Source organism: Mustela putorius, unplaced genomic scaffold (genome assembly GCF_011764305.1).
Source record: "Mustela putorius furo isolate JIRA1106 unplaced genomic scaffold, ASM1176430v1.1 tig00000083_pilon_pilon_pilon, whole genome shotgun sequence".
NCBI classification, from domain to species: Eukaryota; Metazoa; Chordata; class Mammalia; order Carnivora; family Mustelidae; genus Mustela; species Mustela putorius.
The window spans coordinates 40,518,133-40,769,119 of record NW_025421273.1 but is presented as its reverse complement, the minus strand read 5'-3'; the positions used below and the strand labels follow the sequence as shown (position 1 = coordinate 40,769,119).

At 36.7% G+C, this 250,987-nt stretch overlaps 2 protein-coding genes across 5 annotated transcripts; one reads left to right on the top strand and one right to left on the bottom strand.

The window, feature by feature from the left end:
- Positions 1–19,413: 19,413 nt before the first annotated feature.
- Positions 19,414–34,135, bottom strand: LOC123388840 (translation initiation factor IF-2-like). Its single transcript, XM_045069127.1, has 2 exons — positions 34,002–34,135; positions 19,414–20,005 (listed from the first exon to the last, which is right to left on the bottom strand). Exons 1-2 carry the CDS (start codon positions 34,013–34,015, stop codon positions 19,414–19,416), a joined length of 606 nt encoding a protein of 201 aa, XP_044925062.1. The 5' UTR covers positions 34,016–34,135.
- Positions 34,136–34,145: 10 nt separating this feature from the next.
- On the top strand, positions 34,146–208,134 carry ARAP2 (ArfGAP with RhoGAP domain, ankyrin repeat and PH domain 2). Of its 4 annotated transcripts, XM_013062205.2 has the most exons (32): positions 34,146–35,059; positions 43,749–43,786; positions 45,091–45,167; positions 45,905–45,996; positions 48,116–48,469; positions 63,459–63,528; positions 69,904–70,024; positions 79,092–79,270; positions 90,750–90,865; positions 93,669–93,868; positions 96,676–96,761; positions 97,908–98,090; positions 102,042–102,216; positions 102,676–102,810; positions 111,585–111,729; positions 113,227–113,329; positions 114,007–114,205; positions 114,388–114,451; positions 132,672–132,835; positions 137,979–138,191; positions 141,383–141,488; positions 147,166–147,313; positions 148,825–148,893; positions 151,346–151,420; positions 154,655–154,772; positions 163,044–163,172; positions 176,566–176,705; positions 186,967–187,049; positions 188,139–188,174; positions 190,070–190,133; positions 196,768–196,902; positions 204,861–208,134. In XM_013062205.2, the coding sequence occupies exons 1-32, from the start codon at positions 34,158–34,160 to the stop codon at positions 205,242–205,244; spliced, it is 5,103 nt and encodes a 1,700-aa protein (XP_012917659.1). In that variant the 5' UTR covers positions 34,146–34,157; the 3' UTR covers positions 205,245–208,134. The 4 variants fall into 4 exon arrangements, with proteins under 4 accessions (XP_012917659.1, XP_012917663.1, XP_044932275.1 ...); XM_013062209.2 differs by lacking the exon at positions 148,825–148,893; XM_045076340.1 differs by lacking the exon at positions 163,044–163,172.
- The last annotated feature ends 42,853 nt before the right edge of the window (positions 208,135–250,987 follow it).

The following is a 250,987-nucleotide window of genomic DNA, read 5'->3' as shown; positions in this document are numbered from 1 at the left end:
AAGGAAAGAGAGAAGGAAGGAAGGAAGAAAAAGAAGGGTTGATTCTAGGCAGGCCTTGTAATTTTAAGGAAATTTCAGTATGGCGGTGACAATCTGGGAGGTCTTGAGCCAAAGGCTCTGTTGCCAGAGGGAGTCCTGAGTCTCCCAGGAGCCAGACCTGCCTTAGGATCGCTGCCACACCCAGTCATTGGCTGGAGGCCAGGGGAAGGCGTGGCCAGCACTTGGCAGCCAAAGGGCTGTATTACTTGTACTCTGAGCAGTCAGAGATCCAAGAGACACATGGTCAGACCCACCACAGCAATGTGCATGTAATAGCCTTACTTGACCCTGAATAGAATTATTTATACTACTTTCCATTTTTGTTTATTTAATGTATAAGAATAATCACTTTTGAGTGTTCATCATGTGACAGATGCTGTGAAAACCTTCACATGCATTATATCATTTCATCCTCACAAACACCCTGTTATTATTCCCATTTTACAGAAGATTACTTAATAACTCTCTTGCACAGACAGGCTATGGTGGACTATCATGTCATCTTTAAATGGAGAACCATGTTTCCCAGAATACCCTCATCTATATGGTCCCCCTACCTATCGTTAGCCAAAAGAAGAACTTGCAAGATATTTGAAAGTTGGAAGTGATGCAGCAAACATTATTCTTGGCAAGTTGTTTTGCTGCAATATGGGGTGATTGAGAGACAAAGCTGTGATCAGTGGGTTCCATGAAGGTTCTAGTTCTCCTCTGCTCGCACAACACATCTTTTACAACCTACTGGCCCTAATGATCAACGGGGACCTCATGTATACCTCCAAACACTTGACTGTGGACTGTAGAGTTGGCCTCCACAGAAAAAACAACCTTCCATAAAGCTTCCCATGGGATCCCCTTTTATGGTTCTAATTTAGCAACTGACTGCTCTTGGTTTCTCAGATTGGCTGTTCGCTAACCACTCTGATCTACTAAACTCCGTCTTCTAGACTTTCACTCCTCCAGCTCCTCCCACAATTGTAAAGTCTAATTCCTATCATAAAACCTTTTTCCCAGAACACAGAGTGATTCTCCTCCCCTGCATGAACCCTGACTGATAGAGTAACAGTGCAAACATCTGTTGAATGAATGGGCAATGTAGGCCTAGCCCAGGGATTAAGATGTATGCAGTCTTCAGAGTCCAATACCCTTTGTTTTGGATTCAAGTGAGCATAATTTGTTAGTTTCAAATACCAAATACATAAGAAGAAAATGTGACTATAAATTATTGAAGTTAAAGTCCTTCACTGGTTGTTTAACATATAAGAGTTCATCCAACTACCCCACAATGTGTGAGACAAGAAGCCAAATTTTTGCCCCCTGAAATTAAGTAGGTATGAAAGCCTATAAATGTACCTGGTCGAGACTCCAGATCTGGGTGTCCTAAAAAAGCAGAGGATAACATTTTAGTCAAGAAAATTTTAAGAGCAGGCATTCTCAGTCAAGCCTCTAATACTAAAAATGTTTCATGTGTCTATAATTGCCTATAAAATATATCTTCAAGAAACTCAATGGAGTTAATTTAATTACTTAATAATTATTTAGGGGTGCCTAGGTGGCTCAGTGGGTTAAGGGCTCTGCCTTCGGCTCAGGTCATGATCTCAGGGTCCTGGGATCGAGCCCCGTATTGGGCTCTCTGCTCAGCAAGGAGCCTGCTTCCTCCTCTATCTCTGCCTGCCTCTCTGCCTCCTTGTGATCTCTGTTGCCAAATAAATAAATAAAATATGTAATAAAAATAAATAAATACATATTTATTTTGTCAACATATCAATTGAGTGTTGAAAAATATCTTAAAAAAAACAAAGGCTTTGTCATAATTTTTATCAAGCTGTTTTTTTTTTCTGAGAGTAATTTTATAATATACTTCTTTCTTTTTTGCTTTTCAACTTTAATTTTCAATGATACAGAATCAAAATGCCCCAAATGTGTTTTTCTTTCTGCAAACCTACCTCTTTGCTAGCTGACGTCCTATTACATTCTGCCAATAGGCGTCGCTACAAGGAGTTCAGAGGGAGGGGAAGGCAAAGCGCAGGAAGTGCCTCCCTCCTCTTTCTTTTTTTTTTTTTCCCTCAGCAGCACCTGGTAGTGGCAATCTATTTGACTGTGTGTTCTAGAACAAGGCTCATCAATTGCCTTAAAGAAACCAGCACCAGCCCAGTAGGCCCCCTGAGCAGAGGTCTGAGCCTGAGCTCTATGAGGCCCCTCCTCTAAACTGCTACTCTGGAAACCTCCTCCTTTTGCCTTTTGTTCCCATAGTCCTTGGGGCAGTACATGCTCGCTCTCATTAGCTCTGAGTTTACCCTTGGGCTTCCCGCTTGCAGGCCTCCAACACCTGTGTCACCACTCTTTATCTTCAGCCTTTCTTGATAAAGCATTGAACGTGAATTCTGTTTTCCTGTCTGGAACCTGTCTGATACATTCATTATTACATGACTTCTAGCAAATACGAGGGGTTTAGATTTTCCCTGCCTCCTTCTTCTCCTCCAATATTTAGGACTGTTTTTGAGGTTTTCCTTAGATATCCTCAAGGAACATCCTGTCAGCTACTAATGAGGTACCTGCGTTTTTCCTCAACCTCTCAGTTTTTTTGTGATGTCTATTGCCAGAGCCTGCTGAAAGCTATGAAACTCTGATCCTGCTGATACGCATCAAAGGTGAGGTCCTCCTGGATGGTCTAAATGGTGATCCATTCTACTAATTCTGCAGCTCTACAGACTGCTCACTCCTTGCTCCAAAAATTTCCAGCATAATATAACTTCCACTCTCCAGGACTGCTTTCTTTGATAGCCTTTACTTATGACTTTTCTGTTGGGTTTTCAGTATCTTTCAGACTTGAAGGGCACAGCTTTCACTTACAGTTCTATTTTATTACTAGTGCTACCCTCCGGCAGAGGTCTGAGTCATGGGGCTGAGCTGAAGGGCAATCCGTGTCACTGGCAGAGTGAGCTACTTAGAATTACCCACACTCACAAGAGGGGAGTATGTTCCACCTCCATGTCTTCCCTACTTCAACTAGATTATCGTCAATTTCATTAGTTTCATTTTCATTTCCTCTGAAGATTTCATTTGAACAAGGGAATCTTCTGTTACAAAACGATTTTCAAAACTACTGGCATAGAGCCTTTAGGTGTACCCAAACTTATCCAATTACCAAGATAAAAATACCTAGGTTTCCAACTGAGGCCCCTGCTATAAATGTAAAAAATAAATAAATAAATAAATAAATAAATAATAAATTACGTGGTTTCTGGTTCTTAGGATTTAATATAAAAATTTCTCCCAAGGTTTATAATCTTGGAAAAAGAATAAGTGTGCCCTTTATTTGTTGAAGAATATTGATGTGTGTACATGGTCTCTTAGGAAACACAAAGCCTATGTTCCTTGGAATAGTAGTTACGGGTCCAAAGAACTTAGAAAAGGTGGGGAGTGATATTTAGTACTTTGGAGGTCTCAGTACAAGAAAAACTTACATTGGTTAAAATGATCATACATGAGAACCCCCGGATTTCACTAGTTAAACAAGAGAAAATTAAGAAATGTATTGAGCTTCAGATATCTCTAATAAGATGTTGTACTTTGCATTAATATGCATTAGTTCCAAGGAGTAAATGAAAATTGCATGTGAAAGGGATTTGACAGCTGCAGATTTCTAACAAAAATGACATGTAGATATTTGCAGAGCTCTTCTTAATAAAAGTGAGTACCTGGAAAAAGTTTGATAATACAGAAAAGTAAATGAAAGTACAGAAAATTAAAAGTAGTCAGAACCCTATATTGATGGGAGATATATAAAGGCTGGATTTTAAAAAATTGACTTAATTAGGGGCGGCTGGGTGGCTCGGTCGGTTAAACATCTGACTCTTGATCTCAGCTCAGGCCTTAATCTCAGGGTCATGAGTTGGGGCTCCTCACTGGGTTCCACACTGAGAGTGGAGTCTGCTTAAAAAAAAAAAAAAAAGCTGTATTTCCTTCAAAGTGGTTAAATTCACTATACATTAGTGTCTGTTAGTCAAAATAAGCAAAATGTGGGAAAATTTTAGTCTTTAAACATTGAGCAATTTATTTGTGATAGTTGTAATAATTTCTGTGTGGTTCCAAAGATTTTTTAATATTTTTTACAAAGGAAAATGGTTCTTTTTTTTTTTTTAAAGATTTTATTTATTTATTAGAGAGAGAGTGTGTACAAGTTGGAGGGAAGGGCAGAGGGAGAGGGAGAAGCAGACTCCCCACTGAGCAGGGAGTCTCATGTAGGGCTCTCCATCCCAGGACCTGAGATCATGACATGAGCCAGAAGCACACATTTGATCTGACTGAGCCACCCAGGGCCCCCAGGAGAAATGGTTCTTTGTAGATATTTCTGTGATTTTTTTTTTTTTTGATGTAGTCTATCCTCACAGATTTTAGAATGGATTGCTCTAATGTAGATTTTTCTCTCATACATTATCCAAGGTAATCTCACAGATAGTTATATTTAGTTTTTTAAATTTATGATCCATTTAATCCAGTTGAAAGAAATGAAACTATTAATACTTTAAATGAAAATTCCTTGACCCTTATAGACATATACTATTCACAGATTCATCTGCATAAGCCTAATGTTGAAACTTCATGCTTTAGCACTACTTATATCTTGATAGCACCATAAAGACATAGCAAGTATTTTGATCTCTAGATTGATCCAACAATAATTTCTAACAATTTGGTAATATTTTTGAAGATGTTGGATGTAACTTTCATCATGAGAGCAAGATCCGCCCTCTCCCATCCTTCTGAAGAAAGAATGGTTTGTTGACTCAGACTTCATGTCATTCCAGTCAAGTGGCTCTCCTATTCAATTTCTAGCAGAAAGATTGCTTAACATAATCCATTCTAAAGCTAAAAAACAATTTTTGGTAGGGATCTATAATTCAATACCTTACAGCTAGTGACTCTGTGACAAAAACTGTTAATTTTCCCCAAACAGTCATTCTCTCCTCATTCATTTAGTAAGAGAACCCTGGAATTTTAACTGAGTACATGGATACCCAACATAAGGATTTCATTTCTCAGCCTCCCTTAAATTTTAGGCCATAGCTAAGGATAAAAATAGTGAGCGATTTCTAGATCTGTCCTATAAAACAGTAAACTGTGCATTTTCTTCTCCCCTTCTCACCATCTGGGGTGTGGATGTGATGGCAAGAGTTAGAGCAGCCATCTCTGGCCATGAGATAAATTCCACATGTTGATAAAGAGTTTATGTGAACTCAGAGAGGAATAAGCTTCTGTATTATTTAGGGAACTATTATTCTGACTTTTGTTGCCACATCCCAAGAAGTAGCATAAAATCCCAATACATAGAAGTCCTATAATGGGATATAGAATAGAGTGTGAAATTCTGACTCAACTAAGTATTACCGATATGAATGTGACCAAATTACTTAAAGTCTCTTATCCTCAGGTTCCCTTCCCTTCAGTGAAATGTGGGTTGCTATGAGGATCAACATACTTAATCCATCAAAGTGCTCACTTGTGTAACTGACATAAATTAAGCCTTCAAAAATACTATCATCTTATTGTTAGACCAGTATGTCAACCCATTTAGTTATACTGATTATTTCTGGCAAATAACTGTTTCAAGAGTTTATTTGGAATTTATTTCACAAATTAAACTAGTTAATTAGTTATATGTCACAAGTGTATTTTATTGAGCTCCTTAGGGCTTATAGCAGGATTTGTTATCATTCATTCACAAATTTTCTAAGTTAAATTTTGTTTTATAGTATAAACTTTGTGATCTTCATTTTTGGCTGCGAGTTGAGTTGGATTCTAGAATTGATTTAAAAAAATTTTTTTAAAGATTTTATTTATTTATTTGACAAAGAGAGGGATCACAGGTAGGCAGAGAGGCAGGCAGAGAGAGAGGGGGAAGCAGGCTCCCTGCTGAGCAGAGAGCCTGATGTGGGGCTCCATCCCAGAACCCTGAGATCATAACCTGAGCGGAAGGCAGAGGCTTAACCCACTGAGCCACTCAGGTGCCCCTAGAATTGATTTTTAAGTAGAAACCTCAACTTCATCCTTAGAGACACCTTATTTCATTTCCACGAAAAGGTGGACACACCTTCAATTGAGGCTCATAAACTAGAAGCTCTGTAGTTTTCTTTTTCTTTCTTTTTTTTATTTCTTTAAAGGTTTTATTTATTTATTTGACAGACAGAGATCACAAGCAGGCAGAGAGAGAGGAAGGGAAGCAGGCTCCCTGCCAAGCAGAGAGCCTGATATGGGGCTGGATCCCAGAACCCTGGGATCATGACCTGAGCCGAAGGCAGAAGCTTTAACCCACTGAGCCACCCAGTCGCACCTAGGCTCTGTAATTTTCATTCTGGTTTGTCATCCCTGTTTCCAGGTTGAAGTCTTTGGACCTTGAATAGACATCTAGAAAAGCTGCAGCTTAGAAGCATTTTAAAGATCATTTCCTTTAACTTACACCCACTGAAAAAGTCTCAGTAGCTTTGCTATAAGAAACAATAGTCAATAATCTTTGAGCATTACATATAGGATGTGTGGTTCCCTAATTAAACTCTATCAGCTTTTCTAAAAGTGTGGTTCAGCAAACTAAAGGCATTACACAAACAGATGGTTTCCTCATCCCATAGACCTAGGAAAAGTTAAGTGAAGCAAGACCAAACAGGTTTTTCGCTGGGTTGTTTTTTTTTTTTTTTTTTTTTTTGGTTTTTGGTTTCGGTTTTGTTTTATGGACTCCTGTAGACTTAAATAAGATAATATGTGTCATAAATCTTTAGGAGAGAGTATTGAGGAAAGCATTTTCAAACTTGATCAAGTAGCTCTAGTTTCCATAAAGCATTACGTAGACCTAATGCAAAACCATAGTTTGGAATTGCTAATTTTATGACTGGCTTAAACAGGATCATTTGGAGAACTACATGGGTTCTCTGTGGGCATAACCATACCATTAGGTTAAGTCATTAGTCAAATACTTTTTTGGATCTATCTTTGCTCCTTTAACCCTTTTAGACTATGAAGTCAAATAATGACCATTCCTCAGGTCTGATTCTGGCTTTCTCTTTTTCCTTTGAACCTTGCCACTGCACCTTATGGTTCTGATAGCCAAGAACATTAATTTTTCAAGGTTTTGATATGCTGCTTTGCATATAAAGCAAATCTACCTGCTCTGAACTTAGCATGATGTTAATGTTCTTGTGGAAGGTCTTGTGGAAGACCTGACTGATAATGTTTATTGTTTTTTTTCTCACAAGCTACTGTGAGTAATAGGATTATTTTCAATGTTCAAAGATGCCACAAGGAACTTGTGAACTAGAATTTTAAATGTGTAACTAGACTCCTAGAAATCATAACTAAACTCCAAGTTTCAAGAGCTATTAGAAGAAACGTGAATCAGAACATTGTTGACTGTATTACTGATGCAATTTTCAAGATGTGTGAGGGGGTTGGTGGATGACTTTGAAGACTTGGGTCTTGTTATTGTTTTGTATTGTTTAACTGGAAGATTACAGTCATGTGTAGGCCTGTACCCAGGAAACACCTCACTCAGTGAAAGATTTCTATCAATAACACAGAGATGAAAGCTGCTGTTAAAGTCTGTTATCTGGACAAACCTTTGACTATGGATGCAAGAATCCATTTAAATACTCCAGCTCCAGTCTTTACTTAAATTAATAACAGTCTGGTCCCAAGGGGAGGTGGCTTGACGTAGTAATTGCACTGAGCAAGACCTATGCATCTGACAGTGGTACTAAGCTTGAGCTCCAGCTCTACCATTTATAAGGTATGTGACCTTGGGCAAGTTAGTTAAACTCTTAAACCTCTAAGTAACCTCATCTATAGAATGAGGCTAATAATAAAATCTAATTAATGGAGCTGGTATGAGGATTACGAGAGATGGTTTATGTACTGGGCCTGTGCGTGGGTAGTTAATAAAGATGACCCTAGCATCAATAAATAGGGGTAGTATTTAATAGCTATGACCACCCACATGCACACATGCCAGCACTCCTACATCGGTGAGACCCCAGCCTTGTCGAGGGAGTAACATGTTCTTTTCATAGTTTGTCTCTATCAAGTGTTATACTTGTCCTCTGGCTCTTATCTATTACTCTTAGCCATGTTCGATGTAGTAGGAGCAGCAGTTTGCGGCTCAGCTTTGAAAAAAGGAAGACCGCAGTCCATACATCTGTAGTAAATGTCAGCTATGTATTTTAAAACTTGCTAAAGACTATGGACTGAATGAGGGTTGTGAATTAGGCACTCAAGTCTTTTGAAAGAAACCTAAGCAGCGGTTATGAGGGGGTGGTGGTAGAGTGCGGATAGAGTTGGGGAAACCAGGAGAAGAAAAGCCAGAAAAACGACAGCTACACCCATCACTTCAGAGACAACCTCTCCTCTCAATCTCTTTTTCTGATTGACCTGACCGTTGAGAGGTCTGTTCTGGCAGCTAGCAAATGAGGGAAGAGGTGAGCAACCGAGAAAAATAAGGCTGGTCCTCTAACCATGCACCCACAACACCACCCCAAGGAAGCATTCTGGACCAGAAGCAGGCTGTGGGAAAGTGGGTGGTGACTGAGGACAGTATGTTATATATTGAATGAACTATATTAAAGTTAGTCTGTTATGCTAGATCAGACTGGACATTTTAATCAAATAAATTAGACTCTTTTTTTTTTTTTTTTTTTTTTTTTTTTGAAGATTTTATTTATTTATTTGACAGAGAGAAATCACAAGTAGATGGAGAGGCAGGCAGAGAGAGAAAGAGAGGGAAGCAGGCTCCCCGCTGAGCAGGGAGCCCGATGTGGGACTCGATTTCAGGACTCTGAGATCATGACCTGAGCCGAAGGCAGCGGCTTAACCCACTGAGCCACCCAGGCGCCCAAATTAGACTCTTCTTGGGGCCCCTGGGTGGCTCAGTGGGTTAAGCCTCTGCCTTCTGCTAAGGTCATGATCTCAGGATCCTGGGATCAAACCCTGCATTGAACTCCCAGTTCAGCAGGGAGCCTGCTTCCCTCCTGCCCCTGCCTGCCTCTCTGCCTACTTGTGATCTCTGTCTGTCAAATAAATAAATAAATCAAATATTTTAAAAAATAAATAAATAAGTAAATTAGACTCTTCTTTTCATTGACACAGATCAGAAAATCTAAGGAACCTGTCCTATATTTCATTCACGGGCAAGAGTAGAGTAAATCCAAAAAGCATAGTTTGGAAGGGACAATGAAAGAGAGACTAATGTTCCTTACATTTAATTATTGTCTATTGAATTCAACTAGTTCAATAAAGTGTTTACCCATTTGATGATAATGTTTTATTTTTTACTTGAAAATGCACTCTGCTCTTTAGGAAGATAGCTTAATGAATTAAATTGGTGTCTTTTTAAAAAATTATAACTTCAGTAAAAATTGTCCTTACTTGGGGCATCAAGACAAGTTACTGATTCCAGTGCTGTTTTCTTTTCTTGTATTTTCTGGAGACGAATGAAAAACAAAAACAAAACCTCCTTTTTTAGTGTCCTAGTAACTACAATAAAAAAAGCCAAGCATTCATGGCCGATTGAATGCATGAGTAGTAGTTCCTTTACAAGTGAAAGAAGAAAAGTTCAATCAAGCATGACTGCCACAGTCTCCTTAATATGCTTGTAAAATGTACTGAGCAGACACCATGGATTCTGATTGCTAAAGCAGATTGAAGTTGAAGTAATGTGGGTATGAGAGTTTCCACAGGAAAAAATACAAAACCATTATACAGGATGCTACCGAAGCCATGCGGAGTGAAGGAAATGCAAACTTGAGAGTTAGATCTTTGAAGGTCGGTGCACCTGCTGTTTGGCATAACTGAGATGGTATGTCGTATTTCACACATAGAGAATGATCAAATGCAGATAGATATCTTTTCTTAAAAATGCATTTTAAAGAAACTGAGAACACTACCTTTTTAGACAGAGAAACAGGATATATGGATCTCTCTCTCTCTCTTTTTTTTTTTTTAGATTTTTTTTATTTATTTATTTGACACAGAGAGATCACAAGTAGGCAGAGAGCAGGCAGACACAGAGAGAGAAGCAGGATGGGGCTCAATCCCAGGAACCTGAGACCATGACCTGAGCCGAAGGCAGTGGCTTAATCCACTGAGCCACCCAGGTGCCCCTCCCCCTTTTTTTTCTAAAGTAAGAACCTCAGACACTGATGGCATAGAAGTTGCTAGTAACCAATGTACAAACTATCCGTGATGAATGACCCTTTAAATCCCGTGTCCATTTGTGGCGCTCTTAGATATAGAGACTGTAACTAGTTAGCACCTTCATTGTCAAATCTACCAAAACTTTTACATGAAATGCTGGTGCATTCTTATCCTATGTTCCCTTTCCTCCAATCTATTTTTAATTATCTGGTTTTGGGGAAATGATTGAATTTGTTTATCTAACACAAAAGAGGTAACTTACAGTTAAACAAAAAAAAAAATTAAAAAAACAAAAAACAAAACAAAACAAAAAACAAAAAAAATGAATCTTCGCTAACATTGGCATCCGTAGAAACTGGAAGGATGAATTGACTCAATTGTCCATTTTGTTTCCCAAAGCCCAGAGGCATCAAATTATAAATACCGAAAACTTTTATAAATCCCTCAAAAAGCTGGTGGATTAGTCATAGCTATTACTTTAAGTTACCATCTACAAATGTACATACCCTGAAATTTCTGCAGATTAGACTGTGTACTTCTTTTGGGTAGGTGGAGTAGAAGCGTGATTAAAAGAGTGGTGCCTAGAATCATATGTATGTATGTGCTATCAACTGCTACATTGCAATTAACTTCTCTGCATCTCATTTTATTCAGTTGATATATTGGCATAAAAATAGTACCTTCCCGCAGGGGTTGTTTTGAAGATTATATGAGATGAGGAAATAATTTCATTCTTCTCTGCTTCAATCCCTTCAGTGATTTTCCATTGCCATCCCAATGACTCCTGATAAAATCCCCAAACCTAGACATGGCCCATGAGGCCCTATGTGACATAGGTGCCTGTCCTTCCAGCTGTGTCCTGTCTACTCTACCTACATCCTTGCTCACTATATGCCCGAAAGACCTTATTTCAGTTCCTCCAAAGCTCCTACTTTTGCTGCCTCTGAGGTTTGACAAATGCTCCTCTTTGCCAGGAATCGATTTCAGTCCTCCCCCACACAAGCTCCGCACACACGGCTCACGCCCACCCAGCCTTTACTTCTCAGTTGAAACGTCACTTGTTTCAAGAGGACTCTTCTGATTAACTGGTCAAAAACCATTCCTCTCCCTTTATTTTCTTGCAAATAATCTTGTTCATTCCTTTTTCTTTTTCTTTTTTTTTTTTAAGATTTTACTTATTTGACAGAGAGAGACACAGCGAGAGAGGGAACACAAGCAGGAAGATTGGGAGAGGAGCAGGGAGCTCTCTGTTGAGCCGGGAGCCCTATGTGGGGCTCGATCCCAGGACCCTGGGACCATGACCTGAGCTGAAGGCAGATGTTTAACAACTGAGCCACCCAGGCACCCCAACGTTGTTCATTCGCAATACCAAAAATTTTGGGAGGGGGTACCTGTTTGAAGTGAATGGAAAGGTAGACAGGAATCAGGCAGACAAGGAATCAAATATTACTTGTAGTCAATATGTCAGGTTCTGGAAGCTATGAATATATTTAAACCTCCCATAGGTGTTACAGCTTGGAAGAGCTGCACAGAGTTCCCTGATGGCAGCCCACACTATAAGAGAGAGGGGATGAAGGAGTGGGGTTCATGTGACCAGGACCTTTTTCCAAATATACCCAGTAAATAAGATACTCCACTAGCACAGGGCAGTATGTAAGGATGAGGAATGGGGGCAAAGAGAGGCAGTAGGGTTCAGAACTCCCTCTGCTTGAAGGAAAGATTGGTAGTAGGGGAAGAGCATTTCCTCCATTCTCAATTACAATTTATTAACATAAAGCTCATGCAGTGACCATTTTTGAGGTAAAATATAGATAAATATCAGCAAATTCATATGGTTTAAAAATAATCACTCTAGCATATGTTGTGTACACCTATAAATATGTAAATGCATATATCTGCCTGCATAGATATACTATGTAGTGTATGGAATATACATACACTCTACTATGTGTTCTATATGTAAATGTATAATAGTACATGCATGTGCCATATATACATGCGTATTTGTGTAATAATTTGTGTAATATCTTCCTGTGCTATCACAGTGCGAGCTCAAAAAGATAGTGAGACATGTCTATGTTTATCTCTGCATCTCCGTGACTCATCACATCTTATAATATCCACAAAAATTTAGTTGAATGAATAACAGTTACAAAGTGTTTAACATGTTCTTTAACTTACTTTAAGAATGCAGTAGATACTAGATTAGGCTGCTGCTGCTTCTGTTGATAAAACATTCTTAATATATCAGGTACTGACTTTTGACCTGGGCTATAAGACCTCCATTTTGGAAATTCATAAGCTTGCCTCATAGGCCACTCATATAGCTTGTCTCCCACTGATCATAATTTCAGGCAAGATCCCATAGTTGCAATCTTCACAGCTCCTAAGTTACAACCTCAAGGAGAAACAGGGTGAGTGAGACTCTTCCAGATGAATGGAATGTCTATCCTGTCCAGAAAGGGCAGCTGCGTTTCCAGTCAATTCAGACTTGCTTTGTGGGAATGAGTTCAGTGTTATCAGTCATTCTGATTTTTCAAAAGAAGCTGAAAATCCATATTTTAATATAAAATCTTCTCAATTTGGGAAACTAACAATTGCTAAGCTCTAAGCTTCTGAAAGATACTTGGAGTTCATGCTGCCCATAGTTAGTTAGTTTGTGACCTTTGCTTTTATGGCAGTTGTCTTGTGGTATGAGGTTTTATCAATCCCTTCCTTGTTTTTTGTTTACCTTTTATATGGGTGTTAGTCTGTGCTTTTCAAATTAGGTCTTTAATAGTTTAATTTCATTGCTGTGTAAGGGATCTATTTCTAGCTGTTGTTTTTGTATTTCTAACCTCTCTACCTTTTCCTTCTTTAAATCCCTCCCCCCTTTTGTTTCTTGAAGTCAGAGAGCTGTCAAAGTTAATTATATATTATAAGGGTAGCATTTTTAGCAAAAAGGAAAAAAAAAAAGGAGCTATACAAGCATTTTCAAACTATAGCACAGATAGAATTTTCTGGCATGTTTAGTAAATGGAATTTTGGAAAGATAGGAGAACAATTGACACAAAAAGTGAAAGTAATGATTTTATACTCAGTGAATGTATTTCATCTGTGAATCCACTGGGCAATAATTAGTTTCTCTGGAATTCCTTTTAACAATAATTTTCCCTTAAGGAACTTTTTTTTCATAGAAAAATAAAATTAGATATTTATGTTAGCAGTTGTAGAGACTACTGGAAGTCAACAACGCTAAAATGCAATCATTTTAGGATACACAAATCTTTCTTAAAACCATGAGAAAAAAAAATCACTATGACCTAAATAAGACATAATACAAATCACTTAGAATTTTTATTATATGCATATGTGAAAATGCTCTTCGATAATTATTTAGATGTAGATTTTGATCTAATATCACACTGTTCTCTTTCCTTGACTTTTTGCCGAAACGTAGTGTAATCTTTTTAAAGACATTGGAGATGACGGTTAAGCTCAACATGTGTTGCTCTGTCCATAATGATGACAATATAAACACATGTGGTCAAGTTCACGAACATGCAGACAATTACAAATTATAGCATGACCACTGCCTGGCCAACCGCAGGTCATCTAAAGATGAATCCCCATTTCAGAAGTAGTAAACTGTAAAATACATATCAGCATCAATGAAATGCTCTAGTCTCTACTGCCTAAATAAGTTTCTGAAACATTAGTTTTATAGGAAAACTTATTTTTAATTTTATAGTTTATTTTTAAGGGTTTATTTGTTCATTTGAGAGAGAGAGAGACAGAGTGTGGGGGGATGGAGGGCTGAGAGAGTGAGAGATAGAATCTTAAGAAAACTCCGTAGGAGGCCTGCATGGGCTCAGTCTACCTGAGCCAAAACCAAGCGTCAGCTGCTTAACCTACTGAGCCACCCAGGCACCCCTATTTTTATTTTTTTTATATATTTGAAATTTTCCAGTCTAAAATATAAGTTGTATACAGGGTAGCAAGAGAGACAAAATTCTCATATAAGATTACATTCACAATTTTTATGAGTAAAGTTTTCTTTGCACAATTGAGGTCTTTAGTTAGAGTTGGGTATCTGTCTTCTCTCCTGTGAGATGCAAACCCCTAACGATCATGTACTCTTTCAGACCACAGGAGAACAATGAAGGCTTTGAGGGGATAAGAATTCAGAGGTTTGTGGGGACCGCTGATTTTAAGGCTGACCCCCCAATTTGCTTCTGTCATTCATCTTTCTTTTTCTCTGCTGCCACCAGCTTTATTCAATCCTTTTGCCAATTCATATAGTTTATAGGAAAATGTATATTCACTTTTTAAACATTTAATGATTTCTGAAAATCTTTTATTTTATTTAATTAATTTTGTTTTTTTAAGACTTTATTTATTTATTTGAGAGAGACAGGGAGAAGGAGAGCAGCAGAGAGGAGCAGAGGGAGAGGGACAAGTAGACTCTGCCCTGAGTGCAGACTCCATGCAGGGCTCCATCCAAGGACAGTGATATCATGACCCGAGCTGAAATCAAAAGCAGACACTTAACCAACGTAGCCACCCAAGTGCCCCCAAACTTATATTTTGAAAAAAGTTATTTCCACAATCTCATCAATGTTTGGCCAAATTTAATTGACCGAGTATTTGATGTTTCTCCTTTGCGTACTTTACCTTAGACGTCCATTAGGCAGTTCCCTTATGGTGAGAAAGTTAATAAAACTTTCAAAGCAACTCTTAAAGCTTATATAAAATATCAAGTATTTAACGTAATGAATATAAGTATTTCCTCTTAATAAAACAAACATTTATTCAAGGCCCTATGGTGGCACTTCAGGGAATTCAAATAGCAATAAAACATTCTAAGTACCCTGAAGGCCAGGCAGACGGACAAGAGTACTCCAGTAGAAGTAATGAAACTTCAGGGAACACAAATAGTAATAAGAAAAGCTCCTCAGTGCCTGTAATACAAAATCCCCTAACATCAGTATGCCAGTAGTGGTAAAAACAAGGGTCAATGGGAAAATCCAAGAGAGAGTATTGTGTATTTCGGAACATAAGGCACATCATTTTTGCCCCCAAATCAGGCATCAGAAAAGATATCCTTCGGCCAAAACTTTAAAAATCTTCTTTGAGGGGCATCTGTCTTCAGCTCAGTTCATGATCCCAGGGTCCTATTCCGCAGATTCCCTGCTCAGCAGGGCAAGTCGACCTCTCCTTCTCCATCTGCCTCTCTCCTTCTCCACCTGCCTCTCTACCTGTTCATGCTCTCACTCTCTCTCTCAAATAAGTAAATAAAATCTTAAAAAAAAAATAAAAGTCTTCTCTGAGGAAGAATTCTTGGGGAAATTACAGACTTTGAATTCACATTATCTGGGTTCAAATCCTTTTCTCCTTACTGTACTTAGATGAAATAAACTCATTGTCTCTGTTTTTTTCACTGGCTAAGAAAGGATAAAATGATAGTATGTACCTTCCAGACTTGCTACAAGGATTGAATGTTAAAAAGGTATAACAATGCCTGGTACCTAGATTCTATGTATTACAGGATTTTGACCCTGCCACCATTATTATCCTAATCCAAACTGTAAACTACCCGAACTACTGAAGTTGGGTGTGGGGTGTGTAGCCTGAAACATCTTCAGTCAGTCATAGTTTAGGATAACATACAAAGGTCATCTGAGGGAATTGGTTTAAAAATCAAATGGGTGAAGATATTTAAAATAGATTAAGTAATTATGTATGGAGATGTGACTTCACAATTGTTAAGTGTCCTATGTTAGTGCAAGCATCCTTTTAAAAAGCATTCAAAAAACAAAAAAAACCTGGTTTTTACAAATGGACATATTTAAGATGAATGAATGAGAAAAAAAAAAACTTCTTTATATAATGTAGGTGGAAACCTGTGGTTTGCAGTAACATCCCTAGTGACAGAAACATAAAAGGATTCAGAAAGTTAGATTTAAAAAAAAAAAATTAGGGGCACCTGGGTGGCTCAGTGGGTTAAAGCCTCTGCCTTAGGCTCGGGTTGTGGTCTCAGAGTCCTGGGATTGAGCCCTGCATTGGGCTTTCTGCTCAGCAGGGAGCCTGCTTCCCCCTCTCTCTGCCTGCCTCTCTGCCTACGTGTCATTTCTTTCTCTCTGTCAAATAAATAAATAAAATCTTTTAAAAAAAATTTAGACACAAGTGAAAATAATATGCTTTAAAAAAATGAAAATAAAACGTTGATGATTTAAAATGTGGCTCTGGTGATGCCGTTATTGATGTCAAAGTTGTATGCTAAAATGTGAATAAAATTATTTTATAAAATATGAATGGAACAAACTGTTTATATGTTAATCTATAAATTTATTTTTATATTTGCTTATCTAAAGTGAATTAAATACCGTAAATAGACATATGCCTATTTTATCTATATTCCTAAAGTTTTATATTTGGAAAAAATAATATTGGGCTTTCCCTTACAGAAAAATAGAATACTTTAAACTCTGTTGTGTGTATGATTCTGGGTAGCATAGATTTGGAAAGGCTTAAGAGGGAGGTGGGATTTGAACCCAGTTTTGAAGAATAATTGAAGTAAAAAGAATGGAACAAAATTTACTATGGGACTACTATTTTCTAGGTGTCTTAGACAAGCAATTAAATTAAATTCTCTTAGGTATTATTATTCCCATTTTACAGATGGGGAAATTGAAGCTCAAAAAATTTAACGAGTCTTTTCAAAATACCACAACCGACATGGACAGGCTTCATTTCCAGAATGGCCTTTTCAATTCCAGCACTGTGATTTCCCTAAAAGGCAATCCAGTGCAGAGGGTGGATGCCGGAGAAGACTGGTTTGGACTTCTCTTTTCTTTATTTCCTAACTGATGTAAATTACTCAACCTCTCTTTCTTAAGCTTCTTACCACAGGGATAACAACACTGTCTCTTTAAGGAGCTGTTGAGATAATTCAGTGAGCTTTTACAAGTTCTGGGAATAGCAAGTGACACCTCAATACTCTATGGGAGTTAGCCTCCAAGATGTAAGGAAAAGGGGGAGGAGGGAAAGGAGGGAGAGGAGGAAAAATTTCCACTCTGTCAAATTACCTCTTCCAAAAGCAGAGTGTATTCTGGGTAGGAGGAATAGGAGGAGCAAAGACCCAAAATCCGGCAAGGGACACAGCTTAGCCTTCTGTCTGACTAAAAACTGAGGAAATAAGGGTGGGACTAGGTCATTTTGGAATAAATCCAACCTAGATGGAAATTACTGGGAATATACACTCCAATGGCCTTGGCAGTAAACAGATATCATACCTCAGTTTTTATGAAGTTAATTTTCTCACATACTTTGCTTCCTGAATGCCTCTCTGTAAGGGCTGCTAAGTAATTTATAGTGTATGAATACAGCCTAGACATATTCAATTTATACACTATTGATCACTTAGCCTAAATCTGGATTAAGCCTATTTTTATAGAATTGGAAGAAGTTCTGACTTATAGAGTTGTTTTATACATACAACATGTATTTTAGATGTTTGGCTGGAATCTGATATGATGAATGAACAATTAAGAGAAGAGAACTTTTGACAGATTTCCTCAGATACCTTTTATTTTTCTTCATACATTAAGGTTCTTAAAACCAGAATGTATTTTAAAAACAATGTATACATTCAGCGTGGGACCACTGTTTTTCCTTTACTTCCCAGAGTTATTCTTAAATCATTGGTGTGCCTTACAGCTCTTAACTTTATTTCCCTTCAGAGAAGATTGTAAATCCAGAGGTTGTATTGTATTTGCTACTACTGTATCCTCAAATCATCAGGCAATAAGTGTTCAATAAATTTTTTAAACAATAAATGACTGAATAGTAATCAAGGAACTAAGATACTGTTGCAAAGACATGCAAGGTCCCAATTAGTTTATAAAATCTACCCGGAGAAGTAACCTGAGGCCAAAGCAATGCTTGGTCTTCTGAGACACACCATTACTAATGTTTCTGTTCATTTATAACCTACCTTGCTCAGAAAAGGATTGATGATGGCTTACAAAAATAAAAATAAATGACGATTATGTGAGAGCTCTTGAAGAGAAAGAAAAAAAAAAAGAACAAAACCCAGATTAAGATCCTCAGATGAAGCCGGGAAAGCCACATAAATACAATTATATGGGAATCCAAAGAAAAGGATGCTTGAAGTTCAGATAATGTCAAGAAAATTTTCTGGAAACGGGGTTTGCTATGCCGTATTCATTTCGAAGACATGGAGATTTGGTGTCTCTGGAGCTTTTTAGAGCTGCTTCAGAGTCTTCCAGGCAGGAGGGGGCTTTTTGGTGGGAAGTATTTTGAAGAAGATGACGCCTACCACCAACCTGGGCTCCTGGGAAGGCTTCTACATGTTGGACCTCACCAATTATCTAATTTTTATAATAAGCTCACCACTTTCCCTAATTGCTTCACTTTCTTCAACAGGTACAGTGGAAAGATAAGGATAGTTCATCATTCAAGGGAGAGAATTTCAGGTACAGTCTGTGAAGAGATGTTTATTAAAGAAAAAAATAAAGGATTTGGCCTTTGAACTCACTGGCAAAAAAGTGGTATTAAGTTTTGGGAGATATCCAAGTGGGTGTTTTGTCCCCCCCCCCCCCCCCATATCCCCTTTCTTTTCTGCCTCCGTGTTATCACTTCCAGGAGCACAATGTCAATGTCCAACTCCAGTGGGCGATGTCTTTCCAGGATCTAACCATCTCAACTACCAGAAGGACGGGGGCATCCCTCCCCTCCAGGTGAGAAAGACAAAAAGGGGGGCGGGTTAGAAAATCAGGGAGTAGGCTGTGTTTCTCAGGGTTAAGAGTTCTGATCTAAATAGACAATCACTGCCGTCCCTTCAAGTTGTGTCGGCTTGGCCAAGTTGCCCTGTCTCTCCGACACTTCAGTCGGAAAACAGAGCTATTAATCCCTTCCTTACGCACACCCTGTGCAGGAGAATCCTACTGGGCTCCGACTAATCTGCTCTGAGCTTGGCAGGCAGATTCCCGGGCCCACTGAATGCACCTTTACCAAGTAGCTGCCTGGGAAAACCAGCGCCCTAGATGAGTCTTGAGTTTGGGAAATGCTGAGGTAACGAGGAAAGTACTTAGAGGGATACTAGCAATCAGCGCTGGTGAGGTTCCGCCCATTTGACCAGCACCCCCTTTCTCAGAGCGCAGGGGGAAACCCAGGGCGGGCGGGGGCCGGGAAGGGTCACCCGCATCTCCCTCCTGCGAGGGTAATGCCCTCGCCGATCTTCGCCTCCGGACGCGCCCCCGCAGGCATCCCAGCCCCGCCGGCCCGGGAGCCTCGCGGCCGAGGTGCGCCAGGTGGCGAGGGTGCCAGGCGCGGCCAAGTGGCGGCGGACTGAGTCAGCCGCCCTGCTATGCTGCGGAACCAGGGCGGCCTGCTCCGCCGCCCCCGCCGCTGAGCCCCGGCTGCCCCCGCGCGGGACGCCGGCCGCCGCCCCCGCGGGCGGAGAGGAAGCGGCCGAGGCGCGGCGCGAGAGCACCTGGGCAGGCGCCGGCGGCGGGCGCGGCGCTTCCGGAGCTGCGCGCGGGCTCGCGTTCCCCGCGCTCCTCGCCTCCAGGTGCGGCGGCCGCGGCGCGCCCGCCCGTGTGACAGCGCCGCCCGCGCGGCCGCCGCCCGGCCCCAGACGCGGTGCGGGCAGCCGGCGGGGACCGGGGAGGAGGAGGCCCGGCGCCTGGGACCGACGGTGAGGACCGAGTGAACCGGGCGGAGAGAGACGCCGGCGCCGGGGCTTCCCCGCCCGCCTCGCCTTTCCCAGCTCGGCTGCCCGCGCGCCAAGGCGAGTACCGGGGGCCGCGGGTGGGCTGGGCGGCGAGGCCGGGGCGGGGCCGGGCGGGGGCGGAGGGGACAACCGGGAGCCCGGCCGGGGCTTTTCGGCACTTTCCGGGTAAATTTCCAGAGCGCAAAGTGTTTGGCTCTGGTTTCTGCCCCTTGGATTTCCCTCCCGCGTGTGGGCGTCTAAAAGGAAACCAGAAGCGGGTAAGTGATATAAGAACTCCTTACTAATGTGATTTGACCCGGGAGGGTGAGAATCCGCACAGACAACCAGGCACCTCCTCCAGCACCCCGCACCCCCAAATAAAAAGAAGCTGCCCCTTAGCGAGTTTCAGGCACCACGTTATTTACTCGGTGGAAGTAATGAGTTTGCTCGGGTCTCTGTGCTCCCCCGCACCCTGCTTGTTACACACTTTAAGAGGACAGGCTTGTTAATTAACTTTAATCACAGTCATTTGGCCTCCACCTGCCCGAACCCAACACCGTACCCGGGGACCTGTCGGCAGTGAGTTTACTAGATTGATCTTTCTCATGTTGTTTTGGAGACAAGTTTCTCGGGGGGAATGGGTGCCCATCTCATTGAGTGAAGTAAGTTCGCCCAGGCTTGTTTTCTTAAGACACTTTCCTCATCTCCTTTCGGCGATCTGGAGTTATTTTGATTTGGGGGAAGGCTAAGTGAAATATTGTGAACTATGTCCTTTGATAATGAGAGGAAAAAATAGACTCAGGACATTTTAGGTTTTTGCAAGTTTGTGTAGTGATAGGAACTTTTTTTTTTTTTTGAAAGGTTGTCCTTGAAGTAGACTGCTCCGTGGATTATATCCTTCTGGTTAAAAAAAAAAAAATGTATTTTAAAAGAAACTATTTTTAAAAGTACGTTTAATCGGATGTCACTGTGATTACCAATAATAGTATTGTACTTACAAGCTCAGTATTGATTTCCCCCGCACTTAAGCACTCTACACCCGCATGAGTTTATGGAACTTTGCCCATAAGTAATTGGAAGATGAAGTTTTGGCAGTTTTAAAAAGGAAGCTAACTTTTTTAAGGTGGGGAAATCCTCTAAACTTTTAGTTATGATTTTTATAGACTTACAAGAGAAATACTGAGGGAAAATTCTCATGACACGACACTTGAACCGTGTTTAAAAAAGAAAGAAGAGTGAAATGGGTCATGGAACTAAGTTGGAGCCTAGAGTGGAAATGTCTCCCTGGCTCCTTTTTAAACATATAGTTAACAGATAGACATTTAACAGATAGACATTTAAAGTGGGTCCTAACCCCACCAGTGTTTTATATAGATTTGGTTTGTTAGTACTCAGAGGTTTATTTAAATTAAAATGTATCTAGGGGAAAGTCAATTGACTTGTTAAAACTTACTTATGTGGGTGTGTGTTTGTATTTTTTTCTGTCCTCTCTAAACCTGTTAGATTTTATATGGATTGCCCATGAAAGGAAAGTTGATTGTGTGTGTGTGTGTATTTTTTTTTCTCATGGTATATATAAAGATAAACTCTTAATCATCTAATATCACAACAAGCTTCCAGCAGTGACTCACAGATTAATGCTTTCCTATTCAAATACTCTTAGTTACTGTGGTTAAGTGTAGGACACAGATTACAGTAAATTGTGATTTTATTTTTAAAGATTAAAAAAAATTATTTGAGAGAGAGAGCATGCAGGAGGGGTGGCAGGGGTGGGGAGGAGGGGGATGGGCAGGGAGAGAGAGACAAGCAGACTCCCTGCTAAGCAGTCTGATAAGGGGCTCTATCCCAGGCCCCTGGGATCAAGGCCTGAGCAGAAGGCAGACACTCAACAGACTGAGCCATCTTTGTTCTGCTGAATTGCAATTTCCTTGGAAACTTTTAAATTAATATTATGGAACTATGAAGTTTTAAAAGCCCCAGGACTCCGAGTTCTAGACTTCGTGATATCCAAGAAGTATTTTGTTTTGTTTTGTTTTGAATTTCTCCCCCACCTTCTTCAAACTTTGAGAAAGTTTGGTGAAAGATGTTTTGAAATTGCCAAGTATTATGATGGTCTTCGCTTTCATAGCTTTCTTTTAACAAGAGTTTTTTTTTTTTTCCTCATTTATTTATAGACTCATTTATTGGATCCAGTCTTGGCACTTACTAAACTGAGGGATTTTTGGAATTATTTGTAAAATATTAATTATGTAGAGAACTTTTCATTAATATTGGAAATATTTCTTAGCTTTGACCAAATGAGAATTGGTGAGAATTAGTAGCTATGAGATGTCTTTTTAAGCTTTACTGTGAAGACCTGGACCCGGGTAGTTTGTCATTTTAGTTTATCTTTTTTTTTTTTTTTTTTTTTAATAGTATTGGCCAGGTTAAACATATAATGATAGTTAAACCATTTTGCTTGCTTTTTTCCTTATTTGAAGGAATAATCAATGTTATTCTCTTTATAAGATCTTTTCTAGTTTAAGTATAACGTACTTGTTTACCCATGCTATGGAGGGATAAAAAGGAATCCTGATCTGGGTTGTGTCTTCATTTGATCAGCTTCAAGAGTAAAAACTACTAGCGTAGAGGTGGGAAGAATTATTTTCCTCTCTGACACCATTTGTGTACAAAGGTGGATGGGTAGCTGAGGGCATACTGAGGAAAGGACTAAGAAGGTGGTGAACATGCCCTCATGTTTCTCACAAAAATGGGAGGCACTAAGGGACTCTCTATAGGTTATATTACATAGCTTTAGCAAAAGGAAAGAATGGGTAATCAACGTGAAGCTGGAGAGATGAGGAAAAGAGCAGAAGAGAGGTGTGGTCTGCATGCCCATTATCAGGTGACTTAGGCTCATGGAGGTGGTGATGGTTAACAGTCATTGTCAAGTCTCTTTCACACTACCCTGATGAAGTCTGGAGTCTTTACACTGTTACTCAAGGCCCTTCAGAGCCAACTCCAGCTTCCTTTTCTGGCCTCACCTTTCATTACTTACTGAGCCTTAAGTTTTCTCCAGCTGTTCCCATCTCCTTGCTGTCATTACTGGAAGACATCTCCCTCTGTGCCCCCTTTATGGAGTTTCTTCTGCTTCAAAGAGGCTGCCTGCATCTCCAGTTCTTCTTACTCATCCCGAGATTCTCTTGCCTAACCCCTTCCTGGATCGTTCCATCCTCAAAGCTCTGAATGGCGCATATTTCACTGACTTTCATGGATTTAATTTGGGGTTTTTAGAGTTCCCCGACACTCATGAAAAATGATGGTTCTACTTCTTTATGTCATTAACAATAAAGCGATATTTAAAATGTAAGCCATATGAAAGACAAAGTCACAAAATTAGATTTTTCTTAGTATTATTTAAATGCTTTTTGGGGATATTATCAGAGTGTTCCAATTTCAGCATTCCTTCTTTACTGGGACTTAACTGAGGGGTAAAGAAATGGCTGTTTGCCTGTGTGCTACTTTCCTTTGCTTATAGATCTTTCTATACTCCTTTAGATTTTTGAACTCTTTGAGAGAAGATATCTCATCTTCACTTTCTTTGTGGCACTTGACACTGTTCTCAGATGAGGTAATAGGTAACCTTGAACTGCAAATATTTCTATTATTACTCTTGGAGAGAGTAGTTAGTGTTCCTCAAATATTTATTGAATGAATAAATGTAAGTAAATGAGTCAGTAAGTTGGGAGACATTTGCTGAGATACCCTCTTTTCTTAAGAAAAAGAGACTTTGACAATAATGGAACCAATAGGAGTGAGCTCCCAAATTCAGCTGGAAAAGAGGTCATGGTGCTATTTATAAATGCAAAGAGAGGAAATGTTCACAGTAGGCTATTTTGAAACATCTGGTTGTTAGTCTAAAAATGCGACTCAAATTCAGAGAAATCGTGGGGTATATGTTTATACTAAAATTTTAGAATTAAAATATAATGTATGATAAAATGCACATAGCATTAAGTGTAAGTCGTAAAATTTCCCTGTTGAACTGCAGCATCATGCTAGTTTTGACCTGAGTAAATGAAAGGTATGTTCAGTGTAGCATGAAATGGAATAGAATCCTGAAGAATGTGTGTTGGTGTTCTTATCAAGAGATCTAAGTGGTCTGGTTCTCCTTCTTGCAGCTGGCACCTGGCAGAAGCAGCGGCCCCACCAGGGGCCCACAGGTGGGAGTTCTCCACTATGATGCAGGCTTTGGCTTGATGCCTTTTTACTGTCCCCACTTTTGTTCTTGTAGAAGCTTGGCAAGATGCAACCTTTCTGGTTGCTCAAGAATTATGGCTCTCCTTCAAAGATCTGTGAATTAGAACTGAAAACAAGTTTCAAACGTTAGTCAGTTAACTTAAAAATCTAGATGGACAGCTCGAAAGAGAAAGATTTACTGACGCTAAGGAGATTATCCAGCACTTAACTATGAGATTATTACCTGAAACACCTAAAGCTAGGTACTACTTAACCTACTAGTAACTTCTCGTAATAAGTCAGTGAATTATCACTCCTAGCCTTTACCAGTTGTAGAAATGGATATTAAGTTCTAGATTTTTGAAAGAGTTGTATTTTTGATTTCACAGTAAATAATCAAAATATAATTTAAAACAGTCCTTGCTCCGTGATCCAGGCTACAGAATGCTTTTGCCCAGGCTTTGGCTATTTTCAGCTCAAACCTTTCCATCCAGCAGACACTAATTAAATGCTGATTGCTTGCCAGGGACTGTTATCTTTATGCATATTTACTTATTTCACTCTCAGAACAGGCACTATTGTCATTACTGCTTACAAATAGATGACAGTGGTGAGGCACAGAAAAATGAAGGAACTTTTGCAAGGTCATTCAGCTAGCACATGGGGAGCTAGGATCACTGGTAATCCCTGTGCTCTGTGTCCCAAGTCTAGTTTTCAGGTGAAATCCTCATTCTCACTAATCTAACCGCATCTCTATATTGCTAAATTAACAAAACTGTATTTACTGCTGTTAGGTGCACTGTAGGTTTATTAGAAGAATAATTTACAGTGCTAATTTAAAGGCATGTAATTTTACCAGGTAGGCAGAAGAAAACCAGTCAAACCACGTGTAGTATACAGTATATGACCAAGTGCAAGATTGTTACAAGTGAGTGAATAATAATAGCCAACACTGATTGCACATTTACAGTTTATGTCCTGTACTGTTCCATATACCTTATATATTTTACTTGTTGAATCCTAACGAATCGTTTTAATATGAGGTATGTTATCCTCATTTTACCGATGAGGAAACTGAACTTCAGGGCAGTTAAATAACTTAGAAGGATACAAGTTAACAAATGGGGAAGGCTGGTTTGGAATTCCAGTGGCCTGACTCCAGAGCACAGTGCTCCTGCCTGGGCAGAAGCAGGGATGGAGTTGGTAGGGAAAAGTCATGGATGTGGTGGTCCCTGGTTGTAAGATTTGAATTAGCCTCTAAAGGAGAGGAAAAAAAAAGTCCTATGTATGTACAGGAAGTTCAGTTTGAATAAAAGCTGAGAAGTTGGTCCAGACCTTCTAGTCTCTCTCCCTAGCTCCTTGTTGTGCTGCACAAACGAAAGAAAACAAATCATGTAACATAAAATTTGCCATCTTCGCTATTTCTGAGGGTACAGTGGGGTAGTAAGTAATTTACATTGTTGCGAACTAGATCTCCAGAACATTTTCATCTTGTAGAACTGAAATTGCACACCCATAAAACCGCTCCCCCCACCGCCAGCCCATTCCACTTTCTATGAATTGTTCTACTTTAGATACCTCATGAAGTGGAATCCTTCCACATTGGTTTTTTTGTGACTGCCTCCTTTCACTTAGCATCTTGTCCCCAAGGTTTATCCATGTGGTAGAATATTGCTGAACTTCCTGTTTAAGACTGCGTAGTATTCAATTGTCTGTGTACACTGCATTTTGTTTATCTGTCAGTCAGCATTCAAATTGTTTGCACTTCTTCTTCTGCTTCACATTTAAAGTTAAACTTTTATGACCCTATTGTTCCAGTACTTTCTATTCAAGCCACACTGTCTTTGTTTTTACCATCACTGTTGACTGTTCTCATAGACAGTGACTACTTACTTTGGTTATATTTGATTATTTGATTTTGACTTCATACTGTGGTGGTATATAGTGTCACAGTAGCTGTCTTTCTGCAGTGATCGATGCAAAATACATGTTCATCAGCTACATTTTAAGTTACTGTTGCTGTATACAGTAATTTCAAAGATTTTTCCCATAATTTATGTCATTTTGTCTCAAAATCTCACCCTAAGTAAAGGCAAATGAATGCAGGTTTCCATATGTAACCACTTGCATGGACACACACACACACACACACACACACACACAAACTGAAAAGATATATAACACTTGAGCTTATAAGACATGGTATATTGAAACAGGGTTTTCCCAGTGACTGTAAGTGCTTATGCATAGCTAGAGAGTCAAAAGAGAGGAAAAACATGAAGTGCTTGGTACCACTCTATTGTTAAATCAGTTATGTGACTATTAGGGGGCATCATGGTTAGCAGCACAGATCACGGAAACTGACCCTTAGAATTCTGGAATCTATCCACTGTTTATCTGCTGTGTAGCTTTGGGCATGGGACTTTCCTCCCAAGGCAGCTTTGAGGATTAAATGAGATCTTACAGAGATGTTTGCGAACATCTGTAAATATTGGTTATTAGTAGCATGTAAGCCTGGGGGAAAATGAAAGAGGATGGCGGTGTTTTTATGGGTGGGGAGGAGTAGTGGTCAAGGTGGGGAGCATGGCAGGGAAGGTTAGGGCCTGCGGATGACCACAGTTAAGACAGATGGCCAGGTTGGGGAAACTGGGCTTCCTGTAAGGGATTTGGTGGAGGTAGTGTTGCCACAAGGTAACTATGTGAATGGGCGGTAGGAGAGAGGTGCTAAACAGCCGATTTTTTAGTATTTTGGCAGCTAAGCACTCAGCTAGAAAACTAAGGATTTTAGGCTTTCGACCCTTTGCAATCTGTCTTATAGTATGGGATGGAGTAATGTGACAACAAGCATATTTTCTCTAAACCACTTCCTCTTCTACATGGTTGTGGGGGAATAGTCAAATATCATCTTATGAATACTGGGAGTTAACATCTTGGTATTAAACATGAGTTTACTTGATATGCACATGCCATCATATGTATTTCTTGTGACTGTATTGTGTACTGAGGCAAGGTGGAATTCTGTTACAACCTGTAGCCTGAACTAACTAGTTCAGTATGTTATCCATATGGTTTCTTAAAGGATTAGCTATTTCTCCACAGTAAGTTTATTCTCAATTCGAAGTCAGGGACATTTCCCTTATCTATAGTACCAGTCATCCTCGGGGGGTAACTGATTATTTGTAGAGATTTAGAGGACTAAAAATTGTATGTGAGGTTTCTACCTTGGTGATCATTGCAGGGTGTCCTAAATCAGTTTTCCTATCTACTGGTTTAGTCATTATGACCAGCGAAAGCATTTTTTTCCCTCACATTTCTGGGTTCTCCTTGGGAGATAGTTCCACTCCATTGGGAACCATTATTCTGGAATACAGTAAACTCTCATTGTTCTTCAAATCAGTAAGACTTGTATTGATAACCTTGGGAGTTTCATTATTCATGTGGCAGCCTAATTCCGTTTTTATTTGGTAGATATTTTGTAAGGTTCCTTTTGGGTTTTGTGATCCTGTGATGGTTAAACCTACTTGAACACATTTGTAGTTTCTAAATATTCTAAAGTATGTTTCTGATTTTAAAAAGGTGTGTTTTAAAAGATGGGTTAAGGGTGCCTGGGTGGCTCAGTTGGTTAAGTGACTGCCTTCAGCTCAGGTCATGATCCTGGAGTCCTGGGATTGAGTCCCACATCGGGCTCCCTGCTCGGCAGGGCATCTGCTTCTCCTGCTGACCTCTCTCCTCTCAATCCCTCTCTCTCTCCCTCTCAAATAAATAAAATCTTTAAAAAAAAAAAAAAAGATGGGTTAAAGTTATGAACAAATTTAATTGTATGGTGCTACTTTTTTCCCCCTCTCATAAGGTATGAGAGTTAAGCAAATGGGATTCCAGAAATTGTTAGCACTGTGTACTTCAGTGACTTCATGGTTTTCAAGAAGTGATCCCTGGTTTTCAGTTGTTTGTTTCCTAGCTCAACTAGGGGATGTGACCAAGATCCACTCCACTGGTAGTGGGTGGAGGCATGGGTGGTGGGGAGTGGCTCACTGAGGTGGTTTACCCTACTTGAGGCACAGGATCAGAATAGCTGTCCCAACTCATGAATTTTTAAAAGCCCCACTGGTGGATTGGAATGCTTCCACTGACCTCCTGCTAACCTCCAACTCCTAATTTGAAGATCTCTTTAAGTGGTTAGATGGATTGGAGAAATCTGTATGTGAATCCTGTCTCTGCTTCTGACAAGTTTGGTGACCTAGACACAAGCTTTAACACTTTGTGTGTTTTATACTTTGTTTTAAATCATCTGAAAGCTGGGAAAGTCATTCAGCAAACATTTATTGAGTACTTACTCAATAGTAGTACCTACTATATGCCCTACATATAGTAGGTACTACATATACTATATGCCCGACAGTGTTCAAACATGAAGGCTAGAGCAGTGAACAGTACACAAGATCTCTGCCCTCTTGGAACAGTCCATGGATACTAGGTTGTAACAAAGCCATAAGATAGAGTAGGAGTAAGGAATAGTGAGGCAAAAGGCCACTGGCATGCATGGTGGGAGTAGGGAAGGCCTCTCTGAAGTGGCCACATTTAAGCAGAGACCTGCTAAAGTGAGCCATGGGTGTTTGTTGAAAAAGCAGATTTGAAAGAGATGTGAGGGTGAGAAGTGAGCTCATGAGGTGGGAATAAAACTGAGGCCACCTTGATGGCAATTGAGTGATGGCCGTGGTCAGCCAGGGAATATGAAGTTGGAAAGTCCTATGGAGTGATTGTGGTTTGACTTTTCTTATAAAATGAATCCTCCCACCTGCTCTGGTGAGACTGTACTATTATATGTATGGGGGGTGGGCACAGGACAGAATCAGGGATTTGAGTCAGGAAACTATTGTAGTGGTCTGAGATGGACCAGATGATGGCCTGGATGAGGCTGTGAGCAGACGTGGTGAGAAGTAGTTGGTTCAGGATGGAGTATCCAGGTTGAACTCAATAAAATAATAAGATCTTGTGTTATTAAGTGATATTCAAGCCCGGCATGGAGCAGGGAGTCCTAAATATTATTCCCTTTTACTTTCTCTTGAAAATTGGTCAGGACAGGATGGACAAACATGGAATCACATCTGTAATGCCCACTTTTTGTACATTCCCTGAACATGTACTACATACACATTGTGCACTATGTTTATAAACAAATGATTTGACTGGCATTTATGGGGCAGCTTTTATGGGTTGGGCATCATCTTGGCAGAGTTATTAGTTTATTATGGGGTAGTAAATAATAGGAGACAGCTTTTCTGTGTGCAGTTCTAAATGCTTCACAACAGACATATGAAATATGTATTATTTTTTTTTTTACAGGTTTTTATTTATTTGACAGATAGCACAAGTAGGCAGAGCAGTAGGCAGAGGGAGAGGGAGAAGCAAGCTCTCCACAGAGGAGGAAGCCTGACGTGGGGCTTGATCTAGGACCCTGGGATCATGACCCAAGCCAAAGGAAGCCACTCACCAACTGAGCCACCCAGGTGCCTCTGAAATAGGTATTATTATTATTACTTCTGTTTTCCTGATGAGGGGAAGCTGAGGCCCAGAAAGGTTAACTATTTGTTTAGGCTCACAAAACTAGTAAGTAGAGGAAGTAGGATTTGACTCCAGGTGTCCAGCTCCAAAATCTCGGTTTTGTACTTCAGTATCCTACTTCTGTAGGTTACTATGGAATGAATCGAATATGATTCAATGCTTTTAAGAAGTAAATGCTGTAGGAGTACAGAGAAGAGAACTTTTTGTTCAGTAGAGACCTTGTAAAGGAAGTGGCATTTGAGTTAGACTTCAAAGAATGGGGAAGATTTCAGCTGTGGGGAGATAGTGATGATAGGGATGGAAATAAATAATTATAATGATGGAAATGTATGTCTACTCAGGACTTAACATGGAGTAAGCACTGTTTTAACAATCTTCTTCAGTACAATGGTACCCGTAAGTGTTTCCATTTTATGGATCTGGAAACAGGCACACAAACATATACCTGTGTTGGGGCATCTGGGTGGCTCAGGTGTTAAGCGTCTGCCTTTGGTTAAGGTCATGATCTCGGGGTCCTGGGATGGAGTCCCACATTGGGCTTCTGCTCAGCAAGAGGCTTACTTCTCCCTCTCCTACTCTCTCTGTTTGTGTTCTCTCTCTTGCCTTCTCTCTATGTCAAATAAACAAATAAAATCTTTAAAATACAGAAAACAAACCCCCATATGCTTGTGTTTATACTGCTAGGATGTAGAAGAGGTGGGGTTTGCCTCTGACACCAGACTGATGGGCAGCGGGTTAGGAGGGGCATTCCATCCTAGAGGGGAGAGTGATGCGCTTAGGCTCAGGTGGGATGGTGTCAAGTATATTTGGTGAATGTGAGGAATTTAAACTTGTAAAAATTTCCTGCACATCACTGGTCATCTCTGGGGTGTGGTACAAGTACATATTTCTGGGCCTGTTATCAGCCACTATTACTGTACAGAAGATCCGCAGACCAGTATCATGGAGAACTACTGACCTAGATCATAGCATGTATGCCAGTGTGCCCAGGTGGAGGCCAGAATACAGAGGGCATTGATACCATTTTAAGGAGTGTACACATGGTAGCCTTTGATGGAATGGGCACATCTGTCTCTTTGCATATGACGTGCATATGGGGTAGAAGCCTCTGCAGAAAGAACTGGATCTGTGAACACCCTTGAGTGGTCAGACAGTTAAAAAGTCTGGTGACTGGAGGATGGAGCTGACAAAGTGCAGAGAGGATGGTAGGGCCTGTGGGGAGGGAGCCTCTTCCAAATCTTGAAAAGGAATCAAGTTCATGTTCAGCATATGGAATGACAGCAGAGGGGTGGTTCTGGGTATTTGGTGTGTCTGTCCTTGATTCAGCTACCCAGGAAGTGTATGTATATACTCCAAGGGAAGGAAAGGGTATTGCGTATAAAACCTACATGCACGCACACCACAGAACTAACAAAATGGGGCTCTCAACCACTTCTATGCCTACCATCCTCCCCTATCTCTTAAATGTATCCCAAGCAAGTGCTCTTCAGAGTTCTAGGATTCCAGTAGTACGTGTATCTGAAGAAAGGAGTGATCCATTGTATTTTAAGAGGTTGAAAGGAAGCCTTCACAGAGGTGGTTAATACCTGCCTGCCTATTCAAAATTTTAAATTGGGCACAGGATTTTCCAAAATGTTCAGATTTGCAGGCAGATGGAACATATGCCAGAGGAACGGGGCGATTAAGCAGTTTGTTGTTTCAGGAATGATAATTAACAATAATGAGCTACAGTGAGCGATGATGCTGGTAGAATGTTTGGCACAGTTGAAATTGAGACTGGAGCTAGTCCACAGAACACCTACCTTGCAGTAAATAGTGGGAGGTACGGTATCTGCACATAATTGCTGTTTACGTCAATAGTAGCTGCCATTATTGTTGTTATTAGACTGACACAGGACTGTGATAGGACATGGTAACAAGCTTAGACTTTATCCTTTCCAGGATGAAGAGGGACATGCTAAATTTGGATTTTCAGTAGCTCACTGATAGCTCATCGTCTCCATAGACCATGCTGAGGGATTTGTTTAGAGACTGTAATAATCCAGGCAAGAGATCTAATGAGCATCTGAACCATAGTGGGGTAGTGTGGATAGAGGAGTGTATTAGTCAGTTTGGGCTGCTAAACAAAAATGCCACACACTGTTGGACTTTAGCAAAACAAAACAAAACAAAACAAAACAAAATTCTTTTTCTAACACTTCAGGAAATGGGGAAGTCCAAGATCAGGCTGTTAGCCAGTTTGGCAACAAGTTATTTCCCTTTGTGATGTAAAAATAAATAAATAAATAAATAAATAAGATAATATATGTATAAAATAATTGTATAGAACAAGAGTGATATATCTGAGTATTAGTTTTATATATAGTGTTGAGGTTTAAGCTTTCTTCTTCTTTTTTTTTTTTTTTTTGGTCTTGACATTTCTTTATTTTGACTGTGACAGAGGGACCCTTTATTGTCAAAGTCATATCCTGCCCTACATCTCATTTGTATTTTCTTTGCTTCTGCAGTGCTGCCTGAGTACAGTACGTGCTTTCCCTTTTTTCTCATACCTGTGTGTCATTGTTTGCTGATTTTTAAAGAGTCGAGGCAATGGCTTTTGGGTGACTGGCGGATAAAACTTGTGGTGTCGAAGTTGTGCCTTTTGTTTATTTATTTGATAGACAGACAGACAGAGATCACAAGCAGGCAGAGAGAGAGGGGGAAGCAGGCTCCCCGCTGAGCAGAGAGCCTGATGTGGGACTCGATCCCAGGACCCTGAGATCATGACCTGAGCTGAAGGCAGAGACTTAAACCACTGAGCCACCCAGGCACCTCAGAGTTGTGCCTTTTGGAGAGCTATTTTGATTTGTGATTTCCAGAGACATTGTATCAACACTTTTTCAGATCAGTTTACCTAGGTGAGGGGTGTCCCCTTTGGTTATTTCAGCATGTGTTATGCATGTTCTATACTTTTTTCTTTTTATTGAATGAAGCATAATATCCAGAAATGTGCACACATCCTACATTTTCAGAAACTGAACACAGCTGTATGAACAGCACCTAGATGAATTGACCTTTTAAAAAATTTAATGATGTTTTTTGGGAGAAAAATGAACCTATGTGAATCTGCTATTCATAAAAGAAAATGTAACCTTTAAACCTTTTCCTTTCCCTTTCATATTAGTTTATTTCCTGTTATCTAATGTGTTTAAGAATTACCTGGTCTTATCTTATATATCAATATTGTACATAACATGCTATTGCATTTTTTTTTTTTAAGATGTTATTTGAGAGAAAGAGCACAGGAGCATGGTGAGGGGGAGTGGCAGAGGAGAGGGAGAAGCAGACTCCCTGCCCCACCCCCTGCCTTGAGCAGGGAGCCGGATGTGGGGCTTGAACCCAGAACCCTGAGATCAGGATGTGAACCGAAGACAAGATGCCTAACCAACTGAGCTGCACAGGCGCCCCAAATGCTACTGCATTTTTTAAATGGAAACTCTTGACCTGAAAAATAAGTTTAATTGTGCTTTTTAAGATAGTCTTTGAAGAGAGTGTATAAAAGAAGAAAGTTGTTTATAGCTAGTTACAGTTAAGAGAAATTATCTAAAATTTGGAAATCAAAAGAATGTACAGCATGTTCTTTCAGTGCCTTCTGTGGGGGTGTTGTTTAACAGGCCCACCCGAAGGGTGTTTAATTCTCATCTTGTGCTCTACTTTTTATTTACTGTTTAGTTAGAGCCCTGAACAGGGACGCTTTCTGTTAGCTTACAGATTTTTGTCTGGTAAAGAGATAACCCCAAAGGTGTGGTTTTATTTCCTTGCAGGACATTAACAAGTTTTTTAAACCTAACCCACCTATCTTAGTCTAACACTTAAAAAATAAGTCTTTTCTGATTGGCTGTCTAAACCTGTTCCCATAAATGCTCCTGGAACTAGCCTTACCATATTACTTGTTCCCTCATTAATTAATGGGTTGAATAAATTATTTGGCACATGGTCATTGTATATTTGTGGGAAAGTCATTTTTTACCTTTTTTGAAACTCATCATTGGATACTACCATGGCATTTCTCTTCTGTACTTTCACATTGTACCTAGGAATTGACTTCTGAGGACATGCACAGTAATGCCAAAGATTCTACATTCTGAGGGAACTGAAGTAATTATCCTCATTTCTGTTGCGTTTTTTCCGAGAAAGTTTATAAGGTATAAAACTGGGTTTTAATAACTAAAACGCCCTATTATTATTATATATATTAATGTATATTAATATTCTCTTTTTCTCTCTCTCTCTTTTTATTTATTTTTTTTGTAGGCTTAAGCACATAAAACATTCACTGTGAAGAAAATAACATTTTGAGACATTTTTCTGTCACAAGTGGTAGAGGAAAAACCAGAAGTGCACTCTCCTATGTGTGTACCTCATTTTACTGCTTTTGATATGTCAGCTTAGTAATGAAGCCACCATTATGTCCTCAGTCAGTGAAGTAAATGTTGATATCAGAGATTTCCTAATGAGCATTAATTTGGAGCAGTACCTCCCACGCTTCCGTGAGTTTGGTTTGAATACTGTGAAAGACTGTGCAGCAGTGAATGATGGTTTGCTACACAAAATTGGAATATCACCTACCGGACACCGGAAGAGGATACTGAAGCAGTTACAGATAATCTTGTCAAAAATGCAAGATATCCCAATATATGCAAATATCCACAAAACAAAGAAGGACGATGAGACTTCAGAGGATCGCCACAGTCCATCTTCTGGTCAAAATACCTCCACAGAACTTTCCGATACAGGTGACATGCAGGTGTCTGGCCTGACGCGCTGGGAGACTGTCACCAAAAATCTTGATCGAAATGACATTGCAAATAGCCAGTCTCTTAAATCAGACGATGATCTGTCTCATCTTAAACAGAACTTTCCTGTTCCAGAAGAAGAACCACACCAGAATTTGAGTTCTTTCCAACATACTCTACTTGGTAATGAGAATATTAAAGCGGAATCTTTGATTACAGAGAAAACTACGGATTTCGCAGTTGAAGAACAACAAACAAAAAGATTTGAAGTGATCTCGGAAAACGCGAGCAAGCTTCCTGATGTAGATCCTGAATGCCTTTCTTCCCTCGGCTGTTCAATATCGGAGGCACATTCTGGAAATGAAACTAATGGTTTAACAGAAAGATCACCACCATCCCCATTCTTTCAATTTAAGGGAGAAATGGTTGTTAATGATTTGTATGTTCCGTCATCTCCAATCCTAGCACCTATGAGAAGCCGTAGCAAGTTGGTTTCAAGACCATCTCGGTCTTTTCTGCTAAGACATCGGCCTGTGCCAGAGATTCCAGGGTCAACAAAAGGAATTTCAGGGAGGTAAGAATTTTTATGGTGAACTGTATGTATTCAATTTGGGGGAATTTAGTTACCTTTAATACAGATTTTTAGTGTTTGAAAATTTGACTCATATTAATTTACCTACTCAACTAACATTTTTTTTCCTTCTTTTTAAACTAGAACATGCCATTTCTTTTACATATTGTTTCTCAGAGTCTTTTTTCAACTTATAACTGCCTGGGACTCTTTAGTTTTCTCCCTGTAATTGGGGGAAATTCCCTTCAATTTTACCTGGCTGTTCCTTCCCATACTTTCCCCTCACACCTGGTATTATATTCTTCCACGAGTGCAGTTCTCATATTGAAATTGCTGATTCTGTCTCCTTACTGGATTCTTTGTTCTTTGGCGGGGACAGCCTTTCTAATGTGTATATTTCTACTGCCTGCCACAATGCGTTGGCATGAATTAATAATTCAAGACACATCTGAGGAGCTCCTGCTCGGGTGCTGGTCACTGCACTAGGTGCAAAGGAGAGAGGGAAGAATAAAGGCGCTTGAGGTGTAGTGTAGGAAACAGACATAAAAAACATGGTCACAGTGCAGTGTGAAAACCAGTTCACTCACACCAGAATTCTAAGGAGGGGCCCCCCAGCATGTTGGGTTCGTAGCCTTTGAGGTAACTGTCGGGCTTAAGAGCTGACTTAACAGCAGGGAGAGCTTTTATCCCTTTCTCAAAGTTACACCTAAAATAGTTGTGGTTTTCTCCAGGGTTGTGGTGGGATGTTTTTTTCACTAAAAGCTAACACTCGTCTCTCTGCTGGGAGTCCTGAGGTTGTTCAACTGTTAACTGCTGTGGTACTAAATGCGATTACGGATTTCCTGCGCGGGCATTTCTTCAAGATCCTCCGTCCCTGCGTGCATCCACTCTGTCCCTACTGTTGGTCCTTTTGCCCTTGGGCATCTGTGGTGATTATTGTGCAAGATCTCGGTTGTGTTTGCAGGGGGAAGTGTGGTGGCTTAGTATTTGCCTAAGAAAATGTGGCCATTTATAGGACTGTTCTTCTAAGAACTTTTCAGTAGAGGGGCATCTGAGTGGCTCAGTGGGTTAAGCCTCTGCCTTTGGCTCAGGTCATGATCTCAGGGTCCTGGGATTGAGCCCCGCATCGGGCTGTCTGCTCGGCGGGGAGCCTGCTTCCTGCCTCTCTGCCTACTTGTGATCTCTGTCCATCAAATAAATAAATAAAATCTTAAAAAAAAAAGAAAAAAAAAACTTCTCATTAAAACATAAAACTCTTTGAGGGCGGAGAACCTAGCTTGTTCGTCTTCGTCTTGACATCGTTAGTGCCAATAGCGATGTCTAGTCTTTCCTTGGAAATCAGTAGTGGTGGTGTCATTTATTAAACACTGTAGGTTTTAGTTTGGTTTAAAATTTCCCATGGATTATCTGAATCTCACAGTGGCCCTATGATACACGTCGTATTAATCACCCACTTTTTAATGAGGTGACTGAGGCTCAGTTCATTTTCTAGGATCACATGACTGGTAAACTGGGATTTCATTCCAATACATCAGACTCCAGAGCCCACACTCACTTTCTTAACCACTTACTTAGTAAATATTCTTAAAAATGTAGATTGCATGTAGGAGATTTGAAGTATTAGTTACACAAGTGGAAGATGACTAATTTTTGTACGACACTTCAGTTTTAAAATGTTTTGCTAATTTTAAACAAAAGAAGGCAACTGAAAAGGGTTTGCTATGAGTACACACATTGGAAGTGTTTCTTTGCCAGAACAGAATCCTTTTGGGTGTTGGTAGGATAACTTCAGATAAGAAACATTTGGCTTAAGTTTTAAACAAGTTGTGCTATTTTTCATACATTTTTGAGAATCTTTTGGTGTTTATTCAGTTGTAAGTGTAAGCTGTGCATCATATGAAAGGCTTGTTATTCACATTATTTGTGTGAGTCTTTGAAGATGAAACTTGAAATAATGTTAAAATTATTTGTAAATAACTTAGTGCCAGTTGCTTCGGAGCCCTGCCAAATTACCCCTTGTAACCTTTCTGCTCTGATTGTGGCAATAAATGGACCTGTGTATCTATGGTCCTCATATCATAACATGAGAAAGTAAACTAAATTATTTTCACACTGCACTGTGTTTTTCCTTGTGGTGCTGGCCTGAATTGCAAATAATAATTTTGCAAGATTTTAAAAATGTCATAATATGACTTTTAAACTGTGGATTCTATAACCTGAGATTGTTTGTAATCAAATAACATATAAATTATATTTTAGTACATTTCTCGAGGTACCAAATAAAAATATTTTTTGTGGACAATACTTGTAACCTAATTCCTTTACTAGGTAAACATTTTGTGTATCTGATAAAAGGTATAGATGTTGGATGTGTTACCCTGGTGTGAGGCTCGCCCTTTCTCTCTCTCTCTCCCTGAACACCAGTTCCTCCCCCTGCCTTTTCCCTCCTTTATCTGACACAATCGACTCCTGGCCACATGGATTATCTTTGTCCTTTCCTTGAGTTTTCCCTGAATTCCTGCCTGCTCCTAGTCTTGGAAAGGCTGGACTGTGTGGGGATATGGACGATGAACCTCGAAAGCTTTTTTTAATCTTAAGGAGCCAGCTCTTCTCTTCTCAGCTTCCCCTGGAGGTCTCCCATAGAGGCCTCCGAGCAGAAAGAGTTCTAGCATCTTGCCCTTTCCCGGGGAGCCTCTGAATGCTTTGAGGGAAGCGGAAAAAAGCAGAGATGCGGGGAGGAGGATGGTACGCAGGGCTGCACTGTGGTCAGAGCACATCCGTTACAATTTCAGACTGAGGCACTGTATTGACTAAGGGCCCTTGACAAGTGTGAAATATAAACCCCGTCTCTAGGCTTCTTTGAAATTTGTATTGATAACAGCAACCGTAGATATTTTTCTTTAGTTATACATAGACATGAGATGAACATTAAAAGTGTCCCATTACATGGTAAAGTACCCACTACATGGGTAATACTTTAATGTTGAAATATACATGAGCAGAAAGTATACAAAAAGGTAATAAGCAATTGTTGGGTTCTTTGAAGTGGAAAAATACGGGAATTCAACCTGTCTTTCTCATGTTCAAGAAAATTGCACATTTCACGTTATCGTGGAAAAATGCTTAGCAGTCCAAAATTTATTTTCTTTTAAAAATACCTTCTTATGAATTCTGTGAAAAAAATAGGCTGATTATTTCAGTATTTGCAAAGTTCTGACTTCATCTAAATAACAAATCAAAATTTACTTCATGGTTTGATTTATTCTTAGAGGATGATGATGTGTTTGCTCCATACTTTTTATAAGTAAAAAGACATTAGGTATATGCTTTTTAAATTTTTCACACACTGCTTTGTTTGCAAAAATATATAAAATTTTTAAGTTTTTGCTGAAACTCCAGTTAACAGATGGTGTAATATTAGTTTCAGTGTAGAATATAGTGATTCAGCACTTCCATACAACAGTGGTGCTCATCACAGTAACTGGCCTGCTCCTCAGTCCCCATCACCTGTTTAACCCATCTCTCCACTCATCTCCCTGTGGGTCACTAGCAGTTCGTTCTCTGTAGTTAAGAGTCGGTTTCTTGGTTGCCTCTCCTTCTCCTTTTATTCCCCTTCGATCCTTAGTTTTGTTTCTTAAATTCCACATGAGTGAAATCATATGGTATTTCTCTAACTTGTTTAGCTTATACTCTCTAGTTCTGTCCATATCCTTGCAAATGGCAAGATCTCATTCTTTTTTATGGTTGAGTAATATTCCATTGTACACATATGCACACCCCATCTTCTTTATCCATTTGTCAGTCACAGGACACTTGAGCTCTTTCTATAATTTGGCTTTTGTGGATAATGCTGCTATAAATATCAGGGTGCATGTGTTCCTTTGAATCAGTGTTTTTCTATCCTTTGGGTAGATGCTTAGTAGTACAGTTGCTGGGTTGTAGGGTAGTTCTTTTTTTTTTTTTTAAGATTTTATTTATTTATTTGACAGAGATCACAAGTAGGCAGAGAGACAGGCAGAAGACAGAGAGAGGGGGAAGCAGGCTCTCTGCTGAGGCTCGATTCCAGGATCCCGGGATCATGACCTGAGCCAAAGGCAGAGACTTTAACCCACTGAACCACCCAGGCGCCCCTGGGTAGTTCTATTTTTAACTTTATAAGGAACCTCTGTACTGTTTTCCAGAGTGGCTGTACCCATTTGCATCACCACCAACACTGCAAGAGGTTCCTCTTTCTCCACATCCTTGCCAACACTTATTTGTTCTTATGTTGCTGATTTTAGCCATTTTGACAGATGATGTTAGGTGATACCTCTTTGTAGTTTTGTTTTATATTTCCCTGATGAGTGATGTCAAATATCTTTTCATGTGTCTATTGGCCATCTGGATGTCGTCTTTCCACTATAACGTGAAATGTGCAGTTTCCTTGAAGATGAGAAAGACAGAAAAATGTCTATTCATGACCTCTGCCCATGAAAAACTATATTTTGAGCTACAACTTTTGCTAGTTGATTAAAATAAAAATTTGAGAATAATGATGTAGATTTTTGTGTTGCAATCCTTCTGTAATTATCATTATTCTTACCCTAAGGATGTTTTTGGAACTTCTTGGATTGAGACTTAATTGTCTGTACATTGTAAATTTCACATGCTTGGTCTGTGTTGTCGTTAATACACTTTCATGTTTTCTGAAATCAGATTTGTGTGTTTTATTTAGATATTATGTAACCTCAAGGCAGTTTTAAACTGATGCTTAATGATTGTGGTTTTCTTTTGAATTGAGTTCTGTAATGACCTGTAGTTAGTCTGTTGTAAGTCTGTTATGAATTGCAAGAATTGGATTTTTAAAAAAAAACATTTTATGAAATGATAGTCCATTTATGGTATGTAATTATTTTTTGGTATGGCTGCCTTCTCTAAGTAACAAGTATAGATCCTAAAGGGAGACATTAATATTAATTAACCTTTATAACGTGGCTTTTCCTTGGTAATTTTAGGGATTAAAACATATATAAAAAAATAACATCTGTAGGCATGCTGAAGATCCACTTTAATAATCAGAGGTTTTCTTTTGTTTGTTTGTTTGGTTTTTTTTTTTTGCCGCTTGGTGTTTTACTTAATATTATTTTTGAGATGTGTCCACAATGATGCACATATTTTATGCAATGACTGTTACATATTATTTTATTAAAAATAACACTCTACAGTTTATTCCCTTACTAGGTTGTTGACATGTTTTTTCTATCACAAGTGAAAAATGTGATTACTTTTAAGGACTTTAAGAAACAAATGTACACATAAAGTTTCCTGGGAGGAACGTCCATTTTTTTTCTCTAATAAAATAATGATTTGTTCATTCTTACTGAGTGTTTATATTGTGAAGGGTACTCTTTAAATGTTTTAAAAACATTTTCTCATGAGTACTCATAATATTCCTAGGAAGCAGGCCTGTTTTATTCCCCTTTAATAAATGAGGAAACCAGGCTCAGGACTCTTAGATAACTTAACCAAAGTCACGAAAGTGTAATTAACAAGAGAAGACGGTAGCTACTGCATTTCTGTATGGATTTTTAATTTTTATAAATCAACCATGCTTTATATTTCAAATTTAAAAGCAGTCTACAGTTTTTAGGGCAAATGGTGGGATATCAACAGGGCAGAAAGAGACAGAAATGAGGAAAGAGTGTGAGCTTTGCTTCTTGTTAGCTGTGGGAGGTGGGCTGGGAGAGCCTCCTTACTTTATTGGTGAGATTAAGCACCAGGTCCTATGTCAGAGGGCTGTTATGAGGATGAAAGATGAGATGCAGATATATAAATTCCTAACATAATGCTTTAGGCACAATAAGTATTAGAATATAAAATAGCTTGTGATAATTTATTCATAGATAAATGAGAATATACAGATAACTGATTTTCAAAACAGCTTTTTTTCTGTATTGAGCTAATCTTTCATCAACAGTAGATCAAATGAAGTTGGTTGATTTGGTAATTGTTTGCAGGTGGATATTTAGTATAAGAATTAAAATCACAAACATTCTTTATATTTCATATGGCTAGTAGTAAAGCCAGCAAAATATACTTTAAAACACCCCTAGTAGATAAAATTATTCTAATTCCTTTTTAGATGTGTTTTCTGTATATGTAAAATATGTTATCTTTTCATTAATTTTATTAAATATTACATGTAAATATAATTTTCTTTTTTGGTTTTTGTATTTAAGACACATTTGTATACTCAAAGGTTACAAAGGTTTTCTTGTGTGTATTTCCAGGCATTTTAGAGCTTTAGCAGTGACTTGTAGTTCTAAAAACTATTTCAAGTTAATTTTTGTATATTGTATGAAGTAATGGTTGGTATTCACATCTTTTTTTCCATTTTCCCATTTTTCCATTGAGATAACCATTTGTTCCTGCAACACTTGTTGAAAAGACAACAAGCCTTGATTTCTTGTTCAAAAACTGATAGACCATAGATGTGTGGGAGATATGTGGTATTTTTATTCTGTTCCATTAATTTATGTTCTTATTCTTTTACCAATAACACATTGGTTTGATTGCTATAGGTTTAGATTAAATATTGAAACTGTATACATCTCCCAGTTCTTTTAAATATTTATTTGGAGCATTCCAGGTTATTTATGTTGACTGTATGTATCAATATTGGGAGAATTGATATCTTAATAGTATTGAGTCTTCCAATCCATTAACATGGTATATCTATTCATTTTGGTCTTCAGTTTTTCAATGTTTTATGGTTTTCAGTGTGTAGATCAAAGCAGATCACGTTTTGACCTATTTACCCCTTAGTATTTCGTGTTATAGATGTTACTATAAAAATTGTATTTCAAACTATTTTTCCAGTTGCTCAATGCCAGTATTTAGAAATACTATTGAATTTGTTAATATTTTCCCCTTCCTGTGGGACCTTGCTAGACTTGTTAATTTGGGAATCTTTTTGGTAGGTCCCTTAAGATTTTCTACTTAATAGATACCTTCTGCTTGTAAGAGATTTTCCTTTCCAAAGTGCATGCCTTTTCTTTCTTTCACTTACATTGCACTGGTGGGGACCTCTGAAATAATGTGAATGTAAGTAGTGAGAGCAGACCTCTCTGTCTTTCTCTCAATCTTAAGAAAAACCATTCAGCCTTTAACATGAATTATGGTTTAGATTTTCCATAAATGCCATTTACTAGGTTGAGGGGTTTTCTTTTATTCCGAGTGTACTGAGAGTCTTTATTGTAAATGGTTGTTAAATCATGTCATGGGTTTCCTGGATCTATTGTTATGACAATGTGATTTTTCTCTTTAATTTTCTTCATTTGGTGAATTACATTGATTTTTCCCATGTTAAATCAGCTTTGCTTTCCTGGGCCAAATCTCATCTGGTTATAATATATTATTTGTATAGGTTGGTTGATTTGATTTGCTAATAATTTGTTAATAAGTTTTGCATCTGAATTCATGAGGCATATTTCTCTAACAGTTATCTGCAGTTTTGTCTTTGACTGGCTTTGAGGTACTGACCTTATGGAATGAATTGGGAAAATAGTCTCTCCTTCCCTGTTTTTTGAAAAAGTTCATATAGAATTGCTATTATTTCTTCTGAAATGTTTGGTGGAATTCACCAGTGAAATGTCTCAGCCTAGAGTTTTTTGTGGGTAGGAGACTAGTTACTAGATTCAGTTTCTCTAATAGATACGGGATATTAAGATTTTTGTATTCTTTATTATATTTGATAAATTATGTTGCAGAGAATTTTTCCATTTCATCTGAGTTGTTGAATTTATTGGCATAAAGTTTTTTTCCTAATAATCTATAGGTATTCTTTTAATGTTTGCAGCATTTGTAGTGATGTCCAGTTTTGTTCCTGATATTGGTAATTTCTGTCTTGCTTTTATGTTCCTTTCCTGAGGTTTATCAGTTTTATTGCTGTTTTTGAAAAACCAGCTTTAGTTACAATGATTTTAAAATTTTGTCTATATTTTATTTCATTGATTTCTATTCTTTTTTTTTTTTTTTCTTTTTATATCCTTGCTTGTAGTTTCTTGGGCAGATAGATGTTTAAGAGACATTAAGGACATTCTCTTGATCCTTGCATTTATATGGAAAAATAGAACTCTTGCATATAGTAGTGGGTATTTATTGCAGTTGTTTCCAGAGTGTTTTCTTTCTCTGTCATTATTATTATGTTGGGTTCTAATTAATTTACCTGAAATCTTTTTCTCCCAGGGTAGCAAATTTTTTGAGAAAAGTCTTACGTATTTTCATACTATACTCATATACTCAAAAAGCCAACAATTTTGACTCAATGTTGTAAAGCTAATGACCAAAAAACCCTACATAAATACTGAAATCTAGTTAGAAAATTAGTTTCTTCCAAGTGTATGGCTAGCAGTTTTGAAATTCCTATGTGCATCCTAGCATTGGGCAACCATATTCATTTACTTTTGGGAATTATAAATGTGGGAGGTAAATGCTTATAAAATCCAGTGAAGTCTCATTAAGGCTACTTAGAAAAACATTTATGGAATTTAGCCATTCTGTTTAATTAAAATCAAATTTGTTTTTCAATAGTAGTATTTTTTTTCTATCCAGAAGAATGTATGTCTCTATAATTAATCTTTTACTCAGGATAGTAATTTACCTATTTTTGCTTATCTGTTTTAATTTATCTATTTTCCCCCTTTGCTTTAAGCTATTTTCGTGAGAGAAGAAATGTTGCTACCTCAACTGGTAAGTCTGTGACACAGGAAAGTGAATCTCCACATTTAAAGTCTTTGTAAATTAGCACTCATTTTACAGTCCCAACTGTGTCAAAATTGTGATTAAAAAAAAAAAAAATAAGCAGCTCCCTTGTGGAGTAGGGAATAATGGGAATAATTGTCTGTTAGGGTTCATAATACATTGGATGCTTTTAAAGGTGAGTGAATAAAAGACAGTAATTTGTACTCAGATTCCTGAAAACCTGTACATACTAATGTAAAAAGATTTTTTTGCACCAGGCTTCATTTATCATCAGCCACACTCTAAGGCACTTAACTAAATTAAGTGGTTTCTTTCCATAGATTTATGGAAAGTAATTTTTCCATGGTAACTGGAAAGGGCTGAATTACTTTGGTAAATTGATTATTGACAGGGCTTTTCTTTCTTTTTGAAAATTCTGCTTGTAGAAGTTCAGGAACATTCTTCATAATAATAAGATGGCAAACACTTGGTTACTGACCCTTTAAAAAAATTTGCCATAGGGCGCCTGGGTGGCTCAGTGGGTTAAGCCGCTGCCTTCGGCTCAGGTCATGATCTCAGGGTCCTGGGATCGAGTCCCACATCGGGCTCTCTGCTCAGCAGGGGCCTGCTTCCCTCTCTCTCTCTCTGCCTGCCTCTCCATCTACTTGTGATTTCTCTCTGTCAAATAAATAAATAAAATCTTTAAAAAAAAAAAAATTTGCCATAACAAAATGCAAGTGTTGAGAATTCTTTCCTGCAGATCTGTGTAATTCAAGGACAGTGGAAATTCCCTTGAAATAACTTATTTACAGATGTGTTAGTGACTGTGATGTTAGATCATATTAAGTGGATTCTGGTATTTTGAGTGATATAATAACTGTTATATTAGTGAACTTTTAATAATTAAGTTGTTGAAAATTATACATCTAATACTTATTTTCTGCCATTAGTACTATTCTCTTATTTAGGAATTAACATTATAAATGGCATTTTGACTATTTGCATCATATGTGGGAAATGTGCTTAGTTATATTAATGTGGATCTTAGAGGTTAGCAAGGACATATATGACACATCACACTTTAGGAAACAATGATGTGTCTTTGTGGTGAAGTGAGAGGTATACGCAGTGAATTCTATATCAAGAACACCATAGGAGGAATTGATTGGAGGGTGAAAATCATAAGCATAATTTTGGACTCTCAGAATAAAGCTTAAGTTGTGATATTGTTATAAAATAATTAAACACTTGCTTTAAAAAAAAATCGCATTATTCACATCTTTTCATTCTCATCCTATCATTCCCCCCAAAAGATTCAAATGAGGAAAATTCATCTTCCATTTTTCCTTATGGAGAGACCTTTCTCATCCAGAGACTAGAAAATTTCAAGGTTAGTCCCATACATTTACATTTTTTTTCCATATTTAAGTCTTTGCTTTTCTGTCTATATTTGCCTCTTCATTTATTCCTTTAAGGTGTTTGAAAAATGAATTATATTGAAGAAAGACAGTAAAATTCTGTCAAAAAATTCTGTTCAGTAAAATCCTGGTAAATGTGTATCTTTAAATATATTTTGCAAAAACATGTTCCGTTTCAGGAAGACAGGAGGGTAGGTTTTCAGAATTTTCTAACTTTCAGGTTTTTCCAAAAGATAAGTTACTTTAAAGACAAATCCCCAGAGAAAGCAAAAGCAAACAAACAAAAATCCACTCAATTTTGCATTGCCTTATACCCAAATGTCTACTTCTATTTATACATCTTATTCAGTTTATCACTTAACCTTTCCTTTTGTGCTCTTGTTGTATTTTATTTCTTGGTCCCAATAAAAGAAGTTGGAAGACAAAAAGTGGCAAAGTAAAAGTGAATAAATTTTGTTCTTGGGTGGCATCTTCTGTTTTTCTTGGTTGAAATGATGAATTAAAAAATAATATTGAAAAAGACATCAAAAGACTTCTTTTAATTAGTCTCCCTAATTAAGTTGTTTTTACTGAAAATTGATCTAAGCAGTTAGACATTTTTATAAAAAAAAAACTAAACTCAGATATTGTGAATATTTGTAGACTTGCTATCTAATAAAAGTATATATAAAAATCCTAAAAATATATATATATATATGTATTTTAATAGAAGAGGTCTATAAAGAATGAATTTTGGACCCATGAAGAAACACTCAAAGGGGAAACAACTACTGAAAGAAACTCTTTTGTCATCAAATCAAGGTATGAGGTCATGATTGATACTGATTAATCCTTTTGAATAAAATGTTATGAGTGTTGACTTCTTGCTCATACTGTATTTCTAAGAAAATGGTTTACATTGGTATGTTCAAATCTTTCTAGATGTTTTAGTAATGGCACTTATTTTAATAATTGAATTTAGAATCTCTAAACCGGGTATATAGTGACATTTGGCAGCAGTTTATATTTGTTTTCCTAATTTAAACCCCTCTTTCTGTCCCAAAGTGGCATATACGTTGTGGTGCTCTCCAACTGCACATTAAAGATGACAAGTTCTGTTACTATGAAGGAGAAAGGGGTGGTGCAAAACCCATAAAAATGTGGTGCAGCATTTTTATAAATGTAATATATCCTTCTTATTGGATGTATAGCATTGACAAATGGCTTGACAATAATCCAGTTATTTGGATCACGCATGAAATTAAACAGTGAGGCACCAACTTAAATCTTAGTGTTCTCAGCTTTATTAAGACTTCGTGTACTACCTCATTACCTAATGTTCATTTTATTTTTGATTTTTATTCTTCCCTTTCCAAGGCTGACATCCTTGTGGGTTTTTTGTTTTTAAGAAGAGAAGGGGTGGTGGAGAGAGAAGGAGTAGTGGGGAGAGAGACTCTTAAGCAGGCTCTACCCCCAGTGCAGAGCCTGATATGGGGGGTTCAGTGTCATGACCCTGAGATCATGACCTGAGCTGAAATCAGGAGTTGATGCTTAACCAGCTGAGCCACCCAGGGGTCCCAGTTGTAGGTTTTCTTAAGTCAAAACTAAATAATTGAAGACCTTCAGTTAGCATTTGATATGAATGTATTATAATGCAAAATGTGCAAAGGGCCAGATGAAATCATTCTTTTAAGGAAGCAGTAGTTTTTAGAACACTATATCCAGAATGGTGTAATTTGAGCCCTATGCATATCTATTCCATCGATTAGCAAAAATGTCTTTGTAATGAATTTTTTTTAAAAAGATTTTATTTATTTATTTGACAGAGATCACAAGTAGGCAGAGAGGCAGGCAGAGAGAGAGAGGAGGAAATAGGCTCCCTGCTGAGCAGAGAGCCCGATATGGGGCTCGATCCCAGGACCCTGGGATCTTGACCGGAGCCAAAGGCAGAGGCTTTAACCTACTGAGCCACCCGTGCGCCCTTGTAATGAGTTTTATTCCACATAAATGACTGAGTGAATCTATTTTGTTATTCCTTAAGTCTTTAGCAATATGCTTAGTTATTAGGAATGTCTTCTGGTGAATATTATAGGTTATACAGCTTTTACCTTCTGATTGTCTACTCGTTCTCATTTTCTGGTTAAAAGTGTGGTGCAGTTTTTCCTCATTAGTGTTGCAAAATAATACAGAAGCTTTCACCAGCTGAATGTACTCACTATTTTCTGACATTATGATGGAACATAGGATTCTTGGAATTGAATGGCAGAGAGCCAACAAAGGGCAACCAGTTTGGAAGTAAGATCTGCAAATAGATGAGGTGGTGGTTCAGGACATTGCCTGGGGACTAGACCTTGGGCCGGCTCGGTAACACTGTTGGTGAAGATAAGAAATTGTGATGCAGGGAGTGTGGTCAGTCTCCACCCTTACTACCAGTCTGCACCCAGCCCCCTAGAACAAACAGATCAGATTACTGACCCTTAAGAAAAACGGTACTACTTCTAGCAGTGTTCAAATATGTCAGTGTAATAAGAGGTTTCTATTTAATTTTTCCAAAAGAATTTAAGAAAATTATCAGGTGGATTAATTGAACGCCTAAGACTTTTCTGACCTTAAATTTCTGTAATTTCAGGGTGCCTGTGTGGCTTATTCAGTTAAGCATCAGTCTCTTGGTTTTGGCTCAGGTGGTGATCTCAGTGTCCTGGGATTAAGCCCCACCTGGAGCCCCTCGCTCAGTGGAGTCTGATTCTCCCTTTCTTCCTTCCCCACCCCCTGCTCACATGTGTGCATGCGTGCACTTGGCCACGTGTGTGCTCTCTCTTTTTCTCTTAAAATAAGTCTTAAAAAAAATTCTGTGATTTGTTGTTTATAAATTTGCAAAGTAACCAGTGGCTTAAATGACATATGGCACTTCAAATTATTAAGACCATTTGTTTCCCTTTAGCATATATGATAACAGGAAGGAGAATATAAGTGAAGACAAAGTGGAAGATATTTGGATACCTCGAGAGGACAAAAATAACCTTCCAGTAGACTCTGCTTCAGAATCAGAATATTCAACAGTAGAAGAATGCTTTCAGAGTTTAAGAAGAAAAAACTCAAAGGCATCTAAATCTAGGACTCAGAAAGCATTGACTATGGACCCCGTCAATAGGCACAGTTATCCATTAAGCTCAACAAGTGGAAATGCTGAGTCCTCGATCGTTTCCTCAAATGCAATATCTCCCTATGCCTGTTTTTATGGATCCTCTGCAAGGAAGGTTAAATCAGGATGGCTAGACAAACTGTCTCCTCAAGGGTATGTTGTTATTAATTTTAACCCCCTAAGTAGCATAAGTTCAAGTTTATCCATTTCTAGACTTGCTGGGTTGCTGCTACTCCTCACCCCTACCCTTCCCCCATGCATACAGACACAGTTTTTAGGGCCTTTCAGTGTACTTTTGCAAATGCTGTTCTTCAGACCTGAGGAGGAATGAGTGTGATACTTGTATGGAATGCTGGGATAAGGTTCCGAATAGCACATTGAAACTGAAGTTTGCAGTTTCACATCTACATCCTTAATGTTAGTTTCTAACTTTACAGTGACATGCACTGCGTCCCAATTTGTAGCAAAGAAAAACAACAGAGATTGAGTTGGTATTACGAGGCCCACGCTGTTTGGCTTTTGCTTATATTATAACAGTGTTCTGTTTGGGAATACAAGTCTTAATTGTAGTTAGGGAAAGTACATCATTGTTAGACTTCAGGCTTCTCGGTTATTGATATATTGTTTTGATTTTTGTATGTTGCACAGAAGGTCAGAGTCCTTGAATATTATACTTTTAAAACAGATTTATCATTTCAGATGTTTACAAAGAAACTTCTGTCCCTTAAGGTCTTACAGTACTGAAAATACTTGGGGGAGGGATTATGTTTAATTAGAATTGTTTTCTGGCATCCTGATTTTTGCATGTCCTTTTGAAATATTTACTTGAAATATTCCTCATGAATTATTAAGTTATTTTGGGATTAAATATCTTTTTGTTTCAGTAGTTAATGTAGTGAGACCCTGCGATGTGCTGGTTTTCTTTATTTCCCCCAAAAGGTACATCATTTCTAGAAAGACTTTATTGGACCTAAAATAAATTTTATTAGCAGGAAATCACCAGAAGAAACATTAGTTGACTAGTGGGGAACAGATTTTACATTTCTGAAGAAAGTGGAAAAAAAAATCCCAGCTTTTTAAGTATATTTTATGGTTATAAATTATATGGTAAAAACTTTATACTGTTGCTTTCTTTTAGCAAATTAGGTGCTGAATAAACTGAAACAGAATACTTCTTAGTACAAGTTATCTTACCTCCTTTCTGGTTACATTAGGGCTACAATGTAGTCAACTAGGCCTACTTTTCATCAGTCATCAGTATTACTGATGGTACACACAGTATTACTAAGGTACACACAGGTGACATGAAACAGCGAGTTTGAATATTCTCGAATCTTTCATTTCTGTATAGTTTAAGTGTTTAGGGATATCCTAGTACTCTCTCTGTTTATACCAGAAGATTTAGCAGACTCTGGGTATAGAGCCCCCAGCAGCTGTGGTTTCCTGCATGATCTCTGATGGTACCTCACTCTCTGCAGGGTTGATCTGTTTATGCTCCAGGCACACTGAAAAAGCTTCAACATCATTTGCTACCTCTGGGACATTTATAACATTTTTCCTCTCTGTTTATCAGAACTCAGACTTGCTATCCTTCCTATTCTGAATCTGCCTAAGGTTAGATGCTGTAAGTTGTCTAGATTTATGTTTTAACATTTTAGGGGAAATGATTGAGTTTTCTGCCTTAACAGTTTTTCTCCTGGATACCAGCATGAGCAAATATCACAAAATTAAAGGAACTTGTTATATCACCAAGAGGTTAAACTCTTCTACATGATTTTATTGCTATGGCTTGAAAAGAAGTATGTGTTACTGGCCAAGAAGCATGTATTATTTATTATAAGTAGAATTGGAATTTTTCTTTTTCCTAATTAGACTCTGTAGTCTATTGTTAAGGGTGTTAAGATGCTCATTAATTAGACAAAGTGATGCTTGCCCCCTCCTTAAGCAGAGGTTACTGGGCTTTATTGAACTCATGGTCATATGTCTGTTTGATGTGGGGGACACTCTGTAGATGGCATTCTGAGCTCCAGAGAGAAGGTATTAGCAAACTTTTTCTGTAAAGGATCAGATAAAATACATTTTAATCTGGGTACAGCCTCTGTAGGATATCTGTGGGAAATCAGCAACTGAGCAGTTGTGGCTTGAAAGTAGCCACAGAGAATATATAAACCAATGAATGAGGCTGTGTTTCAATAAGACTTTATTTATAAACACATGATGTGCCAGATTTGGCCTATGGGCCATAGAGGCATAAAACAGATTAGAGAATTAACTAGAACCTTATACCAGCTTCTTTTTTCTCTCCTGGGCCCCACGTAGAAAATTATAACTGGATAGATCACAAAATAGGGAAACTGCTTTCTATTATTCTAATAAAGATAGAAGTTCTGAGAAGCAGGAGCCCTTTTTGGGGACCTGTGCCCTTGTCATTCTTTGTCCTGCAATGCTCTTCCCCACAGAGCAACGTGGCTTCTACCCTTCCTCCCTCAAGTTCTTGCTGTTATGTCTCCTTTGCATGAGGTCCTGAACACTAAAGTTAAAATTATCACTACCTCTTTCCTTCTATGACCCTATCATTCCCTTAATTATTTTTCTCTGTGGGGCTCACATGCTGGATGGTTTACGTACACTCCATGGGGATAGGTCGTCTGTGTTGGTTTTTGTTTATTGTGATATCCTCAGCAGCTAGAATATAGACTGGCACATGGCAGAAGCTGTTAGTATTTGTTGTTGAATGAAATCAATGAGAAAACAAGCGTTAGATCTGTTTTTTCTTTAAAATTTTTTAAAAATAGTTTTTTATGCATAGGGATTTTATAATAACTGAACTGCAAATAGTATGTTGGTTGAAGTTCTGGAGGTGCATGGACAGCACTGGTATACAGTAACAGTGCAGTGGGCTCTCAGCATTCTTTTTAGGATTCTCTTTCCCTCCTAAAGACACATGTTTTTTCAAAACACAGTTGGAGAACAAAGAGCCATACTCACTTATCCTTCTCCAAATAGTGTTTAAAACTGTCCTCAATCGGGCGGGACATTAAACAAAATAATCAAATTTATAATCTGGGTTTATTTCACATGACTGTCTATTTGCTTTTGCAGTGCAAATGCCTCTCCTGAACCAGTGCATAGTATGTGAAAACATGTCTAATATTGAGTAAGAGTAATTGTAACATCATGCAATTAAAGAAACATGAGGACATTTATAGTTGGGCTTAAAGTTATGAACATTCACTTAGCTATTTGTGTGATCTAATTATAACATAGCCTGATACTATCAAATTCAAAAATTGTATGGAGGAAACCCAATAAAATGTAGACCTTGGGTCTGTTACTAGCGTTTCAAACAGGTCAAACAGATGGAAAACTTAATAAATGGTACCTGTTTAACAGAAAAACAAAACAGAACAAAAAAGCAAAACAGAACTCACTGGGTTTTGAGGATAAAAAAGCAAGTCTTTTTCCGTCCCTTTTCCTGACTGTAACTGATAAGTTGAAAGTCCTCACCCACTGTGAGTGGATGCAAATATGAAAGACTGGATAGAATTTATTCCAGCATTTCCTGAGTATGTAACTCAGAGGAAGCATTGTGCAGGTTGCTCCCTTCTAGGAGGTGCACATGGTGAAATACCCAAACATATCTGCAACACAGGAACCTTTTTGACATTTTTAACTTTCTGTTTTCTAAAGTTAATGTGTGTGTTCAGTATAATGCACCATGAATTTTGTAAACATTGCAGTGTATCTCAAGGAATTCATATTTTACTTGAGAATAGGTTTTGTGACCTTATTTCTTATTCAGTGAAATTCCTCTTTAACAAATTATTAACTTTTTCCCCAAGGAGAGGCATTGTGTGGTAATCTGAGCCTAGAACAGCAGAAGCTGAGCATGTGAGGCTAACTCAGCAATTTGGATATAGAATGTGCTTAAGAATTTGTGGAGTAATACAAATATATGCCAAGATATGTGTGTTCCTTGTCTTTTTTGTGTCTTCCATTTCGGGCAGAAAAAAGGAAGCCAAAAAAAAAAAACAAAAACAAAAAAAACCCCAAAACCAACCAAAATACTGAGTCTAGTAATTGGTGCAGAAAAGTCCTCAAGAGTATAGAATTGTGAAGTTACAAAGGGGCTGAGAAAACATTTCTTCAAAGATCTTCTAGACAGGGAAGTTAGCAATTCAGTTGGCGTTTGGAAATGGATAAGATTTTAACTAGCATTTTTAGAAGAAATACTTTTCTCGCTAGAGGGAGTGAAAGGGAACTGACATAGGTGATTCCTAGAGATACTGAAGTCTGTGAGATGGATAGTAGGGGTTGGTTGGGTTATTTTCTTGGAGATACAAGATTGAGTTCTAGAACGAAGAGGGAGAAACTGCCAGTGGATTGTATGTTCAGGCTGAACAGAGAACTAAGGAAAATGAAGCCAGTGGTCAAATACCAAAAAAGATCAAATCCCAGATAGAAGTTAGGAGTCCGATCACCCAGAAGCCAGTAGTCCATGAGCTGGTGGGAGATCAGAGCTTAGACTGTTGGTGCCCCTGTCAGTGACTGATTTTCTGGCTCATGCCCAAGGCTTCTTTCTTGAAGCAGTTCCTCACCCTGGTACACAAGTGTGTGAGCTCCTCCAGTCCTGGGAATGTTGACCTCTGGTTGGCCTTTATGTGAAATGCAAATGTAGTGGAAAGTTGACGAGTCTCTATCTGACCAGGATGTTATGTACCAATCACCACGTTGAACTTCAAGGTGAAGCTTAAATCTTTGATAAAAAGTATCTTGCTGTGCCAAGCAAATAAAAAACTTAAATATTTTATTTGTAGTTTGAGGAAATAGTTTCTGAGTTTTAGTGTTTATCAAATAACATGACTAATTTCTTTCACTCTGTTTAGTGGCCAAGAAATGAATGTGAACGTGTTGGAATCAAACTCAAATTAGAGTCGTAAGCCATCTGTTGGTCATTGGCTGTGTATCCTAGAACCTTCATTTACATGAAAGTATAGGGTCAAGATTTCCTTAGTGGGATCCATTGGAAAATTAGATAACATTGGGCCTGATACTTAATTGGGGCTTAGTAAACTGCAGTTACCTTTCTTTTCAGAAGAGCATCACTTTATTTCAGGTGACCTTTGGTAATGCGAAGTTCTAGTCAGTTCTTACCTTGGAAAATATAAAGTAAAGGAAGCATGAATTCACATTAAACTTTTTAAATTAAGGTTTTGGTGATTGAAAAAGCATATGGTTTAAAGTGTCAGAAAGTTGTACATGGTTTGTTAAAACAAAACAAAGCACAACACATAGCGGCTTTCCTTCCCTTCCACTTCATCACAAAAGACAGCTGGTTTCAATTCTTTTAGTAGTTTCTTTGGTTTTTACTTCGTATATCTTAATAATATTTAAAATTTTTTTTTTTCCTTTTTTCTTAGGTAGGCTCCATGCCAGGTGTGGGGCTTGAACTCATAACCCAGAGATTGAGTCACATGCTCTATAGACTGGGCCAACCAGGCACCCCAACTTAATAATATTTTCATGCTATTATTTTCCCTCACTTTCCAGTTTTAGGAGTTATCTACTGGAGTACTACCAAGGAATATAATGTTTATCCATTTTTATCATGGCCCCCACTCCTCTTTCTGGCATAAAGACATCTCCTATGTATCATCCTTTTCATATAGTTATAGTATAGTTTATATATAAGTATAGTATAGTTTCATATAGTTATAGAAGCTAGATTCTATCTGTATTTAATTTTATAGCCTCATGACTGGCCATGCTGCTCGTATGTGAGCTCTGTGACATAGGATTAATTTTTCTTTCATCTGTGCTCTTCAGTTTTCCATGAGATTTATAATTTTTGAATTTTTAAAATTTGTTTTTTTATGTACTTCTCACTCGTGGATCCCAAAATTCTTGCTAAACTAAGGACTCTAACACCGTGAAGTAACCAAAATACTTAACAATTTCATCATCAGCCAGCCTCCTAAGGAAACTTTAGTTTGGTCTGGTGGTTCTCCAGATCTGCTGCACCATGAACCAGTGAGCTTTCTGTGGTCCCTTTCATTATTGGCGTGGGGAATCTCTGTGCTGAGTGTTTTTGCCTTTCCTCAATCTTGTGACATTGCCTGCCTGCCAACACACCCACCCATGCTTCCTGGAGCGTCCTCAGAAATGGTTAATCGGAGGGACAGTGTTTTGAGGCTTTGTGTATTTGATAGTGTTACTTTCTTCCGAAGCATGCTTATTGAGAATTTATCATGGTTCCAAAATCTTGATGAGAAAGAATACACCCTTCAGATCATCAGTCCCCAGTCTTCTAGGTCTCTGGTATTATTGAACTGGTATTGAGAAATCGATTCTCAAGCCTTTATATGTGGCCTGGTTGGTTTAGTTCTGGGGGATTGTCTTGCTTTATTTCTTTGTTAACTATTCTGTTTTTTATTTCTAAACTTCTTGGTAGTTTGGTGTTGGACCTCCCACATGGAAAGGTTGATAAAAATGTAGCTTTTCTATTTTCCATTTCTGGGAAGTTTCTTCAGTCGTACTTTCTAACCCACTTTTGTTTTTTGTTATCCTACAATTAATATAAAAAACACCTTCTTTTGACTGTTCTTTTTAGAGCTTATTGTTATTGTCCCATGAACACAATATTTTCTGTTATGTTTCTGAAGAACTTAATATATTTTTGAAGCTTTCTTTTCCTGTAGAATCTGTTTCTTTTAGCTTTATTTCTTTTGGGGTGGTGGAAAAGAAATAAAACTTTTTTTGGGGAGTCATTTCCCATTTTTTACCTTAGAGGTGTTTTCCTCAAATATTTTATTAATCTTGGGCTGTTTATTTTTAAAGTGAAATCTTACAAAGCTGATTGGAACGGGTTCTGATGAGTCCCGTTATTTATTTCTTATAAGATGTTCTTGCTGGACTTTTCTTAGTATGTTTCCTTGTTGAGTCCTCATGCTACTATCTTTTAAGTGAATCTCTTTCTTTGAGGGTAAAACAGCTTTTTGGGAGCTTAGTAGGGAAAGTGGACTTTGAGTATAAATATGTATGACACATACTTTTGATTTTTCTGTTTTGAATACTGCCCCTTACCTCAGTTATATCTGAGTGTCCCAGCCCAGAGACTCTCCCCTGTTTGATTTTCTGCCATGAATGAAACTCCCCTCTGCTATTGAGCAAGAAGCGGGGCATGTATCCAGCAGCCTGAAGAGAAGGAGGATTCTGGGATGGAGCAGTGAGGGGCACAGGTTTATCTCTTAAACTGCCTTTCAACAAATCTTATTTTTGGCATCCCCTCTCCTTAGTCATTTCCAGAGTTACTTGATCGCTTGCATCTCCTGAGACTGTGAGATTTTGTGGGTAAATTGGTTTTCCTCTCATTTTGATCTGTTGCAGGCTTAGCAGCCAGCTCTCAGAAACTTCCTAAGTCGGGCTCCCATCCTCCCTCCTGCTTTCTTGGTTTCTAAATATTGTTCTTATTGTCTACTTCTCTGGTTATTGTTGGTTTGTAGGTACTTACTTATTTTTGTTTTTTTAATCCTTTACGCTTTGGGAGTAGAGGTAAATGCCAGCTTTTAACTGATCATCCTAATTGGGAGTTGGTTTCCTGTGTGTGTGTGTGCGTGTGTTTACAGAATATGACTGCATAAAATAAAGAGGTGGGAATCATCTAACGAGCTTTTCATACACCTTGCCATGTAAGCTGTTGGTGGATATTATAAAATTGAGAATGACATTTTAAAAAGAATGTTTTTATTATTGACTTCTGAAAGTATTTTTTAACTTGGAATTTTGCATTTAAATAACATTTGTTTTTTCTCATTGAAAGAGGTATAGCAGAGGTAGAAGCTGGGATTTCAGAGAATTTTGGTTTGTTTTTGTTTTTTTGGCCCCAATTCATTTTGATTCACCTATTCTTGGAAATTGTCATTTTGATATGCTTAAAACTAAGCAAATGCATTTTAGAATAGAGAGGTGCTGGCATTTTACACTTGGTGCTAGCCAAAAGGCCGAGGAGCGTTGGTACTGGCATGTTATACAAATATTATAATAATTTCTTGCATGTACTTATAAGACACTTCATAACTAATACTGCATCATTTAAAAGCCTCATACTTAAAAGAGTAGGTAAAATAATTACTTAGCTACATAAAAAATGAGTAATTAGATAAAAATCTATATTTTTGGAAATCGTGGTAGTTCTAAAATAGGCTAGAGTAGCCAAAAAGATACAACATGCATATAATTCTTCAGGATTATGTAAACAAGGCAGAGGAATCTGGAATACCATGTTGTTACCCTTTTCATTAGATACCATTTAGAATAATTGAGAAGTATGTTTGTGATAATTTAAGTTGCCAGATTAATAAAAGCCATAAACGTGACTTAGTGCCTTTGAGGTTTATTTCAGTTGTATCATATTTAATGATGGTTTGGTAGCCTTTGCCACCCTATGTTAATATCATTGCTTACTAAACTAGTTTGATTTGGGGACTTTTTTTTGAACTAAAATATTAAATCTTTTTAAAACAAACAAAAATATCACCCCAAATCCTGTTGACATTTAAGAATGAAATTAAAACAAGAGTACTTTTGTGTGCATACTTCATAAATAAAGAATTGTTTAATTCTATTTGTTTGTATATACATTGTTGTTAAAAAAATAATTTTTAAGAATTTTTAAGAATTTTTAAGAATTTTTTGAGACAACAAAAACTGATATCAAGTGGTAAGGCTGTTTTTATGATAGCAGTTGAAACTTTACATCAGCTGCCCTACCAAAGCTCAGGGGAAGAGTTTATAGAAATTCGTTCCATAATGTGGCACAAGCTTTATGAATTATTCTAAAAAAGCTTCTTAAAGAAATGTTTCCCTTCAGAACCCTAAAAACAAAATATGATATCGCTGCGCCTGAGTGGCTCAGTGGGTTAAGCCTCTGCCTTCGGCTCAGGTCATGATCTCAGGGTTCTGGCATCGAGCCCTGCATGGGGCTCTCTGCTCAGCAGGGAGCTGCTTCTCCCTCAGCCTGTCTCTCTGCCTATTTATGATCTCTCTGTCTCTCTGTGTCAAATAAATAAATAAAATCTTTAAAACAAAACACACAAAAAAACCAAAAAACAAAATAGGATAAGATCTAGGCTAATGTATTTCATGTCTCCTCCACCTTTTTTCTGAAGGAATTCTGACGCACTTTGCAAAATTGAACTCACCTATAGAATGAGTAGAGGTCAAATGTTATCACTGCCTAAAGGGATGTCCAGGATGCCTTGCTACAGAATGTTCTAGTCTGTTTTGCATCGTGATTAAGAGCACAGACTTGGGGGCTGGATTACCTGGATCTGACTCCCAGATAGGCTTATTCACTAGTCGTGTGACAAATTATGTAACCTGCCAGTGTCTCTGTGCCTTCATCTATAAAATGGGAATAAAAATATTACCTCATATGTCTGCTTGGAGGATTAAATGAATTAATATTTGTGTATGCTTGCAACAGTGTCTAGAATAAAGCATGACATACTGTTTGCTGTTTTTATTAACAGTTCTTTTATTTGTAATAAATCATTATTATTTCAGATCTAATTTCAGTGCTATGATAGTAGAAACACAACCGAGGATGGCACTGTATTTCATACTATGTCTTTATTTTATTAGCATTTACTAAGCAAATTAAGCTATTAAGTGAAATTTAAGGGAAAAGCACAACTTACCTCAGAGTGAATGTTTAAAATACTTTTGGAACCACTAATTGTGAATAGTAGATTAATTTTGTATAATTCCAGTGGAATTAGTTGCCTGATATCTAATAGCCTTTTATAAATATGTGAAATAGATGACCCTTGCACAGAAATGATAGTTCTTAAAGGTTTAGTATTCATCAATATCTATTTTAAAATCATACATTGACATTTAGAAACACCTTCTCAGGGTCTCCCTTTTATTATTTCATTTAAATTTTAATTGATTGGTAGTCTTTACCAACATTAAATCTGAGTTTCCCTTTGCTGGAAAGGAGAATAATGTGAGCAGGGATATAAATGTAAGTTCTTATCTCTAATGACCAGTTGTTAGAATTCAGTATTGAACTTACATGCGGAAAAACAGTTAATTGAATATTGACGTATTTAATGAGCAAAATAGATTAAACAATATTTATATAAATTGAGTTTTGGAAACATTTTGTATTGATTAATTTGCATTTCAAATAGGAACGTGTAAAATGCATATATTTTTTAAAAAGTGTATTTTAAAAGTGCTTAAACATAAAATATATTTTTTAAATTCTTTAGGTATTACTGATGAATTTTCCAAGCTTTTGGTAGGCTCTAATTTTTCTGTAATAACAAGGCATTTTACAAAGCTTTTGTCATATTAAAAAAATCTTTGGTATTTGAAAAACAAAAAATGAAGGGTAAAATGTTTCTCTCTATATAAATAATGCAAATTTGAGTAAGCATTTTTCAGTGAAAAATATGTTCCTTTGCTCATTAAATATTTATTAAGCACATTTTATTGCTAGGAACTGTGGCAGATGCTGGTTTTATATTGATAAACAAAACAGAGCCGGTTTCTCCTCTCAGGTATCTCAATTTCTAGCATGGGAGATGGGTGAAGCCAAACATACATAAATACAAAATCTGTTAGGCGTCATTAAGCAAAGAAGTGGAGCAAGAGACCAAGGGGATCTGTAGGATCTGTATGGTGGTAAGGACGGCTACTTGGGAATGCTTTCAAGCTGCGGTTTCAAGGATAAGGAGCTGGCCCTGTCCAGAGTAGACAGGGAACATTCCAAGCAGAGAAAATCACAGCTGAGAAGGCCTGGGGGCAAGAAGGAGTCTAGAGATAGGAAGTAGTACAGCTGGAGGATGGTGTCCACAGAGGGAGTCCCCCCAGATGTGATGGCTGGCTGGCTGGATGAATGACAGCAGAAGGAGGGGTTCATCGTAGGATTGCACAGTGGCTCTCTCCAACTGCAAAATGGTGTTTCCTCAGCTGCTGCACTCTGTGCCCTCTCCTTCCCTTTCACTCCTGGCTGAGATTTGTTCTCCATAGATTATTAGAGAGATTTAATAATCCTTAAGAATATTGAGCTAAAATGGCTGAACACATCTAATAGTTATCTGGTAGTTGTGAAAATTAAGTGGTTGGGAGATTATCTCTGAAACTGAGTGTCACGGAGACTGAGGTGGGACTTTGCTCAGAGAGCCTCAGACCCCAAACCCTCCATCTAGTTGGTGATGGAATTCTGAGAGAGCTTTCTGAGTCCAGGATGGCTGCAATTAATGATTTAAGTAAAACATTAAAGTAGGTTTTATACAACTTTTCTCTCACTCCATGCTTTGGCAGGTTTGGAAACTTCAAATTTAATTTTGAGTTTTCAGAAGTTTTCCTGTCTTCTACCAATCTTTTTTGTTTTCTTTTAAGATACTGATTATCTGAGTGCTAGTCATTGAGGTTTATTTGTCATCTGGCTAAAGGGACTGCACGCATGTCATTAATTCAACAGATTTTTTTTTTTAGAGCTGTACATGTCTCTGTTAGTTGGAGATTGTGTAGTGAAGGATGAAATACTCTCGGAGTTTGTCTTTATAAAGCATAGGGTATGGGAGACAGACATTGAGCAAGTAAACAAATACAAATACACACGCACACACACACACACACAGATTATGTTAGGTATTAGGAGGAAGAGGTGTGTTTTGACAGAAAATAACTTTGTCAGTGCTTTGGATTGGCTCCTAAGGGAAGGAATGTTTGTGTAGGTAGTGTAGGTAGAACTCTGAAAGAGAACAACTTATTAGCAAAGGGAATAGAGGGGTAATGGTAATCATCTCCCTACAGATGTTGTTTTTATTCTGAAATGGAAGATTATATCAACTGTTGAGCTCTAGCTTACCACCATTCGCAAAGTAAGGTAGGTAGGGCCCAAATAAAATCTTGATTTACAGAGTTATTGTTGAAATTGTGTAGGAAGATGTGTATTTACCTGCCCTCAGGTATGACAGAGATCAACAGGAAATGAGTGTGGAGTGATTAATTTGTTCAATGTATAATTACTGTGTGTTTAATACTTCTTTACCTTTTAATGTTTTTAACGCAAGGAATTTAAAGAATCCTTGAGTTTTGAAGGCTTGATGTCTAACTATTGCATGTTCCAGATAAGAAAACGCAGACCACAAGAAGTTAAAAAGAAGCAGAAAGATGATAGAAAGAAAACTGAGGAGTTAGGCTTATGATTTCAAGGTCTTTATTGTTACTTCATAATTAATTCAAATCATATATGTGATGTCTGTCCTGATGAACTTTGAAACTTTTATCTGTTTGCTCAGGGTTGCTCTAATTTTATGTGAAGCTGAATAGATCAGTGTGGGAGGCTTGCTGCATTTCACTTGAGGGGTACATGTTTGGTGCTCAGAAAACAGCTGGGAAGACAAAGTCTCCACACTTCCAGATGTTCTTTCTTCCATCTTTAGATTTTAGGAAAATTGCAGAATGTTAAACTAATCCCTTATCCTAAACATGTTAGCAAACTGGAAAAGGTAGACATAGTTTTTATTTACATATTTGCTTAGAAACAAAATTGTTTAAACAGAAATTTAGTTTTCATATATCATTTATGTTTAGAAGCTAAATATATATTGTATGGGAGACAGACATTGAGCACTAAGACACAATATATATTGTGTCAGGTATGGGAGACAGACATTGAGTCACGTAGAGAATAGGATTGTCTGACTGCAGGGAAGAGTTCTGAGACAAAGCAAAAATAAGCTCAAGTGGGAACTGGTTTTTCACTTTTCCCTTATATAGTCAGAAAAAGTTTCTCTTTTAAACCTAAATAGGAAATATGTGATTACATTATTTTGCTTTGTTTCTCATTATTTTTCCATGATCATCTTAAATTGCATTTGATTTTCATCTGATTCTTTTTGAAAATGTTAATATTTCAGTGCATTTTGGGTGATTATAAAGGATTCTCCATATAGGACTTTTTTCAGCTCATTTGATCAAAATTAAGTAATTTATGTCTTTAAATCCAATTAACAAAGCTTTGTTATTTTGGCAAAATATTATTCATGCTCCAAAGCAAAAGTTAAGGTACAATAAGATAAATGCTATAAGCTTAGTGAAAGATGAAAGCTTATATTATTTTTTAATGTTTTTTTAAAAAATTATTTATTTTTACATAAACTCTAATCTCAGTCTGGGACTTGAACTTGTGGCCCTGAAATCAAAAGTTGCCTGCTCTACCAATTGAGCTAGTCAGCTACTCCTATATTATCTTTAGTAAGGGATTATTTTTGCTGGGGGAAATGGATACAGTGCTAGTGTTTCTCAACACACTTTGTTTTGCACTAACCCTTATAAACATGGATATTAATACTGTTAATAATATCATTGTTTTATTTATTTTTTTATTTGAATATAGTTGACATACATTGTTACATTAGTTCTAGAATATAGCTACCATGTGTCACCTAACAACACTATTAAAGTATCATTGGCTATGTTCCCTGGGCTGTGTCTTTGTTTCCATAACCTGTTCATTCCATAACTGGAAATTTATCTCTCTCATTCCCCTTTACCGGTTTTACCCATCCTCCCAAACTTTTCCCCTCTGACAACCATTAATCCTGTTTATTTATAGATTTGATTTGGCTTTTGTTTTATTAATTTGTTTTGTTTTTTAGATTCCACATGTGTGAATTCATAAGATATTTGTCTTTCTCATCCTGACTCACTTAGCATGTATTTTTTAGGTCCAACTGTGTTGTCACAAATGGCAAGATCACATCCTCTTTTTATGGCTGCACGATACTGTTGTATGTGTATGTGTATATGTACACACAAACACCACATTTTTATCCATTCATCTTATGGATGAACTTTTGGGTTGCTTCCATAACTTGGCTATCTTAAATAAGCTGCAGTAAACATTAGGTGCATTTATCTTTTCAAAGTCCTGTTTTTGTGTGTGTGTATGGTTTTTTTAATTGTTTGTTTGTTCATTTGTTTTAGTAAATAGTAGTGGACTTGTTAGATCATAGGGTATTTCTATTTTTAGTTTTTTGAGGAGCCTCCATACTGTTTTGCCCAGAGTCTGTATCAATTTACATTTCCACCTATGAGGAACTGGTATGTGAGGGTTCCTTTTTCTCCATCTCCTTCTTAACACTTTATTTTTTATCATTTTTGTTCTAGCCATTCTGACAGATGTAATATAATATCTCTTTACAGTTTTGACTTGCATTTCCCCGGGTGATTAGTGATGTGTGTGTTGTTTGGAAAAATGTCTATTAAACCTAAATAGGTTTAGGTCCTCTACTGTTTTTTAATTGAATGGCTTGGTTCTTTTCTTTTTTTATTTCTTTTTTCTTTTTTTTTTTTTTTTTGGTGTTGAGTTGTGTAAGTTGTTTATATATTTTAAATAATAAGCCCTTATCAGATACATCATTTGCAGATATCTTCTCCCATTCAGTTGGTTGCCTTTTTGTTTTGTTGATGGTTTCTCTTACTGTGCAAAAGCTTTTTATTTTGATGTAGTCTTAATACTTTATTTTTTGCTATTGTTTCCCTTGCCCTAGGAGATATATCTAGAAAACTGCTTCTACAGCTGATGTTAGAGAAATTACTGCCTGTATTCTCTTCTAGAATTTTTATAGTTTCAGATCTCTTATTTAGGTATTTAATCCATTTTGAGTTTCTTTCTGTGGATGGTGTTAGAAAGTAGTCCAGTTTCATTCTTTTGCACATAGCTGTCCAATTTTTTCCAACACTATTTGTTGAAGAGACTGTCTTCTTCCCATTGGATATTCTTGCTTTTTTTTGTGGTAGATGGATTGACCACATTAATGTGGGTTTATTTCTGGGTTCTCTGTTTTATTCCATTGATCTGTATGTCTTATTTTTGTGCCAGCACCAACAGTATCATTGTTTTAAATACCTATGTTAACTGATTAGAAAGTATCATTTTTTCCCTACATGCCATTGCCAAAATGTACATTGTCATAGCCCATTTTTTAAAACTGTTTAACAACGAATAGGAATGTACTCAACCCAGTTACATTATAAATGTATTTAAAATTGAAGTTCGTGATTTTTTTTTCAAGTTCATGATTCTTGAATGTAAAATAACAGTTTCATATTTTTTCAGGAAACGCATGTTTCAGAAGAGATGGGTGAAATTTGATGGCCTTAGCATCTCTTATTATAATAACGAGAAGGTAAGTACACTTGATAGTTCTCAAAGATTTTCTTACATATCCAAGGTATACTTCAGTAAACTAAGCAAACAATTTGTTTTTTAAGAACAGGAGTTGTATTACCAACATGAAAAGAGTTTGCACACAGTACAAACACTGTGTGCAGTAAAAAAGCTCTTTTTAGTTCGCAAACACTCTGTTCATAGTTCAACTTCTCTTCATACATAAAGTTTGGATTTAAAAAAATTATACATCCAAAATTTATTCATGGAGTGTCTTCTATAAACTACAGGAATTGTTATGAGTGATGTAAGGATGAATAAGGAATTATCTTTCTCTTAGAGAACACTAAGAAGTATTTATGAAAGGATACTACAGTTAGGCCCACAAGATGATGTTACTTTATACTGTGGAAGGGTATGGAAGAACCAAAGAAGGTTTTTTGCATGATATTTCATTTGCCATGGTTCTTGAAAAAAGAAGAAAGTTTGCACATAGGGTAGAGAGAATAGGACGTGGTAATGTAGAGAACCATGAGATGTCCAGATGGAAAGTCAGTTTTCTGACTGGAAAATGGGATATATGAAGGAAACTTGAGGAGAAGAAGCTGAGAAGTTCTTTGGAGTTAGCTCTCATGGAACATCTTGACGAGAAAGTGGTCACAAGTTTGTCTTCAGGCAAGTGAGTCTTAACAAAATGATACTATTTTGATCATGTCTTCATTAGGTATGAGACTTTCTTTATTCTTAGGAGATGTAGGCTGGGATATTTGAAGTGTCCTATCTGCAAACGTTTTTCAGATGTTACTTACCTATATATTTATACTTATAAATATATTTGCATACACACATAGGTAAAATAAAAACTGAAGATGTTAACACCGGTCAGATCTGGGTGGAAGACAGATGGACGTCCCTTGTCACCATCTTTCAACTTCTCTGTTGTTGACAATTTCCTTAGTGAAAATTTGGAACTAATAAATATATCATATTTTTAGTTCATTAAAATCAGGTATTCTTACAGTCTTAGCTATATACATTCTCTTACCAGACTCACTTAACATTTAAGCACATTTTCTTATTTATAGCTTATAATCTAACATTATCTTCTCATTATTTGGAGAATACCACTTCCTATTGTGATATTTGTGGCTTGAATAGAAAGTCCCTTTCATATATTGGTTCTTCAGTACTACCGGGCAGAAGAGTGTATGCTTTTAGATAGAAAGTAACATTCATTTATGTTCGACAATACTAAGAACAATAGAAAGTTTAGAGAAGTATTAATTATTTGGTTTCAACTTGCAGTGATCTAGATAAAACATCAAATAAGTTTAAACACCTCCTTGGGATTTGCAGGATGGTGGAATGAATATTTTTTTAAAAGCTGGCTTTCTGCCTTGGCTACTGATTTTAGTTTGCTTGTGCATTTGAATGTTGAGACAGTTTCTATGCCAGCGGTGGGTACAATGTGGTCTCTGTATCTGCTGGAATCTGACCCCTAGTTTTTTTTTTTTTAGTAGCCGTGCCCTTCTCTGTTTTGATTGAAATAAGGGGGAATACTATTCAAGAGGGAGACTTCCGTGCCGTGAGGCTCTGTTGGTGGTGGCCTTATACCCCTTTGGGAGAGAGAATTTCTGGTATCTGTGTCCAACTGGACCCATTCTGTTTGTCCTGTAAAAGGTCTTCTCAACTGTGGTGAGATTAGTGCCTGCCGCATTTGTAGGTACTGATGCATTAAAAATCATGCAGCCTTGGTTTGAAATTGTGATTAAAAAGTTCATGTTAAAATGAACGGCTACAAATTCTTTAGCTTAACAATTTTTTAAGAAATTTGAATTATTGTTTTCTGTGACATTCTGTCCCTTTACTATCCAGATGGTTGTTTTCATCTTGGCAAAAAATAAAAACATTGGGATGAGTGTTTCCTAAAAAGAGAGTTTCTGTTGTGACCCACCTTGCTCAAGGGTAGATTGAAGGGCTGGGAAGAGGGCATTTCAGGGCCAGTGTGTGGAAGGCAGGGGTGTGGCCATAGCCACTGCCTCAGGTGAGAGCACAGTGTCAGTGGTCCTGTGCGCTGAGTCATCACGCCTTTTGGTGTTTAAAGGTGCATGTGAGGAGAACGAGGCTGGGCAGAGCTCTGTACTTCCCTAGTTTTCTCTCACTTTCCTCAGCACTGCTCTATCCTGTCTCTGCAAGAACTTTTTCATTGTCTTACTGAAAATGGCGCCATCCCGCTGGCCTCGATACCTTGTCACCTGCCAAGAAATCTCACTCACCCTCTTTCTCACTCAGCTGTGGGCAGAATTGCCCTGTGGTCATTTCATTGTCTGAAAGTGGTAGTAGATAAATGATGAACGTGGCCTAGATATCTGTGTGTTTCAGAGTCTAGGGATGCTTTAAAATTTCTGTCCTAAAGGAAAATTTTATACTCTGAAAAAACAATCACTCTGAGTCTTTTGTCCTTTTTTTTTCCTCTATCTTGTCTTTATCATGTGTTGTTTGAAGAGAAATACCAAGTCAACTCTACAGTGTTAAAAATTATGAGATTTCTTGGGATCTCGTAATAGGTTATGAATGAGCTATTTGAGAATCTGTAACTTCCAGAGGTTAATATGACATGATAGCTTGTTAAGTACATTTTGATCACTCCTGGGGAATTTTATTTATTTTTCTGTTACTTTTCTGGAGTATTTACCTGCTAAATAGGATCTTATTATAGGCACGTGGGTGGTTACAGTTTTGTAAGGAATTGTTTTTTAATCTCTTCAAGCAGATCTGGAAGAGGGAAAAATCTCCTTTTTAAAATTCCAGTTTCCTACAGTGCTGCTTGATTTTTCTGTACTGAAAAATATATTCATGGTAACATTTTTATTCCACAAATGGTTAATTATTTTACTAGAGATCTATTTTTATAAGCTCTTTTAATTCTTAAGCAAACTGAGATTTGAGAATGGATCATCTAAGAGATGTAGCATAAATGTGGACATTCTAGATTTTTCAGTCTGATATCAGCCACTTAGACTTACAGCTAGAGAGGCTCTTGTACTGTCCCCAAAGGTATTATGCTCTTTCCTATATCTGAGCTTTCCTGACACGAGGAAGACATTTTCCCCTGTTTCTTATTCCTGGAGCTCTTAGTGGTCTAGTAGTGCCTCACATTGCCACCATACCCCATTTAGTGGCTTTCCTTTAAGCCAGTCAGTCTTGTATTTCTTTGCATGACCTTTTGCAGTGGTATCTGGGTACACACTGTGGGGAGTGTGAACATGTCTTTTTCTTGTATTTTCATCTCCTTGTTTTTCTTTTCCATCTGAACCTTCAGAGCCATTGCCATCCATCAAAATTCTGTGCAAACTTGAAGATCCATTTTTTTTTTATCCCCTCTACAAATCTTTTATTTTTTCTAGCTATGACATTTGAACAATCATATGCAAGAAAGGTTAGAAGGAAGAGATGCTGAAAGTAGAGAGGCAAATCAGGGGAGTGTGCAGTAAATCTGGCATTAGTTATCTGGGTGTAGGCTGTGTATGCCAGTGGAAGTATTAAAAAAATGAATTTAGAAAAAATATCAGAAATGAGCTGTCAGAGTTTGATTTCATTGTGATTGATTGGACATAGAATTCATCCACTGAGAAAATACTTCTGCAGTTCCGTTTATGTGAAAGGTCTGAGGAAAATAGATGTATGACCTACTGTCTATTTCGGGAGAATGTCTTAATCAAATGACCACACAGTAAATATAAAAAAAAAAATCACTGTTTAAGTTATAGTTAATAATTGCTATAAAGGAAAAATACAGATTGTTATTAAGTTAGGGTTATCTGCCTAGTGAGGATGGGGGGCCTATGAGAAGAGGCCGGTCAAAAACCTTTCTTCTGAAGCATATACTTACACTGAAATGTGAGGGATGGAGAGGCAGGAACCATGTGAAGCTGGATGAGGACAACATTCCTTGAAGAACAGAGGAAGCAAAGGCACTAGATTGGGAAGAAATACGTGTGTTAATGGAATCTCAAAGAAGGCTCATGTGAGTGGAGAGAATCAGAGTGTGCCAGGAAGGAAGTGGACGATGTTACTGTAGGGAGGGTTCTAAGTTATATGGGTACAAACGAGCCACACAAATGAAAGACCATGTAAGACTGACTTAGAAGAGTAATATTTTAATGAACAGATACGAGGGGGCATGTTTTCAGGAGATAATTTAAAGTTTGAGGGGCTTATGGGATAGTTTCATGTATCATCGATGACTTGAAATATAATGATGGAGTTGACCAAAATGGATAAGGAAGGAAGGAAGGACAGATTTTAGCATTTTCCTCATAAACTTGGCTGTTGAAATAGTAGGAGTGGATTTTCATAGAGAAGATAAAAGAAAACAAAAAGTGGAAAACGAGAAGTTACCTTGAAGTTACTTACTTCTTGACATCCTTCTTTTACTATGAGGTTGCCCACTCATCTTCAATTACAGTTCAAATATTGTATTCCATCTTGGTTGTCTGAGAAGATGTGGGAAGGCCTCTGTGGCATTGGTAGTTAAAATGGTGTTGAAGAATGTGTAGGATTTTGATGCATACATATAGTCAGGGATAAAAGATTGAAACAGAGGCCTTAGAAGAGAAGAAACTGTCAAAGAGCTAAGAGGGAATGCCATGACAGCAGAGTATATCTTCTCAGTGGGCCTAGGATAACCTCCTAGTAGAACACCATGCTGCTGACAGTGACTACCCCGTACTTATCTGATATGCATGGCAGGAGTTTACCAGTAGGAAGAATATGACCTTGGCACTTGTTCTCTGTGTGGGATGGTTTAATACATTTTTTTTTCTTTTTTTTTTTTTTTACCTAGCCAGTTGCTTCAGATACTTGGGATCTGCTAAAATATGAAGGTTCCATGAGTCATTCTTTGGAAGGAAATGGTAGAAAAAACCCCACAAAGATGTGTCCAGACTTTTCTGATATTTAAGACCTTCCATATATGCCCTTGATATATGTTTCCAGCTTTACCTCTTTGACTCTGCCCCCATGGCTGCTCTTATTTCTCTACTTATTATGCCTCTATTATTAAAATTTTCCAGCCAGGATGGCCTCCCAACCCGCTATCTGTGTGGTTGCGCTTAAGCTTCTTTAGGTCAGGCTCTGATGTCTTCATGTCTGTGAAAATAGCTGACCTCTTTTAAACAGAATTTGGGAGTTTCCATCTTTGTACTCATACGTTCCGTGGCTCAGACTCTGTTTTAAACTTTTCTCCCACTACATTGGCTGGTTTTTCATTTTGAGGCTCTTTGAATATATAAATACTATTTGAATTTTCTTTCCAACACAAGGTCCAGTAAATATTTCACCCTTAGTAAATAGCGGGCATTGTCAGGTGGTTCTTATGCCAAAGTGTTTTGGTGGATCCAGAAATAGAAAGACTGAAAAAGCTACCAAGAGTCTTCAGAATGACCTTCCTGAGCAAAAGGGTAAAATGCAGATGCCAGTTGCAAACTGCCAGAATTGTATTAGGCATTTGCCGGTTGCAAACTGCCAAATCCTTTTTTTAAAAAAAATTCTTTTGTCTTTTTCATTAATTTTTCATTGGGGAATTAAAGGTAAACTGAGGCAGTTGTGATATTAAGATAATTATTAGAATCACTGGGTAATATGTTTAATTGCTCTAATGCAACAGTCTTGTTTTGAGATGTGTTTTGTTCACACATGTAGTAGCAGTTGTTTTGAAGTAGTTTAGTTACAGTACCCATGATGGCCAGCAGATGCCTGCAAACACCATCAAATCATTTTGACCAGCTTGTTTTTTAAAAAACGTACTGTTGGTTTTGGGAACTATATATTGCTGATCTAGTACAACTGTTTGTATTTGATTCTTTGCCTTTTAATTTTAATTCCAAAAAAGAGGAGAAAATTGAAAAGACATTTCACATGGAAGGACCTTTCTGGGGTGTCAGGTCATGTCTGAGGAGATATACTATTTGTATGTTATTTAAAAAATTTAGATTAAAATTATTAAGGAGAATGGGTTATTTGTTCTTTAGGTGTTGAGTTTGCTAAGTTCTTTATAGATTCTGGACACTAGTCCTTTATCTGATATGTCGTTTGCAAATATCTTGGGAGGGGGTTTGGGAGAAGGGGGTGGTATTATGGACATTGGGGAGGGTATGTGTTTTGGTGAGTGCTGTGAAGTGTGTAAACCTGGCGATTCACAGACCTGTACCCCTGGGGATAAAAATATATGTTTATAAAAAATAAAAAATTATATTTAAAAAAAATTATTAAGGAGAAGCACAATGTGCTTGTAAATATTTATAGTGTTTGTACCATTCTTTTTCTTGATAAGGTCACACGAATTTCATTTTAATTTGTCTTGTTCATGTATCTTTTTCTCTAACCAATACAGGAAAAGTATTCAAAAGGAATCATTCCTCTTTCCGCTATATCTACAGTACGGGTTCAAGGAGACAACAAATTTGAAGTTGTTACAACACAAAGAACTTTTGTTTTCAGAGTAGAAAAAGAAGGTAAGGTTATTTCTTTATCCCTGAAAAAACACTCATAGACATTAATTTCTGACCAATCAGAAGATTCATAAGCTAGTGAAGCTACACACGTCAAGAAACCTTGGAATACGTGACTTTTATGTAATTTTACACTTGATATTCTCCTGAATGCCATAACGAGCCGACAGGTCATTTGTTGACTCATTATTCCTGCATGCAGCAAATACTTAGACTCTACTACGTGCCAAGAATTCTTCCAAATTCTGGATATTTAGCAGTGAAAAAGTAAGACAAAAGTCTCTGCTCCTGTGGAGTCCACCTTTTTTAGCTGTTGTTTGACAAGGCAGAGTAGTTATTTAATATCTAAACACAGTTTTTCTCACGATGAAAGTGTTGGTTTTAGGGAAGTTTATGCATGCCAGGTTCAACTGAACACATAGGACCAGTAATCATTCTAGAACAAATTTCAGAGGATCATTTGTACTTTCTCAATTCTTTTTACCTTCATCCTCTGCTATAGGACACTTGATGGTGAAATTTAGATGGCATGTGATTTATGGGTAGGGACTAAACCTCTAGATCTTTTCTGACTTTTGGAGAGGGTAGGGAGGGAGAGCAGGAGAGCTAAGAGTTCTCTGTTGTATACTTTGATTGACTATCAACATGTTATTACTCTATCTCTCACTACTTTTAAGTGATACAGATAAGTCCATCGTCATTAATTAAAGAATTATAATTTTAATTTATTTAAAGCTTCTATTTTAGTATAGATTATAACTCAATTTTGAAAATACTTCTTGGTCCTTAATTATTTGAATAATGGTGACCTGGAGAACTTACTAAATTCTTGATATATGCAGTGATCATCTGGACTTCATTATTAACAATAGCCTTTTTTTTTTTTAAAGATTTTGTTTATTTATTTATTTGACAGAGAAAGAGAAAGAGAGACAGTGAGAGAGAGAACACCAAGCAGGGGGAGTGGGAGAGGGAGAAGCAGGCTTCCCACTGAGCAGGGAGCCCAACGTGGGGCTTGATCCCAGGACCCTGAGATCATGACCTGAGCTGAAGGCAGACGCTTAACAACTGAGCCATCTGGGCACCCCTCATTATTCAAAATAGTCTTATGAGGGATTAGGTGTTACAGTTATCTCATTTTATAAAAATAAAAAATAATGTTCCATTTTACACAGAACCCATTTTACCCTTTTATAAACTACAACAGCATTAGATATGATGGGGCAATATTTGTCTTTTTTATGCTGCTAGATTCCTAGGCCATATACCAGTGTGTGACACACAGAAAACATTCAATAAATCCTGTATGTTCCTAGAAAGCTTTCATTATTCCTTGGCATAATGAGTAAATGCGTGAGTCCAGCTGCTGTTCACACTGGGGCAGCATTTTTCAAACTGTGAATGACTACCCATTGATGAAATCAATGTAGTGGTTTCTGAAGATACTAAAATAAACCCCCCCCCAAAACAGAAAAAAAACCAAACATGAAATAGAATAAGAAATATCAGTGTGCATCGCTTCTAATTAAGTATTGTGAAACTTAACCCGTGTGCATATTGCACGTATGTAGCAGTAAAAGTGTTTCTTACTTGAGCTGCTATTTAATCACTGAGACCTATAGCCTAGTCCGGGTTGGCCTGACCATGGCCTATCGCCTAAATCTGGCTGCTGCTTGTTTTTGTAAACAAGGTCTTGTTCTCTCACTGTCTCCGTCATTCATTTGCATATTGTCTATGGCTCCTTTTATGCCTCAGTGGCAGCGCAGGGAAGCTGCAGGCTACCTAGCTGGGAAGGCCCAAGATACTCCTCTCTTGACTGGGAATTGTGACAGTCTTTCCTTACACTTTGGTTTCCTCTTCCCAGAAGGTGACTGCCTGTCTCTTTGAGGTGCTAATCCCTTTCCCCTTGGCTTCTCAAAATGAATTTCACGTATGCCACATAGCTTGCATTTTGGTAGACATACTAAATAAAGCTTCCCACCTGTGTGAAAATCTGTTTAGCCATAATTATGTACTGTATATAAAAGTTAAATAGACACGTTTGAGTAGAATATATCAACCCACATGTTTAAAAATTACATGCTCTGATACATAGTTCATAGATAGTTCATAGTTCATGTATCACGTAATTGTGATATAAACAGCATAAGAATTTCATTAAAACTTTGGTATAAGTTAGTTTTTTTTTCTTTTTCTTTTTTTAAAAGATTTTATTTATTTATTTTACAGAGATCACAAGTAGTCAGAGAGGCAGGCAGAGAGAGAGAGAGGGGGAAGCAAGCTCCCTGCTGGGCAAAGAGCCCGATGCGGGGCTCCATCCCAGGACTCTGAGATCATGACCTGAGCGGAAGGCAGAGGCTTAACCACTGGGCCACCCAGGTGCCCCTAAATTAGTTTTTTTTTAAAGGTTTTTTTCTTTTAAGATTTTATTTATTTATTTGAGAGAGAGACAGAGACAGAGAGAGAGCATGAGAGGGGAGGTCAGAGGGAGAAGCAGACTGGGGGGACTCGATCCCAGGACTCCAGGATCATGACCTGTGCCGAAGGCAGTCGCTCAACCAACTGAGCCACCCAGGTGCCCCAAGTATAAGTTAGTTTTTATTTTATTTATTTATTTATTAAGATTTTATTTATTTGACAGAGATCACAAGTAGGCAGAGAGGCAGGCAGAGAGAGAGAGAGAGAGGAAGCAGGCTCCCTGCCGAGCAGAGAGCCCATTGTGGGACTCGATCCCAGAACCCTGAGATCATGACCTGAGCTGAAGGCAGAGGCTTTAACCCACTGAGCCACCCAGGTGCCCCTAAGTTAGTTTTTAAATAGGTTTTAGGTCTTTAAGTCTTAAAACATGAAGATACTAAAAAAAAAAAAAAAAAAAAGGCACTGCTTTCTTAAAAACGGAGACCATCCACATGGGATTACTGAGTGTGGTGGTTTCATTGAAAATGATTTTTAGGGCACCTGGCTGGCTCATTCGGGTAAGCACCTGTCTTCACCTCAGGTCGAGTCCTGCATTCAGCTCCCTGTTCCACCCGGAGTCTGCTTCTTCCTCTGCCTCCCTCTCTCTTTCTCTCTCTTGAATGAATAAGTAAAATCTCAAAAAGAAAAAAGTCATTTTAATGTTGTAACTAATGTTTTCAGAGATGGGTAAATGTAGAGGGGTGTGTGTGTGTAAATAGTATACATGTGTCTATGTATTTAGTATGGAACCTTCAACGAGATCGTAAGTATGTTTGATTGTTTTTTCCTCCTTCCATGTATACAGATGGTTGACTATTTTTGACTTTGGGGGAAGTGAGAAATCAACCATAGTGGCTTATGAAATATTTGACTTAATTTTTAAGCTAAATGAAGCTTTTCTTCTGTCTAATCAAGAAGCAAGACAGAAGTTTAGAACACAAAGGGAAATGGTTTGACATCCTAGCAGAAATGAATTCTCCATTTTTGGTGAGAAGGTTTCTGAATGGCCTGTCCTCTGAAGCTAGCAGCACTGTTTCCAACTCCTACATTGCCCACCGGCACTGCTAAGACAGGATTATACTTTGACATTTTTTTCCCACAAATTTTCAAAGCCTTCAATTCCCCCCATGCTTCCCAGTGAAGTATTGTTATGCTCTTAGTTGAAAGTGAATTATGTTGAAATAATTACATTTTAAAAATACTTTCTCAAATGAAAAATTTGGTGGGATTCCTTTTTCCTAAAGCAGAACCAGTGGAGATGGTCAGAGGGTCCTAACAACTAATGATCTCTCCAGTCTCTTCCCCTGGCAGAGGCGGTCCACACATGCAGATGCCTGACTTCAAAAAGCAGGTGATGTTTTGAGTTGGCAGTTTTTGTTGTTGTTTTTTAAGATTTTATTTATTTGACAGAGCAAAAATAGGCAGAGTGGCAGGGAGAAGGAGAAGCAGACTCCCCACCGAACAGGAAGCCTGATGTGGGGCTCAGTCCCAGGACCCTGGATAATGACCTGAGCTGAAGGCTGATGGTCAACTAACTGAGCCACCCAGGCGCCCCTCATTCGGCAGTTCTTATAGTGAGAAAAGGGCTTAAGAATCCTGAGTGGTCATTTGTTGTTCCTGGACCATTTTCTGTGCTGGGTTTCAACTGTGGTCTTGTGTTCCTGTCCATCTCAGGCGGTAGGCAAGCAGGTGTTTTTTCCTCTCAACTCTGCTTCCGGACAGCATTTTACAGCCCTCTAGTGGCAGCTGTGGGACTGCAAAGCTTTGTTTCTTTTAAAGAACACTTGGATAAGAAACATAAATTTCCCTTACTTATTTTGGGGAAGCACACTTGCCTGTCTTGAAATATTTAATGTTGCTGTTTTTGTTTGGTTTTGAGAGAGAAAAAGAGAACTCAGTTGGGAGGGCCAGAGGGGGGCGGGAGAGAGAGACTCTCAAGTGGACTCTGTGCTGAGCATGGAGCCTGACACAGGGCTCCATCTCATGACCCCGAGACCTGAATCAAAATCAAGAGTTAGACGCTTAACTGACTGAGCTACCCAGGTGCCCTGAAATATTCAGTGTTTCTAGAAGCAAGCTGTGAAACATTTACTAGATGGAGGGAGAGTCAGGGGAATTAAAACTTCTCCATTGTTTGTGTTGGTCGACATAGTGGGTCACAAACGGTGGAGTCGTTTTTGAACCTTTTCCTCTCATATCAGCACATCCAGTCCATCAGCACATCTGATCTTTTCTGACTTTGGAAATAAGTCTAGATTCTGATTGATTCTCAACACTTCTGTCATTATCACTCTGATGCAAGCCACCACCTTTATTGGGTTATTGTAATAACCTCCTTTGATCGACTTACAGTCTTGTTTTCTATACAGCTGTCAGCAATCATGCATCAAAGAAGTCTGATCACGTCAATCCACTTCAGATGCTGTGTTGTCTGTCCATCTGCCCGAGAGTAAAGTACTTAAATCCAAGAGCCCCTATGTGATCTGGCTCTGGTCTCTTTGATCTTGTCTCCTCCTGTGCTCTCCCTCCCTCACTACATTTGAGCTGTTCTCCTCCATGGGAACCCCAGGGCACTGACACTTGCTTCCTTTATCTGAGAATGGTCTTCCTGCAGCCATTCTCCTGACTTGCTTTGTCACTTGCATTTCCTTTAAGCTTTTGATTAACCACTCCCTTCTTTCTGAGGCTTTTTCTAGTACCGGGTATAAAGGAGCACTTCTTGTGTCCCTCCTCCCTTGCTTTATTTTGTCCCAGTGCACTTGCCACGGTGTAGTAGCTTATATAGCTATGTTTCGTTGTCTTCCTCCTTTCACAAGGGGGCAGCCTCCAGGACAGTAAGGCTGTGGTCTCTCTTGTTCATGCTTCCGTTCCTGGTATTCAGAAAGGTCTTGGAACTCAGTGGGCACTCGGTAAATATTTGTACCAATGAATGCCTAATGATTTCGGGAGCAGTCACGGTGTACAGATACTTCCTTCTCTGAAATTGATCATGGGTTATGTTGAGGAATCTTTAGTTCAATTATATTAGCATATCAAAAGTAAAGGCCCACATAAACTTTGTTAGATTCTATTACTAATCTTTTACACAACAGAGGCCTTATGTAGTAATGCCTAAATCCTTTATGTTACTAAAGAATATGCCTACCGCTAAATCCAGTGGTCAGAGAATATTGTCTTTCTGATTGTTTTTTGTTTTTCGGGTTTTTTGGTGGTTGTTGTTGGTTTTTTTTTTTTATACTTTATTGATACTTAACAGTAGTTGGCATTCATTCCTGGAAACTTCAAGGGCTAGTTTGAGGGAATTGCTATTATCTTTTATTTATATTCTAGCATAATTATAAGAAAGTGACAATTTTGTTTTCTTTACCACCCCCCCCCCCTTTTTTTCTTTTTTCCAACCCCAGAATGCTTTACTTTGAACAAAGCCTTACCTAGGTCAGGGCATATTCTCTAAGGAGTAGTCTTAGCACATTGCTAAGATCAAGATAGTAAATATTTGTTATTGGAAAGAATAAAAGCACCTTGGTGTGAAGAGCAGGCAGAGGCTAGCATAGTATCTAGCTTTGTCCAAGATACATAGCCCAAGGGAAAATCAGTATTTGATTTGGAATATTGTGGCTTATCAACGTGTATTCCCCTTGTCTAAAGACACACATTGCATAGCCACATGCCAATGATGCTTGTAATCTGTTTTATTGTTTGAATGATCTCTGTCACTGTTTATCTGCACTTGCATGGGTAATTAAGAATAAACCGAATGTAACTATTAATTCTCATACTTATTCATGATTGCTTACTTCCTATTAGTAAATGAGGCCCTCAGGAGTTAGATAACACTTTTAGGCTCTAGAACCATTTGTTGAGATGCAGCCATCATATGTTTAAGTCCAGCAGATGTAGTTGTGCCAATTTCAGATTATTTTCCTGAGAAACTGAAATACAGACCAAGAATAATGTAGAAGCCACAAACACTGGGGCCTCATTTATGGTTATGACCTACACAGTGAAACAAATCAGAGAAAGACAAATACCACATGGTTTCACTCACTGGAATTTAAGAAACAAAACAAAATGAAAAAAGAAGGAAAAGAGGCTCTTAGCTACAGAGAACTAACTGGTGGTTGCCAGAAGGGATGTGTGGGGAGGGGATGAGTGAAATAGGTTTAGGGGATTAGAAGTACACTTCTCTTGATGAACACTGAGTAAGGTATGGGAGTTTTGAAACATATTGTACATCTGAAACTAATGTGTTGAATATAGTTCAATAAAAAACTGAAAGAAAATTTTAAAAAAGTTGGGTTTCTTTTCAGTAAAAATATGACCTACATTTCAAACACAGTGATTTATGTAGATTAATAGAAACAGACAAAAAACATTCTATGCTGTTTACTTGGCAGGAGTATCTTGTGTGAAACTAATGACCACAAGTAATAACCAATGGAAGGAAGGTTTGTTGTTGTTCCTGAAAATATAAATTATTCTAATACAGTCTGGATCTGTTCATATAGATATAAAATGTAGAGCAGATGCTGCATACTGACATTGACTTAGTCACGTGAACATTTTCATGTGTTTCAGTTTCTAACGATGCTGGGGAAGTTGGGTAAATATTTCCTCCTGATCCATGGGAACTATTACCTGGAGATTGTGTAATATGCACAGTAATTCATTGTTGAATGAATTTTAATAAATACTTCAGCCTTGGTCATTAAAGACAAAACTATTTTTAGTAGTTTGGAAGGTGAAAAAGTAAAGAGAATTTAAAAACTACATCTCATTATAAGGTAACCTAGGATTCATGTTTGAATGGAAGCAAGTCTAATCTGGAGGCTGAGACTAAGATCTGAAGATCTTGAGTCCATATAGTGGAGTACTTTCCACATCTTAGATCTGAGATACTACTCAGGTTTCTAAGCCTGGGCTCTGCTTATTCTTCCCTTCTTCCTTCTTGATAATTTTTCCTACCTGGAATTCAGTCTGTTTTGTTTTGCTCCTTTTGCCTTAATAATCACTTTCTCATTTGTTTTTTGCTAGCCCATTTTCCTACCTCATAGATAACAGTTGTACCTCAGCATTTGTCCATTTCTTCTCCTTTCCCATTAATCATTTATCTGCCTCTATGGATCTTCTTTTGTGTAGGTTACCTTCATTCTCATGATGCTATCTGTCCACTTACATGCTCATGCTAGGGCCCTGAAGACCCGAGGTGATTCTGCTCATAAAATGGAATTTTCTATCCTCTTTGGTTAAGCCATGGTACTAAGCTACCTTTTATTCTGATAATTTAAATTATTTTGTGAATACCTGTCAAACATATTTAAAGCTTCAGCTGTTTTTTCCATCCCTTGATGTCTTGACTTTTTAGATTCTTTTGTTTACATTTTCATTGTGCTTCAGGCCTCTCTTGCCCTATTCCTGATTTCCAAGCTTCCAGTTTGGTCTACATATTATCCTACTAATCATGTTATTTCCTTGCTAAGAATTTTGCCTTGATTTTGTTTGTTTGTTTCCCCTCTGTAATAAAGTTTGGAGGCAAAATTCATTACAGGTACTGCAGAAGCTCTATCCATATTTCCTGTTTCCTCTTGAGTTCAAAATTATCAATAGGCTTGTCTATATGTCTCTGAGCAGATGTTGGTTCTTTCTGCCTCTGTTCTTGTGTTCTTCTCTGCTTAAAGTCATAAAGTTCTGCTCTTCCCTCACCAAACTCCAGTTATGCTCCTTGTTTCAAGTCCTAGCACAAATACTTTTTTTTAATAGTACTGAGAACAGTTGTTTGACTTAAAATATTTGATTATCCTAATTTTAATGCTAACTTGCTGTATGACCTTCAGCAAATGACTTACCTTCATTGAATTGACTCATATTTTATTTGATATCATTTGTATGACATTTATAGTACTCTGTGTTCTGTTATATGTTCATATCTAACTTGACTTACAACTTTGATTGCTCTTTGGGGACTAGATCAGATTTCTGTGTCTGTAATGCAGCGTGTTTCAATGCAGCGTTGAAGGTCACTTAGCTTTTGTGGAGGGAGAAAACCAAATTCTAATTTACCAAATTGAGATCCTTCTGTTTCTGTGGTGAGAATGGAATGGATGGTTGAATAGCAAGTCAGCGTGTACTCTGAAGTAGAGTAGGCTCTAAGTAACAGAAATAAGAGTAAGATTTTCTGGGCATTTGAGCAACTTAATTACTAGGTAAAATCTGTTAACTGGTCTCAGCATTACTTCTATTAAAAGAGAAAATCCAATCTCATGAATAATCTATAAGAGTGCTTTTTAAATATTAACATGGATTCAGATCACCTGGGGATCTTTTTAAACTGAAGATTCTGATTCATCAGGTATGGAGTGGGGCCTGAGATTTTGCATTCTAATAAGCTCCCAGGTGAGGCCAGTATGGTTACAGAACACCTGGGTAGTGTTATTTCTTTTCTCTTACAGAATTGGGCCATCAGCTCTGACTGCAGTAGCATTTAGATTGTGGTTGTGGGAAAGAATCTGTAAATCATGTGTTACAGTGAGAATAGATCCTTTGCCCATGTTTCTGTGTCTGTATAATTTATGTGAATATGGATGTATGTACTTTCTCCTGTCTTCATTTTCAGAGGAGAGAAATGACTGGATCAGCATCCTATTAAATGCACTGAAATCACAATCCCCTGCCTTGCAGTCTCAAGCAGCCGCTACACCTGAGAAATGTGGCTATCTTGAACTGAGAGGGTATAAAGCCAAAATTTTTACTGTCTTAAGTGGAAGCAGCGTGTGGCTTTGCAAAAATGAACAGGTGAGCTGTGTTACAGTAATTGCAAATTATGGTGCCTTGATTACATTCACAACTGTGCTTTTTAGACTTATTAGTGTTTTTACTTATAGCCTCTTGCTTTTGCCTTGAATACTGCACTAAATATAACAAAGAGTTGTTTTGTTGAATTTTCTCAGTTCCTCCTGTGACAGGAAAGTAATCTACATCAAATTTGAGGCTAGACATCACCTTTTTAAGGGATTGAGAAAATAAAATCTTGAAAATAATTTTTGAAGGATATTCCTTAGCTGAAGTAATATTGTAATTCTATGAGATAACAATTAGAAACCAATTAACCATTACAGCTGTTGATGAAATGGCCCAGTTCTGCAGCTGTTGTGTTTCTTTTATAATAGAAAATTTTAAGAGCAGGCACAGGTAACAGGTTTTTGTGAGTTTCTAGCATTTTTTTAAAAGTAGATATGTTAGTTTCAGAGGAAATAATTTACTATAGGCAGGTGGTTCATATATGCACATACAAAACACACCACATATAAATAAAGTAGACTTGAATTGTTGACTTATTGAATTTGGTTAATATAGAAAGACTTTATAGAGAAGTTCTGTGTTTTGAAGAGACTAATATTAAAGTTCTAACAAATTCTATTAACTTTATTTGATTCAGTAGACTTCCTTTCTCTAACATATCTGATTCTTATTTTTATCTTACTATTTTATTTTTTTAAGGATTCTGTTTATTTGAGAGAGAGAGAGCCCACATGTGTGCACTCAGACAAGCAGGAGGTTGGGCAGAGGGAGAGGGAGAAACAGACTCCCCACTGAGCAGGGAGCTGGCTGTGGGGCTCGATCCCAGGACACTGAGATCATGACCTAAGCTGACTGAGCCATCCAGGTGCCCCTCACATTCCTGGTTTTTAATATGTATAAGAAAATATCCCATTTGGGGAAGGAGTTCTTAATCTTTTAGCCTGGAATACATTAGATTTTTAGTAATTTGTGGAATTGCACAGTGTGCTTTGGACAGCTGATCTAAGATGAACTCACTGGTGACATAGTATAATGAGTGATGACAGGCTGGGATAATAATGCCTACTGTGTTCATAACAAAAAATACAGATGTCAACTCAAACGTCAGTTTCAAAAATATTAACTAGAGATCTTTATCTAAGACATCTTCTGAACTTGAGTGTGATCTTTTTCATTAGGTTTTCTGGATAAGATTTCTTAGCCAGTTAACTGTGGAAGGAGTCATTGAGCACTGTCGGCACATGAATAAGTTGGATAGTTAGCGTATCCCTCAAGAAGAAGAGGGATGTACAGCTCATAATGTGTATGAACTGAATGTGAACATTTTCAGTCTGTGAAGTGAGATGATTAAGACTTTTTTCATTGGAATGGAGCTTAAAAATGCATAATTTGCATTTGTCAGTATGGAAGTTGTTCTGCCAGATTAATTGAGGTATTCATTTTTTACTTGCACAGATTTGATGGACTTCAAATTATTAGTTTCATCATTTCCATTAGCTGGATTGTCTGAGTTTACGTTATTCTCCCAAAGTAGATGTTTTTTAAAGTTTTATTAACATTCTCTGATTAGAAAGAAATTGTATGAAATTATTGCTCTAATATTAGCAATTGCACATAAAAAGCACAAGAATGACTAGCAGCTGGTGAGTATTGTGCTAATTAATTTATAAACATTTCCTTTTAATCTTGCCCATAAATGTGGGAGGAAGATGTTCTCCTCCATGTTTCGTAGATGAGGAAAATGAAGGTTGTGTAAGGATTGTAGATTGTAATGCATAACAAAACCAGAACTTTATGACTCTAAGTGGTAGCGTCTTAGCAACTATACCCAAGTGTCTTTCAAGGGTATGTTGAAAATTTCTGGCCTGTGACCTCTTAGAAATAGTCTAAGCTGCTTTTCTTGAATAACTGAGTTGCTTAGGAGGTTCGGAGTGTAAGTGTGTTTGAGTAATACACTTTCTACCAGGTGAGGCATTCTACAAGGGGTGTGCTTGTTGAGGACTTAAGTCCTATCTTCCAGGAGGAAAAGTCTGACAAGTCCTTTGTTTATGATGGATGGTGAGCCTAGTACTTTATTTGGCTTGTGCAGGAGTTGTAGAGAAGTACAAAAAGGACAATTAATGAAGTCTGGAGATTAGAAACACTTCCACATACATGAGCAATGAATACATTCTTCTGAAAAATGAAAACATTAGTGCTGGACCCCTCCTCATCTTTTGAGACATAAGTCTGTTTTCAGTGCATGTATATTTCTGGTCCTTTTCTATGCTTTAACATGCCTTTATATCAACCCTTAAAACGTACATACCATTGCTTGTGCATGTGTTATTTTAAAAAAACTTGCATTATTTTATATGGAGCTGGGTCTTAAGGGACATGATCTTGAGTCAAGTCTTAAAGAACTAGCTGGCCGAAGACTGGATGGATAAATTAGGGAAGGCCTTCTATGTTTAGGCCCTAATTTACCATTCCAGTTTTATCTGTGCTTACATGCTATGTATGCCTTTTTCTCCAGAGGAAGGTTGCCCATTGGTTTTTTCACATGGTTGAGCAGATTGTGTGAAGAACTTGGGTGACATGCTAAATGGGGAGTCTTTTTCCTGAATGCAAGGGGCTTTAAGGTTACATTTAGGAAAAACACTAAAAGATATACATTCAGTGCAACTTCTGAAAGTTTTGTATATACAGTACATTAAGTAATCATGTTTTTTTTTTAAATTTCTTAAGTATATTTATTTTTTTATATGTTTTTTTAATTATTATTAATTTTTTATTTTTATAAACATATATTTTTATCCCCAGGGGTACAGGTCTGTGAATCACCAGGTTTACACACTTCACAGCACTCACCAAAGCACATACCCTCCCCAATGTTCATAATCCCACCCCCTTCTCCCAAACCCCCTCCCCCCAGCAACCCTCAGTTTGTTTTGTGAGATTAAGAGTCACTTATGGTTTGTCTCCCTCCCAATCCCATCTTGTTTCATTGATTCTTCTAGTAATCATGTTTTTTTTAAAATATGGAAAAATCTGCTTATCATAAAAATGTAAGTTGTGTTACACCTGAAGTTAATGTAACATCAATTATACTGATATATCAAAAATAAAAAAAAAATTAAAAGAAGTGTTAGCTTTGAACTTCCATATCTAAATTTGCATTGGAGCTAATTGAGTTTCATTCATCAAAACTAAATTGTTTTCAGTTTAAAAAATTTTTAAATAATGAATTTATTGCCCACATAATTTGTAGTATAAATAGAATAAAAATAAGGAAAATCAACCCACACTACCCTAACATGTGAATTATTTTCATTTTTCTAGACTCTTTTGATAGTTGTATAAATTTACTTTGGAGGTCCCTCCAGAGAGAGTAAACAGATGATGGATAGAGGTGGAAAGGTAGCATATATTGAAGAGTTATTTAAAAGGAAGCTGCAGTGTTCCTTTAGAGCAGAGATGTTTGGACAGAGTTAACAGTTCTGGGTCTTCATTTTTTCTCTGCTACTAATTGACTCAGGTAATTAAGTTAATGTCTTTAGATTTGAATTTTTTCTCAATGTAAAGAAGAGAGATAGCTTATTATTCCTAAGGCCATTATGTAAGTTGCATGTGAAAATTCCATATATCTGGGCTCATTCAGACTGTGGATTTAGAATTTCTGGAGATAGAATGTTGGAATCCACATTTATATAAGCCATTCACATGTATCAAAAACTACATACAAACACTGCTCTCAGTTTTTTTTTTTCTTTAAAAAAATGATAAGTATCTAGGTAAAGAGAGCAAGATATTTTTGGGGTTGGATAATGTGTAAAAATAGCCTTCAGCAACGTTGAATGTTTCATCATCCCACAACTTGGGTCTATTATATGTCTTTTTGTGATTAACTTTCATTTGGAAGTGATCTTTTTCCTCATTGAACATTTGAAATATGCCAACATTTAATTAGAAAGTTAAGATAATTATGATTAGTGATAATACATTTTGAGATTTTGAACTATTACTAATTGTGCATAGTTTTGAACTATAGCTACTTTTTTTTTTTGGCTAAGATCTCAATTTTTATGATATTATGGTATCATGCTAGCAAGGGGGATGGCAATCTGCCTCTCCTCTTGGACATTTCACGGACAGGTCTGAACACTATGGAATTAACTTTTCATTTTCCCAATTTCTTGGTTCAAAGATTCATTTTTTTCTTTCATCTCTGTCTTTCCGTTTCATTCATTAATACATTGTGGGGACTGAAATTTGTAGTAGCTCTCCACTGAGTGGGAGAAATGCCTTAGGGGATGTCATGTCCCCCCCCCCCGCCCCCCGCCCTTGCCCAGTAGGTTATAAAAATTGAAAAGAACAATGAAGAGATATGTAAAAAAAGGAGTTTGGCAAAGTAGAAACAGACACAAATTACCTAATTACTCAGTTGCGAAACACTGTGGCGCTGTTACTACATAAATTACGTGCCATCTCTTTATTTAACACCATCTTATAAACACAGTGTTTAATTTTTATAAATATTGCTCTCATGTTTTACATGCCTGTGGGTATTATAATTATGATAGTTTTTCTCCAGTGTTATTTCAACTTTGTATAAAATGAGTTGTGTTTCATTTTGTGTGGCTTATACTATACAAATTCCTGTGTTTTTGTATTCATCCATTTTACAAAATGGATTTTTACTGGACACCTTCTCATTTCTGGGCATGGCTCTAGGCTCTAGGGGTATAGCAGTGACCAAAAGATGCCTGTTGTCTCAGCTTCCACTGTGGGTAGCACACATTGTGATAAATAAATGAGACTTCTGGTAGCTTTCTGTACGTAGCCTTTTCTTCCTTTTTGATTTTTTTCTTTTTTTTTTTTTTTGGCATGGACTTTCATGACCTTTTCGTAAAGAATTGTTTACATTTCAAATGCTGTTAGCTATGTGAACTAGGTACCAGCCTGATTTTAACCTTAAACGTGTTAGAATTTTTATATTCAAATTAATGGTGTGATGGTTTATTCACTGTCAGGTGTTCAAAAGTGTCAAGCCTGTAGTTGACACTCAGTAAACATTTTGCAGAACGAGCTTGTTGAAGGAGCGGTCATTCACAGCTGTTGTCTTGTCTATAGAGCTCACCATTTTTTTAAAGTTTATTTTTAAGTAATTCTCTTTTCCGTGAATTGTCCCTTGATTTTATTTTTCCATTTATTGATTTGGATGTTACTGTCTTTTCTGACGATTTCTTAAGCTCTTCATATAATAAAGATAATTAATCATCAGTTCATTTTCTATAACTGCTTTTCTGAGCTATCGTTTACTTTTTCATTCTTCAGTTAATTTTTACTGTGTAGAAATTTTATTATCATTAAACTGCTTTTTATTTCAAAGCTTATAGATTTTTGATATTCTGGCAAATAATTATTTTATGAACTTATTTGTCTTGACATGATATGGATGTAGTATATACGCCAGTATTTAAAATTTTAAGTGAGATAAAATCTGAATGTACACTGAAGTATGTGAAGTGTTATACATGTGGTGTTGCTATTTGAATGAAATTTCTGCAAATGGATGTGAGGCACATTTAAGATAATTGGCTTTGGTTTCCATTTGTTAGGTTGTTCTGACAGCCAGTCTCCCTCTTTTTTTTTTTTTTTTTTTTGTGATGAGTTTTTTTCAGGATCATGTTAGTATTAGTGAATTCATTACAACCAGATGTCTTGCTTGGTGGGTCTGTGCATCCATTTAATGATAATTGTGGCACTGAGGATTTAACTATATAAATTCACTTGATTAAACATTTTCAAATCAGGGTATAACAAGAGACTCATTCCCCCTCGTTCCCCCTACATAATGTTCCCGGTGTCTGGCACGGGGATGAAACTCTAATAGAATTTAAATAGACCTCATAGGGCTGTGGGTTGAGTAGCACAGAAAGAAGCAGCAGGATGTAGGTGGTGGCCTCAGATTCTCTGGGTTCTGTATCTGGCCAAACTCTGCATCTGGTGTTTCCCCGGAAATGTGGTGCCAGTGTCATACAATGCCACATCTGTTTTCAACAAATGTGTAAGCACCAAGTTCTTAAATTTCTGGCATGGAAACCTGGCATCCAGTGTTTCCAAAAATAGGGTTGAGTTTCAGCAAATTTGGGGTTAACAAACCCTTCTTTAATTTTTCCGGTTAGGAATCAAACTTTTATTTTGCTCTTTTACTGTGTAGTTTCAACCAGATTCTGTTGCTACAAATAACCCATTTCAGCATCTTGGTAAATATTTACATTCATTCTAAACCGAGTGTATACTGTAGGATCATTGGTGCAAATACTTTCATTCCTTACAAATAAAATGGAGATACCTTTATTGAAGACAAATTCTGGGCTTAGAACTCACAAATAAAATAATTGTCTGTTTGTATTTGACCCTTAATTTATGTGGCACTCCATTTTTAAGTATCTTTTTTTTTTTTTTTTAAAGATTTTATTTATTTATCAGAGAGAGAGGGCGAGAGAGCAAGCACAGGCAGACAGAATGGCAGGCAGAGGCAGAGGGAGAAGCAGGCTCCCTGAGGAGCAAGGAGCCCGATGTGGGACTCGATCCCAGGACGCTGGGATCATGACCTGAGCCGAAGGCAGCTGCTTAACCAACTGAGCCACCCAGGCGTCCCGTGGCACTCCATTTTTATAACAGTGCTGTGTAAGGTAGATATGACTGTGTTTTTTATAAATGAGGAAGTTGAGGTCTAGATAAAATAAATAACTTCGTAGTAGTCATACAGCCAGTAAATGGCTTAGCCAGGATTCTCCCCCGGGTCTGACTCCCAGTGCTGACATGGTCATGACCGCCTTTGCAGGTGGTCCAGATCTGTTCGCCAAGCAACACTGTTGTTATAATGGTACTGGTGGTGGGATTCATGCTTTGTGAGATCCCACATTTTGTGACTGCAAATTAAATGTAAGGTATTGTTTAGTCCAGAATCTGCTTTTAGCTTTTTGCTCTCTATAGTAATATTCCAGTCACTGAATTTTCATGCTCCTGTTTTTTGTTTGTTTGTTTGTTTTGTTTTGTTTTGTTTTCTGTCCACCTTCTAGCATTTTAAGTGTTGAAAGCGTAGCCTGGTCTGACTTGTGCCTATTTTTCAAAATGAGACTATTGCTGACAATCAGATTATAGTTAAAGAGCAATTTATCTTTTTAACATTTGCCTTCCACCCCATTTTTAAAAATGTATATGTACTTGCTAGTTATCTTAAATATGTGTTTTCTTATAATTAACTTTTTCACAGTTAATATGTTCCCTTGGTTTCAAATTTAAGAGATAGAAGCTAACAAGAACCGTAACAGTAGCTAACTAGATCTGCGTAGCACTGACTGCGTGCCTGGCGTTCTTCTAAGCATATTTAATGTGTTGATTTAATTCGTTCCATGCTGAAGAAGTATAGGTACTACTATTCTCTCCATTGTGCAAATGAGAGAACTGAAACCAGAGAGGTATACCCGATCAAGCTGGTCTGGGTTTTGTCAATGATCTGGTCAAGTGTCACTTCCTTTGGATGTTCTCATAAGAACACAACTCTCTCTCACAGGGATTGGCTGTTTTCAGTATTTACAGCTATGTACTTAGTACATTTCCCCTTAGTCTATAAGCTTTCCAAAGGTGGGGACCCTATCTTACGCTCTGGTGCAGACCCAGGATTTAGCACGACTCCTCACCCACTCAGAGTACTTCATAAACACTGTTTTGCCAGGATGGGTTTTCCCCCTTTAAAAATGGCTTTATCTGCTCTGCCTTGTTCTCAGAATAATTTACAAGATCAAATGAGAGTTCATAGCTTTCTGTAACCTTCAGAGCATGACACAAATAGATATTAAACTAATTATGGAACGTACCGTAGATGGTTAATGAAGACTGATGTTTTTAAAGCCTCTAGATGTTAACACAGGGGTGAACACCCAGGACAAGTAGGATCTTGAAAATCCAATGTATCACTGTGTTCTGGCCAAAGTATTTTTAACCAGTAGTCTTAATGATTTCAAAAGATTTTTGTATAATCATTGCATGGCTTTTCTTTTTCTTTCACTCTACAGAAGGCAGGGGGAACTGTTGATATCCTGATATTTTAATATTGTAGACTCATCCTGTCTAGATTCTACAGCTGGTTCTGCTGTCTAATTCAGTTTATCTCAACATTGGCTGCATACGAGAATCACAGGATTGTAGTTTTGCTTAACAGATGCTTAAGCTCTGCTTTCCAATTCAGGGGATAAGAATCTCAGGGTTGGAGGGAGCATTGAGGAATTAGATATATTCTTAACATAGTCTAAATACAGTCTGAAAAAGTGGTTTAATGTCACCACAAATATTTTTAATAGGAAACACTGTTGTTTCATATTTAATAGCTCTCAAGAGCACTGACATTTATTTTGTTACTCTGCTATACATTTTACAGTCCATTTGTGCCGGTGAATTCAGTGGATACTCTAATTACTCAAAACCATATGGCCGTGGCCAGCAGCTGATAAATGGTTACAATTTTCTTTCAGGCTAAAAAAAATCATCTTTGCCTTGCTTGGAAGAAATTTGGGGTCAAAAATAAAAAAAGTGAGGGTGGGCTCTAGACCCCACCCTCACTTTTTTAATTTTTAACAGAAACTGCAGCTTTATATGCAGACATTTCACAACTTGCTTGTAGAAAAGAGGGGCCACCAATTCAGGTCGGAGCCTGAATGAGGCGCATTAGTTTCCATAAAACATTGTCCCTCCTGCCATCTGCTGGTCTGATGGTTTAAGTATGTATCCCTGCCCTTCCTAACACACAATACAGGCAAGCCAGGCGCTCATCAGAGAGTATAAATTGGCCTAGAATGTAACCGTTCATATCCAGCTCTTGTCAGGTCTTCATTATGGGAAACTGTTGGAAGGACATGCAGTCTATTCTAGAGTTACTTCTGTATCAAGTTGGGCCATCAGAAAGCTGTTTTTAAAATATCTTACCTTGCCTGATAAAAGGTAGCTACACTTGCGGGGAGCATAGTACAATTTATAGAATTGCAAAATCACGATGTTTGCATACTTGAAACTAATGTAACATTGTGGATGTACTTCAACTAAAAAACAAACGAAAAACACACAAAAAAACTTACCTTGCTACCCCTACTTTATTTCTTCATTAAGAGAGTTTGAGTTTCCAGTCACTTGGGTTGGAAGTTTCTCCATCAGTTGTTATCTGGCAAGAAGACTGGTATTGAGAATTCAGAATTTTTTTTTTAAATTGCAGTAAATATAACACTGGAACCTATTAGATTCTTCTTGTCCATATAGATCACATTAAGTACCGATTTTTAGATGAGCTGGCCATACAAAGTGAAGTATATGGTGTTTTTCAATTATTTTGCAACACAGCATCTCTGTGTATCTTCTCTTTTATATTATTGAATCTCGGTTTCTGGCTTGTTTTTCCTAACAGAGCAAGCTATTTGTACTTTCATCAGAAAAAAAAATGAAATTGATGATATGTTTTATAAATGCGTCACATATTCTAACTTAACGTCGTCATACGTTAAAAAAATGAAGAGAGGCTTTTCTGCAATTTATGAAAGAAAACTGGATACTTTTATAAGTGGGGGAATTTGTTATAATGTTATTTTATTTCACTTATTTTATTAGGAATCCTTTAGTCTGAAATGACAAAAACTCAAAGGATTACTTAAATAGATAGTCATTTCTTTGTTTTAGAAAATCTCTTTGAGTAGGTAGCAGAGAACTGATGCCACCAGGGAGCAAGGGGCTTCCTATCTTTTTCCTCACTCTGGCATCCTCAGGTACAAGTATTTGTCTTCAGGCTTTTCATCTTTAGGATTCTAACAGCTTCTGTGTGTCTAGATGTTATTTCCTAAGAAGATGGAATGGCAAGGGGTAAAAGTCTTCCAAGATTTGCCCCCCACTGCCCCAGGAATTTTTTTATATTCTGTTGACCAAAACTAAGACATATGAGCCCTCCTAGCATGCAAGGGAGATGGAAATATAGTGCTTTTACTTTTAGCTTGTGGAGAGAAAGCTGGTGAACTTTCATGGTCTCTGCCAGAAATATTCTTATTAAAAAATGGACCAGCATTTTTTTTTTTCAAGATTTTGTTTATTTATTTGGCACAGAGAGATCACAAGTAGGAAGAGAGGCAGGCAGAGAGAGAGGAGGAAGCAGGCTCCCCGCCGAGCAGAGAGCCCAATGCGCGGCGCTGGATCCCAGGACCCTGAGATCATGACCTGAGCTGAACACAGAGGCTTTAACCCACTGAGCCATCCAGGCACCCCTGGACCAGTATTTTTTGTAGTTTTTCTTTAGTATGGCTACTTTTTCTAGTCAAATTGAATTTAGGAATTCAAAGCACATTTAGTTTACATGGATAAATCTTTTGAAGTAGGGAATAATTATAATTTTAAAGTGTTGAGATTATTTGATAAATCAAATTCCCAAACTATTATGATTAGATAATAATATTTCAAACGTCAGCATTTTTAAAAGGTAGACCTTATAGCCTTTTGAACAATTTCTAGTTTTGGTGGGGCAGACTGAACAGATGACAGTTTTCAAACCAAAATAGCATTTAAAGCAGTCTAAGATTTTAATTGAAGGAAGAGGAAAGTAATAAAATTTTGGGAATGAGATAAAACCATAAAATAAGTAATGCTTTTGTTAGAGAGTAAATGAGAAAAATAATATGACACAGCAGAGGCAGCATCACAGAGTAAAACAAAGAACAGTCAGCGTGAGTTTTGGTCACTTTGTGCCACATACAACTCACTGCGCTTACCATGCAACTTTCCTCTGTTTGGGACTCAGTTTCCCCTGCTTTTTTATTAGTATAATTCTACCAGCCTCACAGTGTCATTGACTCCCCTGCTTAGAAATTGGTAGGCACATGCTAAGGGCTAGTTAACTGTTAGTTTCCTTTACTGAAGAGATAAAGATGAAAAAGCCCCTAACTTTGAAAAGTTAAGCATGTACACTTCACAATTTGTGTCCTAGTCAACCTGACTTTTCATGTGACAGAGTCCGTACTTCATCAGTAGCCAGCTTGTCCAGCTTGGAATGCTTGCATGAATTGAGAGTGCCTCCTAAAATAAGAAAACAACACTATCAATCCATTTTTTTAAAAGATTTTATTTATTTATTTGAAAGAGAGGCAGTGAGAGAGCATGAGCAAGGAGAAGGTCAGAGAGAGAAGCAGACTCCCCATGGAGCTGGGAGCCCGATGCGGGACTCGATCCCGGGACTCTGGGATCATGACCTGAGCCGAAAGCAGTCGTCCAACCAACCGAGCCACCCAGGCGTCCCTATCAATCATTTTTAATGACTTATTCAGTTCTGCATGTATATGTGTAGAAAAATTTAGTAGGATATAATGGTACTTTGGATTTTAGAGTATATAATGTGTACCTTCAAAATCTGTATTTTTGTTTCTTTATAATGTTATTATTTTTTTCTCCCAACTAGGATTTTAAAAGTGGACTTGGTATTACCATAATTCCTATGAATGTAGCAAATGTAAAGCAAGTGGACCGAACTGTAAAACAGTCTTTTGAAATAATCACTCCCTATAGGAGTTTTAGGTAAGCTATATTTAAACGTTTATGTTTGTGTTATTCCATGAAAGCTTGGGTGATCTACTTTCACATTGCTAGTGGTGATTTTATTTCCTATAGATCACATAATAAAATCACGTTTGTTGTTTTCTATATTGTCTAATTTATTAGCTGGTATATAAAAACACCTTATAAAAGTGACTTGAATTGTCACACAACCTGCAAAGATGCTAATTTCATAAGATTTGGGATGTTTCTTTTCTTAATACTTTTTTCTCTTAGTAGACTTCATAAACATATTAATCTTTTATCAACAAATATGTGAAAAATTACTTCAAATTTTAGGAATAAAGAATATTGTCTTTAAACTATATTTTTATTTACCTTTTTTAGACTAATTGAATGTAACCCTCCTTTAAAATCCTGATTATAATTGCTCCATATTGATTTCTTAAAAGAAACTCCTGCTTAAAATAATGCCAATGAGTCTCATAGCACTTTTTTAAAAAAATATTTTTATTTATTTGATAGAGATCACAAGTATGCAGAGAGGCAGGCAGAGAAAGAGAAGGGGAAGCAGGCTCCCTGCCAAACAGAAACCCTGATGCAGGGCTTGATCCCAGGACCCTGGGATCATGACCTGAGCTGAAGGCAGAGCCTTTAACTCACCGAGCCACCCAGGTGCCCCTCATAACACTTTTTGATCTTCTATTTTAACACTTCATTATATATCTTGCATTACAGCAATCTAGTAATTTTTTCAAATAACAATGAAAAAGAAAACTTAAAGTTTGTAGTATGTTTTAATAACCTGTAATAAGCCCCGTAGCTTTGGTAAACAAAAGAGGCATAAGTCAGTATCTGTGAGTTTACCCACATTAATTCATTTGTTAAAATTAATCAACATATCACAGGGTAGTACCCAGGTCAAAAGCACTTGTCAGAGGCCTTTGAAGGACTAACAATTACTTAGCAATTTTGAAAACACTCCCAAGTCTGGTATTCATTTCATCTGTCAGAAGTGTCTGCTGTTCAAATCTTGAGGAAAAAATAATCACCTAGAGAATAACAACCGTCATTTTCACATATGCAGATTCAAGCCTCAACTGAAAATGTAGACATTGGCTGAGCTGTTTTTACTCGAAATATTTCTGACACAAAATATGGGGTGAACTTTTTCCTCACATCCACCAACTCACCATGTCTCCAGATCCCAGGCAATGGTCCTACAATTCAGTCCTGTTCCGACAGCGGCTACTTAACACGGACAATGGACCCCACAAGTTTCAGGGCTCAGTCCCACAAAGCTGCTTTCAGTTCAGACTCTAGTCACAAGCCTTGGGTCCTCAGCTTACCCACACTTTGTTCTTGGCTGCAAATTGGGATTCCCCCAACCCCAGCTCCCCAGGTTCACTAATTTGTGAGAATGGCTCACAGAACTCAGGACGACAGTTAAATTAATTATTGCCAGTTATTATACAGAGTGCCTCTCAGGAACATCCAAATGGGAAAGCCCCACAAAGCAAGGTACAGAGCTTCCATGCCTTCTCTGGGTATATCATACTCAGCCCTTCAATGTGTTCATCAACCCAGAAGCTTTCTGAACCCTGTGGTTCAAGGGTTATTACCAGGGTTTCATTCCGTAGGCATGATTGATTAAATCGTTGGATGTTGGTGATTAACTCAATTGCTAGCACCTCTCCCATCCCTAGAAGGTCAGGGGGGTGGGGCTGAAAGTTCCAGTCCTCTAATCACACCTTGGTCTTTCTGATCCATCCTGAAGCTCTTGAGGCCTCCAGCCTCAGATTATCTCACAAGCATACAAAAGATACTTGTCACTTAGGGCACTCCAAGGTTTTAGAATCTGTGTTCCAGTAACCCAGGTGCAAGGACCGTTGTATTAGCTGTGACCAATCTCTCTGTAAAAGTGGAAACCACTAAGAAGTTTACGGATATTATACTGATGATGGCAACATAAAGTGCTTCAGAAAATATCCATGTAGGCCACTCAGTTTCCTTATGGATTGTTTGGAATATGTTAGTCATCTGTTATTTTCATTCTATTTCAAAACATTTTCATCTTCAGAACAGAAAATTTTAATGTGAAACATTTTGCGGGTCATTGGCCGAGTTTGGAGCACTGTAGCACATTTCCTGACACATCGCAGATACTCACTCAACATTTCTTGGAGTGAACCCATGGCTAATGTTTTATCCCTTTACTCAGGTATCCAGTAAACACTAAGAATTGGGGAAAATCAGAACATGGCTAAAAATGAGTTAGAATAGTAATCACTTGAAACTTTTTTGATTTCTCAGTTTCTTCAAGCCATCTGGACATTCTTGTAATTAAAAAAGAAAATCTATTTTTAAGACTGAAAAAAATCAAAATTTCTGGTGGGTGTTTTTGATAATTTAGTTTCAGACTATCATGGCATACTTTCTTGGCAAGATAATCCCAGTAGTTCCGAAAGTCTGAAACTCAGCCAGTCTCTCATTGATTATTATATAACCACTGCTTAGGAAACATGGCCTCTCATTTAAGCTCTTGACCTAACAAGCCAATTTTTATATCCTGGTCAGAAAAAAATGTACATATTAATTTTGGTTCAAGATATGTAAACAAACTCATAAGCAATGTGGGATGTTAAAGGAAAAAATAGATTTTTAAATTAGATGATTTTTAACAGAAAAGACTATCCAGCTGCCTGGAAGGCACATTTTTCAGCTGCTGCTTAATTTGTGAGCAAAATGAATATGCAGACTGAACATACTGCTTAATTGGCCTTTACAAGGGAGATCGATAATGCAGAAACATTCATTGTCCCAGCTTTACAGCCGAGTCTGAAAAAGAGAAACAGGAGTGGATTGAAGCTGTGCAGCAATCGATAGCAGAAACTCTCTCTGATTACGAAGTGGCTGAGAAGATTTGGTTCAATGAGTCCAACAGGAGCTGTGCCGATTGTAAAGCCCCGGACCCTGATTGGGCATCCATCAATCTCTGTGTTGTCATCTGTAAGAAGTGTGCAGGTAATTAGTGATAAGTTATGCTCATCACTGTGGTAGCAGATTGGCACCGAATACTCTTAATTGTCCTATGTAATGTTTCCCAGCCAACAGTTGTGAAAAATACAGAGAAGGCTTATTATATTTCTATTAAATTTAGAAATATCTTAAAGTTCTAAACTTCTCTTATGCATGACTTAGATGTAAAGAAATTGATTTTTAAGCACGTCATCATTTTGTGTGCCTCTTGGTCCATGTGTGGATTTTAAAAAGACAGTGTTGAAATTTTTAGATTTTAAGGTGAGTGTTTCAGAGAGTGTTTATTTAGAAACATTTCCAAAGAGCACTGAGGTTCCTGACAGTAACCAGTCCTATGACTGGTTATCTTGTTGTGACTTTACAGCTTACAGACCATCTGACAGTTCAGTGTATTTGGGGGTTCATCGTTGTTCCAGTGAATGGAAGGCGTGGACTCCACCTGAGGTGTGTGGTCATATAGGTCTTGGAGAAGGTTCGCCACTGCTAAACTTTACTTCAGCATCCTAGCTTTACCAGGCATGAATGCTGGTCCTCGGAATTAAATATGTGTGAGAGGTTGATATGTTCTCCACAGTTGTATAAATACTCATTGCAGTAGAATATGACAATGGCAAGACCAGGGTAGAGCACAGGTTTCATTGGTAGAATATGGATGAGGAACACTACCTCAGAGCAAATACTAGGACAATTGCTCCAATCCATAATGCTTCTCAAGGGTCCTGTGCTTCCACAGTTCTTATCACACTAGATTTTCTCAGGAGCTTATTAACATCACTGTCAACAAGAAGCACCCGCTAATCCCCCTCTACTTTGTATTTCTTCTGAACCTTTTTTTCCCCACCAGTCTCACTGGAAGAGAGCCTTTGTGATGTCTGATGCTATTCTTTCTACTTATGTCTCTGCTTCTTTCTTCTCTTCTTAGGATCCTCGCCTCATCACTTGTTCCTTCTCTGTAATTATTCAACCATGGTTTCTTTTGTTTCAGCACACAAACACACACACACACTTGTGTCCATCTGTCATGTTGACACTAGCTTCCTGAGAACTTGCCGTTCTCCTGTATGTATCATTCTCTGTCTCTTTTCCCTTCACAGACAGGGTACTTTTAAGAGTAGAATTCTGCACAGATTTCCTTCATTCCTTTAACTTCCTTGTTTTTCTTCATCCTGTGATCAGTTTTTTCTTCTCTGTAGTCCAGTAAAAATATTTTCACTATGTATACCAGTGTAGTTTACCTCTCAGTTTCCATGTGGTCTGTTCCTATCTTTATTGTCTTCTCTACAGTATCCGGCACTTCAGTATTTGACCCGTGTATCTCTCTGTGACCTCCCATCCTCCCTTAACTTCCAAGATTCCATTTTCTCGTTGTGTGTTCGTAACACTCTGGTCATCCTTTCTCAGGTTACTTTTCCTTTGCCTGGTGTGTTCCTTTGGGTTACATCCTCTGTTCTCTTTCACTCTGATGTTCCTTGTTGATGTTATTTGTCATTTTAAGTTCGGCATGCTCTTGTAAGTGGACAGTTCTCACCATGGTGGACACCACACTTGTGGGTCTACCTATTGGACTCTTTTCTTGGCTTTGCCCAAGATACCTCAAAAATAACATGTGAATAATGGAGCTCTCATTGTTGCCCAGCTCATTGCATAAAACTGAAAATTCTCATTTATTCTAAATCTAGGTCAGAAGCAATACTGTCTACTGCTACATTCAAGTCTAAAACCTGAGAGACCCTCTTGGCCCCTCCCCCTCCTTTAAAGCCCACCAAGTCCCAATAGTTTTTATCACCTTGGGTTTTCTAAATCTGCCCTCTTTATCATTACTCCTCATGCTTGTCTCAACTCAGAGTCTATCTTTTTTTTTTTTTTTTATTTTGCCTCTGTGACTCCATGGGTTCTTTCTAGTACTTCTCCCTATTTTCTGAGTTCAACCCCTTTCAGCTGAATAAAGAGCACCAAATGCTCTTTATTGTCCTACATCATGTCCAACATACAGTGTTGCCTTTAGTTGGTCTTTATAAATGCAAACCTATGCATATTTCTGCCATTGGGCTTTTAAGACTGTGCTCGGAGTAGTTACCATTTTAAAGAAAGGAGGAAAGGACCCTCTTACCTATTGTAGAAAGAGGAATGAGCTTTCATGCTAATAGGCAATGAGTCCTTAAGATAGAGGAATATCTTGAATGCCTTATTCCCTCCTCAGTTTAGAAAGCATCGGACACATTTCTGGGTGCCCAATAATGACTGAGTGATGATTATGCAGCATAATTGAATTGATGCTAATAGAATGTTGGGCTCTTATTGTCTTTCAGGTATAAAAGTAGAATAAAAATCCACTTCATATTTTTAGATACATGTTTATTAGAGTTGTTGCTGGGTTTTTTTTTTTTTTTTTGAGTAAAATGATATCTGTGTTCACATATATGGAATGTAAACAAACATATTATAAAAGATTTTCCATAATCTCTAATAGTTAATTAATTACCAAGTGATGAATATACACACATACATATTGATACACATATATAATTAGTTTTAAAACTGTAGTTTTATACCACTACAGAGTAGTGATGAAAATGATTACTGTTATCTTCATTGTGGTTGGGATTTCTATATAATTATCACACCATTATTCTTACTAGTATTGGCATTAAGGAACGTAGATATTGGTGTGTTTTAAGTTGAAAAGATATATGCATACATACATAAGTGAATGCACACGCAGACATTTTTTTAAAGATAATATACATTTACATACAAATTGAAATAGAAATGCAATTGTGTCTTGACTTCAGGACAGCATAGATCTTTAGGACCAAAAGATTCCAAGGTTAGAAGCCTAAAAATGGATGCCAGCATTTGGAGCAATGAACTCATTGAGGTAAGTTGGGTGATAAACTGTGGATTTGGTAGTTAGCAGTGGGGTGACATGAATTATTTTAGGAGCTCTTGATAAAGTTCTCACCACACTGTAAAAATGGCTTATAGCCTGTTTGGTAGTAGTATCTTCCTACTTCAACTTTTAGAATGCTTCTTAAATGAGATAGTTACTTGAAAAATATAAAGTACAAGGAGTTTAATAGTAATAGCTACTTTTAAAGGCTTGACAGCATTTATTTTATTTTATTATTATTTTTTAAAATATTTTATTTATTTGACAGATAGAGATCACAAGTAGGCAGAGAGGCAGGCAGAGAGAGAGAGGGAAGCAGTCTCCAGGCTGAGCAGAGAGCCCGATGCGGGGCTCGATCCCAGAACCTTGAGATCATGACCTGAGCCGAAGGCAGAGGCTTAACCCACTGAGCCACGCAAGCGTGCCAGCATTTTTATTTTAAAGGCAGAATTTCTTTCTTTTTAACCTAGCATGGATTAAATGTTAGAAAAGTGAATGAAAACTTGGAAAATTTTCTACTGTTTCTCTTGGCCACGCTCTGTCATTAACTACGCTCATGTCTGACTTTTTGTCTCCTATATCCATTTTCTTCTTGGATTTCAGTAACCCTCCCAACCACATTACCCCACCTACTAGGCCATTTTAAATAAATTTGTCTCTATGTAGTTTCACAAAATAATAATGCTTTTGCTGCAATTTGGGTCGCTTGCGGTTTCTTTTCTAGCTTATCTTGTACCATTACTAAAAGCAATGAGGCTGTATTTAAAATAGAAATAATATCTGCTTTCACACTCCATCTTCCTGAAAGTTGTGGATTTTTCATGTGTTTTTGCATATTTTATACTAAGTTATATATATTTATATATTTGGTTGCAGGGAGAGTATGAATGTGAGGGCAGGGGAGGGGCAGAGGGAGACGGAGAATCTTAAGCAGGCTCTGCGTAGTGTGGAGCCCTGTGTGGTGCTTGATCTCATGACCCTGAGATCATGACCTGAGCCGAAATCTAGAGTTGGACGCTTAACTGACTGAGTCACCTGGGCCCCCAGGGTGTATTTTAATTTGTGAGTCAGGTTTCTGTAAATTCAAATACATTTTATGAAATCATATTGTTTTATGACTTTCTGACAATTTAGCTCTTTATTGTCATTGGAAACAAAAGAGCAAATGACTTTTGGGCTGGTAATCTTCAAAAAGATGAAGAATTACACATGGACTCACCTGTAGAAAAGAGAAAAACCTTTATCACTCAGAAATACAAAGAAGGAAGATTCAGAAAGACCCTACTGGCATCTCTCACCAAGGAAGAATTAAACAAGGTATCAAAAAATATGTAACAATAGACATGGCTCTTGATGTCTTTTGAAACATGGGTCAAGGATTTTGAAAATAATTCTAAAAAGTCTATTACTGTCTGACAAAAGTATTTAATGTTATTTTATTTTCATTTGTGAGATTGTGCTATTGATTTTACCACTGTTTTAGTTAAGAGTTCATTATTGATAGTGAATAAATTCTTTGTCCATAACATGAGTTTCCAGCTAATTAGGCCTACTCCAATATTCTGAGAACTGTGGCACCTTTCCTTATTTTAGGGACAGGACTCTAAGCATAACTTCAACTTGTACATTGTTGACATTGAGTCACCAAAATAAACGTCATTTGCTCAATATATTTTTATAAGCAATGCTTTGCTTAGTGCTGTTCACCCCAAGTGTCATTTGCCTTTGACTGAGTGATTCCAGACCTGCTGGTTTATGCTACCCACTTGTTCTTCAGTCTTTTGGCAAAAGATATGTTCAGCATCCTGCCTGATTTCTTTTTGAAATTGCTGCTTCAGTTTCTTATGTGTTAGGAAGCTCGTCCATGTAGAGCTACTTAATACATGGACTTTTATACGACTATTGTTTTTGTGCTTAGAGAATATGTTCTTTTATGGTTCTCAGGTTTTTAGTATGCTTTTAGTGGTGATACTTACGGATAAAAATCCTCAAGTTATTGGGATTATGCTGAACATTTTGGATAATAGCAAAGGCCTTTTTCATCCTTCTGTAGAAATTATAAGATCATACAATTGATTTACATTGCTACTGGATTAATTCCCCTAAACTATGTTTTTAGTCTTTGTACATTTTTGATGATAGTAAAGTGAGGCCACCAATTCATTTTAAAGCAATGGCACAGAAAATACGAAGAATTCAGAGTAGGCAACTAAGGTAGAGGAGAGTGGGAGAGGTGGGATGGGGGAGGGGTTAGAAACTAGATATTGATACAGGTTATTACTAAGACATTTTGTTTTGGGTAGTGGTTTCATTGGTGCTAATTACATAATTAAAACTGACCAGTTATACCAGACATACATGGAATAATAACAACAAGTTATCATAAACTAAGGATTTTGATTAATTCTATGCAGGAGAGGTCCATTATATATAAATATGCAAATAGTAGGTTGTGGATTTTGGGAAATAATTGGTAAAATTAGAGAATTTGAGAACTAGAAATTAGGGCATGGCTTCCTCTAATGGTTTCTTTCTTTTTGATAGTGATGGGTATCTTATTAGCAGATATACTAATGTCCCCAAAGTGCTTGCTGTCTGCCACACCACACAGTTTCTATTAGATGAGTTTTACATTAATTACTAACAATTGAAGTTTTCTAAGAATATTATAGAGAAGTCTACCTATTGGGATTTATTTATACAGTGGGCTTCTTAAAAATGGTACTCTTAATATCAGCAAATAATTTTTGCAAAAATACATATTTTATTGAATAGGCATATTTTTAATTGAGATATAATTTACCTACAACAGCCTGTTGATTTGGTACATTTATATGTTGTGATGTGATTACGACTGTGGCTAGAGCTGACACGTGTATCACATCACATCATTATTTCTTTTTTGTAGTGGGAATATTTAAGGTCTAGTCTCTGAGCAATTTTTAAGTTAATAATACTGTATTATTGATTATAGCCACTATGCTGTTCATTAGATCTCCAGAACTTATCTTCTGGTTGCAAGTTTGTACCCTTAAACAAATCTCCCCACCCCCCAGACACCCTGTGGTAACCACATTCTAATCAGTGTTCCTATGAATTTGGCTTTTTTAGGTTCTAAATAATAGAATATACAGTATTTGTCTTTCTCTGGATAAATTCATTGAGCATTATGCCTTCAGGTTCCATCCATATCCCAAATGGCAAGATTTCCTTCTGCCTCATGTTTGAATAGTATTTGTGTGTGTGTGTGTGTGTGTGTGTAGCATATCGTCTTTATTCACTCATCTATTGATGGATACTTAGGTTGTTTCCACATATTGGCTTTTGTGAATAATCTTCTAATAGACATGAGATTGCAGATCTAATACCATTCTAATAGGTGTGAGATAATATGCCATTGTGGTTTCAATTTGCATTTCTCTGATGATTAATACTGTTGAACATCTTTTCATGTAACTGTTAACCATTTCAATATTTTCTTGGAAAAACATCTATTCAGTTTCCCTGCCCATTTTTAAGTTGGATTGTTTTGGGGCTTGTGAGTTCTTTATTTTGGATATTAGTTTCTTATCTAATGTATGGTTTAAGATTTTGACTCCCATTCTACAGGTTTGCCTTTTCATTTTGTTGATTTTTCTTCAGATGTGAAGCAGTTTTGTAGTTTTGATAGAGTCTAGCTTAAATTGATTTTTTTTCTTTTTTGCTTATGCTTTTGGTGGTGTTTCCAAAAAGTCACTGTCAAGACCAATTTCAGGGAACTATTTCTTTTTTTTTTTCTTCTACAAATTTTAAAGTATCAGGTCTTATGTTTAAGTCTTTAATCTTTTTTGAGTATATTTTTGTGAGTGGTATAAGATAAGGCTCTAGCTTCATTTTTTTCATATGTGGTTATCCAGTTTCCTAGCACTATTTGTTGAAGAGATGACCCTTTTTCCATTCAGTGTTCGTGGTGGATAGATATATATTGCACACTTAAAGACCTGAGTTCTTTTTCAGGTTCTGGGGATACAATTGTAGTAAAACATAAATGTGCTTCTTTTATTCATGAGAGTTGTAGTCAAGTAAGGGAGACTGACCGTGAGCAGCCGGGGTCCATAAATATACCGTAACAAAGACGTTGTGCTGTGAAGGCAACCAGTGTTGGGGAGATGAAAGAGTAAGAGGAAATACACATGATTAAATGCAGTGGATGGGATTTTAGCTGCTATCTTTTCCAACACCCTCATGTTGCAGACCAGTAGACTAAGATCCAGGAAGGTGATGGGATCACCAGGCAAATCAGTACAAAGTTGGGTAGGTTGTTTGTGATGCAAAGGAAATCCTGTAGGTCAGCTAGACCATGGTAGGAAAGGTGAGTACATTTTTTAACAGTTGACCGCCCAGGGCTGGAACTGTGAGTGCGTCAACAGGACTTCTTGGCTGAACACTCTTCTCTGCTTATTGAGATAGTTAATGAGCATTGTAGAGGGTGAATTAACCAGTGATCTGTCCAGGCACACCTGTCAAGAAGAAGGTAAAATGGTGAGTCCGGGGCAAAAAAAATCCGTTAGAATCAGGGTGCGCAAATCTCAGGGTATGGAAGCAAAGGGGAGGCCAGTGAAGTGAGGATGAGAAGGATAAGGAGAGATGCGCAGACGGCTTATCACGTCAGAGGAACAACAAAAGCAGCAACAACACAACTAGGTTCCAGCAGTTGCTAGCGTTTGTACAATGATGTATAACATAAGTCAGTGTTGTTTCATTACCGCTGTTTGCCATTCCTCCTCCCCACCTGTACCCCACACAAAAGGAAAGATACTGGATTGGCTTTGCACTCACCTTTCTGATTCTGAGAGCACAACAGTACTTTAAAAAATTATATAGATCCTAATTAGGCTGAAACATTACATACATACAACATTTATATGACAAAACATTTAACAGATACTTCATTATGACATTTTAGATATTTTGTATTTTCTGAGCACCTAGCCATTATCATACTACAGAAGCATAAAAAATGTCTTCCTAAGGAACTGTGATGGATCGGAGGCTGAACATCACAGTGGAAGAATGAATTAAAACTCGGAGGTCTTAGATTGTAATTTAAATTCATACAAAGCAGGGCTTTTGAACCTGTTGCTTAATTTAGGGCATACTTATTAGCTTTCTTGGTTAAAAAAGAAATACAAACTTCATTTTATAAATGGCTTGGCAGACTTCCACGCATTTTAATAGCTAGAATTGTATTTCCTGCTCTTAAAATGTGCATTGTCTTTTAACGACTAGGCTCTGTGTGCTGCTGTCGTGAAACCAGATGTTCTGGAAACAATGGCTTTGCTGTTCAGTGGGGCAGATGTCATGTGTGCAACTGGAGATCCCGTGCATAGCACCCCCTACCTGCTGGCCAAGAAGGCTGGACAGAGTCTGCAGATGGAATTTCTCTACCATAACAAATTCTCCGGTCAGTCCGTGTCCCTACGTTAGCCTGGTCTCTTCTGATAAATATTCCTGAAAGGACTAAAGCACAGATCTGCTTATTTCTCAAATAAGATAAACCAACAGAATGCAGACAAGTGTGATTATTAAAAAGATAGAAGATGCTGAAGACTGTGTTTTCTTTCATTTCAAGGAAAATTTTAGGAAATCTTTTATATTTCTTTAGTCTTATAAATTAAAGATTAAAATAGTTAATCCCACCCAATCACTTTCATCAGAATTTTATTCTGATTTTCATATGTGACTAATAAATAGAACAGTTGCTTATTTATAAATTCAACGCAATGTGAATAAATATCTGTATATTCTGTGGTGAATTTGAAGTAACTTTTCTTCTAGCCGAAAACTCTCCAACATATTCATAAACAAAAGGAAAGTATTTACATTTTAGATTTCAAGTGTATTATTTCTGTAATTTTTCCAGATTTCCCTCAACATGACATTCACTCTGAAGGTGGATTAGGTCAGGAGTCCTCCCAGTCCACGTTCCTCTGTGACTTTTTGTACCAGGCGCCTTCTGCTGCTTCGAAGCTCTCTTCCGAGAAAAAACTGCTCGAAGGTATCCTTTCAGCTTCTTTTCGACTTTGTTATTTGATAAAACTTTATTTCATTATCAAAACAATTATGTTTAAATTTTGATTTTTTTCCCTTAAGATGTTAGATTTGATCTTGCAATAGAGAAATTTTTTTTTTTTTTTTTTGAGGATTTATAAATGCTTCAAGGCACAGATATGCTGTTTCTTGCACTGCAGCAGGGGTGTACCGCTGGGTCGAATGCTATGTGAATTCTCAACAGAATTCACGGATGTCTCTTTATGGCCAACCAACTCTGTTTCAGTATTTAAGGGTTATTCCAAAGAAATGTGCAGCTCAGCCCCTTCCCTTAGGGAAAAACATCCTCACTGGGGAGACAATAGAGATAAATGTCAACACATAGGCAGAAGGGACAAGTTTTCAGTATATATTCTATTAGCATTGTGAGGGATATGAAGTAGTTCGTTCTGATTTTTAGTGTGCATGTGTGTGAGTAGAATATAGCGTAAGCGTGGTTTGAAAAAAATGATGAGAATTAATTTAACAACCTATTCTCGGTTTGGGGAGTTATCTGAGCAGTCACGGTAGGCATTTCTCCATCTCTGCATCCAGCTCCTAGTGTCAAAGGTATACTAAGCATTAGGAATTAAAAAATGAGTAAGACACAGGTCTCATGGTCAATATATGTGAACTAATTTGGGAAATACAGGCAGAAAAATATGAGATCTGTCTTACTGGAACAAAGACAATTTTAAGAGAGATTAAGTTGTATAGGCCAATTGGTGGTGGGTGCTTAGAGGCTTAGGAGCCTAGTATTAATTCCCTAGGTGGTATAATCCAGATGTACTACTCTATCAAAGGAAAATAGGATGAAAAACTGACTTTGGAGTGTTAATCCTGATCTTTGTGCATTTAAAGTGATTATTTCAGTATAAATGCTTTATGTCCAAAGAAGTGTTATCCCTAAGTAGAATTATATTGGGATTAGGCCTACTTTATTAGATTTTCCAGAAAACAGTAGCTATCCTTTAGTGAGCAGGTACTATGTGTAAAGCATTGCTTTAGGTACTTTACGTACATTAGTTGTAATCCTCATAATTAAAAATGGAGGAGCTCAGCAGGAAGAAGAATTTTCTGTCTGATTTGTGTTATAGCTGTTATTGTAACACTTTGGCCTTGGTCGGAGTGTGTGGCTGGATTTGAATTTAGATGTTTTTGGTTCTTTCAGCAATTGGTTATTAAATATCTTCCTGCACTCAAACTAATAAAAATGACAATTTTTATAGAGATTTTTTTGAAAACTTCTGTTGCTCTTCAGTATTTAACCCTTAGGTAGTCAGAAGTTGGTCAGAAATGGGGAGGGGAGTACCTGAATAATCTGTGAATTGGCTATAGTAATTATTAGAATAATTGAATACTAAGCAGTTAATGCACTTAAATAAGTTTATAAGTTTTCTAAAATATTTTTTTCTGAAGAGTAGTAGATCTTAGACCTACCCTTCAAATCACTTATAAAAAGATGAAATAGGGAATTTAAAATATGACATTTTCGTTCTAAAACTAAAGTGTATCAAATACTTTGCAGCTAAAAATAAGCTTTCATTTATTTTTTGGCAAAAAAAAACCAACTTTGTGCTTGTAATATTTATAGACTTAACACTTTGTTTTAATATTTCCTTGAAATAGGTTGCTTTTCTTAATCACTTGAGGAATAAATTTAGGTTTTAAATGTGTAACTAAGTCATTCTTTACTTTTATCTTTTATAAATTAACTATGGATTTTTTGTTGTTGTTATTTTAAAATTTTATTTCCAAAATTAGAAACTGGTGCATTCTTTGTAATTTAATTGGGGATGTTTTCTCATTTGGGAACATCCTGTTTTAAGTAATATGAAATTAAGCTTTTGCACTTTAGCTGTGTAGCACAACAGACGATTTCATTGGAAAATAATTTCCTGGTAATGTCTTCATTTCTTCCATCCAGTTTGTCAGCAAGTTCTATCATTTCAAACGCAAAATAGACCTTGAATCAGTTGGCTATTCTCCATCTGCACTAAAAGAATCTTAGCCCAGCCACCATCATGTCCTGCCTGGCCTGCAAACTGCCTCCCCACAACTTGTCTCCCAGTAACTGCCCTAGCTTCGTTCCAAACCATTCTCCAAAAGCAGATTTAGTGATCTTTAAAAATATAAATCAGATGTTGTATTTTCATTGTTTGAGTATCTTCAGCAGTTTCCCACGACAGATTATATCCCTGTTCCTTGGTGTGACCTAAGAGACCCTCCTGTCCCTTTCCCTCTTCATCTCACATTAATCCTTCCTGCACTAACAGGCCTGGCCCCAATGTTTTCCTCTCCATTTCTGCAACATGCTCTTCGGGACTTGGACACTTGCTGTTCATTTTGCCAGGAGGGCACTTCCCCCAGTCTGGCTTTTTCCTCATTTCTCAGGCATCAGTTTAGTACTACTGAAGTGTGCGGTCACTGGCAGCTCTTTCCTTTCATGGGTTTCTTCTTATTTCTGTCACAGTATTTACTGCATGAAGGTGATCCCTCCCTTTATTGGTCTGTCTCTCTCTCTCTCTCTCTCTCTCTGGTGAAAGCTCAATGAGACATTAACATTTGCTGGCTTATTTAAGATTATCAAATCTTTGGTGCCTAAAACACAATAGGAGTCATGTGTAAATATTTGTTGAATAAGTGACCATTTCTCTTATCAAGTTATTACTGGTGTAAAAGTGCAAGAAACTTGTTAATATTTTGTTTTTGACTTGTGCCTAGAAAGATAGAGTTGTGGGTCAACAGACAGGTGAAAAGATGCTTAACATCACTAATCATTAGGGAAGCGCAAATCAAAACCTTCTTATACCTGTCAGTATAAGAAGGATCTAAAAGACAAGAAATAGATGTTGGAAAGACGAAAAGAGCCGTCATGTGCTGTTGGTAAGAATGTGCATTGGTGTAGCTGCTGGGGACACAGTATGGAGATTCCTCAGGAAATTAAAAATAGCAATACCATATGATCTGGTAATTCAACACTCTGTATTTACCCAAAGAAAGTAAACACACTAATTCAAAATAGTGTATGCAGCATTTTTTATGGTAGCTGAGTTATGGAAACAGTCCAAATGTCTGTCCATAGAAGGGTAGATGAAGAAGACATGGTGTAGATATACAATGGAATATTACTCAGCCATAGAAAAGAATGCTATCTTGCCAATTGGGACAGTATCATGGACCTAGAGGGCATTACGCTAAGTGCAGTAAGCCAAATTCTGTATCAATTCACTTATATATGGAATCTAAAAACTAAAACAAATGGACAAATAAACAAAACCAGAAACAAAATCATAAATAGAACAAACCAGGGGTTGTTAAAGGAGAGGGGGTTTGGGGAGAATGGAAAATAGGTGAAGGGGGTTAAGAGGCATAGGCTTCCAGTTGTGAAATAATTAAGTCATGGGGATGAAAGCTGCAACATAGGGAAGATAGTGAGATTGCAATAATGTTGTGTAGTGTTAAGTAGTGGCCAGTGACAGCTATGCTTGTCATGGTGAGTGCTGCAAAGTATATAGAATTATCGAATCACTGTTGTATACCTGAAAGGCATGTTGTACAACTACAAACAATATAACATTGTATGTCAGCTAGACTCCAATTAAAAAACCACATAGTTGCTGACACAGACATTTTGTCCAGAAAGTGTCTGCGTAAAAATGAAAAAAGTTGAACTACCAAGAAACAAAGTTCTGTTTTGTTTTTTGTTATTGTTGTTTTCGTTGTTGTTGTTTCTCTCTCAAGAGGCTGTAGGGGTGTTACTCCTATGGAGCACCACCAGCCTTATGGAAACAAATGAATTATTTGGAAAGATGGAGAGATGAAAGTGTGGTGTCGCCTTTGCCCCTGACTGGCAAGCACCTGGACCGCACCACGCCGTCAAAGCTTGTCAGGATAGCCAGAGAGCAAAATGATTAAACAGGAAGAAAAAAGTCAGCAGAAAATGCATGCAGGTCTTCAGAGAGTTACATGAGTCTTCAGATTGTCAGTTCAGGTTTTCAGGATTTGAAGTTCTTCTAGCCTCAGGTTATGAAGACTGATCTGTATTTTTCTTTTTCTTTTTTTTCTTCTCAATTTAGTGTTCATGAAAAGAAAGATTGATAGCTCGTATTAAACCTAAGTATAGAGCTGAATAATAGCATCCTGGTTTTGTTTTCTGTTTTCTCTCCTCAACCGTATTTTTTTCCCCTTGGTGTCTTACTGTGATTTGTTGACACAGTGTTTGATTTTTAAAAAGAAAGTGGTTGATGTGGTTTGCTAGAAACTCTGTATTGTTTGTTTATATTTAATTTCATAAATTAGCATTGAGGAATTTTGAAGATCTTTTGTTCTATCATTGCCTAGCTTGTATAGCCTAAACATGTTCAAGGCTAAACCACATTTATTTTATTTTTTTAAAGATATTATTTATTATTTATTTGATAGAGAGATCACAAGTAGGCAGAGAGGCAGGCAGAGAGAGAAGGGGGGAAGCAGGCTCCCCATGGAGCAGAGAGCCTGTTGCGGGGCTCGATCCCAGGACGCTGGGATCATGACCTGAGCCTAAGGCAGAGGCTTTAACCCACTGAGCAACCCAGGCGCCCCTAAACCACATTTATTTTAAATGAAAAGAATTCCCAGTGAAAAGAATTCATTTTCAGTGAATGCTGAATACCATCAGTTTAGGAAATCCTTCATCAGGAAACAACTTCATGGTTTCAAAAAATAATAGTTTGCCTTCCCTGTCTTGGATTTACAGTGTACATGTGTATTGGAAGCTATGACCTCCACTCTCTCTAATATGTTTTAAAAATGGACATACAAGCTCCAAATGTGTAACAGACACAGAGAGGCAGTATTGTTCAGTGGTCAAGGGGCTTGGTTCTCAGAGCTTGGCTGCCTGGGTTCTACTCTCCACTCTGATGCTAGTAACTGTGTGATACTAGAGAAATTGGGTAACCATTCTGTGCCTGTGGACAGGCTACAAGGGAGGGGTGTAAGATAGAACTGACCTAGTAGGGTTTTTCTGAGGATTCAGTGAGTTAACGTATATACGATGTGGAGATGAGTGGATGGCATGTAAATATGATGACCGAAGGGCTGAGCAGCAGGAGAAGGCACAGCAGAGGGTTTGTCTATATATGCAGCTGTTTCTGATTTCCCCCAGGTGGCAGCTGACCCCCAGGTCCCAACAGAAGTATCCATGTCCCTTCATCGTGGTATTTCAGTAGCTCACCTCTGGAGTCCTTTCTTGTGTTTGAGCAAATTCCAGTAATGTTTTTCTTCTCTGATCTAAATACCAAGATTGAATAGAAAGAATGAACGACCCCTCCAGCCATTCCAACCACCAGACACACCGGCTCTTGTCAAACAAACAGCTTGTGTCCTGAGAGTTACCCTTTCTGTGATCCCGGTTTTATTTCTGGTATTGGTTAACAGTAAGACTTCCTCTGTAGGAGAGCGTGTGTTCTCAAAGTCAGACTTAGGAGAGCCTACGTGAATTGGGCTAAGCAGACCGACGCAATCCGGCAGAAGCTCTTCTTTGCTTCCTAAATGAATGAGTGCCAGATTTCCTGTCACAGCTTTGTTATTATAAATCCTCAAAGGTAATATATGCGACTGCTTTGTCTGACCTCTTGTCCATTTCCAGTTACCAAAAAAAAAAAAAAAAAAAAAAAAAACAAGGGTTATAGTGATGATGATGCCATCGTACTAAATCCCCTCAAGCTTCTGTTTCTAACCGAAAATGAGTTTCTACTCACCTTTTTAAAGGATCTATCATTTGTTTTCCATTAGAATTTACATAAAAATTAGATTCCAGCCTTTCCATTTATTTTATGCATCGTGCATTTGGCACTTTTTGTTTAAAACCTTCCAATGACTCCCACGTGTCTGCCAAGAAAGGCACGAATTCCTGAACACCTGTCACCTGAGACTCCCGGGGCCTGGCCTCTGCGGTGGGTCTGTGGTCTTCTTCCCTATCTGCTAACTTCATGTGTAATCTGGTTCTCTGGCCAAATCGATTTTTGGCAGTTTCCCCTTTCCTTGACTTTTCTCACAGTGTTTTTTTCCCCAGGATTATGGAGTAATTATAGCTCAAAATGTATTTTTCGCTACTTTAATGTCTTTTCAGTTATAAATAACTATTTTCAAAAGCTATGCTTCTCTGTGATACAGTTTATCATTCTAGTCTGAGGATGGCTTCCTTCCATGAATGCTTCTAACCCCAAAAGGCCCCCCTGCCACCACCAGGGTTATTACTGCAGACCTATCTCCTCTTGGACTGGACTGCACACTGCTTGAGGACAGGGGGTGGGATTCCTAGCTGTGCCAGTAATTATTTAGTTACTCAATAAATGTGTATTTTTTTGCTTTATTCTTTATGAGGATTATCCTCTTCATCTGAGTACATTATTTTGAAGTTGTTTTATAATTCCAGTTAGTTAATACTTTGCCTTTTCCTTGTCTTATATATAAAAATCTATAATGAATGTTCATTTAAAAATTACGGCATTTCATGATTTCCATAGAACTGTGCAGAGTACGTACTATGACTCAGGATTTGGCGGTCCTGATGTTCAGTATAACACCTTCCATTAGGCATTGGTTGGGTCTCTGTGAGCTTTCTTTCCCAGTACCCACAAGGAGTTCTGTGTGCTGTTTTCCTCTGCCATTTCTGATTCAACTTTTCATTTGGCAGTTACTCAGAATACGATGAACCTAAGCTCTCAGGATTTTGTCTTTTTAAGTGTTTCTCCTCTTGATGGTTTTTGAGGCTAAACACCTCATCTTGTTTTCTTTCCAGAATTCAATAGGAGTAAAACAAGCCTGAACAGACCTGTTTCCGAAACAATGCTTTCTTCCCAGCCCTGCAGTCTTCCATTAAATTACACTCTACAGACAGGCTTTGTATCTTTTTTAGAAATGACCCAAACTTTTATCTTCAAAATTAAAAGGGAAATTAGAAGGCCTTTAGGAAGTAGTTTCTGACTTCTTTTAGGTCTCCATTCGGTTGTAGCAGTTAGTAACTTTTCCTCACTCTGTATCCATTTCCATTGTCAATAACAATCATCTTTAGCTTAAATTCCATTTATTACAATGTTATTTCTATTTGTACGCTCCATTGTTGATACTCATGGCTACATTGACTCAGATGTTCTGTTAACCTGTATGTATTACTGTACTTCCAAAGGACATTCTCAGAATTGATGCATTAGCAGAATTTGGCTTATTATGTTCCTTTAAAGTAATGCTCTGTGGTTACCATTGTTGTGATCAGGCCTTATTTTTCTTTGACCCTTTCAGTTATTCTTGTTCATCAACCCCAAACAAATCATTTCCAGTTTTGTTTTATCAACCCTCTTCCACCTTTTGTTGGATCTCAGTTGTGATTTCAGAAGCATTCTTGCTACCCTCCAAAACCGTTTGTTTCTTTTTACCCATTAAAAAATAGCTTGGCCAGTCTTTTCTATTTTCTCTACTTTTGCCTTTGAGATTGCTGAGAATTGCCAATTAGGGAACCATGCCTTTTGAGTTGGCCAAAAATTCATGTTTGTTTTTTTTTTTAACTAATCTGGAAGCAACACACTAATTGGTGATCTTTATAAGCATTTTTCCCCTAATTTTTATTTTACCAAAGCAGTACATGCACAAGCATAATACACCTTTAATGGAAAACATATTTGTTCCTTTTCTTAAAAATTTTTAGACATTATTCTTTGTCTTGATAAATTCTTTTTATCTTTTTCCTGACAGTAATTTTACTTCTATAATCTTATATCTCCATCATCTTATATTGTCTTTTTCTCCCTCATGTTTTACTTTTGGGAGACTTTCTTTTCTAAGCTTTCTCTCTCTCTCTCTCTCTTTTTTAAAATTTTTAAAATTCATGATTCCATTTTAAGTTACCAAAATATATTTTTTGTGTTCTCAGATTTCCTTTTTAGAACATGTTTTCTTGTTTTATGTCTACAGTATCTTCCCTTGACAGTCAGATATTATAGTTTAAAAAATTGATCTTTTGGTTTTGGTCTCTTTTATGTTGGAAACTTTCTTTTAAATGTTTGGGATCTGTTGTCAGAAGATTCTATCTCTTGCTGAGAGTGTTGGGATTTGGAGCTTGGTTATCACTGCCTTCCTTTTGTATGTAAATGCGGGCAGGTAACTAGGAGTCTGTAGAATGTCCTGTAACCACTTTGTTTCTAGAATGGCACCTTACCCCTGTCTCCACACAATACCTAGACAGTCACAGATAATCCATAAGCTAATACATGTGGCTGTGTTTTAATAAAACTTTATTTATAAAAACAGGTGATGATACAGATTTGGCCTGCAGGCCACAGTGTAAGTCCCCTTACAATTTGAATTTAAATTCCCTAACCAGGGCTTTAAGGCCCCTTTTTTCTTTTGCATACCTACCCAACATCGACCACAGTCTGTCTTTTTACACTACATGTATTCCTTTGAATAGTGCAGACATCAGTCCTTACTGTTTCAGAGTTGTTTCACAGCAATCTCCTTATGGATCTGTCTGCTTTTCTGGTCATCCGTATCATCGTTATTTTTGTCTTGTACATTCCTTGTTACTAGAGTGTGCATTTTTTAAGAGCAGAGAAAGGACTGTATATCCCACACAGCAATAGCATACCCTTTACACAAAATAGCAAATTAATAAATTTGAATCTTGTTGTTATTTAAACTGTGTATTATTTAAAAATTAGAATTATGATGTAACTCAGTTTGTGACTTGTTTTAAATTTCTAGAGACAAATAAAAAGTGGTGTGTTTTGGAAGGAGGCTTCTTGAGTTACTATGAAAATGATAAGTCTACTGCACCTAATGGCACCATTAACATCAATGAAGTTATCTGCCTGGCTGTACATAAAGAAGACTTCTATTTAAATACTGGGTAGGTCTACTGTTAAACAGTTAGGAGGTGAACAATAGTTTCTGATATTTTTCATACCAGATAATAAGAGTTTTGTTGTTAATTCTTCATTTACTTACTGTAGAAGGGTTTAATAGTTTCTTGAAGCCTGATCATTTTGCAGCTTCTGGAAGTTCCTTAGGGAATTTGCTAAAAAGTAGGAAAATTAAAATATTATACTGGGTACTATGAAAGGCTAATGTATTTACATCTAATCTTAAATTTATAACATTCCATTCTAGAACATGTAGTCCTAAAGTTTTTATAATTTACTGATTTGAATGAAGTATAAACTTAATGTGGCTTACTGTGAAATATTAAAATAAAATGCATTCTAATATTCGGTTGCTCAATTAGTAAATAAAATATAAGTTAAAATAATATTCATTTATGTCAGCATGTAATCATTCATGCTGCTTAAAATAAAACATTCTTGATAGAATGTTCCTGATACAAGTAGGCATGCAAGAGAAACAATCCACAATGAAATAAGGTTGTGAAGTAACTATTGCAGCCATGCTCTGAGTCTCCTTAAATAGCACTTTAAAGAGTTTGGACTCACTGATGTAGGCAGTGAGCGGTTTTTGAGATTTTATTTGGATTTGTATTTGAGGAAGAAAGCTGGCTGAAGTGGTGAGAGAGAGCTGGGAGGAAGAGCGGCCATAATTACTGAGAGTTTACCTAGAGGAGGAGATCACTAAAAAAAAAGTGAGTTGAGAGAATGTTATGCTTGAACTAATGAGATTAAGTCTCTTGATGGATGAAGAGCTGCTGTCAAGAAGAAATTAAACCCCAAGTTTTTGAGCTTGTTGATGAAATAGATGGTGATGCTTCTGAATTAAAGGAAACATGAGGCAAATACAAGCAGTGTGGGGTAAAAAAGAGGAAGAAAAATGATTTGGATATGGAGTATTTTGAGATTTTTTTTTAGGTAACAACAACAACGTACTTAACATATTCCGGGAAATAGTTGGAGATCTGGATGAGGGTCCCAGGGGAGAATTTAGGACCTGGGACGTTCCTCTAATTTTATCTAAAATAAGGAAATAAAATTTTGGGATAAGATGACATAATGGGAGGAATATCTGTGAAGTAAGACAGGAAGAGGGCTGATTAGAGAATGGTTTGGACAGTGTTTGCTTTAAACAGGGTGTCAAGATGGCCTGGTCTGGGAGGCAAGAGGAGACCAAAGGGATGGTCGCATGAGTCAGCTAATGAGTGTCCGGGCATGAACACAGTCCCGCATTAGAGTGATTCAGTAATCAGAAGGATATTCCTTTTGTCTGATACAGTGTATTCCATTTAGTCAAATGAATTAAAATATTAATTGCTGGAAAAATATGATAAATTTCAAAGCATTATCGGGTTTTCAAAGGGAATTTAATAAAAAAAAAAAAACAACAACTTGACTTTTGTGTTATTTGTTTCCCTAAGAGCCAAACATAAACAGTGGTATCTTTTTATTCATGTGTGCTGCAGGCCCATCTTTACCTTTGAAATCTACTTACCTTCAGAACGTGCATTTTTATTTGGAGCTGAAACATCTCAAGCTCAAAGAAAATGGACAGAGGCAATAGCCAAGGTAATGAAATATTACGTATTTACCCTAAGTCCAGAGAATGCTCTTAACTTGGGTTCTGTGGTGTAGCTTCAGAGAGCCATAGAAATTTTACACAAGGTTCTGGGAAAAATGTCCATACTAAATTAAGCTTTCAAAGCTTATAGTCAAAAGAGATTATGAGTTTCCTTCTTATAGCCTTAAGCAGAGAAAAAAAAAAATAATAATGTAGGACCCTGGAGGAATCATTCTTTGAATTCAGGCCCTGTTACGATGATTAAGATCTTTTCACTATGGTGAAGTCATTTCTATGTATGTCTCTTCACAGGTAGATACGTTATTTGTTGTATACACAAAGGGGAAAGGAGCAGATCCAGTAAAAGATATAAATGGAGACAAACATTGAAGGTTGACATTTTGAAAAATGCCACAAATCAGCATAGAAGATGTCTTCCCATTTCAATTCTATGTATATCAAAAAAAGTGGTTTGAGATGCTGTCATTTGAAAATACATTATAGCTGTGCAGTTTTAAGATTGATAGCAAGTTTAAATAATTGTTTTGAAATTTGAGTTACTTCTAAATTTTTTGGGTAGAAAAACTGGTTTACATGTTTTTTTGCTTTCCCTCAAGTCCGTAGGTAGGGAAGGGGATTTCCTATTTGCACTGTATTTATTACTTTTCTGTATTTGTTTTAACAGCATTTTGTTCCCTTTGTTGCTGAAAACTTAACAGAAGCCGACTATGATTTGATTGGTCAACTCTACTACAAAGACTGCCATGCCCTGGATCAGTGGAGAAAAGGCTGGTTTTCTATGGAAAAGTCTAGTTTGCGCTTTTGTCTTCAAATGCAAGAAGTTCAGGAAGATAGAATGTACTTAAGAAGACTGCAGGAGCTGAGTAAGATTTTTGTTCCTCTTTCATCTTCAATTTCTTTATTGCATATGATAACAGTAGCTTTTACATAAAATTATGACACTTGACTTCCCAACATGACTAAGTACTATTAATAATTGTGTCTTAATGGGTATTTAGTGTCATGTTTTAAATCGGGGATTCATGCTTTTCTCCTCTCTCTCCAGCAATCAGCACAGTGGTTCAAAATGGGGAAAAAATTGATGTCTTGCTCTTGGTAGAAAAAGGAAGGTAAGTGCATTTTTGCTTTTTACTTTTTATTGCAATAACTCTAGGGAGTAGGGTGTTTTGGTTATTGTGCTTGAGAGAGAACCCCTATTTTATAGCCTGTTGGAAGTTTGTACACATACATACACACACGCACGCACGCACGCACACTCTTCAGTAGAAAGAATACACCAATAAAGCTTGCAGATTTTTATGTTTGTTATGAAAAAGTCAGTGTGATCAATTATACTTTTCTGTAGACTTTGAAATATTTTTTCACATTTAAGTATTTGGAAGCAGTTTGGCAGTTGTAAATATGTTTTTGGTGTTGGTATGCATGTGAGTCCTGCAAACATAAAACTTGATTTCTTTAATTTATTCACTTTTTCAACAAATATTAAGCACCTACTCTGTATCAGATACTATTATAGGTACTGGGGATTCAGTGCTGAATAAAATGGACATGGTTTATGCCCTCAGGAAGTATATGCACTCTTGGTAGAAATAGAATATAAGCAGACAAAAAAAAATTATGACATAGTATCATGTCCATCAATTTTAAATGTTAGAAGAAAAACAAGGTGAAGAGAGAGAGCATGATGGAGCAATATTCTTTTGTAGATAGGGTGGTAAGAGAGGATACCTTTGATTAGAGATGTGCACAAGGTCAAGAAGCAAACCATGGAGCGGTCTGAATAGAGTGTTCCAGGTATAGAGTCAGAGATGTTCCAAAGACCCTGACAGTGGGCTGTACTTAGCACGTTCACGGTCGGCAAACAAGCTGCTGTTGGATGGGAGATTCGAAAAAGTTTGAGAGTGGAAAGAAATTATTTCAGAGATCTCTCAGGGCCTACTCCTTTATGATCTTGACCTATGACCTTGACCTGGACAAATCATAATATGTTAGGATTTGAATTTTATTTTAAGTGTGATGGAAGGCTGCTCATTTTGGGAGCCAGGAAGTGGAATGATCTGACTTTGGTGTTTAAAATGCTTCTGTGATTCCAGATGAATAAGCTCTTGGGTTACAAGAGTGACTGTGAGTGTCCAGTTAGGATGCTGCTACAGAGGCCAGGCAAAAGATGGCCATGTAAGAAAATAGTGTTGAGTGGTTAGAGCCATTGTGAAGGCAGAGGAGGCCAGAGGGTTTATTGTTGGGTCAGATGAGTGTAAGAGTTATGGTTACCCCAGGATTTTGGCCTGAGCAAGTACATGAATGATAATGCTGTTTTTTCCAGATAACAAATATAAGAGAGTAGAATTAGGATATTAGTAAGTTTAGGGTAGTAGGTTGAGAATTTGATATGGGAAATGGTAACCTTGAGATGTCTATCTGACAGCGAAGCGGGCTTAGTTAGTGGCCATGTGGATATACAAGTCTAGAATTAAGTGGAGAGGTTGCAACTGGAAATAGAGGTTTGAGAATCATCAGCGCATTGATATCATTTATCCAATGATCTGGGTGGATTCATGTAGACAAAGAGTATGGACCGAAAATAGACTCGAAGATGAGCGCTAGGGACTCTAGCAATTAGAGATTAGGCAGAGGGGGATGATCCAGAAGAAGAGCCGAGGAATCAGCTGCTGAGTCGTGTCACAACATTCAGATAGAGTCTCTTGAACAAACTTTTTAAAATTTTTTTATCATTTGCTTTATCATTTAAAATTCCTTAATTACAGTGATGTAGTATGTTTAGCTCTACGAGAGTACAAAATAATTTGCAAAACCATCTATAATATAAAAATAAAGCTGAATTAGCTTTCCCTTTGGTAATTTGCTTTGCTGGTGCCATGGATAATGACTTTCAGCAGTTGTCTGAACCTGTCTTCTCTTCAGTTTCGTGGGATGACATCAACAGCTTTAGACAGCAAGCATATTGCTGTTTAGATATTTATGTCAGAGGGTGTTTTTAAATTTACAGGCATAATTAGTATTCAGTGTTTTTACTCATTTATTTCTGGGATTATAATGGTTCATGATACTTGAGATTCTCATTTTTGGTACCAGGTGATGGTTTCACCGTACTTTCAGAGTACTGTTCATTATGTGTTCACAAGTAACAATGAGGTAGTATTATGTTTAGATAGTATTATATAATTAAAGTACTAGCAGGATATAGTTTTTACAGTCATCTATTCATATTTGTGGAATGCCTGTTGCCTCCTACAATGATGGCGGGAAAAAAGTTGGCAGCAATACAGAATTGGAGTCTGAACTCCCAGAGCTTACGTTTTTAAACAAATAAACCAGCAGCAACTTGTTAGTTGAATTTATTGCATTTATCGTTTATATTATCAGGTTACTATAGCCAAAGTGTTTTTTGTTTTGTTCTGTTTTTATCATTTTCAGGCTAAGAAGGATTTGACCAATGATACTGAGGTTTTATTTTTTTTTATTTTTATTTATTTATTTTTTTTTTAAAAGATTTTATTTATTTATTTGACAGAGAGAGATCACAAGCAGGCAGAGAGGCAGGCAGAGAGAGAGGAGGAAGCAGGCTCCCTGCTGAGCAGAGAGCCCGATGCGGGGCTCGATCCCAGGACCCCGGGATCACGACCTGAGCCGAAGGCAGAGGCTTTAACCCACTGAGCCACCCAGGCGCCCCGATACTGAGGTTTTAATTAAAATGTTACAAGCATGGATTAAAATGTAGCAAACAGGAATTAGGATTATTGTAATCAGTTTGATAAATTTTTATTTAATGCTTATTGCATGCAGTGTATTCTCTCATGAATGCAAAATAGGGAAGCCAGAAGACCAAATGTTTTGTTATTTTGTAACATCTTGACCCTTCCACTGGACTGCAGGAATCAGTAGGTGAACTCAGTTACACTCTAAGTTCATGGAATAGTTAAAAACTAATGGAATTACAAAATAATGGTCAGAGCTACTTAATCGTGTTTTTGACAATTCCAAAATTTTTATCTGCATGTGTTATTAACAAGTTATGTTGCAAGCCTTTTTACTAAAGTGAGGAACAAGGAATGTGTCAGAAGTACAGGGACAAATATATAACCAAGTTATTTTCCTTAAATCTCTTTGAACAGCTGCCATACAAAATGTACCATTTGAAAACAACTATATTTATCACATGCTTATATCCTGCTTTCCCTATTTTCTTCAAGTCAATGATATTCTAACAATAAAAAGAATATAATGATGAGCATGTGTATCGAACCCACTGTATCAGGCACTGTTCCAAGCACTTTAACAGACTTCCAGTGCCTATGTGGGGTTGAGGAGGGTAATTTCTTATCCTTTAAGGTAAAGCTGCCAGTTATTCCAGCAAAAATGGTTTTATTGGGAAACAGAGAATTGTAGTTAGAGACAAGCACACTTCAATGAAAGAAGCATAGGCAAGTCTGGAGAACAAAAGAAAAGGAGTAATCTTTGGGAACTTGTGGGGTGAGGGGGGTGGGGGTAAAGAGGTGGGTTTATAAATAAAACGTCTTGCAAAGTAAAACTGGCAATTTATACTGGCCTTTGATTGGTTGAGTTGTGATGATTTCTCATTGGCTGGACAGTTGCTGATGAAGAGAAACCTTTCTTCTTCCTGCCTGAGTGGTAAAGAAGTGTTCTAAGCAGTATGGCTTGCAAGATTCCCTTCCTCTTGGTTCTGCAAATAACTAGTGGTTATGCATGAGAGCTCCCCCTTCTGGTCTTCTGACTGGGTTCTAAACTAGATTTTCTTTTATTATTAATTTTCAAAAATCCATTTTGAAATCACGGTGAGGTCAGTTTGTAACTTAACAACCTAAAGATTCTTTTCCTTTTAAAACAAGAATTAAGGGGCACCTGAGTGGCTCAGTCAGTTAAGCATCTGCCCTCAGCTCAGGTCGTGACTCCTGGGTCCTGGGATTCAGTCCTGTGTCGGGCTTTCTGCTCAGTGGGGAGCCTGCTTCTCTCTCTCCCTCTGCCTGCTGCTTCCCCTGCTTGTGCCCTCTCTGTCCCTCTTTCTCACTCTCTGTCAAATAAAATCTTAAAAGAAAATAAAACAAGAATTAAGTTTAATTTACTCACACCAAATCATTCTCAAGAATTAAGTCAACAAATGTACCAGGATCCTGGGTAAATAATACTAAGTTACCAGAATTTAAAATTTCAGCATTTTATGAGAAACTTTTATTAGAAAAAATCATTTTGTTAGAAAATATTTTGTTAGAAATATACATATCTCCATATAATTCTTATCTAATAAAAAGAGAGCAGAAAGAAGGGAGGTCAGAAGTGTGATAGTTAAGAATGAACTTGGGAAAGGGAAGCAAGGGCAAAAATGAACTATTGGGACATCACCAAGATCAAAAGCTTTTGCACAGCAAAGGAAACAGTTAACAAAACCAAAAGACAACTGACAGAATGGGAGAAGATATTTGCAAACGACATTTCAGATAAAGGGCTAGTATCTAAAATCTATAAAGAACTTACCAAACTCAACACCCCAAAGAACAAATAATCCAATCAAGAAATGGGCAGAGAACATGAATAGACATTTCTGCAAAGAAGATATCCAGATGGCCAATAGACACGTGAAAAAATGCTCCACATCACTCAGCATCAGGGAAATACAAATCAAAGCCATAGTGAGATACCACCTCACACCAGTCAGAATGGATAAAATTAACAAGTCAGGAAATGACATGCTGGCAAGGATGCAGAGAAAGGGGAACCCTCCTACATTGTTGGTGGGAATGCAAGCTGGTGCAGCCACTCTGGAAAACAGCATGGAGGTTCCTCAAAAAGTTGGAAATAGAGCTACCATATGACCCAACAATTGCACTACTGGGTATTTACCCTTAAGATACAAATGTAGTGATCTGAAGGGGCACGTGCACCCGAATGTTTATAGCAGCAATGTCCACAATAGCCAAACTATGGAAAGAACCTAGATGTCCATCAACAGATGAATGGATAAAGAAGTGGTGTATGTATGTGTGTTAGTGTGTGTGTGTGTGTGTGTGTTTATATAATGGAATACTATGCAGCCATCAAAAGAAATGAAACCTTGCCATTTGCAGCGATGTGGTTGGAACTAGAGGGTATTATGCTTAGCGAAATAAGTCAGTCAGAGAGAGACAACTATCATATGAACTCCCTGATATGAGGAAGTGGAGATGCAAAAGGTGCAGGGGTTGGTGGGTAAGAAAAGAATAAATGAAACAAGATGGGATCGGGAGGGGGACCATAAAAGACTCTTTTAATTTTTTTTTTAAATTTTATTTATTTGTTAGAAAGAAAGAGAGAGACAGAGCGCAAGCACAGGCAGACAGAGTGGCAGGCTAGAGGCAGAGGGAGAAGCAGGCTCCCTGCCGAGCAAGGAGCCTGATGTGGGACTCGATCCCAGGAGGCTGGGATCATGACCTGAGCCGAAGGCAGCTGCTTAACCAACTGAGCCACCCAGGCGTCCCCCATAAGAGACTCTTAACGTCACAAAGCAAACTGAGGAGTCAGGGGGAGGAGGTAGGGAAAGGATAATGGGGTTATGGACATTGGGGAGGGTATGTGCTATAGTGAGTGCTGTGAAGTGTGTAAACCTGGAGATTCACAGACCTGTACCCCTGGGGCTAATAATACATTATATGTTTATAAAAAATTTAAAAATTAAAAAAAAAAAAAGAATGAGCCTGGGAGATTGTAAGTGTGCTAGATCATAAACACAATGAAGAGAGTGCAGATGTACCAGCAATGGCATCTTGTGTGGGGCAAAGTAGGCTCTCATATTTATATATCTGTGTATTTATATACACATATACACACATATACTTATATGCACATATACATACATACACATGTATATATATGCATGTGTGTGTATTTATATATGTACATGTTATGTGAATAAATTACCTTCATATAGAGAATAATGGGAAAAGAGCAGGTTTAAAAGGGAGCTTGGGAAATAATGAGTTTGATTTTAGATGTGTTGAACATGAGTTGCTTATAAACATCTAAGAACAAAGTGCTAGGAGGAAATTATATTTATGGATCTAGTGTTCCTGTAAAGGTTAATGGGGTGGAGTTACGGATTCTGGAGTCACCATTATATAGAAGGAAGAACAGGAAGTCACTTAGGAAGAGTCTATAGAGTGAGAAGGGAGGAATTTGTGTGTTGGAGCCTGGATGAATGAATACACATCATTTCAGAGGCTGAGTAATTGTTAGGGTGAAGTAGCTGCCTTGGGTTTATTAGCTAGTTTATCCAGAAAGTGAGATAAGAAACCAAGAGAGAAGGGCGTCCCAAAACCCAGGGTGAGAGAGTGTTACAAGAAGGCAGGAACGGTCAGAGCTGTTAGTTGCTGGGTGACAAGGGCACATACTTCATTGGATAATTGATGCGGAGTCCATCTAGTGACTTTGAAGTGAGCAGAAGTGATAAAGCAGACACTGGGTTAGATTAAAAGCCTGGGGATTGAATAACTTGAAACAGCTCCTGAGGAGCTTGGCGAGGATGTCTGCGGATTAATAGGATTCTCGAGGTAGAAGGGATTTGTCCCAGGAAGGGCATGTGTGTGCACTTTGTTTTAGATGGTTTGAGCTTGTGCAAGTTTAAATTCTCATGGAAGGAGGCACAAAAAGGGAGATAGTGAAGGTATAAGAGAGAAGACAAGAAGAAAGCAAGGCATCTTGATTGTAACAGGCAGAAGAGAGGAATTGATGGACAGTTTTGGATGTTGGAAACTTTCTGGATCTCGTGGGTGGAATCTTACCTATCTGATGGTTTGTGAACTAGGACAACTCCCAAGGTTTTTTGGCCTGAGTAACTTTACGAATGGTTGTATCGTTTACCGAGATAGGAAATGTGTGCTCCTCTCCTGGTACTTAAACAAGGCCAGTTAATTATAGATGTCTTTGCTTAAGAGCTGTTTTAATACCATGTCAAAAGAAGAAAATTTCATTGAATTTCCCTCCTTTTCATCTCTTTTTTGATCTCTTAGTCTCTTGGGAAATTATGACTGTAAGCTAAAGTAGATTGTTAGACTTGTCAATGACAGATAAAATTGTGGCTTTAGGAAATAAAACAACTTCCAATTATTCATGTTGATGGCATACAGGGATACTGTGAATAACTGAAAGAGAGGGAAACCAACCAGCTCTGAGTTTAACCTTTATTTTTTTTTTTTTCTTCTTTTGCTAGTAATATCTTGAACTGGAATTGCAAATCATAAATAAATTTAATAAATTAATTTTACATCCTTTCCGTGTCCTTGTCTACATTTGATTAAGGTGCTAAAATATATGAGTATTTCTTAAAGCCAAGGAGGAGGAAGAACTCCCTGAACTGGAAAAGTTCATAAATTGATAATCATCCACTGAACATAGTCACTATTTTTTTAAAATTATTTTTATTTACTTATTTATTTTTAAAGATTTTATTTATTTCACAGACAGAGATCACAAGTAGGCAGAGAGGAAGGGAAGCAGGCTCCCTGCTGAGCAGAGAGCTGGATGTGGGGGCTCAATCCCAGGACCCTGAGATCATGACCTGAGCTGAAGGTAGAGGCTTTAACCCACTGAGCCACCCCGGTGCCCCATAGTCACTATTTAGATACATATTTTAATCTTCCTGGTGATTTTCTCTAGGTTCATAGCATGACTGTCTTTAAACAGTAAAATATTGCAATAATATTTTGCACACGCCGAGCATTTTTCCTCTAAAAAGCTCTAAACAGAAGGTGTTCCAGATGGTGTCGCTTTAATGTGTATTCTTTGTATACTTTAAAAATTATTATTTTAGAAAATAAAGCTTTCTTGATTACACTTATGGGTTTCTGGCATGCTATTTGGTGCTATTATTGGGACTTAGATTTTGCTTTTCTTTATGCATTAGTTAGGACTTCTTTGTGTGAAAAAAAAATACTGTTTTTGAATATCTACTGTTAGTGAATGTTCTGGACCATGAGGTCAGAAGGCATTTTCCTGGGTAGTAGCTTGTATATTCATTCACTCTACCTGGAATGTTGAAAGCATCCTTTTCTTAAAATTTGAAAACTATTTCTGCACTTTAGCCTGCACACTCTGTGTATCTTTTTCTGATGAATAAGCTGCTCTGTTCACAGCCTTCACTTTCTGTAGCTATATGCCCATTTGTCAGAGACACCTGTTACTAAGCTTTTATTGAAAGGTTGTTGGATACAATGAATACAGTATGGATAACTCAGATATGTTATCAGAAACAGAGAAGAGTGGCATTTTTATTTGTTTGTTTTTAGTGGGAGTTTGTTTTCTGGGACTCATTGGTTGACCTATAGTAAAGCATAAAGTACTTCATGGCTCCCAAGCCTGGGTGTATTCAGTTTTAATTGCAAATTCCAGACAAAAAGAAGCTAACACTGGAGAGTAAACGCTTCCATCAGTATATTCCACAGTTATCGGACAGACTACTTTTCTCAGTTTGGGAGATTAAGTCCTGAGTTAAAGATTCTTATTTCATATCAATTTATTTCATATGATGGGTTTTTTTCCCCCCTCTTGAATTGTATTTTGTAGCAGCTGAGATGTTAGCAATACTCTGGAGGGTGAATTATCTTAAAGTGGTTTCTAAATTGTGCATGTAATTGCAAATTAAATAGTAGCCGATCGCCCACAATATCAGCTTGACTGCTTTTGTAACTTTCTGATGATTTAATTCATAGAGATCGTTTAGTCTGAATGTTGCCAAGACAAACAAGAGATTCTTCTCTCTCACCATGTCTTACTGGTTTTGCAAAAAGAAAGGAACTATTCAAACTTATAAAGTCATTTTTTTTTTGTTAAAAAGAATTATAATATTGGGAATGCATGACTATTTAACACAAAAGTAGATTTTAAAGTATATATTATTTCCTTCCAAAGTTTCTCTTACTCAGTTTAAAGCACCATCCATATACTAGAATGTAAGCTTATGAACAAGTAAATGTGATATTATCTGAAAACATACGAAAGAATGAGAAGATCACTTCTTAATAAATGGGAGCAGGATTACATGTATGTGTGTGTGTCTGTGTGTGTATGTATTTTTTTAAAGATAAGACTATTTAACTGGATCTGGAATTCTAGATAGGATTTCAGTAGAAAAAAATGAGGGGGCTAAGAGACTGAAGTATCCCAGGAGGTGGAAACAATAGGTTCAGAGGAATAGGATGGTCAGGGAACAATGCCAGTGCCAGTTGGCCTTGACCTTTAGTTCCTGAGGAGGCAGCATGATCCAGTGACCCTGGAAAGATAGATTGACACCTTGATAGACGTATCCTTTCACATGTGGCTCAGTACTGATCTGGATATCAGTATTATCAGTTAAATGTAATTAATAATTTGCCTTGTTCTGGAAAGGGTTGCAGGCTCTTTACAAGGGTCCAGAAGATGTCTTTTTTTAAGAGGTATTTTAAAACTTAAAAAAAAAAATGCTTCTGTTTAAATTGTGAATTTGGATTTATTCTGCAGCCAGTGGAACACTATTAAAGCTTTTAAGCAGACTTGAAACAGGGCTGTTTCTTCATTCCTGTAGGTGATTGCCTAATAGTGTGCAAAGATGAGATTGTAAAATGGAGCCTTTGCCTTCCTGGGGAGTTAGGTGCTTTGCCACTTTTTACTGAACTTTTGGCTTCAGAGGAAACAAGATATTTAGAACAGTATTTCTTCATTATTTTTGTGACACAGTCTCTGTATCTGCAGATTTTCTTCACAATTGTTTGTTTGCTTCTGGCTAAGCTTCCATTCAGATAAGCAAACTCTTATCTGAAGGTGTGGGGAAAAATATTGTATCTTTGTAAATTAAAATAAAAGGGATCTATGGGTACAATGACTAAAGAAAATGTGCCAGACCCCGATTTCTGACAATGAAGAAATAACTGGCATGGTACATGACCTTCCATTTCAAACAACTAGAAAGCTAGACAAAATGTATGAACCTGTTTTCAGAGTCTGGGACAGTAGGCATTCCAGGATTGTTGATTATGGAGAGAAGGGAAACAAGAGAAGTGAGATTTGAGATCACCTTGTCTCTCTACCTGTAGGCACTTTTCAGTCCCTGGCCCAGAGATAGGGGAGATTGAAGCAGAATGTGGTGGCTTTGCTACCTTGCAAAGGTAGAAATGGGAGTTTAGGGAATCTGTAGTAGCTAAAATTTTCCAGAGAGAGTGTTAGAACAGAGGTAAGTATGTAGAAGAGAGTTTTGGAAATCTTCATAGATGTATCCTTTCACATGTGGCTCAGTACTGATCTGGATGTTTGTTGGATGAGATTCCCAGAGGTCAGGCAGAAACACCTTCCATGGTATTATGAGCTGAAGAGTTCCCAGAGCTCAGAGGGCACTGGAGGGCATTCACACCCCATCCAGCGAGGTGAGACCTCATTACACATACAGCGTATTGGTAGAGACCCCAAAATGGTAGCACCATAGATTTAAGGCAAAACTAGCCGTAGGATAAAGTTAGATTTATTTTTACCTCATTACTAAGCTTAAAAACAGACCTCCAAAGGACCCCAGTGCTCCACAAGTAATTTAGTTGCCAGGGGTCGAACAGGCAAATGATGCCAAAATAAACACCAGTACTCTCTAAGGGAAAACAGCAGTCCTGACACTCTGCATTCATAATGTCTAGCATATAATTGAAATTACTAGTGTTGTGGAAAAGCTACAAGTCAGTTCACAGGAACAGTACCAGAAGAGAAGGATAATCGAATTAGCAAAGATTCTAAACAGTAATTATTAAATTTTATAAATTTATCCAAAGATGTAGAAAAAAACATGAACAATGAGGAAAAATGGGTAATTAAAAAAAGAACCAAATGGAATTTCTAAATCTGAGGAATACATTCTCTGTAAAGAAAACTTCACTATCAGCTTAATGTAGATTCTACATAAAAAAGAGATCAGTGACCTTGAAAGATCAATGACCTTGAAAGATGCTAATAGCTACCAAAACACAAGCATGGAGAGGAAAAAGACTAAATAAAATCAGCAGAGTTTCAGTGACCAGTGGGGCAATATCAAGCAGTCTCATGTAAGTGTTAGAATCCCAAAATGAGGGAGGAGAGAGAAGTCAAAAAATCTTTGAAGAATTATAGGTAAATTTATATGAAATTGATAAAAACTGTTAACCCACATATGTACCAAGATCAGCAAACCTCAGGCATATGATAATCAAATTTCTGAAAACCATTGTGAGGGAAAAATAAATAAATAAATAAGCACCAAGAGAAAAAAGACATTAAATATAGGTGACAAAGAAGAGAGTGTCGTGCAAACCAGAAAATAGAATACTGAAATCCTCTCAAGTGCTGGAGAAAAACAAACAAAACAACTAACAGAAAAACAAAAACAAAAAAACCCTCAAATAAGGAAACCAGTAGCTGTTAACCTAAAATACTAAATTGAGCAAAAATATATCTTTCGGAAATGAAAGCAAAATTGTTATGGCCAAATAAATGCTGACTTACACTATAAGACAATGTTTTCATTTTTGTGTGAATGCATAAGATAGTCCCTTTTTCAGTCATATAAGTGGGGCGTGCTGTTAGATTTTTGGTTGTGTTTAAAACGCTCTTTATGTAATTGTATTTTTTTTTATACAGTCAAATTTATTGATCTTATTTGTGAAGACATTCTGGTTTTGGGCAGTAGACTGGGCTCGAATATGATAGTCTATCTAGACTCTGTGGTTATTATATTGCAATTTTGAGAAAATTGTTTTGTAAGTCCTTATCGAACTGTCTTGATTCATTATAAGGATATAAGAATGTTTCGTTATATGACATTGAAGTCCCCTTTAAAATTTATTTTTGAGAAGTGCATAATTAGAATAATTTATTTCTCTGTAGTTAGAGTTCTTCAAAGTAACTTTTCAAATTTTCCAGATATAAATGAAATATTTCTTTGAAATTCTTATCTAGAAATGTAAAATCATTGTTTGATAATACTTGGAATCAAAAAGTCGGCCAACATTTGTGTTGAAAATATCTTTTGATACTTTATTCCAGGCACAGAGATAAGATAAGCATCACAGAGAAAGTTGTTGAGCTGAGGCTATTAAATGTCACACATCTACTTCACTAGATGCCGTATTTTAGGATTCAGTGTTTGACAAATTGACTCAGGAGTTAACTTGTCATTACTTGTTCTATCCCTCACTAGTTCACAAGGAGACAGCTAAACTTGTCATCATGGGATTTCTTCTGAATAGAAAGAAAACTTAAAATTCGAAATGTGCACAGTTCACGGCAGAATTATACTGATATTGCAGGAAGGTTGTTGCATTTTGGATTTCTTTAACTGCTTACTGAAATACCCACTGTACCTGTTTGTTTATAAGCAAGTGATACCAAATACTTTGTATATATTTAGAGTTTAAGTGTCAAGTTAAAAAATTATGTAAGAATCAACAAAAATTAAAACTTTCCCTTTACCTAAGCTCTTGAATTTAGCAAGTCCTAATTTTGATTGTCTACATAATGTGGGGGCTTGATATTTCTCAGAGAAGTTACCTGAGTTACATAGTTTCAGTTAGACAAATTATACCAAGCAATAGAGGCTCTTGATGATATGACATAAACAGAAAGGCTAAAGCATGTCAGCACTATTACAACAAGTGTCAGATTTCTTCAAAAAGAAAATTACAGAAACAGGAGGTCTGTTCTGATGCAGTGGAGAATAAGAACAGTATATCCATGTGTCAGAAAGCAAAAGACGAAAATTACAGATACGCATGTCTAGGCATCCTAGGAAGTTCAGAAATGTTAGCGTTGTGTCTAGTAAGGTGCTTCTAGCTTTATCTTCTTAGAGAAACATTTATAGAAAAGAAGCTGAAGGAAAGAAAGGTGGACTTTTATTTCTTTTTAAGTTAGGGCTAGTGAATTACCAGGAATGTAAGATGAGACCCCTCCACCACAAAAAACAAAATAATACAAAAAATACAACAACCTAGTGTTCATGCAGCTCATTTCTTTCTCTTCAGGGTGAATCCAAAGTAGCCCACTCAGAGTTTGAAATCAAGATCAAAGAGTTCTACTTTGTTGTAAATACACAGCAGTGATTACTTTTACTTTGTAAAGTAAAAGTGATTACTTTTAACTTGTGTTTCAAACCAAATTTTTTCTACCTACTGATAGGGTTTTAAAACTATTATGAACCACGAAATGCCACACACAGTGCTCATGACTAGACATATGAAAACGCTTTCTTCCTTACCTCTCTATGCAAGTTTGGGTTCTAGCAGCCAAACATTTATGCATAGAACAGATGGTATAAGGGAGGGCAAATCAGCTACTCATAATTAAGGCGGGGCACACATACTAAGCATCTGGACATTAGGGATAGGACATTAAGGATGGAGTGCCAGGGAGGGTTATCTGGAGTATACTTGGGGGGGAGTTGGAGTAGCCAACCAAAGATCAGGAGATACTTACTGCAATAAAATGTGATTTTTTTTTTTAAACTGTTGTCTTTAATGTAGGAGACTGGCAGAGTTGGAGGGGAAAATATGGGCCAGATCATAAAGGCCTTTTAATATTGAAAACTCCAGAGCTGGAGAAGGCAAATGATTAGGAAATGATGCCATTGGCTTTGCACTTATTTATTTATAAATTCATTTTTAATTTTTTTTAATTCAAGTGTAGTTGACATGTAATGTTAGTTTGGGCGTACACGTAGTGATTCAACATTCATATAGATAGTGAAGTGATCACCATAATAAATCTGTCTACCATCTGTCACCTTAAAAGATTATTACATATTTTACATTTCCTGGGCAGTACATTGTATCCTTATGTCACATCTCTTTTAACTGGATGTTTGTACCTCTTGTTTTCTACTTAGTTTGTACCCTTCCCCAGTTTTCCCTTTCCCTTCTCTCTCCTCCTTTCTGGCAACCACCATGTCTAACCACTGTATCTAAGGTTCAATATCTATTTTTGTTTCTTAGATTCCACATATAAGTGAAATCATTTATTTGTCTTTCTCTGACATATGTCACTTAGTATAATACCGTCTCTGTCCATCCATGTTGTCAAAAATGGCAAGATTTTAGGCTTTTATGAGTAATGTTTCAAACATCTACATATACACATAGATGTATATACATATACTGTCAGTGTCTTCCTTTATGTCTCCCCCCCCATGTGTGTGTGTGTATGTGTGTGTCTTTATGAAAATCCATCCCCCCCACTTTGTCTTTCGATTGGAATATTTAGTTCATTTACATTTGACGTAGTTATTGATAGATATGTACCTATTGCCATTTTGTTGATTGTTTTCTGTTGTTGTAGTTTTTCTGTTCCTTTCTTCTTCTTCTCCCTTCCGTTATGATTTCGTGACATTTGGTCCCTAGTGTTAAGTTTGTATTCCTTTTTCTTCTTCTTTTTTTTTTTTTTTTTTTTTGGTGCAGATTTTATAGATATTTGGTTTTTGGTTTCTATGAGGTTCATATATAATATCCTTAATCTACAGTCATTTGCTTTAAGTTAATGGTTATGTTCAAAGCACTACATTTTAACTGCCTACCTCCCACCACATTTTATGTTTTTGATATCACATTTTACCCATTATTATCATGTGTGTCCTTTAACTATGTAGTCCTAGATGATTTTACTACTTTTGTCTTGTAATCTATATTCTAGTTTTGTAAGTTGCTAGGCCCACTCCCTTTACTATATATATTTACCATTACCAATGAGATATTTTTTTCTTTCATAGTTTTTTTTTTAAATTTTTTATTTTTTATAAACATATATTTTTATTCCCAGGGGTACACGTCTGTGAATCACCAGGTTTACACACTTCACAGCACTCACCAAAGCACATACCCTCCCCAATGTTCATAATCCCACCCCCTTCTCCAAACCCCCTCCCCCCAGCAACCCTCAGTTTGTTTTGTGAGATTAAGAGTCACTTATGGTTTGTAATTTCAGTTGTGGCCTTCTCTTTTTTTTTAAAGATTTTTATTTATTTATCGGAGAGAGCAAGCACAGGCAGTCAGAGAGGCAGGCAGAGGCAGAGGGAGAAGCAGGCTCCCTGCCGAGCAAGGAGCCCGATGTGGGACTCGATCCCTGGACGCTGGGATCATGACCTGAGCCGAAGGCCGCCGCTTAACCAACTGAGCCACCCAGGCGTCCCATGGCCTTCTCTTTTTATTTAAAGACGTCCTCTTAACATTTCTTGTAAGTCTGGTTTGATGAACACCTTCAGTTTTTCCTTATCTGAGATACTTCTTATTGCTCCTTTAATTCGGAGTGATAATATTGCTGGGTATAGAGTATTCTTGGTTGTAATTTTTTTTTCCTTTCAGCACTTTGAATATGTCGTGTTACTCTGTTTGGTAAAATTTCTGTTATAAAATCAGCTGATAGTCTTAAGGGGGTTCCCTTGTAGGTAAGGGGTTGTTTTCTCTTGATGCTTTTAAGATTCTCGATTTAACTCCTGACAGTAGTTATAATACGTCTTGGTGTGAGTCTGTTTGGGTTCATGTTAGATTGGACTCTTCTGTTTCTGAACTTGGAAGTCTGTTTCCTTTATCAGGTTAGGGAAGTATTCAGACATTATTTCTTCAAATAGGTTTTCTGTCCCCCCTCCCTTTTTTTTTTTTCTTTATTCTCCTCTGGGACTCTTATAATGCAAATATTTGAATACTTGATGTTGTCCTATTGGTCTCTTCAACTATGCTCACTTTTTAAATTACCTTTTCTTTTTGCTGTTCTGTTTGGGTGATTTTCGTTCCCAAGTCTTCCATTCCTCTGCACTCACCCATTCTTCTGCATCCTTTAATCTGCTGTTGATTCCTAACTTCCTTTCAGTTATTATATTCTTCAGCCCTGATTCTTTTTTTTATATTTTCTATCTCTTCATTGAAGTTCCAACTGTGTTCATTTTTCCTTAGATTTTAGTAAACATCATTATGATCCTTACTTCGAGTCCATCTGGTCTAGCTTGTCATTCAAAACCATCGTTTCTTTGTTTATTTTCTGTTTAGATTATTGATTAAGTGGGGTATTAAAGTCCCCTATTATTGTGTCACTATCAATTAGTTCCTCTATGTTTGTTATTAATCATTTATATATTTGGGCGCTCCCATGTTGTGGGCATAAATATTTACAATTGTTGGATCTCCTTGTTGGATTATCCTCTCTATTATTATGATACCGTGCCCTGCTTTATCTCTTCTTACCGTCTTTTCTGTTAAAGTCTAGTTTGTCAGATAAAAGTATTGCCACTCCAGCTTCCTTTTGACATCCATTTGTGTGATAAATGTTTCTACATCCCTTCACTTCTTTTTTTTTTTTAAGGTTTGTTTTTATTTATTTGACAGAGCGCAAGCAGAGGGAGCAGCAGACAGAGGGAGAGGGAGAAGCAGGCTCCCCACGGAGCAAGGAGCCTGATGTGGGACTTGATCCCAGGACTCTGGGATCATGACCCAAACTGAAAGCAGACGCTTACCTGAGTGAGCCACCCAGACACCCCATCCCCTCACTTTCAACCTTAGGTGTTCTTAAGTCTAAAATGAGTCTCTTGTGGACAGCATAATGATGGGTCTTGTTTTTCTATCCATTCTGACACCCTATGTCTTTGGATTAGAGCATTTAGTCCATTTACATTTAAAGTAATTATTGATGGATATTTATTTATTATCATTTTATTATGTGTTTTGTTGTTTTTGGAGATTTTCTCAGATTCTTTGTTTTTTTGTCACTTTTGGGTCTTTCCACTCAAAGAATCCCCTTTAGTATTTCTTGCAAAGCTGGTTTAGTGGTATGACCATTACTTGGAATTTTTATCTGGCAGCTTGCTTGTCTCTGTTTTGTTGTTTTTCTGAGATTTTGTTTTGTTCTTTCATTAGGAATATATTCCTCTGTCTCATTATTTTGTTTAACTCTATTTCTTTCTATCAGTTTCATTTCTCAATCTTGAGATTAGTTTTGCATATTAGATCACTCCTGAGGAGTGGAGATTAGAGAGCCACATGGAGAAGTGGGAAAGGAGGTTTATTAGGAGGAGCAGTGTGAAGACCTGAAATCAAACAGTGCTGGAATGGAGAGGAAACAGAGTAAATATATTTAGGAACAAGAATCAGCAGAATTCGGATGGCAGTGATAGGGATGGGCGGGGACAGGAACCAATTTAAAATCAGTTAATCCTGGGGCACCTGAGTGGCTCAGGGTTATGAGATTGAGCCCTGTGTGGGACATGCTGGTTGTGGAGCCTGCGTAACATTCTCTCTTCCAAACCCCCAACTTAGGTGTGTGCATGCACACCCTCTGTCTCTTAAAAAAAAAAAAAAAAAGAGAGAGAGAGAGAGATAAATAAATGAACCCTAAATTTCTGGTGGGATAAGCGGATAATTTTAGTACCTATTTGGTATGAGAAAGAGAAAGTTTTGAGATAGTTGTGGCACAGTAAGATGAGGGTGTCCAAAAATTAATATTAATTAGTATAATGGTATTTACTACTTAGTTATTAATGTTACATTCATTGAGTGTTGAGGGAGGTACTATTATTACCTTCATTTTGCCACTGATGAAACTGTGGCCCAAAGAAGGTTGGTAACTTGTCCCAGGTCACAAAGGAATTAAGTGCAGAGTGAAAATTTGAATTTGGGAGGTAATTTTCCAGTCTCTTGACTGCTTTATGCTCTTGCTTTTCAGTCACATGGAGACCTGATCTGTGAGATACATATATAACCTGGATATAGGGATTTGTGGTTATCACTCCCAGGAGAGGGACAAAGCCACTGACCTGAATGAATGACCTGTCTCTGCAGAGTCCTTGGAGTTCATGCGAGTGCTCTGAGGTTCAAAAAGAGGAAGTGAGCTTGTGTGGAAATCGAATGACCAGAAAGACAGGAGGAAAAACCAGAACAAATTGTATTTTTTTTTTCCTTAAGAATGTATTTTTTTTCTTAAGAAATGAAATCATTGACAGTTCTAAAAATGTTGAAAAAGGTAGCCGCAAAATCTAGTTACCTATGATGCTGGCCACAGTAGTTTCAGTTCACATATTCAGAAACAAAATAAAAGGGGTCAGGAAATGTAAGGGGGGTGAGACCATGAATTCAGAGAACTTCCTGTCTTCCTGGAGAGATGTGACTACACAGGCAAAAGGGACCTCGAATGGGAGCTAATGGTGGACGGAGGGTTTTTCTCCTCATGGATGAGACAAGATCACATTTATATGTATTAAGGATCATCTGTCGAGAAGTAAGAATAAAAAAAAAACCTTAAAAAAAACAAAAACAAAAACAACACCCAAATTATAATTTGAAATGCTTTTAAACTTTACAGAACATTATACATCCATGGGCATAGCAAGTTGGATTTCACAGTCTGGCATACCGCAATTGAGAAAGCAGCAGGTACAGATGGCAATGCTCTACAGGATCAGCAGCTCAGCAAAAATGACGTCCCCATTATTGTGAACAGCTGTATAGCATTTGTTACACAGTATGGTGAGTATCACAGAGTTTTTATTCAACCCACAGAACTCATAGTATCATTCTTAGAGTTTTTAAGTGGTATCTCCATTGGACTGCACTAGGGCTCTTGATATTTGTAAGTACATCCATGAAAAATAAAAACATAGTCACTATTCAGCCAAATGCCATTCTTTCTCCCAATAAAATTCAAATTACATAACATACTTTTACTATTTTCTTTTTCTCATGTGCATAAAAATATGGTATTTTAATACCATAAAAATACCATTTTATAAAAATATGGTATTTTAAATACCATTTTAAAACAATCTGTAAGATGTATATTAGAAATAGACTGAAGACTATATTTTTTCAGAGATTTTAAGCTTTCAGTAAAGTGAAGGGGAAGACAAAGTGTTGCCTCATAATTATGTTTTTTGGAAGTGGTAAACTGTGGGACAATATTGTGAAAAAATGGATTCTTTTGGTGCCATATATTCAAGTGTGTGGGTACATTTATTTCATTCAGCATGCTCTTGTTCACGTGTTTACATTAAGAATTATGGTTATTATAATAGTTTTGACTTAATTTTAACAGGCATTTTCATGAATAGCTTCCAAGTAAAAGGTAACTGGTTGACCATGTATGGTCTAGGTTCATTTTAATTTAATACGCTATGATAGTATTTTAGATGTACCTGAAAAGTAAAGTATGATTTGATTTTTTATGTTTATTTTCAAATTACTTTGAATTCCTCAAATTCTTTGTTTCATATTTTCTTAATACTCTAAAAGGTAGAAGTTTAACTGTATTTTTATTTTCTATTTTATTTATTTTTTTAAGATTTTATTTATTTATTTGACAGAGAGAGATCACAAGCAGGCAGAGAGGCAGACAGAGAGAGAGAGGAAGGGAAGCAGGCTCCTCGCTGAGCAGAGAGCCCGATGCGGGACTTGATCCCAGGACCCTGAGATCATGACCTCAGCCCGAAGACAGAGGCTTTAACCCACTGAGCCACCCAGGCGCCCCTAACTATATTTTTAATGTAAAAATGTTTTCTACCTGTTAATCTATAGATAAGTGTCATTGATTTAGATTACAAACGTGGAAAAGTAAAATGATTGATCTTATATTTTGGAAGGCAATTAACTTTTATTTTTGTTCTCTCAATATTAGAAGTGTCCTTGGGTGTTTTTAATTTGAAAAGAAGGTATAATGAGTGAGAAGAGCTGCTGTAAAATATTGTGGTATTAGTTTGTTACTTATTTATTGTCCACTGAATGCCAGCCATTGATCTTGGTGCTGGAAATACAGCAGTGAGAGTAAAAAGTTAAAGACAAAGCCATGAATCATGGGTTTCAGTATGAGAACTGACAATAAACTAATAAGAGCAAAATGTCAAAAATAACAGGCTATGAAGAAAACCAATTTTTAGAAATTATAATGTGTGTATATTAACCTATTTTCTTCTGGGAAGAATTCCATTTTAAGTATTTTGCTTATTTCACATGTAATTCAAGTACAACTATTATTGATACTCAGATTCACTGTGTTTGAATTATATATATTTGAATTATATATCTAGCATAAATATGTATGTAATCACATTATTTGGCTATTACTCTATGAAGCTCCTTCCTATGATAGTATGTCTGTATTCTCCTTATCAGTGGTAATCATCTGTTCATTTGAAAATGGGAGAGGAAGAAGGTTATTGTCTTTATTTATTAGTCATTACTTATTAGTGCACTTGAATTTCGTAGGTATAAATGAATTACACACATATTGTGTTTTAGCAAGAGCATAACCTCATTGGGAATTTTCACATCATGTTAGTTTCATAATGGCAGAGGGTCTTTCTTAAGCTGAGAAATGATTAAAATAACTCCACTAGCTCCAGTGAATCCAATTTATTGTTTCTCTAGGGAAATCAGAAGTTTGTGGTGTTTCTTTGAATTTAAAATCATTAAGCATTAGATTGTTTCCAACCAAATTTCATACATTAAAACTATTTTGTAATACTGGCATAAGGTACATTAACTTGCATATTAAAGTAATAAAGCCAACGAAAGACTTTTTATGTTTTGTTTTGTTTTTAATGAGCAGAACATGGGGAAATCACAATGTTACCAGCATGTATAGAAGATACTATATGCACTTAACAAAATGCCCTGTGATTAATAGAATGCAGGTGGTTGATTCAGAGCTTTTACAAAACTGCAATTATTTTGAACTTCCTGACCTATATATTAAAATCTGAAGGCCAGTCGCGCCTGGATGGGTCAGTCTGTTAAATGCTCTGCGGTCACCTCAGGTCATGATCCCAGTATCCTGGAATCAAGCCCTGCATCAGGAGCCGCCTTCTTTTCCCTGCTTGTGCTCTCTGGCTCTCAAATTAATAAAATATTTTAAATAAATAAATAAAATCTGAAGACCAATTTTTTATGCTCACAGTGTCAAGGTTTGATCTTGACCAACTTTACAGTCAAATTTATAGAGTTTAATTTTTTTTAATGAGTTATAGTAGTTTTTTCAGGGAAATTTATGTAAACAAAGTTGTTTAAATTCACATGCAGTTAACTTATTTGAGTACTCACTATTAGAAATTTACTCAACTAGAAGCACAAGATCTCAAAAACTTAGTCAAATTTTTTTTTTGTTTTTGTAGAAGTTGCGTATTCTTGCATTAAATAATCATTTATTGAATGCTTACTAAGTTCTAGTCACAGTGTAGTTAACTGTATGCAGAGAATAAGACATGCCCCTTGCCTTCTAGGTATTTAAAGACCTTTGAATCAAAGGCAAACAACTAGGCAGTTAGCATCTCAAGTGTACAAAATTCTATGGTAGAGAGAGTCAGCGGTTGGTACGAGGTGAATTTCACCTGGAGTAGGGGTAGTGATTGCTTTATGGGTGAGATGTGGTGCCTACCGTGATTAAGAGAAAGTAGGAGCTATTCAGAAGATGGGAATAGGACTTATAGGAGGAGGAACAGTGTATGCCCATGTATAGAGTCATAAGGGAAGTTGTCTTTTGAGGAAACTTTGTGTAATTAAATGTCGCCAGAGCTTAATGTTGGAAGAACGGGAGAAAGGAGACAGGAGGGTTAAGCTTATTTGTGTAGAGCCTTAAATATTGTAGTATGCACTCAAACTTGCCATCTAGGCAGTGGGAAGGTGGTACGCAGATTTTTTTTTTTTTTTTTTTTTTTTTGTACACAGATTTTTAAGTATGTTGGTTACACCAGCAGACCTGTATCTCAGATCAAGCTGTTATCACTGTGGAGGTGGACTGGAGGGTTGCCTAAAAATAGGGGTGGGTGTTGTGAAAATGTAGTGAGGAATTGAGTGCAAAAAATAACAAACAGTACAGGAGATGAAGGAAAGGGGACAATTTTGAGAACAAGGTTATGATGAAAAATGTTTTGTTTCGCTTTAATATTGTAAGCGAGAAAGAAAAGTTCTGACTTACAAAGGACTAGGGAGAAGGCACTTCCATGTATTGAGATACAGGAACAAGATAAAGAACATACTGGGATTGGTAGGTGACTGAGCAAATGGGACAGGAGACTTAATTCCTCAGATTTTTTTGATTTGTCCATGACAGTTTTGTGCCTGTGTGTATGTGTGTGTTTGACATCTTAGAAATGAAAACCCAGGTGAAAATGTATATGTAGTAGTTGAAGTGATAAAGTTGGGTTCACCCTGAGAATTTTGTGGGGGAGTCAGGAAGACAGGCGACTTGATGAATTTCTGGAATCTTTAGTAAATGCTTGATGGTAATATATCTAGAAGACTGGAAGAGTCATCATAGAGGAAAGGGGGGGAAGATATGTGATCATAATGTCACAAAAACCATGAAATTAAAAGAATTTTAGCATGGATTCATTTGAATGTCAAATACTGCAGGAGATTCTCATTGGATAAAAACAAGAAAACATATAGAAAATAGGATGTCAATGGTATTCTTTTTTTTTTTTTATTTTATTTATTTATTTGACACAGAGAGAGAGAGAGAGAGATCACAAGTAGGCAGAGAGGCAGGCAGAGAGAGAGAGGAGGAAGCAAGCCCCCTGCTGAGCAGAGAGCCCGATGCGGGCCTCTATCCCAGGACCCTGAGACCATGACCTGAGCTGAAGGCAGAGGCTTAACCCACTGAGCCACCCAGGCGCCCTCTCATTCGTATTCTTGATGAAGGTGGTTCCCAGTTGCGTGGGGATTGGGCACAGAAGCAAGATTGTGGCTCAAAGATGAACAGAAGTGAGGGTGAAATGATAGGAAGAATAAATACAGGAAATTCAGCATGGTTTTGGAAGGAGGAGAAACCAGAGATCTGAGAGGGGGGCAAAGTTACCATTTAATTAAAATAATTAATTTATTTATTTTTGCATTATCATTACCATCACTCTTCTTTACTCCTCTTCTTCTTACTAACCTCTCCTCTCCCCTTTAGTTTACATGGGGCACTTAATGAACCAATAACTTTGTAAAGGAGATGACCCTCAGGGCGCCTGGGTTGGCTCCATTGGTTAAGCATCTGATTCTTGATTTCAGCTCAGGTCATGATCTCAGGGTCCTGAGATCAAGTCCCACACTGAGCTCTGTGCTAAGTCTGGAGCCTGTTGGAGATTCTCGCTCCTCCTCTCTCTCTCTCTCTCCCCCGCCTCAAAAAAACAAAAAACAAAACTAAACAAAACAAAGGATATGACCCATGACCCAACTCTTCATCTAGAAGAAGAAAAAAATGTGAAATAGGCAGAAATTAATATACAAATATGAGTGCAGAGGGTTAAGAAAAAATTATACCAGAGAGTCTGTTTACTGGTGAAGCTGGAGACAAGCTTGAATTCCGGGAGACAAAGTGAAGCTAGCACACCTTTGGTTTAAAAAAAAAAAATATATATATATATTGCAGATGCTATGAAAAACTGAGGGAAGGGCTAACTAGGGGCATTCTAACAGCTGAGGATGAAGCTGAAATAGTTCATCAGGTTTGCATTTTAAATACCTAAATAAGTGGGCAGGAGAGGCTCTTTCCCTCATGTGTGTTTCTATCAACTCTTGGATAATGATTTTGTCTTGCGCAATATCCCAACACAAATTTGTTCTGTTTCTAAGGTTTAAGAGTGGATTTTGATTTTCAACTTTTTTCATATAATTTTTTTTTTAAACAAAGGTTTAGGATGCAAATATATCTATCAAAAGAATGGTGATCCTTTGCACATAAGTGAACTTCTGGAGAGTTTCAAAAAAGATGCAAGAAGCTTTAAATTGAGAGCGGGAAAACATCAGCTTGAAGATGTGACTGGCGTGTTGAAGAATTTTCTCTCTGACATAGATGATGCACTTCTTACTAAGGAGCTCTATCCGTATTGGATCTCTGCTTTAGGTAATACATATAAAACAGAACATAATAAATGCTTGTCTTCTAACTTGATAATTATATCTTTTAAATCTTTGATCTGAGAATTGAAAGGAACAATGTACATAATGGCTTAGAACAGAAATTGGGCAAATATCAATTATTTGTAACTACCTCAAAAGAAATTTCTAGTAATAATTGATAAGTAGTATATTAAAGTAATTCATAGTTTTCAGATTTCTTAGTGTTTGTGTTAACTTTGAAGTTTTATGGTCAGGTCCATGAATGCTATTAATTTCTCATTAAGATTAAAATTAAAGGTGTAATATAAGTTGGATTTTATCCCATTCCCTCATTGGCTCTTTGCCTGTATCATTTACTCTACCTCTGTAGGGGTTCATAACAGTATTTTTTTTTTAACTCTTTCCTTCTTTATTTTTCATTAATTAATTTAAAAAAAGAGACAATTTTGCTACACTGTAAGAGAACTTATTTAAGAAATGACCCTAGAAAAGTAGTTTATTTAATCACTTACTGGGTTAAATTGATTCAGTAAAACCTACATCTATATCCATTAATTCAAAATAACTCCTTTTACAGAAACATTACAAAAATGAAGACTTTTAAATGTAAGCATTACTTTTAATCCCATTTTTCTAATAGAACTATTTTCATTTTTATGTATTTTATAGTGTTTGTCCTACACCTATAATTTATGTAATCCTTATTATAGTAATAAACCACTAGCTTTTCTCCTATATCTACAGTATTTTCCATGATTTTCATTTTTAATTTTTAAAAAAAATTTGTCATTGAATTTTTATGATAATTTACTAATATATTTCTCACTTATACATTTATTCTGTTTAGGATTTTTGCAAAACAGGCCTTTGAATTTGACTATATGACACTTTTCTATCGAGAAATAGGCTTTTTCAGTGAACGTATTTGTTTAAAGTAAATATAAACGTGATACTTAAGGGGTTAATGTGGAAATGATGTCATAAAACATCGACAGTTTGGAAAATTATCCCAAGAATAATCTGTATTAGTGTCAGCAAGAAGGGAGTAGGATTGTTATTAAAGCTTTTCACAGTTGCCCAATTCAGAAGCCTTTTGTTTGCCTCCTGATGCTGCTCAAACCAATAGGTTCAACTAATCAAAAAGAGAGTTGACTGCATAATTATATGGGATATAAAATACAGAATAAGATAATATATCTCTTTAAGTCCAGTTATCTTGCCACTCTCATTTTTGTTTCAGAAACATTTCTTTGTGATTTATAACTATGAAATTATTTATAGCATCTCAATAAAGGCTTATAATTTATCTTTGTTGCAAAATCAGTTATCAAAAATTTGAGGCTTTTGTTCAATTATCAGGTTCTATGACAAAGATGTCTTTAATGTTGTCAGTCTATCAGGAGGAGGTAGTCGGTAGATAGTAGCATATGTCAAAGAGGAATGTGTTTATCTTTTACTTGAATGTGAATTCTTTGAGAATTTTCTTGGAGAAGGTTTCGGATACGAGGTCAGATAGCCTTAAAGTTATTTGCTTTTAGATTCAGCATAGCCCTGACTTGTCAGAAGTGCCTTGTGTTGGATCTGACAAGAATAAACTGGAACTTTTGGGGTGACCTCATAGGAGAGCTCTCTAGGGTCCTGTGTGCTGAGGCAAAGAATGCCTTACAGTGTCATACCACCTATTTATATGATATATGATCTGTTCTTCTAAGAACACCATTAAATTGTCTGATGTCTGTGGCTAGCTGAACATTTCTTTGTATTTTCTCTATGACCTGAAATCTATCTTAAGTTTTACTTTCAAATTGCTTAAGCTTTACTTTGAAAATATCATCTGTTTTATCCTTATTAGACTTGTGAATATGTGCTTTAATAGCATGACTTCTTATAAGTGTAATAGAATTAATTACATTTTATTAAGTAAATACCATTACAGTTAGAAACTGGATGAGAAGAGTGTCAGTGTTTGGATTGTACTAGACTGATAGATATTCTTCATTCACTTCCAGTGTAGTCCTTTGAATATAATTTGGGTGTTTTCCACTCTTGTTTTTAGAGGGTCATCTACTAGCACATTTAAGTCAACATGATCATGTTTACTTTCATAGACCTTCCATGCAGACTGTATCAGTACAAAAGAACTATCAGTTACAGTTTTGAATAAGAGTGTACTTCAAAAATGTGCCACAGAGTTTCTTACTTCCCCTGGGATCCTAGTGCCCTTTAAAAGTGACTGTGTACTTTTAAAGAATCATTAATGTGCTGCTGGCTTTCTGTGAAAAGAATAGGTAGGGCTAAGCAGAAAATGAAAAAATCTTGTTTCCAAAGGTAGTTGGAAATTGCAAGGGAATATCTAAGTGCAATCTCCTTAAGGTACAAAGTCAGTACAAGTTATTTCTTTGAAGAATGGCCTTTCATTTCCCCTGTGAGCTAGCAGGTCAGATCAGACCACCACTACACATCTTTAGAGTCTAGAACTTCGGGGGTTTCTGGGCCTAGTTTCTCCAAATATTTGACTTAGGAGGTTAGGAGAGGGAAGCATAATTCCTTTTCACCCCCCTCTCCATAACAGAGGGTCCATCCTCCTGTAAGTCTGTGTCATAGCTGTCAGGGCTGCACATGGTTTCTTCCATTGCCCTCTTCCCTTTTCCAAGGAGTTGGAGGTACCAGCGTTGGTAAGAGGCCCTCTACATGAATCTGCAGGGTAATGCAGTTCATAGCTTTGGGGTGGTTCATAGTTTTGGTATGATTTTTGTGATTTCACACACACACACAGAAAATCACAAATGTCATTTTCAAATGACAGATAGTGAAATCTTTCCATAGCCAAAGAAAGTACTTTTGGTTTATCTTTCAATTTTTACTCCAATATGAGTCCTTAATTGAATATATTCCTATTAGTTGAAGTTCAGTAGTTCATCAAGTGGGGGATAAAATGCAAACCTGGGTTTTGAAAGTGCTTCATTTTTAATTAGAAAGTATTAGAACTATAGCTTATTACCACATAATGTTGATGTAAGTGCTTTGCCAGAATTAGAGAAGTTTGAATGTTTATTCTATTGACACTCGATTAGATCACTTAGTGAAATAATAATGAATACTATTTTAAAATAGTGTTAAAAGGCAGATGTGTAGTATAGACTATTAATTTAGGCTTAAGATTGTTTTGTGTTTTGTTTTGTTTTGAACATCTAGATACTCAAGATGACAAGGAAAGAATTAAAAAGTATGGAGCATTTATACGTTCTCTTCCAGGGGTCAACCGAGCAACGTTGGCAGCTGTAATCGAACACCTTTACAGGTGAGTGGTTTCATGAGCTTTCGTAGACATTTCAAACATGGCATTCAGTAAGGCATTGTATCTTAAATTTAAAGCAGCATAGCAAACTTTGTGTATGGGGCTGTGAATTTCCCATCATATCTTAAAAATGGTTTCAATCTATTAAAAAACGACTAGAACTGATAAATGTATTCAGTAAGGTCATAGGATACAAAATGAATATATAGAAATCTGTTGCATTTTTAGAGGCTAATAATGAAGTAGCAGAGAAAGAGAAATTAAGACAATAATTCCATTTATAATTGCACCAAAAATAATAAAATACTTTAGGAATTAGCTTAGCCAATGAAGTGAAAGGAAAGATTTGTACTCCAAAAACTGTAAAACACTGATGAAAGGAACTGAAGACGACAGAAGTAAATGGAAAGATATACTCTGTTCAAAGAGTGGAAGAATTAAATTGTAAAATGTCCATACTACCTAAACCAATCTGTAGATTTAATGCAATTCCTTTCAAAATCCCAACAGAATTTTTTATAGAATTAAAATCAAGTAATCGTAAAATTTGCATGGAACCACAGAAGTTTCCAAATAGTCAAAGCAATCTTGAGAAATAGCAGCAAAGGGAAGTACCACAATCCTAGATTTTAAGATATCCTACAGAGCTCTAGTGACTGAAACAGTGTGCTACTGGCACACAGACAGACACATAAAGCAATGGAACAGAATAGAGAGTCCAGAAATAAACTCATGCTTACATGGTCAATCTATGACAAAGGAGGCAAGGATATACAATGGGGAAAAGACAGTCTCTTTAACAAGTGGTGCTAGGAGAACCAGACAACTTACATGTAAAAGAAACTGGACCACTTTCTAACACCATACACAAAAAACAAACTGAAATGGATTAAATACCTAAATGTGAGACCTTAAACAATAAAAATCCTGGAAGAGGACATAGACTGTTATTTCTTCGACATTGACTTTAGAAAGATCTTTCTCGATGTCTCCTTGGGCAAGGGAAACAAAAGTAAAAATAAACTATTGGGACTACACCAAAATAAAATGATTTTTCACAATAAAGGAAACTATCAACAAAACAAGGCAGCCTGCTGAATGGGGGAAGATATTTACAATGACATATCCAATAAAGGGTTAATGTTCAAACTATATAAAGAACTTCTGTAAGTCAATAACAGAGAAACATATAGTCTCATTAAAAATTGGCGGAGGACCTGAGTAGACATTTCTCCGAGGAAGACAGATGGCTAAAGGACACATGAAAAGATGCTCACACCATTTATCATTAGGGAAATGCAAATCAAAACTACCATGAGATATCACCTTATGCCAGTCAGAATGGCTAGTAACAAAAAGATAGAAAAATAATAAGTGTTGGCAAGGATGTGGAGAAAAGGGACCCGTCTGGTACTGCTGACAGAAATACGCAACAGTGTAGCCACTGTGGAAACATGATGTTCCTCAAAACACTAAAAATAGAATTACCATCTAATCTAGTAATTCCACTACCAGTTTTTACTCAAAGACAGTAAAAGCACTAATTCAAAAAGATATATGCACCCCCATGTTTATTGCAGTGTTATTTATAATAGCCAAGTCATAGAAGCAATGTTAAGTGTCCATCAATAGATGAACAGATGAAGAAGTGGTAGCAAGTATACACAATGAAATATTACTCACCCATAAAAAAAATGAGGTTTTTGTTATTTGCAACAACATGGATGGACCTGGAGGATATTATACTGAGTGAAGTCAGTCAGACTGAGAAAGACAAATACCGTATGGTTTCACTTGCCAGAGGAATTTAAGAAAGAAATGAACAAAGAAAAAAGAAGACCAAAAAAATGCCAGATTCTTAAATATGGAGAACAGCTGGTGGTTACCAGAGTAGGTGGGCAGGAGGATGAGTGAAGAAAATGGTTTTAAAATGAAATTCCCAGTGAACTATCGCTTTAGTGTTTCTTTCTGTAACTAAGGCCTGTTTCAGATAAATAGCATATGGAAGATTTTTTAAATGAATTAGAAATAATCAGGTGCAGCATCCCTCAGATGAGTCCAATGCATAAGCACAAACTTTTTGACACTCATATAATAGGGAAACTGGAGAAGAGAAGGAAGTACAGAGACCAGAATTCTCTACGAGGCGTCTGTCGGTGAGCACAGTATTTTCTCATGATGGTCTCTACAGAAACTTTTAATTCTTCATTAGGAATTTGTATCTAACTGGTAATTCCAGCATTTTAGTGTCAGACTGTTGATTAAAGGAGAACAGTTTAGAAATCAAATATTTTCTATGTCAAGGTATGTAGTTTCCTCCATTTGGGAGGAGAGGAAGAATATAATAGTTCCTTGAAAAGTGGGATCTCTGAAGGATGGGGAATGTTTGGAAAAACAAACAAACAAACAAACAAAAAAAAAAAAACTTTTCCATTGAAATGAAAGGCTGATTTGTTTTGCTGTCTGCAAGAATTACTACAGAACTTTAACAAGTGTGAATATGGTTTAAGGAATATCATTGTCGCCACAATCCTTCCTGCACAGATGTAGGACTCTCTTGAATGAATTTTGGTGCAGTTGGATTCTACTAAAACTATCTCATTTGTGGTCTACATTGAGAAATTCTTCACAGTTTCTTTTTTTGTTACGTTTGTTTTCCCACTACCACTTCTCATGCATGTAAACTTCATTACTGTAAAACAGATTTTCTTATGACACCATATCAGTGTAGTATATCTGTTATATAGTCCTATCCCTAAGGAGACATTGGAGCAAGTTTTTCTTCAAATACTTTAATGTATGACCGGGTTGCTACAGTTCATTAAGTTGACATTTTAAACATTGATTTATACTTAATTTTTCTTAAAATCTGTTGATTGAGAGAGAGTGGGCACACACTCTTGGGATGGGTAGGGGGGAAGAGAGGGGTGAGGAGAATCTAAAGCAGACTCCCTGCTTAGTGTAGAAGCCTGATGTGGGGCTTGATCCCACAACCCTGAGATCATGACCTGAGCCAAAATCAAGAGTCAGATACTTAACCAACTGAGCCACCCAGGTGGTTAAGAATCTTAAAATTCTTAGTTCTGATTTGAATTTGAGATAATGAGTTCCTGTCCTCGCCCTGCCTCCTTTTCTTCAACTGACATATGTTTCAACTGGCTATATTTTAGTGCCTACTATGTACAAAACAGTACCTAATAAGATTCCATGTGAACGGAAATATTTGATAATAATACATAAAGACAAAAAATCTTAAAAGTCCGCTGTTCCAAACTGAGCGTCTGGATGTCCAAGTGAACGCCCAGGGGTGCTGCAGGGCATTTTGTATTTTTTAGGGAAAAAACAGCAACATTGGGACAGCTTTTAAAATACAGAATTGTAGTATGGGCAGAAGGATTGAGTGACTTGTCGTGTTGACATCCAGGGGATGCTTCGCATCTCAAGGGGTATGTGAGCCGGGTGTGAAAAGAAGGAAAGTACAGGAAATGAGTGGAGGGTGTTTTCTGGCAAACAGGTGTGCCGGGGACCAGCCAGTTTGTTATTGGCCGGCAGGTAGTTGTGAAAGGCTCAGGTGGTCATGTAAAAACATATAGATTTTATTCCTGTAGGTAATAAAGAGTGATCAAATCCGCTTAAGGACAATAATCCGTGAATGGGATTGACTGGGAAGAGATTGGAGTAGATGGTGAGAAACGAATCAGGAAACCGTTCCCTTGTTAATGAGAATGCCTGAGTGAGAAGAGACTCAGTGAGCAGACTGGGAACACTTGGGAATGGCAGCATGTGGGGCAGAGAAATCAAGGAAGGGGAGGAAAATATTCTAGCGGACTTTATGCCAGAAGCGAAGGCAGCTGCAGAAATGGAAGAGGAGAGAGGTAAAGACTAGCAAAGAGGTATTCTATGGCAGAAGGAAGTCTCACAGAAGGCAGGAACGTTTGATAGAGTTGTCAGAAGTTTGAGAGGTCGATTTGGATAAGGTCAGGTTGATTTAACATTTAATTCCATCCCTGCCTGGGATAACAGATCGCTTCCTCCATGACTAACATTTACTTAATTCCATTCACCAGATATTTATTACACGCTCCAGGGTGATTAAAGCAAGAGTCCCTGATGGGGCGATGCTTCGATTCTAGTAGCACAGGCAGACTTGCAGATAAATTTTCCAGATGTTTATAATTTAGTGTGATAAAAGTACAGAAGTGGTTTTGAGAGGGATGTTCACAGTTATTATAACCCCCCCATTAACTTGCCATTCCTTTTGCATCTTATAAATCACATATGATGATTATACTTGCTCTGTCTCTGCTGTGCAATTTGGTATTTTATTCTGAGTTTCTTATATCATCATATTTATATTCCTGTCACCTTTTACTCTTTTTTGTAACTACAAGAATCTGCTTTTTATAGACAGGGGTACCTAACTTAGTCTTGTTTTATTCCTTTGATACAACTGGTCTCCCTTTTTTAGTATATATTTTAAAATTTACAGATGTAATTAGACAACCAAGCAGAGTCCTATTATATATAGTCAGTGACACATATCAACAGATACCTCCATGTGTGTATCACTTATAGTTATCATCTTTGCATTTTTATCAATGTAAATTTCCTCTAAACACATGTAGTATTATTTAAATCACTTTCCACTCAACGTTTGTGAATATACTTTACCCTTGAACAATGCAAGATTTAGGGGCACTGCTCCTAGATGCTATTGAAAATCCACATATAACTTCTGACTCCCCACCTCTGAACTTAACTACTAATAGCCCACTGTTGACCAGAAGCCTTACCAGTAACATGCATAGTCAGTTAACATGTACTATATGTGACAGACGTGTTACATACTATATTCTTACAGTCAAGGTTATTGAAGTCATGGAACATATTTATACTACTGTACTGTATTTATGGAAAAGAATCCACATGGAAGTGGACCCACATAGTTCCAATTGTGCTGTTCAAAGATCACGGAACTTTCAGGGCTCTCTGTACATCCCACATGTTATAGCCTCTTCATGGGGAGAGTTGACTCCTCTGTTTGTGTCTGTTCATTGCAAAAAGCCGTTCTTTATAATATCCAAGAAAAGTATAATTGTATGTTTAAATTAAGTGTTTGCTTTTGGGAGATAATATCCAATTTTGAATAACCATACAAACACATGCTGCCAAGTCTTTTCTCACCTGATTTGCCCTTCCTGGAAAACTCAGCTAGCCTTGAAGAACCTTGAATCTGGAACTCTCTCCTAAATGCCTCTCAATTCACCTTTCCTGCCTTGTTTCCTGCTTACCGACTGCCCCCTATTCCTTTTTTCACTTATGCTTCAGTCCCTCTGGTCATTTTCTGCTACTGTGCAAGCACATCTTTATGCCTTAGCCGCAGGTTGCACCATTATCTGGAATTATTAGAATATGGTGGGTCCCTCCTCCAGTCAACAAACAAGTACTGCTTTGTAACTTGTAATCGTATCTTCTTTTAGCTTTTTTCTTATGTTCTTAACTAGACTGTAAACTACTTAGAAAAAAGAACCACATTTTTCTTTAAATCACCACCATACCTGTTATATCAGAGACCTTCAGTATGTGTGTGCTAAATAATGATAAATGGGTATTGTGACTAAAGTTCTATGAAATTTTCAAAAATAATTGTGTGGTAATGAGCTGTGCTTTTCTCTAACAGGGTTCAGAAATGTTCAGAAATCAATCACATGAATGCGCATAATTTGGCCTTGGTCTTTTCATCCTGTTTGTTTCAAACTAAGGGACAAACTAGTGAAGAAGTGAATGTAATTGAGGACTTAATTAATAATTATGTTGAGATATTTGAGGTAAATATTTTATATCCTGACCTTGTTAAAATAGTTTTGATATTACTGTTGGCAAATTTAAAAATACCTTTTAGGATGTTTATAATCTAGTCTTAATGAATATCTAAAAATAAAGGATAATTATATGATTTTTAATACATTAGATACATTAAAACTAGACTTTTAAGCTATAGCCATTCATTTAAATTTGGCTGCTTTAAAAGCCCTCTGGTATCTTTTGGACAGAATATTTCAATATAGGATGTTTCTGTTTTGCTTTTTTTTTTTTTTTTTTTTTTTTTTCAGTATGTGCATGCAGTAAGTGTGTCTACTCAGAGGTGTGAAATTATGATTTTCACAAATTTGGCAGAAAATACCAGGCTGATAAATTCTGTAATTGAATGCATTTTTGTGTTTTCTTTTAATTGTGTCTGAGTTAGAAATTAAAAAAAAAAAAAGAAATAATTATCATGTGGTTTTTACTAAGTTACCTGTTCTAATTATTTGACTTTCAATTTGCTATTTATGAAGTCAGTATATTCATGTTTCATCAGAAAACTGTCAGAATAAGGATGATTTCTTAGTTGAAAGAAGTAAAAATAGAGGAAGTAAGCCCAGGGTTTGAATGTAATGTATCTGAGTTAGAGGTCCAGTTTCCATCACCTAATTACCACTGGCATCTTAATTATCACTGGCATGGCTGTCATTTAAACTTTGGGGCACTCTTAAATAGTGCCGTATAAGACTTCTTGTTTTCCAGGGTTATGGATATGTTAGTTGAAATCAAGTGGGTTAATGTACTAGGTTATTATATGTAGACTTCTTACATTCTTAATGTAAGTGATCACAAGTTTCTTTAGCCAAGGGAAGGAAACTCTTTTAATAAAATAAAAACACACAGTTTGTATCTTAATTTATGTAGGAAAGGACACCAAAGTTGTTGGGTTCTCTTTGCTCTTTGATCTCTTTTAAATTTTCTTTCTGTATGTGTATGTGTCCACTGTTTTTGATCAACAGCAGCTTCTTCGCAATAATTCTGATGCTGAAAAATGAAAGAATTCGGGAAAAAATGTGTGGCTTTATGTGCTCTCTTTATTTTCTATTTTTGTACTGTTACATAAATAACAAATCAAATGGTTATCTTCATAGTTTCGCTAATTCCAACTTGAAGTGTTGGAAATTTCATATGCACTTAATGAGCATTTCAGTTTGAGACATGAGTCTTGTCTCTCAACCTACATAAACTCTAGCAAATCATTCATCAGCCCCTTGCTTATTAAGTTGCTTAGTGATATAGCTTCCATTGCTGGAATCCACAGCTTGAAGTGATGTCATCATAAAATGCTGAACTTTATGAGGCTCTGTTATGTTGGCTTTATTTCTGCCCTAGCTGTGTGGGCCCGTGCTGATTAAGATGGCCATTCTCATTTATTTTTAAATTGTTGCTCTTTAAATTCCTGAAGAGTTATGTGAGGATGAGTACCATAACTCCTTGTATTTTATTAGAATATCCCAAATTATATTTTAAACAGGTTAAAGAAGACCAAGTCAAACAAATGGACATAGAAAATAGCTTTATTACCAAGTGGAAAGACACTCAAGTGAGTAGTATTAGTTAGATCTCCAAAGAATTAAAAAAAAAATAAAATAAAACCACAAAAAACCAAAACTTCTGTTGTAAGTAAAGATGTTTGTTGTATTTATTTTTAAGTTCCTATATGAAGCTAAGTAAAAGTAATGGGGGAAAAAAAACCTAGATAAAATAGTTGCATAATTCTGCAGCATGTTGCTTATATGCAAAATGCCAAAGTATGTTAAAATAGATTTTTCAAAATACAGAGGGAAAAATCGGTATTAATCTTATTAATGCCCTTTGTAAAATCAATTTTACTTACAAATGCGCTATTAAAAATGCCAGTGGATTTCAAAGGAAGCCTTTAAAGCCAAAAAGATACTAGAGTAAATGGAAAACAGCTCTATAATGATTGTTTCCATTATGATTTTGAAAATATAAATTATTTTTTCTACGCTTTTGCTCTGCATGCTCTCAGATGATTGTATTAGTGGAATGTTTCTAATGTCATCTTTGTCACATATGCTGATCTATGTCTTAAATTGACTACTTTCTAAATCTTCTTTTGCTTGCTTCGGTTGCATTGTATTGGATTCGTGTGTTCAGGTTGCACAGCAGTTTTCCAACATACCTTGCCTTGTTTGATGAACCTTCGTTAGACTTTCTTAAAATTCATATTTAATCTTCCTCTAATCACTTTGAATTATATTGGATTCAGGATACCAGTGTAAATAAATAATATCCATAGGTCAAATATATTCTGTTTATAGATATACTCAGAATGAGGCAAATGCTTCCTTATTAGTCGACTCTAAATTTACCTTATTCTTGAAATATTAGAGAAGTCATGGAGCTACCATTCCATAGCAAGGAGGGAAGGAAAAGCTTCATTTCTAGTACCCAAGGTCCCTGAGTACTAGTACTGTGATAGAGTACTTACCTGAGAAAGCATCTCCTCCATTTTGACCCTAAGTATTAATGCAGCTTTTAGAGGAGTTAACCATAACACTAAAAAACCTGGTTCCTTATCAGTTCTCTTGAATTACTGCTTTTTAGGGAGTTTCAGTCATGAAATAAAGGGTTGTGTGAGTCCAAGGGATAATCTTTGGCAGCATAACCTATGTTGTTATTAGATAAAGTATGAGTGTCCTTCTGTATTTTTCTTTTATATTCATATTACAATAATGAATCTTGGCTGCTTTTTAATTGAGTCCATAAGTAGAAGAAATGAATTGTCTACAAAACAGAGTAATTGGACCAGAAAAGTGGAAAACTTTGGAGAAACCTGTTTTTCTCTAATCCATTGAAAACTCTGCTATGGTGTTTTTTTCTGACAGTCTCCAGGTCTTATCCCTGTTTGAATTTCTTAGTTATTCTTGTTTTGGCTTCTCTCTATGAGTCCTTTGTGTTTGTGTTTTTAATTTTTAAAATGTGTCCTTCCTGGAGAGTTGTTTATGCAAACACAGTGAAAAGTAGAAATGTCACTGTATCTTTTCTTCTCTTGAATTTTTGTGTAGCATTGAAAGTGAGGAAGAAAAATTGGAAATAAGCTTTTCTAAGTCTCTACTGCCAGTATAATTAAGAACTTCCTCAAAGTATATTTTTAATGTTTTCCTCACTAATTTTTTCATCAGGTTTTATTTTTAGGCAAATTTATTTTCAGGATGATTGTTTCTCCAATTCGATCATTTTTTTAAAATTGGGAGATACTATTTCTAAGTGGTTACATAACTTAAGGCAGTTTCTGAATAAAGCTACTCAAAATATTTTTCATAGATTCATGTGGTTTTTCGTTACCCTTTTCCACATTATACTGTCGATGTATATAGCGTTATCTTATGGTTTTTATTTTCTGGATTTTCTCTTCTTCACTTAATATGTCTGCTGGGATAGAATAGTGACCCAAATATTGGAACACTAAATGGTTGACTAACAATAATTAAAATAAAAACTTCTCTTTTCATCTACTTTATACTGTCACTTCACTTTTTTTTTCTTTGCTAAATATATTTTTTCTATTTTTAGTTTTAATATAGCTCTAACCTAATTTATCCTCAAATGCCAATATTTGGACGATCTCTTTGAAAATTTAGCAACACCTTTTTTCCCTTTTTATTATTGGTATTGTGCCCACACTGTAGTTTAGAGCAAGTCACATGTGGATCATTTTCACTTCTCATTTTGTTTATCCTATTAACACACATGGCAATGGCTCTTACAACTTCTGTTGTTGACATCAGCAAATTCCTTCTCATTGTAGCCAGATTCATTATTTTACTAAGAATATAAGAGTGTTTAGGACATTACACTCTTAAGAGATGAAAAAAAAAAGGCCATTTGTGTAGATTCCTTCTCAGCTGCATCTGGAAAATGGGTATTATCATGCTATCAATAGGCTCATTCCACTATTATGAAATATTTGGCTTTGTGTCTTAAGTGTCATACTTATATTTGCTGTTTTCACATTTGCCCCTTTCTAGGTCTCCCAGGCTGGAGATTTGTTAATTGAAGTGTATGTAGAAAGGAAGGAACCTGACTGCAGTATTATAATTCGGGTGAGTCCTAAAGATGTATGTAAAGAGTGCTTTTTGGAGTATTGATATGCATTAATTTGTATATCTTGAATTTTCCATTATTTCTCATATTTTACCTGTCCAGTTAAAAAATGACTGATTGATAGGATTGACATTTTATTACAGTATCCTCCGGAAAATCCATGTTTTAGTCATTTAGAAAGAGAACATCTTAGGTGCTTTATGTTATGGTTAAGATTTTCTGTAGGTTCTAGGAAAAAACCAGACCTCAAATACTTGTTCCTTCCCTTTGTAGTATCTTAGCATTAGGCAAGTTAACTTACTCTAAGTTGCAATCATCTCACCTATCAAATGATGAAAATTAAAAAGTATTTACATCATATCATTAATATGAGTCCTCAACAGGATACTGCTTATAAAGCACTTATATAGTGTTTTATATATAAACACTATATATAATATATAGTAGGGGTGCCTGGGTGGCCCAGTGGATTAAGCCTCTGCCTTTGGCTCAGGTCATGATCCCAAGGTCCTGGGATTGAGCCTCGCATCTGGCTCTCTGCTCAGCAAGGAGCCTGCTTCCCTCTCTCTCTGCCTGCCTCTCTGCCTCCTTGTGATCTCTCTCTCTGTCAAATAAATAAATAAAATCTTTAAAAAAAAACACTTAGCAAATTGCTTGGCACATAAGTGTTTAATAAATAATCGATACTACTAGTCCTGTATTATTTTTATTATTTATTAATGGTCTTCCACTCTTATATTCTAGACTAACTTCTATCTTCCAATTGATTTGAATATTGGAGAACTTGTCTTTTTTGAGAATATGAATCTTTTTTTTCTTTTTTTTCTGAATTAAAAGTGTCCTCCTTGTTCTCCCCTTCTGTATTTCCTCAGCCTTCGGGAGGGTAACAGTGATAATTCAGATTTCTACTCAGTTAAGACTACATTCTCTGTGTGAGGTAGACATTCTGCCATCTAAAGTCCAGTGTTTAAATAGAGTCTTATATCTTTCTGGACTTTAGTTTTGTTAAATACATTGTAATATTCATTTATATTTTTTAATGATTCCATATTGTGTCTCTGTGGCAGTGGTTAACTCACTTGCAACATGGAGTGAACTACTACAGTTATAAGTCCCTATGAGCAGGAGCCTTGCCACTCATTGGCCACATCAAATTTCTTATGCTTAATGTGGTATGCTGGTAATAGGGGACATAAGGAAGTAGTACAGATAATCAGCACAAGTTCATTGCTAATGCTAGAAGAGGTATTCAAAGCACATGACTTAGCTCCACCTACACACTCTTCAGTAGCTCATTTTAATTTTATCTTACTGACAAGACCATAATACAAATTACTAAAACCGAGCAAAATTCTTATTTAAGTATATGCATATAAAGGACTGTCAGTTTCACTTTTTAACAACTCCAAATTCTCTTAATTTTTTTATTTTTATTTTTTTAATGATTTTATTTATTTATTTATTTGACAGAGAGAGTGAGAAAGGGAATACAAGAAGGGGGAGTTGGAGAACGAGAAGCAGGCTTCCTGCTGAGCAGGGAGCCCGATGTGGGGCTTGAACCCAGGACCCTGGGATCATGACCTGAGACACAGGGAGATGCTTAACAACTAAGCCACCCAGGCTCCCCTCCAAATTTTCTTTAAAAACATGACAAAAACCATGTAAAAATAATCATTAACATTTTTTTTCATGCTTCAGACTTTAGAAAACTCTTCAGTTATATTTATTTCAGCTGATCATTACCTCTGCCCCCAGAGGCCGGGGAAGCAAGTAATGTCTCAAGCTCACATGAATACAAACTGGGAATTAAATAAGTGTTAAAGCCAGAACACATACTTTGACCATTATATTCCTAACCTGGTGATCATCATATTGATTTGTATAGTCCTTGGAGTAATAATTTCCAAAGCGTGCTTTGGGTAGTTCTTGTAGTTCTGGGGGTTCCCTGTCCTTGGGAGTCTTCTGGGATAAGGAACGGAATTCCGGTTTTCCATTCCTTGGTCAACCTCCTTCACAGTTTAGTGTCTTAGTAATTTATTATTTTAAGAAAGGGTTATGCTTCTTTAAAAAATGTTACAGCCATTCAGGTGAGCAGCATTATTGAAATGACTCATCCAAAGTTTCTACTACTACAAGTTTTCCAATTTTCCCAGATAGTGAGGTTTTTATTCTTTGAAGATTATATTTCATTTGGCTTTTAAAAATGGAAACCAGTAGACTTTATGGTATCATTCATACATTCTCAATGTTACACATTCCACAAAGTCCAGAAGAGAGACTGTAGATGCTACCTGTAAGAAAGTGTGTTTTATGTTACTTATATAAATGCGAATGCTTTTGCTTATGATTGGTACTGGACAGGAGAAATGGTAATGAGCACATTCCTTTTTGAAGAAATTTTTAAATAGGGCCATACTTTCACTGAAGATGTGCAAACTAGGTTGCAGTTGCAATATCCCAATGTTTAAAACATCTTCTGTTTGTTTAGCATTAGAACTAAATTCATATTGAAGAAAGTCACTTGCTTTTGTCTAGTATACCTTTAAGAATGGTTTAAAAAAAAAAAAAAAGAAAGAAAGAAAGAAAGAAAGAAAGAAACCCAGTCAGAATTTCCTAAAGTCCCTGAAGAAGATGGTGTGGTTATGCCATGGCCTGAGGCTTTGGGACTCTAGTGGAACTGGCCCCAGGGCTGGCACTGCAGATTCTGCCCTCTGCCCTGAAATCCTGGCTCCAGCTTGCTCCTGTGTCTCACCATCTGTCATAGGCACAGCAGGGCACACCACAGCCCACTAAAACCCTAGAGCTTTTTGGCATGGTAGACAGCAGTCGATTGTGTATAATTCAGGGCCCAGACCGAATAAACCAAACTGCTGTGAACTCTTGATTACTGAACTGATGAATAAAAGTTTTTAGTCCTGGAATACCATTAGATTCATTGTCTGGTGAATCCTTCCTTGAGTGATCTAATGGCTCACTAAGTAAGAAAAAAAAAATTCTTCCTGATTATGTCTTTACTCTAATATCTTTTTGCACTCAGATTAAAATGTATTCTAGTTTATGGAGAAGAACTGAACAGGCTGTTTTTCTATGTGCTTAGAGAAGCTAGGTAAGCATACTAAGTGAGATACTTAGAGCATCATAAGTTGGTAGATGGGGTGAGTACTGTTGGTGCTGTCATTAGGTGACTTCTGTGTGTGACATACATTCTTGAAGGAATTTTGCCTCTTTTATAGATCTCTCCTGTGATGGAAGCAGAGGAATTAACTAATGATATATTAGCAATAAAAAATATAATTCCTATGAAAGGTGATATCTGGGCCACATTTGAAGTCATTGAAAATGAAGAGCTAGGTAAGTGATTTTCATGCTAAGATTCTTAAATTCCTTATAGTGTGAAGAAGTGCTATTTTTGTGACAAGTCATTACAGACATGTTTTTTAAAGATTAACATCTCATTTTGAATTCCCTTCTACCTCCGTGCATGTGTTAATATGTTATTGCCACTTGAGAGTGTCCTCCTATGATTTTACTCATCTTGATAATTATTTTCTTGACTATAAAAATACAGTGCAAAACATTAGGCATCTGTGTTGCTGCTTTAAGAAATAGGTCTTTGTTTATAAGGACAAGCAGTTTGATTTGTAACCATATTTGAAATGGCCACCCACCTCATTCCTGTTTATTAGTCTTTTAACAAAAACAGAGAATATTGATTTAAAAGATTAATATTTTAAAAAACAATTTGTTTTAAGCTGAGGGGAAGATTTATTTATTTATTTATTTGTTTGTTTGTTTATTTAATTTTTTTGGCTTTTTCCCTGTCCTCTCTCTGTCTTCAGTGGTGTGGATCAGATATTTTGTCATCTTTTATCTCAGAGATGGAAGGATGGAGAGAGCTTTTGCAACACCTTGACTACCCCAGTAGTCAAGTGCTGAATAAGCTTTACATTCTAATGACACTGTTTGGTTGTAAAGACCTCTAGGAGGAAAAAAAAAAAAAGAAAGATGCAGAATGTCTTTGTACCTTGACCATCTGTCTAGCTGATACCTACCAAGGTCTTGGGACCCTTTCAAGTATAGTTGTCAAACTGCCAAAAGTAAAATCTTGCCACCTGCAAGCTCAAGATAAAAATTAAAATTCAACGTCAAAATACCCCATCGTGTATCATTAGGAGTTTTGCAGTCAATGTCAGAATGAAGTGGGATGTCAGATGCTGTGTCTTTCATTAGTTCATCTTGATGTGTTCATATCTTTTTACAGTGTGTGATTCTTTAAAAATCTAATTTGTATTAAAAAGTAAATTTTTAAATAGTCCTTGTCAAGAGTCCATGACTCCCATGCTTTGGTGTTGCTTCACATTGTGTCTCCTCATACTCAGTCACTCCCTTTACAGGAGATGGTATAGTGGATGATCACTGTGAATGCCCCACACCCTAACCCAGCTTCCAAGCCCACTTGATTTGGTTCATGCTTTGCTTGCCCTTTCTGTAGAGTTTATTGTTAATTATGATTCCCTTTCCTTTTGAAGGTCTTCACTCTGTTTTTGATACTGCATGGATTCTCCAACCTGGCTTTCTAATGGTTTTATCTCATTTGTATCCCTTTAGTGGTAGGTTTCTACTGACCCAATCTCCTTTGCCATCTTTTCTTATTTAACATGTTCTTTTATAGATAATCCCTTCTTTCTTTGCACTTGCCTAACCTTCATGAGCTGGTGTTTCCCCAATGTGTCTTTATTCTCCCCCATCTGGGCCAACAGTTGACCTCCTTTAAAACCCATACTAAGGGTTCCTTTGCACTTTGTCTTATCTTACAGTGCCCATCACATGGATTTATATTTATCTCTTGGGAGCTCCTTGGAAGGAAGGGGGATCTTTCTTTTTTCTGTCTCTGGTGTGTTGCATAGTGCCTTGAACATATTTGCCAGATGATTAAAATCTACTGAACAAGTGAAGCACAGTCTTTGCTTTACTGTAGGTATATGGATGGTGCAGGCTTTTGCTTTTTTGTTGTTTCATTTTAGGGAAAGGGGGTAGGTCACTAGCTTCATCATATTTGTGAATAAAAGATAACTATTACTGCCTAAAGTATCTTTCTAAAATTACAAATAAAATCATATTGTTCCATCGTTTGAAACCCTTTCCTTATTTCCTTATTGCCTATCCTTCATTATTCAAATAACCTCAAATAACCTTTCCTCCATGATGATGTTTAGATGAACATAGTTCTTCTCACTGAGCTTTTTTCTGATTACTAGTTTATTATCTATAATACTGCACATTATCTAACTTACAGAATAGTAAGGTGTATATATCTGGTTCTTCTAGATCCTATTTTTTTTTAGGACATTTACCATGTTTATTAGACCCTTACATCTGTCACTACCTCTAGTATAATGCATTGATGTGGAATATACCCCACAAATATCTTGTTAACTGAGGTGGAACAAAAATAGGTGCATTCTGAACTTGAGCGACTTGGACTGTTGCTCTTTGGATTAGACGTATCAAAATGCCGAAGGTACCTGGAGTGATTTCTGCTTAGGTTAGGAATCACTAGGAGATCTCACGGCCCAGTTTAGCTCTTAGACAGCTGATTGTTTACTATATGCTTCTGTTGCTGTTGTTTTTATGAGGAGATCCACAGCAGAATCATCAATCATGGATTTGGGAGTAGCCCTCCTCTCCCCACTACTCTTACTCTCTCAAGGATTGAATCAAAGCAGATCCCTGTGTCACATCATTGGAGCTCTGTGCCTTTGGGCATTGGCATTCCTGACTGAGAGGCGTGAGAAGAATGAATGAGGATAGATAGGAATTCTATATAGCTAGAAGAGAGATTTCAGTAAACATCGTTGCTGGATTTCTCTTGGAAAATGAAGGGTTGCTTACTCTGAAAAAAAGTTTCAACTTGCATATGACAGTTAGTACATCACAAATATAACATTGGATTGGTTGTTTCTTTCTGTTTTTTGGTTCAATTAAAAAAAAGTTTTGATGAGAATGTAAAAAAAACTTAGGAGACCTCAAGTTGTTTGGATTCACAAATGTCTAAATATGTTATCAAAGGAACACCAAGAAAAAAGACATTTGATGGAGTTAAGAATTCAGATTTGGCATGGTTTTAATATTTGTCCACTCATTAAGTAGAATTCACTGGAAGAGAAAGCGAAGATCATTTTTACTGCTTCTGAGGGAGCGATGCTGGGAGAGCAGCAGAGGCGCCTGTGATTGTGCAGGCTTACTGAAGCAGATGGGAACCTGTGTGCTCTGCCTGACCTTCTGAAATGTTAAAAGCTTTATTTCTAGTAACTTGCAGGGAAGAGAAAGTGAAATATAAAAAGAAGATAAAAGTGAAGGCGTTGGTAGTCACAAGATTGTAGCTGATAGGAGGAATGTCAGCAGGTAATTGCTGCTTTTTCAAATGTAAATATAAATTCCCCCAAGTAACAAAGTAACCAAAAATAAATAGATAGCTAGATAAGTAAATAGGTAAGGAAGTGAATCAGAAGTGCTGAATTTTATTTTAGGTGTCAGTAAATTTTAAAGCAATAGTTTTCTACCCTAACTTATCCAGTGCCCCTTTTTTATAATAATTATTTTGTAATGTTCCTTTTACTCTTCTGAGATAATTTATTATACTTACTTATTTTTTTAAGATTTTATTTATTTTTTTGACAGGGGAAACACATGGAGCGAGGCAATAGATGCAGGGGGAGTGGGAGAGGGAGACGCAGGCTACCTGCTGAGGAGGGAGCCCAATGGGGGTCCCCATCCTAAGATGTTGGGATCATGACCTGAGCTGAAGGCAGAGGCTTAAGCTTAATGACTGAGCCACCCAGGTGCCCCTATTATACTTACTTTTACACAAATTAATATATTTCCCTAATTATATAAAAATGACAGGAAAATATGTATTGTATAATTGCTCAGACACTCCTAGATGGCTGAGGATAATGAACATAGATTCTTAAACCTATAAATGGAATTAGGGATGCGACAACTACAATGCAGACCAAAGCATGTCCATTTGTGACTCTTGTATCATCGGCATCATTACTGTCATTGGTGAAATACTATCTTAGTCCATTTGGGCTGTTCTAACCATTCTGTAGACTGGGAGCTTATAAACAGTAGAAATTATTTTTCACAGTTCTGGAGACTGGGAAATTTCACAAGATCAAGGTGCCAGCAGATTCAGTGTCTAGTGAGAGCCTGCTTCTAGCTTCATAGAAGGCTGTCTTTTCCCTGTGTTCTTGCATGGTGGAAGGGAGCTCTTTGGGGTCTCATTTATTTTAAAAGGGCACTAACCCCATTCATGAGGGCTCTATGCCCATGAACTCCAAAATGCCCTACCTTCCAATACTGTCACATCAGAGATTAGGTTCTGACAAAGAGTCATCTTGTTTTGCTTTTATGGTAGTCAGATTGATGGAAAAATGTCATATTAGGGGCGCCTGGGTGGCTCAGTGGGTTAATGCCTCTGCCTTTGGCTCAGGTCGTGGTCCCAGGGTCCTGGGGTCGAGCCCTGCGTCAGGCTCTCTGCTCGGCCAGGAGCCTGCTTCCTCCTCTCTCTGCATTCCTCTCTGCTTACTTGTAATCTCTCTCTGTCAGATAAATAAATGAAATCTTAAAAAAAAAAAAAGTCATATTAAAACCATATAAATATTTTCAGAATTTATATGTAAAGTTGCTGGATTCTAGGCTCAATTTATGGATTGGTTTTCCCTCTAAATGAATATCTGATGAGACATTTGAAATTTGTACTGTATAAAGAAAAGTCATTCTTTGTCTCATTCTTTGAAAGATGCAAGCATACTTAACCCCTGCTGCCAATCACTAAGACAAGCTGAAACCCACTCTAGGAGAAGGTATTGCCTTCATCTAGAGCTAACCTTCTCAGGTATGCTCTTATTATAATGCTTCATCTTAAAACTGAAGCTGTCCTCTGCAGATGTAGTCCCATATCTTCAGTGCCTTCACCTGCTGAAAAAGTAAATAAACAAATAAATAACCACCCCAGGGGCCTAGTTTAAGTAGGCTTCTGGACTGAGAAGTTCAAGTTTGTGAAGCAGTTCTGTTCTCAGAAGCTGCATCACTACAAAGTGTTTTCTTATTTCGTCCTCGTAGTTACTGTGATGCAGAAGATCTGTTCATTTTTGATCAGGATTCTTTCCAGCCCATCTCCTGATAATACGGAAAGTGCTTTCACCCTCGGAGTGTGGACAGGACAGAGTAAAACTTGCATAGCTCTTAGGTTTTAACTACTGAGGGAATCAGAAATCCTGTGTCATTTCTGCCAGAAATTTAAGGACAGCACCTGTTATTTGGAGTGGAAAATGGATAGTTCTTTATTTAACAAGGGAGGCCAGGTTATTCCCTGAACCCGATTTTCAGATACTGATAATGTGATTTACCTCACTAAATAACCTTTTGTTCTCAAGTAACCTTTTCTTCTCTATAACCTTTTCTTCTCAAGTAACTACACTGAATTTTCAGCAATATTTAAGCTATAGATAGTATGCAACTGAGTTATTTATTTCTAGTAATGCCCTAATGCCAGATGATGTGCATCCCATATAATCTATCATGACAGATGGTTGCAAATCAACTATAAATACAATTTATTTATTTGTAGGAATTTATATTCCAGCAATGTTTAATGTCTCTCTTGTTCCCACCTTCTCTCTCTTCAGGTGGATTTTAATGCCATTTTATAAAGGTAGCATTTGAGAGACTAATAAATACTTATCTTTTCATCTCATGCTTCAGCTCTTGCTTTTATGTAGGAATTTGGATCTTCAGGATTTTCATGCTCCTGAAGTATTTCATACTGTGATACTGATGAGAAAAACATACTTGACAAATTTTTGGCAAATTTGTATTTACTTCTGTATCTATAGTGTCAGTTATACTGTGATTTCAGTATAACTAAGACCACTTTAGAGCTGTAGTATCTACTTGTTGTAGTGACCCTCTTTAATACAAATGTTCTAATACTCAGAAGTTTCATTACCAATTTAATCTTGTAAGAAAGAAAAAGGAGCTTTTATTTCACTCCAAATACTGTTTTCCAGTTAGGAATAGAATTCTCATTTCTAAGCCAGCTGTGGGTTCATCAGTTTCTCTGAGTGCAGGATGTTGAAACTTTCTTGGTCTTATTTCCTAGCCATCTTGTCACCAAGGATAGGCAAGATACTTTGTTCGGTCCTCAAAAAAAAATCTTAGCAAGTTAACGCTTTTTTCCCCAGATTACATGTGAGAAGATCATTATGTGGGACTTTACAGTTTCCCAAAATAAAACTGAAGTGTGGCTTTTAAAAATATTGGGCTTAGAAGTAAGGTAGATTTGAGGTTCAAATCTTTGTTCTTCCCTTGAACCAGCTAGGGTTTGACTTTAGGCAAGTTGACTCTGATCTTTGGGTTTCTTTACATGTAAAATATGAAAATAAAATACCTAATAAAGCGTGCTGAGTAGATTAAAAGTGATTATATATAATATCTGATTCATAGTTATTCCAGAAATGGCAAGTGTTAATTGTATCAGTGGTGTCCCAGAAATTGCAAGAAGTAGAACCAAGGATTAGGTGAATGCCAAGTGTAAAGAGAGTGCTCATTCTATTACTAGTTGTTTTTTTTTTTTTTTAATACAGTTAATCTAATTATAGCCTCCATTAATAGAAGACAATCATTTATGGAGTAATCAAAAATCAAATTTATAACTTGGGCAGTTTGTGGGAAATTATTATTTTTGTCAAACCTTTCAGAAAATTATTGGAATTAGCCGTGCCTGGGTGGTTCAGGTGGTTAAACATTTGTCTTCAGTTCAGATTATGATGGGGTCCTGGGATCTAACCCCAGTCTGGCTTCTTACATCTCTCTTTTCCTCTGCTCCTACCCCCAGCTTGTGCTCGCTTGCTCTCTCTTACTCAGATAAAATCTTTAAAAAAAAAAATTACTTGAAGAAAAATGGAATTGATAAAGCACAGAAGATTTTGTCTGATTTTACAAAGAATTTTGTTTGCTGATTCATTTACAAATATTTTCTATTAATTATAGGCCACCAGAGAAATTCACGAGATACTTAAGTATTTATTGAATGTCTGTTATGTACTTATCAGTCTGCTGTGTACAAAGGATATATTTGTAAATAAAAGGCAGATTCGCCTTTAAGATGTATGGCTTAGTTGCTCATTTTTATTGTTTTGTGTGTGTGTGGTTTTGGTAATTGCTATCATCATACTTAGTAGGCTTGCTCCAATAAGCATAGAATTCAGGCTGCATTTTCTCATACTGAGCAGTAAGCACAAATCTATTTCTTTAAACTGGAAACAGAAAAATTTGTTTTTCTGTGGACCTAAGATTATTGATAAGTTCTGGAATGCTGTGGTCATAGCAGGGGAGATCAGGATTAAGGAGGATGTGATATATTTGGTCATTTTACTTTTGATTTTATCACCAATTAAAATATCATGGTTCCTATATGAGTATTATGCTTTTGACATGCACTTTCTTGTTTGTCATTAGCATTCTTACTTCAGCTGAAAATGAACAGCCAGAATGCTGTGCTCTTTGTATTTAGGAAGGGATGAAAGAGTTGGATTGACTTACACATGGCTATGATTCTGAGAAGGCCGCATCAGCATCTTTGTGTTAAAGCTGATGTTCTTGCTATTTCAGTCATGCCATTCTCAGGGTACTGTGAAAAGGTTTGGATTTCCTTTTTTTTCCAAGCATATGTTTCTGCTGTAACATTTTATTAAATGATTGCCCTATTTTGATCTGGAAAAAACCTTCTATGAAGCTTTGATTGTAATTGTAAAAACCAGGTGTTTTTCACTCTATGCTGAAAGTTTGTGATATATTTAAAAATAGGATTGCTTAGAACAAAACATACAGACAAGTATTTATCAAGGAGAAATCTGTAAGATGTCATTAACTTTTTGATTTTAGACTATCGTATCAATAGTTACTATATGATATTGCCACATAATATTTCTGATTGATATTTTCACTAGTGGGTATAAATGACTTAGTATTTTATGATTCTTTTCATCTATTCTCTGTTGAAGGCATATTTTATAAATTCATATGAATTGACTGTGATAGTTTCAGCTCTAAATTGTTCATTGGTATTGATCAGAAATTATAGCATGCTAATCATGTTGGGATAAACAAAGGTTATTACTACTACTGAACAAAATTAACTTTGCTAGTCCTTTTACAATTAATTACTTGCATATGCAAATAGCTTTCCATAAGCAAACCAGAATGTTACCCGAATTAAAAAGAAGATGGAATAAAAAACTGGTTTCTTTTACAAAAGGGTAGCATTATTTCTGAGATTTTATCTAAAGGATAGTACCTCTGAATTTTTTTTTTTTCAAAAGCTGAGTAACAGATGTCCCTGTACAGATTCATTTATACAATAAATTAAATTTCATCATATGCTTAATGGTGTTCTATGTGTTAAGGTCTCTTATCTGTAGTCCTAGCATTGTTATTGTATAACATAAGATGTGGTTATATTTTTTGTTGCGTACAGATCTATTTTAAAGGATTTTTGAAAATTTATAAAAACTGATTTTTTTTTCCAATTTGATCTGGTTTTATTTTTTGCAGAACGTCCCCTTCACTACACAGAAAATGTGTTAGAACAGGTACTTCGGTGGAGTTCATTATCTGAACCTGGCTCTGCTTATCTCGTGGTGAAGAGATTCTTAACCATTGATACAATTAAACACTATAATGGTAGGTGTTGTGATTTCACATTGCAACTACAATTGCAACTTCAAGTGGCTAAAAGATACTGATCATGGCATAAGTATTATGTAATAATGTAAAAAAAAAAATTGGGAAACTAAATACAGAATCCACTTGATGCAGTATTGGAGGATTGGAAAGAGAATATATAGACAGGAGTCCCAAGTGCCAGATTCAGACTTTCCTGGAAAGTAGCAGTCTGCTAATAGCTAGCTAATTTGACAGTCCCAAGTTAAGGTTTTTATAATGAATGTTTTCTATTTTTAAAAGGACTTTTGCAGTACTTAATGTGTTTTTCTAAGTTTTAAATAGATGGTGATTCTTCTTCCTGAATTGTGTTTCCATTTGAAAGTTCTCTAGGCATTCAAGAAGTGCAAGTTATACAAGCCCTGAGACTGAGTGGTTGTTGTTAATTTCCACTTATTCTGGGGTGATTTGTGGGGAAAAAAAAAAAAGAAAGTACAAAATGTTACGCTTCCAATAAGTATACTTGCCATCCAGTTAGGAGAAGACATGTACACATGTAAGGTTATATAAGTTAGCTAGGACAAGGGAAACATGCCAGCCAGTCTCTGAACCCTTGTGAACTATCAGAGAACTTTTTTTTCAAACTGATTCTTCTGTTGTCATTAACTGACAAATTAGAGAAAAGATCTTCTGCTGGCGCTCTACATAAACCAACTCCGAAAGCAAAGAATTTAAGTTTTATAAGATAAAATTTACTACAGCTTTTGCAATTGATATTAATAATGACTGTTACTATCTATTTATCACATATCATTAACTGAGCTCTGTACCTAACAAAGCTCATTTCAAGTTTTTTAAAATTTCCAAATGGGGAAAGAGAAGTACACAGAAATGAAGTAATTTGCCCTAGATCATACAGTTACTAAATATTGGATTTGAGAACAGATTGGTCTGTCTTCTAATTTTATATATATGTACAGCTCTTAAATGCTATAAACCTGCTTAGAAGGATTTCAGGCTCTCCAGCTAATAGCCATAGATCAGTAAGCTCTTAACTGGACCACAGCTAATCTGATACATTCCTGATTTCATGGTAATGTCCGAGCACTAGGATAGCAAGCTCCGTTGTGACTCTTAGTAGGATGCTAGTCCTCTGGGAGCACTCCACCCACTGACCTCATCTAATCCCAGTTCCCTTCCTAAAGACCCCACCAGGAGGTAGGGTTTCAGCATATGAATTCTGGGGAACACACACATTCAGTCTGTCACCTGTCCTTTATATCTCAGATGTCTGTCCTGTATCTCGTATACGTACCTGAGAGCATTCTGACAGAAGGCTAGCAGCGTAACAACTTCTGTGTCATTCTCGTCTTTACATCTAAACAGGTATTTTCTTCTTGCTGGAGAAATTTAGCCTTTTAGAAACCATTATCTTATTTTAAATTCTTTTATTATAACTGTATATGTTTTTGACCACATACCCACATCTCTTTGGGATTGCAACAGAAATTTTCTCTACTCCTACAGATGTGACATGATGTAGAGCAGTAGCTCTCAGGTGGGTTCTCTTTTTGTTCCCCTGGGGACATTTGGCAATGTCTGTAGACATTTCTGAATCACAACTAAATGTTTCTGGTGTTTAGTGAGTAGGGACCAGAGATGCTGTTAACCATCCTATAAAACATAAGACAGATTTTCACAAAGAATTATTTGGCTCCAAATGTCAGGGGTGCCAATGTTGAGAATTTCCCAGTCAGATAATCTGTGAAATCTGTTCTAGCTCCTAAATTCTCTTATTTCATGTTGACACTGAGATGAAGAAATAGTATCGAGCTTATGAACCAGGACCTGTCCACATTATGAAATATATATAATAGGTTCTCCTGGTTTCTTTTCTTTTAGTAAATCATCTTTTCAGGTACATTTTAATTTTTCTGGTGAGAATTTTTCTTTTCCTTTTCCAAGTATTCTTCTGAAATGTGTCTAATTTACCATGTTACAAAGTACTTGAAACCCATACCTAGACATAGTACCTTAGCTCTTGTTTGAATGGTAGTGGATTGGCCAGATGAATGAAAACAGACAAGAATAAGATCTTAAAAAGGCTGTGATATAAAAGAAAGTTTCGTGCAGGTAGGGGCGGGGGATAACCAATGCAAGAATACTATTAAGTGCCCTTGGTCTTTAATGAAAAAAAACAAGAGCATACACATTGAGCTGGTTGAGAGCAGTCACATCTGAGTAGAATCCTTAAGGTTGCTTAAGGACCCAGAGAAATGGTAGAGTGGGGAGCTGTGCTGGTTCTGTCTGTAACTGGGTCAGAAGATCAGGTGTCATCATGATGCCCACATATTCCTCCGTGTCCTCTTCATGGGGTTGGGAGTGTGTCCTTCTGGTGTGAAAGTATCAGGCTTTTGTAAGGTGTTGACAAAATATCTGTATAAAAACTGAAGATACCAAGCAGTGGAAAGCAGGTTCAAATGATAGGATCAGGGATTTGAAGGAAATATTCTCTAAGGTAAAATGTCAGCAAACTTTCGTGTTGCTCTCCTATCTCCTTCGTTCCTCTGGGGTGGGAGCCATAAAACACATGCTTGTGCGCTGCCCTGTCCCTTCCTCTGGTTTCCAAATGAGTATCCAAATTGTAATTATAGTTTCTCTACTGTAGTTCTTTCTACCAGGAAATTATTTATCTTTGCATGGAAAAAAAAAAAAAGGTGTTAGAGTAACACCAAAAGCAAATAGATTATTGGACCATTTCATGTTACTAGTTAATGTCTTTTTGGTCAAAGATAGAAGTGCCGATGCAGTAAATATTTTTAGAACTTTATTTTTTATCTTCTAGGCAATAAAATTTTTATAAATGTTTTTTAATTAGAGCTTGATTTATATTCAGATTGTCAAAGCAAAATAATCTTTCATTATGGTTTGCTCTGCATCTGTGTGAATTTAAGATTATCATTTTAAAGCAACTCCGGCCGGTTGTTTATTTTTTTAAATCAATTTCTTAGGTCATGATTTGTTTTCCCTGTAATTGTATCTTGCAGTAACCTGGAGTTTATAAATACTTCTTTTGGTGTATATTTGGTGATAGATTTTAGGTTGGTTAGATATTCCGTCTACTTTGTCTCTGTCTTGGCAAATGTCTCCTAAATCAATCACAGTGACCACCTACTCCAGAGTCATTGCTCCGTTCATTACATCCACTGCTCCTTAAAATTGGGATCTAAAAGGAAAGGAATGAAAGTAAATCAGATGTGATTTTTCTGTCCGTTTGTTAGCAGAAAAACTGAAATCAGCTCAGAAATACATTGCTCTTCATGACAGAAAAGAAATAATGTGAAGAGTTTTTCTTTCTTAACATTTTCTTACTTTAACCTGGGGAGCAAGTGGAAATTAGCAGAATTTGAAACAAGGGTAGTTGGTTGCAACCACACTTTTTTCTAGTAACAAATAGCTAATGTTTTAACATTTTGTTAAGATAAAAAGTAGTACTATCTGTGTTTTTCCATACTTAATGTCTAGTTGCCACAGATGTTACTATCTGCCTACCTGACCCTATCTCTATTCCTGTGTGTATGTGTATGTGTCTGTATATATACATGACTTGCACTTCATTAATTGAATTTTTCTGATTTATATGGCATATAGTTTTTTTATATTACATTTTCAACACCTCCTTGCTAAGTCAAAAATTTTATCAAATAAGTTTAAAGGCTTAGGGTAGTGTAGGGGTTTTCATTCCCTTAATTTTCTCATTTTATCTGAACAATTTAAAATGTTGGCATCACAAATAGGAGTGGATTTTAAAATCATCCAACACTTAATTTCTGCTCATTCATTTAAGGTAATGAAGTAGCATACTTTACTTTTATAAAAGTATATGAGAGTAAATAAATTTTCTGTTGCCTCTACTTAGAAATCAATTTTGTGTTCTTCAAAAGCAGCATTTTATTTCTTAGAAACATTTTATGCCATTGCCATTATTGTAATGAGGAGTTAACTGACTTGAAAAGGAAGATAATAGTCCTCAAATTTCCTTTCTACCCCATGGATTATGATTGAGACTTTACGATAGGGAGAATAAAACTTCATTTAATTTGCCATTTAGACTTTGTCATAACTAATCTCACTAGACTGTCTTTTGTTATCATTATCTCTTGTATTGAGTTAAGCTTCAGCATCTCTATCATAGGTAAACCATAAATGAATACTTTCTGTAAGGCTCCAGAATAAATAATTTTATTGCTTTGCTGAGACTTGCTAAAGTCTTATTTTAAGCATTAAAGATCTTTAAAATTACCCAGATAGAATGTGAGACATAGAATCAAGTTTTAATGATCTCAATGGGGAAGAAATACTTTTAAGATATAAGATGTAACTCAAATGCAGATCCCTATGGGTTTCTAAATTTAGATTGCTGCATATGACAGATGCTTTGGAATTAAATTTGCATTAGAATAGAATAGTTCAAAATGCAACTGCTTCTGGCAAATACAGATCTGGAAAGCTACACCATTCACTATGAACTGACTTAGGAAAATAAAAGAAAATTCCAGCGAAAATAGTACAAGTCCATAAATCATAGTCTAGCTGAAATGATTCGCTTTCCATTCCCCATCAAATCTTTTTAAGTCCAAATGTGTATAAACGTTGAAGGTAAGCCTTGTCCACGTCAAATGGAAGTATCCTCTTGGAAATTGATGAGTCTTTGATATTCACTATGAAGCATTAATGTTCTGACTTCTTTTAATATTGTAATTCTGTAGTGAGAAAACCAACTGGTAAGTTTCTATTAGGAATCTACCAGGCATCTACTGTGGAAAATTTGAAGGATTGTTAAGCATTATCTTTCCGTACAATGGACAGAAAATCTAAATATGTATGAAGTCTGTTTAAATTCTATTTAAATTCTAAGGCTAGGGCGCCTGTGTGGCTCAGTGGGTTAAACTGCTGCCTTTGGCTCAGGTCATGCTCAGGGTCCTGGGATCGAGTCCCGCATCGGGCTCTCTGCTCAGCAATGAGCCTACTCCCCACTCCGTCTGCATCTCTGTCTACTTGTGATCTCTGTCTGTCAAATAAACAAATAAATCTTTAATAAATAAATAAATAAATAAATAAATCGATTAATTAATTAATTCTAAGGCTACAAACACAGCATGCGGTACATGACTGCTAAGGGCCAAGAAGGGTATGGAGAGCTTTCAGGCACAGACAAGTGGTTCATTTAGTTGACTACTGATATCTCTTCCAACACCGATGTCTCCCATTTAACAAAATATCATTTCTTGTTTAGTTTTTCATATATGAGTTATCCTCTATAACAGGACAATGTCTTATTCTTTCACTCACTCAAAGTACACATTGAGTAAACTTTTTAAACTATAAATGAACAAAACACTTTGTTATGACCAAGTACTGACTGAATTGCCCAGCAGGGCCATCTCAGCTTTTATCTGGATGGTTAGCGAAAGCTTTCCAGAGGAAATTAGCATCATGGTATTATTGAGAAAGCAGGATATAGTCCTCTGTTTCCTGGGTTTGAATGCTTTGTGAGAGATTAGGATAGGGAGTATAGAAGGGGTTGCTGGTGGTATGACATAGGGGTGCGGTCACTGAATTCTGTTGTGGATGTCTTAAATTTTAGTTGTCAGGTGCCCAAGGGTATATTGTCTAGAAGGGATCTAAATACCCATCACTACAGACCACATTATTTGGAACATGGTTTTAGTCTTTGGAGACTATAACATCGTGCAGTTGTAGTGTGAAAGTAAAATCATTAGAGTACTGAGCCTGGAATTACCAGCATTAAGGCACGGGTGTATCAAAAGAGGCCCTTTGTGTGAAGGAACCTTCAGAAATGTTGCCAGAAAAGGACAGAGCAATGCCATGGAATCATCAAAGGAGTAAGTTTTAGGAAAAATTGTGTTTAACAAGGTAAAACAGTACACAAAGCCAGGAAAGATACTGGAAAATGTCCTGTTACTGTGGTAATGATGGAGATGGTGGTGGTGATCATGATAATAATGGCCATTACTTGGAAGTATCTCATTATGGAAAATAAAATTCTATGGTACATGTTAAGAGACTTGAATTGTAATTATAGGGCATTTGCTTCCTAACCTTGTCACAAAACTTTGTGAGCCACAGTGTTCTCATTTACAAAATGAAATCGTATTACCTGTACTTCCTACTTTAGAAAGTTGTATGGGGGATGTCTAGCAAGCTCAGTCAATAGAGCATGCAACTCTTGATCTCAAGGTTATAAGTTCAAGCCTGACACTGGGTGTAGAAATTACTTAAAAAAAAAAAAAAAAAAAAAAAAAAAAAAACAAAAACCTCAGAAAATTTACATGAGAATCAAATGCAATTAGATATTTGAACACTTTGGAAAGCCTAAAGTGTTACCTATGTGTTTATTAAGAACATGCTAAAAACAACATCGTGATTTAATATAAAAGAATACATCATTTACTATGCTAATTTTTTTAAAGTTTATTATAATTCAGTGTAACAGTAAATGCAGAATAGAAAAGTAGTTTCTACTTTCTGTAACTTGCACTGTCAGTTATACGACATGGAATTTCTGGCACTTTTCTAGTCAGTCCTTCAATAATAATTATGCTTATAATTTTATTATTTACGGAGACTCTAATTGTAGAAGAATGTCACCGGGTACTAGTTCTATTAAGCATTGCTTCTTCAGTACAAGTAGCATAAAGGAAAATAGACTGGGAATGAGTCAGGGGACATATTTGGCTTTTTCTAAGACATAGATTACTTTCCAGCAGCTAATACCAGTTTGGTTTCTACTCAGTTGCAGAACTAGATTTTACTGAAATGCATTTTGACCGAATGTCATGCAGCGAGAACAATGTATCTGAAATTCTGCTTTCTCTACATCATAAAAAATGCACATGTTCTTTGTCACACGGTTATTTGTCTTTCCAGCCTGGCTTATTTTCCTTAGCATAATATCCTCTAGGTCCTTCAGACAAAACAAAACAACGAACGAATAAATAAACAGTAGAATCAGACCTATAAATACAGAGAACTGGTGGTTGCCAGAGGGAAGGGGGTGGAATGGGGGAATTGAGCAAAATGGTAAAGTGAGTGGGAAGTACAGGCTTCCAGTTAGAGAATGAATAATCACGGGATTAAAAGGCACAGCATGCGGTGGGGGCACCTAGGTGGTGCAGTCAGTTAGGTATCCGACTTTGGTTTCTGCTCAGGTCATGACATCAAGCCCTGAGTCAGGCTCTGTGCTCAGCATGGGGTCTGCTCAGAATTCTCTCTCCCTCTCCCTCATGCTCATGCTCTCTCTCTCTCTCTCTCTCAAATAAATGGTTTTGTTTTGTTTTGTTTTGTTTGTTTGTTTGTTTTTAAGGCATAGCATAGGGAATAGTCAGTATTATCATAATAGTGTTGTAATGGGACAGATAGTAACTATACTTTGGGGGACATAGCATAAACTTGTCAAATCACTGAATCATATACCTGAAACTAATGTAACATTGTGTGTCAACTGTACTCAAAAAAGAAAAAAAGAAATATACAACCTCTATATAATCGATGTCAAAGAAAAATGTGCCTAATTTTTAATTTGTAGGAGATTTTTAGCTATTAGGTAACAAATATTGCCAGTATCACGTGGTCGTGGCACGTTTTCAAGAGGATGTCTCTCCCGGAAACTGCCCATTTGCCTCCGTTACAGTTCACGGGCAGAGATGGAATAAGGAATTTTTTCAGGTAATGTGTAGCCTTGAAGAAATAATCTTTGCCAGCAAAAGAAGGGGAACACATAGAGACCATGAAATATAGAAAAAAATGGAACTTTTAAAAGTCCTGTTGTCTTGTTCAGAACATGTATAAGAAATATGACATAACAGTACATTTTAGTTACTACGCATTTACTCTGTGCCAGATGGTGGGTTGAATACTTTGCATTCACCATCTCGTTTATTCTTCCTAGTTAGTCTACTAGTACTTAACTAGGCCTTTACAGATGGAGAAATTAGGATATGTAGACATTACATCACTCCCTCAAGGCGACCTGCTTGTAGGTGGTGGAACAGGCATTTGAATCAAGATGTCTCCAAATCCAGGCCATATATTCTGTCATAACCCACCTAGTATCCTGAAATCAGGTATAAGTCAGATTTCAGTTTTTCAAACTCTTAAAAATTCAGTCTCTAAATCCTCAGGACTTTGAAAGTATAGTTCTTTTTTTTTTTTTTTTTAAAGATTTTATTTATTTATTTGACAGAGAGAATTCACAAGTAGATGGAGAGGCAGGCAGAGAGAGAGAGAAGGAAGCAGGCTCCCTGCTGAGCAGAGAGCCCGATGCGGGACTCGATCCCAGGACCGTGAGATCATGACCTGAACCGAAGGCAGCGGCTTTAAACCCACTGAGCCACCCAGGTGCCCTGAAAGTATAGTTCTTTCTGGTTTTGCTTTCTGTAGTCTTCATAGTACAGAGGAAAATGATGTGTGTCATCTGTTAAATTCTACTTCCCCTGTCCCCAGCACTGTTCTAAGTACTTTATATACTAAATCCATGGGGTATTGTAGGTGTCCCCATTTTGCCGTTGAAAAAACTAAGATTCAGAGATTATTGCCTGAGATTGGGTGTAGGATGTGGTTGTCATTAAAATTCAGTTGTAAAGTGTGCTCTCAGTCACTGTGCTATGTCAGCTCTCCCATAGGTTGGGGAGGAAAATCCAAGGTACACACTGTTTTAAAAAGCAAATATGAAATTATCATGTACTTTAAAGCAAAGTATTAAGCAAATATAGTTTATGCATTCAGGAACTAAGTTCTATCTTAAAGTTAAGAGACATAAATAACAAGTATGGACTAGAATAGTTAGAAGAAAAATCTCTAAGTTGGGAGTAGTGGGATAGAATTTATATAGAAGCAAGAGAATGGAATTTCACTTAAATTTATTAAGGTGATAAACTTAAGTCATGCATGGAGATGAGGATTAGTTTTCCAAACAGTATATTATGATCGACTGAATTTTAAATATATTTTAATTTAATATTTTATAGAGATGAGTAGGAGAAGTTCAGTTTAGCCTTTTAAATGTCAGGGAAAAGGTAGAAGAAAGTTAGTCTTTGAAGGGAGTTGGGGGGAGGGGATTAACCTGTTGGAACAGCATTTGCGTAACACCAATTTGGAGTCATTTGCTGGACCCATTAGAAAAGAGGATGGTGTTACAGAATCCTGGAATCTCCAGGTAGTCAGTAGGAAAGGCAGGGGTTAGAAGATAACATTGGGAATGAAATAGAATTGAGCCCCAAAGAGAAATTCTCAAAGAACAATGGCTGACTTGCCCACTGCCTGCCATGGAGGATAAAAAAAGAACATATATTTTAGTACTACCATATCTGGATTTATGTTTCTCCCTCCTGTCTCTCTCTCTCTGCCTCTCCTTACCAGGAAATTTCTACCTCCTCTACACATCAGTTCTTTTATTGGGATTAGGGACCACTAGATAGGAATTGTTCTTTTTGTATAAAAACTTGAGGATTTCAGGTGATTTGGAAAAATTTCTTTCTGTTGTTTTTATTGCCCCAGTAATATGATAATCTATTCTGTTTAAATAAATTTGGCCATTCTGTTTTGTTTCATGCCTGTGACTTTTAAGGGCTTTTCTAATTAATAATAACATTAGAGCACAAGTGAGAATACTATTTTTTTTTCTTGACTCCACTGTTAACTCTAAAGACATTTTAAGTCCAATTGTGCCTTCCTTGTCCTATCAATCAACAAGACAGGAAGAGGGATTTGTGATTTTCTAGAGAAAACAGTATGTTGGAAATTTATTGGAATAGAAGACAAAAAGGTAGTAAAGGAAATTCTACCCATTAGATTATATCCCAGAAACTTCCTCTGAAGGAATTAAGTTCTTGGGGAGTGCATTAAATCTTCAAATTTGTGACATTTGGAGAAAAATAAGATGATTTTCCCAAGTTACTTAAAGGCTTCTTTTAGTACACTAATCATGTGCTATGCAGGTTTCTTTTTCAATTAAAAGCAAAATTACAGAGTATGTCCTGTGTTTTCTTTCCTTTTCTTCTTTTTTTACATTCTTAGTACATAGAAGTATTCCATGCTTATTAACTTACACCATGCTGAGGACTGAGGTCATGGATGATATAACATGTGAAATCATTCTTTTTGATTGGGTCAGAGGGATTTAATGTATATTGAATGACCATAGGAAAGGGTGTAGCCAGGAGGACTGCTTACATGGCATTCAAAATACTAGTTCTCTGAAGTTTGGATCCTTAAAAAAAAAATCTAGGACGATCACTGTGCTGGGAAGGACTATGAAGAGAGCAAGACTTCATGGAGTTGAGAAGCCCAAAGCATAGCAGGGAGACGGGAGTTCTGAGATTCTCAAGAACGATGAAGCAGGAATTTGAACTCCAGCTAAGAAGAGATGTGCAGGGCCAAAAGCTTATATTCTAAGTTAGAGTCGAATTCAAACCTGGACAGGGTCTGGATAGTAGGCGCAGCAAACACAGTAGCATGAACTTTTACTGAACCAGATTCCTGTAGGGCAGAGAACCTTAGTAAGCTTCCTGCCTGGGGTGAAGGGGAGGGATTGAAAATATAAGAATGAAGTACCCCACAGTTGAGGGAGCAAGCAGTACTGGAAAAGTTTGAAAAAGTGAATTATTAGAAGCCATTTAATTCATAACTTTGATTTTGTTACACGCTGAGTCATACACGATGTCCCCCAAAGTATGTAGCTTCATTTTGTCTTTTAAGTAGTGGGTAATTTTTCTACATGTTTTAACATTTTGAGATCAAATAGAAATTTAGTTGTGAGAGCTGTTGAAACATCTTTAACATCCTTGATAGTTACAGAACTTCATATTTCAAAGTTCTTTTCATTCTTCCCTCCTCCTTCACAAATACTTCTCTCAAAGCCTTCCTCCTGAGTCTCTTAATAATGTATGCTGCAAGTTAGTTAATAGACTCAATTATGTAATAATTAAAATAAATATTACCAAGTATGATCCCAAATGCAGCTAAAATACTTGTTTTCCTAAGCCTATTTTCTCTTTGACTTACAAATGGTTTACTTAGGCGTTGGACATATGAATATTGGTAAAATTTGAAAAGTTTATTAATTTGGACAAAAATCTAAATGAAAAAGTATCATTAAAAGGTGTGAATGGAATTTGTCTTAAGCATTATGTAATATCTGCATCTCACAACTTGATTTTAATTTAAACTTTAAAAAATGATTTACCTGTTTCTAAACCAGCTGTGTTATAATCGCCTTTGTCCACTTCCCTGTTCCACAGCAGCTGACTCACTAATCCTACTGAATGTTTTTTGAATTATTCACTTCTGTCAGCAAATGTAGCTTTGCTTGTCAGACGTATTTAACTCATTGTCTCCAAGATTGTCTATTACTAGAACTGAGTATATACCAGACCCTCAGTACTTTATGAAGAAATGAATGTTTTGATGTAATATGAATTTCACTGAATAGTTTTATGTTTATTTTTTCTTGACCTTCCAGTTGTATTAAAATAATCTTCTCTCTTTTCATTGGAAAAGTTATTTTTAATTTAAATAGAAGTTATTTAGCTGTAAAATATGATTTGAAATATTTTTCTGTGGGATTGAATATTGAATAATAATTGTTTGAGAAGACAGATTTTAGCAGTGTTTTTCAGAAATTAAAGTTGTATACTACCAATAAAGAAGCAATTTTAGTATGACAGTGTGATTAAAAGAGTGTTATCTATGGCTAGTACATGTATTGTGAAGACTATTGGGGTTTGCTAATTACATTTGTTTGCACATCTGTGCTTAGCATCAGAGATATGATTATTCCTGGGAATTTTTGCTTCCAGGTATCCATGCCATGCTCATATTTGAGTATAATTATGAGGAACTTTTTCTATTTTTTTGAACTTTCATTTCCTTATGCTGATTATAATTCTGAACCTCTTTGTATTATTTGTCATATAAGTACAGGTTTTCCTCAAACAAAGGAAATGTTAAAGACTAAGAGTTCTTTCTAAAACCACTCAAGTTATTTTATAAATTTCAGAAATAGTGCATGAGTATTTTGTATTCACATTGTTTTAAATTTCAGAAACCGTGCATGAGTATTTAAGAATTAATACTGACTTGCAGAAAAATGTTAAAGGTCCTGGTCTGATATAGTGTCCCACCCTACATCTTTCTGTGGTCCTTATCTACTATGAGGCCCACAGTCATCTGCAGGAGAGGTGTTATGACTCTTATTTTCCAGGATCCAGCAGATACTGATGTTTCCAATATTCAGCAAATATTGACATCTTAATAACCGTGTCATAGCTGTTTGACTTAGAGTTCCTTTTTTTCCCTCCCATTGTTCTTCAGTTCCCAAGTAGGCAGTTGAATATTGTCTAGATTTTAAGGAGAAAGCTTTAGACTGGAGCTGTATTGATAAGTTTATACAAGTACACATTTGGTGTTCTTTTTCTCTTTTTAAGATTTTATTTATTTATTTGTGATAGAGCGAGAGAGAAAGAGAGAGAACACAAAGAGGGAGAGCAGCAGGCAGAGGCAGACGCGGGCTCTCGGCTGAGCAGGAGCCTGATGTGGGACTAGATCGTAGGACTCCGGGATCATGGCCTGAGCTGAAGGCAGACGCTTAACCGACTGACCACCCGGGTGTCCCCAAATTTGGTGTTCTTACCAGAAAGTATTTTTATAGAATTGGTTGAGTGTTTCTAAATGTGGGGCGTGGCAGTATTGCACAGGAAATGTAGTTGTTGATAAATGCTCTACCTTAGCAGTTTTGCCCTTTTTATCCTTACCTGGTTCAGATGTATAGGATTTTATTTAATGCCCCAAGAATTCCTGGGTTCCTGAATCAGAATTCTGGGAGAGGCTTCCATTTTTACCTCTGTATTTGCATTGTTCTTTCGAGAGCAGTTCAAGAGAAATATAATAAAGCCAATTACGTAATTTTAAATTATCTAGTAGCCCCATTAAAAGATCTAAAATGGATAAAATTAATTTTAGTAATATAAACTCATTATTTAAAATATAATTTGATCCTGTAATCAACCTTACAAACTTATGATTTTTTACCTTTTTTTGGTATAACATCTTTGAAATATGGCATATATTTCATACTAATAACACACCTCAATTGAGATTAAGCACACTTCAAGGGCTCATTAGCCAGTAGCCAATTGGACAGTATAGGCAGAGCTTATAAGTAGATACGAATATCCTGACACATGGTGCTCCCAGAAATTAACCATCAGCTTCTTACTGATAAGAAACAAGTTCTGATTTTATATTATCAAAATAAAAAATAGAAATGTTTTATATTATATTCCAAATAAATGAAAATGTGCTTAACTTACAAAAGCAATGTTGTACCTTACAGAGAGGAGGGCCCTGGAAAGTATCAAAGAAGGAATGTTGAAAATTAAAGAAGAACCATCTAAAATACTGTCTGGAAATAAGTTTCAAGACCGGTATTTTGTTTTACGAGATGGGTATCTCTTTCTCTACAAGGATTCAAAGGTAGTTGTATATTTAGTACTTGAACATGTATGCATGTTTGTGTAGGTATTAACATTCTCATTTCATACCCCTGTCCATCCTCTCTTGGCAGTCAAGCCCTGTAGTAAACAGAACACACCGTCAGCTAATTTCTTACAGCCTCTGAAGGTTACATTAATGCACTAAGTAATACAGTGAAGAACTTCATGTGGCCTTTCTGAGCACTTCTCATTTTTTAGTGCAGAGAAGTCCTTAAAGGTCTAATATGTGTTACATAAACTAGCATTTAATTCAGCATCTTCATCAATAAAATTAAAAGCTATCAGAAAAGATGAAATCTTACCATTTGTGTGGATGGAACTGGGGGTATTACGTTGAGTGAAATATAAGTCAATCAGAGAAAGACAATTATCATATGGTTTCACTTATACATGGAATATAAGAAACAGCACAGAAGATCATAGGGGAAGGGAGGAAAACTGGGAAGAAGTCAGGAAGACTTCAGGAAGACTATAGTTAAAAGAGGCTCTTAACTATAGGAAACAAACTGAGAAGTCAGGAAGATTATAGTTAAGAAGTCAGGAAGGCTATAGTTAAGAGAGGCTCTTAACTATATAGGAAACAAACTGAGGGTTGCAGAAGGGGAGGTGGGTAGGGGGATGGGGTGACTGGATAATTGGCTTTAAGGAAGGCACATGACATGATGAGCACTAGATGTTACATGCAACTGATGAATTACTGAATTCTGTATCTGAAACTAATGATGTACTCTATATTGGATGATTGAATTTAAATTAATAAAAAAGAGAATGTTATGCCCTGAGGCAAAAATGGCTTGACCTTAGCTAATGGAAATTAATTAAATGTGGAATAAAAAGGCAAAAATCAAATAATAAAATAAAATTTATTAATGTATTTCCTATATGGTTGAATGAATTGACTCATATAATATCGTATTTATCAACAGAATCTTACTGATATATCCCTGTAAGTTTGAATTTTCAAAAGCTTTTGTTAAGGAGTTGTGGAATGGAGAGGAGATAGAGAAAGAGGAAATAGATAAATTTATGGAATTGTAAGAATATTGATCAGTAGTGAAAATGTCTAATCCACCAGATTGGTTGTGTGAATAATAACTTAAGCTCTCAACCTCAATTTCTTGAATCTGTAATATGATGATGGTAGTATGAATCCTGAATGCCACATTGTTTTATTGCTTAGTTAAGAATATACATTCTTTTAAGTCATGAAACATTACATATAATAACATAATGCATGTAATATGAAACAATATATAGTCATAGCTTATATATTGGTAATAGCAGCATGCTCATCAAGACTTCGTGAAGAATATCAATGGGCAAGTCCCAAACAGAGAAAAATATATTCACAGTATATATATCTGAGAAAGGACTCATATCTAGAATATGAAGAACAAATCAACAATAAAAAAACAACACAATGAAAATTGGGTTGCAGTCCTGAACTGACACTACATGAAAGAAGATGAAGGAATAACCAATAAAGCATTGAACTAAAGACAGTCGACCTAATAGTCCCCAGGGGCATGCAGATTGAAACCACACAATATTATTTTATACCCACTGGTATGACTAAGGATCTTGATTAACTAAAATCATCCTAAATTGCTAGTGTAAGTATAAGATCACACAATCACTGTGTAGAACTGTTTGGTAGTTTTAAAAAATAAAGTTATTCATACGTCTACCGCATGATCCAGGAATTGGTTCCTAGTATTCTGTCCACAAAGCACTTGTTCCAGAATGTTCATAAGCAGCTTTACTCATAAAAGCTAAAATCTGGAAACATTCCAAATGATTCATCATCAATAAAAGAATGATATATTCATATACTAGAATATGACTGGGCAGTAAAAATGAATACTAATGAATATGGATGAACATGGATGAATCTTTGAGTCCTTGTTGAGCAAAAGCAGCTTGATGCAAAGTAGCATCATATGAGTTTGTCCATAAGAAATCTAGGAACAGGCAAAATCATTTATGATGAAAGAAGTCAGTACGTGTCTGCCTGGGGTGTGGAGAAAGGTTGCTGCAGAAGCAGGATAGTGGAGTCAGTAGGAATCTTTCTAGGATGAGAGAAATAAATGTTCTCTCTCCAGTTCTGGGTGGTGATTACAAGGGTGTAAGCAGTAACCTCTCTACTTCCTTGAATCTCAAATAACACCTACATAGTAATTTAAACGTAGAATGACAGCAGGATTTAAAGACACACAGGATCTGTGTGGTGCTTTGCTGTGATCTCTTGTGGAGATGTACAAACACAGACGAGACTAGTTATGTCTGTGAATACGTTACGAAGAATGGATTCATAGGCAACTTTCCAAAGCTCTGTGCTCTCATTTTGTTATGGCTTCTGTTGAGCTTCTCACATGCTTTGACCGCCTTCCCTGTATGTTCCTCCGGCAGAGAGACCTCCATGTGGGCATAAATAAATCTGAGTAGCATTCTTCCTTTGATTAGGACAGTGGACTGTCCAGGCAGGGGGGCTAACAAAACAGCACTGACTCCTGCAGCCCTCATCTATGCAAGGAGCTATAGTAAGTACTGTACTCAGACTCTCACCTTATTATTCCATCTGAAGGACCTAGCAGGGAGTCTGTGTGCATATCAAATGGCTATTATTTATTATCACCCTGCAGTTTTTCTAGTAGACGAAGAGTGGAGTTTGCAGAAGTGAGGCACAGAAGAATTTGGGCCTATGTGAACTGAACACATCAGATTTTAAGGTTCATGAACTTTAGATTTGTGTTCATGAAAGTAAATTCAGGACGTCACAGCTGATTACTCCAGCCATCTAGAACTGAATCTGATTGAATTTTCTTTGGTTTTCTTCAGTGGGTCACGCACTTTGATATTTGTTGGACAGATTTCCTTAATCCTTGCCCTTTTATATACATAATATGTTGGTTAAAGGGTCACTTTTGTAGTTGGTTATCTGCTTAGGGTATTTAAAAATGAACCTGAACTTTTTGGTCTCAATGTGGAACCAAGACTTATATTGTGTAGCAACAGAAGGTTGTTAGAAACAAAAAACTAGTAGTCGGTAGTTAGTAATAGCAGTGCTGCCGTTATGGCAGCAACCAGCATTCAGGCAGTTGCTCTATAAAAAGTAGAGTTCTATACATTTCACTGGTATTATCTCATTTTATCTTTATCATAACCCTGTGAAATTAGTACTATAATTATTCCCACTTTACAGATGAAGAAAGGAGCTTATCAAGATATTCTATAACTTGCCCAAGATCCCACAGCCAGTAAGCAACAGAGTGTTCATTCCCAGGTATTAGACTCCAAAGGCTCCATGCAGTAATTTATTAAATAAATAGTAATTTTGCATTATTTTAAGTTAGGGAATAAGTTTTTTTGTTTTGTTTTGTTTTGTTTTTTGTTTTGTTTTGTTTTTATTTAGGAAGTACCAAAGTACCAAAGATTCCCAAAGATGACAATCTATACAATTCATATTTTTATAGTGTTTTCCCCCAAGCTGATATAAATTTAAAAATCTGCCCCAGGAAGCTTATTCATGGACAAGTGATTTTTTTTTTTTTTTCAGATGGATTGATTTTGTGACAGGGAGAATCTCATACCCTTTTACAGAATATGTTTTAGGAATTTATATGTTTTTGAAAGGTTGAGTCTACTCAGTCTAAGATAATTCATACAGTGACAGTAACAAGTTTGTCTTAAAGAGTGTTTTTTTTTTGTTTTGTTTTTTGACATTTAAAATACTTCCTTTTCCCAGCTTTATTGAGGTGTAATTGACAAAAAAAATGTATATATTTACATTGTACAAGGTGATGTTTTGATACATTCATTACACATTGAGAAATTATCACTGCAGTCAAACTAATTAACATATCCATTACCTCACAGAGTTATCTGTTGGCGCTCTCTGTGTGTGTTGGGGGTGGTGGTAACATTTAGAATATACTCTCTTAGCGAATTTCAGGTATGCGGTACAATATTAACTATAGTCATCATGCTGTACCTTAGCTCTCTAGGACATTCATTCAGCATAACTGAAATTTTATATGCTTTGACCAGCATCTCTCCATTTCCCCTGACCCCAACCCCTGACAACAACCATTCTGCTTTCTGCTATGATTTCAACTTTTTTAGATTCCATATGTAAGTGAGATACACTATTTGTCAGACAGTGCTTTTTAGGGACACTGCACCCATTTTGTTTTTATAACAGTGAGCTCATGTTATGGCCTTATAATTATTGTGCTTAAAAGTTGTATTTGTACATCTGTCAGAATAAATTAATGCAACTGATACTTTAATTTGCATATTCAGGCAAGTAGAGGAGATTCGACTTACGGTTTTCCTTCAACTACCATTATTTTCAACACATGATTTTATACAGCTGTTTTGTTTTTCATGTTGCTGCTCTGTCCCTTTTAATATTGATGGTAGAGTCATTGACAATGTTAACATTTCCAATTATTTTACAGTAACTAAGCAATAGTGAAAATCTCCTAACTTATTTGAATAAACATTTGGCTCTGGTTTTGACAGTTGCCATTAATAAATGTGTGACTGTATATACTTAGAAAATGATTTACTGAGAATGAAGTGGAAATTACAAATTGAAAAGTATATTTAAAAAGACTAGGTGTTAATTAGAGATAATTTATGAATGCTCATTAACAACAAATTAGGGTAATACACAGGGGAAGATATATTTTGTGTTGAGCTTTCCCTGCATAGAAAATGTTAATTAAAATGTTTTCAGACTTGATTTACATAAAAGGTGAGACATTTCAAAGAATATCACCATTATACTGTTAATGGTGTGAAAAAAAACAAGTGGCTAAGGGAGGGGTCGTTAAAAGTTGCATGCACTAATAAGCAGACTCCTTTTAGGAGCAAGAATAGTTTTTTAAGCACACTAATTTAATTGGCTTAGTTAAAAACTTTATTTTGAATTATAGTGCCTGAAGTAACACATTAGAGACTTCCTAACAGTCTAGTATATTGAACTTTCTGAAGAAATTCTCCAGAAAATACACATACCAAAAGAGAGAATTGTAATAAACCAACAGTAAAGTTATCTTGCCAAATGAGAATTCCTTTTATAGAACTTTCCATTAGTGTCCTTACAGTTCTACTTTATGCATATTCAGTTTAAAGACAGAAACTGAAAAAAGCTTTCTTTCCACCACTGCTGCTTTCTTCTCAAATTCTGTCATTAGTGTTCATTTTGGACAGAATATATGGTGTAAAGTAATGAGCCTGCATGTCAGGACTGGCTTGAGAATCTGTTGTAGGACTTCAGACCTTCTATTGCCAAAAGTATATCAAAATGTAGGCAGTCTTGGAATTATGATATCCTGTTGTAAATGCAGACTACCTGCTTCAGCACTGTTTGTCTCATCCTGAACTGTGCAAATCCCATTGTTCTGGCTCTCACCTCACCTTACCTGGCCACCTCTCTCAGCCAGGAGGATGGCTATTCACCTCAGCTGTGGTCTGATGTCCTCTCCAACAGGTGTGGCCGGGAGGCACCACTGCTGTGGATACAGCCCAACTTCTCCTTGCTTTGACTCTTTCCGACATGGAATACTCACTGCCTTACAAAGCTCCCTCACTGTTCTATATTAGACTTCAGTGCTTCTCCTTAACATGAAGTAGGGTAGCATGCTACAAAATCAGCACCCAAAACCAGTCCTCAGTCAGAATAAAAAGAAAAAGCACATAAACTACCGGAAAATGACCTTAGCCAGAAGTACAGACGTTATGAGGGAAACTATAGAACTTCACTGATAGAAATAAAATGTATGTAAAGTCTATTAATATTTATCAATAGGTTTCATATAATGCCTTTCAAAATCCCAAAGGGATTATTTTTAGAATCTGGCAGAAATGATTTGATAATCACCTCAAAGCGTAAACAGATAAGATACTTGCAAACATCTTGGTGTATAAAAGACAAAATAAGTGTGTCCCATATTCCATCCAACAATTATGGTGTACAGTAAAGCTGAAATAGCTGAAATAATATGGTCCTGGCATAAGAATGAACAGAGATAGCAATGGTACCATCAAATCAGGTAAAATACCTACTTGTATATTAAGATTTGTTTTTGACAAATAAATGCCAAACAAATGCCACCATAAATATATGTCTAAAGAAAGGTTTGTTTAAAGCTGTCATCAAGACAGTATGGTACTGGCACAAAAACAGACACATAGATCAATGGAACAGAATAGAGAACCCAGAAATAGACCCTCAACTCTGTGATCAGCTAATCCGCAACAAAGCAGGAAAGAATGTCCAATGGAATAAAGACAGTCTCTTCAACACATGGTGTTGGGAAAATTGGACAGCCACATGCAGAAAAATGAAACTCGGACCATTTCCTTACACCACACACAAAAATAGACTCAAAATGGATGAAGGACCTCAATGTGAGAAAGGAATCCATCAAAATCCTTGAGAAGAGCACAGGCAGCAACGTCTTCCTAGGAACATCACCAAAGGCAAGGGAAGCAAGGGCAAAAATGAACTATTGGGATTTCATCAAGATCAAAAGCTTTTGCACAGCAGAGGAAACAGTTAACAAAACCAAAAGACAATTGATGGAATGGGAGAAGGTATTTGCAAACAACATATAGATAAAAGGCTAGTATCCAAAATCTGTAAAGAGCTTATCAAACTCAACACCCAAAGAACAAATAATCCAATCAAGAAATGGGCAGAGGACATGAACAGACATTTCTGCAAAGAAGACATCCAGATGGCCAACAGACACATGAAAAAGTGCTCCACATCACTTGGCATCAGGGAAATACAAATCAAAACCACAGTGAGATACCACCTCACACCAGTCAGAATGGCTAAAATTAACAAGTCAGGAAATGACAGATGCTGCTGAGGATGCGGAGAAAGGGGAGCCCTCCTACACTGTTGGTGGGAATGCAAGCTGGTGCAACCACTCTGGAAAGCAGCATGGTGGTTCCTCAAAAATTTGAAAATAGAGCTACCCTATGACCCAGCAATTGCACTACTGGGTATTTACCCTTAAGATACAAAATGTAGTGATCCAAAGGGGCATGTGCACCCGAATGTTTATAGCAGCAGTGTCCACAATAGCCAAACTATGGAAAAAACCTAGATGTCCATCAACAGATGAATGAATAAAGAAGAAGTGGTATGTATACACAATGGAATACTATGCAGCCATCAAAAGAAATGAAACCTTGCCATTTGCCACAATGTGAATGGAACTAGAGGGTATTGTGCTTAGCGAAATAAGTCAATCAGAGAAAGACAACTATCAAAAGATCTCCCTGATATGAGGGAGTGGAGATGCAGTGGGGGGTCGTTTGGGGGGTAGGAAAAGAATAAATGAAACAAGATGGGATTGGAAGGGAGACAAACCATAAGAGACTCTTAATGTCACAAAACAAACTGAGGGGGGTCGGGAGGAGAGGGGTAGGGAGAGGGTGGTAGGGTTATGGACAATGGGGAGGGTATGTGCTATGGTGAGTGCTGTGAAGTGTGTAAACCTGGTGATTCACAGACCTGTACCCCTGGGACTAATAATACATTATATGTTAATAAAAAATTAATTAAACATTTTTTAAATGTTTGTTTAATAAATAGGGCTGGGGTAATTCTTAAAAATTTTCAGTTTAAACTCTCATCTATTCCAGATTGACAAAAGAAGTAAAACTTTAAAAATAGTAGCCCTTCAAATTACATGGCCATCAATTCAGTATTTGTCAGCCATGTGAGAACCCTTTAAATTGAGATAGTTAAGAAAGTTCAAAAGGAAAGATGAGTATGACTTCCTAAAACTAATAAAAGGAAACAGCAGAATTAAGGCAAACAGCAGTTTGTATAGAATATTTCATTTAAAGAGACAGGGAAATTTCTTATTTCATATATAAGGAACTAATTCAAACAGAAAGATAATTGTGAACCAAATCAAAATTGAAAATTGCTAATGAATATATGAATGTATGTTTAATTGTAAGTAAATGTACACCATCAATCTGGCCAAAACCTTATTTTTTTAAGATGCTATGTATTTATTTATTTGAGAGAGAACAAGAGTGTGAGTGGGGGGTAGGGGAGCAGAGGAAGAGGGACAAGCAGACACCATGTTGAACGTGGAGCCCAATGTAGGGCTTGATCCCACGACCCCAAGATCACAATCTGAGCCAAAAATCAAGAATCAGTGTTCAACTGACTGAGCCACCGGCACCCCTAGAATCTTAAACATGTTCCTAGCCTTTAGCCCAGTGATTCCATTTCTAAAAATCTAGCCATAAGAGAAAATAATATCCAAAATAAATATTCTAAATTATCTACCGTGATGATAATAGCACACATTGTTATACTGACTAGGAGTAAATTAGCCAGACACATTCCAGGTCTCATCAATGCCCTAGAGCACTGGTCACCCAAGCTTTACTCCTGATCATCTTCTTGCTTGTTTTTGCCTTTATATTTCCTCTATATTTTCTTAACCTGTATTCTCTATGAAAGGCAGTTTTTAATTTTAAATATATTTTCCATCTTTTACTTTTCAAATTCAACTACCTTCATGAAAAAAAAGACTTCACAGTAACAGTTTAACTTTTATAGAAGTTAGTACTAACTTCAGCTAATTGTACTTAGTACTAAATTTCAGCCAATATTTGCTAAGTGGGCTTTTGCATACTGTCCTAGGATCCGAACAATTTGTCTGTATTACTGGGTCTTTGAAGCAATATGTTCTAAGTTCCTAATAATAATAATAATTTGGGGGCGCCTGGGTGGCTCAGTGGGTTAAAGCCTCTGCCTTCGGCTCAGGTCATGATCCCAGGATCCTGGGATTGAGCTCCGCATCGGGCTCTCTGCTCAGCAGGGAGCCTGCTTCCTCCTCTCTCTCTGCCTGTCTCTCTGCCTCCTTGTGATCTCTGTCTGTCAAATAAATAAATAAAATCTTTAAAAATAATAATAATAATTTGTTGCACACTAATGCTGATTACTAGACTAAATGTTTAATAGACATTTTTCTCATTTAGTCTATAGAATAATCCTTCATAGTACTTCTTTACTTATTTTATCTTTTTTAAAAATTCTATTTATTAAAAAAATAAACAAAAATTCTATTTATTTATTTGAGAAAGAATTTGAAGAGGGGGAGGGGCAGAGTGATAAGCAGACTCCCGGCTGAGCAAGAAGCCAGATGTGGACATGGGGCTCGATCCCAGGATCCTAAGATCATGACCTGAGCCGAAGTCAGACACTTAACCAACTGAAATGCCCAGAAATCCCTTACTTAATAATAACCCTATGAGATACTTGATATTCTTATTATTCCTTTTTACTAACAAGAAGAGCAGAGCAAAGTGAGCTCACAAACAAAGTAGCAAGCCAGATTTGCACCCAAGTTTCTGTGATCCCAAACCCCTTGCTCTTAGTTTTTAATGCTATATGCCTAACACTTTAAAACAGAAGATTTCCTTCAGAATTATTAGGGTATGGGGAAAGCATGTGTTAATAATCATTTCCAAGGTTGTTACCTTTATGTGTAATGTGTGTCTGTGTGTGTGTGTGTTTGGTATAAGTTTTGAAATTAGAGGATAATGATTCAAGTTTTACCTGGTGGTCTATGTTCCAAGATTTTTAAAAAATATTAGTTACAGATAAATATGTCAGGATGTGTATGTAGAATAGATCATTGATCCAGAATAATGTAAATTTTTAATAGTCTACTTACATTAATTATTTGTTTAAAATGTTATTAATATAGATACTTGAGATAGTTCAATATATACCCAAAGAAGTTCCTAGTATGGAATCTACAAAATACAGAAAATCATAATGCATTTGTCAACAAAACCTAACATGAAGGTAGTTGTCTTAGTTACATGAATACTGGGTGCTGTCCCAGACAGCACTGATGGGATTACATAATATTGACATTATTCTATTTTTCAAATATGAGAAAAAAATGAAAAATAATCAGTTCTGATTTATATCTGGTTCCAGGTATCTTAAATAAAAAATTATTATGTCTGTGTATACATGTACAGACATACATAAACATGCATGTATATTCAAAATTTTCTATTTAAATTTATAACATTGTAATCAGAATAATCTTCATGTACTAAAAACTTAGTATAATATCCATAAAACATTGGAGAAACTGATTCTGAATCCAGTCATTAATACTCAAAATATAAAGATATTTTTAAAGTCTGTTTAATTACAGATTATTTTGTTTTCCTTACAGAGTAGTAAATATGACAAAATGTTTTCTCTTGGTTCACTGAAGTTTTATCTTGGAGTGAAAAAGAAAATGAAGCCTCCAACAAGGTAAAGTTTGAAAGGGAAGGGTTTTTGAAAAGTGAAAGTTTTAGTAATATGTATCTATGCAAGGATTTGGAGGTCAGAGACATTAATCAGGCTTTTTATAAGTTAAGCTACAGACAAAATCTTTGAGCTGCCACAGACATGGCAGGAGACCTGCTGCAGATTGCGGGAACTCCTGTGGGCAGATAAAAAAGCATAATATTCCCACTAAAGTCAAATTCCTTGGTGATGGCATCTCTGTTGTGTAAAACAAGAAATCCCCAGAAGGCCCTGTCTATTCAAAAACACCTGGGTTTTTCTCCACTATTCCATTCCTTGATCAGTTTCACAGCCTGGGGGCATAAGGAATGTTCCAGCCAATTCTACATACAGGAAAATAGCCTCTTGATGCCTGGCTGTGTAATTTGCCTTTTTTTTTTTTTTTCTTTGCCAAATTTGATAGTAAACCCACTAGTACCAGGCAGTGAAGAGAAAAGTAGACTCTCTAATACATTGTCCTCCTCTTCAACATTTGAATCATGCCAGCATGCGGTTTATGCCATACTTTCTAATCACAGATTGATGTGATTAGCTAATTAATGTTTTCACAAATACTTACAAAAACATTTTCATGAACTGTTAGATACTTACTTTGGGTGTTCTATTCCTGAAAATTTTTCTCATTTTTGCCTATGTGCTTTATTTTAAACCCAGTACATACACCTGTCTTGCTGTTGCCACATTATTTAATTGCCCACAATATCAGTAGGAGAAGGTTTATATCTTGTTTTGGCTGTTTTCCTAGATATCTATCCTTCCTCAGCCAAGAGTATCTTCTGAGAGATTTCCTTCACTTTCCCATGATGTCATAGATCCTTTCCCTCCCTCTTCCTTGAGCATATTTAAATTTGTAGCCAAAACCTTCATTTATCATTCACCTCTAGATCAGTCATATCCATTGAATCCAGGATGTGTGAGTTTTTCTGTTCTGTTATACATTGCCACCATTGAGTCCCTGCTCCTTAATATCTAATAATCTGTTTTTGGTTTTGTATGATTTCTCTTTTTTAATATGTGTGTGTTTGGTTTTTTTTCCCCCCCAATGTAATATAGTTGGGGATTGACAGCGTATTCCGAAAAACATCATTGGTAAGTTAACATCTGGCAGTTTTGGGATTTGATACATCTATAACTTTACTAAACAAATAATGTTATTGGCAGATAGGACTACAGACAGGAAATGTTTCACCAAAGTGAAGTTAAAAAAATTTTTTAAATACTTTGAGAAGAAGAAAATAGATTTGCTTCAAGATTTAGGTCCATTTAAATCCCAGGTGTCCTACTTGCTAGTGCCCTCCTAAGAGAAACTATGTCTGATTTCTCCCTAGTTATTATGTGAGTGTGGGATAAGCAGGCTGAATTCAGTTTTATATAAAGGATAAGAACTAGCCAAAACTTTGTATAAAAAAAAATAATCTTGGCCTCAAACCTTTTCTTTGCAAATATGTGTTTTACATTGATGTCACAGGACCTAGCTGGTCTCCTTAGAGATTGTACTATATGTCTCTACCTCCCACCGCAGCTTCATCTAACCAACCACTAAACCATATGGGATCTGCCTCTTAATTGTCTCTCTGATCAGGCCATGCCTTCATCTGTGTGGGTTATTCCAGTTATCCTAGATGCTCTTTATGCATATAATTTTACTTTTGTTTTCTAGAATATTCTCTATCGAACCACCAAAGGGGCTTCCTAAATGCATTGTGTTTCTTTCCTGCATTAACTGTCTTCAGAAGGATAAAGTGCAGGATTGTTGGCACAGCACACAAGACCCTTTAATATGAGGCTCCATCAGCCTTGTCTCCCATGGCTTCCTTCTTCTTCTTTTTTTTTTTTTGGCTTAAGGATAAAACAGCAATCTATCTTTAATTCACAGTACATTCCTTGTCCCTTCATCTTTCCATGTTAACGTCTGTAGTCCCTTTAGTGAGCCTTCTTCCACACTGTTTGCTGCTCCCATCCTCTTCCTGCTGATGTGGCAGACTCAACTGTCATTCTTCTTTCAAACTATAGCTCACATGCCCCACTAGTCTTATCAGTTAACTCTCACCTCTAATCCTTACTTATTTCTTCTCGGTATCTGTAGTATTTTGCATACATGAGTGCTTAATGATAGAGAAGACCGGTTTTGGGGACATGGTAATGGAAAGGGACAATACCTTTGTGAGAATCTAATGAAGGAAGCAAGAATTTTTTTTTTTTTTACAAATTTCGTTTTAACATTTTTATAATAGTTTTTCATACAGGAATAAAAATACATAATTACGTTGAAATGTCCATGTCTAACATCACTTACAGAATTTTCCTTTTGTAAGAATCCTTTATGGCATCCCCAAGTGTGCTCTTTCTTGTGTTCAACTTGACTTTCTCTTTTTCTCACTGTGTTCTAATTTATTTGTTTACATGCTTAGCTCCTCTGATAGACTAGGTGAACCTTGAGGGCAAGATCTCTGTTTTACACAGGTTTTTAATAAAAGGTTACTGAATCAGTGTTATTGAACATGCTGTAGTAGTTTTTCATTTAGTTCATTTTTCACAACTCTTATGGGTATTAATGTTTATAATCCTAATGATGGAGACTGTCTGAGCCTTTTTTAAAAGTCTGCTCTTAAGAAAATGTGCACATATTTTTCTTCTTAGGCTCAGAGTTTCTGGGGAAAAAGATGTTTAACATCATGTACCTGAAAAAGGAAATGACGGTGGCCTTTCTGCCTTTCCACAAATATTGCTGGTCATTTTTCAGCAGTTTCCAAAGCCTGTAGCTGTATTTTGTTTAAACTAGCATATTTTACTATTATTTTGTTATTGTACATTTAACAGAAGCCTAAAGCGACTTATACTGAAATACTTCCATTTTGATTGCATTAAGTCATGAATCAGGAGAAATCCAAAGAGGTCTCCGATCACTTAATAACCAAACAAATACACAGGAGAACAGTCTGCTGTCTTTCTGACTTATGTATTCGATAAACCTTGTTTTACAGGCACATTTGTTGTGATAGTCTACAAACTCAGATGGAGTGGATGGCCAATGTCTTCATTGCCCAGGTATGATCTCTGTTTCAGCTCTCCAACAAAGTATAACCACAGCTCATAGGAAATATTAGTGTGAGGTACAAGCATTTTTTTTGTTTTGTTTTTAAAGATCTTATTTATTTATTTACTTATTTATTTTTATTTTTATTTTTATTTTTTAATTTTTTATTTTTTATAAACATATATTTTTAATGAGTTTTATGTGTATGCTTTAGTTTTCTCATTTATATACTTTTTAAATATATGAGAATCCAGATGTACCCCTTACTCTTTGAAAGAGAGCTTGCTTTCTTTGTTGAGGCTTCCTTTCTGGTACTCCAGCTACTCCTTACCTCAGGAGAGGTGCACAGCTTCAAGATGGTAGTGTGTTTGAAAAGAGGAGCTTGTTTTACCAGAGTCCCGCATTTGTCTTCATTTAGAAAAGTGTGCTGTTTTCCTCCTTGTCCTCCCTATGGCCATCTACTCCCCCGCTCCCCACCCTAGCCTTTCCAGAAATAAAGACAGGAGCCCACATTCCTTTAATACTTCAAGAATACTGCATGCTGGATTCTTCAGAAGAGTTAACTCCTGCATTTTTTGCAACAAACCATGCATGGTGTTGCTTGTCGTTGAGGGAATAAAGGTATAAAGATTCTCTCACTTGCTGGGCACCTTACATTTAGTTAGTGGTTTAAACCCAGGGATGCCAGAAGCTAATACCTATACTCAATTTCCCATTTAGTCACCTCCCTACAGGAGGACTATAGGGGAGGGTTAAATAGTCTCATTAATAGGTTTGGTTGCACCTCGCACCTTGTCTGGCTGAATTCCCAGCAATACTTCCCACAAGAGCATTGAAATTCACTGGTAACGATTAAGTTGCCACTTTTTATTACTGAGGACGTACTTCCCTGTTTCTCTTATAAGTGGGAAGTTAATTCACCCCCAGATCTGGCCCTTATTTGTTTTGAAAATCATTTTCTCTCTTAATTTATTAACCTTTCCAGTGGTTAATAAACCCTGCTCTTCTCAGTCTGATGTTACTGTTACTACCTGAAAACACAAAGACAGAAAAAGACTTAACTTTTTTAGACACTTTTCCTCTAATTTGTGACTTTTCAGAAATTCTGTTATTTAACTCTTCAAAAAGAAAGCAAACTAGATTTAAAGTGTTTTAGTAAAATTGGAACCATAGAGTCAAAACTATTATAGTGTTTGTGGTACAACTACATTGATTTTTTGTTTGTTTTTATCATTGAAGTCACTAGACTTGTTTAAAAATCAAGGTATAAATAGCCAGAAAGCAGAGGTTGCTCTCATTGCCAACTTCTTTCTCCTTGCCTCACTTACCCTTCATTGTCCTGGCCCTAGAGATTCAGCCCAGTTACTTTTCCTCTGCTCATTCCACTTCTTTGGACTAAGATAAACACAAAGGCCTTCTTGGATTTAAGGATTTAATGGCTCACCTCCATAGGGAGACAGATAGGAAACGAGCAAGTACTGATTTATACATGTTAACAAACACACACACACACACACACACACACACACACACACACACACAGAGTCCTCCTTACAAGGAGTTCTTTGGGGTGTGCAGAGTACTTTTCTAGTATCAGTATCTAGTATCTGCATCCCTGATTCAGAAGCCCTCTTGATTTTCATTTATGTGTCACATTCTCAGAGGAATTCTCCATGATCTTCAGACCAGTCAGACCTTCAGGCTGTCGGAACCCTGAACATTCTGTACACCAGGTGTATTTCTAATTAGAAAGCATTGTGTGATTAGATTTTTCATATCTGCCTCTCTTACTAAAGCGTAAACTCAGTGAGAAGAAGGGTTCTGTCAGTCTTATAAAACCTGTATGGACATCTGCACCAGAGAACCCAATACCACGTACAAAAGTACATGGAGCCCCACATCAGACTCCCTGCTCTGCCGGATCCTGTTTCTCCCTCTTCCTCTGCTTCTCCCCCTGCTTGTATGCGCTCGCTCTCTCTCTCTCTCTCTCTCTCTCTTTCTCAATAGTTATAAGAAAGGGGAGAGAACATAAACAATTTGACAGAATTTCAAATAGATATTAATTTGATAAAAAGGAGAAGGAATGAGTGTGACTGAGGTAAAGAAGGGCACTAACTAGGAAAGATTCTCAGGAAAATGCCTTTCTGAATAGCTGACAAGTGTGTTGAGACCTGTCTGAAATTAGGGAGCAAATCATGCAGGTATGCAGGAGTGGGAAGAGCATTCCAGTTACAGGGGCCAGCAAGTACAAGGTCCTGAGATGTGGTCACAACCTTTGTTCCATGAACATCCTGAAGGGCTATGTTATGGGAAGATGTAAAAGATGAGGAAGGCACTCAACAGATCATATCATCCCAGTTTAGGAGTGTGGGGAACAAGAGAAGGATTTGATCTGACTTATATTAACTGAAGAAATAATAATTTCGTTTGTTGTGGGCACACTGTTGGGAGTCCAAGATGGCAGCAGGAAGAACAGCTGTGTGAAGATGGCAGTTCTGGCTAGGGTGGTAGCAGTAGACATAGTGAGACATTAAGATTCAAGAGTGGTTGAAGGTGGATCCAACAGAATTTACAGATTGATTGGCTACAATACTTTGAGAGGAGTACTAATCAAGGAAGAGTTCTAGGGTTTATTTTTTGTTTTTGTTTGTTTAGCCTTGGGCAACTGGCAAATAGAAGTGATCAGATCATAGATGCAGAAGAAAACAGAGTTCTGTTTCAGCCTATGAAATTGGAGATGCCTGTTAGACACACAAATAAATATTTATTTGAATAGAAGATTGGATGTATAGATCAAAAACTCAGGCAAAGGATACCTGGCTGGCTCAGTTAGAAGGACATGTGACTCTTGATCTCAGGGTTGTGAGTTCAAGCCCCACGTTGGGTGCAGAGATTATTTTAAAAAAACAAATGGTCAGGTGAAATTTGGGGAATGCAGTATAAATTTGGGGTAAGTCAGTATTCAGTTTGCATTGAAAGCTCTGGATTTGGGGTAGATAGGCGAATCTAAAATGAAAGGGGAGTATGGTGTAGGGAGAGAAAGAAAGAAAGAAAGAAATGGATGGAAGAATAAGCCCTGGGACATTCCAAACTCCAAAGGTCAAGCAGAAGAGAAAAAAAAGAAAACAAAAGAAATGCGAAGGGTTGAGAGGAAGAAAAAAACAGATGATTGGTATAGAAAATCCAGCCAAGGAATTTGCTATGTAGATAAATGAGGCTGTGTGGTTAGAGAAAAAGAGGAGGTCAGGGTAGGTTTGGGGGTTTCAGTTTATATGTCCTTAGGATGGGAAGGTATAGACTTTCAACATACACTAATGAAGAAAATTCAGTAATTGGAAGAAAAAATTGAAGAGGAAAGTGATTTTTTTCCTTCTAAGTTTTTATTTAAATTCAAGTTAGTTAACATATCGTGTATCATTAGTTTCAGGAGTAGAATGTAGCGATTCATCTCTTACATACCCCACATACAGTGCGCTCATCACAAGTGCCCTCCTTAATGCCCCCACCCTCCATCAACCCTCAGTTTGTTCTCTGTAGTTAAAAGTCTCTTATGGTTTGCCTCCCTCTCTGTTTTTATCTTATTTTATTTTGAGGAAGGTGATTATCAGACCAGCAGAGGCCCTGAGCAGACACGAAGCAATGTGAACAAGTGCACATTTGTTCATCATTGCTGAAAAAAATGGTTGTACACCAGAGTGTCAGACCTTGACTGTGTATTATAGTCCACTGAGCATTTATGACTGAAGAAAAGTTATTTGTAATCAGAGTAATTGTTGTGAAGAGAAGGGAGTCTCACTTATATGGCTAAAAGATGCAGGGAGCATAGTATACTTCATGGCAGGAAAGTGAAATTCTTCAGTGATCACTAGTAATGTTTAAAATTAAATCAGTGAGCTCACCTTCAGTGAGTTAGGGCGGGATATTGAAAGTATAGGGGCAGAGGAAAGGTGAGAAATAATCTTCAGAGAGTGAGAAAGACGATTGTCCTGTAGTAGAACTTCAACTTAAAGCTGAGCTCTTGCCTGACTTTAAGGTTAAATTTAAAGGGAGATAAATCTATAGAGTAACCATCTTTTTTTCTTTCTTCATCAATTGGTAGGCACCCATAGAGTTAGTAGAATTGGGTGTAACTTGGGTGGGGGCTCTGCCAGGCACGTATGATCAAAGGAGAAGGAGCGCAAGAATTGAAGATTCAGATAAGCAGGTGAGCATACTTAATGATTATGAAACTATGACAGGCTGTCGAGGAAGTGGAGGGAAGGTGTGGAAAGTAGAATGATGGTAGAGAATAGATTGGAGGTCTCAAGGAGTCCAAAGAAGTGAATGAAACTAAATTGTTAGCTAGAAAGGTAAGAGGTCAAGCTCAGAAGGAGTAAGAGGCAAACTCAAGTCCTTACAGCATTTTTCAAATTGCAAAGGTATAAAAATGACCTTGGATCATGTCTAATGACATAAGTCCAAGGATGAATGGATAAAGAGAGGGCACACACAACTAAATATTATTCATCCTTAAATAAGAAAGAACGCTTGTCATCTGTGATGACACGGGTGAACATGGACGGCATTATGCTGAGTGAAATAAGCCACACAAGCAAAGATTGCAGTATTATATGTGGGATCTAAAAATAAAAGTCAAACTCCTAGAAACAGTGGAAAAGGTGTTGCTGGGTGGGTAGGGGAAACAGGGAAGGGTTGGCAAAAGGGTAAAAACTTTCAGCTGTAAGACGAACAAGGTTTGAGTTGCTCATGTAGAACATGGTCACTGTTGAAATAGTTGATAATGCTATAACTGTATCATTGAAATTTGTTAAGAGTAGCACTTAAATGTTCTCACCAAAATAGATGATAGATGTCTTAATTGACGGGATGGAGGAGAATCCTTTCACAGTGTGTACATAGATCAAATCATCACATTGTGTATTGTCAGTTATGCCTCAAAGCTGGGTGGGTGGGAAGAAATAGAAAGTGGGTGAGAGAACTGAAGATTTTGGGGTGTGATCACTGGTTATAATAATGAAAGTATGATCTTCAGCTCTATGATCCATCAGCAGAAGGACCCTTAAGGTCACTTATAAATAACTATAAAGTGTCAGAATGTATTACTAGATAAAATGTTCTGCATGTTGGGAAAAATACCTCTGGGATCAATCTGGTAAGAACTAATTAGCCAGTATATACAACGTAGTATATCCTTTCAGAAAAAGAAATACGTATTTGAGACTGTTTGCTTTTAGATTTCTCTGAATATCATTTGGCACATGTAGTATACCTCAGTGAGTACAAGTATAAGCATAATCCATAGGGGTAATGAGTTCTTTCCTGCCACTTTTTTTTTTAAGCTTTACATGTTGGGAACATCCCAATTATATAACATCAAAATTATTTTTACCATGTTTGCGGCTGTGACATAAACATAGCATGACGAAGCTTATAACTTTCTCTCTGAAATATTTGCTAATCTACCACTACAGATTTGCTGAACCAAAATAAATGCTACACTAAAATTCAAGGGCAGATCTAATGCATATGCACTCAGTCTAATAATAAAGATTACACTGTAGGATTATTGAAGATTAAATGAGATTATGTACACTGGTAAGCACCAAGTCTGGCAGTATGTCCCTCAATATAATCTTGCCATTAATTATGGATACACAGTCAATATTAGTTGAAATGAATTCTTTGCTATAAAACACATTAAAATACTAATTACACTGTAAGACAGGAATGTGTTGAATCATAAGAAAAGGCATTTAGCTGTATACTTTGCCAAAAGATTTTCATTTCATCAGAATATCTGTAAAGCTTATCATTTTAAAATTGGTATTCTGTATTTCTTTCATAGATTGTTGTCTGAAAGTCAGTTTGCTTTTGCCAACTTCTGAAAAGTTAATCTACCCTGAGGAGTAGAAAAATTCTTTTAAGGTTTTTCTTTTATATGCATATCTGAAGGATTTATCACTCAGGGGCTTATGTTTTTATCAGTGGATATTTCTCCCCATTGCATAATTAATTTTTCTCCAGTCATATCTATAGTTGTTCAGTTAGCCAGAATATGTAGTCAATAAGTTGAGAACAAATGTGCCATATTCTCTGCTGTACAGTGATTTTCAGTATAAATGTCTGTGTGCAAGGTAATTTCTTTGGAATTCAGTTAGATGAAAAAATAACATTTTTCAGAAGGTCATAAAATGAGGCTAATTTTTCTGATAGCTTTGCCTCAGGTTGAATTGAGGTCTGTGGGGTTAAATTATTTTTACACTAAAGTTATCTTTGGTGGAGGGAGAAAATGGATGCATAGTTACTTTGATTACAGGGCTGAGAAATACAGACAAGTGTATTTTTTTCCCAGAAAGAGATTTGCCAGTTTCCTCAATTATTTTCCTCCTTTTGATTTGATAAGTAGTACAGAAGCCATGTACTTGAAACTTAGAAATTGAACTGAGACCTCAAAGCTCTGTTCACTTAAGAGTTCTACATCCTCAAGCGGTGTTCCTGTCAGAGTCAACAGCATAATTTCAAATGGCATTCTCGTGGAAAGCAGATCATTTGATTTGGATATATGGAAAAGGAGCCAAGTGATTCTAACATGATATACCACGTAATAAAATCACACACCAACAGCAAGAAATTGTATTTCCACAGCATGAAAATGATATACGGCCACCAGCTGGAAAGGAACGAAAACGGTCTATAACCAAAAATCCCAAAATTGGAGGTTTGCCTCTAATTCCCATCCAGCATGAGAGAAGTGCAACCCAAGCCCGGAGAAATATTGAGGTAGGTTAGGATTTTATTTGTTTTATATTAATTATAACATATTTTTTCTTATGTCTTAATGTGATTAAGTACATTTGTCTTTGGCTTCAAAAGCACAACAATAATCTTTGGAAAGCATAGTAAAAATCACATCCTGCTAAGAAAACATTATGAGTAACCCTATGCTCCTTCTTTAAGTTTTATATTTTAACTTTTCTTAAAGAGTTTTAATAATGTCATTGAGCATCCAATTAAATATGCTTAATACCACTTATTTTCTTATCCCTCACCTAACGAAGCAATTTTAAACGTGTATACAGAAGTCTACCTGGTAAATCACATCCTCAAATTAGTCTTACAAGTTCACTTTTAATATCCTTAAAGTGAGCCCAGGGCCAATTATGTCTGGAGCCATGGTAACTAGACTTTCTAGTAACACAATCAAATTCCAGTGGTTTGGGAACTGATGGGGTGTCGTAGTTAATTTAAAGGACTGCACGATGATCTCTGAGCATCAATAAAAAAGACCTCGCATCTTTCATGAAAGCGGCTCTTTGTTTTTTCTTCTCGCCTTCCGGGGTGGGGAGAACATAGCATCAATCTTGACTTGAAGTTCAGTCTCTTTAGGAAAGGAGAAAATCTGTTTGCATTCAAAAGTCATTAGATACTTTGGATTAATGCATGTTTCAGTGCCTTAATTGAGCCCCTCAAAGAAAAAAGAAAAGCACATAAAAGGTGTTATTTCCTTGTGGTTTGGGATTGAGCTGTTTGGATCTCTTTCTTTGCAAACAGAAATAAAATGCCTTTAGTCTCTAAAAAGAAGTTAATTTAATGATCAGATTTAAAAAATATTTTTCCAGGGTGCCTGGGTGGCTCAGTGGGTTAAGACTCTGCCTTCGGCTCAGATCATGATCTCAGGGTCCTGGGAATGAGCCCCACATCAGACTCTCTGGTTGGTGGGGAGCCTGCTTCTCCCCCTCTCTCTAGGCCTGCCTCTCTGCCTACTTGTGATTTCTCTCTCTCTCAAATAAATAAAAAATCTTTAAAAAATTTTTAAAAAATAAAAAATATTTTTCCACGTGGATCTTTCCTTGAACATTTACCCCTATTTATTCTTCTTCACTAAAAGATAGAAGTTGTGAAAATAATGGTTATTTGCCTTGTCGCCTGTTCAGTCCTTCTACACATAGAAGTTTTCTTGGTTTAAAAAAAAAAAAGTATTCTGCACAGTTATGGGTTCCTCAGCTAATCTAGAATCTTAAAATCTAAGAGTCACATTTCCCAAGAACCCAAATTAGGAAAGATAGTTTGAAGAAATGCAACAAACATAGGGAGCAGACATGCCTTACTTGGACCCCAGCTCCTCCTGATGTTGCTTTAGGATCAGTTATGGAGCAAAGCAAAAGATAAATTATTAGGACTTAATTTAAATACATTAACCAATATCCACTATAGAATTAGGATGATAACTAAATATATAGTATAATAGTTTCTTACCTAATCTCAAATTCAGAATTTCAGAGACAATTTTTTTTCTGTTTTAGCTTACTTAAGATCAGAAAACTGATGAACTCCAAACTACAAAGAACTTATTATAGGCTCTTAAAATAATTCCATGAAATTGTAATTGCAAGTATTCAAAACTAAATTAACCTTTTTGTAAATTTTGTAAATGTGGTGATCCAACAAATTTGGCAAAGAAAAGTTTTACATGTTCCAATGTTGGAAAAACATGGGTAATTTAAAAAGCATAAAATAGAAATTTAACCATTAAAATGTTTTCTATAGAATTAGAGTCATGTAAATATTTAAGAAAATATATTTATAAAATGGATAATCACTTTTGATCCTTTGAATTAAAAAGGAAAAATGGTTTAAAATACTGATAAATGGGGAACATCTAGGTGATGCATTCAGTTAAGCATCCAACTCTAGGTTTCAGCTGAAGTCATGATCTCAGGGTTGTGAGATCAAGCTGCACATTAGGATCCATGCTTGGGTTTCTCTCCCCCCTAAATAAATAAATAAATAAATCTTTCAAAATATATATTGCTAAGTAGGATATAGTCATAATAAAAATGTAGTCATATCAATGGTGATATATTCAAGAATTGTTTTCAAACAAGATGTTTGCAGATTGGTAAATTTGGTGCTTTGGCCACTTGGTAATTTACCATTTCAAGTCTTGTGCTTGCTTCGGCAGCACATATACCATTTCAAGTCTTGATTTCATGAGGTTCTATTAAAATTCATGTGAGGATACCTCATTCAGGTAGGAAGTCTTCCTGGAAAAAGCAACTTCTAAACTTGAGTAATGAGCTAGCTGAATAAACCAGGGAAAGTAAGTTGTCAAAAAAAAATCACACACAAAGAGGCAAACATAGTGCTTAAGAATGCACACACTAAGTCCCACCTGCAATTGGAGTAACTCCAAACTTCATCGCACTCAGCCTTTTTATCTGTAAGCATGGAGGGGTAAAGAAAGACTCTACCTTCTAGGGGTATTGTGATGAGTCAGTGATACCATACTTTAGGATTTATTAGAATAATGCCTAGTGTACAGTTAACATTTGAGTAAAAATAACTAGGAACTTGGAAGACAATATGGGATAATTTGCTCTTTTCCAAAATTGTCATTTTTGTCATCTATAAACCAAAAACAATGAAAAAAGAAGAATGATGCAGTTCCAGCAGAAAGTGGTGACCTAGAATCATACCCATTGCATGCTTCTCTCCTCTGCCCCCATCCTAGAGCATGTAAAGAGGCACATTGGATCCAGACAGGCCAACATGGCATCCATTCCAAATTCCCACTTATTGGGCATATTGGCATTTCTTTGCATTTCTATGTCTGTGTCTTAAAATATAATATACTTTATAGTTAAATAATCATAATGTTTATTTACTGTGAATAATGCATTTAAACCAGTATCATGAGGATTACTGATAGGATTATATTTTATAGCATGGAGATTATCAACTAAGACAGTGAGTTTAATAGTGAAAATTATTTAAGAGGATTTCTGCTGCAATCCACATCATAGTCAGTGCACGTTTTGGTATTCTGAGGCTACCAAAACCAGTGGCCTACATTTGGATATAATGGAAAATAGATGTTGGCACAGACGAAAGCCACATGAGTCATTTGCTCTGTGAACACATTCCTGCATCATGTTCTGCCTGTGACATAGGAACTACTCTCTGTAGGGAGAGGGACTGCTCACCTTGGCCTTCCCATTCAAATAACTACTTTTCTGTAAACAGTCTCTGACAAACAGTCATTATCTGGACCATGTTATCTCTCACTCCTCTAATTTTATAACTTACTTATCCTTTTTAAATTATTAATGTCTTATCCTTTAAGAACAGTGTAACACATAAACTATGTCTTTCTTTCCCCACAGCATGAAAGGTGCTCTAGCACACCATAATGTTCATTCAAAGCCTCACTGCCCCATCTTCTCAACTTTTTAAAAAAAACATTTTATTTATTTATTTGTTTGTTTGTTTGTTTGTTTTTATTTATTTGAGAAAGAGTCTTGAGACGGGAGGGGGTAAGAGGGAGAGAACCATCAGGCAGACTCCCCTCTGAGCCCAGAACTCAACATAGGATTTGATCTCATGACCCTGAAATCAAGAGTCAGATGCTTAACTGACTGAGCCACCCATGCACCCTTCCCCACCCAATCCTCTTGACTCTAGGTCATTGTCAGCACCTCTCTCCATCTTTGTAAAAGATTACATCCCTTAGGCTAATATTAAGGTTTACTGAAAATTTCAGCATTCGCCACATGAATACTTGACCCCTAAATTCTACATGTAAAAAAATCCCCAGGTCTACCTGTTGATGGTTGAAAGATAATGAGAACTGTTACTATGATTTGTAAAATCACTATAGACCCTAAAGACTCCACTAAAAAACTATTAGTAGTGATAAATGAATTCAGTAAAGTTGCAGGATACAAAATTAATACACAGAAATCTGTTCTGCTTTTATACACCAATAACAAAGCAGAAAGAAATAAAATAACCTGGGAAAAAATATTAAGGAAGTGAAAGACCTCTACTCTGAAAACTATAAAACACTGTTGAAAGAAATTGAAGATGCCACAAATGAAAAGACATTCCATCTCATGGATTAAAGGAATATTATTAAAATGCTGAGTTTCTGAACACTAATGGAATAGCAAAAAGAGAACAATCCCATTTACAGTTGCACTAAATATAATACCTAGGAAAATCACCTTACCAAAAAGATGAAAGACCTGTACTCCAAAAACAGTAACACACTGATGAAACAAAGACGACACAAATGGAAAGATTTTTCCATGCTCATGGAAAGGAAGAACCAATATTGTTAAAATGTCCACACTACCCAAAGCAATCTACAGATTTAATGCAATCCCTATAAAGATACCAATAACATTTTTTAAAAAATATTTATTTATTTATTTGACAGAGATCACAAGTAGGCAGAGAGGCAGGCAGAGAGAGGAGAAAACAGGCTCCCCGCGAAGCAGAGAGCCCTATGTGGGGCTTGATCCTAGGACCCTGGGATCATGACCTGAGCTAAAGGCAGAGGCTTTAACCCACTGAGCCACCCAGGAGCTCCATCCAATAACATTTTTTACAGAACTAGAATAATACTAAAATTTATGTGGAACTAGAAAAAGAAGCTAAATAGCGAAAGCAATCTTAAGAAAGAAGATCAAAGCTGAAGATATCATAATGCTAGATTTCAGGATATACTACAAATGTATAATATCAAAAACAGTTTGGTACTGGACAAAAATAGACATAGATCAATGGAACAGAATAGAAAACCCAGAAACTGACAAAGCAGAAAAGACTACCCAACAGCAAAAAGACACTCTCTTCGATAAATGGTTTTGGGAAAACTGGACAGCTACATGCAAAAGAATAAAACGGGACCACTTTCTTACACTATACACAAAAATAAATTCAAAGTGAATTACAGACTTTAAGTGTGAGACCTGAGCTATAAAGCTCCTAGAATAAAACAGAGGCAGTAATCTCTTTGACACTGGTTTAGCAACATATTTATGGTACATCTCGAGCAGGGGAAACAGAAACAAAAATAAATTATTAGGACTATACCAAATAAAAAGCTTTTTACACAGCAAAGGAAACCAACAAAAGGCAACCTGCCAAATGGGAGAACATATTTGCAAATGATATCCCCAATAAGGGGCTAATATCCAAAATATATAAATAACTTTCACAACTCAACACCAAAATAGCAGATAATCCGATTAAAATGGACAGAGGACCTGAGTAAACAGTTTTCTGAAGACCTCCAGATGGCCAACAGAAACATGAAAAGATACTCAATATCACTCATCATCAGGGAAATGCCAGTCAAGAACAAAATGAAAACAAAACAAAACAAAAACAGAAACGCAATGAGATGGCACTTCACACCAGTCAGAAAAGCTGGTTTCCAAACAGACAGGAAATAGCAGATGTCACTCTGTGGAGAAAAAACCCCTCATTCACCTTCCCTGTTGGTGGGAATGCAAGATAGTGCAGCCACTATGGAAAGCAGTATGGAGTCTCCCCCAAAAATTAAAAATAGAAATACCATACAATTCAGTAATTCCACTACTGTGTATTTACCCAAAGAAAATGAAGACATTAATTCAAAAAGATAGATGCACCCCTATGTTTATTGCAGCATTATTTTTACAATAGCAAGTTATGGAAGCATCCCAAGTATCCATTGATAGTCAAATGGATGAAGAAGTGGTGCATATGTATTGAATGGAATAATACTCAGCCATAAAAAGAATGAAATCTTGCCACTTGCAACAGCATGGATGGACCTAAAAGATATTGTGCTAAATGGAACAAGTCAGAGAAAGACAAATACGATGTGATTTTATATACATGTAGAGTCTAAAAAACAAAACACAGAAACAGATCCATAAATACAGAGAACAAATGGACGGTTGACAGAAGGGAGGTGGGTTGGTAATGGGCAGAATGGGTGAAGGGAAGTGGGAGGTGTACAGGTTTCCAGATATGGAATGAATAGTTCATGGGAATAAAAGGCATAGCATAGGGAATATAGTCAAATGATATAGTAGCAGTTTAGGATGACAGATGATAGCTATGTTTGTGATTAGAGCAAACACAGACTTGCCAAATCACTATGTTGTATGCGTGAAACTAATGGAATGCTGTGTATCAACTATACTTCAATTAAAAAAAAAAGTCTATATTGCTCATTAAATTTCTCCAGGTAAGAGATGTCAAGTGAAACTTAACCTGTTTAATATTTATAAACTCTCAGTCACAGCCCTATGCTGGTTAGCCATCATTCTCAATAATCTTTCATTTTTTGCAGGAGAGGGCTTATTTTGTTGTAGTGAAGTATATGTAACATGAAGCTGTTTATTTTAACCATATTTAAGTATATAAACTTCAATGGCAATGGTTACATTCACATTATGCAAGCATTACCAATTTCTCAACATTTTAACATATTTAAACGAAACTTTGGAATTAAGCTAGATACTAAGTATTTTATCAGTTTTTACTTGACAGTTACAATCATAATTTTATCTGAAAATTGCAAGTTACAAAAATGCATAAAATACATTTGTGAAAATATTTGTATTCAGCCTGAATTTGTATGTTTCAATTCCACATCTGGATTTGATGGAATTTAGGAAAATAACAGTGTTACATGTTTGAAAAATTTTAGACCTTTCTTTATTCACTATTTAATAAGTTAATGATCACTTTCTAAGTGCAGGCACTGTACTAGGCTCACATTTCAGTGACCATATCAGACAAACACCCTGCTTGCCTGGAGTCTTTCTAGCAGGGCATTCAAATAATCACATTAGATAACTGCCATAGAGTAAAGTAGAGAACTGTGGGGTGATATCTTGTAAACATTACTACATGGAAGATCTTTACTGTTTATGCTACTCACAATTTCATACTTAATTTTATATTACCATTTTCATTACATTTTCTTTCAATATCCGTAACTTAAGTGCTCCTTCAGATTTTTGCTTTCTAGGCTTTGCAGTTCTTACTGGGGAAATTTCTGGAGATGTTTCTTCAGTTCTTGCTTCTTGTGAAAAGAAAAAATAACTTTTCTCTTTCCACTCCATCTACACCCTGATCCAGTTTATTGGGTATCCTTCCCTTGTGGCTCCATCTGCTATATGCTTCTGATTCTCTGTTGTTTGTCCTCACATCTTATACTTGATTAAATTTTCATCCCTATGATAATCTGATGGAAGTTCTGTATGCCCGAAATTTCCCAGTCACAAGACGTTCTGAACACTAGTTAGGAAAATGCACCTTTATAGCCCGCAGAACCAATGTGAACTCTAATCCTTGGATTCAGAAGCGGATTTAATACATATCTATGTATTTTTCCACATTTTCAGGAATGTATCTGTGGGATTCTAATAGGGATTGTGTGGGAGGAAGAGAAAAACATAGAAAGAAGTTAAACAGATCTGCCATAGAACTTCTCAGCATTTTCAATATGCTACTATGTACTGTTAGTTTCAAAGAAGAGGCTGTAATGCAAATATAGAGCATGTCCCCAAATCCTGTGTCCACAGACAGGATACCATAGGAATTACAGATAACACAAGCATATGACACATTCAGGCAGAAATGACCTGGAGGAGGCAGGTTTGAAATGAGAAACAATCTGAATAAGTAATCTGAGAGACTTCTTTGAAGCTGTATGTTAAATGCATGTTAAAATGCATTTCCATGGTCTACCTTTCAATTGATTTTTGTAGCTCTAAGATGCCTGTATTGCTTTCTTGGTTAGAAAACTCCAACGTGCCAGTTCTGTCAAAGTTAAGACCTCAGTCATGACAATGAGCACGAACATGAGAGGCATCCACGTTTACATGGCATGAATCTTTTAAACTTACCTTGTACCAAGTCTTGCTTTCCTATGAGATGTTGTATTTTCTTTTCAGAGTGCCAGAGCAGAACTGGAAAGGCTGAGGGTCAGTGAAAAGCGGGATCAAGAGTTGGGGGATAGCAGCTTGAAGGAGAGAGCCTCCATGGTGGCCCACTGCCTGGAGCACAAGGATGAGAAACTTCGAACTCGAACCAGAAAACATCGGAGTTTCAACTGTCTGGAGGACACAGAGGCTGAAGTCTTTCCTGGGCAACAAAAAAGCCATAAAGGCCTCAAGACATTGAGGAAGACTGAGGACAGGAATGGCAAAGCTGCTTTGGACTCTGATAGTAAGTTACCGTCAAGGGTAATTGAAGAACTTAGCGTGGTGCTGCAGCGGACCAGAACCCTTCCAAGAGACTTAGAGGACGAGCAGATCTTGCAGAAAGAGATAAAATAGTTTTGCACATTATTTTTTTTAAATATTGTATACTATGTGTGTGCAAACCAGAAACTGAACAGTAAAATTCATGGTTTGTGAGATTTGTCTAGCTATACATAAGCATTTAAATAGCATTTTAAAATATCTATGTACATATGTGGTAAGAATAAGATGATGCTTTTTTAGGTCTGAACAAAGCTTGTACAGTTCAACTGTAGACACCCTGGGTTACTTTGAGCCAGCGAAGCTTTTTACAGTAGTCTGTTGAATGGTGTAATTTATGAGCAGAAATCTCAAACTGTACTGTATTGTATAAAATGCTTTGTTTAAATGAAGCCTACGAAACTGTATGTAACACATTTTGCACTTTGAGAAACCCTGTATATTAAGTTACCGTATATGTGTATGTTTAGGTTTACATAGGGTCCACCTTATGGAAAAGAAAGGGAAGTTGAAAAGGGGAAGGATATATTTTAGTAGCTGCCTATCAAACATTGAAGTTTTAAAAAACCGCAAGGAGTGAACCAAAAACCAAGGAGGTCACTTAAGTTCTGATCCGTTGTGAACCAGAATGAATCTCATTAATGGGAAACTGTGTAAGAAAAAAGCCTAGTGACTGTTTCCCAAGATAGTGTTCAGCCAACAACCATGAATAATGGCAGAGGCCACGCTTGCTTACGGTGTTGGTGAACGACCACAGAGTACACTCACGACGCTTCAGTTCTGCAGTAGGGGCTGCGGACAAGAAATGGATGCTGCATCGAAGAGTCATTGGATGCATGGTACCTGGTGTGGACGCCATTTGCACTGTTGCTGTATACATTTTGTTTTAATTCCTTGCTATGGTTTTCATACAAATTCACTCTCACAGGGATTTGTTATTTGATTTTTTTCATCGTTGTTGTTTTACTGGGTATTTCCTTTCTTATTTTAAGTAAGGTGGTAATAGGTTTCTCTGCAGTGTCAGAATTAACTGGAAGTTTACAGCTTGTGGCCATTTTAGGGTGAGGGATAACTTATCCCACTCTTGGTGGCTACCAGTTCACATTTGAACAAGTCTCTTTATTTAAGGGAAAAAAAAAAATCTCCTGGTACCTAATAAATAATAAGAAAACCCTCTGTTTTTGCTTCCACGTCAAGGTCAGCAACTGAGTTAGCGATTTTCCTCCAACAGTTGATACTGTCTAATTATAGTTCACATTAGGAACAGCGCTATTCATCAGTTTATTAAGAATTTTATTAGGCCTGATGAGTTTTGATTAAAATTATATAGGAAGCTCTCTTTCAACCACTTATTTCCCCCCTGTTTTTCAGGTGACTTCTTCAGAATCTGTTATACAAAGGCCCATACTTTGGTCAGTCCAATCATAGTATAGTAATATACTCTTAAATGCTCTGAATTTCTTCATTGTGAAATACTGATCACTTATATTTGGCAGTGAAACAATAGTTTACCGTGGGTGTATATTTATTCCTTAAAAAAAATTCCAGTCGATTTGGATTTAAAGAAACTGCAGGTCGGTTTATGAAATAGGTATTAGCACTGCTGGGGAGCCTTCACTTAAAGCAAGAAATGGTATTTAGGAAAAAAAAATCTAAAATTATTATTCCTCATAAAAGATAATATTTATGAGATAAGCAGGCATATGACAGTGTTTGACACTGGGAAAGTATCCGGAGTCTTTTTACCTGCCTTATCTGAATATTTTTAAAACTGGAGCTTAAAATCTAATAGCCCTGTTTCCCTTCCCTTCCTGTATAATTGTCTCCATTTTTCAAGAGTAAGATAAGGGCTAATGATGACATCTCATATTTTGAATAAAAATTAAAATTGTTTTACAAGTCCATGTGAATGTGATTGTTTTCAGAAGTTAAAGATTATTTTGAGATAAATCCACTCTTCTTTCCTCTTTCCTTTTTTGAATATATACTTGAATATATACTTTCCTTTTTCCTTATTTGAATATATATTTCAAACAAGCTATATGATTTTTTCCCAAATATGTCAGTATGAATATCATTCTACTTTAAATGATGAATATCCACAGATAGGACACAACTATATTGATGGTACTCTTTCATTTCTATAGCCCTAAAGTTAATTACTAGACACAGCTGTTAAATATTTGACTTCTAAACAAATCATTACCTGATGATTTATGAAAATGGCACTGAAACTCAAAAATAAGCAAAAGTAATTGGAGCGAAATTCGACTTGTGTTTCTAACTATAATAGCTGTCAATTTGCACTGTTCGCACTGTTCAGATGACAGTTTATAGTTCTAAAATACACATCAACTGTTTATTGCAAAAGGAAATATTTTTGAAAATGCATCAAATTTGTTTGAAGAGACTAGTATTCACATATTTTCATGTCTTCTCGAACTTGAAAATCACAGTGGGGAAAAGATGATTAAAACTTTTACCATCTTTTCAAAATTTGTACCAAGACTTTGATAATTATCATATGCTCAAAAAAATAGAATTACATTTATAATGTGAACGATTTTCTGTCATGTGTACAATCATGTTGATTTCTAATCATCTGGAAAACAAATGAGTATTAGGTAACAAATTAATCTGTTTTATATCTGTTATTTTATTATTTTGAACAATTTTTATGGCAAATATTCTAAGTTATATTGTACATTCCTATCTTCTCTGCCATAGCTACATATGTTGAATGTAAACTTAATTCATATAGCTCTATAGATTTAAGACCTTTTATGAATTATGGGATTCATGTTCAGAATCTAAGTGTCCTCATTTGAGAAGTGGGAGTAATACCTGTCTTGTAGGCATTTTGTGATAACTAATTTTATATATATATTTATATATGTGTTTGTGTATATGTACATATACACACACGTATCTCATAGAATTTTAATAAATGTTACCTATTAATGTATTAGTTTTTCTAGACCTCCTTTGATTCAATCCCTGAGACTTCTTATTTATTTTCAAATTGTCTCCATCAGTTTTCTTTTTCCCCCCATGGTTTTTAAAAATATACACTGATAAAACAGATTATCACAGTTGTGGGCTGAATTGTGTTTTAAAGCTCTTTGTTGAAGACCTAATCCCCAGTACTGCAGAATGTGGAATATTTGGAGATGGGGCCATGAAAGAGGTGATTAAGCTAAAAGAAAGTTGGTGCGGGACCTAATCAAATCTGACTGGTATCCTTAAAAAAAAAAAAAAGAGGAAATTTAGAAACTTGAAGAAACACCAGGGATGTATATGCACAAAGAAAAGGCCATGTATGTGAGGACCAAGAAGGTGGCCCTCTGCAAGTCAAGGAGATAGGCCTCAGACAAAACCATCTAATATCTTGATCTTAGACCTCTAACCTCCAGCACTGTAAGGAAAAGCCCTATTGTTCAAGCTACCCCATCTGTGGTATTTTGTTAATAAAAGCCCTAGCACACTTCTATGTTAAATCTTAATATAGGTGTCCGAGTACTCCCTGATATTTATACATATTGGTTCTGACACTTTTGTTACCCCACCTCTCAGAATCTAACATCAATGCAATCTAACATCGATGGAATCTAACATCAATGCAATGAATACAGTGTGATTTTACAGCTATCATAATGACTAATGGAGAAGATGAGGCCATGTTGAGATGTAACTACTTAGAAGTCAACTAGCCAGATAACTTGAGTGCTGAAATAATATAAACAATTGAAAATTTGCCCAGCAAAATTATAATTTGGGTCTGCTCATAAAGATTCAAGTTCTATGACCTCAAGAACACTATTCCAGCAGAGTGAAGATGCTGACCCCTCACACACCTGATAGAGAATACTGTGAATCCTTCCAATGAACAACCCAGAGAGATCTTGAGTTCAGTAACAGTATTCACTAGACTAGAGATAAAGTCCTTTCAAACCATAATCCTACATGCCTAAGATTGGATCAACACTAACCTTCATCTAATAAAAGTGACATCTGTATCTCATTGGAGGGGATCTCATCTCCCCTTCCCCTCCAGTAAATTATCTCACATGCTACTTTTTTTTATCCCCTCCCATTTTCTCTCTGAAACCTCTGCATTCAGCCCTGTTTCCTGATATTTTTAACTGCTCCTGGCAAGGTCAGAACAACCTTACTGCTAATTTAAATGGTCACTTCTCAGGTGTTGTACCTGACCACCTGTCACCACTTGTAGCATTTCACACAGTTGATCACCCCACCTTTGTGGAATACATTCTAACGTTAGTCTCCAGGATATTTCTATCATGTGATTTTCTCTTTCATTAGTCTGTCTTGGATTCCTTACTGGATACTCATCTCTATATAACTGAACTAGAGGAACTCACTTAATCTCATAGCTTCAAATAGAGTACATATTCTGACTAAATAGTTTCAGTCTGGACCTACCCATTGAGCTCCAGACTGTAATTTACATTCCCACCTGAGTGCCCAGCTGTCGTTTCAAATCCACCATATCTAATGTTCTTTATCTATTCCTCATCCTTTCCATTCCACCCTCCTCTGCCCTTTCTAGGACTCGGGTACGAAAGGTCAAGCACATTACTCAGGTAATGATCAACAGAGTTGGCATTTGAGTGCAAGCAGAAGTCCTAGCTCAGAAGCCTTTCTAAACTCCACGTTAGCTTGGTCTGAATGGTCTTTCCTGAATGATTACCAAAGATGCACTATGCGGAACAAATCACAAATTAATCTTTTTAAATATAAGAAAAAGCCAAATTAATCTTTTTAAATAAAAAATAGTCTCTCCTAACAACGTTTGAATAACTTTCTATTTCTGTTAAATTGAAAGTATAAATATAAGGCCTGGAATAATTGGTTTCAATGTACCAACTGCTACTTCTGTCATCTCACCAATTTTCACCTCCCTCACTTTGATACAAGCATACTTGCTCCTCAAAATTACCATGCATGAAAATGCTTTAGCTTTGCATGAACTATTCCCTATAAGTAACATGCTGTCCAGACATACATATATTTCACTGGTCACCATCAAATGGCTCCTTAATAGACCTCTGAACAATCCATATAAAATGGCATCATTACTTTCTATCCCCTTTATCTTCTTACATCACAGACCTTATCACTGTCTAAAAATTTACATATTTATTAGTATACATTTTCATGGCCTAATTATTTTTTTTAAGATTTTATTTATTTATTTGAGAGAGATAGAGAGATCACAAGTAGGCAGAGAGGCAGGCAGAGAGAGGGGGAAGCAGGCTCACTGCTGAGCAGAGAGCCCAATGCAGGGCTCGATCCCAGGACCCTGAGATCATGACCTGAGCCGAAGGCAGAGGCTTAACCCACTGAGCCACCCAGGTGCCCCGGTCTAATTATTTCTAATAGGATCTGTCAGTGAAGAATCTTAAGGTTACCACTATATTCCCAGCACTTAGAACAGTGTCGATACCATAGCCTATAGTCACTACTGAAATATATACTAAATAAATGAAGTCATGGTATAAGGAATGCTTGAAGAAAAAAAAAAATGGTCCTACCAAGAGCTAGGAATAATAGATCTTAAAAAATCTGTACCGACTATTGCTGAAATGAATAGGAATAAATGTGGCAACACTCTGAGGAAGTAGGAACTTTCAAGATATTGTACAGCTGCTCTTTTTCTGGGGGTATTCACAGAATCTATACACAGGAAGTAAGTTGAAAATAATCTGGTCTTTGATCAAATTGAGAGATGCTTTTTGCAGAGAGATAAATCAGAGTTTTTGGACATTTGTGTAGCCAAGGAGGCAAAATTAGAGACTCAAGGGACAAAAATCCGAGGAAAAAGGGAAGAATGAAACTGACTACAGCTGGCTTTCCTTTTGAGACAATGTGCTGAATAAGGAAACATAGGGCAGTATGCTACTAAGTTCATTGGAAAGGCTTCAAGAGCAGAGTTTGTAGGCTTACAGTACTAAGAAGACAAAGATTCAAGTTTATTTACTCTCATGGAGAGGTTTCCTTGTGAACATAAAAAGCTCCAGTTGGAAACCTTGGAGATCCATATGGTCAGAGCATATATGAATTGGAATCTGAACGGAACATGGTCAAAACTGCCTCACAACCTCAATTCATCTCAGTTCCTGATTGGGTCCAAGATCACGAGCTTTCTCTGCTAAAACAGGAAAAATAATATTATGTAGAACTTCACTGTCTAGCATTGGAAAAAAAAAAAAAGGCATTCGCCTTCTGGTGTCAAAACCACATAAAGACACTAGTTAAAAAAAAAAACAAAAAACTACAGACCAATATTCCCATAAAAATCCTTAGCAAAACATTAGCAAGCTGAACCCACAAATACATAAAAAAATCATTCACCATGATCAGGTGGGATTTATTTCCAGGATACCACAGTGGTTCTATATTTAAATTAGTCAACGTGCTACATCAACAAGACAAAAGATAAAATCTATACAATCATTTCAATAGATGTAAACAAAAAAAATACAACATCCATTCATGTTAAAAACCCTCAATAAAGTAGCTCTATGGGGAATATTTCTCAGCATAATAAAGGCCATATATGAAAGACCCAACCTAACATCACTCTCAATGGTGGAAAACTGAAAGCTTTTCCCCTAAGATCAGGAACAAGACAAGGATGTCCAGTATCACCATTTTTATTCAACATGGTAATGGAAATCTGAGCCACAGCTATCAGAAAAGAAAAAGGAATAAAAGGCATCCAAACTGGTAAGGAAGAAATAAAACTATCACTATTTGCAGGAGTCATGATACTATATATAAAAACCCTAAAGACTCCACCCAAAAACTATTACAACTGATAAATAAATTCAGTAAGCCTGACTCCACCCAAAAATTATTACAACTGATAAATGAATTCAGTAAGGCTGCAGGATACAAAATCAATGTACAGAAATTCATAGCACTTTTATACACTAATAATGAACCAAGAGAAATTAAGAAAGCAGTCCATTTACAGTCACACCAAAAATACCTAGCAAAAAAGTTAACCAAAGACCTGTACTCAGAAAACTATATAATATTTTTTAAAAAGATTTTATGTATTTGAGAAGAGAGCCAGCACAAGTGGTGGTGGGGGATGCCAAGGAAGAAACAGACTCTACCAAGCAGGGATCCTGGTGTAGGGCTCAATCATAGGACCCTGGGATCCTCCTGACCGAAGGCAGACACTTAACCAACTGAGCCACCCAGGTGCCCCTGAAAACTATAAAATATTGATGAAAGAAATTAAAGACAATGCAAAAAATGGAAAGCTATTCCATGCTCATAGATTGAAAGAATACATTTTGTTAAAATGTCCATACTACCCAAAGTCATCTACACATTTAATGTGATCCCTGCCAAAATACCACCAGCATTTTTCTCAGAACTAGAACAAACAATCCTAATTTGTGTGGAACCACAAAAGATTTTGAACAGACAAAACAATCTTGAAAAAGAAAACAAAAACAAAACAAAACAAAAAAAAACTAGAGGCTTCACAATTTCAGAGTTCAAGTTATACTATAAACCTGTAGGGTTCAAAACAATATGGTACTGGCACAAAAACACAGATCAATCAAACAGGATAGAAAGCACAGAAACGAACCCACAATTATATGGTCAATCTTCAACAAAAGAGGCAAGAATATGCAATGAGAAAAAAACAAATGGTATTGGGAAAAATGGACCTCCACATGCAAAAGAATGAGACCTTTTTTTTTTTTTTTTTACACCATACATAATAATAAACTCAGAATAGATTAAATATCTAAATATCACACCTGAAACCATAAAAATCTAAGAAGAGAGCACCTGCAGTAAATTTTCTAACATTGGCCATAACAACGTATTTCTAGATACATCTCTTCCAGCAAGGGAAATAAAGGCAAAAATAAGTTACTGGGACTGCACCAAGATAAAATTTTCTACACAGCCAAGGAAAATAATCAACAAAACTAAAATCTACTGAATGGGAGAAGATATTCACAAATGTTACCAATAAAGTGTTAGTATTCGAAATGTATAAAGAACTTAGGCAACCTACCACATAAAAACCCCACAAATAATCCATTGAAAAATGGTCAGAAGACATGAACAGACATTTCTCCAAAGAAGACATACAGGCCAAGAGACACATGAAAAAATGCTCAACATTAGTTATGATAAGGAAGTGTAAATCAAAATCACAATGAGATATCCCCTCAAGCCTGTCAAAATGGCTAAAATAAAAAACTCAAGAAACAAGTGTTGGCAAGGATGTGGAGAAAAAGAAATCCTTGTACACTATTGGTAGGAATGCAAACTGGTACAGACAGTATGGAAAACAGTATGGAGTTTCCTCAAAAACCTGAAACTAGAACTACCCTACAATTCACATTTCACACTACTAGGTATTTACTCCCCAAAATACAAATACTAAAAAGATTAGATGCGCCCCTGTGTTTATTGCATTATTTACAATAGCCGAATTAGAGAGGCAGCTCCCGTGTCCATAGATAGATGAATGGCTAAAGAAGGTGTGGTGTGTGTACAGTGGAACAGGATTCATCCATAGAAAAGAATGAAATCTTGCCATTTGCCATGACATGGATGGAGCTAGAAAGTATTATGTTAAACAAAGACAGAGAAAGACAAATGAGTTCATTCATGTGGAATTTAAAACATAAAACAAATGGGGGGTTAGGAGGAGAAATAAACCAAGAAACAGACTTTTAACTATGGAGAACAAACTGATGGTTACAAGAGGGGAGGAGGGTGGAGGAATGGGTGAAATACAGGTGATGGGGGCTAAAGAGCACACTTATCATGGGGCACCTGGGTGGCTTGGTTAAGCATCTGCCTGACGTCCTGGGATCAAGTCCCACCTCAGGCCCCTGCTCAGTGGGAAGCCTGCTTTTCCCTCTCCCTCTGACTGCTCTCTCTGTCAAACAAATTAATAAAATCTTTAAAACTAAAAAAAATGAGGAGCACCAAGTAATGTATAGAAATGTTGAATCACTATATTATACACTTGAAACTATTATAACCTGTATATTAACTATGCTAGAATTAATATTCAAAAGCTTAATAAAAGTAAAAGCAAAAGATTGTGATACAGAATAACTACATAAGAATTTTAGATATAGTTTATATTCAGATACAGTTTATATTAAAATTACATTTGAAATAACCTTTAATTTCAAGGCAATACGTTGATGGAATAGTTTATTTAAAAAAAAAAAAAAGTTTTGGGAAGATGGCAAAGTAGGAAGATCCTGAGCTCATCTCATCCTGTGGCCACACCAAAATAAGAGCTACGTCGATGTGATTAACTGAAAATAACCTGAAGACTGGCAGAGCTAAACTTCAATCACAGTGAGAGAGCACATGAAAAATGTTAGGAGGGGTGGAGAGGTGAATGAGAAACAAACTCCTCCCACGACTAGCCACAAACAGAAAAGAACATAACAAGCACGGGGAAAAGAGAAGACGGACCCTGCTCCCGGTCTCCCTGGTATCAGGGACCCTTGTTGCAAAGATGAATCCCCATAATGTCTGGCTTTGAAAGAGAAGCAGGGCCCTGCTCCCAGGAGCTTTCCCTGGTAACAGGGCTTACCCTTGGAAGCAAAGATGAATCCCCATAAACTGTTCCTGCCCTTGAAAACCAGCATACTAAATAACTTGGCTCAAGAGACTGCAAAGAAGCAGCAGTTTGAAAAGCCCAGGGTATTATGTGAAGGCAATATACTGACTAATCTCAGAACCTGTGCTGGAGGGACAGGGATCTGCAGGAGATTTCTCCAGGAACAAAAGCACTGAGAGCTGGTATTTTCTCTTCCCCTCCCCCAGCCTAGATAGATAGAATGCTTGTGAAAGCCAGCATAACACACTTTATCAGCCTTGCTAGCAGGACCAGGTGCCCTACCCCCATGTTCCCCTGCCAACCTACACCATCTAACCTACCTTTCCTGATAGGCAACCCTCCAAAACAACTCCCTGAACAGCCATACCCAGCAGGACCAGCACCACTCCAGAAAGATTCCTGCCCTGGGTATGGGGGATAGATAAACCCATATACCAGCAAATCCACAGTTCCTACAGCTTAGCTTCTTAGCTGGCTGTGCAAGGAGCAAGCCCTGCTATTCAGGGTGCCTGCAGCTGTGGCAGAGGGACTAACTGTAGACAGCCAGGCTGACTGCTGCCCAGTCCGCCAATAAACCACCACCAGCGCAAACAGTCCTCTCAATACTACAGATAGAAAACATGGCCCAGTGCATCCTTCGCAGGCAAAGAGGGTTTTTGCAGCTGGCTGGGAAATCATGGCTCAGCCACAACAGGAGGGTACATGCAGCTCACAGAGGGACACCCCTGGAGTGCCTGGTTGTGGTGACCGGGAGATTGTTCTATGAGGCACCGCAGGACCGCTTCACAAGACCACTACTTTCAAGACCAGAAGACACAGCTGACCTAATTAACAGAAACAAACACAGAGAGTTAGACAAAATGAGACAGATGAATATGTCCCAAAGAACAAGGCAAAATCACTGTAAAAGAGCTAAATTAAATGGAGATAAGCACTATGCCTGGTAAAGAATTTAAAGTCATGGCAATAAGGATATTCACGGGACTTGAGAAAAGAGTGGAGGAACACAATGAGAACTTCAAAAAAGAAATGGAAAATATAAAAAGGAACCAGTCAGATATGAAGACTACAATAACTAAAATAAGAAAATAGAGTAAATCTGTGCACCTGGGTGGATCCGTGGTTTAAGCAGCTGTCTTCAGTTCAGGTCATGATTCCAGGATCCTGGGATCGATCCCCACATTGGGCTCCCTTTTGGGCAAGGAGCCTGCGTCTCCCTCTCCCTCTGCCTCTGCCTCTGCCTGCAGCTCCTCTCACTTGTGCATGCTCTCTCTCTCTCTCTCTCTTTCAAATAAGTAAATAAAATTAAAAATTAAAAAAGAAAAAGAAAATAGTGTGAGGCAACAGCAGATTAGAGGGTACAGAAGAATAGATCAGTGATCTCGAAGACAGGGTAATGTAAAGCAACAAAGCTGAACAGGAAAAAAAAAAAAAGAAAGGAAAAAAGAAAAGAAATGAAAACAGGTTAAAGGAACTCTGTGACACCAATGAGCATAATAACATTAGCATTATAAGGATCCCAGAAGGAGAAGGGGGGGGCATAATACATATTTGAAGAGATAATGGCTGAAAGTTGCATTAATTAGGGTAAGGAAACAGACATCTGGGTCTAGGAAACACAGATAGCCCCTAACAAAATTATCCCTGAAGAGACCCACGAATTAAAACGGCAAAAAACAGTGACAAAGAGAAAATTTAAAAGCAATAAGAGAAAAGAAAAATTACATAGAGGGGAAACCCCATAAGGCTGTCAGCTGGTATTTTCAGCAGCAATGTTGTAGACTTGAAGGGAGTAGCAGGATATATGCAGGATGCTAAAAGGAAAAACAAAACAAAATGAAACACCCTACAAACAAGAATACTTTACCCAGCAATGTTATTACCTAGAACAGGAGAGATAAAAAATTCCCCAAAGAAAACTGAAGGAGCTCATCACCACTAAAGCAGCAGTACAAGAAATACTAAAGGGAATTCTTCAAGCAGATAAAAATGTCACAAGTAGAAGAAAATTATGAAAGGAAAAAATTTCAAAGGTAAACATAATAAAAATAATTGAGGAATCATTTACAAAGCTAGTATGGAAGTTAAAACAAAGAAGTGGCAAAATATCTACAAAAATTAGCCAAGGGATACACAAAATGAAAGATGTAATATATGATATAATGTACATCAGACATAGAACAGGAGGGAGTAAAAATCTAGAACTTTGTGAATGTGTTTAAACTTAACCAACCGTCAACTTAGTATAGACTGTTATACACATAAGATGCTGTATATGAACCTAATAGTAACCACAAATCAAACATGGATGGAACTAGAGCGTATCATGTTTAGCGAAATAAGTCAAGCGGAGAAAGACAACTATCATATGATCTCCCTGATATGAGGAAGTGGTGATGCAACATGGGGGCTTAAGTGGGTAGGAGAAGAATCAATGAAACAAGATGGGATTGGGAGGGAGACAAACCATAAGTGACTCTTAATCTCACAAAACAAACTGAGGGTTTCTGGGGGGAGGGGGTTTGGGAGGAGGGGAGTGGGATTATGGACATTGGGGAGGGTATGTGCTTTGGTGAGTGCTGTGAAGTGTGTAAACCTGGTGATTCACAGACCTGTACCCCTGGGGATAAAAATATATGTTTATAAGAAATAAAAAATTTAAAAAAAAAACCCTATAATAGATACACAATAAGTAAAGGGCAATCTAAGCAAAACACTAAAGAAAACCATCAAACCACAAATAAATCAAGAGAAGAAGGAACAGAGAAGAACTATAAAAACAACCAGAAAACAACAAAATGACAATAATTATATACCTATCAATAATTTTGTTAGGGGTGCCTGCATGGCTCATTCAGTTGAGTGTTCAGCCCTTGAGTTCAGCTCAGGTCATGATCCAGGGGTCCTGGGATTGAGCCCCGTGTGGGCCTCTGTGTTCAGTAGGGAATCTGCTGGAGGATTTTCTTTCCCTCTGCCCCTCCCTCTGCTTGTTTTCTCTCAGAAACATTTGAACTATTTCTAATATTCAACTGACAAAACCAACACCAGGAGTTGTTGTCTATGTTTAAAGATATAATCTGCCTATCAGTCCTTTCATTTGAATAATAAATTTCTGGCAATACGCATTTTAAATTATTACTGCAAAACAAATTTGGGACATTCATAATCAATAATCATTGTAAAAGGTACTAAATGTAACCTACCAGCCCTAAAGGGATTTCCTATTAGGTCACAGGACAAGGTACTTAAATATTTCTTGGATGATTACATAGACATGAGCAGACATCTGCCTTACAGTCAGTGAAAATGTTTTCCAGATTTTGAGAATTTTTTATCTGACAGTTTGTGGTAATGATGTGGTATTTTTTTGTTTAGTGTTATCTTGTTTACTCAGTTGCTCATTTTGTCCTTTTTATTTGCTTTCCCCCGCCCTTTGTTTTTTTTTTTTTAAGATTTTATTTATTTATTTGACAGAAATCACAAGTAGTCGGAGAGGCAGGCAGAGAGAGAGAGAGGGAAGCAGGTTCCCTGCTGAGCAGAGAGCCCGATGCGGAACTCAATACCAGGACCCTGAGATCATGACCTGAGCCGAAGGCAGCGGCTTAACCCACTGAGCCAACCAGGCGCCCCTCCCCCTCCCTTTGTTAATGGCACTTAAATAGAAAATTGAGAAAGGTTCTTTCATTTGTTCTATAAAAACATCATTTATACTGGATGTCCAGATCTGGTCTCCCTCAATTCTGATTAAAATTCATTTTCCAGCTTGGTCTTGAACATGCATATCCTTAGAAGTTGCCATTGCCCTTCTGAAATAGACTAAAATTGAATTGCTTTTAGCGTGGAATACTAAAATTTATGTATTCTGTTTATCAGAAATTCTGTAGCTTTTTTAACTTACCAATTAAAGTGGGAAAAATTCTGACTCTGAAATAAAGTTGCTGATTTTTACAGTTTTTAGAATGGAGCAATAACTGATAAGCAATGCCAATGGTTTCTATATTCATAAAAAGTTTCTAGAGCTATTTTTTTCTGGTCCAGACAAAATTCGTGGGTATAAAAATGTTAGTGTTGGGGCATCTGGGTGGATCAGTGGGTTAAAGTCTCGGCCTTCGGCTCAGATCATGATCCCAGGGTCCTGGGATCAAGCTCCACACTGGGCTCCCTGCTTGGCAGGGAGCATGCTTTCCCCTCTCTCTCTCTGCCTGCCCCTCTACCTGCTTGTGATCTCTGTCTGTCAAATAAATAAATAAAATCTTTAAAAAAAAATATTAGTGTTAAGCCTGTTGCACATGGGTAATCCAATTGGTGCTCTGATGTTTTCGGGGGTTAAAACCCTGGTATAAATTATAATCTGTACAGTTCAACAGTTATAAGTGATCCATTTAGTTAGGTTATTGTGATATATTGAGCATTTATCACATACAAGGCATTAGCAAAGTGTACCTAACTTGCAGGATTTTAAAATTCTTTTTTAAAGATTGATTATTTATTTATTTATTTATTTATTTATTTATTTATTTATTTGACTGACAGAGATCACAAGTAGGCAGAGAGGCAGGCAGAGAGAGTGGTGGGAGGCTGGATCCCCACTGAGCAGAGAGCCTGATGCAGGGCTCGATCCCAGGACCCTGGGATCATGACCTGAGCTGAAGGCAGAGGTTTTAACCCACTGAGCCACCCAGGTACCCCACTTGCAGGATTTTTTTTAAAGCAAGATAATAGTTTAAAAATATGTAGCATTCTGCTAGTCATATTTCTAAACCTTTAGTAAACATTAGTTCCCTCCCCAATCTTCCTGTCATTTTAACCATTCAACAAATATTTATTGTGTATGTACTGTATGGTTGGTTTTGAGCTAGCCAGGAATTTCAAAACAGGATAGAAGTTTGTGAGATAACTAGGTGAAGAACAAGAAATGTGAGCATAGTTCATCTTTAATGAAGATAACTTAACCATCTTAATGAAGATAACTAAACTGAGCTTTGATGGAATGTGTCTAATGCTCCAATCTTCAAGTTAAGCATGGCCTCTCTTTAAATAAATATTTAACAATTCCAGTTTTTACTTAACTTTTTGAAAGATGCATAAGTACTTAACAAATACAATTTGAAATAATTTTCTTTCATCAAGAGGAAGTATTGTCAAAATCTTTGGAAAACAAAAGTCCAACAGTTGAGTAGATGATAATTTTTTTTTTTTTTTTTTTTACTTAGTTGATCACTTTTAGAAATGTGCAGCACTGTAGTGGAAAATCACAGGAGTGGTTAAAGGGGTCCTAAGCACCCCTTTTCAACATATGTGTTGGGCAAGTGGTTCCCTCATACCACTGAGCAATGCTCCAATACCCACTGGGTGTCTCACAATTCAACCCAATTCCAACATTATCTACCTAAAGACAGTATCAGCTTCCACAGGTCAAAATTTCAATACCAGAAGACTGTTCTCCATCTTTCAGACCAGGATGTCTGTCACATGTGCTTATGACCTATTGGCTATAAATTGGAGCTTCCAACAACTCCCTTTCTTGAGTTCAATTAATTTACTAGTGTGGCTCAGAGCTCAGAAAACATTTTACTTGCTAGATTATGGTTTATTATAAAAGTATAGAACTCAGGAAAAGCCAGATAGAAGGGATGCATAGAATGAGGTATGAAGAAAGGGCAAGGAGCTTCCACTCTCCCCAAATCTCCATGTGATTACCAACTGGAAGTTCTCTTTCTGTGTCTTTATGGAGTCTTTTTAATATAGACATATTTGATTAATTCATTGAACATTGGTGACTGAACGCAATTCTCAGCCTCTCTCCCTGGAGGTCAGGAGGTGAGACTGAAAGTCTCATCACTAGGTTGGCTGCATTGGCAACCAGCCACCATCCTTAGGTGGTGTTCAAATTCTGTCATTAACATAACAAAAGGAAAATTTATTACTGTCCTTGGAGGAAATGCCATGGATTCTAGGAACTCTGTGCCAGAGACAAAGATGAAGACCAAATATATATTTCTTATAAGTCACAATATGACAATAATTGTCTTGGATGGAAATGGAAATTGAGTGGGATGAGAAGAAGGTGACCGTGAAGTGGATGAATTATTATGTTCTGTCCCTTGATAGAGGTTTGGACTAGACAGGTGTATGCATTTATCAAAACCCAGAATGTACGCTGAAAATATGTGCACTTTACATAAATGTTATTAGCGAACTTCTTGCTAACGTATTTGAGGAAGTTGTTGAGATGTTTGCAATTTACTTTAAATGAATAGAAATTAAATTAAAATTCATGGATGAATAGAGAGAAGGATAGATAGTATGAATGAGAAGCATAGTAAGATGTTAATGGTAGAATCTAGGTGGTGGATTTTAGGTTGGTCATGAAAAAATTTTCCCAACTTTGCTCCATGTTCAAATGTTCTCATGATAAAGTCTTGGAAAGAAAAGAATCAGCATTAAGGGTGCATATAATTTATTCACTGTGTCTAGTATTTTGATGTTAATAAAAATATTCAGGACTTAATTAAATTGTATTTAATTTCAATGCTGCCTTTTCATATGTACTTGCTGTTAATAATAGCGAAAGTTGTTTCTTGCATGTGTTCCTTTTAGAACTCAATTAACATTGATTTGTCCACTGCTGCAGACTATATTAACACTAACAACTTAGAATAAATTAGTGTTTGCTCTTTATGAATAAGTTCAACAACTTTCTGTTTTCATTCCAACTTCCTTTCCAATGTGTTCAAATTAAAAGCTATTAATGTTTCCATTTCCTGGCAATTTTATTTTTATATTCATATTCAAATTGCATTACTATAATGCATATTTTTCCTAATAAATGTCAGATTTTATTATTATTTCTATTTAAGAGTTTAATGGCTCTATTTGGATGTTCAACATATAACTCTTTTTTTTTTTAAGATGTATTCACTTATTAGAAGTGGGGAAGGAGCAGAGGGAGAGGTACAAGCAGGCTCTACTGAGCATAGAGCCAGGTGTGGGGCTCAATCTCATGACCCTGAGATCATGAGCTGAGCTGACATCAAGAATCGGAGGCTTAACCAACTGAGCCACCCATGCACCTCTCAACATTTAGCTTTTTAAGAAAATTTCATAATTTATAAATATAACATGCCCTATTTTTCAGTATGCTTTGTTCTAATACAAAGCACTAGGGTGGAGTCCAGAAAATGGCAAGATTCAATGAAGGGGTCATAAAAGTGCATAAAACTATCTGAATTTTATTTTTATTAAAAATTTTATTAATATTGAATCTATGGATTGACCGGGACATGCTCATTTGGTCTTTGTCAGTCACATATTACATGAAGTATTTGGATTTCCTGAAGAAAAAATGAGTTTTGTGGTGTGGAAGAGTTAGCCGTTAAGCCTATTGTATTAAATTATAGTTCATACCTGACTGTTGTTACGTGAATTCCCAGCACTGGTCTCTGAAGTCATATAGGACTCTGAAAGTGCTACCAGCTTGGACAGGATCCCCAAGGAGGTGGACTCCTTAATAATCGTCTTGACTTTTCAGTGAAGAGTGATAAACTGTTTGTATTTGGTAGAGTTACTCATGTTAATATAGTCAGAACATATTTCTTTTTTTCTTTATAAAGATTTTATTTATTTATTTGACAGAGAGGGATCACAAGTAGGCAGAGAGGCAGGCAGAGAGAGAGGAGGAAGCAGGCTCCCCACTGAGCAGAGAGCCCGATGTGGGACTCGATCCCAGGACCCTGAGATTATGACCTGAGCCGAAGGCAGCGCCCACTGAGCCACCCAGGCGCCCTCAGAACATATTTCTATCTAATGAAGTAATCTTCATGATCTAATAAGATCATTAACTAAGTGCCTCACTTTCACTATTTTTTGAATTTTTGCTGATCTAGTTGTATTAGTTCTGCTTTGGCCTGGAAAGAAGAAAGAGAAACAAACTTCTCGGTTTCCTTGTTGTGATTATTGTGGTTAATGAATGTTTTTTCTTATGCCAGTGGGTGGGATGTGTGGTCCCTGATCATGGCCTATACTTTGCTACAAAACTTCAAAAGACATTCTTTCTGTGGTCTGCATAAGAATGTTTTCTAATACCCAAATAGGAATTCTGTACTCAGCAGGGTTTATATGGTCACTGGTACAGGGAATCTTAGAGTTTCTCTTACCTTTAGGCTATAAGAATGAATGTGTTTGAGGACATACACCCAGTTCACAGTGAGCTGAATAATTACTTCCCTCCAGGATGAAACAGCATAGACTAGAACTGAAGAGAAGCTTTGGAGTGAGACATCGGAGATTATATTCCAGGTCTGCCACTTGCTAGCAGTAGAACCCAGGCAATATTTGCAATGCTTCATGTCTCAATTTCCTCATTTGTCAAGGACTCTGACAATGGTGTCCCTCTTCCTTGTATCCTAAGTTTCCTGTCTCTGCATTATTATTGTCACCAGCATACAAACATTCTATAAGAGCTTCCATTTTAATTTTTTTTTTAAAGAAAGAAAAAGACAAGCTCTGTCTATATACCATGCACACCTCCTGCTATGTCACAATATCCCAATAGCAAACTATCTTAAAAGATTTGGTTTATAGTGTCCTATTTATTCCCATTCTGTCTTGAACTCTCTCTAACCAGGCCTTTCTCCCCACCAACCCTCTCCTCTACCTTCTAACAAAACAAAACAAAATAAAAATAATACAAAACCCAAACCTATTTCTAGTCAAGTTGATGAGTGACCTCCACCTTTGCCAAATAACTTCTCATGCTTTAGATAATTCACTTAATCAGTGGCTTTTGACACAGTTTACCACTCTCTTTTCAAATGCTTTCTCACTTGGTAAATGGGGCACCACATTCTAAATGAGCAAACACAGAAACATGAATGTATTGGTGGACTTAGTCCTTTTTCTTCTTCTCTTCTATATTGGTACTCATTTCTTGAGTTATTTTATCTAGTATCATGGCCTTAAATATCAAGCTTTTTCTAATTACTACAGATTTGTATCTCAGACAATTTCTTTTCCTCTTTGAATGACATGCTTTTAGGTTCTGGGGCATGTATTTTTTTTTTTTAATTTTATTTATTTATTTAACAGAGAGAGAGAGAGATCACAAGTAGACAGTGCAAAGTAGGTGGGGGGGTGGGGGAGCAGGCTCCCCGCTGAGCCGAGAGCCTGATGTGGGGCTTGATCCCAGGACCCTGAGATCATGACCTGAAGGCAGAGGCTTAACCCACTGAGCCACCCAGGCGCCCCAGTATGTGCATTCTTATTATAAATTCCAAAAATGGTTCCTGTTACTTGCAACTCCAAAGTCCAAATACAGTTGCTTAATTATCCTTCTGAGAATGTTGTTCCTGATATCTAAAATAAAGCTCCTATAACTGAAACACAGGCAAGGCAGTTTTTGTTGAAAGACTCTGATTAAAACATATAAATGAAATACAGGAATTATAAATGGAATTCTCCAAAGTTTCCTTTCATTTTTTCATATTATCAAGAATTAGTTGATAAAACTAATGATTATTTTATTGATTTCAGAGACCCAAAACTTAAGGGGTATCAGGGATTCTTTGCCCCTTAGTGGGTTTTAGTCATGAGTATGACAAAACTGTAAAATCAGGAAGGGAAGGTATGTCATATGTATGTCATATGTCATATCTGCATATGACAGTCCATAAAAATGTGTTAGGAAGAGGGATGCACTGAAGACAATGTATTTATTATTGAATAAAGGAATGGCCAATGAACTCTTGATCAGAGGGAGCCATTAGCATGATATCCACAAAGGAGGCATCTATTAAACCATATTTAAAAGGCATAAAGAGCTTTTCCCCTTGCTCCAGCAAGATAAACAGTTCCTGTTTTATTTGAAGTAATCTAGCCAACCATCTAAGGAATACAAAGAGTGTAGAAAGTAGAAGAGAGCCATTATGAAGTATTTGAGAGGCAAGAATGATCTAAAACACCCATATCTAATCTTTTGAGAAAATAAATGCAAGAGAGCAAGGTATACTGGAATAGTCCCATAATTGTGTTAAGTCCCTTGAGGTTCATGTCTAGCACATTAGACATGTTATAATTGAACCGTTGAGAAACAAATTAAAATTTCAATGATCTCCCCTCCCTTTGGAAGTAAACTTAGTTTCCTATTACTGATGTTGTCAGAGCTCATGATATCATTTTCTAACCAACACTTAATGGCCCACTCTAAGTGCTTCTAATTTTCTATAATTAATGTACATGTAAAAGAGCCTTGCAAATGTTTTATTTTTGAATGCTACATGTTGGAAAAAAATAAACAACCTAGTACTAGGTTCTTACTTTGGAATCTCCTGAGATGTTGGTGAGCAGTTTTGCACAGATATGGGTAGGAAATGGGTATTATGTTTTATACAATACAATATATTCTGTACATTCATCTCCCCCTACTCTGATGGTCACCTCTTTACAGGTCACTAAAAAGAATAACAAGCAGTATGAAATCTATTTTACATAGATAATATGATGCAACTTACAAATCCTAAAATTGCTCACCAATTTTAACTAAAAATTAAACTGAGGATTGCTGGAGGGGAGAGGTGGTAGGTTGGGGCAGCTGGGTGATGGACCTTGAGGGGGTCACATCATGTAACAAGCACTGGGTATTATATAAGGCGGAAGAATCACTAACTTCTACCTCTGAAACCAATAACACATTATGTTAATCGATTAAATTTAAATAAAAACTTTTAAAAATTATTCTTTCTTTGTATGAGGGTAATCATAGGAGTACATTTGTACATTTTGCCTCATTTGCTTTCTCCTAATAAATCCCTCTTCCTATCAGTTTACAACCTGTGCTCAAGTAGTATTTGCTTACACAACTGAGAAAGTCTCTTACTTCCTTCACAACTCACTAATTTCTTTTCTTCCTTGGTATTCACTGTTTGGTATTTTAGGGCAAAAAGTTTGTCCTCACAGCAGTTTCATCCTTTTCACTTACATGGTCTTCCTGCCATTACGTAAGGCACCCCTCTCAAGGCATACTGATCCCCTTTATCACAGTGACTTGCTGAGTCAAGATTTGGGAAGACTCAGAATAATTTCCTTCCAAAGGCCTCAGACATAGAAGTCATATTGTAAAATGAACTTATTTTAAGGGAAAGAGGGCAAAGAGTAGCCACAAGGCGTGGATATAAAGATTAAGAGTATGGGAGGAGAGCGTTCCGGTTCAAAATGGCAACATAAGAAGGATCGTGGATGCACTACCTCCCACTGACACACTTAATTTGCAACTACCTGTGGAATATCTTACCCTTTAAAAAATGAAAACCTAAAAACTGTCTGAGCAACCCCCTAGCACTTGTAAACAACAACAAAAAAAAGATTCACAAAAAAGTGGGTAGGAACGGCTTGCCCTAAACACCATTCCAGGCTTTGTGATCCCAGTCAGGAGGGAATTCAAAATCCAGAACCTCTCCCTGAGGAGTTAAGGGTTTGAACCTCACACTGGTTACCCCAACTTCCACCTGAAAGATGAGCCACATCTAGCTCTGAAAACCGATGGGGTTCCCATCCATGAGACACACAGGCTAAAACAATCTGAGAAATGTCTCTTAAAGCCACACTTTTAGACTCACTTGTCTTAGGGACCATCACAAATGCCTGACTTTGTGAATAAAGCCCATTTGCTAATTTAAAATATTGGCTTGAGGGTCAGGCATCTAGTATAGCATACATCTAGGGGCCTGCTAGCCCCTTCTTGCTTTTTCTCTGCCTGATTCTAGCCAGTAAGTTTCATTTTTCTTTTCTTTTCCTTTTTTTTCCCCCTTTTCTGTGGGTATCATCTGTGTGTTCTCTCTCTGCCTTGTTCTAGTTAGTGGGCATCATGTTCATGCTCTTCCTCTGCCAGTTCCAGAGTGCTAGCATTTCCCAGAGGGGATCTTTCACACTTACCCAGTATACCAGTTTTTATGGCTGCTGCCCAGGGGATGTATGCCCTGATCTCTTTGGCACAGTAAGAGGCAACCGACCCAGGAGCTCAATCTTTCTCTGAAGGTAATTTATTAGCTCATCATCATAGTTGAATCCTGAGGGGCAGCTTCTAGTTATATACACACTGAAGGGCTGATTTTAATTCTTTCAACAGATCTTGGAGGGCAGGCATCACCTTCAAATTCTTCCATGGCCCTGCTTCAGAGGACCAGTACCTCCGGGAGGGGAGCTTTCAACACACATACAATGGCCCAGCTTTTATGTCTGTTACCCAAGTTTTTGTGCCTATAACCCAAGGTATGCCCTTTGATCAGCTGGATCTGACAGTCCGGGGGCTTGTGTTCTTGTGTCACATAAAATTATAACATTTGGAGAGAGTGTTCTTGCCAGGCTACCACCCCCAGGTGACTACTTGTCTAGGAGCCTTGGCTTGAGGGCCATGTTTATGGTTTGGCCTATAGCTAGGGGCCTACAGAGGTTCTCTCAGGGAACAGAGGACAGTAGATATAATATTTGCACTCTCCCTCTGCTCTGTTCATGGGTGTCTCCCAGAAATGAGCTTATACTCTGGTCTAGTGCCTCCAGTTGCTATCCAGGGAATACCTCCAGATCAGCTGCCTCTGGTGGTGAGTAGAGCTTATGTTTATGTCCCTATAGGATTGTATATATTTTCTTTCTTTAAAAACTTCTGCCTGAGGATCTGGATTCCAGTCAGCTTGGACCTACTTGCTGATGGATTTTCTTCCTTCTGAGACACTGACAGATCTGGCACACCCTCAATTACAAGGAGCCATTAAAAGTAAAATAAGCTGCTTGGACAATCACAAAGATTAGGGAGAATAACAAAGAGCTAGAGCAAGGTTGAACAATAAGCTTCATCTCCTACATCAGGCCCCTCATTCAAGACTTGATGTGGCTGTTTTATCTAATGCAGAGAAATCAACACACAGGGAGGCCTATGTAGCTCTGTCAGTTAAGTGTCTGATGTTGGCTCAAGTCATGATCCCAGATCCTTGACGGAATCAAGCCCCGCATAGAGTTCCCTGCTGAGCAGGGAGCCTGTTTCTCCCTCTCCTTCTGCCCCCACCTCTGCTTGTGTGTCCTCTTTCACTTTCTCTCTCTTGCTTTCAAATAAACAAATATTTAAAAAAAGAAAAAGAAAAATAATACACCAAGACACAGAGTATTCCAGTCCAAGATGGCAATGTTAAAAGACCCTGAACTCACCTCCTTCACTGAACACACCAAATTTCCTATTAAGAGAACAATTCCCCCTGAAGAAGAACTGAGGGCTGATGAACAGCTACTGAACAACCAAAGATAGAGAGAATGGCAAGAAAACTACAAGAGAGATGGAGACACAGTAACAAAGAAAACCAGAAAACCCTACATTGAAAATGGCAGTGGGGAAGGATAGTCTGAGGAACCAGAAAAGATCCCACATTAATTGGGTACAGAAGAAACCCACAGTTTAAAAAGCAACTAGCATATAAAAGAGACAACATTAGAACTCCACCACGTGGTAGAAGAACTGTGGGATTGCTCGCTAGGTAAAGGGACTGGAGAACAGCACAGTTTACATTCCTACCACATCTTAAAAGTCTAGATTGTAAAAGAGTTCGGATGCAATAATGGGAAGGTCTGATTATCACAGCAAGCTTGAGATCTCAGGGAGTCCGATGTCCATAAGCGCATGCCAGCTCTGTACATATTGGGACATAGAAAAAAAAGGATTTTGAGAGAGGGGTGTCTAGATGGCTCAGTCAGAAGAATAAACAGCTCTTGATCTCAGGATCATGAGTTTGAGTCCCACCATGGGTGTAGAGATTACTGAAATAAACAGAAGAAGAAGAAGAAGAAGAAGAAGAACAACAACAACAACAACGTGTCAATGACCTGGGGGAATAGCTTTTTCCTGCTCCACCTTAAAAGACCAAGCCAGAGGGGTACCTGAGTGGCTCAGTCTTTAAGTGTCTGCCTTCAGCTCAGGTCATGATCCCAGGGCCCTGGGATGGAGCCCAACATGAGCATGGACTTCCTGGTCTGCTTCTCCCTCTCCCACCATTAACCCCCCACCCCACCTGTGTTACCTCTCTCGCTGTGTCTCTGTCAAATAAATAAGTAAAATCTTTAAAAACAAAACACCACACCAGAGTAGGGTCTGGATGCTGTAACAGGTGGGCCGGGTCATCACAGACAGCTGGGGTCCTCAGTGAGTCCAGGGTCCACAAGGCCACATCAGCCTCTGTGCTGCTGGGGCACAGAAAATAAGCCACAGGATTTTTAATTTCTTTCAACAGGGTGGCTCATTTTTTATATTTTATTTTTATGTATTTTTTCCTACTTTGTCTTTTCTTAATTTTTGTTCTTTGGGGATTTTTCTTTTCTTTTTTTCTCTTCTTCCTTTTTCTTTTTACTGTTATATTTTTCTTTTATTATTATTGTTTCCTTACTTTTGTAAAAAGCCATGGTTTAAGAGAATACCTAGCAAAAACAGCCACAACTCCAGCCAGCCAGCAAAAGTCATCGAGGACACACAGTTTATATAGGGAACACTATATGGAAGACCACTCATTCAAGTTCAGGAAAAGTAGTCTTTCCATCTAATCCATGGGGATGAGGGGAACACAGAAAGTCAAGAAAAATTGGGAGACAGAGGACTATGCTCTGAAAGAAGGAACAAGAAAAAAAACAAAAACAAAAACAGAAACAAGAAATATGCCTGACCAGAAATTTAAAATGATCATAAAGCTACTCACTGGGCTAGAGAAAAGTATAGAAGCTTTCAGTGAGAACTTCAAAAAAAAAATGTTAAAACTAACAAATCAGAGTTGAATAGCATAATAACAAATAAAAAACACAAGAAGGAATTAACAGTAGGTTAGAAGATGCAGAACAATTTGTCAGGGATCTGGAAGAACAGTAATGGAAAGCACACAAGCTAAACAGCAAAAAGAGAAAATAGTTTTAAAAAGGTGGATAGGTTAAGAGATCTCTTGGCCAACATCAAGTGAATAAACATTTGCATCATGGGGGTCCCAGAAGATGAAAAAGAAGAGAAATAAAGGTGTAGAACACTTATTCAAAGAAATAATAACAGAAAACTTCCCAGAATAAGAAATAGACATCTAAGCATCTAAGTTGAAGAATCACAGAGAGTTCCAATAAGATGAACCCTAAAGAGGTCCATAACAAGGTGTATCATAATTAAAATGTCAGAGGTTAAAGAGAGAATCTTAATATCAGCAAAAGAGAAATAAAAAGTTGTATGTGAAGAAAGCCTATAAAGCTACGAGTTGAGTTTTCAGCAGAAACTTTGCAGGCCAGAAGAGAGTAAGATGATATATTCAAACTGCTGAAGAAAAAGAAAATTTACAATCAAGACTGGGAAGGTTATCATTCAGATTGTAGGAGAGATAAGGAATTTCCCAGACAAATAAAAGTTAAAGGAGTTTATTACCACTAAAAAAACCTTAAAAGAAATGTTGAAAGGAAAAAATGGCCATAATTAGACATAAAAAACTTATGAATAAATAGATGTAGAATATGATAACATATACATAACACATGGAGAAGGAAGTAAAATGGGAAGTTTTTTCTTTTTCTGTCTTTTTAATTTTTTTTTTAAGGAATGTGTTTGAATCCAAATGACCATCAAATTAATATAGACTTCCATTTTATTAGGTTGTTATATATGTACCTCATGGTAACCATAAACCCAAAACCTTTTATATATGCACAAAACATAAACAGAAAGAAAACTAAACATAATATAGAAACTCATCAGTCACAAAGAAATAGAACAAGAGAAGAAAAAGGAACAAACAAACACAAAAAACAATAAGAAAAAAAACAGAAAACAAATCTTAAAAATGGAAATAAACACATCCCTACAAATAATTATATTAAATATAAATGGACTTGGGCCACCTGGTTGGCTTAGTTGGCTAAGTATCTGACTTTTGATTTTGTCTCAGGTAGTGACCTCAGGGTGTGAGATCAAGCCCTGCAGTAGACTCTGCATTAGGCATGGAGGGTGCTTAAGATTCTCTTTCTCCCTCTCCTCTCCCTATGCCCCTTTCCCACCATACTCTCTCTCTAAAAATAAAATAAAATAAAATAAAATAAAATAAAATAAAATAAAAATATCCTAAAGGTTCCAGTAGAAAGACATAGGGTGGCAGAATAGATTAAAAAAAAAAAAAATGGACCTATCTATATGCTGCCTGCAAGAGATTCACCTCAGACCTAAAGACCACTACAGACTGAAAATGAAGGGATGGAAAAACTTTCACCATACAAATGCAAATGGGAAAAAATTCAAAACCAGGGCAGCTATACTTATGTGAGACAAAACAGACTTTAAAATGAAGGCTATAACAAGAGACAAAAAAGGACATCACATAATAATAAAGATCAATCCAACAAGAAGTTATAACAATTGTAAAGATCTATGTACCTAACACTGAAGTACTTAAATGCATAGAATATTAATAGAAATAAGGAGAAAAATTAATGACAATACAATAATAGGAAACTTTAACACCCCATTTATATTAACAGATTACCTAGACAGAAAGCTCAATAAAAAAAAAAAATAATGTCTTTGAAAGACACATTGGACCAGATGGACACAACAAATATATATAGAACATTCCATACCCCCAAACAGAATACAAATTCTTCTCAAGGGCACATGGAGGATTCTCCAGAATAGATCATTTACTAGTCCACAAAATAAGCCTCAATAAATTTGAGAAGATTGAAATCATACTATTCATCTTTTCCAATCACAATGGTATAAAACTAGAAATATATTGCACACACAAAAAGAATGGAAAAAAATATAACCATGTGGAGACTAAACAACATGATACTAAACAACCAATAAGGTAAAAAAGGCAGTCAAAGAAGAAATTAAAAAAAAAAAAACACATGAAAACAAATAAAAATGAAAACACAATGGTCCAAAAATCTTTAGGGCACAGCAAAAGCAGTTCTAAGAAGGAAGTAAATAGTGATATGGGCGATCTCAAAAACATAAGAAAAAGCTAAAAAAATGCACTTTACACTTAAAGAAACTAGAAAAAGAATCAACAGAGCCCAGTTTGAGTAGAAGAAAAAAAATAACAAAGATGAGAGCATGGAGATAATAATAATGAAATAAATGACATAAAGAGAAAAGAGAGAGAAATCAATGAAGCCAAGAGTTGATTCTTTGAAAAGATTTTTTTAAAAAGGAGGGAGAGGGTAAGCCCTTAGCCAGACTCATCAAGAAACAGAGAAAAATGACCAAATTAAATTAGAAACAAGGGAATAAAAATAACAACCGACACCACAGAAATACCAACATTTATAAGTGAATACTATGAAATGTCATATGCCAACAAACAATACAACCTAGAAGAAATAATTGCCTAGAAGCAGATGGTCTTCCCAAACTGATCAAAGAAAGAAGAGAAAATCTGAACGCACAGATTACAAGTAATGACTCAACCAGTAATCAAAACACTACCAAAAAATAAAGTTCCAAGACAAGATGGATTCAGAGAGGAATTCTACTAGACTTGTAAAGAAGAGTTAATATCTTTTCTCCTCAAACTACTTAAAAAAAAATGGAAGATAAAGAAAATCTTCCAAATACCTTGTAGGTGGCCAGTATTACCCTGATATCAAAACCAGATAAGGACGTCACAAAAAAACAAAAAACAAAAAACAAAAAACAAAACTAACTACAGGCCAATATCCCTGATGAACATAGATGTAAAAATACTCAACAAAATATTAGCAAACTAAATCCAACAATACATTGAAAACATCATTCATCATAATCAGATGAGATTTCTTCTGGGGACGCAAGGATGACTCAATATTTGCAAATCAGTCAATGTCCTACACCACATCAACAAAATGAAGTATAAAAATTATATGAACATTTTGATAGATGAAGAATAACATATGACAATATTCAACATCCATTCATGATAAAAACTCTCAACAAAGTGAGGTAGATGAAACATATCTCAACATAATAAAGGCCATACATAAAAAATCCACAGTTAACATCATACTCAATGGTGAAAAATAAAGCTTCTCTAAGTTCAGGAAGAAGACAGGATGTCCACTCTCACCACTTTTATTCAATACTATACTAGAAGTCCTGACCACAGCAATCAGAAAAAAAAGTGGGAATAAGAGGTATCTGTATTGGTAAAGAAGAAGTTTAACATTACTATTTGCGGATGACATAATATTATACATAGAAAGTCCCAAAGATTCTACCATAAAAACTACTAGAATTAATAAATAAATTCAGTTAACTGGCAGGATATAAAATTAATACCTGTAAATCACTAGTGTTTCTATACACTAATGACTGTGTAGAATAAAGATAATTTTTTTTTAAATTACAATGTTACCCAAAAAATTACCTAGGAATAAACTTAACCAAGGAAGTGAAAGATCTGTATTCTGAAAACTCTAAACCACTGATGAAAGAAACTGAACAAGACACAAACAAATAGCAAGATAGGTCATGCTCATGGATCAGAAAAATATTAGATATCTGTACTACTCAAAAGAGTCTATAGATTCAATGTATCCCTATCACAATGCCAATAACATTTTTATAGAACTAAAACTAATATTAAAATTTGTATGGAATAACAGAAGATCTCAAATATCTAAAGTAATGCTAAGAAAGGAGAACAAAACTGAAGGTATCACAGATTTCAAAATATACTATAAATTTTTAGTAATCAAAATAGTATAGCACAAGAATGTCTAATTTTGTGCCTGTGCCATTGTCATTGACATTAATGGAACAAGATAGAGAGCCCAGAATAAATCCACAATTATATGGCCAATTAATCTATGACAAAGGAAGCAAGAATATACAATGGGGAAAAGACAGTGTCTTCAATAAATGATGCTGGGAAAACTGGACAACAACATGCAAAAGAATGAAACTGGACTACTTTCTAACATATACAGAAATAAACTCAAAATGGATTTAAGGACTATATATGAGTCTTGAGAGCATAAAAATCCTAGAACAGAGAACAGGAAATAATTTCTCTAACATCAATTGTAACAACATTTTTCTAAATAGGTCTTCTAATCCAAGGGATATAAAAGCAAAAATGAATTATTGAGACTTCATTAAAATAAAAAATAGCTTTTCACAGTAAAGGCATCAATAAAACAACAAGGCAACCTACTGAATAAATGAAGATATTTTCAAATGATATATCTGATAAGTGGCTAATATCCAAAATCTACAAATAACTCATACAACTCAAGACCAAAAAAAAAAAAAGAAAGAAAGAAAGAAAGAGAAGAATAATCTGATTAAAAAATGGGCAGAGGACTTAAATAGATATTTTTCCAAAGAAGACATACAAATGACCATTACTAATCATCAGGGATATGCCAATAAAACCCACAAAAGATAGTACCTTACACCAGTCAGAATGGTTGGTATCCAAAATATAGGAAATAACAAATGTTAGTGAGGCTGTGGAGAAAAAAGAAACTTTGTGCACATTACCCTATTGGTGGAAATGTAAACTGGTATAGCCACTATGGAAAACAGTGTGGAGGTTTCTCAAAAAATGAAAAATAGAAATGTCATATGATCCAATAATTCCATTATTGGGTATTTACTGAAAGACAATAAAAACAGTAATTCAAAAATATATATGCAGCCTTATGTTTATTGTAGCATTATTTACAATAGTCAAAAAATGGAAGCAACCTAAGTGTCCCTAAGCATGCAAATGGATAAGGAAGATATAACACACACACACACACACACACACACACACACACACACATGAATATTATGCAGCCATAAAAAAAAAAAAGATGAGATATTGCCATTTGCAACATTATGGCTGGATGTAGGTGGTAAAATGGTAAGTCAGATAAATCAGACTGAGAAAGACAAATGTCATAATTCCACTCATAAGTGGAATCTAAAAAAAAAAAAAACAAAAAAATGAATGAACATACAAAAAGCAGAATCATACCCACAAATAAAGAGAACAAACTGATGGTTAACAGAGAAGAGGGGGATAAAGGGGTGGGTAAAATGGGTGAAGGGGGATGGAGATACAGGCTTCTAGTTTTGGAACAAATAAGTTACTAAAGTAAAAGGCAGAGCATGAGGAATATAGTCAATGATTTTGTAATAGCAATGTAATGGGACAGATGGTAGCTACACTTGTGGTGATCATGACATAATGTATAAACTTATCAAATCACTAAGTTGTACACCTGAAACTAATGTAATATTGTGGGTCAAGTGTACTCAAATAAATAAAATAGCAACCAACACAGAGTCAAGGAAAATGAAGGAACGAGCAACATGTTACAAATGAAAGTACAAGAGAAAACCTTAGGGGAAAAAACCTTAATGAAATGGAGATAAATGACTTGTCTGACAAGGAGTTCAAAGTAATGGTCATAAATATGTTCAAAGAACTAAGAAGAATGGATAAATACAGTGAGAACTTCAACAAAAGGATAAAAAATATCTAAGTACCAAATAGAATTTCTTGAGGTGATGAACACAACAACTAAGCTTAAAAGTACAGAAGAGGGTTTCAACAGTAAACTAGAGGAAGCAGAAAAAAGGATCATTGAATTTGAGCCAGAACAGTGGAACTTACCCAATTACAGCAGCAAAAAGAAAGAAAAAGAAGGGAAAAAAAGTGAAAATAGTTTAAGGAACATATGGGACAATATCTAGTGTACTAACATTCACATTACAGGAATCTCAGAAGGCAAAAAAAGAAAGAAAGGGGCAGAAACTTATTTAAAGAAACAATGGCTGAAAACCACCTAACTTGGGAAAAGACGCAGACTTCCAGATATAAGGAGCACAGAATTCTAAATAAGATTAACTCAAAAGAGTTAAAGACAATGAGAGAATCTTAAAAATAGCAATAGAAAAACAACTCATTATGTACAAAGGAATCCCTATAATATCATCATCATCAGGTTTTTCCGAAGAAATTTTATAGGCTACAAGGGAGTGACACAACATATTTTAAGTGCTGGGGGAAAAAAACTTCCAATCAAAAATATTTTACCCAATAAAATTATATTTCAGAATTGATGGAGAGGGTATGGCTGGGTGGCTCAGTGGGTTGCCTCTGCCTTCAGCTCAGGTCATGATCTCAGGGTCCTGGGATCAAGCCCTGCCTTGGGCTCTCTGCTTAGCAGGAAGCCTGCTCCCCCCACCTTCCTACCTCTCTGCCTACTTGTGATCTCTCTGTCAAATAAATAAATAAATCTTTAAAAAAAAGAGAATTGATGGAGAGATTATGAGTTTTCCAAATAAGCTAAAGCTAAAACAATTTATCATCATGAAACCGGTCTTAGATGAAATGTTGCATGAAATTCTTTAAGCTAAAAAAAAGAAGAAAAAAGGCACTAGGTAGTAACAAGAAAACATTTGAAAGTATAAATATATAAAGGTGGTGGACTGATCACTTACAAACCTAGTATAAAATTTCAAATACAAAAATAGGAAAAATAACTATAATTACAATAATTAGTTAAGTGATACAAAATATAAAAAGATTTAAAATGGGACATTAAAAAATAAAATGTTGGGGATGGAAGTGGAGACTAAAATGTAGAGCTTTAGAATGTTCAAACTTAAATTTTTATCAACTAAAATAGACTGATATAAATATAAGCTGTTCTATGGAAGCCTTATGGTAACCTATAGTAGATATACAGAAGATAAAGAAAGCTAAGAAAGTCATCACACCATAAATGAGAGCAAAAGGAAAAAGGAACACAGAGGAACTACAAAACAGACAGAAAATGATTAACAAAATGGTAATAAGTACATACCTATGAATTATTACTTTAAATATAAATGGACTAAATTCTCTAATCAAAGGACAGAGCAGCTGAATGGATTAAAAAAAAAAGTTAAGAACCATCAGTATTCCCTATAAGAGGCTCACTTCAGACCTAAAGACAATATAGACTAAAAGCGAAGGGATGGGAAACATACCCTATGTAAATGGAAACCAAAAGAAAGCTGGAGTAGCTATCTTTATATCAGACAAAATAGTCTTTAACACAAAGGTAAAAGGAGATGAGAAGTACACTAGATAATGATAAGGGGGTCAATTCAACAAGAAGACATACATTTGTAAATATTTATGCATCCATCAAGAGACCACTTAAATATACAGTTGACCCTTGAACATGGCTTTGAACTGCACAGGTTTACTGATATATGAACTTTTTTCCCTGATAAATACAGTACAGTTCTAAAAATATATTTTTTCCTCCTGATGATTTTCTTAATATTTCTATTCTCTAGCTTATCTTATTATAATAATATACCATATAATACATAAAATATACAAAATGAGTGTTAATAGACTATATTATCATTGAGGCTTCCAATCAACAGTAGGCTATTTGTAGTTCAGTTTTGGGGGAGTCAAAAGTTATATATAGGGCGCCTGGGTGGCTCAGTGGGTTAAAGCCTCTGCCTTCAGGTCAGGTCATGATCCCAGGGTCTTGGGATCGAGGCCCGCATCGGGCTCTCTGCTCAACTGGGAGCCTGCTTCCTCCTCTCTCTCTGCCTGCTTCTCTGCCTACTTATGATCTCCATCTATCAAATAAATAAATAAAATCTTTTAAAAAAAGTTATATATAAAAGGGTAGTGTCCCTAATTATCATGTTATTCAGTGGCCAACTGTATAAACCAAATATGAACATAACCTAAAGGGAGAAATCACAATATAACGATATTTGGGGACTTTAATATTCTTCTTACATTCAATGGCTATATCATCTAGATAGAAAATCAGTAAGAAAACTTTGGCTTTCAATGAAAAATTAGACCAGATCAACTTAAGAGATATACACAGAACATTCCATCAAAATCAACAGAAGAACAATAAATGAAACAAGATGGGATTGGGAGGGAGACAAACCATAAGTGACTCTTAATCTCACAAAACAAACTGAGGGTTGCCGGGGGGAGGGGGTTTGGGAGAAGGGGGTGGGATTATGGACATTGGGGAGGGTATGTGCTTTGGTGAGTGCTGTGAAGTGTGTAAACCTGGTGATTCACAGACCTGTACCCCTGGGGATAAAAATATATGTTTATAAAAAATAAAAAATTAAAAAAAAAAAAAATCAACAGAGTACATATTTTTCTCAAGTACACATGGAACATTCTCCAGGATAGATCACATACTAGAACACAAAACAGTCTTAGTAATTTAAGAACACTGAAAACATATCAAGCACCTTTCCTAACTGGTATGAAACTAGAAATAATTTACAAGAGGAAAGCTCACAAATATGTACAGATTAAATCAATATGTCACAAAACAAGCAATGGATCAAAGAAATAAATCCAAAAATATCCTGAAACAAATTAAAATATAACATATCAAAACTTTTGATATGTTGCAGGAAAAGCAATTCTATGAGCAAAGTTCATAGTGATAATGGCTACTTCAAGAAAGAAATATCTTCACTAAAAAACTTAACTCTATATTTCAAGTAACTAAAAAAGAAAGAAAAAAGAACAAATGAAGACCAAAGTTAGTAGGAAAATGGAAGTAGTGGAAATAAATAAAATAGAGACTAAAAAGACAATAGAAAAGTTCTATGAGACTAAGCACTGGTAATTTAAGAAGATAAAATTGACAAATCTTTAAATATACTCAACAAAGAAAAAGTGAAAATACAAAATTATGAAAGAGGAGACATTGCAAGTGATACTACAGAAATACAAAGGGTAAGAAACTATTATGAACAATTAAATGCCAATAAATTTGATAACTTAGAAGAGATGGATAAATTTGAGGAAATCTACAGCCTATCAAGATTGATGAAGAAATAAAAAAATTTGGAATAGACTGGTTACTAGTAGGAAGATTGAATCAGTAATCAAAAACCTTTCAACAAGCAAAAATCCAGAATCCAACTGCTTCTTTGGTGAACTCCACTAAATGTTCACAAAAGAACATTAATCCTGGGGCACCTGGATGGCTCAGTGGGTTAAGCCTCTGCCTTCGGCTCAGGTCATGATCTCAGGGTCCTGGGATTGAGCCCCGCATCGAGCTCTCTGCTCAGTGGGAAGCCGGCTTCCTCCTCTCTCTCTGCCTGCCTCTCTGCCTATTTGTGATCTCTGTCTGTCAAATAAATAAATAAAATCTTAAAAAAAAAAAAAGAACATTAATCCTAGGCATCTGGGTGGCTCATTTGGTTAAGCATCTACTCTTAATTTCAGTTTATGTCATAACCTCAGGGTCTTGAGATTGAGCCCATGTCAGGCTCCATAGTCAGCATGGAGTCTGCTTAGGATTCTTTCTCTTGGGGCACCTTGGTGGCTCAGTCAGTTAAATATCTGCCTTCCACTTGAGTCATGATCTCAGGGTCCTGGGATCAAGTCCCATGTCAGGCTCCCTTCTCAGTGGGGAGACTGCTTCTCCATCTCCCTCTGCCCCTCCTTACCCCCTGCTTGTGCTCTCTCTCAAACAAATAAATAAATAAAATCTTTAAAAAAAAAAAGATTCTCTATCTTTCCCCCTGTCCCTCCACTATCTCTCTTGCTCTTCCATTAAAAAAAAAAAAAAAAAAAAAAAAAAAAAAGGAACACTTAATTACTCATTTTATAAGGTCAGCATTATCCTGATACCAAAACTTCACAAAGATATTACAAAAAAGTCACAGGTCAATATCCTCAAACATATAAGCAAAAATCCTTAAAAATGTTAGCACACCAATTTTAACAATACATTAAAAGAATTCTATACCAAGATCAAGTGGGATTTATTCAAGGGATGCAAGGGTGGTTCAACATCCATAAAATCAACCAACATAACACAGTACATTAACAAAAAGTATAAAAATCGTATAATCATCCCAATAGAGAAAGCATTTGACAAAATTCAACACTGATTTATGATAAAAATATTCAACAAAATGGGATTAGAGAGAATACACCTCAACATAGTAAAGGCCAAATATAAGAAGTACACAACTAACATCACATTCAGTGGTGAAAGCTGAAAGCTTTTCATCAAGAATCAAGGAATAAGAAAAGATACCATCTCTTGACACTTTTTATTTAACATAGTCCTAGAAGTCTTACGGAGAGTAAGTAGGCAAGAAAAAGAAATAAAAGACATCCAAACTGAAAAGGAAAAGTTGAAAATCATTCATCATTGATACAATATTATACATAGGAAGCCCTATGTATAAAAAAGCATTAGAATAAATTCAGTAAAATTGTAGGATACAAAATCAAAATACACAAACTTGTTCTGTTTCTATGCAATACTAACAAACTATCAGAGAAAGTAAGAAAATATTACTATATATAATTATATCAAGAATAATAGAATCTCTAGAAATAAATTTAACAAAGAAGGTAAAAGATCTGTACACTGAAAATTAGAAAATATTGGTGAGAGAGATTGAAGATGACACAAATGAATTAAAACACACTCTATGCTCATGGATTGGAAGAATTAATATTCTTAAATGTCCATACTACCAAAGCCATCTACAGATTGAATGCAATCCTTATCAAAATTCCAGTAACATTTTTATAGAAAAATTAAATCCTAAAATTTGTATAGAATAATAAAGACTGCAAATGGAATAAGGAATCTTAAGAATAAATAAGACTGGAGACATCATGCTTTCTGATTTCAAAATTATTGTAACGTGATACTAAATAAAACATTATGTTATTGGCAAACACATACTTCAATGGAAAAGAATTGAGAGCCCCAAAATAAATTAATTACAAATATTTGTCATATTTGTGTGGACTTATTACAGAAGAACCAAAATAAACAGTGGAAAAATAATAGTATCTTCCATTAATAGTGTTGGGAAACTTAACATCTACATAAAAAGGAATGAAACTGGACCTGTTTTATATAAAAATTGACTCAAAATGGGTTAAACATTTGAACATAAGACCTAAAACTATAAAACCCCTAGAAGGAAACATAAGTGGTAAGCTCCTTGACATCAGTCACAGCAATGGTTTTTTGAATTTCTAAAAGCAAAGTCAACAAAAACAAAAATAAACAGCTGGGAGTACATTTAACAGATTTATAGACAGCAAAGGAAATCATCAACAGAATGAACAGGCAACCTATTGAAAAGGAGAAAATATCTGCAATTCACATATCTTATGAGGGGTTAAGATCAATAAAATAATTCATATAACCCAGTAGCAAGAAAACAAAATAAAAATAAACTAAAAAGATAGGCAGAGGAGCTAAGTAGACATTTTGCCAAATAAGACATACAGATGACCAACAAATACATGAAAAGATGGTTCATATTATTAATCACCAGGAAAATGCAAATCAAAACTACATGGGGTATAACCTCATATCTGTTAGTATCTCTATTATCAAAAATATAAGAGCAAACAAATGTTGGCAAGAATGTGAGAAAAAGAGAATGCTGCACATAGTTGGTCAGAATGTTACAGCCATTATGGAAACATTAGAGAGGTTCCTAAAAATTAAAAATTAGAGCTAGCATATGATCCAGCAATTCCACTTCTGGGTATTTCTTCAATAAAAACAAAATGCTAACTTAAAAAATATATTCACCCCCATGTTCATTGCAACATTATTTACAGAAGCCAAGACATGGAAACAACCTGAATGTCCATCAATGGATGAATGGGAAAATAGGTGGTATACATTATATAATAAAACACTCAGCCATAAAAAAATTAATTCTTGCCATTTGCAACAACATGGATGAAACTTACAGGAATTATGCTAAGTGAAAATAAGACAGAGAAAAATAAATACCATATGATCTCATTATATGTAAAAATCTAAAAGCAAAACAAAACTACCTAACAAGTTCTGGTCCAAGATGGCAACATAAGAAGACTCTGAAATCATTTCTTCCCTGGACACACCAAATTTACATCTATTTATAGAGCAGTTCCTGCTGAACTGAAAGCTGGACGAATAGCTTCTGCTCAAAAAATAATAGGCCACATAGAAAACATAGAAAACAGCAGGAGAGACAGAGACATAGGAAAAAAGAGAACCCACATCCTCATTGATGGGAATGGCAGTTGGGAGGGATAGAACATAGGGATGGTGAAGAGATTTAAAGTCTGCCCTGGAACACAGAAGAAAAAAAAAAAAAGCTGTAGTTTAAAAGAACAACTAAAGGGGCACCTGGGTGGCCCAGTGGGTTAGGCATTTGGTTTTGGCTCTGGTCATGTTCCCAGGGTCCTGGGATCGAGCCCTGCATTGGGGTCCCTGCTCAGTGAGGAGTCTGCTTCTCCCTCTGCCTTTGCCTCTCCCCTCTGCTCATGTGCTCTCTCCCTCTCCCTCTCCAATAAATAAATAAAATCTTAAAAATATAAAAAGCAACTAAATATAATGGGGTCCAGGCTTAGAATTCCATCAAATGATGGGAGAGCTCTGGAACTCTTTCTGGGTCAGAGGGGCTGGTAAGAACCACAGTTTACACCTTTCCTCCACTTAGACAGCATAGACAAGAACAGAGTCCGGGTGCCACAGCTGACTTGCTGCCTTAGCAAACCCCAGCCCCTAGCCCACATCAGCCTTAGACACTCTGGGACAGATAAAAATAAGAACAAAAATGAAACAGTTGTTTAAAACAGTAAATAGATTGCAGAGTAACCAGACCCAGAATCTTGCCAAATAATGGGAAGCTGCTGAAAACCTCTCCAGATCAGAAGGGTTGGCAAGAGCCATAGTTCATGTTCCCTTTCTACCTTGATAGTGTGGATGGGAGCAAAGTCTGAGCACTCTAGTTGGTCTAACACCTAAGTAAGCCCCAGCCTAGCCCAAACCAGCCCTAGCTGGTCCCAAGGTGGGACCAGAGTGGTACATACCAGGACACCCCTGGTCAGCACTCATTATAGCTCCAGTCATCATGCCAAAGAGACAAATACAAAGCCTCCCAGGATACACTCTAATCCACACAAATTCTGATGCTCCATTTTCAGGTAGCTTGCCAGGTAGCATTACAGAGTGTTTCAGGACTTCCTGGCTCATGTCTGCTTCAGCTTCAGTCACTCCAGGTAGGCAACCTCTGCAGGGAGAGCCCTGGGACTTCCCCTAACCCATATCCCACTTCTGCTCCAGCCACCCACCAGGGTACCCTTGGTGCCGAAGACCCTCAGACACACTGTCAGGCACCCAATTCAGCTTCAGCTTTCCTCCTAGGGTACTCTGTGTATGGAGAGCCCCAAAATAACCCAGCTTGCACCAATTTAGCTTCAAGTCCTCTCAGGGTGTACTCTGTGCAGAATATTCTGGGATGGCCCATGCCCACCCATTGAAGCTTCGGTTATTCTGTTAGGGAGCCCTCTGTGCAGAAAGCCTCAGGACTACCCCAGCCCATTCCCATTTCAGCTCCGGTAATTCCACGAGAACAAGCCGAGCATAGACTACCCAGGACCTCCGGCACATGCAACCACAGCTATGGCCAGCTAGCAAGTCACCAAACACACACAGTCTACAGAGGGGATGATGATACTTAAGTCTATCTTCAGCTACTTAGCTGTTCCACCTAATTCATAAAAATAAATACAGGAAGTCAAGCAAAATGGGGGGACAGAGAAATATGTTCCAAATGAAAGAACAAGACAAATCCTCAGAAGAACTAAATGAAAGGAGATAAGCACTATGCCTAATGAAGAGTTTAAAGTAATTACAGTAAAGATGTTTATTAGATTGGAGAGAAGAATAGAAGAACTCCATGAGAACTTCAACACAGATTAGAAAATATAAAAAAGAACTGATCAGAGTTGAAGAATATAATAACTGAATGTAAATATATATTAGAGGGAATCAATAAATTAATGGATGCAGAAGAATGGGCCAGTGATCTGCAAAATGGAGTAATGGGAGAAAAAAAGATGGAGTAATGGAAGGACCCAAGCTAAACAGAGAAAAGAAAAAAAGAATTTTAAAAAATGAGGGCAGGTTATGGGATATCCTGGATAACATCAAACATAACAACATTTGCATTATAAGGATCATAGAAAGGAAAGAAAGAATGGGGCAGAAAACAATTTGAAGACATGAGTTGAAAACTTCCCTAACATGAAGGAGGAAACAGATGTCTCTACAATCAGGAAGCACAGAGAGTTCCAGAAAAGATGAACCCAAGGAGACCAACACCATGGCAAAATAATTAAAATACCAAAGGTAAAAGATACAGAAAAAATTTTTAAAAGATAAAGGTTACATGCAAAGGAAACCCCATAAGACAACTGGCTGATTTTTCCATCAAAACTTTGAAGGATAAAAAAAAAGTGGCATGATATTTTCAAAGTGCTGAAAGAAAAAAAAAAAAAAAAAAAAAAAACACCTGCAGCCAGGAACATTCTACCTGGCTAGGTTATCATTTAGAATGGAAGGAAAGATAAAGAGTTACCCAGATAAAACTTAAAAGAATTTATCACCACTATCATGATCTTATAAGAAATGTTGAAGGGAATTATTTAAGCTGAAAAGAAAAGGCCACAGTTAGAATAACATTGTGAATAAAATGATATATAATATCTAGATATAGGGATAAAATGATATAAAATATGACTAATATATGTATGTATATATCTATCTATCTATCTATGGACGGTGAGGAATAAAAAAATGTTCTTTTAGAATATGTTCTAACTTAAGTGATCATCAATTTAATACAGACTGCTCATACTTAGGATGTTATATATGAACTACATGGTAACTCTAAACCCAAAACCCTATAAAACACACACACACACACACACACACACACACACAAATAGAAAGCTAAGCATAACAGCAGAAAATCATCAATCATAAGGAAAGAGAGTAATAGAAGAATGGAGAAGAGTAACAGCTTTATGATGTTGAGGTATGTTCCCTCTATTACTACTTGTTGAGGGCTTTTATCAGGAATGGAACCTGTACCCTGGGGCAAGTAATGCGTTATATGTTAATACAAAAATTGAAAAAAAAAAAAGAAAAAAGAATGGATGCAGTACTTTGTTAAATGTTTTTTTCTGCATCTATTGAGAGGATAATATGGTTCTTATCTTTTCTTTTATTCAAGTGGTATACCATGTTTACTGATTTACAAAATTGAACCACCCTTATAGTCCAGGAATAAATCTCACTTAACTGTTGTGAATCTTTTTTTCAGTGACAGTTAATATTATCCTCAATGGAGAAAAACTGAGAGCTTTCTCTCTATGGTAAGAGACAAGAGAGGGATGTCTGCTCTCACCACTGTGATTTAACATAGTACTGGAAGTCCTAGTCTCAGCGATCATACAACCAGCAGAAATAAAAAGCAGCCATATTGGCAAGGAGAAGTCAAACTTTCACTATTCACATCCAACATGATACTTTATGTAGAAAACACTCGACCAAAAATTGCTAGAACTGATATACAAATTCAGTAGTTGCAGGACAAAAAAATCAATGTACAGAAATCTGTGGCATTACTGTACACCAAAAATGAAGCATCAGAAAGAAAATCATGGAATCAATCTTGTTCACAATTGCACCCAAACCTGTAAGATACCTTGGAATAAATCTAACAAAAGAGATGAAAGATCTGTACTCTGAAAACTATAAAACACTAATTGAAGAGGATAAAAAGAAATGGAAAAACATTCCACGCTCATGGATTCTAAGAAAAAATATTGTTAAAACATCCCACTTACACCAATGGATAAATCATCCAGGCAGAATATCAATAAGGAAACAATGTCTTTGACTGATATATTTGACAGACCAGCATTACCCTGATACCAAGACCAGACAAAAACACTGAAAAAGAGGGAACTACAGAAATATCCTTGATTAACAAGATGCAAAGAGCCTCAACAAAATATTAGCATACCACATTCAACAATATATTAAGAGGAAAATTTACCACAATGACGTGGGATTTATTCTGGGATTTAAGGATGGTTCAGTACTTACAAATCACTCAACATCATATACCACATCAACAGAACAAGGATAAAAATCATATGATTATCTCAATAAATGCAGAAAAAGCATTTGATAAAATATAAGATCTATTCATGATAAAAAAATATCCATAAGGTGGACTTAGAGGGGAACATACCTCAACATAATAAAGAGCATACATAAGAAATTCACAGCTAACATCATACTCAATGGTGAAAACTGAGAGCTTTTCCTTTAAAGATCAGGAATAAGGGGCACTTGGGTGGCTCAGTGGGTTAAAGCCTCTGCCTTTGGCTCAGGTCATGATCTCAGGGTCCTGGGATTGACCCCTGTATCAGGCTCTCTGCTCAGCAGAGGGATCAGGAAATCAGGAATTAAAAAAAGGATGTCAACTCTTATCACTTTATTCAACATAGTATTGGATCCTCGCCAGGGCAATCATATAAGAAATAAAAGGCTTCCAAATTGGTTAGGAAGAAGGTAAACTTTCACTATTATCAGATGACATACTACTATACATAGAACACCCCAAAGACTCTACCAGAAAGCTCTTGTAAGTAATAAATTTAATAAAATTGCAGGATACAGAATTAATATCCAGAAATCATTTACATTCAATTCACTAATAACACAGTAGTAAAAAAGAAAAATTAAGAAAACAGTTCCATTTACAATTACACAAAAAAGGATAAAATACCTAGACAAACATTAACCGAGGTGAAACACCTATACTCTGAAAACTTTAACACACTGATAAACTGAAGACAACACAAACAAATGAAAAGATTTTGCATGCTCATGGATTATAAGAATATCATTCAAGCATGCACACTACTCAAAGCAATCTACAGATTAAATGTGATTCCTATCTAAACACCAGCAGCATTTTTCTCAACTAGAAAAAATATTCCCCAAATTTGTATGGTACCTCAAAAGAGCTTGACTAGCTGATACAAACTTGAGAAAGAACAACGCTGGAGCTATCATAGTCCAAAATTTCAAGATATACTACAAAACTATAACAATCCAAACAGTTAGTGCAGTCACAAAAATAGATGTATATATCAATGGAGCAGAATAAAACCCAGAAATAAACCTCTGCTTTTACATTCAATGACTGTACAGAAAAGGAAAAAAGAATATACAAAGAAGAAATATTGCTAGGAAAACTGAACAGCTGCATGCAAAAGAATGAAACTGGGCCACTTTGTAACATCGTACACAAAAATAAACTCAAAATGGATTAAAGACCTAAATGTGAGACCTGAAATCACATAAAACTCCAGAAAACTGACAGTAATCTTTTTGAGATCAGATTTAGCATTTTTCTAGGCATGTCTCCTGAGACAAGGAAAACAGTAACAAAATAAATTATTAAGACTACACCAAAATAAGAAGCTTTTTCACACCAAAGGAAACTATTAATAAATCAAAAAGGCAACCCACTGAATGGGAGATGATATCCACAATTGATCAATAAGGGATTAAGATCTAAGACATATTAAGAACTTAAATAACTTAGCACTAATAAATAACCCAATTAAAAAATGGGCAGAGGACCTGAATAGATATTTCTCCAAAGAAGAGAGACAGATGTCCAACAGGCACATGAAAAGATGCTTAACATCACTAGTCAAAACCTTTAGCTATCACCTTATGTGTATTAGAATGCTAAAATAAAAAGATAAGAAATAATGAGCACTGATGAGAATGTGGAGAAAAAGAAACCCTCATGCACTGTCAGTGGGAACATCAATTGGTGCAGTTATTATGGAAAACAACATGGAGTTTCCTCTCAAAATAAAAATTGAACTACCATTTTATTCAGTAATTCTACTACTATACATTTCTCCCAATAAATAAAAATACTAATTTGAAAAGTCATACACACCACTATGTTTATAGCAGCATTACGTACAATAGGCAAGATATGCAAGCAATCCAAGTTTGCAATGATGAATGAATGGATAAAGAGGTTGTGGTGTATGTATATATAATGGAATATTACTCAAGCATAAGAAAGAATGAGATCTTACCATATGTAATAGCGTGGATAAACCTAGCAGGTATTATGCTGCTCAGACAAAGACAGATACCATATAATTTCATTTATATCTGGAATAAAAAAACAACAGATGAACAAACGAAGCAGAAGTGGGTCCATAAATACGGAGGAGAACAAACTGATGTTTGCTAGAGTGGAAGGGTGTGGGGGAATGAACAAAAAAGATGAAGGTGAGTGGGAGATACAAGCTTCAAGTTATGGAATAAATAAGTCATGAGAATAAAAGGTATAGAATAAAAGGAGTATATATAGTCAATAGGATGGTAATGGCATTGTATAGAGGCAGATGTTAGCTATGCTTCTAGTGAGTATAATGTATGGACTTTGTAGACTATATTGTACACTTGAAACTAATGTAACATTGTGTCTCAACCTCAAAACAAAAACAAAAACAAAACAAAATACTGGAGATTCTGGATATAGAGAGCAGACTGGTGGTTGCCTGAAGTGGGAACTGGGAAAAATGGGTGAAAGAAGTCAAAAGATGCATATTTCCAGTTATATAATAAGTCATGGGGATGTAATGTACAGCATGGTGACTTTTAGTAATAATGCATTGCATATTTGAAAGTAGCTAGGAGAGTAGAACTTGAAAATTCTCATCACAAGAAAAAAATGTGTATGTTGATGGATGTTCATTGGACTTACTGAGGTTTTGGAATATATACAAATATCCAATCATTACATTATTCACCCTATAATTAATATAATATTATAAAAATTATATCCCAATTGAAAAAAAAAGAGTATGGCTATGAGGCCAGCCTGGAAATATGAGAAGGATTTTCAGGCTCAGCATGCAGACAGAGATTACTTTTAAAAATTCAAACAATTGGGGTACAGAAGCAGAGATAGGTAAAGGTTGTACAGGCCAATGTTGTACAGAGTCTAAGAGGCCCAAGTTGGAAAGGAAAGCTTAAAGCAGAAACAATCCAATAACACAGACACTACCTAACATTTAAGCCAGGTCTGAAGAAACTACTGGAATCAAATAACTGAAAACAACAATTTGCAGATTTGTGGGGCTGGTACCTCCAAAACAAAACAAAACAAAACAAAATATGGTTTATTCTTTGGCATTGTTTTAGTGACTTTTCTGAATGCATGTTAGAAGGCGTGCATGTGCAACAAAGGGATACGAAGGATGCAATTCTTCCAGGAGAGGCAGAACTTTGCAGGTACTGCTGTTTGCAGAGAGGGTGAATTTCTCATTGAACTTCTTCCTTAGCTTCCTATTATTGGGATGTGTCTTGAATCTCCCTTTTATGTCTTCACCTGACTTTTCTGTGTCTGTATCTCTGGTGCCAAAGACAGTGATAATTATTTAAATAATATGACTTTTTGTCAAAGGCACTTAGCCATATTATTTTTCCCCTTTAATGAGTTAAGAGTGATATTGAGGAAGTTTTACACTTAGTTGGCAGGAATGTTCTCAGAAAATTAAAATAAAAGTAAAAGATGACATTTTACAAGATTGCTTTCCATTCTTAACATAATGAACAAATCAGTCACTGTTGAATAGCCCAATCTATTTTATTTCTTTGAACAAATTCCATTGTAAGAGCCAACATCATCTATGTGCTTCCAAAGCAGAAAGTAATTATCATCACAATTAACTTTTACAGAGATACACATTCTCCTTATGGCATTGCTTCTCATCTTCACCTTCCTCCCCAATTTGTATTCATATCTTCAAAATGGTTGTTTAAAAAAATTACCCCTTTAGCATTTTGTTATATAGCTCTGTAGAGGAACTCTGTAAAGACTTTAGATATAGATAACTGTTGCCTGAGTCACCAAAGTTACATTTTAGCCAATATGTAAGGTCAAGGGATATTGTTAAGGTCTTTAGAGAGTCTGAAGGAACTCTAGAAATACAGATGTTATCTTACACAGATATAAAGATATTCAAAAGAATTTCTCTTTAGATATTTATGGTAATACAAGGACTTTAAAACTGCTTTTCTGACTTCTATTATGCCCTGATTCTTCACAGTATTTTGAAGGAACCAAGTGTTTTGTTTTTTAATTTTATTTATTTATTTGAGAGAGACAGACACACGGAGACATGGAGAGAAGGAACACAGCAGGGGGAATGGGAGAGAGAGAAACAGGCTTCCCATAGCAGAGAGCCAGATGGGGGGCTCGATTCCAGGACCCTGGGATTATGGCCTGAAGTGAAGGCAGATGCTTTAACGACTGAGCCACCCAGGCACCCCAAGCCAAGAGCTTTTACCTGTAATTAAATATGCCTTAGGGAAAAAAAAAAAACAAAACAGGAAACAAGTGGGAGCCTGGGCAGAACAGATCCTTATCTTCACAGTAAAGCTGTGTAGGCGGGGAAGACTAATCAGCAATATCAGTGGCCCTCTGAGATAGGCCAGAAGGATTGATATCCAAAGAGCTAATGTTAATCATGTGACTGCTGTGATCAAACTGTCCAGAATCCACTATGTGTCTCAATAGATGGCACAGAGGTAACTGAAAGGTCCGTGGACAAAAGGACCAGACCAATACAAAGCAAAAATTAAGCAAGGCTTTATTTCGTGCCAGCACAGAGAACCAAACCTACCAGCCGGGGCCACTTCCTACAAAGCGAAAGCGACGCCCCCCTAATCTCATAGGCCAATTTTTATAGAGTAAAGGCCATGTAGTTGACCCTGGCCAATGAGACTGTAGCGCACAGAGAAAAGTCACACAATCATGCTAGGTTACACACGGGTGGCTAATTGGATTACAATTTACCCTATAATAGTTGTTTAAACTAGCCTATCATTTCTGTCAGAATTGGCGCCTTAGTTTGGTGCTTGAAAGGCAGGGCTTACATTCTTTGGTGGGTAGGGAGGTAGTAGATGTGCTTTTACTGATTGGACATCTCCACCTCGCCTAACATGTCCTGGTATCTGGGCTCTGTTAGCTCCGCCTAGCCTGACTCATCTTGGTACCTGCGCTCTGTTATCAGGGGCTAATTAGCTGTATTTTACTGGTCCTGTTTCTAAGTAAGTTCCTCTGGGGAGCGAGGTCAATCTAAGTTCACTGCATACACAACACAATGGCTGTTCTACGGGGATGGGGTTGCTCCAGTTGAGTAGGCCCTTACAGTAACAGAAAAAGTACAGAGAAGGTCTTACATATGTGTGTGGCCACATTACCATAATT

Excerpts from the sequence above, each read along its gene's own strand:
- ARAP2 (XM_013062205.2), top strand. The coding sequence starts at position 34,158 with ATGTCCTCAGTCAGTGAAGTAAATGTTGATATCAGAGATTTCCTAATG. Across the intron at positions 102,811-111,584 it reads CGAGAAAAAACTGCTCGAAG|AGACAAATAAAAAGTGGTGT; the intron begins GTATCCTTTCAG and ends TTAAATTTCTAG. Across the intron at positions 196,903-204,860 it reads AAGCCCGGAGAAATATTGAG|AGTGCCAGAGCAGAACTGGA; the intron begins GTAGGTTAGGAT and ends TTTTCTTTTCAG.